Genomic DNA, 211,758 nt, shown 5'->3' with positions numbered 1-211,758 from the left:
CCTAGCCTGGGAGCTTCATAGGCCGTGGGAACGGCCCTAAAAAGACAAAGAAAAAAAAAGTCTCTAATATGTACAAAGTGCTGACCACCATGGGCTAGGCACATACTGCTTAACAGGTATTAGCTCACTTAATCTCAACAGCAGCTCTGTGAGGGAAGAAGTACCATTATTCCCATTTCACTGATAAGCAAACTAGGGCACATAGGGGTCAAGAGACAGCCTAAGTCCCACAGCAGGTAAGTGAGGGAGCGGGGAAACTGACACAGGGAATCTGACCCCAGAGTCCACATTCTCAGCCACCACGCAGAACTGCCTGGATAATCCTCAGGGTGACATCAGCCACCAGCCACTAAGCAGACACCCGAGGTGTCTGGCATGGTGCTGAAATGCAGAGTCCAACTTCATCTCCTCCACCCCTGGTGAAGCGGGGATTACAGTCACTAGTCTAGAGATGAATAAACGGAGGTCCTAACAGATTCGAAGGTTTGTCCCAGGGCCAGGAGAGCCCTGACCGTAATCGCTCACACACAGCTTCTCCAGTGGCCCGCAAAGCCCTGACCAGCAGTGACCGTGGGACGCCAGGACAGCATCTGTGTACTCACTCCCCAGGACCCCTGGCAAACAACACCCCTCCCACTGCTCCCTGGCTTATCTCCTAATTAAGCATTTTGTCAGGGCAAGTGGTTTTTTGTCCTCAAAACAGAACTCCTCTTTCCTACAGAAGGAAGCAATTTCCTCCATGTCAAAGTTGCCAATATCTTTTCATTGTTGTTTTCTGGAGAGGGGGGCCGGGGTGACACCATCAACAATGTGGCTGTTGCAGCACCCATGCCCGCCCTCCTCGAGCTTTCCTGACGGCTCTGGTCTTATCTTCAGGTAGAGCATTGTCAGTTTTCCAAGCCAACAGGCTTTGCTTATTTCCAGAGAAGAGAAAAGAGAGCTTTTCGGCCCTGATTCCATTTGGGATGCCAGGCCGAACTCGCAGCTGAAACAGCCTTTGAGGGCCAGCGGACTCTCCCCTCCACTGGGATCTGAGACCAGCTCTGGCCTCATGGTTCCTGGTTCCTTTTTTAATCTAAAAAGTTATGTACACATAAATACATTTGAAATGATACAGAAGTAAATAGTGCAAAATAGTGTACCATTCTCATTTATCCTATCACACCCCCTCATCATTCACCACAATCCTTCCAGGTTTTTCATCATATATTTGCATTCATCTCTGCAAACGTAAATATGTCAAATTTTGTAGATGTATACTTTTTAGGCACAAAAATAATATGATATAAATTTCACATAAAAATATATCTTGGTGACTAGGTATATAGTCAATGGTATGGATATGATTTCTTTCCTCTTCTCCATTTTATTTAATATTTAAATGGCTATTTTTATATTGAAAGGGGAATACATACATGGATAAATCGAAACCATTTGAAGGGGTGTATATTGTGTCTGTCTTATCCACTGATGTATACCCAGTACCTAAAATGGCATTTGACACATGGTGACCCAGTAAACAAAGGGTGTCTCCCTCCCACTCCTGGACAGTCACCACCCGGCCATCTGGTTTCCTGTGTATCCTTCCGAAGGTATTTGGTGAACACACAAGCATAGCTGGGGATACAGTCTGTGATTTCAATACAGCCAGTCACCACCTCCTTTCTTCCCTCCTCCTGCCCCCACGCAAGTTGGTCAGGGTCAGAGCTTTAGGGGAGAACGATAACAGAGGCCATCCCACAAGCAAGAAGATTGGGTGAAAAGAGTCGTGGCTTTGGCATGAGGAGACGTGGATTGTATTTCAGGCTCCAAGGCTGACTTCATAGTCACTTCGTGGGTAACGGGGCGGGGTGGGGCGGGGAGTGGAGGGGGAGAAACAACCACACGGACCACACAGGGTTGTTCTGCAGAAGCTGTGAGAGGTTGTGTGTGGAAGCAGCAGACACATGGTAAGCACACCGTCATTTGGAGCACGTGACGGGATGCCGAGCCAGCTGCTTTGTGTACTGCCCTGATGTGGAAGATTCCAGTTTTTCCAGAAAGCAGGGGAGAAGTCAAAGTTTTACTTTTCTGAAATCAGATGAGCTTTTAGAGCAATGTATTTTTAAACCATAGTTTACTGCTATTAATTAATTAAGGCTAGTGGAGGTATCACCTGGTACCAGACATTGTACTAGATGCTTGATATATAAAAAAGGCAACGTTTAGGTGCCAGAATCCCCTGTTCTATGAAAGAAGAAAGATACAGCTATTGAACATATATTTATTGAGTGCCTACTCCAGGTATTGAGGGTGTGGCAATGAACAAAGTAGACGAAGATGCCCAGAACCTGCCTCCGAGGCTCAAATTAGGGGAGATAGACATGCAGTGGCTGGGAGAGGGAGCAGCTAGACCAGCCTGAGGGTGGGAGGGGACATCTTTACATAGAGATGTACTTCACACTTGAGATTATACTTAATTGCACTTGAGACCAGTCTCGAAGAAGAGGAACTCACAAGCAGCCACAAGGGGAATAGCCTTTGCAAAGGCACAGAGGTGTGAAAAAGAACAGCGTGTCTGAGGGAGGTCTAAGTAACTGGAGGGCTGAGTCACCAGGAGATGAGGCTGGCAAAGTAGGTCAGGAAAAACTCTGAAGGGTCCTGTATTAGTTTCCTACTGTAGTTAGCACATTACTACAAACTTAGTGGCTTAAAACAATACACATTTATTATCTTAAAGATCTTGAGGTCAGAAATCTAAAATGGATCTTATTGGGTTAAAATCAAAGTGCCCATAGGACTATGTTGCTTCTGGGGGCTCCAGGGGACAATCCATTTCTTTGACTCTTCCAGCTTCTAGAAGCTGCCCACATTTCTTAGCCTTTTTCTTCATCTTCAAAGCTAGCAGTATAGCATCTTCAAATCACCTTCTCTCTTTATCACACTCTTTCTTGCCTTCCTTTTTCTTATATAAGGACCTTGAGATTATTGGGTCCAGCAGGGTAAGCCAGGATGCCCTCCCCTTCTTAGGATCCCTAGCTTCATCTCATCTGCCAAGTCGCTCTTGCCATGTAAGGTAATCACAAGGCCCAGGGATTAGGGGCCCATCTTAGAATATATCCTGTCTTCTGCCCACCACAGGCCTTTTATTTACACCATGTCGGAGACTTGGACCCAGCTGCATCTTGGATGGAGCCCCGTTTGTAACACGCGAGTTTTGGAGAGTTTACCTTGGTGGGCAGTGAGGAGGATGGGCCTGAATTAAGAGAGGGTAAGTAGGGAAAACCCCTCAGGAGGCTGACTCCATGGTCCAGGAGAAAGAAAAGGGGGTCTGAATGAAGCGAGTGGAGCAGATAGTGGGCTTAAGAGGAGAGGTAGAGACCTTGAGAAAAATCTTTTGAGGAGTCTAGTATAGGACAGAAAAGGAAGAGGGAGCTGAGGGAAGATGTTTCTTATATTTGCTTGTTGGTTGATGTTGTTTTAATTTTTTTTTTTTTTTTTGAGCCACACGTGTGGCATGTGGAAATTCCCAGGCTAGGGGTCGAATCGGAGCTACACCTGCTGACCTGCGCCACAGCTACAGCAACTCAGGGTCTGAGCTGCGTCTGTGACCTACACCACAGCTCATGGCAATGCCAGATCCTTAACCCACTGAGTGAGGCCAGGAATCAAACCCACAACCTCATGGATACTAGTTGGGTTTGTTACCGCTGAGCAACAATGGAAACTCTTGATTTTAACTTTTAAGCTAAAGTACTTCAGTGTGATTTTTGGTTGATGGGACAAGATAATATATGAGAAGGGAGATTTTAAGAAATTAAAAATTGAACGAAATATTATATAATTTTTTAACTTGAAAACTTGTGTTTGCAGGGTCTGTCAGCTGGGGAACTGCCTTCATTTTCTTTCATTCTGCCCCAAAAGTCCTGACCCTAAGGTAAAAATTCACTAGAGGATCTTTCTAAAGAACATTCACCCAATGTCAGTTTCAGAAGAGGCAAATTCTTCCTATATATATTATTTTAAATCTTTTTGTATTGGCTTCTTCAAAAATTTTGAGCTAAAGGTAACTCAAGCTCTCTAGTTCCAGTGCTATGATGATATCAGAGCCTGATGACTGGTTTACTTTATGAAAGCACCTCCAACACATTCCATATCAGTTGGAAGAGCTCTGTAATCAGAATTGATGACCTGGGTTCGAGTCTTACCGCCACGCACCTATGTGACCTTGAACAGGTCACTTATTCTTGCTTCCTCTCTGTGAAAAGAATAATTACAGTACCTGCCCACTTACTTATCAGTCTTGTTATGGGAGAATCAGTTAGACTAGACCTCAAAGAGCTCTGTAATTGCTAAAGCACCATACAATTATGGGGCACTTTTTTTTTTTTTTCCATGCCCAGACACTTATTCTGTTATTTTTCCTGAAGCTTACATTCTGTTCCACTATAGGTAGGGAAATGAGCTTTGGGCGAAGCCAGGTAAGTCTCACTTGGCCATGGGGGACATGAAGGTGGGTGTGCCAGTTTTCTCCCCATGCCCTTCCCCAGAAGGGGTCCTGCTCACCCTGCAAGGCTCTCTGCCTTCAGGAAGCTTACAGTCCAATAGGGAAGGGGAGAAGACGTGACAATTACCACCTATGGTAAGTGTTGCAATCTCATCTGAAACTTTGGAGAGCAGATCCTTCCAGATTAGGAAATTTGATGCTGGCAACTGGTGGTCAGGGATGACTCCTTGGGAGATCAGATGCTGAGTTCAAACAAACAAAACAAGCAGGCAGGCAAAGGGGAAGGGGTATTTCAGGTGGAAGAAAGAGCATGTGCAAAGGCACCGAGGTTTTCAGCAATATAATATGTTTGGGAGCCCTGGTTGGGACAGCCAAATTCACAAGGCTGTTGCCAGCTCATACTTTTATCTTACGGGCTTTGCAAAGAAAAATTTGTTCTGACCTGGCCTGATGGTCCCTGAGGCTTCATCCCTACCCTGGAACACCTCCACACAGTTATGGAACTCTGGGAGCCCCCAGTGGGCCAATCAACCTTGGCTCCTTTACCATAGAAGCCTAGGGTTGCAGCCTCATCTCCTGGAATATATTTGCCTTATAAACAGCCAGCCTGCCACGAGTTTCTCACTGAAGGCAATTTTGTTGTTAGGGTTAAAAAAAAAAAAAAAAAGCCTCTGTCCTCCCTCCTCCCCCCCAAGTCCCTGACGTGAGCCTGTGTCATTAGTTACTCGCTTTGGCAGTTTTATTATGGAAATGACATATTGAAATACAAATTGGGACGCATACAGTATAATTACTAATACTGCATATTCATTTCCTCCCTTTGTTACTATTGAGTCTCCATAAAGCCCTCTAACCAGCCACGTCCAGATCCTGTGTGCAGTTTTGCTTCTTGTCTCTTTTCTTCTGAGGGCCAGGCTTGGCTGAGAGGGGAAACACAGTCAGAGGAAGTACCTGCCTTCCCTGAGAAGGGCTATTTTTGTGACAATGCTGAGCTGACGCGGCAGTTGGGGCCCCTGAGGTCCAAAGACTTCTCAGATCTTCCCAGACAAACCGCTCTCAGGCCGAGCCAGACACGGGAAGTCCCAGCCAGGGCACCTTTCTAAAAAATGAAATGCAAAAACTGCAAACATTTTCAGTGATGGGGGGGCTGGACTCTGCTGCCCTCCAGGACCCCTGACCTCTCTTCTTCCCTCAGGAGCTTCCCAGGAGAAGTAGTTCATATAAATTGATTAAATTGGTCACCTCCTAGAGTTGCACAGTTGAGCACTCAGTGCCCTGTAACCTGTGCCATCTCCATCCTTGGCCTCTCGCCAGGGAACACTGTCCTGTGAACACACCTCACTGTGACACATAAACTCTTCTCTCTGTCACTTAGCATTCGCTCCACTTTGGGCAAATTTGCTTAATTCATCTGCATCTCAGTGTCTCTATCTGTAAAGTGGGGATACTAAGAGTGTTCATCTCATAGAGATGTTATAAGGATGAAATGCCTTACTGCATATAAAGCATGTAGGACAGAACTGTTGTACTATAGCTTTATTGCACAGATGGCTTCCCTTAAACCCCCTTTGCCACATGACTTTGAGGAACCCTCGTCAAGAATAAGAGTCTACTCCCCTCCTTGAGTCTGGAGTCAGCAGAAATAACAGTGCATCAGTTCGAGGCCCTAAAATCTCTCATCCACTTCTGTTCTATTGGAACTCTGCCTCTGCACTGAGAACAAGTTCAGACCAGCCTGCTGGACAATCAGAGACTAAGTAAGGCAGAGCTGAGTTAGTTTTCTTTGGCCCCAGGCATGTGGGGAAGCCCAGCCATGGAGTTCCCACTGTGGCTCAGGGGAAACAAATTTGACTAGCATCCAAGAGGATGCAGGTTCAATCCCTGGCCTCATTCAGTAGGTTAAGGATCCGGCGTTGCTGTGAGTTGTGGTGTAGGTCACAGACAAGGCTCGGATCTGGCATTGCTGTGACTGTGGTGTAGGCCAGCAGCTACAGCTCTGATTTGACCCCTAGCCTGGGAACCTCCATGTGCCATGGGTGCAGCCCCAAAAACAAATAAAACAATAAAAACAACAACAAAAAATTAGCCCACAGGTGACCTAGAGCTACCCAGGAGCATGAGGGAGGCCATCTTAGATGAGTCAAGACAGACTCAAGTGTTATTTGTTTGTTTTTTTTATCTCAAACCACTAAAGTTTGAGATGGTTTGTTACGCGGCCATAGCTAACTAATGCAAACAGTAAGCTATCAGTGTATTTTCTCCCTTCTCTCATAACCACCATCTATATATCTTGATCTAGTGCCTGTCCAGACTGAAGTGTCAGGGCCAGGGGGATAGCAAGGTATCAGGGGAAGAGCATAGGCCCTGGAGTTAGACAGAGTTCAAATACCACCTCTGGCATGGACAGAGATAGGAACCTACAGCCAGTACATTTTACTGTATTACATGGGAGTAATAACATCTATGAGATGAGGTTGTAGCAGGGATTGAGTCAGGTAGTGGATGGGGAAGAGTCTGGCACCCAGGCTCTACTCTTTCCACAGGAAGGTCAGTGTCTTACATATAAAATAACATTTAGTACCAGATGAATAAGTCATAGTTTTCTTGGCTAGGTTGAGCTGTTAAGCTCAGTTACCTGATGCTCTTAGAGAAGGCACAGGTCATAGCCTCATTTACAAGCATAAAGGGAGTGTCCTCCAAGTAGCCAATGATGATCATCCATGACCAATAATAACAGAAACACATGCTATTTGCTTAGTGCTTACAAAGCCCTTTCGCCTATATTACACTGTTGAATTTCACAATCATTCTGTGGCCCCCGAGAATCAACACTGTCCCCGTTATACAGCCTCCAAGGAAAGTGTCGAGGTCAGGGCTTGGCCCTTCGATGCATGGGCCAGGGGTGGCAGGGCTGGGACTCCAAGAGTCCCTACCGCCCCTAGTAAACCAGCTGTTGCAGCACCAAGGGCCCATGGAGTCTCACTGGTGGGACATTAACCTCTGCTTTTCTGTTTATTGAATGCCGACTGCTTAAAATGAAATGTTCCTCGTCTCCTAGAAACACAACTCCAGCCTCACCTTGGCTCCGCACCAAGGCCTTAGTTTTTCAGTCCAAGGGCCTTTTTTTCTGGGGGCAAAGAACCTCTCATTGTTCTCATCACTCAATGTCCTGCCAGGAAATGAAAGGACCCACAAGAGTTCTCTAGCAGAACTATCCAAGTCAAACTCTGCAGCTGGCATGCGGGCAGCCAGACGGGTGCACTGAGGGCCCTTTCTCCACAATCACTGGGACCATCCTCCCCAGCCACCACTGGACAAGGTACCCCAGCAGCAGAACGCTTCAAGGATTAGGCTATTTCTTGAAGAAAGATCATCAACTCCTTCCTAGAAGGACAGAGAAGGCAATCAATCCCTCTGCGATGTCAGCCTGGGCATCTACAGAGCCCTCCCCGTGGGCAGATTTCTGTCCTTGGTGAGCTCAGGGGTTGAGAGGTGGGCAGAGGGACATATGTCAGTGAAACAATAAAGTCAGTTCCGGCCTTCCAGGAGCTAGAAATCCAAGTGGGTCCTGGGAAATGCCTTTCTGGGGAAGCCATCTCCAGGAAATTGGTCAAAAGTTAAAAAGCTGTTAGGACAAAGATATTTATAGTAGAGTGATTCAGAGTGATGAAAATCTAGAAGTTGTCCAAATGCCCAACAAAAGAGAATTGGTTAAACAAGTATTGCATTAGCAAAGTAATGAAATATTACTATATCACTAAGAAAGATAATAATGAAGCTAAAAGTGCATGTAAAATTATATGGAAAAGTGAATATAAAATAATACAAGTTAAAAGGAAAATGTAGGAGTTTCCGTCTTGGCTCAGTGGTAAACAAATCTGACTAGGAATCCTGAGGTTGTGGATTCCATCCCTGGCCTCGCTCAGTGGGTTGAGGATCTGGCGTTGCTGTGAGCTATGGTGTAGGTCGTGGATGCGGCTCAGATCTGGCATTGTTGTGGCTATGGTGTAGGCCAGCGGCTACAGCTCCGATTAGACCCCTAGCCTGGGAACCTCCATATGTCGAGGATGTGGCACTAAAAAGGACAAAAATAATAATAATAATAATAATAATAATAATAATAATAATAATAATAATAATAAAAAGAAAATGCAAAACAGTTTGTAAGCAGTCTCACTTGTGTAAAATCTGATATGCACAGTGACAATGTCCAAGAAGACATCATAAAATGAAAATAGCAGTTGTTTTCAGGTAAATGGGCATGATTGTAATTTTCTGGGCATGTAAGCTTAACAGGCAGTGAGAAATCTATAAAGTAACGAGAGAGATACATGCTTTCTGGCTTTTAGAACTGTGCAAAACACCAATAGTGCAAATGAGAATATGACAAGCACACAGTAGTGGGGGGATTATTGGGACTTTGAGTGGCTTTATAATGGATTGCCACTAAGTTGGCACTTCCAGAGACATTTCTGGGGACCCCCAGAAACAAAGAGCCATACCCACCGACCATGCAGCACTACCTATGTTGGCATTTCAGATACAAGGCCAAAATCCCCAGGGGAGAGTTTTGGAATTCAGGGAGGTCTCTTTAGTGGCCTTCAAATCACATCAGTAACTTAGTTACTCATCCCCCATGTGGAGGACCGACCTCAACCTGCCTTCAAGTTTTTTTTTTTTAATATAAATAACAATAACTGCATAATAACAAGAAAGAGCAAAGATGAACAGCAAGAAGGTAACCTGTGCATCCAGTTTGCGTCGAAGAAGCCAGATTTTATTATCAGGATGCTCAGTGTGGGGTGTTTCTGAGGGTCAAAGGGAGGTCAGTGCACCTACCCCCTCTAAATACCTTCTCTACCCAGTGGTTAGTGCCCCAGATTTCACAGTCTGGGATGCAACCCATCTTTTCTCAAACTTCAGTCTGAGATAGAGTTCAGATACTTGATACATATGAAGAGTCCAAGGCCCACCTCCTGATTCAGACTACAAACGATTTGTCAATGAACCTGTCAGGTGATGCTACTACATGTGGTCCTAGGACTATACTTTGAGAATCACGGAGTGTAAAGACTTTAAAGTGCAAATCCTAACCCAGCCTTACCACTCATTTGCCTCCTTGAAGCTGCATTTTAGTAAGGAAACTGGAGGGAGGAGGAAGAACCCAAGGGCACAGGGTACTGAGGAAGAGGGGGCAGGTCTCCCTCCCCCAGGGACGAGGCCAAGACCAGAAAGGGAAGACCTCTGCAGCCAACTTTACTGATGCCATCTCTGCCACCATTGGCCAGTGATGTATGATGTCCACCATCTTGCCATGAATAGATTGGGGTGTGCAGTTTTGGGGCACAGGCTGGGGCAGGCACAGGAATGGGATGGGGGCTGTGGTTGCCTCTCTAAGCCTCAAGGTGCTCAGAGATAGAAAGACAGGGACTGATTTAAATAAGTTAATGCAATAAAATAATTTTTAAAAATACCCTGAGAGAGTAATACCTGTATTGCGGGAAACAAGGCAGAGAAGGGAGTGACTAATAACTCTGTGGGTGGGTGGAGGCAGGGGAGGGTGGGGCTCGAAGGATGATTAGTGGATGACCTATTAAGAGCCAGGCACCGTATAAGACAGTAATTTCAGACTCCCAACAACCTTCCAGAAGGAAGTATTATTTTATGTGGATGAATGTGAATCTCAGAAAGATCAGTTGCATATACAGCATCCTAAAGTGGTGATTTGGAGCAAGTCTGTCCAACTCTGAAACAGGTGTGCTCTTCCCCTAGAATTCATTTGGCTGTGATCTTGGGTGAGTCATTTCCCCTCAGGTTCCTCTTCTGGGACAACAGGGTTGCACTCCCTGTGTGGCACCGAGGTTCTCCCAGCTCAGAGCCTGGAGGAGCCTACCCAGACCCTGAGTGGGGAGTCCCTGGACCTGAAAGAAAAGGAAGACCTTGCTCCCCAAGAGGGATCACTGCCTTGCAGAGAGGAGTCATTGTGAGACAGGCCATCTCCCCCACCCACACCCCTGCCTCCAGGCTTTGCACACCCACCCTTAGACCTGGGCAAGAGGTGAGCCTGGATGTTCCAGAACCAGGAATATTGCAGCAAGTTGCAGCAAAACCTGTAGGCAAACAGGATGAGATTTTTTTTTTTTTTCTTCTGGTTTTGTATTTAGATCTTGACCTCCCATCTCTGTTCGAAAGTTTACTGATCATCAGTGCAGTGAGGGATAGAGGAAGTCTTCTTTGTTAGCGGTTAAAAAAATATTTTTGGCCACTGGTGGCCCCAGCAACCCACAGTGACTACACAATAAATGAGCTGGGAGGAAGGCAGAAAGGTGGGGATCCTCTCTGGAGGGGACCACACATCAGGCTTAACCTCTCACAGCTCCAACGCAAACCAAAGGAAAATCAGATCAGCCCTGGGTGGTATCAAAACTTTGGCTCAGGGCTGTTAGGAAAAGAAGAGATTCCCCCTCCCCCCCCATCCCACCACCATGCTCCTAGGTTACCAGACCTAGGTCACCTGCAAAGCCACACCCATTCCTGCCACAGCCAAAGGCCTGCACATGGGCCCCCAGAATGCCTACCACAAGCTCAGAGAAAAGGACACAGAGACAGGTCATCCCCTTCCTGGGACAGCAGCTGTGGACAGAGCCCAGATCACAAAAGGCTCAAGGGCAGCTACACGAACAGCCCCAGGTGTCATCTCTTCTGCGGCTCAGGTAAGCAGCTGCTCAGGATGGGTGGCAGAGCCCCAAACCTTGGTCCAGAGTACTTCTCCCTCTCCATGGACAAAAGGCTGCTCCAGCATCCCCAGTCAGCCTGCAGGCTCTAGGGGTCCCCGTATGATGCTTTGACACCTAGAAGATTAGACCAAACATTTTCCAGCTGTGGAAACAGGCAGAGCGGCTGTGTCTGATCAAACCATGGGGAGCAAAGCAAAAGACACCTCACATTTGGACCATTCCCCACACAGCTGGAGAGCAGCTTTAGTTTCTTCTGCCAGTAACTGCAACAAAGGCTTGCTAGATACTTTTATATGTGTTTTGTATACACACATAGTCTTTTTATGGCCATATCTGCGACATATGGAAGTCCCCAGGCTATGGGTCAGATCAAAGCTGCAGCAGTGGGCCTAACCCTCAGCCACAGCAATGCCAGATCTGAGCTGCATCTGTGACCTACACCACAGCTCACGGAAACACCGGATCCTCAACCCACCGAGAGAGACCAGGGATCGAACCTGCATCTTCATGGATACTCGTCATGTTCGTTACTACTGAGCCACAACGGGAATTCCGTTATATGGGTTATCTTATTTCCCAAAGTAGTCACGCAAGGTGGACACTAGTTACTACCCCTCTTTTTGCAGATGAACAAACTGTGGTGTAGAGATGTTAAGAGGTAGAGGCAAGACTGGCACCACGGCGGTCTTATTCCAGAGCCAAAGCTCCCAACAGCTACACCAAGGGGAACTCTGGGTTCTTCTTGGGGTTGGAAACAATCCAAGTGTCCTCCATCCCAGGACAACCAGTCAATGGGAAGTTTTTAGAGGCTCCCCCCTCCACCCTGAGAAAAGAGGGAGCAGTTGTTTCAGAGATCATGGGACCCATGTCAATGCTGGGCGGGGGAGAGCTGTGGGGAGGGCGCGTGTGCTCAGGCCACTTAGGGTGGGCCATCTTGGCTTGCCAGCTGCTGCAGTCCCAAGCAGGGCCCTTCCCCTCAGCACCTGGCTCTCATCTTCCAGGACCTTCTAAAGCTAAGGTGTACTAATGGGCCATTGGTTGCCAGAGTGATCCGATCTCTCTGTTGGTTCACAGACACCTTTATGGAGGCCTTCTAGAAATAAAACGGAATGCTGGGGATTTGTGGCATCACAGGAGTCTGAGGGGAGATCTCTCTCTTGTCCTCAACTTGAACCTAGGAGGTGGCCACCCAGTCTTGAGGTCCTCACACTCAAGGGCAGAAAAAAATTCTTGTGGGCGGTGGGGGGAATTAAGTGGGGTGTGGCCAAGATATGGAAGCAACTTCAGTGTTGTCAACAGATGAGTGGATACAGAAAATGTGATGGGTTGTGTGTATGCAAAGTGTTTATAGGTACACACACCCGACATAGATATACACGTACATACTCACAGACACAGACAAAGGCTGCATCATCTCAGTTATATGTGGAATCTAAAGAATAGTCAAACTCATAGTAACAGAGAACAGAACGGCAGTTACCAGGAGCGGGGGGTGGGGAAAATGGGGGGACTTTGGTCAAAGGATCCTTCTTTCAGTTGGAAGATGATTAAGTTCTGGAGACCTAAGGGGTCAACGCTCGTTCATAGTACTGCTGTTGACTTGAAATTTGCTGGAGAGGAGAACTTAGAAGTGTTCTCATCACACACACAAGATAACTCTGTGAGGTGATATGTGTGTTGATTAGCTTGATTGTGGTCCTCATTTCACCAGGTCCATGCGAAACATGCAAAACATTACATAGTACACTTTCAATATATACAATTCACATTTGTCAATCATATCTCAGTAAAGCCTGAGAGACAAAAAAAAAAAAAAAAAGGGGGAGTGTGGTCTGTGCCACTGCCAGATACCTGAAAGCCTATCACAAAAAAAAAAAAAAAGAGATTAATTAGGACATCTTCAGAGGGCAGGAAGCGTGCGGTGACTATGGGGCCTCGGGAGGCAGCTATCAGCTTAACATAAAAAAGATGCAAGACTTTCTTGTTGTTGTTATTATTACTCTCAAAGCTGCCACTTACTGAAGACAGTGATAAGTTTTATGCCACGCACTTTTCTCTACTCTGCCTTAACCTCCTGACCACCTGGGAAGTAGACGCCTGCAATTAATTCATGTCCCTACATCATGGGTGAGAAATGAAGCTCAGTGAAGTTAAGCCAAGTTGAACACGGCTGAGTGAGCACATGGGGAAGCGGAGGTCCCTACCCACACCTGGTTCCAAAGTCGGCACTCTTTAAGTTTGTCTTCTCCCCCACACTCCAGAGGTGCATCCCCCATTCTCAGAGGTATTCCAGAGACTCTGTACCCTGCCTCATCACAGGGATCACCCTGGATGTTCTTTAACATCCGGCATCCCAAGCCTCACCCCGGAACCACAGCTAGACTTCAGGGAGGGCCCCAGAGCTTGCATTTAGCCGGCACTAAGTAAGCCTGGGAAGCACCACCACGCTAAGGAGCCCTGCACTGAGGAGGCTGGACCGGATGCTGCCCAGGGCTCCGAACTCCTGTGTGGGCTGAGATTTTGTGATTCTATTTTTAGGCAGATCTTTTCCGGAACCAGTGTCAGACTTTCTGGCACCTTCTGATGGCTCTAGGGCACCTGAGCTGTCTTCAGAGGCTCTCTGATGCCTCAGAGATAGGAGGGGCTGGGATGGGAGGATCCCTTCGAGCTAGGAGAAAGCAGAGGGGAGCCACAGTTGCAGAGTGGAAGAGGGGGAGGTGAGAGAGCCAAGACCTTTCCTTTCCAGCTCAGAGGGGGATTTGCTGATTCTATCCACCCGAGGTCAACTGTTGGGAGCCTGTCCATGCTGTCGCCCTCCCTTGCAGAGAAGTTCCCCCTTAAGGGAAAGCAAGGATGGAGGGAGGGAGGTTTCCAAGGACCGTTTTCCCCACTGCTTTGGGAGGATAGAAGGTGGCTTTTGGGAAATGAGTAGAAGAGACATCCTGTCGCTAGGAACCCCCGCAGCAGCCAAATGATGGGGATGATTGCTGAGCCTCCCTGAGTGCCTGCTTTGTGCCAGACCCTATGCACAGGCGGGCTCTCAGTTAATCTCCATGAAAATCTCAGGAAGTAGGTACCCTGACTGCTCTCATTGTGCAGATAAATTCATAAGCTTAAAAGGGGTGAGGCTACTTGTCCCCAGCCCCGCAGTCACTGGAAGAGCCTTCGGATCTCATTGATGAGGATGCGACCCTCCTAACCACACCACGTGCTATCTCTCAGGCCCCCAGAGAAGTTCAATTTCTTAACCTCCCTCTGGATCATTGACTTTTAACCTCCATTTGGATACCTGACTTTTAAAGATGTGCCAAAAGCTATTATTTTGTTGTTACAGCTAATGATCAATAATATCTGCCATGGCCCAAGTACTGTTCTAGGCACTTTGCATGCACTGATTCATTTCATCCTAGTGTATTTAAAAATGAGAAAACAGAGCCTCAGAGAGATTGAGTGACTTGCGCCAATGGTTGTAAACTGGCACAGCCAGGGTTCAAATTCAGTGAGTTTGACCCCAAAGTCTGTGCCATTAACCATTATTCTCTGTTGCATTACCCCAGAGAAGCATATATTCCACCCCCCACCCCCACCGCCAAATACCCATACATACAACTATGTCCTTAATTTCAGGGGATATGAGGCTCTCCTAAAATCCTCTTTGGTTGTCTAATTATGAGTTAGCATATCTACTTTGTTTTTTTTTTGTTTTTTGTTTTTTTTAAACTCAAAACAAAGATGGAGGAGTTCCCATCACGGCTCAGTGGAAACGAATCTGACTAGTATCCATGAGTCTGTGAGTTTGATCCCTGGCCTCGCTCAGTGGGTTAAGGATCTGGCGTTGCCGTGAGCTGTGGTGTAGGTTGCAGGCGTGGCTCGGATCTGGCGTAGGCCAGTGGCTACAGCTCCAATTCAACCCCTTGCCTGGAAACCTCCATATGCTGTGGGTGCGGCCCTAAAAAGACAAAAAGACAAAAAGAAAAAATAAACAAACAAAAAACCCCAAAGATAGAGCTTTACCTTCTAGGAAGACCATGTACTGAAGAGGGACGCCCAGGCCCGAGGTCCTCAGCCAGGCTGCTCTGAAGCTTTCTTTCCCTTCACCAATCCCAGATCCTGGGATCTACCCAGAGGCTGGGGGAAAGGTCTGCTCTGGCTACACCTTTCTTTCTGGGAGATCATGCTATCGAGCAACTCCATCTCATACCTGTGCCCTTGCCCTGAAATCACTGGACCTACCTTTGCCTTCCTGGTAGGGTGTAAGTCCAGCAGTCAAGGGGTCAAGTCCAGGAAGGTGGGGCAGGTGAAGGGAGGGCTACAACTAGATCACAGGTGTCTTAAATTTTAGTTGACATCAGAATCACCTGTTCAAAAGCAGAGTCCTAGGCTCCACCCCCGAAGGCTCTGATTGAGCCCATCTGAGATGTTTTTAATAAAGGCCTCGAGTCTTCCTGATGAGATGGTCCAATGATCAAGACTCTGACCAAGATCAGAGGCCACATTATCCTCCCTGTTGGCAGCTGTAGCTAAGGGTATGACTCTTGGTTAATCCTCCTGGTGTTGGGGCACTGGCGAAGGGGCAGGGCAGGAGCTCCTGGATTTACACATTGAGCAGGAAGGAAAGGAAGGGGTAGTCTCCTGGAACTTCTTCTTGGCACTGCTTCCCTAAGTCCCTATGGGTCACCCAGTATCAGTCAGTGGCCTGTCCTTCCTCCCTCTCTGGCTTTGAGTCACTGGCCTTTACCAAGCCTCCACCTGAGTCTGCTCTGAGCCGTGAAAGCTGCTGTGGGATACAAGACTGAATTTGATAGGACAAGACATATTTCCTGGCCTCAAGGGACCAGAGCCTAATGGAGGAGGTGAATAAGTCAAGCAAGAAATGTCAGTGAACCTGGGGGCCTTTGAAACCGGGGGACTAGGGGAGCTGGAACCTAGCCCAGGGGGCAAGAAACCGGAGTGTTGGAGAAGAGAGGTGATTCCCAGTGAGAGGCTGCAGTGAAGGCTGGTTGGGGGCGTAGAGGCGAACAGAGGGAACCTGGGAAGTAAGGAAACTAACTGACCTGTTTTTCTGCGGACAGAGGAGGTTCCCAGGACGCAGAACTTTCAGTGGCAAGTGCGGGGCAGACAGATGCTAGCGGGTAGGCAGGTTGAGGTCACCTTCAGAAGGCCCCAAGTACCCCCGGAAAGGCGCACAAGAGCCCACCTGAACGCTGCACTAGGCTCTCTCCACCCATGGAGGAGGCAGAAGAAACCTGAGAGGTGGAGCTCTGCGGACCCCCTTTTGCACACCCCAGGCCTTTTTTTTTTTTTTAACAAATGTTGAGCGACACAGAGGCTGAACCAGTTCCCCTCAAGTTTCAAGTAAACAGATGAATTACACTCCAAGAGGCAGGAGGCGGAGTGGTGACTAAATTAGTTCTTAATTGAGCTCTTACTATGCATCAGGACTGTGATAAGTGTCTAATGGAGCCTGTCTCATTTAATCCCATGACTTCTCGCTGAGGCAGATTTTATTCCCCCCATTGGACAGGTGAGAAGAAAGAGGCACACAGGGAGCAGGTCACCTGCCCAGAGTCACACAGCTGGTCAGCTGCCAAGCAGGGACTTTGACAAAGCGCACCTTAACCGAGGAATAAAGGTCCACAGGATGTTTGCTCTAATTGGTCAGTGTGAAACGCCCCGGCGTTTTAAACAATACTCACCTGTCACAGAGAATTAGAACCAGAATGAAGAAATGACTCGGGCATCGAATTTTTAAAAAAGGAAAACCCAACAGCTGGAGATAGCAAAGTGAGTCTTCAGAGTTCACATTGTGTCCTGAATGCCTAAGTGGAAGCGAGAAGCCTGAGCTTCAACAAACCTGTTTTCCCAGATGGAAAGGTGTTTTCTGGTTGGGAGGATAAACAGCATTTGGAAAAGGAATGAAAGATCAGTTGCTTTTCTGGAGCACGGTGAATAACAAAGGCGGCCTCTGTCACTCTCTGGGTCTGGCAAGGTGACACGGCTAATCCTAAAATCTATCCCACAATCGCAGGGCCAGGGAGAGGCCCCTGTCCCTGGAGCCCTCAGCAGACAGTCATGCTGCTTGAGTCAGACGAAGGTGCCCCTGACGGGATAGTTTCCTTCTGTGCAGAAGAGGAGGAGCTCGAAGGTGATGTTTTCCAAACTTTTTCTTCACAACCCACAGGAGGAAATACATTTTCTGGGGAGTTCCCGTTATGGCTCAGTGGATTAAGAACCCGACACAGTATTCATGAAGATGCAGTTTTGATCCCTGGCCTCTCTTAGTGGGTTAAGGATCCAGTGCTGCCATGAACTGCAGTGTAGGTTGCAGATGAGGCTCAGATTGGTGTTGCTGTAGCTATGGCGTAGGCAGGCAGCTGCAGCTCCAATTTGACCCCTAGCCTGGGAACGTCCAAATGTCACAGGTGCAGCCCTAAAAAGCAAGCAAGCAAACAAACAAACATTTTCCGGCATAACCCAGCTTGTATATACAGGTATGTGTGTTTCAGAAAATCAGTACTCACCAGGATTAAATGTGGTATGCCCTGTTATTTTCTACTGTAGCCAAATTTATTTGTTTAAAAGCTGGTTGTGACCTGCTAAGTTGATTTCACTACCCACTAATGGTTTATGATCCACAGTTTAAAAAAAAAAAAAAAAAGCCTTACACTGTGAGCAGGGTCAGGGAGACTGAATGGGAGGTGTTAATGACAGGAATTTATATTGTAGTCATTATCTCTGCCATTGTGCCTTTGAATAGTGCTTTGTGTTTACCCTTCTTTTATCTAAACAGCATTTGTCCAACTGTGTTCCACAGATTACCTTTATTCTAGGAGGTTTTAATAGATGTTTTCCTCCAAAGTGGTTCTGAGGTCAGAAAAGTTTGGGAAGTGTTACATACTGTAGTCACACCTGAATATTATAACTCAGCATGTTCAAGGCTCTGAGAAGGTCTGCAGTGAAGGACCTATTAACTCTGCTTACCCAGCCTTCCCCAGACCTAGTTTTTATTTTTATTTATTTATTTTTAGGGATGCACCTGCAGCATATGGAAATTCCCAGGCTAGGGGTCAAATCAGAGCTACAGTTGCAGGCCTATACCACAGCCACAGCAACGCTAGATCTGAGCCACATCTGTGACCTACACTATATCTCATAGCAATGCTAGGTCCTTAACCCACTGAGCAAGGCCAGGGATCAAACCTACATCCTCATAGATGCTTTTTGGGTTCTTTACCTGCTGAGCCACAACAGGAACTCCACAGTTAGTTTGTTTTTTAAATTTTTTATTTTTTATTAAAGTAGCATTGATTTACAGTGTTGTGTTAATATCTTCTGTGCAGCATAGTGACCCAGTCATAATACACACACATATATCTTTTTTCTCATATTGTCTTCCATCACATTCTATCCCAAGAAACTGGATATAGTTCCTTGTGCAGTACAGTAGACCTCATGGCTTATCCATTCTAAAGGTAATCAAACTCGCCATCCATCCCCCTCCCCCCTTGGCAACCACAAGCCTCAGCCTTTGTTTTTGACCACACAGAGCCCCGTACTCCTTTCTGGGGCACCGATGTCCTCAGAAACAGTCAGGCCTGGCTGCTTTACTCTCTCCTTTGTGATCCGGTGAAGCCAGGGAGGCAGTATTATGGGATACTTCTGGATCTCCCACATCAAGTATGGGCTGGAGCTGGGCCAGAGCCAGGCTTCCTGACTCTCAATCAGATGGTGGAATCCTCGGGCAGCCCTGTGGCTCCTGAAGGGTCACCTCCCTCCAGGGCCACCCTGCGCTTCCAGAGACAGTGGAAAGGTCCTGAGTGTCACAGAAGTTCCAAGCTCAGCTTGAACAACATGAAGCTCCTCAACCTCCCTGAACAACAGGAGCCAAAAGTCAGGGGAGTGGGCCACCTGCTCCTTATTCTTTGTGATTCTGAGAGATGTTCCAGCTGAGTTTTCCAGGGATGGGTAAGGTCAGCCCTGAACTGTTTTTACCCCCTTGTTTTCTTTAACCCCTGTTCAGGGGTGGAGGGGGAAGGGATGAAAGGCCCCCATCCCCTTCTTGTCTCCAGGGCAAAATGAGCATCCTCTGCACAGTGGCTGCACCTGACTTTTTAACTTAGTGATGGATCTTGGAAATTGTTCCCTATTCGTACACAAAGAGTTTTCCAACTTTTTTTTTCTTTTTACTGCTATATATATTAAAGCCCTTTATAGATGCATCATAATGTATTTAACTAGCCTCCCACTGAGGTGCATGGATCACTTCTAGTACTTTCTATTAGGAATAAGGCTGGGTACTCAGGTACCTATGCTGTTGTACGCACCTGTGAGAGTGTGTGTAGGATAAAGCCCTAGAAGTTGAACTGCTGGGTCAAAGCACAGATGCTTTTTAGGGGTGTTATGGGCTGCCTTGCAATTCTGCTCTGGCAGGAGAAACCCAGGAAGACCCTTGGGGGTTTCCCTTTCTCATTAGATGTTTAATCCTGGCCAGATTCATGCATTGACCCTGAGCTCAGGAAACGTGGGCGTAGTTCTGCCCTGTCTTACAGCAGCTGTGTGATCTTAGGTCAGTCACTTGTCTAGCCAAGTCCTTCTTCCCGTTTGCAGGGTGTTGGAGCACAGGATATGAGGACCTACCAGCTCCTTGTTTTTTGTGACTCTGGTAGATGTTCTTGCTGAGTCTTCCAGGGAGAGGTAAGGGCAGCCCTGAACTGTTCTTACCCCCTTGTCTAGTTTCTACTGTGAAGATACTTCCCATTTGTAAAATGTCTGGTTAGGATCAGGTCTTTGGCCTTATTCTTTGGGAGAAGCAAGCTAAGATGTGTAGCTTACCTCTGTTATCTCCTTCCACAAAAATAGGATCTCCATGTGGCCTGGGATGTTGTGGGTTTCACCGCTGAATTCCAGTGCCTAGAGCAACACCGTTCAGTAAAAATATAATGTGATAGAAAAAACAAGGACACAACACATCTGTGAACATGGTGAAAATCCAAAACTCTGAAACACTAAATAGTGGTGAGGGTGTGGACCAACAGGAACCCTCATACACTGCTGCTGGGAATGCAAAATGGTACAGCCACTGTGGAAGACAGTTTGGCAGTTTCTTACTAACTAAACATACTCTTAAACATATGATTCAGCAATCGTGCTCCTTGGTATGTACCCAAAGAAGCTGAAAACTTACATCAATATAAAAATCTGTGCAAGGATGTTTATAGTAGCTTTATTCATAATCGCCAAAGCTTGGAAGCAACCAACATGTCCTTCAGTAGGTTAATGGGTACATACTCTGTGGTACATCCAGACAATGGAATATTATTCAGTGTTAAAAAGAAATGATCAGGCCAAGAAACGACATCAGGGGAAACTGAATGCATGTGACTAAGTGGAAGAAGACAATCTGAAAAGGCTTCATACTGTATGGTTTCATTCCGGAAAAGGCAAAACTATGGAAACGGTAAAAAGATCAACAGTTGCCAGGGGTGAGGGGAGTGGGAAGGATGACTAGATGGAGCATAGGCGAGTTTTAGGGCGGTGAAACTAGCCTGTGTAATTCCATAATGGTGTATGCCTGGTATTACGCCCTTGTCAAGGCTGATAGAATGTACCACACCGAGGGTGAAGGAGACCTAATGTAAACTATGGATTTTAAGTGATAAGGATTTGCCAATGTCATTTACCAGTTATAGCAAACCCACCATTCCGATGTGGAATATTGGTAGTGGGGGAGGTTGTGCATGCGTGGGGAAGTCACTGTACCTTTCATTCAATTTTACTGTGAACCTAAAACTGCTCTAAAAATAAAGTCTGATAAGAAATGTGAGCCAGGTATACATTTTTTTCCATTAAAAAACTAAGATATAATTCACATAACATAAAATTTACTCACTTAAAAGGTACAAGTCCATGGTTTTCAGTATATTCAAAAGGTTGCGTCGCTAACACCACTAATTCTAGAACATTTTCTTCATCCCCAAAGGACTGAAACCCCAAATCTATGAACAATGGCTCTCCATTCCTTCACTCTCCAGCGCTCTGGCAACCACCAATCTCCCTTCTGTCTCCATAGATTTTACATGCTTTCATTTCTCCTGGGTGTATACCCACAAGTGGAATTGTTGGATCGTATTGTAACTGTATTTAACTTTTTGAGGAACTGCCATATTTTTTTCCAAAGTGGTTTCACCTTGTTTCATTGAACTTCTTCGTATCCTTGCCAACACTCACTTGCTTTGTTGTTGTTTTGTTTTCGGTAGAGTCATTGTACCAGTGTGAAGCGGTAGCTCATTGTGGTTTTGCTTCGTATTTCCCTGATGGTTAATGATGCTGATCATCTCCTTTCACGTGCTTTTTTGGGCCCATTGTTTATCTTCTTCAGAGAACTTCTGTCCAAGTCCTTTGCTTACGCAGTTGCATAGGTCAGAGCTGCGGCTCGGATCTGATCTCTGGCCCGGGAGCTTCCATATGCCGTGGATGCGGCCAAGATAAATAAATAAATCATACAAAATGCGAAAAAATAAAAAATGGGTTACCTGTCTTTTTGTTATTGACATATTACATTCTATGAGTTACATACAGCATAATCATTCCATATTTTACACACAGCGAAGTGATCACACAATAAGTCATTAACATCAGCGGCCACATAGTTATTAAAAAATTGTTTTTTTCTTGTGATGATAACTTTTACAACCTACTGTCTTAGCAAATTTCATATACACAGTACAGGGTTTTTTGTTGTTTTGTTTTGTTTTTTGTCTTTTGTCTTTTTGGGGCTGCACCCGAGGCATATGGAAGCTCCAGGCTAGGGGTCGAATCGGAGCTACAGCTGCTGGCCTACACCACAGCCACAGCAACTGAGGATCTGAGCCGTGTCTGTGACCTACACCACAGCTCATGGCAACTCGGGATCCTTACCCCACTGAGCGAGGCCAGGGATGGAACCTGAGTTCTCCTGGATACTAGCCAGGTTCATTAACCACTGAGCCATGAAAGGAACTCCTCAGTATTATTAACTATAGTCACCATGCCGTGATTCTGCATTTGGGGGACATTGTGGGTCCCTTGGAGATTGTGAGTGGTCATCCTGTGTACGTGTGTGTGCTGGGGGCTTATTCACAGAGCTTGAATTCTAGGGGGATACCCAGACCCCAGCTAACATGCTCTGCTTTGCTCATGCTCCGAGGGACCCCTCCCAGGAGCAGCAATTTCACAAGACCATACTAACAGCTCTCAAAGACAAAGGCAACTGAAAAGAGCTGGTTCGTCACAGAGATGAGCCTTTTCTTCGCAGGCCCAAGGAGACCCGGAAACCATCAAAAGCTGAGGCTGGGAAACCCGGCTTCCTGCTCTCGCCTCAATTCCCCACCACCATTACCACCATGACCACTAAAAATAAGACCAAACCCAACACACACCCTCCTCAAGTCATTCTTGTGATTTATCTCCCTGCTTCCTGTTGATCTTGAAAGTTGTCTTATTTCACAGCTTCTGATTTCTGTTCACAGCCCACTGGGCACTCCCCCAGCTTGAGAGGACAAGTATTTAAGAGAAAGATGGAGAGAAGGTGGAAGGTGAGAAACAGCAGGGTAGTGAGTGTTGACGTCCTGCCTCACTTCGTTCGCTTTGCTGGGAAAGTGGGAACCCCCCGCCCCCCGCCAGTGTGGCCACCCCAGGGAACTCTGGTCCAGACCCGACTCACAGGCTGCCGGGGCCAACCTGGGTTATTCTTGATGACTGGTTTTGACAAAGGTCCCCAGTGTCCCACCAGTGGTTACATGGGTATGGAGGGCACAATGGCTAGCCAGGATTATTCAACACACTTAGGACTTTTGGGACAGTTGATGAGAAATGCCCTTTTCCCCCTCCATCTGTCTCCTGGAAAACCTGAGGCCGTTGGCCCAGTTTTTTGATTTGCCCCCTAAATACTTCTTCCAGCCATAATTGCAAAGTCCATCCCTTCCAGGAGATCTCCCTGAAGTCCCCCAGCAAGGCTTGACCCCACCCTCCCCCAGTCTCTTAGCTTCCTTTTGCAACATTCATATCTGTCCTCCTTGCTGGATTCTGAGCACCTGGAAAGGCATAGGTGATCTCTTTGTCACTCTTCTTATTTTATTTTTTTGCTTTTTATTATTTATTTATTTATTTATTTTTGTCTTTTTGCCTTTTCCAGGGCCATTCCCGCTGCATATGGAGGTTCCCAGGCTAGGGGTCTAATCGGAGCTGTAGACGCCAGCCTAGGCCAGAGCCACAGCACCTCGGGATCCAAGCTGCACTTGCAGCATATGGAAGTTCTCAGGCTAGGGGTTGAATCAGAGCTACAGCTGCCAGATCTGAGCTGTGTCTGTGACCTACACCACAGCTCGCAGCAATGTAGAACCCTTAACCCACTGAGTGAGGCCAGGGATGGAACCTGTGCCCTCATGGATACTAGTTGGATTCATTACTGCTGAAGGGCATTCCTGTCACTCTTTTTAGAAATTATACAATGAATCTAAATTTATTGTATGGAAATATCAGAAAATCCAGAGAGCCTCCTCCTGGATAAAATTTATCCACAACGCCTTATAACATTATGGTGGTTTTTCCATTTTCCTATACAGAATCCCAACCCTGCAAGAGTATTCTATCCGACAATTACATCACAATTTTCTCAACTAGGCTTCTATTGCTGGGCATTAAAGTTGTATCTAATTTTTTGTTTTTTGTTTTAACAGCTTTATTGAGATATAATCCATAATATCGTAATACCATATATATATATATATATATGTATATTTATATAATATATATATATATATTTTTAGGGCTGCACCCTTGGCATATGGAAGTTCCCAGGTTAGGGATCGAATCAGAGCTACAGCTGCTGGCCTATGCCACAGCCACAGCAACACAGAAGGATCCAAGCTATACCACAGCTCTCAGCAGTGCTGGATCCTTAACCCACTGAGCAAGGCCAGGGGTCAAAACTGCTTCCTCTTGGAAGCTAGTTGGGTTCTTAACCCACTGAGCCACAACAGGAATTCCTAAAATTCATCCTTTTAAGGTGAGCAATTCAGTAGTTTTTAGTTAACTTACATGATTCTGTAACCATCACCACTAACTAATTTTAGAACGCTCTCATTAACCCCAGAAGAAACCCCATAGCCATGAGCAGTCACTGTACCCCTACACTTTGGAAACCTCTAATTTACATTTTATCTTTATGGATTTACTACTCTTGACATTTCATACAAATGAAGTCATACAACACGTGGCTTCCTTCATTTAGCATAGTGTTTACAAGGCTCTTCCTCTTGTAGCGTGTGTCAGTACGGCCCTTCTGCTATTGCACAGATAGTACCAACATTCTGTGTATGCTTTTGTCAGCCGATGGACATTTGCGTTGGTATACTTTTTGGCTATTATGAATAATGCTGCTATGAACATTCTTGCACAAGCTTTTATGGGGACGTATTTTTCAATTATTTTGGGGGGTATACCTAGGAGTGAAACAGCTGGCTCAGACAGTAACTCTGTGATTAACTTTCGGAAGAACTGCCAAACTGTTTTCCAAAGTGGTTGCACCATTTTACATTCCCAATGGCAATGTGTGGAGACTCAAATTTCCCCCATCCTTGCCAGCACTTGTTCTTCTCTACCAACTGTTGTTGTTGTTGTTTTGCTTTGTTTATTACTCAATGAATTTATTACGTTTATAGTTGTACAGTGATCATCACGATCCGATTTTATAGGATGGTTTTTAACCCCACACAGCACCCAGACCTGTCCCTTGAATATAGGAACTGCCGAATCCACATTTGCTGAGCTGATCATGTGCTTTTCCTGAACAAATATTTTACTTCTTTGAAACTCATCTACACACTCTGTTTCCCCCCGCCCCCCGCCCCGCAAATGCTAAGCCAGATCCAGCCTCCATATTTGGAGTGTTTGCAGGAGGAAGTATTTGAGTTTGGAGATATAACCAAGAGCCTGGGTTTGGGAGCAGGATCAACCTCTCGGACTTCATCGTCTGTTAAGTGGACATGATAATAGTAATGATAATAGCACATACCTCGTGAGAATGCAAATCAAATGCTCAGCACAGTGCCTGGCACACAGTGGGGACACTTCTCCCCAGGAAAATGAGGGGTTGGCTTTCAGATGAGCTGGGGAAGGACGCGCCCCTCTGAGGAAAGAGTGCATGCGATGACACATGCGTGGAAGTAAGTGGCTGGAAGCAGGTGAGCAGTTGGAAATAAAGCTGGGCCAGGCTCCCACTGGGCTCCCTGCAAGCAAAGAAAGCTGGATTCCCTCTTTCTTACAAGGCACAGACTCCTGTGGGGTGTGGCAGGACCACGCTCTGCATTTTGAAGAGCTCACGCTCCAGCAGTGGGAGGTTGGAGCAGAGAGACCAGTAAGGGGACCATTTAAATAAATTAAGGTGAAAAATGAAGAGCCTAGATGAGGGCCCTGACAATGGGAATAGAAAGAAGGGCCAGAAGGGAGAGAGGTTTAGGAGGCAGCACCCATGGATAGGATGGCCCTGTGGCCCCCATCAGGGCAGAGCGTTCTAAAGATCTCACTTTATTAAATCCTCACAAGTCTGCAAGGTACCCACTCACCCAGTTGTGGGAAACTGAGGCTTGAAGAAAGTAAGGGACTTGTTCAAAGTCATAGCACAGGGACAAAATGTGTACCCAGCCAGGTCTGTCTGCTCTCCTGGTCGTGGTGTCTCTCTGGGCAGGACTTAGCTGTATGCAAAGCCTGGGATGCACTGGAAGGGTGGGGGGAGCGGGGGAGGACAGTCCTCAGTGAGAGGCTTGGCCTGATTGGCAGCTCAGAGCTCAGGTGGTTCAGGTCGAGGGCTGGAGGCCCTCTCTGAGGAGCAAGACAGAGGGTGGAATAAGAGAAGCTGTTATTCTCAAAAGGAGCTGAGATGCTTCTGATCCCCTCTCTTCCTCCAGAGGCCTTTCTCTTCTCCCGAGGGCTGGACACAGCATGAGGCCTTGGAAAAGAAGTGCCTTCAGTGTAGACGGTGCCTTAGCTTGCCCACATCTGGAGTAAAGACAGTACATGGGCCCCCCTGGTTGGGGGGTGGGGGTGGACAGAAGGCAGCCCCCTACTTCCCTTTTGTTCAGAACCTCACCCTGGGATAGGACCTGGATCCTTTGGGCTTGGGGCCATGCTGGGGGGGGGTGGGGGGCGGTCACAGGGCTGGTGGCTGAGGCCAGGCTCTCTCGAACAGCCTAGGCCCTCTTCCTGAGCGCTGCCAGCAGCAGGGGTGCAGAGACCCACCCCCCTGAGGGAAAAAGGTTCACTCCCAGCGTGGGGAGCTATCTGAGGCCTGCCTGGGAGACCCACTTCCTGGCCTTCCCCACCAGAGTAGGTGAGCTGAGGGGCAGTGTGGACACACACAAGGTGCCCCAGACTGGGGAAGGAGAGAGGGGCAGCCGGAGGGGAGTCCCAAGCTGCCAGGCTTCACACAGAACAGGGAACCCCTGTCTTCCACTTTCCCCTAGGCTGTACCCCTGTGTCCCCCTTCATGTGTGCATCAGCCTTGGTCCACCAGGCCCTGCTCACTCAGCTTAAAGCTGGTGGAGGCCCAGATGGGGACATGGCAGGGAGCCATCTGGTCTTCTCCCAAGACCCTCAACCCATCCTCCCCAACCCAGTGCCTCGCCTGCCTCATCCCAACCACCCCTTCTTCTCTGCCCCAGGGTCTTTATCTGTGTTTACTATCTGTCAATTAGACAGCCTCAATACCCTGCACACAGAAAGCCAGCCAGCCAAGTGCGCCGATCCTGGGGCCCCCCCTGCCCTGCTTCTCTGGTTTAGGGGAGGGAGGGAGAGAGAAAGGCAGTCTGCAGTCTCCCCTCCAGCTAAAAGTGACCATGGCCATGGTCTCTTTGCAGTTAACCGTGTCCTCTGGGCCATGGTTGGAACTCCTGGGGTGGGGGTTGGGGTGGGGGGGATGGTGACAAGCAGGTGAGTGAGGGGGCAGTGGACGGGTCAGAAGCCTGGGATGTGGCTGTCACTGGACACGTGTTCTCTGATTGACTCTGGGCCTGGCTCAGCTAACCCTCCTGGTTGGAAGTGTTCTAGGCCACCAACAGGTGTGTCCAGTGACCCCTCCCAGAGTGTCACTGGACACTCAGCCACATTTTTCTTTTTTTTGCTTTTTTTTTTCAGGTCGGCACCCACGGCACATGGAGATTCCCAGGCTAGGGGTCCAATTGGAGCTGTTGCTGCTGGCCTACACTACAGCCACAGCAACATGGGATCCAAGCCACATCTGCAACCTACATCACAGCTCACAGCAATGCTGGATCCTTCACCCACTGAGCAAGGCCAGGGATCTAACCCACAATCTCATAGTTCCTAGTTGGATTCGTTTCCTCTGTGCCACGATGGGAACTCCTCAGCCACATCTTCTCTGGCCACTCTGAGGCTTCCAGACACAAAGGAAGAGGGAGACAAGGAATGAAGAAGGAGAAAGAGGCACAGAAGAGGTGCAGCGGGGGTGGGGCTGGGGAAGGTTCCAGGAGGAACCTCACAAGGCCTTCAGTCACTCCTGGATGCCTGCAGTGGGCCAGCAGCAGTGCAGACACTGGGCTCACTCTGGTCTCACCCCCGACACCAACCCTATGGGGCAAATATGATCCTTCTTACTTGAAAGCTGAGAAAACTGACCTTGGGGAAGAGTTTGCTCAAGGTCACCAAGCTGGTCCTCAGCAGAATGTCTGGCTGCAAGTTCACAAGTTTGCTGCCTTCTTGGCCACACAGCCTCTGCCTCACCTGGTTCCCGCCCCCTGAGTAGAGTCTATAGCCATGACCACAGCCCTGCGCATCTACAACCCAGCATCTCCTCACCAGGCTGGGCTCTGCGCTTGGCCTGATTTCAGGCCCCAGATCTGTTCTGGAAAAGCCCGTCTCACAGCAGGGATCATGGGAGCTTCCCAGGGTGAGAGGCCCTTCCCCTTGGAGGAGGATAGAGCAGAGCAGAGGCACAGCAGAGGCAAGAATTGGGGGTCCGGGAGTTCCCGCTCTGTCTCTTTGGGTTAAGAACCCAACACAGTGTCCCTGAGGATACTGGTTCCATCCCTGGCCTTACTCAGTGGGTTAAGGATACAGCGTTGCCACAAGCTGTGGCATAGTTTGCAGATGTGCCTCGGAAACCAACATTGCTGTGACTGCAGCATAGGCTGGCAGCTGCAGATCCAATTAGACCCCTAGCCTAGGAACTTCCATATGCCACAGGTGCTGACATACAAAGAAAAAAAAAAGAATCTGGGGTTCCAAGTACTGAAGGGGTGACTTTTCTCAGGAGGAATCAGTGGCTCAAGGGGCCCCAGGAGTCAGAGATACCAGCCTTTGAATCCTGAGCCCTCACTTATCGACCACTATCTTGAGCAGGTAGCTTAGCTTCTACGGACCTGAGGTTCCTTACTCAGAACAGGGTGAGGGATATTGGAGTCTGTCCCCAGGGGCATCCTTAAGGACACAACTATCCTTATAAAGCACCCAGAGCACTGCCTTATACATGGCAAGGGCACCAGGTTACTAGCAGAGGTGGTCATTCCTGTACTTTCTGCTCCCAGGTTGACATCTCCCAGGGCCCACACTCTTGGGGTCTCAGGCCAACATGGAAGAAGTTCTATTCACCTGCATATAACACGGACTTCACTGACCTGATGCTGTCCTCCTGGCAGGGCCATGGGTTCACCCTGCTCCATTCATCAATGTCAGGTGTCCTGGGGGCTCTCAAGTGAGGAATTGGCCCTAGCAATGAAGAAAGGGAAAATTCAACTCCATTGCTGACCAAGGTGGACAGCCAGCAGCTAGTTCATGGGTTTGGTTCCTCCCAGAGCCTCCCTTGATCCCAGCAAGAGCAGCTCTGATCCACCCCAGAGGCCCTGCTAAGAGGGCAGCTTGCCCCAAGCACACACTGCTCCAACCAGGAAGGCGACCTGGTCCATGAGCTGACATCTTGGTGGTGGTTCCCTGCTGATAACCTCTCAGTATTTGTTGCTCCTTTTCTTAGAGAGGAGGCTGAGCACAGAGAGAAGGGTGGATGACCAAGTGGGGTGGGGTGGGAGCAGCAATGGGCTTCAAATGCACAGACCACACCCAGAAAGATAGCCCTGTTTTCACCAGATCTTCACCTTCAGCAGGAAATTGAGGTGAAAAGTCTCGATGCCTGCCACTGCCTTGAACTATTTCATCACAGTATTCTTTCAGTCATAAATGGTTGAAAGATACTTCCTAGGAAGTTGACATTCTTCATCCTTTTTAACTAAAAGGATGGTTTTGAGTGTCCTTATAGGCTGGAGCCTTGGTTAATGGCCCAGTTGACCTACTTCTTACTTCAGCTCTGCCCCTGACAACAGCACTGGTTCCTCAGCTTCCTACCCCAGGAAAATTCTCTGTATGAAGGAAGGGCCTTGGGAGCTGGGATACCAGCGGAGCAGAATTCCAGGGATTCTCCAGGCATGAATTCTCAGCAGAAAGGACAGCGTTGCCCAGAGAGTCCATCAGAAGATTGTTTCCCTGAGAGGAATGGAGTGGCCATGACTGAGAAGGAAAGTGGGGGTAGGAGAGGTAGGAATTCGGTGGCACTCCAATTCTGGTCCCGCACTGGATCAGGTCCCATCTTGCAGCAGCAAAGAGGCCACCTGCTACCTTGGAGAAAAGTGCCCATGTGACAATCAACGGCTGGAGGGCAGTGTCGGGAGAAATCTATATTTGGAAGGGGACACCGAATTGGATGGGAGGTTCCCTGGCCTTATCAGGCCTCCGCAGTCCAGCATGGCACCAGCGCAGATGGGCTGTCCCATCTCCACCCTGTTGGGCTTGGCTCAGTTCCCATGAGAGAGAGGGCCTTGTCCCCACACACCCCAGTGCTTAGAGTCACCTTACTCCATTGACCCCACTGGCTTCCATGGCATAGCCAGCTACAATGGGAAGGGAAGTTGGCTGGCTTTCAAAGTCAGGGGTGAGGAGAGGCATGGCACTGCCTGGGCTGAGCAAATAGTGCCGGAAGACAGGGGAGGGGCTTCTGAAGGAGAATTAACACATGTGATTCCAGAGGATTTAGAAATGAGTTAAACAGCTCTATGAGTTCATTCACCTTTGCCACTTTTGTCTCTGGTGGCAAAATGGCCCTGGCTTAGAAAACTCAAGGTAGCAAATAGTTGAGAATGCTTTCCATTGCCCACTGGGATGGGGTGACAGCATAGCCGTGACCTCAGGCTGACATGTGCTTGACATGCACCTATGACACTTTCTTTGTGACCTTGGACACCTTATCCATCCTCACTGAGTCTCCTCTTTCCTCATCTATAAAAGCGAGAATAAGTTTTAAAGACATTAATCACCATCAGGTATGTGAGTACAGAGCAGGTGCTCATTGGGTGTTCCCTTATTTCTCATTGTCTTTATACCATCTCATGTAACTAACTTGACACTAATTGACTAATTCTGATTATTTATTATACCCTGTGGTAGTTTTTTACTTATTTAAATTTTTTTTTTTTTTTTTTGGCTGCCCTGTGGCATATGGAGTTCCCAGGCCAGGGATCAGATCCAAGCCATAGTTGCGACCTAAGCTGCAGCTGTGGAACGCTGGATCCTTGACCCGCTGTGCCAGGCTGGGGACTGAACCCCTGTCCCAGCCCTCCGAAGACTCCGACAATCCTGTTGAGCCACAGAAGGTACTCCACTGTGGTGGTTTTTTAAGGTGATTACAAATCCTTCAACACTGCTTTCTTCAAAGGGTGAAGCTGAAGAGCCCTCCCCCTGAGGACTGGCTGGACTTGGGGACTTGCTTCTTATGACGTAGGAGTGGAGAGTGTGGCTTCAGGAGCAAGGTCATAAAAGGCCTTGGGATTTCCATCTTGTTCCCTCCTGCATTGTCTGCCCCATGGGCCACCCTGTCCTGAGGACAATCAGGCAGCCCATGGAGAGGCCCATGGGGGGAGGAACAAAGACCTCCCACCAATAGCCAACCCTCCTGGGGCAGGGTCTCCAGCCCCCTCAAGCCCTCAGATGACCAAAGCTCCGGCTGACATCCTGAAACATGTTTTTGTTTGTTTGTTTTTTGTATTTTTAGAGCCACACTGGCAGCATGTGGAAGTTCCCAGACGGGGCAAATTGGAGCTGCAGCTGCTGGCCTACACTACAGCCATGAGGGATTCAAGCTGAGTCTGCATCTACACCACAGCTCATGGTAACGCCGGATCCCTAACCCACTGATTGAGGCCAGGGTTCAAACCCACATCCTCATGGATACTAGTCAGGTTTGTTTTCACTGAGCCACAATGGGAACTCTGAAACATCTTGAAAGATTCCCAAGCCAGAATGCTCCTGAATTTCTGACCCAAAGCAATATATTCTGTGAGATACAATAAATGCATATTGTTCTAAGCCTCTATATTGTAGAGTGATTTGTTACCCAGCAGTAGATAACGAATACATATCCATTGCTTTCCAGAGAGGTTTGGAAATTGCATCTAGGGAACGATATAACTAACTTTCTAATAGAAAGCTATTAGAATGAGATTTGAAAGAGGAGAGTGGTGAAATAAATGGGGGTGGGTACAGGTAGGAAGAGTCTGACTGCTCCCTTCAACCAGAAAATCTGGCTGAAGACAAACCTAGCTCTAGGCTTCTTGGAAACCAAGGCAAAAATGAAAACTTGATGGGTCATCTTAAAATTATTCATTTTAATTTTGGCTCTAAATGAGGATATGCATTTGACAAGGGGGCCTTTAGATAAATAGCACCACATGGCACGGTGTGTGGTATCGTGCAGGCATTCTACCTACTGTGGATCATGCTGAGCATGTTTGAAATGGTAAATGCAGAGTTCACGTATAATGATGTGGTTTCTGACAGTTCGCAGGGACCCTTGACCCGAGAAGAAGAGGGGAAGATACACTGTATTTAAAAAACTTTTTACATGGGGACTAGATAAAAAATAAAGTATAAAAGGGTTTATGAGTGAAAAGTCCCTATCCCACCCCTATCTCCCACAAGGCAGTTCCCAATCCCCTGCAACTGATTTCTGCTTAATTTTCCTGGGATAACTTATACATATCCAAATAACATATATTGTTTGCTCCCTTTATGACACGAATGGTAGCATATCACAGGCATGGTTCTGTTCTTTGCTTATCATTCAATATTGATATATGACTTAAACATAACACTTCTCCCAATTGTCATAATTTTTGATTTTCTGAGTTTTTAATATTTTCCTATCCAAAATTTGGAAATATGAGAGATTCAAAAAATAAAAAGCACATGTAATCCCACTAGCAAGATATCACCACTGTTAAATACATTCTGTTTGTGTGTATTCCTTCCTATCTTGAAATGAATATGAGAGTATGCAAAGTGTTCAATGTTTTCAAACTGTAGAAAAAATTTTACATTCTGGGGTTCCCTTCCCATTTACTTTTACATCCCCCTTTTTCCTCTCCCCCACAATTAATGATTATATTGTGAGCATGGGCAGGTATTTATTTTCTTACTAATGTTCTGCCCAACCCAGGTCTGATATGAACCTGCCTTTTCTGGGTCTTCTCTATGCTTCTGTGAGAACCCTTCAGCCTAACCTCTGCCACCAGAGCATCCCCAAATGGAAAACTGAAATTGTGAAGCATCATTTAAGTTTGTTCATAAAGGACTTTCTTAAATTGCCAAGATCAGACAATTAGGGCCACAAGCCTGCAGCTGTGTAACAGCTTCTCGACTTTCAAGGAGCAAAGGGAGCTAGGAAATGTAATCCTTTCCAGCAAGATCCCCAAAGGTGGTTGCTTCACACAAGACAACAGGATTCTCCTGGGACCTATAGGCTTCTCCAGGAAGCTGCCTTAGGTTTAGGCAGTCCTGCTGATCTTTTTTTTTTTTTTTTTGTCTTTTTAGGGCTGCACCTGAGGCATATGGAGGTTTCCAGGCTAGAGGTCCAACTGGAGCCGCAGCTGCTGGCCTACACCACAGCCACGGCAATGCCGGATCCTTAACCCACTGAGCAAGGGCTGGGATCAAACCTGCGTCCTCATGGATGCTAGTTAGATTCGTTTCTGCTGAGCCACAATGGGAACTCCAGTCCTGCTGGTCTTGAAGTTGTTCCTCTGGAGTGGCCTTGCCTGGGAGGAACCAATGCAACAATCCCTTCATCCATCACCTTCCCAGGAAGTTTCTTATTGGAAAAGGGCGAGTTACATTCGGTTATCTGTTCATTCCTTGTCATCTTCTGCCCTTCTTTTTCAAAGACTGGAAATCTGGTCACAGTTGTACAAAGAATTCTGAAAAGAACAGGAATGACAACATATCAAGTGGCTAACACTGAAAGGGATAAGCTATCTATAGTCTAATCTTTTTTGTAATATGCATTCTTTGCTAGCAGATAAAGGAGACTGAAAAAAGGGATACTACTAATAATATCAGCATTGAGGGCTTACCGATCCTGGCTCCATGCTAAGTTTTGTGTCTATTACCATCTCTCTTAATTTTTATAAGCATCCTAAGAGGCAAATATAATTATTATACCCATTTTATAGAAAAATGAAAAGCCAGGAATCAAACTCAGGTCTCTATGACTCCAGAGCATAAACTCTTCTTAGTCTATAATGTTCTATTATTGGACAAAGAAAAACATGCTAAACAATTTCAAACATGGAAATTTCAAGGTATTATTGTATAATTCTTTAATTAAATAATATGGGATGTATCATGTGCCATAGCTAGAGTATTCTAGCACCAAAGAGACTGAGAGGGAAAGAGAACATGAACCTAGTACAACGTAATAGGTTATTTAATTGATGTCTGCTGTCCCCAGAGATCCATGTCAATGATGATGAATAAGATTAGCAATTATTTGGGAATCAAAGACAGAAGTATAAGTTCTCAGAGTTCCAATCATGGCTCAGAAGAAATGAATCTGACTAGTATCCACGAGGACGCAGGTTTGATTCCTGGCCTTGATCAGTGGGTTAAGGATCCAACATTGCCGAGAGCTGTGGTGTAAGTTGCATAGGCAGCTCGGGTCCTGATTGCGGTGGCTCTGGCGTAGGCCAGTAACTGCAGCTCTGATTTGAGCTAGCCTGGGAATCTCCATGTGCCACATGCATGGCCTTAAAAAGACAAAAAAAAAAAAAAAGGTATAATCTCTCAAGTCGGATTGCCTAGGTTTCAACCCCAGCTTTTGTCACCTTGGGAAACTTCTCTAAAACTTTACCACTGGAGTTCGGTAAAGAAGGAAGTCATTTTGATGAGGTTAACATCCTTCATTAGTGGGGCCAGATGGAGGATGCCTGGAGAGCTAGCAAGTCACCCGAGAGGGCGCAAGCCCTCTGCCGGGTATGCAAGTTGAGGGAGATGGGCGTAAAGGGGTTCTGTTTGCCAGGGAGTAGGAACTGGGTTCTACAGACAAGACTGGAGTAGAGGACAGAATCATCATCAAAGAGCTGATGATGACAGATCTGAGCTCTGACAGGTAAGGGCCTGAGGGAGCCATCTCTAGTAGCAGGCTGGAAGAGTGGACAGAGAACTCATTCTGTCAGCAAGTGTCGAAAGATGAATGAGAGGTTTAACCCGGGGCAAAAGGCTATTACCACAACCAGGTCTAGAGGAAGTACCATGTAGAATCAAAGCTGTTCTGCTAGTTTAAAATCATAGCCTTGGAGTTCCCGTGGTGGCTCTGCAGAGATGAATCTGACTAGTATCCATGAGAATGTGGGTTTGATTCCCTGGCCTTGCTCAGTGGGTTAAGGATTGGGCATTACTGTGAGCTGTGGTGTAGGTCGAAGACGTGGCTCGGATCTGGCGTTGCTGTGGCTGTGGCATAGGCTGGCAGCTGCAGCTCTAATTTGACCCCTCGCTTGGGAACTTCCACACGCTACAGGTGCGGCCCTAAAAAGAAAAAAAAAAAAAAATCATAGCCTCTTTTACTCCGGTAGGAAGAAGAAGGGGGAACACAGGCCACTCTGTGATTCCCTTCTATCCAATTGGTACTTTTTTTTTTTTTTTAGGACTTGTGGCAGATGGAGGTTCCCAGGCTAGGGGTCTAATTGGAGCTGCAGCTGCCGGACTACACCACAGCCACAGCAATGCCAGATCAGAGCCACGTCTGTGACCTATACCACAGCTCCCAGTAACACCAGATCCTTAACCCACTGAGGGAGACCAGGGATCTAACCCATGTCCTCATGGATGCTAGTTGGGTTCCTTAACCACTGAGCCATGAAGTGAACTCCCTCCAACTGGTACTCTTGAGGAGCTTCTTATAGTGACTCCTAGTAGGGGAGGCCAGACTTGTCACTATAGCTAATTTTTAAATGGGAAAACTGTACTTTCAGATTGAGAAAATTAGTTCCCAAGGAACATATGGCCATTTTTGCAGCTAGTGCTTTGGTGGCTGTCCCTTGTCCTCCCAGGTAGGTTCTGGTGTGGAATTCTAATTACCCATTCTGGCTGCCTTCTGAGTCTGTTGTCACATGGGGCTGCTTCCATTGTGAGAGTCAGGCCAGGCCCCTTCCCATCTTTGCAGCACACCCCTTCTCCATCGGCTGGGGGACTTGACCCCCTCACCTGGCTGTAGACTCTAGGACTAGTCCTGATGAGACAGGAGGACCTAAGGTGGCTTCAGTTCCAGGTTCTGAGACTCACTCAGCATCAAGCCATGCCTGTCTCTGGGCCAGTCGTGACCTTGTCTTGGCTCCATGCAGCGCTTTTGTTCCTGGGATCCTGAGCGGTCTTCTGACAACAGGATCCACGTGTCATTCTCCTGACGTCTGAGTTCCTGTGCTGAAGAACTAGACTCAGGCCCTGAAAGCCTGAGGCCCTGCCCTGATCTTGCCATTGCCCCACAGGAAGTGGAGGAAGCGCTGCTCTTGAAGCTTACCCTGGCGCTGGGGCTGGTCCATGTGCTACATACAAGACTCCTGCAGTCCTGCTATCCTGCCCCAGATTCCTGATGGGCACTTACACTTTCCCCGATGCAGATCACAGTACAACACTGTGCTTTGGGTCGATCGCCACATCCTCTATGCTTTACCTGGTGGGCTGGGCTGGGCTTCCTATGAGCTGCTTCAGCTCAAGCTATTGCCCCAATGCCTGACTTTGCTCAGTGAGTGAGTAGAATTCCAGAGCTTGCCCCACCCAGTCTGCCCTGTTCTTCTGCAGTTAATTGAGCCATGCTCAGCTTGACTTTAGCAAGTGTATGTTCATGTACTCTTGCTCAAGATTAACCTAAAGGTAAAATGGAGGTATAGACCGTGCCTATGTAAGATCATTTCGCATATACGGTCCTAAAATAAAAATATTGCTTAAAAGATCTTTCTTTCTTTTTTCTTTGCTTTTTAGGGCCCCACCCGAGGCATATGGAAGTTCCCAGGCTAGGGGTCGAACTGGAGCTACAGCTGCTGGCTTATGTTATAGCCTTAGCAATGTGAGATCCAAGCTGCTCTATGGCCTACACCACAGCTCAGGGCAATGCCAAATCCCTGACCCACTGAGCAAGGCCAGGGATTGAACCTGCATCCTCATGGATGCTAGCTGGATTGTTTCCACTGCGCCACAATGGGAACTCCTGCTTAAAAGACATTTCTAAAAGGAAGCATCTCAATTGCCACACAACACGTTTTAAAGGGCTTAACACGCCCAAACACCCAGATGCAGTGGGAACCTCCCCTTCCCTCTCCCCCTCCCAGCACCGTGGCTGGGTAGATAATATTTGGAATATATTTTTGGTTGTCTTAATAGCCTCAAATGACCTTTACTTCAGTTGAAACAATTGAAGCCAATGTTTCTAAAATAGAAATCAGATAGGAAGTAATGTTTAACCTTAACTTGTTAGTCCAGTAAACACCTTTGGAAGAGAACGTCTATGCCTGCCAGCAAGTTGACTCTACCTACACTTTCTCTCGTAAAACCGAGGAGGTCATCTACTCTGAAGTCAAAGTCTACCAAGCCAGTCACCACTGAAATCCAGCCTCTAGAGCATTACTCAACAGGAAAGAGGTGGGTTATAGAGTGCAGCAACGACTTCCTCCATAGCTCCTGCTCAATAAGAATCTGCAGAAGCTATTGTTTTTGGAAAAAACAATTAGTTTAGATCCCACTTAAGAAAGTGCCCTTACATTCAGTAAGGACATACGCTAGTCCAGCAAATCATTGAAAAGCATCTAGCAGCACTGCAGCTTCAGGTCCAGGCTGGGGCTGTCACCACCAGCTTCTCCCTCCCCCCGAAAATACCATTTAAGTCAAGAGGACCAGTGGGAAATCCACAGACCAGTCTACCTCTTAACTCCTGCAGTTTATCACCATACCACTTTCTCATTTCCACCCTCATCTGTTAGGATATTTCTGCTTTGGGAAATCCAAGTTTTCCTTGAAAAATCTCAAGTCTAAATATCACCCTGATAGGACATTCTTTGGCCTAAAAAGGCCAATAATTAACACTCCAAATTGGGTCTTTCCTGAGGGTTCACACGCTTACTGGCCTTTCGAGGGACAGTCTAATATGTTTAAAAACAATGAAGAAAAATCTTGTCTATAAGATTTTGTACTACATGTTGTTATTTCAAAAGCACATTTAAAAGTTTTAGAATGACTTCTTAGAAATTTAATATTCTTCAGTGAATGTCCAAATTGGACTAATAAAAATCAATGCTATTGTTTTAAGGTAGACTTTAGCAAGTAAATAGTATTTTGTCTAATGATGGGAGTTACTTGGGACTGAAAATAAGGAATTAAAAAAAAAAAAAGAAACTTTTATAAGCAAGGTCAAGGCTGGCCCTGGGAAATGACAAAAACTAAAGTCGTTTGTGAGAATAAAACAAAAGCTAGCTTAATCAATAACCTTCACCATTGCTTCAACATCAAGGCTTAACCAACCAAAAGTTTTATAGGCCTTAAAAATAATTGTGGACTGAAGATATATCCATCTACCTGCTAGATAAGACATACAACTTTTTTTTTTGTGCTACATAAGGAATATCAAAAAGTATCAGTCTGTCATTTAAGGTATAAATGGCATTTAAAATATTATAGGTTGCAGCAGTAAAGAAATCAGCATCTTAGTTAACAAGATAGGAAACAAAAAAGACTCACAGAGCATCTAACAGACTTGATATATTAGGAAAAGCAATTATTGATAAATAATATACAGGCTCAGTTCTGTAATATGTTTGTCTTTATTCCCATAGTAAACTTCTAAATATTATTTTGCAGGGAATTTTAGATAACTGTATATTTATCTATTCCTAGGTTATGATCCAATAAACTTCCAAGGGAGACAGTGGGATAGCAGGAAAGCATGAGATAACAGACTTGAAGACCTTTAAGTGAATCCTGGCTTAGCCATTTTTCAACTGTTAAGCAAGCAACTTTTCTGGAGGACTGATTCCTCCTAAGTGAGAACAAGATAACTAGGCTTTAAGGAATGAATGAGGTAATTTGGCACTTACAGACTTTCTTCAACTTTATTCTCCATCTAGTAATGCATAATCAGAGCAAAGTTCCAAATCTAAGCTTAGAGATATTTTGAAAGAAGTTCTTAATTATAACTAAAACTAAATTTTGACCCAAGATTGCCCCCTAATGGTCATCTCTCAGAAATGAAATCCCTTTGAAAACCACTGAATTTGCAAATTCAGTTTTTTTCTATCAAGATTTTCCCCAAAGGCTTGTTTATCATTGTTCTGGTCTCCAGCATGTACATTAGATTTTTCCCCAAGAAAAATCATCTGCAAGTATATTCATTTAAATAAGATTGCAAGTTAAGTGTATTTCTTATCTTTAAACCTACTTCTTTAACTAGATCAAGCGATCTTTTCAGGTTTGCAAAATAACACTTAGAAAGTCTCTCTCGGCCCCCAACATAGGAAATCAAAAAGGCAAAGATAAAGAATTTTTACCAGAGTACTTTTTGCATCTTAAACAAAGGTTGAGATAACTTGTCTCCCAGGTGTCACAGTGAAGGTTCAAGAGCTGATTCTTTATCCTAAAGGATAATATTAGCAGAGGTCATTTCTATTTTCCAGAATTCACCAAATTCATTTTTGGAGTACTTTGTTAAAAAAATTCTTCTAAATCAGAAGTTAGTGTTTTATCCCAAATCTATATCCCATCTAATATCAAAACCATGGGTGGACTTACAGTCCAAACCAAGTAAACCGCCTCTCCCCCCAGAAAACGTACACTGGAGCTGCAACAGGATCTGGCACACACATGACACTAGTAATTTTAGAAATCTTAATCTGAGTGAACTACTAGCACCTCCTTTTTGTCTTCTGCAAGCCTTCACCTCTATCCACAATGAGGATATAATCTACTTTTTTAAGGAAGGCCAAATGAGGTAATACACGAAAAGCATTTAGCATAATCTTTGATATATAGACAGTATAAAAAATTACAGATATTATTATCGGTTATGTTCCCAGTCAAAAAATACCAATTATCGAAGCAGATATTATATTGTCACTCACAGGCAGTTTTATTATATTGTCCTCAGAGGAGTTTTCCAACACAATTTCTTTCTGAGACCACACCTCAAAAAATTTTACTGTGTTATCCCCATAGGCATGAGTCCCTGCTGGTAGTACTTGTATTGGTGAAGTGTGACCTGTTAAGACAACAAAGCTGAGAACAGTCTAGTGAGGTGGGTGGTAAGCAACAAAGTCTTACTAAGTTCTGGCCATTTCACAACAAACATGATGGTGCCTAGAGACTAAGAAAAAGAAAGGACTAGAAACAAGACAGGATTGTTAGGTCTACGATACCCTCTAGTGGCCACAAAGAAGATTGTTCTTTTTAAAAACCCTCGTTTGGCCATGACTGCAACTTGAATGTATATACATAACCCTTGAGTTTAAAAAATAGCCAACTTGACTTTATGTGTTTTCTGCTTACATTGAAAGGTTGGGGGAGGGGGGAGAGAGAGCGAGTGAGTGAGCCAATGTTAAGAGAAACCAATGCGGTCACAATTTGATCCATTCTGTCCTCTTTACTCCCTGCTGAATGAAAACACTAATCAATAGGGAAAAAGGCACAGGCAACATTACCTTTCATGTATATGGACTCTCAAGTGAGAACTGAAGATAATTGTCTTTGTTGCTTTATGAAAGGGAATTCTGAAATGAGCATCTTTCTAAAACAGCACTTTTTCACCAAAGGGCTATTTACAAGCCAAGGTAATAATTAGATATGCCCAAGACTATGCATCTATTCTCTGCCCAAACCCTTCATTTTTATAATGGGTAATTATAGTAAAAACTTCAATTAACCAGAACCCTCAATTAACATGGTTTCCCCTCTTGCACTCTATTTTTAGGACAAAGTGGGGGGAAAAAAATCACAAGAAACCATTCATGTGAAGGATGTTTAGTTTGAAAATCTAGGATGGGTTATGCTATGCTAAGCAGAAAAAAGCCTTGAATAAAATTACATTCACACCATGATAACCAATATACAGGAAATATATACATTAACTGAACAAGATCTGGCAGGGAAGAAAGTATTTTGTTGAATTTGTTAACATGGTGGAATAGTAGTCTACTTTCTATTTTCTCTACTATCTCCTTTATTGTAACACTGTTAGATAAACAAAAATCAAGGATAAGGGTGATGTATAAACTCAGCACATATTCTGCACCATCTTCAATTCCACATCCATACATCTGAACAGTAGCATTGAGACTAAGAATCAGAATTCTAAGTCCTTCAAAGAACTTTAGATCTCAGAGAAATAGTTAAGGTCACCATAGCCCATTAAGGCAAAAATAGGTCACTTGGAGAATATTTCTCACAAAACGAGCTGATATGAGAAGGGTTTTCAATAGTTAATTTTCAAATAATTTGAAAACACATGTATCAGGACATTCCTTATTCAGAAGTGTCGATTTTGGAGTTTCCGTTGTGGCTCAGCAGGTTAAGAACCCAACTAGTATCTGTGAGGATGTTGTTTCAATCCCTGCCTGGCCTTGCTCAGTGGGTTAAGGATCCAGCATTGCCGCAAGGTGCAGCACAGGTCGCAGATGTGGCTTGGATCTGGTATTGTTGTGCTGTAGGCTGGCAGGTCCAGCTCCGATTCATCCCCTAGCCTGGTAACTTCCATATGCCGTTGGTGCGGCTCTAAAAAGAAAAAAAAAAAAGCGAGGCTTTCATTCAAAATCTCACTTCAGTGCAAAACACAACAGTCCACAAAGTAATTCAGGATAAGCAATCACCAATGAATTGAAAGCTCATGATACCAAATCTATTTAAAATACTGTTTATTTGTGATTTTACATTAATCAGCATTACATCTAAGAGCAATATCAGATAACATTTATACATTTTCCACAGGACACAGAGGTTCATTGGCTCATTCTTTATGCCAAAGCAAGTAAATAGAGGCATTAGCAAAAGGTGCAAATAGTTCACTGTTGTGTTTAAAAAATATTTATGCACATTGCATTCATTTAAGATATATATATATTTTTAAAAAGTTATGGAAAAGCAGAGTTCACAGGTTACTGTTTCTACGTACGTTGTAATACAACATAAATGATGTAGAACATAAAAGAATCCTCAAATACAGAATTAAGCAACTGAAAGTTTCCACTAAGAGATTAAAACACTGATTCCAGTAGTTAGTGAGATCTAGAATGAACTTTCTAGGATCTGTTTCAACTTTGCATCATCATACACGCACGGTCAAACAGAACCAGCCCCAGAACACACTTATAATCAATGTAATTTTTTACACACAAACTCACCCTCCAGAAATACTTTGGATGATTTTTACCCACTGACTGTTTTGGATCACTGATTTTACATTGATTTGTGACATCACTTGGGTGAAGGGGAAAAAAAAAACTATATTAAGCCTAGGTTTAAATTTGTATTTACATTAGAAAGAAAGTTAACTGAAAAGACAAGAAAAATCTGTAAAAATCAAGAAGTGGTAGTTTTCTCAGGGTGGGGGAGGGGGATTAGCCCCACTGATTTCTTCTTGTGCTGCCTTCTAAAGATATTTAAGTTAAAAGAATCTGACCCCTTTAAAACTCAAATATCAACTAAGAAATATAATGACTTGGGCAGGGAAACAGAATTTTAGAGATTTGGGACAAGCTTCCAATAAATTACACTTCAAATCATATCATGACTATAAATCATTATCAAACTAAGATTCTTCTCATGACACTTCTTTTGTTCCCTTAATTCTTCACTTTCTCTCTCATTCTTTTCCTTTTCATTTGGTTACCTTATGAGGGCTTCTTCATTCACTAGCAATACTAAGAGAAAAATACATTATAAGGTTCAAATATGAATCTTGTTATGCTTTTAAATGCTCTAATCTCCTTTTGATACCAAGTCCCTGGATTCTTTAATTATATTTAAGTATGCTTAGTACCAAGCAGCCTCAAATATGCTCTACGGTTAAATGATTGGCTAATATGCTTATGACACTTTTATACTGAATGGTATACAAACATCTCAACATACAAAAATCATTTTTGCCAGAGTTAAACTAAATAACCCATGTTATGTGTATAAAATCCCCTTTGTTGAAAAATAAGGGGCTTTCTAAACTAATATAAAAGGATTTTTCAAAAATTATAGTTTACTAAAATGACCCTTTTTTTGGCAAACAAAGTTACTTCAGGTGAAGAAATTTTATACTATGAATAAAATTCCAATTGAATCTTTTCTTAACTTTCAAAAAAATATGTGCCAGTGTATACTAATGCTATAGATTCTTATCTTAGACGCTTTTAAAGCATTCCGTTAATGCCCATTGAAACAATGGGAACCCAAAAGGTACAGTCAATAATCATGATAAAAAACTATAATCTGATTACCAAGTGAAACAGGTGTTGAGAAATAAAAATTTTCTTGCTTGTTCACTGGTAATTTATTTCCAACAAGTATGTAGAAGGCCTGAAGTAATTCAGACAGATATCTGTGGCGATTATAATGATACTTCATGAGGGCAGAGCTAGTCAAAACTAGCAATTGTTTAAAAATTCAAAACCTCTTTTGGACATATAAAATGAGAGATGAATTTGAAAGTATTTTTCATAATGCTTTTCTTTTAGTAAAACCTCTTTCCAGTTCTTAAAGTCCAGTTTGCTACATACCCCCAATCTGATCTACCACTGCATATTAACAATCAACTTAAATGTGGTTTTAAAATGTGCAACGTCACATTGTAATAATAATTATAAAAAGACTTTATTTAGCCTTCAACTTTCTCCTTTTTTTTGTTCTTTTTCAGAAAAGAAGGAGTGCGGAATTTCTTCTTTTTCTTGGATGGTGATTTTGAAGGTGAGCCTTCAGGTGATGGGACTTCTTCAATTTTTTCTGGAGACTTAATGGTGATCTCGATGTTTTCTATGGTGGTGCTTGTTGTTAACCTACTCACTCGCTGGGCAAGCTCATCTTCAATGCCATGCACGTCATCCTTGCCGTTTACTATCAGGACAGGCACATCCATGGAGATGAAGCTCTTGGAAAATAGCTCATGGTTTTCTATAAAAGGGGAGGAGTTTTTGGTTATTTTATATAGTTGATATCTTTGCTTTACTTTATAAAAATGAAATGTTTAAGCAATATGCCAAGGCATCACTTCAATTCCAATAAAGATGGATTATTTTAATAAACTATGGGCCTATTAGCATGAAGCTAATGTTCTTAGATGATATAAAGGGGAAGGGGACAAAGTTGTTAGACCAAATAGTGAAGGCTGGATAAGTCCGGTTTGATGACTTGATAGTTTCATTGTAAAGCAAGTCAGTATAAATAAGGAACACAACACATATACATTTTTCATTAACTTTGGGGTCATTTGGCAGTCAAAACTGAAAACGATTTCATGCTTCTGATTGGAAGATATATGACAAACTAGTTTTAATTTCACAAATTCTTAGAACTTGCCAACATCCAAATTAAGTCAATATAAATGTTAAACACAAGTAGCACCCTATTTGATAAAATATATAAAACTACTGGAGCTTTAAGTAAATCCATGGTAAACTTACTGCAATCAGGTGTTCAATTTCTTTATACGGACACAAATGACAGAAGGACAGACTCTAAAGACCAACTCAGTGAAGGCTATGGGAAGTTACATTGAATACCTTCTAATTTTTCAGGGATATTTTGCGGTGACTGAGTTTGAGACTGAATTTGTGAAACAGATGAAGCGTCATCTGAGAGTAAATCCTGCTCAGCATCTGTTGGATAAGAGTTTAGTTAAAAGCCATGCAAAAACAAAGAAGCATAAGATTTCACGGAGGTTAGTGCACACACCAAATGCCTGCATATGCAGGATGAAAAAATTCTTCAGCAATCAGCTAAGCATGCTAACAGTTACCCCATATATTGATAATTATGCATTATGAGGAGATTAATGTGTTAACATTTCCGGCTGCTAAGAGTAATTTTATATACATGCTTTAAGGAGGCGTGACTACTAGCAGCCTAGGCAAATAATATGTATGCATTTAGCTTTTGCTAGAGGGTTAGAAAACCAAAACATATTGAGCAGCCAAATGAAAAGAAATATGAAAGCCTCACTGAATTTCTGAACACTATCCAATTAGTGATTCCTGTCACAGCAATATTAGGGAGCTAATTCAGGTCATAATGAATGTGGAAGAAACTATAAAGTTATATATAAAAGGTAATGGTTCTATTGTGCAATATTTTTACCTGGCATCTTTAGGCTTTCAAAAATAAGAAATTAAAGGACATTTTACAAAATATAAAAATAGAGACAGTTTCCAACTTTAAGTTAAATAAATAAATTGAATAATACTACTTAGAACAGTTAGTGTAATTACATTAACAAGTCAGGATGACTCCGTTTTGTGACAAAGACACTAAAACACTAACAAAAACGGTTTCCTAGACGACCCAGATGTCATTAGTTCTTTCCACATGGTATCTAACAGGGACAAAGATTCTTTAACTATTGGTTCTGTTTTGCTTTGGGTAAGAATTTCAATATATGCTGAAGAGGCTCTAAAGCAGAGGCTTATACCCGCTTTTAGGGTCAGAGACTTCTTGTCCTCCACCCTGAAGCCCTGCTTTCTTCAAATGTACATGGTACAGAATTAAGCATGTGTTTTCCAGATGGCTCATGGACTGTCTGAAGCTCATCCAAACACTCTAGATTGAGAACCCTTTCTGTAAAGAACTTCTTATTCTTGAGAAAAAGGGAGCTGGTATTCAACTGACTGGGGCATTTTCATGAAAAATTCTTAAATAATCCTCACTTAGGGTTCTGAAGTCAGAAAACCACAACCTCACTAGAGTGCCCATATACTTCAGCAGAAATCACATAAAAATTCTAGCACTTTGCTTTACATTTTGATTTTGAAATCACAGCATTGGCATCTTGAGGCAGCAGGAACAATAGAGATTTTACAAAGCATTAAAGCCACATACTTGTGAATCTATAATTATGTCAAAGTAAAAAGTTTTTTAAAAGCCACATATTCTAAAATGTTTAAATCTATTAACATATCTCCATTTACTCTAGCCAGTGATTCTTTACTCATCTGGGGATCTCACTTTCCTACAGAAGACTTTTTGCTAGCACTCAGATTGCTTTCTGAGGAAAACCGTCTTCTCTCCATGTTAACAGACATAGGCTGCAGTAGCTCTTGCATTTCAGTCCTATCCATACCCAAGTAAGGACTGGGAAAGAGGACAAAGAACCACTGAGTGCAAAGGGAACATTAAAAAAACCCCACAAACTATCTTCCATTATCCAACTCAAGGGGCTCTGTTGTTAGCAGTGTGGTTATCCTGGGCTTAATCTCAAAATGAACTAACCTTCCAGGCCTTGCTGTTTACGTTCGATTGTCTTCTTATACTCTTCAAGTTCTCCTTCTGTGAGATGACTGAAGGGGTTGGGAGGGGCCGGGGGGGCATGATCATCATCTTCAAACTGCATGGTCTTGCACAGAAAAACAACGACGTTACTAAGAGCTTTACTTACATCTCTATCTTTATATATTTTACACGCACAGATATATATATAAACATACACACACAACTTCATGCACACACACATAAATGTATACACGATGTCTGACACCCCACCTCATAACAATCACAAGAAATGATAAGGCAACACGCTTTGTTTAAAATACTCCTATCAGATTAGTGCTTTTTGACTAGTGATTCAATAGACTCTAACTGCCAGTGATGTTTCCTAGATAAATCTGCATAGGTCAACTTTAATAACTGAAAAAAAATAAGTCAAGTTCTAGAAAGCTTCATAAACTAAGAAACATCTTAAAAACCAAGAATTTCAAAAAGCCTTTGTCAAAAGGCTAGAAAAATGAAACTGTGCCAAAAGAAGTTTAAATTTGCTATAAAAATAAACTTGTACCTATTTGTTCTAAGAAAGAAATCGAGACTTTCAGTTAAACCTGGCAGACTGAACCCGTGCATTTTAAAAAATTCCTCCCCAAACCTCACTAAAATGATAGTAAAGTTACAGCAACAAAAATAGTATATACTTTTAAGGACGAAAGAGTGGAAGAGGAGACAAAAGAGGATGAGAAATAGTAACACATTGTTGGAAGATGGGAAGGAGGTGGAAGAGTGGGTGGCAGAGCTGGGAAAGTTGAAGCCTTAGTCCTGCGCAGAAGGGCGCAAAGGAGAAGCAAGCTCATTTGCCCTGCAGAGGTCCGGTGAGGCCCAGATATCACAGAAGGTGGCAGTGAAGAAAAGCTGCAAAGGGGGACAAGTTAAAAAAGTTAAAAGTCTGAATAAGAAACAGATAGATTCTCAGATCCCCTTTCTGTTTCACATAGCCGAGCATTTACCTCCCTCTCATCGCTGTGGATGGTCAGAGGCCTAGATTAGGGTACATAAAACACAGCTGAGGGCTCCCAGAATGATGAGGGGAGACTGGCAGGAGACTAGAAAATTCTCTGGCTAAATTAAATGGCCCCAGATAAAAGAACTACAAACACTAACACTTGGGGATTTCTTAGAGAAACAACCTGGTCCACAGCCAGTCACCCTACAATGGAGCTCACCAGTTCCCAAGCTCTGCGCATACCCAGAGCTTCTGCCTGGTTTTCAGTGTGTCATTCTTTTTTTTTTGTTGTTGTTGTTGTCTTTTAGGGCCACACCCTCGGCATATGGAGGTTTCCAGTCTAGGGGTTGAATTGGAGTTGTAGCTGCCGGCCTATACCAGAGCCACAGCAACATGGGATCCGAGCCTCATCTGTGACCTACACCATAGCCCATGGCAATGCCAGATCCTTGACCCACTGAGTGAGGTCAGCGATTGAACCCACATCCTCATGGATGCTAGTGGGGTTCGCTAACCACTGAGCCACGACAGGAACTCCAGTGTCTCATTCTTAAATACAGACAGGCTATCATGAATTTCCAGATGCTATTAAGGAAGGTTTCTGTCATAGAGGAGACCAGAACTCAGAAGAAACAGACAATGAAGAAAATTTAAAATTGATTTTTTAGAGCGATAAGAAAAAATAATTGTATCCAGAAAGACCAGGATCTTTTTTTTTTTTTTAAAGGAACATTCAAGGAATAAGTCTTAAAAATTAAAAAAAAAATGTATCAAAATAGAAAATTAAATAGAAGGCTCGGTAAATAAAACCAAGCATATTTCCCAGAAAGCAGGACTAAAAAGACAAAGAGATGGAAGGTAGGAAAGAAAAAAATCAGAAGCTCAGTCAAAGAGATCCAACCAACAGTATATATATCCCAACAGAAAAGAAAGAAATTGAAGAAAGACAACTTATTGAAGAAACACTTTTAAAAAACATTCCCAGAAGTGAAGGACATGACTTTGCCGAGTGAAGAGTTACTACACCCTAAAAACAAAGACTAAAAAGAAATTTACAAAGTACATCATCACAAAATTTCAGAAAAGCAGGAATGTAGAAAAGATCTAAAAGAAAAAAAAAAGACTGGAGTTGCTGTTGTGGCGCAGTGGTTAATGAATCCAACTAGGAACCATGAGGTTGCGGGTTCGCTCCCTGCCCTTGCTCAGTGGGTTATGGGTCTGGAGTTGCCGTGAGCTGTGGTGTAGGTCGCAGACGTGGCTCGGATCCCGCGTTGCTGTGGCTCTGGCGTAGGCCAGTGGCTACAGCTCCGATTAGACCCCTAGCCTGGGAACCTCCATGTGCCGTGGGAAGCAGCCCTAGAAAAGGCAAAAAGACAAAAAAATAAAATAAAATAAAAGGAAAAAAGAGTCCTACACAAAGTGCGTGAATCATAATACTTTCCTACTTCTCAACAATAATGTGGAACTGGGGGATAATATGGTGATGCTTTTCATATTATTTGTAACTTAGAATTCTGTACCCATTACATGCACATTTGGAGGTAGAACACAGGTTTTTAGACTTACTTTCCTACGTATCCTTTTCCAGAAAGCTATCAGTGGATGTGCTCAATAATAAAGGAGTAAATCAAGAAAGTGGAAGTCATACGACGCAGGAAACGGGACACTATATAGGTGAGAAGCAGAGCTGTTGGTCCAGATCTGGACCAGAATGACAGAAGGATGGAACTGAGAGATTACCTGTTACCTTTGACCCTATGGAAAATAATATCAAGAAAAGTTTGGGAAGAACCAAGCCAATGTACCCCAAATACTAAGCCAATGAAAAAAAGTGGCACCTTTTTCTCCAGAGGGAAAAAAGTTGTATAAAAAAGGAAAGGTCCTCATGGGATATTACCTGGGCTCAGCAGTAAATGTTTAAAAATATAAACACTGAAAGCTGAGGAGACAAAACATAGTGATACAACCTTACTGGGAGAATGAAAAAGGGAAGCCTTGTGTAAACAGGCTAAATCCTCATCATCCATGAAAGAAGTCACTATTGTCTTTGATTACTTCTACAATGCAACCCCCCCCCCCCACATTTCCTGATCTCTGAAATTGGGAATCATCTTATAATTGGTTTCTTACAACTATAATTGTCAGGAATTTTTTTCTCTTTTAGTGATACATAAAAAGATGGTACTTCTTACAGTTGATGATATAGACTCAATGAAATACAGTTGAAGTCTAAAACTGATAAACTAAGAAAAAGCAGAATAAAGATGCTCTTTAGAAACAAAGGTAAACGCTAGAAAGAAAGTCCTTGTCCCTAGAAATTGGGAATTAAAGGTGACATTTTAAATCTGGTGTATTATTTCACTTTTTAACTTGTGCTAATATTAACTTCATTAAAAACAAATATTCATATTTAAAAGGCAAAGAAGTTAATGTCAAAACAAAAATCATAGTGCTTCACAGACTTACAGAAGGAGGCTTGTCCACAACAATTCCGGCAAGCAACTGAGACTGTGGTCCTGCTGTTTTCAAGTCATACCGATTTTGCTCACGAATCTGAATTTATAAAACAGTAACAAGAAGATCTTGGAGGCCACTCTGCAGATGACCTTTGGCTTACAATTTGACCAACCCGGGGTAAGGGCCTCTTTAACTCCATCTCCATAAAGCCCTCTTTTACCATCCCAACAATTCACATTACTCCCTTCTACTTTTCTTGATGTGATTTTCTACTGTTTTACACGATTAGAGAACCACATTTTTCACTAACACAGCAGAAATGTCTACTACTTCTTCCCCGAATAGCCTGCTCACCAGTAACTAGCACAGAACTGGAAGTATTCAATACAGGCTAAAGTTATACAGAATTAAATCTCAAATTCTTCTGTATTCAAACGCTTAGCTGGGCATGATTAGATTTAATCACTAGTGATTTAAACACAGAACAGCATAAAAATGCCTCCTCCAGACACAGAAGGCCATATCTTACCTTATTTCTCTTTTCTAGTACCTCGTTCGGGTTTGTGTTTAAAGGAACAAACTGATTTGGATCTTCAATTTTGATAGGTGTTCCACTACTAACTTTGGAAGAGTCCTCAGCTTTCATCCACTAAAGAATCAAAAATTTTCTAGAATGAAGCTTTGTGTTAAAGAAATATGGTAGGTTTTTAACAAATGTTTACTGACTTAAAGAGAAAAGGGGTAGACACTGATGATTTTTTTTTTTTGTCTTTTTGCCTTTTTTGGTGCCGCTCCTGCAGCATATGGAGGTTCCCAGGCTAGGGGTCGAATAGGAGCTCTAGGCACCGGCCTACACCAGAGCCACAGCAACGCGGGATCCAAGCCTCCTCTGCGACCTATGCCACAGCTCACGGCAACGCCAGATCCTCAACCCACTGAGCAAGGCCAGGGATCGAACCCGCAACCTCATGATTCCTAGTCGGATTTGTTAACCACTGCACCACGATGGGAACTCCATACACTGACGATATTTTAAAGAATTTCACTAAGTAGTTTTTAGTGATCAATTATTCTATATGTCATAATAATTAGAATCAGCATTCACTTAAAAACAAATGTTACTGTTCACACGAATACTAAATTATGCTGCTATTTAAATTTTCTTCTTCTGGAATTTTGAATACATTGGTGAAAATTTTCAAGGGTAGACATAAAGCTTGATCTCACATTAACTCATATTCATAGTTGTCACCTGCATTGAAGTTTCATCAAATGATGATGGCTAAGAAGTCACCAAAAAGGACTCAAAAAATCTCTTAAGATTTAGATTTCCAGACTTCATTTTTTATTTTTAGCTCTCAGAATGGGCCTGACAAGCATTTTATAAAGGGGATAATCTGGTAATAATTTATACTATAATGGCACCACCGAGATGGGAGAACCTTATACAATTATTCTCACTTACCTTACTTTATACCCCTTAAAGAAAGCTAATATTCATTGAGATTAATGATGGCTGGCTGTTAGTCTCTGTTGATAAAATTAATTTTGGGAAACATGTTCTTTTACTAGAAGATAGAAATCATATAGACTAGGGGAAAAACACTTTGATGCCTATGCATTTCCATATTGAACATTACTGATTTATTTGATAGGATGAACTAATTTTGAGTACCTAGGAAATACTTGGTGATATGCACTCCAAAATTAAACCAAATCTGAAGCAAAACATCGAAAAAGATAACTCTTTTCTTTATTTATCAGTTCTTGCCTAAGGATAGCTATGCACTACCCTTATACTGACAAAATTTGGCACCATTAGGTGTTGATAACTTTTATAGTTCTGATTCATGGGTATAATATAAACTACAAAGCAGTATCATGTAATGGGTAAAACCAGGCTCCAGGGTCAGATTGCCTGCATCCAAATCCTGACTCTGCCAGTCACAAATGATTAGCAAATCCCTCTGTGCTTCAGTTTTCTCATCTATAAAGTGGAGGAGAAACATAGCATCCTCTCTGTATTAGGAGAAGTAAATGAGAGAATTCATGAACAGCACTTAGGCCAAAGTGCCTTGCACAAAGGTTACCTGATCATTTAGAATGATGTTACTGTTAACATTATATTCTACTTTCCCAGTATTTTCAACATAGAACATTCAATTCATCAGTAACTAGGCAAGATATTTAGTGAAGGCAGACTACATAAAATGGGGGCATACTGTGATTTTGGTCCTGGGACTGGTTTCCCCATTCCTGGACTCCTCAGGCACATTCACTTTCATGTAGGTATTTGGGGAGTTCAGCCATCTGGTTTTTTCACGCTGCTGCCTCTGTGCCATGTACTTGAGAGGAGAGAGTGGCACTGTATCATCTTCGAAGGAAAAGGCAGTCACAGTTGCTGGGATTTCCACATCACTCTTGTGCCTAGGCTTTTCTCGAATGAGAGGATGCCTATAAGCATAGCCTGTTCTATATCCCTAGGAGAGGGGGAAAAACCACATTTGAAGAAATCAATCTTATACCAAACAGATTATTTAGGGTCTATTCTTCAAGCAAATGATTCGACAAGACTCCTTTATTTGTTAACAAAGAAGAAATCCTTCCAACCTCCACCTCCACATAAACACTAGAGTGGAAATCAAGCAAATTTCAAGATCGGGTTAAAACTGATCTCAGCTGACAAAGTGATTTCCACTCATACAGTTGTTCCTGAGAAAAGTAATTCCAAAACTGCTGACCAGAAACATTTTTCTAGATATAAACTGGTTTTCTGGAGGCCAAATCTCAGTGCTCATTTATGTCTTTGTTCCTGGGTCTGAAGGCAATCTGCCTCCTGACTTTTAGTGGAAGAGGGTAAAATTTAGGATGACATTTGCATGTTTCACTGTATGATTCTTAAAATATACTGAATTCCTTCCTACGGTCTAACTATGCTCCCAGAGGAGTAAGGAGCATGCTCCCAAATCAAATGGAGATGGAACATCTGCTCTTGAATCTGAAAACATGAAATCCAAGTTTATGCTCAATTTTCCACCTACCAAATTGTCCAGAGTCCTCATCAGCCCTTCAAACTCAAGCTCGCCAATCTTCCATTTTTGATGGGAACCCATATTCACTCCTCCTCCTCCAGATGCTACTACACTGTGAGTGAAAGCTTTGTATTTTTGAAGATCCAATACAAGTAGATTGTCTACACCACCTGCTCCTGCCAATGCCTGCACCTGTAATCAATGGCAAATTAGGGAACAGAGACTAGAATGAGTATTTTTTTTAAAAAGGCACAAGTTTGGAGCTCTCTTGTGGTACAGTAGGTTAAGAATCTGGCATTTTCACTGCTGTGGCATGGGTTCAATTCCTGGCCCGGGAACGTCCATATGCCACAGGCGTGGTCAAAAAAAAGGGCACAAGTTCAATTCATCAAATATCTGTAATAGTTATTTAGGCTACCAACAAAGAAATACACTTATGAAAGCAGGCAGCTTGAAGTATTGTTTCCATCTACCTATACCTTCCAGGACTCTGATCCTCCCTGATGGAAAACACATTTAAAGCCATACCTTTTAATATGGTTCAAGAAACAGAATTCTCTTGCCAAATTTTAAAGTTCTTTCCTTGCAGTTTACCCATAGCAATCCATTAATACGTTTGCTGAAAGTTATAATTTTAAAAGAATATAAGCACTATACTGTGAATCTAAAGATATTTAGGCAGAAGTCAGCTTGCTTATTTATTTATTTATTTATTTATTTATTTATTTATTTATTTATTTTTTGTCTTTTTGCCTTTTCTTGGGCCGCTCCCTGGAGTTTCCCAGGCCAGGGGTCCAATCGGAGCTGTAGCTGCCAGCCTATGCCAGAGCCACAGCAACTCGGGATCCGAGCCGCATCTGCAACCTGCACCACAGCTCACGGCAACGCCGGATCGTTAACCCACTGAGCAAGGGCAGGGATCGAACCCGCAACCTCATGGTTCTCAGCTTGCTAATTTAACTAAGCTTTTCATAGCTTCATTTGAGGAGTGACTATTAAAGAAAAAAAATGTTGGTTGTTAAGACAAGCTAAAGTTGGTAGAGAAAGTTTTCCCCTCCTTTTTGGTGGCCATTCCAATAAATTCAGATTACTATCATTTGCTTCCAGAGAATCTGTGCAGGAGTTCCCATTGTGGCGCAGCAGAAACGAATCCGACTAGGAACCATGAGGTTGAGGGTTCAATCCCTGGCCTCGCTTAGTGGGTTAAGGATCTGGCATTGCCGTGAGCTGTGGTGTAGGTCGCAGACGCGGCTCTGATCTGGCGTTGCTGTGGCTCTGGCGTAGGCTGGCAGCAACAGCTCCAATTAGACCTCCTGGCTTGGGAACCTCCATATGCTGCAGGTGTGGCCCTAAAAGTACAAAAGACAAAAAAAAAAAAAAAAGGAGAGAGAGAATCTGTGCATTAAACACATTCGGCTTTTCTGGGGGAAAAAGTGGTTAATAAATATCAAATCCATTATAATATTGAAGTTGAGACTGATGAATTCCTGGACAGCTCATGAGTTCATAAAACTTCTGGCCCTGCCCTAACACTTTCAGGAAAATGGCCGCAACATATCTGATCTTTGATAACCGGCAGTCACCTTTGTTTCTTAATTAGCACCACATCACTAGAGGGTAAAAACAGACAAATTGTGCAACTATATATCTTAAAAATAGGATTATGATGAAAATTATGTTTATGAGGCACTTAGATTTGCTGTGTGTATGTGAATTTTAATTTCCTTCCTCCTGTTTTTAACTCAAGAGATACCTGAGTTGACCCTAAACTCAAGGGAAACAGAACTTCTCTTAAAAGACAAAACAAAAGCCATCAACTGATAGGACTCTGGAAATAGGTAAACACAATACCCAACTCAACAAATAACAAAGCAAAAAAAAAAAAAAAAGAGAGGAGGGGAGTAAAGGGTTTTTCTTACCTGAATCTCACAGGCTATCTGCACATTAAAAATATAATGAAAAGCCTCCTCAACTGTTTCCCCAAGGGCTACCACACCATGATTTCTGAGTACCAGCACCTAAAATAGAATCCCAAAGCAATCACTTTAAATAACTGGCATAGCTTACACTGCTTTCATCAACAGTAACAGCAACAAAAATAGCTCCTTAGTTAGAAACTCTACTACATACCTTACAACTTGGTCCCAGAACTTTCTGCAGTTGAATTCTCTCCTCTTGTTCATCGAGTGACCCTTGGTAGTCATAATAGGCAACATCTCCCAGGATCAGGGACTCTTGAGAAATTGGAAGGATCCCACACTTCATGGAGGATACCTATGTGATTAGGTTCAGACCAAGATAACACACATTTAGTTACTAATTACACTTTCACAGGAACTGTATTCTTCAGTCAGCTCAGGCTGTGTTTACCACTCCAGCTACCTCCGTTAGCTCTTTGCTTCTTCAAGAAAAAAAAAAAAAAGAACTTGGGGATACTACACAATTTACATGTTGTACTGGATATCATGAAATAGGCTTTGCTCCAAAGAACTAAATGACCCAATTATTAAACTGTTTAGTTCAAAAATGCAAATGTTATCTCTCTAGTTGTTTCCTAGAACTGTAGCATTTAGTCCAAAGGGAGTTTTTACTTTCTGGATATGCGGAGCATTAATACTCTGAAAATGATTTCAAATGGCAGGGTCTGAAAGAATGCAAAGTGTAAAGCATCAGGAAAGGAAAGACATGAAAATATACACTTCCCAGAGTCACTGTCCCTTCAGTGACTTACAGCTGCTGTTGCAAGGGTATGGACGTGTATCACGCACTTAACATCAGGACGTGTTGAATAGATTGCAGCATGGGGACTGAATCCTGTATGGTCAATTTTTAAATTAGTACTTCCCTGATCCACTACTTCTCCTATGATATTGACTTTCACCTGGAAAAATCACAAAGACATAGTTAATTGGTACACATGCTTAAAGTTTCTTGTGTTCTGCAAGCTAAACCAGGACATGGCAAACTTTTTTGGTCAAAAGCCAGATAGCAAATATTTTAGATTTTGTAGGCCTCTATTGCAACTACTCAACTCTCCCACTACAAAAGAATGGGTGTGGCTTTGTTCCCAGAAAATTTTAATTACAAAAACAGTCTGCAACAAAACTTAGTATTTATTAAGAAGTGCCATTTCAAGAAACTGAATAACTTAAGCTCTTCACTGAAGGTCTGGACAAGTCCATCATTTACTGAACTGGCTGGAAAATATCCACTTGTAATTAACACTGCAGCACCAGAACTAATGCAGTTCCTACTGTTCTAGAGGCTAACGACAATGGCTAAGAGTACAATTATGGAAAACAAAATGCTAGAATGTTGGATGCTAGTCTCACACCAAATAAACTTTGTTTAAATCTATCTATAAAATGTATAGTCTTTGTGTGTGTGTATGTGTGGTTTTTGTTTTTTCACACAAATTACAGGGAGTACGGGGTGAAAAAAAATCAAAATATTCTCTTTAAAACATGAATAGGTTAGCTGATTAGACCAATTCATTTACTAGGCTCTTCAACTACCCTGTTTTTCTTGAACCCTAAGGCTTTTATTTAAAAAAAAACAACACAATGTTAACTTTCCAATTTATTCCTGTTAACTAGTAAATGTTTTTCCATCTATACCTTTTCTTATTCTGTCCTGTACTAAAAGACAAAAACTGTCAGAAAAGCACAAGGAAGCACAGAAAAAATAATACAGGAATGAAAACTGTACCAAATTGGAGGCTGTGGCTTCAGAAAATGACAGACCTCTGGGAATTATTATTATGTGGTCTTGCTCCTTACTTATTCTTACCTGGGAGAAAGAGAAAAAAATATGGAATTACTATGAGGTTTTCATATTTTGCTGTGTAAACATGACTAGGAATATATTTACAACAAATAACTGTAAGAGATCTGGGGGGAGAAAACAAAGCAGAAATTAAAGGTATACAACATGAAACTTTCTTTGAAAAGTTTTTTCCCCTCAAACCCTCAAGCACTTGCTAAAAATATCCTGACATTAGTTCCTCATACACTGGACTTACCTAAAGTGTCACTCTGGGGGTTTTAAGGTTGTTTAGGGTCAGCTATCTTCAAGAGAAATGAATGCCAATATAATTCAACCCAAAGTGGTAATGACTATAATCTTGATTTAAATATGCAAATTAAGGGCAAATGAGCAAAAGAAAGAAAACAGAATCTTTTCCTAAGAAGGAATTAAGGTAGAGATGGAAGGGCAAACTAAGGAACGGCTGGGAGGAAGGAAGGGCTGAAATATTGTAGGAAGATTATACTTCACATCTGTGCCATTTTCATCACACAATATTTTCATACTTTTTTGTTTCCAAATATTATCTTGTTTCAAGTGTGGCAACATGAAAACAAGATGATGATGAATGGGAAAAATATCTTTCAAAAATAAAGACCAGGGAGGAAACTTCCTGACCTCCTCTATTTTCCCTGCTCCAATTGCTTTTTAAAGCATTTTAAAAATATCACTGTCTCTCAGATATCATTAACACAAAGAGGGAAAACTCTGCCTGAGGATTTCTTCCTGGATAAGTTCTACAACTGGTCTGAATTAGAGGAACAACACAGATAGTAAATGGAGAAAAAAGTTGGGATAATTGCAGCCTCTCCCTTAAATATAAGGTTTAAATCAGGATGAGGTCCAGCATGCCAGGCTCAGGGGATAAGGTCCAAAAACTGTACTTCTGAGTAAAGGTGAGGACAATACAGTTGCTTTCAAGTTGGGATTAAAAAAAAAAAAAAAAAAAAGAGGAATTGAAAGCTGAAGGACTCACTGAGATATATGTATTTGCCAGGTGGGCCCATCCAAACAAGTCTGCAAGTCTGTACAGGCTGGCAAGTTTACAACGAGTAAGTTTTTCTCCCTTCACGTATGAGGATGTATCTGCCCCAGGAAGGTCATTGATAGGTGTGACCATGCCGAGACCTAAAAGAGGAAAAATTGTGGAGAGAGATTCAGGTCAAATAATTCCTTACCTGAAAATTAGTTGCCAGGAAGAAGCCTGAGTCTGGGAGTGTCCCAGACTGTAAATGATGGTCTGAAATTTATCAGCTCATACAATGTTTCTTTAGCTTATTATCCTTCAAAGAAGTACACTGAGAGTAAAAGAACATATCAGCTACCATCTTGCTGTTTCATCAAGTACTTGTTAGGGAGTGATGTTAGAGAGTTAAGTCACATGCTCTCAATGGTGAAAGCTTTTTTTTTTTTTCGGTCTTTTTAGGGCTGCACCCCCGCCCCCCGCCCCGCAAATAAAAGCTCCTTCCCAGGCTAGGGGTTGAATCGGAGCTGAAGCTGCTGGCCTCAGCCACAACCACAGAGAGGCAGGATCCAAGCCACATCTGCAACCTACACCACAGCTCACAGCAACACCGGATCTTTAACCCACTGAGCGAGGCCAGGGACTGAACTGATGTCCTCATGGATACTAGTCGGGTTCTTTACTGCTGAGCCACTAAGGGAACTCCATGAAAGCATTATTAACACTGAAGATATTGCTAATTTTATGATGAAAAGATCTCAACAGAAAGCTACCTTTCTAATATCTCTTTTGACTTTATTCAAATAAAAACCATTTAAGAAAGCATTCAAACAGCAGTCTGGTTTCTGCCAAGCAACAAGAACTAGTCTTAATCTCTATTGATCTCTAATGACCCAATTGCTTAATCTCTAATGACCCAATTCCTAAGTCCAACTTTTCTCAGTCTTCATTCTCCTAGACACTATTTACTACCTCTATCCTAGAATTCTTCTCCAGGCCTGTGTGGCACTACCATGGATCTTGTATCCTTTATCCCTTATGCACTTTTGTTAGGGTGCATGATACATGACAGATGCTCAATATTATAGAAAAAGTGAACCAAACTAGCTCAATCTTTCAATTTTTCTGTTTCTTTTGATAGAATGTTTCTTGCAAGCTGGAAGAGCGAGTGATTTTGGAACTCATCATTCTTCCTACCATGCATTCACCAGCCCCACCATCACCACATTCAAACCTGTTGCTAAGTCTTCTCTACTCTTCCTTGGCTATGCCCTTCTCACTGATCTCTTCCTTCTTGTATCTACACCACTTCTTTAGTTTAAGCACTTATAACTCACACTGGGACTCTTTCAAAGACCCTTTAACCAGTATATGTATGTGTCAACAAAGGGATCCACTGGGTTCTACCCTCACCTTGCACGTTCCCACCATCATGTCTCTTTTCATGCCATTCCTCTAATGGGGAAAAACTTGAATTCACTGAGCTACTTGTAAATCTTTAACCAAAAGAAAAAAAAAAAGGAATAACAAAGGAAGAAAGAGAAGGAAAAGGAAAGTCCCTGTTGGTCTGGGATTCTGGGTATCTGCTCGGTAAAGCAGTGACTTCTGTGCATATCTCACTGAGGTGTAAAGTGCTTGAACTTAACACCCTATGATTCTTGGTATCCTTGCAGTGTTCATTTCTCCAAGTTGGTGCTCTCATTAAAGAAATGCTGAATGAATAAAATGTCTGCAACTCTTTTACACCAAGTTCTAACTGCTCCATCCTGGTTAGTTCAGGCCTCTCTTCTTCCATAAAGTTCTCTTAGTTCACTTTAGCCAATAATAAATTCCAACGCTGAGTTCATGATAAGATGGTTTAGCAAAAGTCATTAGACAGTTTCTTATGACCTGCTTTATAATTTTTTCCTCTACTGTTATCTTGCAGTTTTAATCTTTCATGTACGCATTGTATGTTTTCTCAACTCAAATATGCGTTTATCTGGGGCAGGGACTACATTTTATGACTATTTTGTAATTCACACAAAGTCTAGTAAATGTCTGGTTGGTATGAAAAAGTAACAAATCCTAATACTATGTTACTCTAAGTATTAGATGTTATAAACTTAAGGACTGAACTAAAGCAGAGTGTGCTGCTAGAGATGTACAGTGTTCAAAGAAAATATAAAATTACAATTTTTAAAATTTACAAAACTGACGTACTGAGGGGAGGTGAAGTAAAGCCCGAAAAAGAATTGGCCATGATGTAATCTGCAATCTGTTGTAATGCTAGTAATCCAGTTGGATTGTGGCCTTTCTTCATCTGTTCCTGAATAAGGCATTCCAGGTCTTCCCGAAAGGCCTGTAATACACAAAAATAATCACTGAGCACATGCATCTCACTTGGACCAGACTGACCCAAACATAACTTGCTCTGACATAATCAATCATTCCCCCATCTCTCTTGTTTTTGTTTGTTTGTTTTTCTTGTCTTTTCTAGGGCTGCACCCGAGGCATGTGGAGGTTCCCAGGCTAGGGGTCAAATTGGAGCTGTAGCCACCGGCATACACCACAGCCACAGCAACTCGGGATCCAAGCCACATCTGCGACCTACACAACAGCTCATGGCAATGCTGGATCCTTAACCCACTGAGCGAGGCTAGGGATCAAACCCGCAACCTCATGGTTCCTAGATGGATTCATTAACCACTGAGCCATGATGGGAATTCCCCCATCTCTCTTTTGGATAGCTTTCATCTACACTACTTTAAGCAAATGTAGAACACAAAATAACAAAATTAAAACATTGGAAGAAGAAGCAAGCTTGCTTTCAGGGGAGGAAAAAATCACTAGGTATTCTCACTCTCAAAGAAAATGAACTATTATAACATCTACAATAGACAGGTATAGACAAAAGTAACTCTGTTAATATGCAACCAGAGCACCAAAGTATAGACTGATGTAAAAAGAAAGCCATTTGTTGCCGGGCAGCCTCATTATCCAGGTTAGGAGAGAGTCCTTATCTCAACAGGGCATGACTACAGTGACTCACAGCAAAAATCTTCACTAAGACACAGTAAATCATGGCTTCCATGTTATGATTTCTATGGTAATTCCTCACCCCTATAAATTCTGAAAGCACGTCTATAAAGAGCTGAGAGCTGATTACTCCCTTTTTACAACACTGTGTTGAAGAAAACTCCCCTGCCCCCCAACTTTGGGTACTATATGTTCCTGTTCTGAAGCTCTGCTTTTTTTCTTTGTGTGTGTGTGTGGTAGAAACAGTATTTACATTAAAAAAAACCCGAAGATTAAGAGAAAAATTTCTATTCCAATAACCCTTGAGTTGCTAGTATGATTTATCATTTGAAACATCTCCCAATCCTTCACATTTGTTGAAATAACTGGTTTTATATTTCTATCACACCCAACCAACACATTTTATTAAATGCATCATTTATTCTCTTGCTCATGTTTGTACTCATTCATTTTAAACTTGAAGGTTCTTGCAGTATAAATTATCTAGATCTTGCCCTTCCATTTAAGATTGGTTACATGTGTAGCAGAATGCCCTGCCAGAAATTAAATTCAATTTGTTCCCACTTGACCTAAGAGGGAGAAGGTAGAAAACTGCTTTGGACTCATTACCTTCAAGAGGGGTGACATAAATACTATGGAGACCACTGAGAAATCCTCCACAGAAGGGTGACTCTCCTTCGAGTCACTGACAGTGGCCTTCCTCATTAGGCTGGGAATAAGATCTTGCTTAGAGGATGGCTGAATACCTCAGAGGTTTTTAGAATGAAGAACTTTATATAAATTTTAAGAAATAGCATAGAAGCTCATGGTGAAAAAGGGAAATGTGGTTCTGAGGCTATGAGGTGGTAGTAAGTATTAGGGCTAGTCCTGACTCAATACTTGTGTTGCTCTGAGAGCAACAACTGAAAGGCATCTGTGATGTGAACTTAGAGAGCTGAATGCTAATAGTTGTAATCTTGGGAGCTCAACCATGGGCGCCATGGAACACCTTAACCGAGCTCAGCACAGGCAGGGAGGGAGGTGTATTCTTCCCTGATGCATCTTGGTGACCTGCCCAGGCATCTGGGTCAACAGTGAACCTGTATCTTCTGTTGGAGAAGGTTTTCAACGCCACCACTACATGGCAGGGAGGGACAGGGCAGTGGCAGTGGTGGACTGAACAGACTTTGGTGTGACCCATTTGTAGACTCAGACACATGTGTACCACTGATGAACCTTCTTAGACTATGTTAAGCCACTTGAAGTTCTTGGGACAATTAGGGGAAAGTAGAAGTTCCAAGAGGAAGATACTGTCCTTTTTGCTTATATAGCAGATGGATGTTTGAATGATTAATTTAAAAAATACTAGTTGTTACTATATTTGAATTCTGAGTTTATGGAACAGTTTATACCAGTTAAATATAGTTTTCCTTTTACAAATTCAAGGCTTGTTAAATGTAAATTCTTTGCTAATTTAAAAAATTCTAAACCTCTAATTTCATTGACTTTTATCTAGTTCTTTTATTCTATCTTGTCTTTTTAGGGCCTCACCCATGGCACACGTAAGTTCCCAGGCTAGGGGTCAAATTGGAGCAACAGCTGCAACCTACACCACAGCTCATAGCAACGCTGGATCCTTAACCCACTGAGTGAGGCCAGGGATCGAACCCATGTCCTCATGGATACTAGTTAGGTTCGTTACCACTGAACCACAACAGGAACTCCCTCTGGTTCATTTAAATGTGATTTCAACCAAAGAAACTATCGTATGAAATATGCTCTACAAAAACATGTTTCAGAAAACTCCACTAATACATTTCTAAGACTCTGTGAACATAAATTGGTTGTGAGCTAATATAAGTTGGATGGACACCTTGATACTGATGAGTAACAGGAGTGTTTTACCATGTTTAAGGCTAAAAGGAAAAGAAGTTTCCAGATTTACTCATTTATCTTTATAAAGACTATAGAAAACTTCTAGATGCCTGGCAATGGGCCAATGTGCTCTTCTGAAACTTTATCTTCTCTTCAAAACCAAAAGCTATTTAAAGTTTCCTCAGTTCAAAGAAGCAATAACCAATACTCTTTGATTTGGTTTTAAAAAATTGATACCTATTTTATGTATAACAATAGCTCTTTATGTATAACAATTTTTATTTTATTAAATGCTATACTTTACGTTGTTCCAAGAAGAATTTAAGGCAGATTCCGTAGATTAAAATGACACAAAAATAAATATAAGAAAAATCAAGCTAAGGAGAAAATATGCATAAAGAGGTTAGATAGAGCCAGGAATGAGATTAAGACACAAAGCACACACTATAAAACTGTATCATTTGCCAGAAATGGGCCAAATTTTATCTAAAGTCTCCAGCAGCAAACATGAATCAAGACAATCATTCAGTATGCTGATTTACAATGGCTTTAAGAAAAAAAAAATCCAACTAGTTGCCCAAGAGAATCACACTATTTATGATACTGATGAGAAATTTCTGCTGTGTGGAATGAGAAAGCTAAATAAGAAAGGTTGAAAAATCTGTTCAAGGTCACAGAGCTAGTAAATGTTAGAGGTTAAGGACTCAGGTCACATGTTTTTTTTCATTAGCAAGAATGCATTTTTCATTTCCATTTATCCATAATATGGTAAGTACCATCCTAAAGCTTTGAGATGATCCATGGTGTCACAGAGGGATGCATAAGCCCTTCTGAAATCAATTAAGAGAAAAACATGAACTCCCCTTTAAGGCTAGTGAATAGCTGATATGCAATACAGGAGAAGAAAATAATTTTCAATGTAAATGAAAAGCCCCAGTCTTTTTACAGTTGACTGTGCTTAAACAGATATAGATCATTTAATTCCAAAAGATTTAATATTTTCATCATGAATACGTAACTCATTTGTTAGTTTCAAATATTTTTGAAATATTGTTCAGATAATTACCTAAGTCATAAAACAGTATAAAATTTACTGATGATAAAAAATTGTTTCAGCTGATTGTAAAATTTATCAATAGGCTTTTTAAGCCTTCATTAAAATATTATATTAAAAGACTAAAACTTCTGCTTATCTTTATGATAGTTAATCATATTCCTACTAAAATCTGGTGTTAATAAAATAATCCTTTACAGATGATTCATTTGAATCTCACAACAAAGTCCTGAGATAGGCAATGATTTGATCAGTTGCACAGCAAATAAGTAAATGGAATAAAGATTTAAATCTTGAACTTTCGGTTGGGCATAAGATCTTTGCCTAATTTATCAGAGATGAGTTGTATCACTGAAACCAAATACAGGCATATCTCATTTTATTGCACTTTATTGTGTCTTGCAGATACTGCATTTTTTTTACAAATTGAAGGTTTGCGGCAGCCCTGTGTCAAGCAAATCTATCAGAGCCATTTTTCCAACAGCATTATTTTAAAATTAAAGTATCAAAGTTTGTACATGGTTTTCTTATTTTATTTTATTTTTTTCCAGGGCCACAGGTGTGGCACATGGAAGTTCCTGGGCTAGGGATTGAATAGGAGCTGCAGCTGCAAGCCTATGCCATAGCCACAGCAGGGCAGGATCCAGGCCACAGCCAGTCCTCGATCTACACCATAGCTCACAGCAACACCAGATGAGCGAGGCCAGGGACTGAACTTGCATCCTCATGGATACTAGTCACGTTTGTTTCTATGTGACTACGTGAGAACTCCTGTACGTTGTTTTCTTAGATATAATGCTATTATGCATTTAATAGACTACAGTAGAGTGTAAATATATCTTTTATACTTATTGGAAAACCAAAAAATTTGTGACTCATTTTACTGCGATGTTTGTTTTACTTCAGTGGTCTGCAACTGAATCTGCAGTATCCCTGAGGTATGCCTATACAACTAATAAGGCAGCAGGTGTGCTGTGATCAGAAACATGCATAAACCTCTTAGGCTAGATTAGAGCATTACCTTGTAATGATAGATAAAGCAGATCCTAGAGCACCAAAGTACTTGCCCTCTCAGCTAGCAATTTTCCCATCAAAGAAGAATGAGGGAGTTCCCGTCGTGGCTCAGTGGAAACAAATCTGACTAGCATCCATGAGGAGGCAGGTTCAACCCCTGGCCTTTCTCAGTGGGTTAAGGATTCCATGTTGCTGTGAGCTGTGGTGTAGGTCGCAGATGTAGCTTGGATCCCATGTTGCTGTGGCTGTGGCCAGCAGCTGTAGCTCAGATTAGACCTCTAGCCTGGGAACCTCATATGCCGAAGGTGCAGCCCTAAAAAACAGACCAAAAAAGAAAAAAAAAGAAGAATGAGAAACTAACTTATAAGTAGGGCAGCAAGATCACATGCTGGGATTTTGAAGTCAGAATAAACCAACAATTCCCTAGGGTCTCCACTAGAGAAGAGTCAAGTTAAAAGATCAAACAACACATAAGCTTTTACAGCATAAACCATCTTCCTTCTCAGATTGAGAACAATAAAGACGAGGAGGTAGTAGAAGCTGTTACACTTTGAATACATGAGTATGTGACTATAAAGAAGGCAAAGTGCCACTGGGATGACAGATTCTTTAAGGCCTTCAAAACTAAAAATACAGTCTAATAAATTATGATTATAATCTTCAAAGTATTGTCACAAGAGCATAAAAATGCTTTAAGTTAGCAATACTGTATATAACTCTATATATACATTTCCACAAAAATAGTTGCCTACTATGAACTAGGCTCATTTCATTCAACTGTCACAACCACCACATGAGATCCATTTTTACTAACAAGGAAAGTGAAGCTCAAGTGAGTTTCCTAATGTCAGAGCTATTAAGTGGTGGTTAAGTCCAGATCCCAAACAAGGACTATACACATATATGCATGTATAAGAAATTCACATGAACAGATTAAAACTGGAAATGATGAGAAAATGGGCTGGCCCCTAACTAGGTCACAAGAGGCTGGCACTCCAGGATCTCTCCAATCTATTAGGCCAATTTCTGGCTGTATCTATCCTGCATGCTACCACATGCTCTGGTCTATCCTAAGAGGTTCACTGAGCATGCTCTGATCACAACTTGTACTCTTCTATCCTTGTTCACTATATTTCATCAAATGGGAATGCTGGCTTCTACTCTTCCTCTACCCTTTCCTCAACACTGTCTTAAATGCCACCTTCTCCTTGAAGTCTCTCCTTTAATCACCACACTTAGGAGGGCTCTCTCTCAATTGCTTCTCTTCCCAGCCCACTTTGAATTCTTTCAGTATTTGCCTAGACACCCTTAGGGTACCTACCTATCATGATTGCGATTTATTTTCCCTACTCTGTTCTACTGTAATAATCAATGACTGGGACTGTGTCTTTCACATTTCTAGAGTCTCCCAGTGTCCAATTATTGTAAGTTAGAGCTTCTTTTATTTTCCTAGATTTAAGGAAAGAATCTGACCTCATCTTAATTGAATTAGCGATAGCAAAGATCCATTTCACAGGTTATTAACACTGGTATCTGAGGCTCTAGAAAAGTCTTATCAGTCACTTGAATGAGAAATTCCTTCCCTGTAATTAGGCCTGTCCATCATCTAGTGGGAGAAATTCATTTTTTAATAAGAAATGAATCTTCATAGAAAGTTATAAATTTTTAAAAAGTCATTTAGTTCTTCAATGCAAACAAAATCCTACTTGAAAATTTGTCTATCCCTAGAAAATTAATAGTTTGGACAGCTCTCTTATCAAACACATGTCCCAAAATGTGTGGTTAAAAAGGAAATCACTAGGTGAAAAAAAGAATGTTCAAGTTAGAGAGAGGGGGCTTTAAAAGGAGTTCCTGTCGTGGCTGAATGGTACTGAACCCGACTAATATCCATGAGGATGTGGGTTCAATCTCCAGACTCGCTCAGTGGATTAAGGATCAGGCATTGCTGTGTTGCTGTGGCTGTGGCTGTGGCTGGCAGCTGGAGCTCTGATTCGACCCCTAGCCTGGGACCTTCCATATGCAGAGAGTGCAGCCCTAAAAAAATCCGCAAAAAAAAAAAAAAAAAAAAAAAAAAAGAAGAAGCCTTCTCTGAATTGCCATTGCAATTGATACATCTTCTGTCAATGTTGGTAGTGATCCCGTATCACTTTAGTAATTGATAAAGTATGAATAAAGATAAACTTGTAAAAACATGAACAATTCAGAAATTTGAGATCCACATAAGGTAAGAGTATACTTTAAATTCATACATATTCATGTATAATAGAAATCAAAAGTAGGAGTAATTTAGGCTTCTGTATCTAAGATCAGAACTTTCAGTAGGAAGTGGCAATAGATGAATGATTTTTTAAGTCACAGAAAAGAGAATCAATTTGATGGGAAAAAAACCTGACCTGATGTGATTGTTTTTGTTAAGACTAAAAGAAAAAAAATACATAGGCTGATTTGCAAGTAATGTCTAACTTCCAAAAAATCAGGTAACAGAATACTGACAAGTATCAGAGCTAGATTTTAAATATCCACATCTGGATGTTCTACTTCATAATAATTACTAGAAAGAAAAACTGGAGCAAAAACAAAAACAGATTATAGACTTGCTGCTCCCAAGGCACCCTGCAATTATGTAATTAGATCCCTCCTAAAGTGGGATTAGGAGCATAACAAACTTACTTAGAATTTCTCCATTAAGAAATGTATTCATTTGGAAATAGAATACCACTGGTCCTGTTGAAAGGAGAAAAAACAAATAAACTAAATTTTCTTCTGGAAGATCTTTCTCCTGTATCTAAGTGTCTTGATTAATATAAAACTAAAGGTTAGAATAATCTTTTCTTAAAAGATGGTATAGAATAAAAATGCAAACAAAGTTAATGAAGAATACTTGCACCTGAAATTTCCAAGGTGATAATATAAATCATTATCATTTTGACCAATTGTTCTAATTAAGGTGATCTGTTAACATTTTAGGCCTTAGTTATAGCGATATTCTAAATCTTGATATATCTAATTCTAAACATTGCTTTGAAATTTCTAACTTTAAAATAAGCTTGAAGCATTACACATTGCTCTATTATTAAGAAATCAAAGTTGCATTTTATTCACCGTTAAACTAGGGATAATAATACTTCTTTGATTGAGTTGTTCTGAAGATTAAATAGTATTCAATACTTAATAGGTGCCTGGTACAGAGTGAGGAATTTAAAAAACTTTTTGCTTTTATTAGTTTCTTTCCTGATTTCCTTTTTTCCCAAATGAACTCAGTGTTTTATTTTATTTTACTTTAATTTTATTTTTTTAGGTCTGCACCTGCGGCACATGGAAGTTCCCAGGGTTGAATCAGAGCTGCAGATGCTGGCCTATGCCACAGCCACTACAACACAGGATCTGAGCAGCCCCTGCAACCTATGTCTCAGCTCACTACAATGCTGGATCTTTTAACCCACTGAGTGAGGCCAAGATCAAACCAGCATCCTCCTGGACACTAGTTGGGTCCTTAAGTTGCTGGAACTCAGCATTTTAGATAGAAGGCTTATAAATTTGTTTCTTAGAAACATGTGAATTAGTGATACCTTTGATTTTGCTCTTTACTGGTTATGGGTTTTGTCCAACAGAATCAACCCCAACATTCACAGGAGACACGCAGAGGTTTTAAGAAAACTATATTCACAGAAATATTATAAGCTTGGGCTTAATGGAACAAAGAGTAAAAAAGAAAATAGGTCTTTGATCTCCCAAACCTCTACAAGAAGGATACAGGGTGAGAAAAAACAAACAAACAAACAAAAAACACAGCTGCAAACACAGGCTACCTTTCAAGGAAAAGGAAGAATAATTCAAAGGGTGGAACCAAAAGCTCAGAGGGCAGAGCCAAGAACTGGAGAGACTCATCCCTACTAAGTAGAAGCACTGAGTCCTCAACAAGAGAACTTCTAAGCATTTGCCCAGATGAATGTCAGAATTGCTATGGACCAATGACTCCTCTGTACCCCCAATTTCTCCTTTTTGAACAGAGATGTCTACAGCAGTTATCTCTGCCTATCCCACCAATGGCTCTGTGTGTGTGTGTGGGGGGGGGGTGCAGATAGCTTGTCTCTGGTTCACAGGTCTTAAGATTGAGGGGAGCTCCCCTGTGGCTCAGTGGGATTGGTGGCATCTTGGAAGTGCTGGGACTCAGTTCGATCCCTGGGCCAGCAAGGTAGGTTAAAGATCTGGCATTGCTGCAGCTATGGCTTAGATCACAACTATGGCTCAGATCTGATCCCTGGCCTAGGAACTCCATATGCTGCAGGGTGGCCAGAAATTTAAAAAAAGAAATATCACCGGTAGTGGAGTTTCTGTTGTGGCTCAGCAGAAATGAACCTGACTAATATCCATGAGGATGAGGGTTCAATCCCTGGCTTTGATCAGTGGGTTAAGGATCTGGCGTTGCCGTGAGCTGTGGCATAGGTCGCAGATGTGGCTCGAATCCTGTGTTACTGTGGGTGTGATGTAGGCCAGCAACTGTAGCTCTGATTTAACCCCTAGCCTGGGAACTTCCATATGCCACAGGAGCAGCCCTTAAAAAAAAAAGAAGAAGAAGAAGAAGACTGAGAGGAACTGTACTTAAGGAGCTGTTTTTAAGGAATTACACTTGAGGAATATCAATTGTACCTGGACCAGATTTAGATGACGATATTCTGGATTCAGGTTAATGTTGTAATGGGATGAAACTTCAGCAGAGATGTTAGTAGAGGGTGAGTGTATTTTGCATGTGGGAGCAAGGTAAATAAGCTGTGGTAGACTGTGGTGTTTTTAAAATAAATTGTGATCAGAGAGTGGACAATCCTACCATCAAAAGGTAGAGTTTAATTCTACCTCCCTTGAGTATGGGCTGAATTTAGTGACTTAATTCCAACCAACAAATAAGATGGAAGCGATGGTGTTTAATGTTGGAGATTAGGTCATAAAAGGCAGTGCAGCCTTCTCTTTGCTCTCAGATACATGCTCTGGAGGAGAATATTCAAATGGCCTCAGGTAAAAGTCCACCTGGCAAGGAACTGCGCCTTTTGCCAATAGCCATGTGAATGACCTATCTTAAGAGTGAAAACCTCTACTCCAGTCAAGCCTTTAGATGACAGCAGCCCTAACTGATGTCTTGACTACACCTTCATGAAAGACCTTAGGCCAGAACCACTCAACTAAGGTGCTCCTGAATCCCTGACCCACAGAAATGATGACACAAAGCTTGTTGTTTAAAGCTGTTAAGTTCTGCTATTTAGCAATACCAGACATCATGAAAAGTTGGTTGTATTAAAAGCTGTTGTCCTGGAGTTCCCGTCGTGGCGCAGTGGTTAACGAATCCGACTACGAACCATGAGGTTGCGGGTTTGGTCCCTGCCCTTGCTCAGTGGGTTAACGATCCGGCGTTGCTGTGAGCTGTGGTGTAGGTCGCAGACACGGCTCGGATCCCGCATTGCTGTGGCTCTGGAGTAGGCTGGTGGCTACAGCTCCGATTGGACCCCTAGCCTGGGAACCTCCATATGCCGTGGGAGCGGCCCAAGAAATAGCAAAAAGACAAAAAAAAAAAGCTGTTGTCCTAAACCATGGCAGAAAGGCAAAATGTAAACACTTCTCCAAGTCTTGAACAAACAAGATTTTAAATCCACTAGCAAAGATCTAGGGGAAAAAATGATCAATTCACAATTCTTTTAAATCTTCGTTTCTCTCTGGGCTGAAAACTATCACTCTTGCTACATGAATATGAAAATGACAATCTACACGCCTTTCCCATCACTTCATTAAATTTCTCAAGGCATAAGTAAAATGGATATTTTAAGCCAATTTACAAATGGCAATACACAAATATAAAAAAATTAGGTAATCTACTCATGGTTATGCTGTTTTTAGTTTAATGAAGAAATTAAGAACCCTGACAGAAATATATTAATACTTTTTTCTTTCAAACTTTAGTTAGAATTGATTGGTCCTCTTTGGAGCACTTCCCAAAGAAATCTCAATATTTAATAATCTTGAACAAGATCTGAACTTCATCTCACTCTTTCAGTTACTTTATTCTACATATTACTATAACCCTTTGGCTAATGAATTAGTTCTTCAAAGTGGGGTTTCTTTAGAGAAGGAAATACATCTATTTTGGCCCAAATAATTAACATGCCTTTCAAGTATTTATAAACATAGAAACTTGTTTGCATAAAAGAAGGCACTGAACATTTACTCCCTCATGATGAATTTTCTGGTTAGTCTCCCTTCCACTGGAAAAGGTTTCTTTAAGGGTTTATTTAAATGATAGCTTTACATTTAAGCTATACTTAAAGTCTTCAAAGCTTGAATTGCTTTTATAACTTGTACTTGCTTTTATCTAGGCCACTGATATAGAAGAATTACTGAAGAGTGGAATTTCCCTTTGGCTTTAGACTCAACCTCTGTGATTAAATTCACAAGGGCACAACAAAAATGATTTAGCAAGGCCATTTCAGGCAGTTCTATGTCTTGATGCTTATTTTAGTACCTAAGTTGGAAATCTAATATAACTCAAACCTGGGCATCATGGGTCTACACATGCTGAACTCTACCTTAAGGGGTCCATGAACTTCATTATACATAAAGTTATGAATTTATTTTGCATCTTAAATCAAGCTGCTCTCTCATTTTCCAACACTTATATGTGAACTTTACGATTCCACTTAAGGTTTGAAAGAAACTAACAAATCACTGGAATATGATTTACGAAGTCTGAATATTACTGTATAGACAGAATTTTCAGCTTGAGTTAAAATAAGAATCCATATTTAACCCAGTTAGTTTTGTGCGTGTGCACACATGTGTACCTATATTAGGTATATGCAACATAACCTGCCAAATCACAGACATCCTAATAAAACTTAAGTCTTCCCATGCTGCTCTGATATCCAAAGGAAGAAGGAAATGTATGCACGGGATGTATCTAACTCATTTCTGTGTTCTTAACACTTCACTCATGCCTTTCTTTCTTTTCTTCAGATACTCAGTCTGAAATGGGGGTCCTTGAGTTCAGTAGCATCTTTTGTCCTCCTTTAATGAAACATTATAGTTGGAAATCACACAAGAAAATTTATAATCACCAAGACAATACTGGTCTGCTATTAAAGCCTTGCAAATTACATTTATAAATTAGGTGCTTACTTTGCCTCTGAAAGGTTGGGGACAAATAGTCACTCATTCTTCCTCCACCCCTCTTCTAACCTGAAAGTAGTTTAAGATAAATCCTACCTCATTGTATCAAGACTTCCAAAGAGAAAGAAAAATTATAGCCTTCTAATTATTTCAACTCACCGGACTTTGCAAGATTTGAGTAACTCGTTTCCTTTGCTCCATCATATTGAAGTCTTGTCGTAGATCAGGAGACATGTTCCTCTCCCTTATGTATTCTGGGTCATTTTCATTGATACGGTCAAAGTACCTCTCTTTGTGAGGCATGCTGGGAGGAGGAGGAGTAGTAACCACACCTTGGCTAGCATCTGAACTCATGCTTCAAGTCTGCCGATATCCCTTGTCACCTGCATGAATAAACACAAAGTAGGATATTCATGATAAATTCATTATTAAATTCAAATTTTACATGGGTCAAGCAGAACTCTTTTTTTTTTTTTTTGCCATCAGAGTAACAGTGGCAACTTTCTTTAAAAAGTGGCTTCTCAAGGAATTCCCTTGTGTTGAAGGATCCAGTGAAGTCACTGCTTGGGTTGCTGCTATGGTGCAGCCTCAGTCCCTGGCCTGGGAATTTTCACATGTTGCTGACACAGTCAAAAAACAAACAAAAAGTACCTCCTCAAAAAATATTAGAACAATTTCTTTTTCTTTTTATGGTCATACCTGCAGCATGTGTAAGCTCTCAGGCCAGGGGTTGAATTGGAACTGCAGCTGAGGTCTACACCACAGCCACAGGAACACCAGATCTGAGCTGCATCTGCAACCTATGCTGCAGACTATGGCAACACTGGATCCTTAACCCACTAAGTGAGGCCAGGGATTAAACTCACATCCTCATGGACACTGTCGGGTTCTTAACCTGCTGAGCCACAACGGAACTCCTAGAACAACTTTTTTTTTCCCTTTCTTTTAGGACTGCAGGTGCAGCGTATGGAAGTTTTCCGGCTAGGGATCGAATCAGAGCTGCAGCTGCTGGCCTACAACACAGCCACAGCAATGCCAGATCTGAGCTATATCTGTGACCTGTGCTGCAGCAGCTATGCTGGATCCTTAAGCCACTGAGTGAGGCCAGGGATCAAACCTGCATCCTCATGGATGCTAGTCAGGTTCATAACCTTCTGAGCCACAATGGGAACTCCACAATTTCTAATTAAGGTAAAAATATCTTAGATTATAATGCTAAATTAGAAATTGCTATTTTCAGAGATAGTGGAAACTTGTGGTTCAATTATAATAATGTCATTAACTGCTAAATGAATTTCTTATTTTTTTAAATGAACTTTTAAAGGAGGCATGATCTGCAACTAGAGACTCATACTAAGTGAAATAAGTCAGAAAGAGAAAGACAAATACCATACGATATCACTTATATCTGGAATCTAATATATGGCACAAATGAACCTTTCCACAGAAAAGAAACAAGCTCATGGACATGGAGAACAGACTTGTGGTTGCCAAGGGGGAGGGAGAGGAAGTGGGGTGGACTGGGAGTCTGGGGTTAGAAGATTCAAATTATTGCATTTGGAGTGGATAAGCAAGGAGATCCTGCTGTATAGCCCAGGGAACTATATTTAATCACTTGTGATGGAACATGATGGAGAATAATGTGAAAAAAAGAATGCATATGTAACTGGGTCACTTTGCTGTATAGCAGAAACTGGCAGAACATTATAAATCAACTATAATTTATAAAAAAGAAAAAAAAAGAAAAGGGGGCAGGATCAAAATATTAGAAAGTAAGGGAGTTCCCATTGTGGCTCAGTTGAAAAAAACCCTACAAGCATCCATGAGGATGGCCTCATGGATATGAGTTATCATGGATCCCTGGCCTCGCTCAGTGGCTTAAGGATCTGGAGTTGCCATGAGCTGCTGTGGTGTAGGTTGGGTTTGGATCTGGCATTGCTGTGGCTGTGGTGTAGGCTGGTGGCTTATAGCTCCAACCTGACCCCTGGCTTGGGAACTTCCATATGCTGCAGGTATGTCACTGAAAAGCAATTAAAAAAAAAAAAAAAAGGTAAAATGCCATATGATAAAATTTGCCTATGATAGCAAATTTTCACAACTAGTGATTACTGTTAGTGGGGTTTCTCTTTTCTCTCTTGCTCTTGCTTTTATGTTGGCCCAAACTCTGTCATATTTAATGACAACTATATTTTATAGTTAATGTAGTTTACTAAGACATGAGAGAAACACACATGTAAGTTTTTCAAATGATTCTTTAAGTTCTGCAGAAAATGTAGTCAGTATTAAGGTTGCCAGACTATATAACTTAGCAGACAATACTTCAAATCCAAGTAAGAAACAGTAAGAAGCTATTCATAAACCACAAGAATGGTTGATTGATTCACCTATTACTGACACTTAGGATAATCCTTGATTTTATGCTAAGGAAACAAATTCATTTGAGTTTTGCTGTAGCTAAGTACCTAATCAACCAACTGTAGCCAGATCAACAAGCCAGTCATTTAACAGCTATCCCCCAGCACCAGGCTGTGATGAAGTTATCTAACCTGTCTGTGGGGAAGGACTTTCTCCAATTTGCTGTGGACCAATATTTTTGTAAAATACAAAATAATGCATTTAGATGTCATGGCAATATCAACCTGTAAGAATCTTCTAAACACTTAATATCATATTGTGTACTCATCACAGACTGGTAGTGTTCAGACTGGCACCGAATCCTGGCCCACCCTGAGAATAGTGCTGACCTAGCAGAGAGTAAGAGTTTCGCACACTAAAGGAATGGGTCCTCTGGCTTTAGGTGTACAGGGCAAAAGCCTAAATCAAGAGAACAGGATATCACTGAGTAGTGTATCCCTTTACCTAGTTGTTGTTGTTGTTTTTTAACTGAATGTAGGAGATGCAAAAATGTGCAGCAAGGAAGAAAAGGAAACCAATTTTAAAAAAGAAAATGTAAGGATGGTTTTGCTTAACATGATTTTCTCTACAGGTAGTGACAAATGTAACCTGTTCAAAATAAATGACTAAGTAACAGAAAAAAAAAAATACTGACTATAAAATGGTTACTTATTCAACTGATTATTTGCCTGATGGGAAGAATCACTTTGTAATAAGGGAAGTCAGATGTAAAACATTTCAAGTAGTCTCTATTTATGTAGAAAAGTAGGAGTTCCCGTCATGGCTCAGTGGTTAACGAATCCGACTAGGAACCATGAGGTTGCAGGTTTGATCCCTGACCTCGCTCAGTGGGTTAAGGATCCGATGTTGCCGTGAGCTATGGTGTAGGTCACAGACAGGGCTCGGATCCTGCATTGCTGTGGCTCTGGTGTAGGCGAGCGGCTATAGGTCCAATTAGACCCCTAGTCTGGGAACCTCCATATGCCACGGGAGTGGCCCTAGAAAAGGCAAAAAAAAAAAAAAAAGAAAGAAAAGAAAACTAGAGAGAAAGAAATATCCATGGACCTGAAACTCTGCAAAGTTGCTTCATAGCCTTGGATTCCCCAAGCAGAACAGCTTTCCCTTCCAGCAGAGCAGTTTTCTAAATAAATCCAGAAGAGAAAAGGCAAAGGCCACCTTTTTCTTAGGGATCTGAATCCCTCTTAAAGACTAGAGAAATCTGGTCTCACCTTTTAAACAAAATAACAACCAGTGAGATTATTGTATTTGTCTCTAGTAAGAGTTTTCTCTGATAGAATTCATCTCTAAAGCTGTCTTGACCCAACTTAGCCCAGGCAAATTCACTATAAGAAATTAAAAATTCTTGCATTAATTCTGGCCCTGGAAATCTAAACTTAATTTTAATATCATTAAATGTGTTCTCCACAGGATAAATGGCTGTTTTTTTCTAATGGAATGACCTGGCCATTTTATATTATTCCAAAAATTTGGTTTTGCTACACTATTGTTAGTTAGCTTGGCTTACGGTATTTATCTTGCCATTATTAAAAAATGTGGTACACAGAGCACCAACAGTAAGAAACCTCGCTTTTCATACCCAGCTGGGTTATCAGCAGTCTAAAGGTCTAACCAATCATTAGAACATAATTTTCTTTTTTTTTTTGATTTTTTTTTTTTAATTTTCCCACTGTACAGCAAGGGGGTCAGGTTATCCTTACATGTATACATTACAATTATATTTTTCCCCCACCCTTTCTTCTGTTGCAACATGAGTATCTAGACAAAGTTCTCAATGCTATTCAGCAGGATCTCCTTGTAAATCTATTCTAAGTTGTGTCTGATAAGCCTAAGCTCCCGATCCCACCCACTCCCTCCCCCTCCCATCAGGCAGCCACAAGTCTCTTCTCCAAGTCCATGATTTTCTTTTCTAAGGAGATGTTCATTTGTGCTGGATATTAGATTCCAGTTATAAGTGATATCATATGGTATTTGTCTTTGTCTTTCTGGCTCATTTCACTCAGGATGAGATTCTCTAGCTCCATCCATGTTGCTGCAAATGGCATTATGTCATTCCTTTTTATGGCTGAGTAGTATTCCATTGTGTATATATACCACTTCTTCCGAATCCAATCCTCTGTCGATGGACATTTGGCTTGTTTCCATGTCTTGGCTATTGTGAATAGTGCTGCAATGAACATGCGGGTGCACGTGTCTCTTTTAAGTAGAGTTTTGTCCGGATAGATGCCCAAGAGTGGGATTGCGGGGTCATATGGAAGTTCTATGTATAGATTTCTAAGGTATCTCCAAACTGCTCTCCATAGTGGCTGTACCAGTTTACATTCCCACCAACAGTGTAGGAGGGTTCCCTTTTCTCCACACCCCCTCCAGCACTTGTTATTTGTGGATTTCTTAATGATGGCCATTCTGACTGTTGTGAGGTGGTGTCTCATGGTAGTTTTGATTTGCATTTCTCTTATAATCAGCGATGTGGAGCATTTTTTCATGTGTTTGTTGGCCATCTGTATATCTTCTTTGGAGAAATGTCTATTCAGGTCTTTTGCCCATTTTTCCATGGATTGATTGGTTTTTTTGCTGTTTGGTTGTAAGAACATAATTTTCTTAGAAGCTGTTTATAACAAACCCACTTGAATTCCTTAAAACAGCTTATTGCTAGCATATAATAATTTCAAGAATAATTAGTTTTTAAAAAATCAAACTCACATATATTACTAAATGCCATGCTGACTTGGTCAAATACAGACTAAGTGGGTACTCAATAAATGAGACATCAGTTAACAAAGAAATCAATTCTGTTTAGTTTACCACACTATGTCACTGGCTTCTTTAGTCATTTTAAAAAAAGGAATTCCACAAATATGTCTTTAGTTGGACTTTAACATATTCATCAACACCAAAAACACTATTTTGCTTAATGGAGGAGTCAAGCTAGATAATAAACTGGTGTCTAACTGAATTTGCTGATACCTATAAACTAATTTTATTAAAACACAGCACAAAACAAGGAACTGTGGTAGTAGATTCATTTTGTTGTCCCAGCATTGGTTTAAGAAACTGGTAATAGAAACATTGATAAGTAAAAGCTTAGTTTAAAGAACTCTTGATGAATGCATTTTTAGAGCAAGATAAAGAGGAAAATATAACCACTCATTTTAATAATAAAAGTATTGTATGTGTGTAAAACTTTATATAGTTTATAACATGCTTTTACACCTTTCTACCTTATTTTATCTTTGCAAGTACACAATGAGATAGAAGTTAATAATCTGGAGGGTCAATGAATTAAACATCCTCCTGAAAATCCCATTGCTTATGTCATAGCCAATATTTAAAGTCACAATGTCTATCTTCTAGTCCACTTTACAATGACACATACTATTTTACATATCATAAAACATAAAGCTACAAAAATTTGAGACTTTTGGTCTATATAATGTCCTAAATAGTAAGCAACTGGGAGTTTATAGAATCTGTCAAAAATAAGGAAATGGCACCAAAAAGGGGAAATAAGATTAGAAATGACTCAAAACACTCTGACTTTTTTAAAACCTCAAAAGCTCATTATTTAGCATGGCTTTTTAATACAAGAATTTTCAAAGTTTTATGTACTTAGAATAAGAATTAGGAATTTATAATAAGGATACAGAAATAAAGAATAAGAATAGAAGTTTGTAAGTTAGGTGCTCTTTTATACCTAGATGCTCAACAATAAGAGTTTTATACAGATTTTAAACCGATTATAAGGAACAACTGATTATCTGAAATTTTGCAGACTAACTACTGCAGATTAAGCTATTATTTCAAGCTTGGAAAAAATTTAGGATCCACAGATTATCTGAACATAAACAGAATTCAAAAAAAAAAATGAGAGAAGCTTTCAGCAGCTTCATTATTTATAATAGCTAAGACATGGAAACAACCTAAGTATCCACCCATAGAGGAATGAATAAGAAAAATGTGATATATGCAATGAAATATTATTCAGCCATAAGAGAGAAGGAAATCCTGACATTTGCAACAATACGGATAATTTTTTTTTTTTTTTTTTTGCTTTTTAGGGCCACACAAGCTGCATATGGACGTTTCTAGGCTAGGGGTCTGATCAGGCCTATAGCTGCCAGCCTACACCACAGCCTCATGGCAATGGTGGATTCTTAACCCACCGAGCAAGGCCAGGGATCGAACCCGTGTCCTCATGAATACTAATTGGATTCATTTCTACTGTGCCACAACAGGAACTCCCTTTTTTGTCTTTAGGGCCGCACCTGCAGTATATGGAAGTTCCCAGGCTAAAGGTCGAATCAGAGCTGTAGCTGCCATCCTATACTACAGCCACAGCAACAGCAGATCTGAGCCACGTCTGAAACCTAAACCATAGCTCATGGCAATGCTGGATCCTTAACCCACTGAGCTAGGCTAGGGATTGAACTTGCATTCTCATGGATACTAGTGAGTTCGTTACTGCTAAGCCACTACTGGAACTCCCAAAATTCTAGCTTTAAAAATCTTATCCAAATATTTATGTAGTAACTAGCTAATATGTATATTTAAAGAACATTAGGTTCAAGACATAATTAGACGAAATACTTTAGAATGACAGTTTTTGAACTTTTAAAAACTGGCAATCCACAATAAGAAATATATTTTACATTGTAATCACATACAAATACATGATAGTATAACTGAAATAAATTCAGGACATGATATTTTCCCTTCCTATATGGTACAATCAATACCTTCTATTTTAATCTCTTCATTTAAAAAAAAATGCTGGTCAAATTAATTCATAATCTACCAATAAATTTTTATAATCTACAGCTCAAAAAACACTGCCTTAGGAACTCTTAAAGGCCATGGTCATATTGGAAATAGAAGGGAAAATAAGTGTGTGTGTGTGTGAGAGAGAGAGAGACAAAGACAGAAACTGGGGAGGGGATGAATATGTACTAGAGAGGTGAAAGGGAATAAGAAATGATTCCTTCATTTTTTAAAAGAAATATTTATGGTAGATTATAGTGACAAGATCCTAGTGCTTTGTGGGATAACTAAGTTTTCCTCCATTTGGGCACTATCTATGCTATCTGTATTACTCAATGTCAGCATTTGTTGTTGTCGTTGTTTTCAATTTTCTTGACTTGTACCTATGTCTAGTTTAGTTTCTGGGATCTCTTTGCTTATGTTTGAATAGTCCCCACAATGGCAGAGTACTCCATAGAGGTGGCTGAACTGGATTATTTCACTATATCACAAATCCTTCCAAATTGATCTGGTTTGTATTGTTTCTAGGCTGGGAATGGTAAAAATCTTATGAAAAGTTATTACTTAGAAAAAGTGTTTCCAAACTTGAAATTCTTATAAGTTTTAACAGTTTTCTCTAGAACATAAGCAAAAAGATGGCTGTACTTTCAAGTAGCAGGCCCACTATTCTGTATTTAAAACAATAATCAAAGATACGTTGAGATTTTAAAGCAGCATATTTGGTTAAAAGCAACAACGACAAATGCTGGTATATTTAGTTTTTCTTGAAAAGATTACTATAAGACTGTGAAGGTATTTAAAGTTCTAGATAAAAACATGAACTCTGCACAAACTATGACAGCCACATCCTCAGATTGACCAGTGAAACTTTTTTATTTTACTAATTTATTTCATTTCATTTTACTTGCTTTTTAGGGCTGCACCCCAGGCATATGGAGGTTCCCAGGCTAGGGGTCCAGTTGGAGCTACAGCCGCCAGACTATGCCAGAGCCGCATCTGTAACCCATACCACAGCTCACGGCAATGACAGATCTTTAACCCAATGAGTGAGGCCAGGGAGCGAACTCACAACCTCATGGTTCCTAGTCAGATTCGCTTCCACTGCGCCATGACGGGAACTTCTGAAACTTTATTTTAAACTATAAAATACATGAACTACTTTCAACTGCTAGCCAAAATGTTATATACAACTGACATGGAAATTGGCAGATCTGGAAAACTGAACTAGAGGTAGATAAAAGTTAAAAAAAAAGAAAAAGAAAAAAAAAATGGCATTGAGTAACACAGATGGCACTTTCTAAGTGTCCAAATGGGAGAGGATTTAATTATCCCGCAAAGCACTAGAATCTTATTGCTAGAATCTGATTCTATGAGAGCTCTCTTGGAATATTTCAGACTAAATACAAGGATCACATTTTATAGATGACAGGAAACTCAGAAGTGTTGAGTGATTTTTCTAAAGTTACAATACTCAATATATTCATCACAGTGACATTTATTAGCATTATCTGTACCATGGTCAAAATTTACTCCTTCAATGAAGTATAAGAAAAAAACAAGGCCTACGATACACAGTTTATGTAGGTATTTTATAAATACTATTGACTGAGAAGAACAGGCTACATGGAATGGCTAAACATTCTAGTACATGTAAATGGATACAATGTTATGACTGTCTGTCTAGCATGCACAGAAAGTAGATGTAAAATGAAGCAGTTCTATAGCAGTGGTTTGCTTGACTCCAATACCTAAAGAACACATTTTCTTTAAGCAACTAGATTTTTAAAGATTAAGAAGTATCTATTAACATATTCCTGGTAAGTTAAGGATCTGCCTTTTCACTTAAATTCTTTTAAGACTCGGAAATAAAAATTGAGAGAACAACCAGTCCAAATCTCTTGTTTTCTAGATTACTAAGGAGAGAGGTCTTCATACAGAGATAGGCTTAAGATCACACCCTTAACATCATCAGGGTGATCTAAGTTCTCCTAGCTCTTTCTGCAGCACAGTATTGCTTCCTCATATTTGTCACTCTATATACTTGGTTTTCTTTCCTATCAGTACTTAGCAAACCAGATAAATAAGATACATAAGAACAAGGGGTATTAGGAGATGGACAAGAAGCACAATGAGGTAGGCAAAGATGAATAGTATCATGAAATATCATGAAACAGTCCATACAATTTTGAGTTCCAAAGAGGAACTACATGCAGGGTAAGAGCCCTTAAACTGGCTCAAGTCCATCTGAAAACACTACCACATGGGCAAGGATCAGTATTTTGGAAGTTGTAACTGTTAACCCAACAGATGACTGCTATAGCAGAATGACATTGACTGTGCCCTGGGTAATAATAAATTGCGTTCGAATTTACATTTTTATCTCTAAAGTTACTTTAGCATTATTTTGAAAGAGTTGAAGGTCTTTAGCTATTTATAATGAAACAAATCAACCCTTGGAAAAAGATTACATTGGCAGTAACCCTACTATATAGATGAAGAAACTGAGGTTTAATAATTTGCCTCAGGGAGTTTCCATTGTGACACAGCGGAAGTGAATCCAACTAGTATTCATGAAGATGTGGGTTCGATCCCTGGCCCCACTCAGTGGGTTAAAGATCCAGTGTTGCCGTGAGCTGTGGTGTAGGTTGCCAAGGTGGCTCAGATCCCATGTTGCTGTGGCTGTGGTGTAGACTGGCAGCTGCAGCTCTGATTTGACCCCTAGCCTGGGAACTTCCACATGCTATTTGTGCGGCCTTAAAAAAGTAGAAAAAAAAATATGCCTGAGATTACCAAATGTTCTTCACCAAATAAGAAATTATTCATGGTTATAGATCTTAATTGGGTGTGGAAGAACTGATCAAAAAAGATGGAATGGCTCAATGTCATTTCCTGGAAGTATATACAGCTGTTACAAATTTAATTACCATCTTTATTGGGGCACCTGAAAATATATTATAGGATCACAATATTCACAAATATTCAAATGATAAATATTCTCAAAGCAATATAATAACAAAGTCTTGTATGGCTATCAAACTGGTACATATAAGGAAATTTAACTTTCTCTGGCCTATTGCTGGAATCATAAAATTGATCCAAATCATTCTTAAATTTCTGAATTCTTTTTTGTTCTTTTGAAATGACTTCTGTTGAGCATATCTTTAAAATAAGACTATAAATTCTAAGCTTCAATATAAACACCTAGGAAATAATGAATCTATAGTCAATTAGTAAATGATATTAATTTGGGGCTTAGTTAAAAATCCAGCTTAACTCAAAAAACTAAAAATACAATACCATATGATCAAGCAATTCCATTACTGGATATATATCCAGAAAAAATGAAAACATTAATTCAAAAAGATACTTGCATTCCAATGTTTATAATAGCACTATTTAACAATAGCCAAGATATGGAAACAATCCAAGTGCCCATCAATAGATAAATGAATAAAGAAGATGTGGTGTTCAGTATATATGTATACTGAAATATTACTCAGCCATAAGAAAAAAATGAAATTCTGCCATTTGCAGCAATATAGACCTAGAGAATTTTATAGTGAAATATGTCATACAGAGAAAGGTAAATATCGTATGGTATCACTTATACATAGAATCTAAAAAATTTATAAATTAATGTATATGCAAAACAGAAACTGACTCATATAGAAAACACACTAGTGGTTACTGAAGAGGAGAGGGGCATATTAGGGGCATGAGATTAAGAGATACAAATTATTATGTACAAATTAGATAAGCAACAAGGATATATTGTATAGCATAGAGAATTATAGCCATTATCCTGTAAATTAATGGAATATAATCTGTAGAAATACTGAATCACTATGTTGTACACCTGAAATTAATATTATATTATAAATCAACTATACTTCAATTAAAAAATCCTACTTAAGCAAGAAAAAAAAATGCCAACAATAAGATAATAACAGTAACAACAACCCTTTATGTTTCAAAGGGACCTATTCTTAGTGGAATTGGATAGCTGGCTCAGCATTTATTAAAAAACAGAGAAAGGATCACCTGGAAGGTATACCTACAAGAGTATTTCAGTTCCAAACTTTGTTTTATAAATAAAAGTAATACTGCTAACTAAGATAAGCTATTTTAGCAAACATGAAAAATACATTCTGTGCTTCTACAACTGGCATATAATAGTAGTTGTATGTAACCATAAAACACAGCTGTTCAAAAAATATAAATGCAGACAAATAAGTACAAAATATCAAGTAGGTGTTTGCTAGGTCATATGGAGCAGAGTGATCCAAAGAATAAAGGCAGTCACTGCTTGACAAAGCAGAGGATAAATCTAACCTCCTTTCCACTTAAGTACCAATACTTGACAAAGAATATTTTACTGATCAACATTACTGATTGCAAGGAACAGTGAGCTAGACTTCTGTATTTGAAGAGTAGGTTTGGGGAGAAGAGGTGTCACTCGCTCAGACACGGTCAAGAGTGGAAATAATGTTCATCGATAACTTGAAAAAAACACTCTCATTATAAATAGGTCAAATTTACCAATTAAAATGGCCATGCAAGGGACAGAGTTAGAAACATGAAAACATGTGTGAACAGTTCAGAAAAGTGTGTATTCTTGAAGCCTAAATTCAATAACTTTCTAGACTTAGCTCAAATTGTTCCCAACATGAATCATTTGGAAAAGCAAACACAAAACTGATTTTTAAATAAATATATAGTCATATAAAATGATGAATAAAACAATCAACCAGAGAGGGACAATCCCTCAAGTATCTTGCAGAATCCAAAACACATGGCCTCAGTGCCTTTACCGTCCTTTCTACAAAATATGATGAATGTTCTGTATATATTCCCTCAGCCATCATTTGTCTTCAACATGGAGTTTGTACTGGGAAGCGGTTGGGAAAAAAACCAAACATGGATTTTTTTCCTAAGAGAAAGTTGACAGAGACTAGTGAATTGATTACTCAAATGTGCTTCTCAGACATTAAGTTTCTGTTATTAAGTCCCCTGGTATCAGTGAAAATTTTTAAATTGAGATCCAGGAAACTATCCAGAACTTGACAGCTCATGATAAATGAGAGGTTTTTAAAAGTGGAATCACTGGAGATTATGATTTTTAAAGAAAGAGTCATTACTCTCAATTTCTGGAGATACCTTAAATCTTTGGCTTTTTACTATTTAGTAGTCCTGGAAAAAAGTTTTTTTTTTTTTTTTTTTTAATTATTTGTGCAGTCCTGAGCTTGAAAAATTTAAAGCTACTGCTTTTGACATTTGCTTGAGAGTAATGTTTGAGGAAAATTCACTCTTACCTATTACTGTATATCTACACTGAAACCTCAAGAAACTTTTTCCAAAGTGAGTATCAGAATACAAGTAATATAGAAAACTTAACTCTCCTAAATTCCAATCTTACACCTACTTATTTTTCAAAAATTGTGAACTCAAGAAATTCTAGTTCTTCTTTCTAAAGAAATGTAAATGATCCTATAAAGGCTCATTATTTAAAAAAAAGAGTTCAGAGTTTGCAACACAAAACATTTACCAAAAGCCTGGTCCAGAAAGTTGATTTGGGGATGGAACTTCTAATAGTCCATTCCTAATGTGGTTATTGTGACCAGTGAGGGACAGGAGGGAGGCTGGCACAAAAAAATAGGAGGCAAGGTTCCTCACATTAAAGTTGGAGGAAAACATACAAGATGTTAAAGAATACAAGGTATGAGTCAACCCCAAGAGTTCATTTTGATCTACTATTTCAAGTACCCCAACTAAAGATTTTTGGCTTTTATGGCCATAACTTATAAAATACAGCTGCAAAAGTCAATCCAAAAGCTGTAAGTAACTCAATACATAGTTACTGCAAAGAAGTCTGATTTGAAGTAGTTCTTGCCTCCAGATTTTGAGTAAGGAAGATTTCAAGATCATCATAACTTCACCTTTTTTTATGTAAAGTCTAATATTGAGTCATGAAAATGTAATTTATTAAGTATAGGTAATAGCACTTGGAAATCGCTTTAAAAAAAAAAACTGGTCATAACCTGCCATTTAGAACTCTTATAATGGTTTTAAGTAGAAGTTCATGAGAAGAGATGTTTATCAACTGTGAAAATCTGTTTTTATAATAAAAAAACCTATTTTTGTGAAGCAAGTTTTTTCAAATGAATCATCCTTTAAAGTCCAATATTACATACTGTACTACATTGAATAGTGTCCCCTAAAATTCATGTCATTATCTCAGAAGGTGACCTTATTTGAAAACACAGTCTTAATTTGTAATCAAATTAAGATGAGATCATACTGGACTGTGGCAGGCCCTAAACCCAATGACTAGTGTCTTTACAAGAGAAAAGTAAGAGATATGTGGACACAGAGACACATAGGGGGAAAAAGTCACGTGATGATGAAGGCACAGACTGAACTGATAGAGCTACACGCCTAAGAACACCAAAGATGCTAGCAAGCAACTACCAGAAGCTAGGAGTGAGGCACAAAACAGAATTTCCCTTAGAGCCGCCAGAAGAAACCAACCCTGCTGACACCCTGATTTTGGACTTCTGGACTCAAGAATTGCAGTGAGAATGGATTCCTGCTGTTTTCAGCCACTCATTTCGTGGTACTTTGTTATGGTAGCCCTAGAAAACTAATATACATACTATTCCAATGGAATTACCATTCTAATAATAACTATTTTAAGAGGCATTTTATCATCACAAAAGTGTGAACAGATAACACATCTTTGCAAAATCAAAGTCAGCTCGTTAGGAATTACAGAAATCAAAATGGCAACCTAAATGACATTTGATATACCATTTGATATACTAAGGGCGATGCAGGATGGATATCTTCCACAATGGCATGACTTTTGCAAACTTATGTTTTAGACCAAGAAACAGTGTTTCCAAGAAAATCTGAACCAAGAAGATATGAATGTTCTTGTCATATCAGATTCTGAACAGAAATTTCTTTGTAAAACTCCCATGAAGATGCACAATGAACATCATCTGCAAATTAAAGATACAGTGGACTCTACTGTTCCATCATAGCTGAAACACTGTTAAAGTACTTATCAAATTACAAAATATTCCAGTCTGATGGAATGTCTTTTTATTCAAGCAAAGGCAGATTTAAAAAGCCACTTGCTCAGCTTATCAGATATCTTGCCATGTGTACACATGAGCTGCATTTCTGCCCTTCTCCCCACATCAGGGACCATTAAACCTTAACCTGCAGATTCGGCAGGTTCTGGGCCCCAGGATTATTAGAAACCTTAAAAAACTAGTTTGGCAACTCAGCATCAAGTTAGTCTTGCTGCTGCTGCTCCCATTCTGATGTTTGACTTTCACTTTAGCAATGCTTTTATCTGATTGTTAGTAATCAAACTCTGTTAACCTCTTAGCCACTCCACTCTCTCTAAAGCAGCTTAAATCCCTTTCTTGTTTTTCTATCAGGCATCTCCCAATACTTTCAAAACGGAAGATCCATGGCCTGAATTCTCTTTCCAAGGTCTCAGTCTTAGACCCTTATCAGTTTCTACTTTTCCCTGAGGTCACCTGAGAGCTCATACCCTGGCTTATAGTAGGGGGTTTCTTATGCCATGCAGACCACCTCCTTGGCATTAATTCCCCATCTAGACTCTTATCATTTACTACCCTTTGTTGAAACACTCTGTCCCTATGCCAAAAGACCCTGTCCCCATGACCTATCTACAGGCCAGGATTTGAAACCTACTGTCCAACCTCCCCTATACAGACAGTCTGTACACCTGAGTTCTTGCTTGTTGCTAGGAATCTGCCCTGTATACAAATGTCTGCCTTAGATCCCAAATCTTTGTCAGGCATTCAGCCACTCTAGTTCTGTTACTTGACACCATCCATGTTAGTAATTTAGCTTTCATGTTTTTCTCATTAAACTAATTACAGTGAAAGACTTAGAAACACAATCTTTGATGAAAGTATGTTTTTATAAGGAGAGAAAGGTAATGGCCAGTAGTCAGCAATGGCCAGACAGGTAGGTGCTATTATCATATTCATTTTACAAAGAAACAGCATATAGAACTTACCTATCCAAGGTCACACACAAATACTCATGCAGCTGAGATATAAATTCAAGGCAACTTGCTCCAGAACCTGTTTTCTTAGCCACTATATTGTAGCTCTGCCTTCTACTACCTCTAGTCCCCAGTGATGTTTTCAAATTCTGTGTCATTTCAAGTTTATACCTTGGTAAATGTTTCCAATTCTTTCCCCATTCAGCCCCAAAGCTAAGTCCCCCCTCTAATGTGAACGAACTCTTTGACAAATATGTTTGCATAGATTGTATTTTTCTTACAATGAAACATAAAACATAAAAGCATGAAGTACAAGGTATGACCCTCAGGAATTTGATTATTAAATCATTAATAAATAAGTAAACTGCCCTGATCATTCACAAAATCTAATCTTCTACAACGTATAAGCTAAACTACAATTGTGAGCTTTAGAAAGAGGTGAGAGGAGTCCTCTGGATCCTAATATTGAGATTATACATATCCCATTATTTCATCTACAACTGTGCTGAACATTTATTGCCATACAGGCTTGTCAATCCACTTGAAGAAGTCTAGGCTCTGACCTGGTATAAAATAAGACTAAACCTTGAAAAGTCAACCTAGTTAATGTGAATAAGAATCTTGAAAATGTGTGCACACATTTTGATATTTTATGACAATTAACTCATATAAAAGAAAAGAAATTGAAATTCTCTTCTGACATAAACAGTGAGGAGACTGGAGACAATATGAAGATAAAGAGATAACAATCCAAGCCTCTAATACACAGCTATCAACTGAAGTCTTAATAAAAAATTTTTTAAAAAATCTGAAAGAAGATCTAAAAAGTCTAATGTTAAATTCAGGGGACAAGAGGAAGCCTTAAATTAACTCATCATTTAATTTATGGAGGAAAGTTTATCAAAAACAATAGGCTGAAGAATACACTTGTAAGGATAATAGAGAAACAAAACATTGATAAATCCAAATAACAACTCTCCCAAGAAATAAATACTGCCTGCCCTGATAATATCAGTTTTAATTATCTAAATAAAACTGAAAGAGGAATAGCAACTTTAGAATTTAAAGTATTACAGCTTAATAGGATATAAGATATTATTACATGTAGTATTACCCCCTCTCTTCCCCATATGAAGAAACAGGTCCCAAGAGAGATGTGACTTGCCCAAGTCCCTCAATTTATCTTACTCAAGACTTTTCACCTTATCTAGAGCAGCATATGATACACAGAATATGGGTCATATCATCTATAAAGATAAGAAAATATTTAAAATATGAATATTAAAAAATTTCTTTAAAAGTTTCAGCAATAAATTTCAAAAGCTAATGTACATTAAATAAAATGTTAGCTTTCATGAAAAAGAAAAACTACCTAAATGCCTCAAGCACCAAGTTTCTTGATTTTATTAAGGGGTTTGTAGGTATGCATTTAGGGTTAAAAACACACAAACAGATTTTTTTGGTCTGTGCTTTCATAAGACCTTACAGTCATTTATACCATTTTAAAATAATAAGAACACTTCTGTTTCAAGCTTTTATGGTAATTCACTAGAGTAAACTTTATGACTCAGCTTTTTGTGCCCATTCATGCAAGCCTGAAAGGTCCACTTAAATTCCTTGCTGTATTTTAAATTCAGGCTTGGAGTAGAATTTTTGTTTTTCTGAGGCTCACAAAGGCTAGACTCACAGCTTAGTTCTATGGTGCCTATTTAGCTGGACCTAAAGCCTACATCAAGTACTTTATTGTCACATAAAAAGCAATCTTCATGGAGCTTAGCAATTTAAGTAGCTCTCCAAAGTTTGGTAAATATTTTACATCTACTTTTTATCTCTATTGTCCAGGAAGGGCTTTATAGAATTGTAAAGTGTTACTTTAAACATCTAAAAGTTAATATGGATACTACAATCTTTCGGGTTCATGGTTACAAGTGAGAAACACAAAGCTACCTACTATAATTTTCCAAACACACAATTTTCTTAGGTTTTTTTGTTCGTTTGTTTGTTTTTAAAGCATCCTGGAATCCCATCTTTAAAAAAAATTATTAGGAATCAGGCTTGGATGGAAGGTGGTTTCTAAAATTCAGGCTCTGAAAATAGGATGCAGAAGCCTTTAAGGATCTCCCACACACTCAGCAGAAAATGATGACTCTCCCAAACAAAAGCCATTACCTTGACTGATGCTTTACTCACATTATTTCTCACACACTTGGACCGTTTTCCCTTCCATAACCCTATCAATTCAAATCTTAATCCAAACTTTGAAGTCATACTCAAAAAACCAACTCCCTCCATGATGGCTTCTCCAATCCTCTCCACCAGCATTAGCCTTTTTCTCCCCTTAGTGTTCCCAAAGCACTCTGTCATAGTTTGTGCTGTTTTGAATTATTTGAGTAGGTCTGTCTGCCCCAGTAACTGGGTCAACATCTTTTTCCTTTCTTTATTGTCCACGTACAGATACTCAATAAGGGTTTATTAAACTGAGTGAGGCAAGCAGGACTACTGACTCATAATATCCCATTCTCCAGTCTTAGAGGAAACTAGGGCAGAGAATCTAGAGTAACTCTTGAAAACTGGGCTAATCATGATTTGATCTGGCCAGGTACCCAAGATGGCTGAGATAATGAATATTGTAACTTGTGTATGAAATGTAAGCAGACTAAAAACTAATCACAAAAAATGTGAAGGTATAAAAAGAACCGTAAAAAGAGCCATTAAAAAAAAAATCTATACCTACTGTTCTGTTGTGAGACCAGTACAAATAACGCTACAAAATGTTATCTTAAAATAACCAAAAACTACTTATCCAATCAATCAATAAACAGTAATTCAGCTGTTAGGGAAAGGGTATAAAGAGATATAAAGCACAGACCTAGGTCCTATCCTTAAACTCTCCAGTTTAATTATAGAGAACTAAAATTCTCTATTGACTCCATGCAGAGGTAACTTGACAGTAAAAACCAATTTATGATAAACACCAAATGAAAGATAAATATAAGATATACAAGAATTGTTGAGGATTGCTGATAAATAGAATTCTGGATTAAGACCGTAAGGGAAGATTTCAATTAAGAAGTAAGGCATAAATTATAAAATGAGGTGGTTTGAACTAGATGACTTCTGGCCTTACCTCCCAAATCTGAAATTTTATTACAGTCTTTTTTATGTTATTACAGTAGTGACTTGATATTAACTAACCACTCCATGAATGGAGTTAAAAGATTCTGATAATTTTCACGTGAACCTGAATTGAAGGCTTTCTTCTTTATACCAGTTTCTTGGTATAGCTTCTAAAATTCAAAACAGGGTTTTAAGTGGACATTTTCATACCTGAAAGATATATTTGAAATCCTATAATTTATTCTTCTCTCTCTGTGGATAGGAAGTCAGAAGAGTAAACCTTCAAAAGTTCATCACCATTATTCAAGCACTTTTTTTCTTCTTTGTTCTTTTCAACTGTCATGGCTTTTGTACCCAGCAGTTACTGATAGCCAAATGTATTCTGAAGCTCAGCCAAAGTTTTTCCTTTTCTTTTTCTTTTTTTTTTTTTAGGGCAACACTCAAAACAAAGCAAATATTGGCTTAGTTATGACACTTGTTGTTCTAATACATTAATAGCCTATTGTCCACTGTGGTTGTCTCAACAAGATAATACATTGAAAAACAGCGTTTCCTGATAGGAAGTGAATTCCCACTGTGTGTCACAGGACCCTAGCCAAAAGCTGGGCTCTAAAAGAGAATGAGCAGTCCCTTCTGAGAGTGCATACATAAAAGACTAATGATTAGACTTTTTCTTCTCTCTCTTGTTTAAAACAGCTTTCTGCTTCAGCTCAACTACCATCTATTTGACTGATTCTGCTATCATAGAACAGTTTTTCTAAAATAGTTTCAAATGTTTTAGACAAAGTTTGTTCAACATCCTGTAGGCAGCAGTATCCTGTATATTTCTAACTCTGGAGAATTTCCTTAGTCGTAAATGCCACAGTGGATAAGGTAACTTGACAAAGAAGATATTGGGATGTGTCGTCAAGACAGAGCTTGACAATTTTCAAGGTTAGTTTCATCCAAGCAATTGTTTAAGCCATTATACTATACAAGGTACACTAACTGCAATTGTAGGCAAAAATCAGGGCTCAATCAATCCAAGCATCACAAATTTGTTTATTTTGTTTAGAAATTAATTAGTTAGAAATTGTTGTCACTCACAGATCCACACACAGAAGAGTATGCCTCCACAGTAACTGATGCTGCCCTAACAGCATGAATACTCCTTTTTAAACATTGAAAATATACTTTCTTTTCATCTATTTTCTCAGACTCAAATTTGAGGAAATTTTTCTGCCCAGTTCTACTTACCAATGGATTTGGAAAACTCCAACAATGGCGTGAATAAGAACAGTTGTAATTTTAGTAGATTCCAGCAAGACTGTCTCTGCCATCTAGGTACTCCCACCATTTAATGCAGTGCTTGGCTTCTACAATGTCCTCAACACATTTTGCTAAAATGAACTATGTCTAACAATTGATATGAAAATTAACATGGAATGAATACTAGCATTATTTGGATCACAAATAATCTCAGGTTTTAGGGAAGAATACTTATTCAAGGCATGTCAAGTTGTCTGCTACAGAAGCGAGGGTCACCAGGACACAAACACACACAGACTCCCCTACCTCCAGGCCAAGAAAATGACTTTTTTCTTCCTGTTATAATGATACAAATCAAACGATGATGTTCTTAGTCCATTCTGCTTTCAAGACAGCTGTCATTTGACAGAATTATAAGAGTAAAATTGTGAAACAGGCAATGCTAAACATCCTAGTGTGATGCAGCAAAAATTCTTGCTTCTGTTACTTTATAACTTTGCTATGTAACTTGATAACTTTGCTGGCAGGATGACAGCATACAGTTCACCTCAAAGGCTATTTCCTCAGCACCAAATCAGAAAACTTTAGCTATGTCAAGTAACATTGATTTTTAAAAATTAATTAATTAATTAATTAATTTAGTCTTTTGCCTTCTTAGTGCCGAACCCCCGGCATATGGAGGTTCCCAGGCTAGGGGTCTAATTGGAGCTGTTGCTGCTGGCCTATGCCACAGCCACAGCAATGCCAGATCTGAGCCGAGTCTGCGATCTACACCACAGCTCACGGCAATGCCGCTGGATCCTTAACCCACTGAGTGAGGCCAGGGATTGAACCCACAACCTCATGGTTCTTAGTCAGATTCGCTTCCTCTGCGCCACGACGGGAACTCCTTTTAAATTTTTTTTTCTTTTTCTTTTTTTTCCTTTTTTGCCTTTTAGGGCCTTACCTGTGTCATAGGACGTTCCCAGGCTAGGAGTTGAATCAGAGCTGTAGCTGCTGGCCTATGCCACAGCCATAGTCACAGCAACACCCAAGCCAGATCTGTGGGATCCAAGCTACATCTGTGACCTACGCCACAGCTCGCAGCAACAACAGGATCATTAACCCACTGAGTGAGGCCAGGGACCAAACACGCATCCTCATGGATACTAGCTGGGTTTGTAACCGCTGAGCCACAATGGGAACTCCAAGTAACATCAATTTTAGCATTCAGTGAAACAAGGAGATGGATTAGAAGGCTAGAAAGTAAAAATAATTTAAACAAGGGGACTGAAGCCAAGTTTCAAGGCCCTTAGGATTAACTTTGAATGGCTGGGTTCATTGAAAATTACAAGGATCCATTTTAAAAACAAATATCGCCTCACTCAGAATCTTCTTCATAAGTATTCAAGCTTGATAAAAGGATTTGCTTTTATTTCAAATGGGTTTTGCACTTTTCAAAGTGATTTTTTAGAAAAGGAGAGTTTATATAAAATATAACATTCAGCTTCTCTTTTTAAAAACACTGCTAAACTTTCAAATAGCTTACGCCATATGGCAGGTCAAATAAATTACAGACCACACAATATACACAAAACATGTTTTTAATTTAAGTAACAGAAACTTCATATAATTTGCATTATATAGCTTAAGTCAAAGCTATATTATTACAGTTGTAAGAGACATTAAAATTCATCTATTCTGACCTCTTGTTTTTTAGATGGTAAAACTGATGGATGATCAAGGAGGTTAAGTGACCTGCCCACAATCTCACACTCCAGTTACCAGACTTTGAGCCCACTGTTATTTCATTAACCTGCTGGAAAATGGACTCCCAGGGCAGTCTAACCCACTCATGACTGGCTGGGGCAGTGGGGCCTACCTTTGGTGTTCTAGCCAGAGGAAGAGAAGTAGGTGAGGGGTTCTTCCATCTCCACACAGCACTACCACTCCTTTCCAATAGCACCTGTGTTCTGGATTCTGTCCCAAAAGGGAGGTAGGAGAGAAGCTGATAGCCTAAGTCTACCTGATAGTGCAGAAAGGGAACAACTTGAAAATAATTCAGATATCTCTCAAAAGGTAAATGATTACATATACTATAGTACACCCATCCACACATTTAAGTACCATATGACCACTAAAAAGAATGAGGGAGATATATAATGGTATGTAGAGTATAATTTTATTTGTACTTTTTAAAAAAGATGTACACTCATATCGGTAGAAATTTTCTAGAAAAAGAGAGAACCCCCACCCCTAGCCCCACCCTTGGGAGTAGGGCTCAGAGATTAGGGTGAGAAAGAGACATTTTGTCATATGCCCATTGTGCTGTTTCATCTTTTTACCATGTCCATTTTTTGAGTTATAAAATTAATACATTTTAGAAATACATTAAAGTAGGGAAGGGAACTTCTGCAAAGCCCTGGGAAAACTCTGATGAAGAAGACAAGGATGGGGTCTTATCAAGGGTAATCTGATACTCTATACCTAATCTACACAACACACAATTTAATTCTCTAGAAAGGACTTCTTCATGTCACAGTAATGTGTGTTTTCACCAATACATGAATAAAATTTGTATAGCATACTGGAGTAAAGAGGTGGCGATTGAGGTGCAGCTACATAATAGGGCTATGTGAAAAAAACCCACATTTTCTCTATATTACATAATTATCACAAGAATAAGTAAGATAGAGTACTGTTATAGATATTAAATATTGACTTCCTAGAAAAGTTCCCCCCAAAAATCTATGTAGTAAATCTTCTAATTTCAATATTTAACATCAAACTAGTTGACAAGCTTTGCTCTGGAGCAGCTATAAAAGTCTAAGAGTAATTGTATTATCCTAGAGTTCAAAGGGATAGTAGAGATCATCTAGCTCAGTGGATTGAAACCAACATTTTTTAAACTCAATGAATTTTATTATATTTATAGCTGTACAACCATCATCACAACCCAATTTTACAACATTTCCATCCCAAACCCCAGCCCACCCCTTCCCCCACAACCTGTCTCCTTTGGTAACTATAAGTTTTACAAAGTCTGTGAAACTAACATTTTTTTTTTTTAATGAATCAACACAGAAAATATAGCAGTGTGTTTTCTGTGCTGTTAAAATATAATTTTAGGGATTAACTGTTATGTATATAGTGTGTGTATTGGGTCATGAGATAAAATATATATATATTAAAAAAATTGAGGGAGTTCCTGTAGTGGCACAGTGGTTAACGAATCCGACTAGGAACCATGAGGTTGTGGGTTCGATCCCTGGCCATGCTCAGTGGGTTAATGATCCGGCGTTGCTGTGAGCTGTGGTGTAGGTCGCAGACATGGCTCGGATCTCTCATTGCTGTGGCTCTGGCGTAGTAGGCCGGTGGCTACAGCTCCGATTAGACCCCTAGCCTGGGAACCTCCATATGTTGCGGGTTTGGCCCTAAAAAAGACAAAAAAAAAAAATTGAAAGCCATTCACCCAAGGCTGTTCAACTAATAATTGTACACTGAGTATAGCCAAAATTCAATGAAACATCTACACAACTCCTGTGGCAAGAGGTTCGCCTAGTTCCAGACTGAAAATTAATTTTCTGTTGAAGAGATATTTATAAACCTAATTCTACTGCTCAGATATGAAACAGTAAATTTTAAAAATTTCTGATATATATGATTTATTTAAAGCAAAGCTTTAGTTTTCTCATTTATAAGTATGATTCTGGGTTAACATCTAAACATTTTTTTCTCCATTCTAACACACTCCCTTTAGCATCTCTGGAATAGGCATGTGTCCTCTACAAAGAGAATTAGGGGATTCTAAACTGGAAAAGATCTTAAAGATCTAACCCAAATTCCTAATTTTATAGGTGAAGAAACTAGTGTCCAAAGTAACAGCCTCATGATTCCCAGGATAGTGTCTTTTCCTATGATACACACTTTTACTTTATTCTTAGATCCCTGTATTATTACAAAATAGCTAAACACAATTACTATCAAGTTGCAAAGAGGAAGCTGAAGCAAGGAAATACTAGGAAGTCTCAGTCCAAAAGGATGACACAATGTCACTCCTGCAAGGTTTACACAAATCTGCCATTTTCAACATCCAGCTTTGATTCAATTGAGGCAAACAATTCAACTTTCATGTACCAAATGGGTGTGTCCACCCCACAAGGGTACACAGTGAACAGGCAGGAGAGGAAGACAATAGTACAGACATTACAAAGCACAGCCTCTCCCAACATATCCTCTTTGGTCAGTTCGTAATTAAATATGTCACAGGCACTGAAAACCAAACTATGAACAGAACTCCAATATGTGAGAAGAAGACAAGTTAGACCCCATTTGCAGAGAAATATTGCTGAACATGGACCTCACTGAAAAACAATAAAACTCCTATAGTTCAACTTACCGTTCACGTCACACACTCTAGAAAGAACACAGAGGCACAGACAAGGCATGGAACAGAACTCAGGGCTGCAGCCTTCCTCAACTCTTCTGACAAATACCCAATAGTGGGAGGACAAAGCATCATTATGCCAGAAATAAAGGCTCTTTAGATGCTGCCTTTTTTTAATTCAATGAACCCACTCTTACACACAAAGTTTATGCCATAATATCCTGAAGTACAGTATTGCCAGATTATTCTATTAATGAGTCCAATAAATTCAATGCAAAACAGTACATCAAGCATTTTTATCTTAAATCATTAGCATGTTTGAGAGACTACCAGTATTTTCCTTAAACAGTCAACATCACCCCCCAAACAATTAAGAACAATTCAGCAAACTGTTTAATGAAGAAAAAAAAAATCAGACAAGCAAACTAACAGAAAAAAATTTAGTTGAGTGATAAAGCCACAGGCTCCTCCCCAAGAAGAATACTGCACATTGCTAGCAGCTGGCACAAAATTAACCATCTATTTTATCTATGCTTTCCCCCCTAAGCTGTGAGATATCAGTATTACAATAGACAACTTTGTATTTACTTACACAAAAAAATAGAAGCTGCTATACATTTCTTAAGCTGGTTTTTGTGTGGCAATTCTGATGCAATGCTGCCCTAAAAATGAACTTTGTTTTAAACAGTAAGATATCCACACCGTGTGGTTAGAGCAAGGGTGGAGCCCACTCTGGGGGAAACAACACACCCAGGCAGACTTCAGTGAGAGCAAACTGCACACTAATATTGCCACAATATTTTTTAGGGCCTCTGAATCAAAATTAATTGGATAATTCTCTTCAAAGAGATGGGGGAAAAGTTCATGTTTGCAGATTTGCTTTCCTGCCATGAAATGAAATACAGATTATTGCTTTTTCATGAAGAAAGTAAAGATAAAATGCAAAGTAAATCACACAGCTCAATCAACAGAATGTTAGGTGGAAGTGGACTACTGTAAAGGAAGTCCAACCATGCCAACTGCTAAGTTTAGCAATAGTAGCTTCTGCATATCTCAAGGTGTCAGCAACACTGCTCACTCTGGAACTTGACTTTGGCCTATCTGGCCAGGACAGGGGACCCAAACATGATCAAGCATTATCTAGTTTTCCCTACCAATACTCAAGCCCTAAACTAAAAATATAGAAACACAAGCATTTTCTTAACAACTAGCAAGAGCCACCTTCAAAAATAAGGGACGTGATTTATGAACTTGCTTTGGTATAATACTGAGATAAACATATTAAAAGGGATAATTATTTTAAAGAAAATAACTAATATGTACTATGCCTTAAAATTTTTGTGATCACTCACTTTTTCAAATAATTCTATGTTTTGATTTTTAAATTTTTTGATTTCCAAATAAATATTCAATAGGATGTATACATACTGTATATAAATCTTTAATAGTGTCTAAAATAATTCAGTTATTGAAACTATTACTAAACATCTGATTATTGTTCAAAGTGATTTTAATCAATACTACTTTTTATATATATACATTCAGAGACACAACCAAAAGTTACTTTTAATTGAACTCCTATAAGCCATGAAATGAAAAATAGGTTTCTCAGTAGAATACCCAAGCATGTAAAAAATAAGCTCTATAATCATTTACATAGAATTTAAAACAAACAATGGAAAGGGCTTTGGGAAAAGATCTGGAAAATATTTTTAATGATATATGTTTCACAATACCCTCTCCAACTGCTACTCCCTTACACTGGAACAATAAATCAGTCTGGACCATTGACTATTTCAATATTTTGAGAGATGGCCTAGAACACCCTCTTTCAGAATCCTGGGGGTAGGTGCTGACTGATCGAGCCTTTTGTTGGATTATGAGGTCATTCTTGCCATATGATAAGTTAACCCATTCCAGAATACTCCCTTCATAGTTCACGTGCCTGATATAATTATTTTTTTCATTCATATGCTTAATTACGAATCACCTGCTGCCATCCCTTGGTCTTCCTCATCAAATCCCCTAATTGAACAACTCAAAGGTAGCATTTGGGTAGTAAATTATATTTGAAGAATCCCATCTTGATACTTTTTGGATTTGCACTGCTGGAAATGTGTTTTCAAGTCAAACTTCACTTTCACAGCTGCAAAGGAAATGACAAGAGAAGAAAAACAGAGCCAATATATATCAGCAATTAATTCCATCCACAACTGCCCAGCTGTTTGTGCATGGAAGAGTCAGTCTGTTTCCTTTTGGGGCTTTCACCACTGAAAACTGATACGGCACATTCAGAGACACAAGCTGTTTGTAACATGTCAGGAATGTGCACAGGATCACACAGAGTTGAAGAGACAAAATGAAATCCAGATCCAGTTTTCTTGGGACTTGTCAGTATTATTTCATAGCATTAAAAAAAAGAAAGAAAGAAAGAAAGAAAGAAAGAAAAGAAAAAGAAACCATAAAAACATCTCAGAGCAAAATTCATGGGGGGGGGGACCCTCCCTTCTGAATATCACCCTTCCAATAAAGAGGAAAATCTGCCAATGACATCAGATTTAGTATCAAGAATAGACACTGATTTATTGGCACAGACAAGGTGTGACATTCTTAGGAATCCACAAGCCCCCAGTATGTGAAATCCAGCCAATACTTTTTTGACTACACAGCTGCCTGCCCAATGTGTATTTAGTCCCTTTAAAAAATCCTTATAAACGTGAAAGTTGGGAACCAATACTTTTACCACAGCCATGAAGAAAAGCAAGTTTTTCTTGGTTAGTTCAGACATTATTTGGCACTCACATACACCTGCCTGTTTCAGGGATTCATGTAATTTTACAGATCTAATCTTCTAGGGTAGCTCTCAAGTCATCAAATTTCTCCTTCCCTCTCCTCATCAGTTTTGTGGGTTTTAAATAAAAATATTCACTAATGAGTGTCAGAGGCTTAACCACTATAGCATGGGCTCATGTGTAACTCAAGAAGTATTCCAGGAGTTCCGGTCGTGGCTCAGAGGTTAACGAACCCGACTAGTATCTATGAGGACGTGGGTTTGATCCCTGGCCTCTCTCAGTGGGTTAAGGATCTGTCGTTGCCATGAGCTGTGATGTAGGTCACAGACTCGGCTTGGATCTGGCATTGCTGTGGCTGTGGTGTAGGCCAGCGGCTACAGCTCCAGTTGGACCCCTAGCCTGGGAACCTCCATATGCTGAAAAAAAAAAGTATTCTATCCTCTTCTCTCCCTGCCCTCCAACTCTAATTTTCAAACAAACAGCTTGTGTTATTAGGATGTAAAATGACTTGTGATTAATTACTGGCATGAAAGAAAAAGGTGGCATCTTTAGAACAAAATAATTCAAAACGTATTTCAGCTATTTTTTTTTAGCATGAAATTAGTTATTCCCAGGATTGAATTCATTATTCTAGGTACCTCCCCCTTGCTTTTGCTGCCCAAGAGTTCATGCCGTCCTAATCCCTGTATATCTTCAAATACCACTTGGATGGGGCACTCAATTTCGGTACCACTAGCGGGTAGGGCTTAACCAATGAAGAGAAGAAAATTCTCTGCTCCAAATACGAGAGGGCATTCTATAATCTTCAGAATGAAGATGCTCTCAAGTGCCAGAACTCAAAGCAGCACAATGAGAAACTGTCTCCGACTATAAGTGCTTTGAAAGCATGAAGTGTGATTTGTTAACAAAATATAAGGCATTCTCATGGTAGAGAATATAAGGCATTTTCAGTGGTAGACTGAAAACAAAGGACAAGTTCAAAAAAGGGTCTTTTCTTCAACAAACATCACCTGACCAAGGATATATGTGGGGTAGGAGACGGGAGGAGAACAGTTTAGCCTTTGGCTGATGGTGACACTACATTCTAGAAATATGGTATAACTATTAGTGACTCAGCCACAGAGATGAACTTTGCTTGGCAAGCTTCAGCTCTGTGGGACATTCAGACTAGTCTGAAATGTCTAAGGGGAGGAACTTCCCCACCTATAAGGTTGGCTAAGGAAAGAAAAGGTCTCTCTGAGCTGTTTAAATCAGGTTGCTTAAACTCTCACTAGAGCCTTGGGTAGCATTAACAAAGACCCTTTGAGAGAAGAGGCTGTAGATATGAAATTGTCAATTTTTTGGCTACGCCTACAGCATGTGGAAGTTCCTGGGCCAGGGGTTAAACCCATGCCGTAGCAGTGACCCAAGATGCTGCAGGTGACGATGCTGGATCCTTAACCACTAGGCCACCAGGGAACTCCTATCAATTCATTCTTAAAGTGATTTCCCCCTCAATAATTTATTAATATAATATTTAATACTAATATATATGTATTATGTTATTCTTAAAAATTTACACATACAGCACATTTGAAAGAATTTTACAATGAGTACCATATATACAATATCTAGATTCTACTATTAACACTGTACTACACGTATTTTATCACATATCTATCCATTCTTTTCATCATCTTATCTTTCATGCATTTTAAAGTAAATTATAAGCATCAGTATAATTCCCCATAAACACTTCTGCATGCATATCATTACCAAGAGCTCAATATTTGCTTACGGCTTTTTTGTTTTGATGTAAAGTTTACATAGAATGAAATGCAGAAATGTTAGTATATACTTTGTATAACCCCAAATCCTGTCAAGATAAAGAATATTATTTTAACCCCAGAAAAGCTCTCTCATGACTATTCCCAGGCAATCCCTTCTCCCACTTTCCTAAAAACAATCACTGTTTTGATTTTAAAAGTAATTTTAAACTCCAAGGAGTCATGCCTTCGCAATCTATGCTTTGGAATATTTTCCACTACATCCCATAACTTATACTTGCTTGAACAAAACGATCAGATATGTACATGTAAGGAGCTTAAGAAGAAATCATAAAGTTAAAAGGAATTAGACTCATCTGTTCCAGCTACTCAATTTTTTAGGTGAAGGAATTAAAACTTAGAAAGTTTTGGCTGCCTGTACAGTCATCCAACTGGTCAGTAATTTATTGGATGGGCTTACTCTAAGGCTCTTAAGCAGCAGCTCTACACTTCATTTTAAGATGAAGAGAACAGAAACTAGAGATAATGCTGGCTCAGAGGAAGAGCTCAACTACCTACAAGCCAAAGCATCTTAAACAAATTTTTGGTTTTGGGTTTTTAAATTTGGGTCTGTTTTCTCATCTGCTAAACAAGGAGAACCTTAACTCATAGAGTTGTATGGATTAAAAGAGAGAATCTTTGTAAAGTGCCAGGCATATAGTAAGTGATCAATGGAAGGAAACACAGGAAGTGGAGAGAAAACTGACAGTATGAAAACACAGTTCAAGAATATGCACGTTCATGTATTGCTTTTAAACACTTGTGCTACCCCTACATTTGCTCTGATTTTGCATATATATGTAAATAAAATAACTGCACATAAACCAGAATGCTTTATTCACCAGAGGCAAGGTAGTTTTCAAATCAGAAAAAAAAAAAAAAAGGCTTTCTTTTCTGTTTACTTTTATGGTAGAAGAACTGGAGAGGTGGGGGAGGAAAGCACAGACTTTTGACTTCATGTTGACCATATATACCTTATATCTCTACCTGTCTTTGTATAAACAGTTCCATGATCCTCATTTTATCCACCAAATGAGAATTCAGGGCTCCCATCTAATCTACTTTCCTGATTTAATCAAAATTTAAAGCTCCTTCCTCTGTGTTCCCATAATGCTTTAAATAACATTACAGAACTCCTCATACCAGCTGGCTGCTTCCGAGTGTTTCCCTTTCTTTTTTTTTTCTTTTCAGGGCCACACCCATGGCATATAGGTCGAATCAGAGCTACAGCTGCCAGCCTACACCACAGCCACAGCAACACCAAATCCGAGCCATGTCTGCAGCCTATACCACAGCTCACAGCAATACAGACAGTAATGCCGGATCCTTAACCCATGAGCAGGGTCAGGGATCGAAGCTATAGCCTCACGGTTCCTAGTCAGATTTGTTTCCACTGCGCCACAACAGGAACTCCATGTGCTTCCTCCTCTTGAATGGGATCACCTCTGTACTCCAAAGCCTAGCACCAAGCACACCTAGCACAATGAAACCACCCATAAACATCTGCTGAATAGATATACTTGCGTAAATGGGTACTCGGTTATGATCAAAGTAGCAAAACAACTAAGAGTGAACACTCACCAAAAAGGAAAGCAAAGTGCCAGAAAAATGGGAGGCAGGGAGATGATCATAGACCATATTAAAAGTCATACAATTTTAAAAAGAGTAAAAACCAACTGTGTGCAAACTCCTGTGTTCTCAGGGAAGTGACTGCCACTAAGCAGTCAAAGTGCCACTGGAATAATTCAGGCTGCTGTGTGCTTTACGTACTCATCCCATGTCCCACCCACAAGAACTCTATCAGTACTATCATGCCCCTTTTATAGGAAAGAATACTGAGACTCAAGGAGGTTAAACAGCATCACACAACTAGTGAGAAGAGAGAGAAAAAGCAGAGTAGTTATTTTTCATTACAAGTTATTTTCATATTAGGCCAATTTTACACATACCATGGGGAAACTCTGGGTTAAAGAAAGCCCAGACAGTTGAGGGGCAACTGAACAGCACAAGAGATTTGGCAGAGGGAGAAAAAGTCAAAAAGAGAAAAAAGGCCTGGACAAAAACAAACCAAAGCTAAGGTGATAAGGGGTGCATGAATTCTATGTAGGAATTATCTTTACAGAACAGTCCGCCATCCTGGGGTTATGATATATAAGTCAGAGATGGCCCTAGAACCCATAAGAGAGACAGAGCAGCTCTTATTCTCAGCATGGACGTTTCTTCCCCAAGTTAACTGTTCTCTGAAGTAATAATACAACATAGATAACTCCTTGATGAAAATGCTGACCATGGTGCTCATGCTTCAGAAGATGAGAGCCTCACCAAACTGGTGAAGTGAACTCTTGTCTGAGGGCATCTCTGGCCACATTCTGTAATCTCTCCTTTAGGAATACTCTGGTTTTGCCTCCCTTGCGAAGATGATTTATGAAGGAAAGCCTCCTAGAAGCCTCCACCTTGAAGTTTAAAGCCTCAAGTCCCACAGCCCTCTGGCCCACCTCCAACAAAGCACTCATTACATTGACTCACAATTTTCTGTTCACTGACATAGTTCTCACATGTGCTGTGAGAAACTTCAGGGCAGAGCCCCTCAGGACCTAGCATAGGGCATGTTCAAAAAATATTATCGATGGTAAATGAATAAAGGCCTTTGTCTATTTAATATTTGATAGTTATTTGTTAAAAGAGATGATAGAGGATTTAAGGAGGAAGCAATTACTAAAAAGTCATATGATAGAAAAGATTGGGGATAAACGAGATATGGTTAATATTCAGAATAATTTTTATTTCCTAGATTAAAAAAAATGTATTTAAACATAATATAGGAGTTCCCGTTGTGGCGCAGCAGCAACGATTCTGACTAGGAACCATGAGGTTGTGGGTTCGATCCCTGGCCTCTCTTAGTGGGTTAAGGATCCAGTGTTGCCGTAAGCTGTGGTATAGGCTGCAGACACGGCTAGGATCTGGCATTGCTGTGGCTGTGGTGTAGGCTGGCTACGGCTCTGATTAGACCCCTAGCCAGGGAACCTCCATATGCCGTGGGTGCGGCCCTAAAAAGACCAAATAAATAAATAAATAAATAAACATAATATAAAATGATTGGTGAGATAAGCCTAATAAAGTTGAGGTTCAAATTCGGTAAAATATTAGGTCTAAAGATTGGGCATGATTCCAATTAACCAAACTAGTGAGCCAGTATTGTATCTGAAGAATGCTAAAACTTCCAGTGGAAAAAAACATGGCTTTGACTCAACTACAGCATAATACTTTTTAAAACAACACATTTTATTAAGCACCTTTTAAAAGATGACAAAGACTACATATAAATATCAACATAAAAATGAAGAATAAATATTTATGTACTATTAAAAAAGACTATAATCAAGGACTTCCCACTATGGTGCACTGGTTAGGATCCAGCTTGTCTCTGTGGCTGTGTGACTTTGCTCCCTGGCCTGGCTGGCACAGTGGGTTAAGGATCTGGAGTTGCTGCAGCCGTGGCATGGGTTTCAGCTGCAGCTCGGATTCAATCCTTGGGCCCGGAACTTCCATATGCCATGGGTGCGGCCATAAAAAAATTAAAAAAATAAAAAACCTACATTTACAAATATTGGAGAAAAGTTCAAAGACAGAATAGAAAACAAGTGAAAATAAAATGTGATATGGCCACACAACATATGAATCACTCATGACACATGCAGTTTCTTATTATAAACACTTTTTGTTGGTTTGTTTTCAGCCATACCCTCAGCATGTAGAAGTTCCTGGACCAGGGATCAAACCCATGCCACAGCAATGACAACATTGAATCCTTAACCAACAGGCCATCAATGAACTCCCAGAAATAGTACTTTTGTTTTGATTTGCTCCATCTAAAGGTATGGGACCATGGAGCCATTTTTTTTTTCTTTTTTTCTTAAAAAAGGGCTGCACCTGTGGCATATGGAAGTTCTCAAGCTAGGGGTCGACCTGGAGCTGTAGCTGCTAGGCTACGCCACAGCTACAGCAATGCAGGATCTGAGCTACATCTGTGACCTACACCACAGCTCACAGCAAGGCCAGATCATTAACCTGCTGAGCAAGGCCAGTGCGTCCTCTTGGATATTAGTTGGGTTTGTAACCTGCTGAGCCGCAAGAGGAAACTCCCTGGAACCATTTTTTAATTGTTGCTTTTATAATGTGTGTGTAAATGTGTGTCATATTTCAAATAATTTACCCTGTTAAAAAAAAAAGCCATACCAAACATTTTTTTTTAATCTTGGGAAATTTAAATATTCTCATTGCTCAGATTTCAAGTACTTAGCTTCCAACATTGCTAATAAGATAGGTAAGCAGCCAAGCGGACATATCACACGGCTTACAGGATTAACAATCTCACTTCTCTAAATTCAAGCTATAGAACACATGCTGCCTATCCATGACAAGAACCACATCCCATCATTTAAAATTAAAACAGCTTTGGGAGTTGTCATCGTGGCTCAGTGGTTGATGAATCTGACTAGTATCCGCAAGGATTCAGATTCAATCCCTGGCCTCGCTCAGTTGGTTAAAGATCTGGCATTGCTGTGGCTGTGGCGTAGGCCAGCAGCTGCAGCTCCGATTAGACCCCTAGCCTGGGAACCTCCATATGCCTCAGGTGTGGCCCTAAAATAAATAAATAAATAAATAAATAAATAAATAAATAAAACTTTAAAAATTAAATTAAAACAGCTTCAAGTCTCCATATACTGTCATAAGCTCTCTCCAAGACAGGGCCAGGGACAGGGTTAGACATTTACTCCCCGTCTTCACTCCCATCCCTCAACCCCTCCAGTTCCACCTGCCCTTAGTAAAAGTATCTTTGGACAGTTGGTAGATTTGCCAACTTTCCATTTCTTCAAGCAAACTGACAACATGATAGGAGGTTTAATTAGAACAAAAACAAGCCAAAAACAAAAGTAGCTACAAACACATCTCTTCTTTGCATTTTAGAAGCACTTTAACTTACTGCATTATACTTTCTGCCCCAAGTATTACTATGGTTAGAGACTATCAACCTGTTCTGTGCCAAATCTATAGCTCTATGTAGATATTAATCTACTCTCATTTTAGATTTTAAAAAATTCTCTTTAAATTCTAAGTTGGTTATTAGTCAATTCAGCAACTTCTGCTTAAATTCATTTATTCTTTTAACAACAGTTCATTCAACACCTACCATGTGCTACAACTGAGGATGCAGAACAGCTGGAGAATGCAAAGAAAAAAATGAGACACGATCCCTGATTCTAAAACACTAGCCAAGAACTTAGTGGGTTCGGGAAGGAAGAGGGAGACAGCTTCTTATAAAATTATAGTGCACACTGTGTTATTGTGTTATAATAGATGTATTACAGACTCAGAGAAAGGAGCCAATTTGAAAGTTTCCTGGGAAGTTACATTGGAGCTTGGTCTTAAAAGGATGAGTAGTTATGATGGGTGGGGGGCAGAAAGGTATGCAAAGACAAATACTTCTTAATAAACCTGTACTTTATCACATGGCTTTACTTTAAATAAAAGTACCAAAGATTGCAATTGATACAAAAAGGAAATAAAAACTGTCACTAGTTAACAGTTTACAGTGGTTTGTATAATTTAAGCTAGAGGAACCCTACAATCTACCAGCAAACCATACAGTTTTGTGTCATGTGCTTTTGCTTTCACCCTAATCTTTTGACTACATTCTAAGAAAAGAAACTCAGAAGCCATTTATATCCTTTCTTGGAACAATGCTTGTTCTTACACTGTACCAACCAATGACTTAGAAGTAATTAAGACCAATTATCTTGTAGCCAGTTAAACTGCAATCTGCCACCATACCACCATGAAAGGAGTCTTAGAATGTTCTTGGTTAATACCAAGGTCAGTAAACAAACACTTGGTCAACCTGGCACAGATATACCATACCCTATTGGCTCAAAGCCTGCATGGTAACACGTATAAGCATGGGAGGGGCTGGGGGAAAAAAAGAAAAACACAATTGATCACAAGCATTGTGTTTTCAGGCACCTAAATGCTCAAGTTCACTGCCCAGAAAGATGCTGAGAAAGATTACTTTTGTGGACTGGGAAATTTTGCTAATCTGATGAAAGGTGGAAAGAATACCATGTTAAATTGCTGAGATCAGACTACCCTCATTTTGATCAAATTACTACTGATGTGAAAATGCCATAAGGTTAATATTAATATAGGTTTCCACATCAAAGTATACATAAGTGACAAATATCCCATTTTTATGGAGAATATTTTGAAGATCATCATTTACAAGGCACATTATATGACAACATGACTGAAAAAAACTAAAACAGAAAAATTAAGGTATAACTACTTACACCATGTGAATTCTTTACTCCAAAGATTCCTTGCCAGGTTCTTTTAAATCGTAATCTCCTCTGCATTTAACATATCATATCAGGATACAGACAATTTTTAGAGCACACATTTTATAAAGCAAGAACTATCTGTACTTTATATTCAGGAATTCCTAACTATAATACATAACACATACCTTAAAACAAACAAACAAACAAATAAAAAAAACAACTTCTTACAAAATGTTCAACTGAGAGGTTTAACCCTTGTGTAGGAATTCCTCAATGAAACATGTATTTTTGGACAGTGAATAAGTAACTACCCTCAGAATACTTAGAGAAAAGGGAGAAAAAACATTCATGAGAACTGCTTCTGAGCCTTTGAGAAGGGAGATGACTAGAGCAGTATAAAAACTGGGTGGAAGAGGGGAAAGGAGGAGCTAAGATAGTAGATGAAGAGACAACTACGGGAGCCAAGAGTGAGAGAAGGAAGATCAAGTAACTGTGGCAGCAGAGAGAGGCTGGGCACACCCACAGGGGAGTTTGTGGCTTATTTCAAGGGGGTGGAACACTGTGAGCAAGTGAACAATTTTGGTTTTGTTTAACTGAAGGTTGAGCAATCCTACAAATGGGAGAAGGAAGAAGAAAGGTGTTTTTCTAATATTGAAAAGTTTACGATATAATAAATGGCTATCATTTAAAAAAACTATTAAACAAAAAAGAGCAGTAAATACTTTATACATGAAAATGAAAAATTGAGATCTTTGAGAAAAAACACTATAAAGTCCATGTAAACACAAAGCTGCATTATTTATTGATTGTCATGATAAAGCTTTTTATACTGTGGACTACGCCAACCTTCAAACAAGATCCCCAACAAGCATACTGACAAGAATTTTGGGAGATGTGGATCAGTGTAGTTTTTCTTCACTCCACCTTTCAATGTGGCAGCTTATAGGAACAATTCTCAATGGCTGAGTTTTTAAAACTTACTCCAAGATAAGCAAGACTATGACTCCAGTGGGCTCTTTCCAAGTTGCCAAGCATTAATCTAAAACAGTTCTCATGTCCTTTAAACTCATTCCTGCTGGTCTAATATAATAAATAATATGATGTTTTAAGTAAAAAAGGGAGCATGAGGGAGAAATGAAGGCCCAAACTACTACCTTTGGTGTTGCTATTAAGTTTAAAAAAACTGGAAGTGGGAAGCAATCAGATGATATACATTTACTACCATATTCTTAAATCATGTGACCAGAAATTACAGAAAGGATTTGGATGGGCCTTCTGCCAGAAGCAAATTACTTCCTCCAAGTTCAATAGTTATTTATTACATCTGCTACACCCCCAGAAATGAAAGCTGAAAACAACCCCCCCAAGAGATATTTCAAACTTTTTGTAGATGATTTACTATGTTAATCACATCTGTCTATTCTTCTAAGCATTAATTAATACCTTCTTACAGAAATTGGAAAAAGGATATCATATGTTCAAGTATCTGCCTTTGCCATGACACAAAAAGTGTACCTGATATACAAGTAAGCCATCAGTGCATCTGAACCAGTGTTTTTAGTACAGTCAGAATAGAGCATTTAGCATTCTGACTCATTGATTTAAAACAAAAATTTGTACTCAGGGCTCAAAGGAGGAAACCTCTTTATATAAAGTTATTATATAGATCATGCCACTATAAATAAATACTCATAGAAATACTCTTTTATTTCAGTAACTTCAAAAAAACTAGACATTTAATTATATCACAAAGCAATATATGTTTACTACTTTCACCTCACACAAAGCATTATAAACACCTTAAAACTTATGAAGGAATTTCTAATCAGTCAATTTACCTGGGTGAAGAGGATCAGAAGTAAAAAATAAAAGTTGCCTGGTCTTCTGAAAATGATGAGCTTAATGTTGTGAATAAAAGAATTGCTAAATTAGGGATCAGATTTTCTTCAAGTCACAACTTATGGAGGTAGAAAGAGAGTTCTTCTAGGAAGTAGGGAGTTGTTATGAGACATTCTGGACACCCCTCCCTCTCTGGCCCCCATCCCCTCATAAAGCCAGAATCCTGAAGGGTAACATCCTTAGTTAAAAGGTAGACCCCACCCCATGCAAAAAAAAATCTGTCCACAGAGGAAATTTAAAACATCCCCACCCCATCCCAGCCAGAATGCTGAATGGAAAAGGAAAAGTCTCTCCTGAAAACCTGTAACAACAGGTCTATCCTCCCAAGGATTTGGGATTTGAATTTACACACCAGCATGGTCCACAAACCCCAGGCCAAAAGAATAACCAAAGTGGTTTTAGGTTGGTAGCACCTACCCGATTTCCACCAGATACCTGACAAAAATGAAATATATGTTTGGAAAAAGATGATCTCAAAACAGGCCACCTAAAGAGTCACACAGATAAAATCCTGCCAAGTTTAAAATTCAGAATTAAAGCACATGAATAAACAAACCACATTAAACAAGAGTCAGCAGAAACAACAGAGTAGAATTTGACACTTACCCCGCCCTCAGAACTGCAGACAATGGAACACTGAGGCACTGACTATTTTTTTACCATGTTCAAAATACTTAAAGATAGAATAACAAGCATGAGAAAGAAACAAGATGTTATAAAGACCAGTAGATTTGAAAAACTACTGAATATAATAAATGAAAAAACTTAATAAATGGATTAAACAGTAGACTAGAAGTGAAAAGAGAATAAACTGGAATATAGATTTGAAAAAACTAGCTAGCCTGAAGCACAGAGAGACAAGGAAATAGAATATGTAAAAGAGGGGCTAAGAGGAGTTCCCTGATGGCTCCGCAGGTTAAGGACCTGGCATTGTCACTACTATGGCTCTGGTTACTGCTGTGGTGTGGGTTTGATCCCTGGCCCAGGAACTTCTGCATGTCATAGGTGTGTCCCCTCCACCCTCCCCCCGCCAAAAAAAAAAGAGAAGCTAAGAGACAGAGAGAATAAGGAAGTTCAACAAACTGGAATTCCCAAAGAGGAAACAGAATAGGGGAGAAGTCATGTTCAAGGAGAACATGGCTAGAAGTTTTCCAGAATTGTCCTGAGACAAATTGCCTGTAAAGAACTAACAATTAGATCTGCGATAGACTTCAAAAGAAAACATAAATAAAAACCAAAAGACACAGAAATATTTCCAAAATGCTGAGAGAAGACAACTGTGAGTCTAGAATTATATATCAAACAAAACCATCAAAAGTAAGTAAAATAAAATACTGTCTCACTAAAGTTTGTTCTAAACCCATTAAAGGAACTTTCAAAGGATTAATTTCAGAAAGAAAACTGGAAGGAAAAGCTGAGATGGAAGGAGTGAAGAAATTGGTAAACAATGAGTAATTTTTTTAATGCTATATAAAACAACTGCAATAACAATTGTAGAGTGTTAAAAACAAGATGAAACTAAAACCCCATCGCATAAGATGGGAATGGAGAATAAAACCACAATGAGATACAGCTATCTACCCATCAGAAAGGTTAAAATGAAAACAAACACAAAAAAACTTAATATCAGGTATTGGCAAGGATGTGGTGCATCTGGAGCTCTTAAACGCTGCAAGTCCTTGTGCAATTAGTACAAATATTTTGGAAAACTGGCACACACCTGCCCTGGAATCCAGCCACTCCTCTCCTAGGAATACATCCAACAGAAAAACATACACATGAACAACAAAAACATAAACAACAATGCCCATGGCAGAAGTTTTCAATGGCCCAAAACTAGAAATAATCTGAATGCCCATCAAAGAAATGGGTAGATGATTGTATGTTCATAAAATGTAATGTACCCAATGAGAATGAACTGTTGTTATAAGCAGCAACATGGGAAAAAATGTTGAACAAAAGAAGCCAGATACAAAAGAACAGATATTGCATGATCACATTTATACAAAACTCAGATGCAGGTAGTGTTAACCTGTGGCCTGTCAGGATTGTGGCTACCTTGCAGGGCGGGAGTGATACCTGAGGAGATACATTAGGGTGTCCCTAGTGTCCCATTTCCTTTTTTTTTTTGCCATTTCTTGGGCCACTCCTGTGGCATATGGAGGTTCCCAGGCTAGGGGTCGAATCGGAACTGTAGCCACCGGACTATACCACAGCAACAGCAATACAGGATCCGAGCTGCGTCTGTAACCTACATCACAGCTCACGGCAACACTGGATCCTTAACCCACTGAGCAAGGGCAGGAATTGAACCCGCAACCTCATGGTTCCTAGTCGGATTCGTTAACCACTGAGCCACGACGGGAACTCCTGTCCCATTTCTTGATCTGGGTTTGCTTTTGCATATTCACCAAGCTATACCTTATGATTTGTGCACTTTTCTATGTCATGTTAAACTTACATTTAAAGGTTTGAAAAAAATTAAAACAATTTAAAAGAAAGAAAAGCCTCCTCTCTGTAGCAAAAAAAGCATATACAAATATTGAATCATTATGTTATATACCTAAAACTAACATACTGTTGTATGTCAGTTATACCTCAACTATATATATATATATATATATATATATATATATATATATGTATTTTAATCTTTCTTTAGCCAGTCCATTTGTCATGGTAGCTCTCGATGCAAATGGATATTCTTTATTCCTCTACAAGCACCTAGATTTCATCTGTGTATTACAGCAATTATGTGCACTATAAGAAGTTTACTCTGTGTGAAGTATAAGTACCAATCTGCTTCACTCCTTATGAAAATACTTCTGAATACTCTCTCATTCTATGCTCCCAAAGGAAGGCTTAACTCCAGTCAATTCTCTAAGGCTTCCTCAAGACCAATCAGCAGTATCACAAAAGACAATCCTTTTCTAGATTGTGCTATACCAATAAAAGAGTGTCACTGAATAAGTCAATCCATGAGCCCCTGTCCACTACCTACACTGTCAGGAGGCCACTGGCATTACCTGTCTATTTGGCTGTATTCTGTGGCTCTGCTGGATGAGCCTCACCATCTGGAACACTGTGGCTTCATCCTTCTAAATAAAAAAGTTGGCTTACCTTCTTTTCACCAACGGTGGGTGTCTGGAAGTAACAGCCTTTAATATAATGAGAGAGGCAACTGCATTTTGTCCTAGCTGAGCATTCCTACTCCATATATGTCAACTATGGCTTAAGGGACCTTAAAGGTCATCTAGTCCTATTCTCCCTTTTCACCGGTGAGAATTTAGGTCCATAAGACCACTACCTAAGGTCACACAGAATACTTATTACCTGACTTCAGGCCAGTACTCTCTCCACTTTTACAAAATTGGAATCCTCTCTCCCATGGAACTTGTAGCCTGTCATTCTGCTGAATCATCAATGAAACACTCCACCTCAACCAAGATGAGATCTAAAAAGTATTTCCAAGCTATGTGTCCAATGTCAAGAAATGAATTTGCACTAAGGAGAGCAACTTACCAGTGTATTAGGATTAAACAGACATTAGAGTATAAAATCCCAAAGAAGGAAGGAGCTTGGGATAATCAGTATTGTTCCAGTGGCAATCAAAGATTTTTAAGGCGGTAAGATCAAAGAAATAATATCCTGAGGTTGTTCTAAAGCTCTGAGAGAGAATAAAATGATGGAATGGTTAGAAAACAGAATCAGTATTTGATTCGTTATACAAGAATTGTGTGGTTAATACAAGAAATAGAACTGCCTCTGTTACAGCACTAAAACTTCCAAATGTTCTTGAGACCTTCTTTAAAACATTCACTCAGAGGAGGTTCCCCCCGTCATTCAGTTTTTGTATCACACATATCTCATTTTTAATTAATTCTCTGCCTCTAAGCTATTATTTAACCATTGTGCACATTCTAATTTGGGCATATATCCAGCCTCTTGCTCCATGAAACATTAGAATAAACTTTAGTGTATTAGGAAATAAGAAAAATGAATAGGAGGGAAAGCAAATACATTTTCACATGAAGTACAGGATACAGCTGTGATCTGTCAAGCTTACGGGACTATCTCCTAAGCTAACAGCAAAGTTAAAGGACTCTGCTTAGCTGAACAGGAAGTAGCAATCTAAAAAGTATAAATGTTCCCATGCTTCAATTCTGTTCCCTTCACTTCACATATCCAACACACACGATTTAACCAGGCCCATGTTGAACACACCCATTCAAATGGCCGTGACGAAGTGTCAGTAAGTCTATGGCTGACAAATATTTTGAGAGTCCATAAAAATAACCTTTAATCGTAATGTCCCCCCAAAAAAACCCCATGTTAGTTATACTCTTCTGAGGAAAGAGGTTGTATTAAGAATGACAAAACCAGCCTTGTCTTAAGAAATTCATACTTGTACGAATGATCTTTAGTCTCCCATTTGTGAAAGCTGTTTCCATGGTATCAAAATATAACTAAAAAATAGAATTTCCTTTTATATCCTTTGCAGGATACTATGTGAGCTCACAAACAAGGCTCCTAACCCAGGCCAGGGCAAAAGAGGTAGAAAGGGAACATTTTATAATAGAGATAACATGCGATTACAATATAAATAATTTATGAGACATAAATTGTAAGTATTTGATTTACAAATTATAATTCGAAAGAGTATGTATTAGCCAAACAAAGTAGCAGAGAGAGAATCTTCTAGGCACCAGCAGCAATGTGAGCAAAAGCAAACCAGTGTTATCTGGAACCAATGATAATGCAACAGTACCATAGCAGATCCTTCCTATAGCCCCACTTTAGAAGGGGTTTGTGATACTGCAAAGTCAGTTAGCTGAATACTTAGATGCTAATCAGAGGTGTTCAGGTGAATCAACAGGAGATCATATTCCAAATGGTAGTTCTGCATATATAAATAAGAGAGGCTCAAAACAAAGGAAATAGTGATGTGCTCAAATGGGTGTGTTTAGAGAAGGGAGGAAGTGGTAAGCATTTTAACCAAGAAAACACTATAGAATTACTTTCAAAAGAATACCTTTTTTAACTGCTTCATTTCCCCAGCTTACCTTTTGAATCAATCGGAGAAGAGTGCACTAGTATTGCCCCAGTGCACAAAGTGTTACACCATGGGTCTGACCCACAAACACAGAGCTCACTCTCAAATACAAAGCCACCATCTTGTCAATTAGATGGTACACATTCGAAATAAAAAGATCAGCTACATGGCAAAAGCAATAAAAGAACACGTGGAATAGGGAGAAAGAGCTCTTCCTGAGATTTTGCTCTCTGCCACAGCAGGCTCTGCAACTTATGAATACAGTTGGGAAATTTCCTTTTCACAGGAAAAGGATGACTTCTTAGATCACATTAAGGTAGAAATGACAGAAACTGTATCAAGCAGAAAAAAAGGTGTTTCCTGAAGGAAGGAAACAGAGCACTGCCTTTATTAAACACACACACACACTCATATACACACACACTCACACAGACAGGAAAAGCAAAACACATGAATACAGCAAGCAGAAAAAATCTTTTTCAAGAGATAAAGAAGAAAACAACTAAATAAAGGAAATGTTTCATGGTAGGCGTTAGCCTCAGTGGGATCATCTTTTTGTCCCAGTGGGTTATCTAAAGTGCAAATACACTTAAGGGGAATAAGAACATATTGGCACTTTATAGTCACACAGGGATCTTTATTTATATTTTTAAAAATAAATATCTAGTTTCAGTTTTTCTTCTACACACACATACAAAATGTATCCATTTTTCATCACTAGCTTATCACTAGTTCTTATGTTTCAGATTATTTCAAAGAATTGATGTTTGAATGGTTTATTCTTTGAATAAATTACACTAATTCTTAATAAGCATATTCTTTTACTCAACAAAATATTCTGAATGCCACCTCTGCATCAGATACCATTTTAATGTTTGAGACACAGTAGAGTACAAGGTACATGCCCTCCTCAAACTTACATTATTCACAATTGTGAAAGATATGTTTTAAAAATTTCTTTGCCTAGTTTTGATGCACTAAATAGAGCAGTGACTTTAAAACTTTATTGCAAAACAGAATCACATGAGTTTTTTAAAAGATCTCAATACCCAGGCTGCATTCTGTATATACCATCTACACCAGAATCTTGGAAGGTGAGACCCAAACATCAGTATTTTTTTAAGCTTCCTAGATGACTTCAGAGAATAGTCATATTTGAGTACTACTGAATTAGTGCATTGGTTCTCAACTTTGGGTCTTTGAAGAAATGAAGATAAACAATCTCTGGAAAAAAATTCCTCTATATTCTTCTCCCAATCCTACCAACCCAAAGTAAGAAGATTCATTGTGGGTACAGGGCAGTTTTCTCAGTGGGAAGGTGAGATCTACTTGCTATATACATCAGCAACTCCTCCTCACCCAGGCCAAAATATAATCCCTGCAGGGTGGCTAGCAAGCCTGTCATTTTTGCCTCCTGCTAGGATATCTGTGTTTATCTGAGAGAAACAAAGTGGGGACAGAATAGTCATCCTGGATATGCTGACACACATGAAGCATGTAAGAGTGATTCTATAATACAATTAATCATAGCATTAAGAATTTAATTGTTTAAAAATTTTGCTTATTATTATTATTTTTTAATCTTAGTTATCAAAAAGTCACACTTGGGTTCAAACTAGCAAGAAGGGGTTAGGCACCACTAACTTAAGTATATGTTTGGGAAAAATAAAATAATCCAAAATCAAAACATTTTGGTTCTCAATGGGAAGAACAGAGGCAAAATCATTAGGAAATGCCCAAATCCAAAGGTAGCTATTATTAATAATACTGTGGAATTAAAGGACACAAAAGGCAAAAGAACAAAATTAAAGTCCTTTATAAAGCAAAATATAACCCCTTTAATTTTTATATACTTTTTTTTTCTTTTTACGCTCATACTTGAGGCATATGGAGGTTCCCAGGCTAGAGGTCAAATTGGAGCTGCAGGTGAGGCCTATGCCACAGCCACAGCCATACCAAATCCAAGCCACATGTGCAACTTACACCATAGTTTGCAGCAACTCAGGATCCTTAACCCACCGAGCAAGGCCAAGGATCGAACCTGCATCCTTATGGAGACTAACGTTGACTACACTGGGTTCCTAACTCACTGAGCAGCAAAGGGAACTTCTACATAAATTTTCCCCATGAAAGGGCATTCCCTGCATTTAAAATTAAAAGGTGAATTATAAATTTTAGAGTTCCCATTCTAGACCTGCTCCCATTCTAGATCTGCAAAAAAACTTTCTAGAGTATTCGATAATATCTTAAAAGTCGTATCTAGAAAGCCTGTCATTACTGAATTTATAAACCCTGTGCTCTTCCAGTTTACTATATCCAAGAGCCTTCTGCTCATCAGATTGTAGCCAAATCCTTCAGACATGTCACTGATCCCTTCCTGGTTGTTGTCAACTTACATGTGAATCAGAAGCATTTCTCAATATTTATACCATGTGTTGTAATATCCACCATACTGAGTTTTTAGTATACATACTTTTTTTTTCAAAGTGAATATTCTAAATGCTTAATAGTATGTACCAAGAAAATACTTTGTAATAGTCCACGATTTTAAAATAACATATTGGAAAAGTATGTCCCAAGAAGATACTTTGTAATAGTCCATGATTTTAAAATAACATATTGGAAAAGTAACATCACACATAAACAGAAACCACAAAATTACCATTTCTAAGATGGCAGAAACATTCATTATAGTATATTGCCTGTTAACCAAACAATACATTTAATATCTTTTGATGTATTTATGTACAAAGTTCAACCCATGTTAGAAAAAATACATTACAAGTTTAAGACATCTTTCTCTCATCTATGAGTAGAGAGATAAAAGATTTAGTGGCAAAGAACAAAACCACCTCTTGGTTAAGTAAAAATGCTTTCCTGCATATTTTCAAAGGAAGGAGAATTTTTCAGAGCAAACTATTAGGGAAACTGCGGGCAATTATATTTGGACATGGAAGTACAATAAAACATGTTCAATACAGAGAAAAGTTAGTTATCACATAATAACCAGTTAGAAAAGTGTTGGGTGGGATGGGGTGGTGAAGGGGAGCACTGGGGGTATGAGGGAAGAATATGCAAGTATCAGAGATTTCTTAAGAATCTGTTTCACTGAGTCACTACCATCACCCTACCTCTTATCAACAAAGGCATCAAAAGCTTTTGCAACCAAAGGAACTCTTGAGGAAATCATTGGAAACTGTTAATAACCTAGTGTTTCCTTATAACACTGACCACAGGAATCCAAACAACTTTCTAATAAAGACAAGGGTCTGGAAAAACAGAAGTAATCTAATTATAATTCCATCTTCGCACTAGTATAGCCACGTCAAAATAGTCCCCTTTGGACGCAGAAGAAAACCAATTAAAAGAAAGAGTTCTCCATTTGTTCTAGATACATGGTGAGGGTACCTCTGAGGAAGGTGGGCTATAAAGTGACTTCAAGTTTCACTTGGTAGAGGTTGGAGGTACTGGATCTTGGATTTTAAATTGATGTTAGTGGTTTCAAATTCAATGCTTTTGTGAATCTAATCAGTGTTGACTAGATTTGTCCATTTCCCACTGCCTCTGCTAATTCTTGGTAAGACAAATTAACACCCTAAACCACAATATCATTTTTTACTTCCTATCCCAAATCCTGGAATTATTTTGCAAAAAATTCCACGTCTTCACAAAGACTTATATCTACTATTGTTGTGAAAGGGGCAAAAATCCTCAACTTCAGTTGCAATGTAACCTTCAAAAATAATTTTAATTCCCAATATAAAAGGAAGTCAAGACTAATTTTTTAAATTCTCGCTAGTTCTCATTTACACTTTCCTTCCTTTTATAAATATTACTGATGGGGCCTGAAATTGATCATTAAAGGAACCAGTTAATTATAAAACATATAATTCAGTCCAGGAATAGGAAGTTTGCAAATGCAAAACAGAAGTAACTCTGGTATGCAATTTATTCATGGAACTAATTATTATACATATTTGAGGCTCATTGGAACCGTTTTTGAATTATGTCAGCTCAAGGATTAAGGCTTTCCCTCAAAGCCAAAACCTTGGAATTGAGGGTGGGTGACAGGCAGCTAGTCATTTCATTAAGAATACTTAGGATTGTGATATGATTTTGGATTAATGTCTTTGGTGATTTATAGAAATCTGTTTGCAATTCAACGGCCTTCAGGTCATAAGCTCATATGCTACCACAGGCACTATAATAGTCTGCATGTTTAGCTAGGCCAAAAGATTTCATAGTGGTTAGCCTGGATTTACAATAAGTGTTCCATTTTACCATTACTGTCTAATTCCATTAAGAAAATTGGTATGATGGGCTTTTATGCCATCTAATAAAATATACTGTGCAAGGAAAGTCTAGATTACAAAAAGATTATGTAGTTCCTTCTATGTACATAGTGCCTTCTAGTTTATAACACATTTTCATATCTATTTTTTCATTTTATGTTCAAAAGAACTCTGTAAAATTAAACGTTCATCACACTGATGAAAAACTCTCAAACACACAGAGTTAATAAATGGAAGAATTACGACTAGAATCCAAGTCTTCTTATACTTCAGTAACTTAAACTATCAGCCTCTCAGTTTTTTTATGCAGGGCTTTCCTTAGACTTTCAATATGAAAAAATCAAGGAAAAATAATGTTATTAACACTGTAATTATTTATAAAGACTTTGAACCTTAGATAATTCTATCATCCCAATAATTTATATTGAAAATTTTTCAGTTTTGTTTTACATTGATAAAAGATACATAACATAGATTCCGGATTAAGATGGTGGAATAGAAGGACTAGAGCTCAACTTCTCTCCTAAAAGCAACAAAATTCACAACTAAAGGCTGAGCAATCCCCACCCAAATGGACTGGAAACCTTAAAAAAGATACCTTACCCAGAAGAAAAAGAGGAGGCCACATCAAGAGGTAGGAGGGGCGATTTCATGATATAAACAACCCCACACCTCCTGGGTGGGAAGCTCCACAGACTGGAAACTAACTGGTTCACAGAGACTCACCTACAGGAGTGAGAGTTCTGAGCCCCACATCAAACGCTCACATGCGGGGATCCGGCACTGGGAGAAAGAGCCCCTGGAGCATCTGGCATTGAAGGCCAGTGAGGCTTGTGTGCAGGAGCTCCACAGGACTCCAGGAAACGGAGACCCCATTCTTAAAAGGCGCACATGGACTTTCATGTACACCGGGTCCCAAGGCAGAGTGAGGTCTCCATAGGAATCTGGGTCAAACCTGACTGCAGTTCTTGGAGGACATCCTGGGAAACCGGTGAATGTGGCTTGTTGTGAGGGAAGGACATTGAAGGCAAAACTCTCAGGAATATTCAGCAGCCATGCCTTTCTCTGGAGGGGGCAATTTTGGGAAAATCTGGCCCCATCCATCAGTTCAGTGCTGAGAAGCCCCAGGGCAAACAACAATCCAGGTGGGATCACAGCCCTGCTCCTCAGTAAACAAGCTACCTAGAGACCCCTCAGGCACACAGCTGCCTCTAACCCCATCCAGAGACTAAGCCCCACCCACCAGAGGGATTAGAATCAGCTCCACCTACCAGTGGGCAGGCATCAGCCCCTCTCATCAGGAAGCCTACAGCAAGCCCCCATGCTGACTTCAGCCACAAGGGGGGCAGTCACCAGAAGTAAGAGAGGCTACAACCCTATTATCTGTAAAAAGGTCACCACACCAAAAACCTATAAAAATGAAGAGACAGAGAACTTTAACTCAGATGAGGGAGAAAAGGAAAACCCCAGAAAATCAGCTAAGCAATTGAGGAGATTCTTAGCCTCCAGGAAAAAGATTTTAGACTGTTGATGCTGAAGATGATGCAAGACATTGAAAAGAAACTGGAGGCAAAGATGGATAACTTACAGGAAATACTGACCAAAGAGATACAAGATATGAAATTTAAATAAGAAGAGATGCAAAATACAATAACTGAAATAAAAAATTCACTAGAAGCAGCTAACAGCAGAATACAGGAGGCAGAAGAACAAATAAGCGAGGTAGAGGACAGATTAGTGGAAATTATGAATGCAGAATAGAAAAGAGAAAAAAGATTGAAAACAAATGAAGAGAGTCTCAGAGAACTCTGGGACAACGTTAAATGCACCAACATCCATATTATAGGGGTGCCAGAAGGCGAAGAGAGAGAGAAGGAGACAGAAAAAATATTCCAAGAGATAATAGCTGAAAACTTCCCTAACATGGGAAAGGAACCACTCACTCAAATCCAGGAAGCACAACGAGTACCATATAAAATAAACCCAAGGAGGAATACACTGAAACACATATTAATCAAACTGACCAAAATTAAAGATAAAGAGAAAATCTTGAAAGCAGCTAGGGAAAAGAAACAAGTAACATACAAGGGAACCCCAATAAGGTTATTGGCAGATTTTTCAGCAGAAACTCTGCAGGCCAGAAGGGAGTGGCATGATATACTTAATGTGATGAAAGGAAAAAACCTCCAACCAAGATTAATTTACCCAGCAAGGCTCTCATTCAGATTTGAAGGAGAAAGTAAAACCTTCACAGATAAGCAAAAGTTGAGAGAATTCAGCAATACTAAACCAGCCTACGACAAATACTAAAGAAACTTCTCTAGGCAGAAAAGAAAAAACAGCAACAGGAAACAAAAATTCCACAAATGACAAGGCTCACCAGTAAAGGTATATATACAGTAAAGATAATGAAATCATCCATGCACAATTATACCACCTAAACCAGGAATCATGAGAAGAGGTGGGTACAAATGCAGGACACTGGAGATGAACTTGCAATTAAGAGAACAACAACTTAAAACAATCTCATATATATATAGACACTTACATCAAAACTTCAGAATAACTGCAAACCAAAAATCTACAATTGATACACAAACAAGGAATCTCTGGAGAAGAAAAATATCTCATAGTAAATATGTGCATAATCCACCATGAAGGGGGTCATGTGACATCATTCTTGAAATGCTGAAGTCTCCTTAGATCTTATTCTGATTTCCTCTCCATCAAAGAATTTATGATAATTATAATTAAATAATGCAACTGTACAATTAAATAATACAGTTCTACAATTGTATTATTAATAACCCATTTCTCTCCATGGTACAATGTAAGGTCTATAATGTCTTGTTTATCACATCACCTAGAATGGTGTCATGCCTATGTTGAAGAATCAATAAGATGTAACAAATTGTGAGGACATATTTATACAGTTACACTTGTTTTTTAACCAATTTATGCATTTTATATTTTACTTATTTTCAGAGGGTACTTATTTTTGTTATTTCTTACCAGTTAAGTTATTGTTTTTATGATGCTATATAAAATATTTAATGGTATATAAGGCTTTCTTCTTTATAAATTTTAGTTGCACAATATACACAATTTTAATATAATGCTAATTTTTAAAGAAAAATTGAAATGTAATAGATAATACTAAATAGTAAAGATGAAAGCCATACAAAATGGGATAAAGTATAGAATAAATTTCCTATTTGTCTCAGCATATTTTCCATTCCACTTCTCCAGAGGGAGTCACTTAATCTGTTTCTTAAGATCCATGATATAATAATCTGTGTGAATGTAATTGTGTTTAAATATATGTATTTTAGTCTGTAAAAAAATAAAAATTAAAAAAAATAAAAGCTATTAGGAAATTTTGAAGCAAAATGTAGCTGCTATCAATTAATAAATAAGAGAGCTCCTCACATCCTCAACAACCCTGAGATTTTTCCTTTCCTTCTAAAGTTCTTTCACACTTGTCAATTCCAATTACTTTTAATTATATCACTTGGAAAAAACAATAGACCTGTATATGCTAATTATGTACTGAAAGGAAAATAGATCCAGGAGATTGAACTGAATGGAATAAATATGTGTGCATTCTTTAGTTATTTCTGTTTGGCTGTCTGTTTTAAAAAACAAAACCCAGGAGTTCCTGTCGTGGCGCAGTGGTTAACGAATCCGACTAGGAACCATGAGGTTGCAGGTTCCATCCCTGGCCTTGCTCAGTGGGTTAAGGATCCAGCGTTGCCATGAGCTGTGGTGTAGGTTGCAGACGTGGCTCAGATCCCGTGTTGCTGTGGCTCTGGTGCAGGCCAGTGGCTACAGCTCCAATTCAACCCCTAGCCTGGAAACCTCCATATGCCACGGGAAGTGGCCCTAGAAAAGGCAAAAAGACAAAAAACAACAACAAAAAAAACACAACAACACTACCCAGATTTACTTTGGGGGTAGTGTGAAAGGAAAAGAATTCGATAGGTATATCTAGGATTATGTTCAACTAAAATAATGGAATTAAAAATAAAGAGTCCCAAAATTGTAAATATATACATAACATACAATTCACCATCCTAACCACTTTTATTTTATTTATTTATTTATTTATTTATTTATTTATTTATTGTCTTTTTAGGGTCACACCCATGGCATATGGAGGTTCCCAGGCTAGGGGGTGAATCGGAGCTACAGTTGCTGGCCTATGCCACAGCCACGGCAATGCCAGATCCGAGCCACGTCTGTGACCCACACCACAGCTCACAGAATGCCCGATCCTTAACCCACTGAGCGAGGCCGGGGACTGACACTACATCCTCATGGATACTAGTCAGATTCATTTCCGCTGAGCCACGACAGAAACTCCAAAGCATGTTTTTCCTTCTTTTCCTTTCTAACCATTTTTAAGTATACAGTTCACTAGCACATTTCCTAATGTGCAACCGTCACTATTACAAATCTTCAGAGCTCTTTTTGTCTTATAAAAACCGAAACTTTATCCTTATTAAATAACTTCTCATTTCCCCATCCCCTGGCAACCACCATCCTACTTTCTGTCGCTTCAAGTAGTCAAAACTGTAGAATCTCATATAAGTGGAGTCTTTCGGTATTTGTCTTTTTGTGACTGGGTTATTTCACTTAGCATAATGTCCTCAAGGTTTATCTATGTTGTAGCATGTATCAGAATTTCTTTCCTTTTAAAGGCGGAATAATACTCCATTGTATGGATACACCAAATTGTTTAACCATTCATCCACTGATGGACACTTGGGCCAAACCAGATTTTTGATCACCTTTGCCAAATATGGAACACTGTACTTAGCACTCTGCCCCAAAGGAGCATATTTTAAAGCAAAGTAATATTCAGGAAGTACCACACATTACTAAAATTAGTGGCAGGCAGCTGAGTGGTCTATGCAAAGACACTGATTTACCACTGTTTTCTACATCCATACAATGCCAAAATAATTCAGAACACTTGGGCAAGAAGTTCAACAGTTCAATAAAATATTATAAATACTATTTGCCTGCAAGTTTTATCACCACAGCTTACTCTTGTTTCTTGCCCTTCTGGTATTTTTTTTCCAGTTTGACATCATGCTAATTAAGGAAGATTTCAGCACCATTTTAACAATTAACACCATTGAGAACTCACTAGATGCTAAAGACTTTATGTGGATTTCATTTAAGAATGAGAAACTTAGCTCCTCAAGACTGACTTTCTTTCAAGGTCTTGTAACTAGTTGGGTGGTAGTTCCAGAATATGAATCTATGACTTCAACTCTAAAATCAGAACTCCATCCACTACACACAAATAATACTAGCATTATCTAACAGTACTAAAATTTTGTGACTAAAAGTTATGGCTCTTAAATTTTATATTACATTTTGATTTCTAAAAATGTATTATTTACAAAAATAATACATACTCATGTTTACATACCATTCTCTAGAAGTAAATTTAATCACAGTTTGTGAGTTATTCTTTCATTTTCTCAGCATGAGAAACATTCTGTTCACACTTAAAAAAAAACACACCCATTTATTCTATTCTACACCTTAGTTTTTTTTTTGTCTTTTGTCTTTTGTGTTATTGTTGTTGTTGCTATTTCTTGGGCCGCTCCCACGGCATATGGAGGTTCCCAGGCTAGGGGTTGAATCGGAGCTGTAGCCACCGGCCTGCACCAGAGCCACAGCAACGCGGGATCCAAGCCGCGTCTGCGACCTACACCACAGCTCACGGCAACACCGGATCATTAACCCACTGAGCAAGGGCAGGGACCGAACCCGCAACCTCATGGTTCCTAGTCGGATTCGTTAACCACTGCGCCACGACGGGAACTCCTAGTTTTTAAATTAATAATTAACACAATGGATATTTTATTCTAAGTCAGTAATACAGAATGATGCCATTCTTCAATAGTCACAGTGAAGGATTATGCCATAGTCATCCTTCATGTTCATTTTTTTTCCCTTTCTTTCTTTTTAGGGCCGTACCCATGGAAGTTCCCAGGCTAGGGGTTGAATGGGAGCTGCAGCTGCCAGCCTACACCACAGCCATGGCAATGACAGAACTGAATTGCATCTGCGACCTACACTGCAGCTTGCAACAGTGCTGGATCCTTAGCCCACTAAGCAAGGATAGGGATCAAACCCACATCCTCATTGATACTAGTCGGATTCTTTTTTTTTTTTTTTTTTTTTTGTCTTTTTCAGGGCCACACTCGCAGCATATGGAGGTTCCCAGGCTAGGGGTCTAATCGGAGATGCAGCTGCTGGCCTACACCACAGCCACAGCAACTCGGGATCCGAGCCGCATCTGCAACCTACACCACAGCTCACAGCAAGGCCAGATCCTTAACCCACTGAGCGAAGACAGGGATCAAACCCACAACCTCATGGTTCCTAGTCAGAGTCATTTCCACTGCGCCACGACGGGAAGTCCCTCGTTAGATTCTTAACCCACTGAGCCACAATGGGAACTCCTCAGGTTTTTCGTTTGTTTGTTTTTAAATCATAACCAACTTGGAGTTCCCGTCGTGGCTCAGTGGTTAATGAATCCGACTAGGAACCATGAGGCTGCGGGTTCAATCCCTGGCCTTGGTCAGTGGGTTAAGGATCAGGCGTGGCCATGAGCTGTGGTGTAGGTCGCAGAGGAGGCTCAGATCTGGCGTTGCTGTGGCTGTGGCGTAGGCAGGCGGCTACAGCTCCGATTGGACCCCTAGCCTGGGAACCTCCATATGCCACGGGAGCGACCCTAGAAAAGGCAAAAAGACCAAAAATAAAATAAAATAACCAACTTTGCAGTAACAAACATCCTTGTTCACACAACTGCACATTTTGGGGGCGTAAAATGTAAATTCCTTCCATGAAATTTGCACTTACAACAGTCTCATCACCAGTGTATGCTTGAGAATTGAAGCCTCGTTTACAATTTCTGTTTCAGGGGAATCTTACTCATTTCTTTACTCCATGAAAACATTAATGCTCAAGGAAAAGGAATCAGTGGTTCCAACAACTTCCTTGCAAGATTAGACTACTAATGATCAGTGAAAGTTCTAATAACTGTTTTTCTTTTAAGTTAAAAAAAATCAAGCATAAAAACAAATAATTCAAGTACAATTCTGTGATATAAACTTTATTAAAGTTCATAGAAAAAAGAATAGTCTTGGGTATTAGAGCATATGCACTTGATTCTAACAGATTATTACTAGAAATGATGGCATAAAATATATCTAAACACCCAACAGTAACCTTATAGAATCCAGATACTAATAGCAATAACCAAAAACATGTGTGTGTGTGTGTGTGTGTGTGTGTGTGTGTGTGTGTGTGTATGCTTTTTATGGTCGCACCTGGGGCATATGGAAGTTCCCAGGCTAGGGGTCAAATCAGAACTACAGGTGCTGGCCTATGGCAAAGCCACAGCAACACGGGATCCAAGCCACATCTATGACCTACACCACAGCACATGGCAATGCTGGATCTTTAACCCACCGAGTGAGGCTAGGGATCAAACACGCATCCTCGTGGTTACTAGTCGGGTTTATTACCACTGAGCCACAACGGAAACTCCCAAAAAGATAATATATTGAGGAATACTCACTGAAAAGTGAAAAGCTATTTCATCTTGCATTATTATTTGCCACAAAAAAGAAATATTCACATTAAGTCCAAAGAGAAACTGACATTATTTAAATTCACCTACTTTGAAGTGAAGCTAAGAGTATCCTTTTATTACCACTGATTTAAATGTGAAATGTAGAAAGATGACTAATGGTAAATTGTTGAGTTTATTTTTCCCCCTTCTGCTATAATCTTATGCTCTCAGCCATCTGGATTGTGGATACTGTCCTCCTGGGAAGCTGTATTTGCTCACTAACAAAAGTAAAAGCTCTATCATTCCTACTGTGTTTGTACAATTATTCTCATGTGCTAAAGAAGGTACTCTGCCCACCTCAGAATAGATTCTTCAAGGCCTTATTATTATATATTAACTCAACAGACTATGCTATATTTCCTTACAATATGGTTGTTTGTTACACTATATCTGAACACTGGTTTCTTTAAGCTTTAAAGAAATTCCTCTGCTCTACTCCAACTTATCCAGCAACTCTTGTCATTTTAAGGGCCTTAGTGTATGTGATAGTTAATTTTATGCGTCAACTTGACTGGCCAGAGTGCCAGATTAAACATTATTTCTGAGTATGTCTGGAGAGTGTTTCTGGATGAGATTAATATTTGAATCGGTGGATTTAGTCCCCAATATGGATAAGTATCATACAATGCTTTGAAGGCCTGAATAGGACAAAACGTGGAGGAACAAGGAAACTTTTCTTTCTGCCTTGCTGTTTGAGCTGAGACAACTCATCCCATCTGCTCTCAGACTTGAGATTTACACTATAGGCTCCACTGGGACTTCAGATAGACTAAACTATCCCACTGGGTTTCCTGGGTCTCCTAACTTGGCAAATCCGAAGATGGCAGATCATGGGACTTCTTAGACTCCAAAGCATATGAGCCAATTCCCCATAAGAAATCTCTTTAGATAGACAGCTAGGTAGATAGACAGACAGATAGATATCCTATTGGTCTGTTTCTCTGGAGGACACTAACACAGTGTCTTTCATTTGAATCACTGTCACGTTTTTTACTCCTCTGAAATAGTTTTTAAGCTTAAAAAGAAACTATTTATTCACTTATTTTTTATGTTTATAATATAAGCTATTTGTCAAAAGAATCACCATATTCTTAGGCACAGGAGAAGCCTGCACTTTAACTTGCCTAAGGAAGCCAATGTTTTATCCTAAACATTTGGTAGCACAGACCATTAGAATGAAGCAGACATCTTATGAGCACTGATTCTTTGGTGTTTTCCTCATGAAGGAGGTGGTCCTACCTCTTACTCATTTTTCAGTCTAAAAAAGAGGTCATATAAAAGATCTCCATAAAAGCACATTGTTGGTATATTTTAAACTTTTTTCAATTTACTTCTAAGTAATACACATGGTAAAAAATGTAAAGGTACAAAAAAAAAATAGTCAACTTACAACTACACAACTTAGACTTTTCTTTTCAACCTAAAACCCCTTTTGCCACTTTGTGATACTTTCCATATATTTTACAAAAATTATACAATATACACTCTCTATATCTTGCTTTGTTCCATTTAATATTATCTTAGAGTACATTCTATTTCAGAATTTATAGATCCAAATTTATTTTCAAATAGTTGCACAGTATTCCATTTTAGGATATTTAAAAAAAAATTCTCCTTAATAGGCATTCAGATTTTTCCTTTTTCTTTTATAATGCTTCATTGGTAATCTTTATATATATTTCTTTGCACATATCTGTTAGTCCATCTGTAAGATCAACACCCAGAAGTGGGACTGTTAGGTCAAAGTTTATATGAAACAGTAATTTTAAATTTGTGGTAAAATATATTTGAAATTTCTCACTTTAACCACTTAAGTGTTAAACCCAGTGGCATTAAGTACGTTTACAATGTTCAATGTACAAACATCACTATCATTTCCAGAACCTTTTAATCATCCTAAACAGAAACTGTACACGGTAAACAATTACTCCCATTCCCTACTCCCCCATTTCCTGGTAATCTCCATTATACTTTCTGTGACTATGAATTTATCTATTCCAGGTACCTTGTATGGTAGAAACATATAATATTTGTCCTATAGCTGGCTTCTCCTAGCATAATGTTTTCAAGGTTCATCCAATGTGTAGCACTTATCAGAATTTCATTCCTTTTACATGTCCAGTAATTTTCCATTGCATGTAAATATCCATTTATCTGTCAACACTCATTTGGGCTGTTTTCATCCTTTGACTGTTGTGAGTTATGCTACTATGAACAGTGGTGTATGAGTATCTGCTTGAGTCCGTTTTCAATTTTCTGGGGTATAAACTGGGTAGTAAATTGCTGAATGATATGGTAATTCTATGTATAACTTGTTGAAGAACTGTCAAACTGTTTTCACAGCAGCTGTATCATTTTACATTCCCTCCAGCAATTTCCAGTTTCCCCATATTCGCACCAACACTTGTTATTTACCATTTTTAATAACAGTCATGCTAATGGGCATTAAGTGGTATTTTATGGTTTTGATTTGCATTTCCCTAATGTCTAGTAATGCTGAGCATCTTTTCATGTATTTATTGGCCATTTGTACATCTTCTTTGGAGAAGTATCTATTTGAATCCCATTTGTATCCATTTTTGAATTGGGTTGCCTGGTTGTTGAGCTGTGTAAGTTCTTTACATATTCTGGATATTAATTCCTTATCAGATACATAATTTGCAAATGTTTTTCCCATTTTGCAAATATTTCACTTTCTTGATAGTGATCTGTGATATATAAATTTTTAAATTTTGGTTAAGTCCAACTTATCTATTTTTTCTTTTGTTGCCTGTGCTTTTGATGTCATATCCAAGAAATCATCACCAAATCCAATGCCATGAAGATTTTATCCTGTTTTTTTTTTTTCTAAGAGTTTTATAGTTTTCGCTCTAACTTTGGGCCTTTGACTAATTTTGAGGTAATTTTTACATGTGGTATAAAGGTTTACTTCATTCTTTTGCATGAGAACATCTGGTTTTTCCCAGCACCATTTGTTGAAAGACTGTCCTTTCCTTATTGAATGATAGTGGCATCCTTGTCAAAAGTTAATTGACCATACATGCAAGGGTTAATTTCTGGGGTGATATTAATTTTGACAGTGCCAAACTTCCCAGTCTACTCTTGAAAGGGCTTATTCAGTAGAAAAATGTGGCTCCAGTGGTGATATTTTCCCCCTCAAAAAAGATAGGTTATTTTCACCATGTCTTTCTTCCCAATGACATTCATCCTTGATTGAAACAAGGAAAATTAAAAATCAGTCTGAGTAATTTAACCCTAAAAACGGAATAACAGCCAAATGGGTAAGTAAAGTATCTAGAAACATTCAAATGTAACTTCTACAGTAAAAGTAGAAAGTCCTAAGGAAAGACTTTATACTTTAAAAATAGAGGCGTTAGAAAATACTGAGGTGGGGGATCTATTTCTTTACATGATAATATTAAAGCCTTCTATAAAAACATTAATTTAGATACAGCTGAAAATAAATACACCTTCTTTCAAAAATATAAATGTACAGATTTGAAAAGTTTCTATTGCATGATTTAAAAATATTGAAAAACTTGAGGACTACATTAATCCTATTTTTGTGTGTGTGCTTAAAGCTATTTCAGGAAAAAAACCAATTCATCTGGATTTAAAGGCTAAGACATACAGCAGAAATTGACAGAACATTGTAAATCAACTATAATTAAAAATTTTTTTTTTTAAAATAAAGGCTAGACAACCTCAAGTAAAGTTCCAACTACTGCAAGAGCAGGAAGAGCGGTCCACCCATAAAGAGAATGCAGAATGATTGAAAACTGGACTGGTCCAACAACCATACAGACCAACGTCTCCAGTATACAACCGAAATGCAAACAAAATTACTATGTCCTCAATGGGCTATTCCATAGCCTGGAAATAAGTTTTTTAAATCAACATTCTTGACCACTGAGCCAGGAGTAATCATTACTGGCCCAGTGCATGCAAGTTGCCAAAAAGCTGAAATACATAATAATTCATGAAAAACAAAATAAAAAGTGACCCATTAAAACTCTGAAGTAAAAAAACATTCCTTCTACTTTTTTCTCAAAGTTTTAATAACTAGTTTAGATAAAAATTAATTTAAATTTTCTTTGGTATGTGTATAATTTTAGACAAAGAACAAAATCAAATCATTTCACCATTAGTGGAAATCTTCTTATGAAATAACTGGATGATGGAAACTATTGAAGTAATATTTATTTCTAATTATCAGAAGAATTAGATTTGATTCTGGGATTTGAGATGTGAAAAAAACTGATGGAAAAAAGTACCAGACAAAATCAGTTATTACTAAGATTGTTATTATTAATATTGTATTAGTGTGCTCAATCTAAACTAAAATTCACATTCCATGTAATTCCAGAATATTTCCTGATTAAAAATAACATTATTTTGGAGTTCCCATTGTGGCGCAGGGGAAGCAAATTTGACTAGGAACCATAAGGCTGCGGGTTCAATCCCTGGTCTTGCTCAGTGGGTTGAGGATCCGGTGTTGCCGTAAGCTATGGTGTAGGTTGCAGATGCAGCTCGGATCTGGCATTGCTGTGGCTCTGGTGTAGGCTGGCAGCAACAGTTCCAATTAGACCCCTAGCCTGGGAACCTCCATATGGCACAGGTGCGGCCCTAAAAAAAAGACAAAAGACAAAAACAACAAAATAAAATATTATTTTAATTGAAGTTATTTTTTTCTCTTTTTAGAGCATGAGGTTTTGGAGTTCCCTAGTGGCCTGACAGTTAAAGATCTGGTGTTGTCACTGCTGTGGCTTGTTTGATCCCTGGCCCAGGAACTTCCACATGCTGTGGGGTGCGGGAAAAAAAAAAAAGGTTTGTTTTTTTTTTTTTGTCTTTTTAGGGTCACGCCCATGGCATACGTAAGTTCCCAGGCTAAGGGTCAAATCAGACCTGTAGCTGCCAGCCCACATCATAGCTCACCACAACACTGGATCCTTAACCCACTGAGTGAGGCCAGGGCTCGAACCTGTGTCCTCATGAATACTAGTCAGGTTCATTACCGCTGAGCCATGATGGAAACTCCCAAAGAGGTTTTTTATAAAAAGATTTGTAGGATTATTTCTCACATAGGATTTCTCTTATAGATTATTTTATTTATAGGATTATTTATAGTTCACCTAATATATACTCCTAAACACCTCCGAGACACTTGGACAAGACCATATTTGACAAATATTTTCCCGTGAACCTACAAAACACTCTGTACTAGTCAAACCTCCTGAATGCCTCGGCTTCTTGTAATCTTCTGGCTGCCTTACTACCTTACTACCACTGTCCTCACTGCCTCCATTCTGAGAAGATAACACAGAATGTAATATAGTTGTGTTTTAAATCACCTTATTCTTCTTAATGTTAATGTGGTTTCTAGTTTGTCCACCACAGAACATACAACTGTTTTCTAATTATGACAAGCTCTGATCTAAACAATAAAAATGGCTTTAGAAACAATATTATTTGAAAACTACCGCGGAATTCCTTACCTACAATTATCCAATCACAAAGAATATTTTCAAAGAATGAGGCCTCCTTTTGCAACATAAAAAGTCATAAAATCTTCAAGGAGAAGATTTTTCTACAATAAGGAATTTAACACAGGGCCCATGGATCTCAAGAGCTTCTATGGATAAACTTCAGAAAAATTAATTTGGATTCCCTCAAATTAAATAGAAAAATTATATGTATGCTTTTTCTGGGGAGAGTCCATAACTTTCCTCAGATTCTCAAAGTGGCCTATGTCCCCAAAAGACTTTAGAAAGTGACCTAACAGACTGGGAGTTTTAAGTATGGCTTCTTGGGGTTCCCGCTGTGGCTCAGTGGAAATGAATCTGACTAGCATCCATGAGGACGTAGGTTCGATCCCTGGCCTCGCTCAGTGGGTTAAGGATCCGGCATTGCCATGAGCTGTGGTGTAGGTCGCAGACAAGCCTCAGTTTCCGTGTTGCTGTGGCTACGGTATAGACCAGCAGGTGTAGCTCCAATTCGACCCCTAGCCTGGGAACCTCAAAATGCTGCAGGTTTAACCCTAGAAAAAACAAACAAACAAACAAAAAAATAGTGTGGCTTCTTTGGTACATGCCTATCAGCTGTGACGTTATCTATCACAAGTAACTTCTTGCTGATTTAAGTACTAAGTTTGTGAAATACTTGCTTTTTGAAATATGTAATGGAGCAGAACTAAAATTATCTTTATATTAACATAACTTATTTACTTGCATTTCTTGTGACAGAGAAAATCAGAGCGATGAAATGGTCCATAATTCTGAGCACACTCATGGAAATGTGCTGTGAATGCGAATATCCTACATTACACATGATCCTGCAGAAAAAAAAGTTTAAGAACCACTGGTTCGACCTAATCTCCTCATTTTGTAGTTGAAGAAACTGAAAACTTAAGCTCAGAGATTTTAAGTGATTTGTGCAAAGTCACAGAGGAGTTCTGGTACTTCAATCTATGTAACCTCAAGCAGGGATGGGATTCGAATGGATCCCTACACTAGAATTTTTTAGTGTGGATTGTAGCTACAAAAAGAATGATTTTATACCTTGGTATCAGAGAAAGTCCTATCCTTGGCATACTTCTTTCACTCTGCACATTCACCTTGGGCAACCTCATCTGCCTCCTACAACTTAAACGATCATTCTCTTCCCTAATTCACAGATTTCTATTTCCAGTCCGTCAAACTTCTTGCGTGTGCTTGGGATCTGAATGTGCAATGCTCACTTTATATCTCTTACTGCTGTCCAAGTCTTTCAACCTTCATATCTGAAAAATCAAACTCATATTTCCCATACATCCTTCTAAAGAGACAGAAGAGATCTTTGATACAGTTTTCTTTCTCCATGACAGAAACCTAGAAGTTTCTTTAACTGGACCGTCACCTCTTATATCCATATAGTAACCAATTCTTTCTGATTTTACCATTTCTCCTCTCAGGCCAGTCTCTTCCTCTCTATTTGTGAGACCACTGATTTATTTCAGGCATTCATTCACTCACTCTTGGGATATATAATAATCCTCCATGTCTTTGACCTTTCATCCCTGATTATACTTTCAATATCGCTGCCAAAATGAGACTTTCAAAACCAATCTGTCCCAAAGCAACAGAAATAAAAGCAAAAATAAACCAATGGGACCTAATCAAACTGGCAAGCTTTTGCAAAGCAAAGGAAATCATTTTTTTAAAAACCAACAAAAAGACAACTTATAGAATGGGAGAAAACAGTTTCAAAAGATGCAACTGACGAGGGCTTAATCTCTAAGATATGCCAAAAACCCAACTGAAAAATGGGCAAAAGACCTGAATAGACATATCTGCAAGAAAGACATACAGATGGCCAACAAGCACATGAAAAAAATGCTCAACATCACTGATTATTAGAGAAATGCAAAACCAAAACTACTATGAGGTACCACCTCACACCAGTCACTATAGCTATCAGTAATAAGTCCATAAATAACAAATGCTGGGGAGGGTGTGAAGAAAAAAGGGAACCCTCCTGCACTGTTGGTGGGAATATAAATTGGTACGAACAGTATGGAGGTACCTTAGAAAACTATACATAGACCTACCACATGACCCAGCAATCCCACTCTTGGACATATATCCGGACAAAACTTTCCTTGAAAAAGACACATGCACCAGCATGTTAACTGCCGCACTATCCGCAATAGCCAAGACATAGGAACAACCTAAACGTCCGTCGACAGATGAATGGATTAAGAAGATGTGCTATATATATATATATATACACACACACACACACACACAATGGAATACTACTCAGCCATAAAAAGAACAAAATAATGCCATTTACAGCAATATGGATGGAACCAGAGACTCTCATACTAAGTGAAGTAAGTCAGAAAGAGAAAGACAAATACCACGTGGTATCACCTATATCTGGAATCTAATATTTGGCATAAATGAACCTTTCCACCAAAAAGAAAATCATGGAAATGGAGAACAAACTTGTGGTTGCCAAGGGGGAGGGACTGGGATGGATCGGGAATTTGGGGTTAATAGATGCAAATCATTGCATATGGAGTGGATAAGCAATGAGATCTTGCTGTATAGCCCTGAGAACTATATCTGGTCACTTATGATGGAGCATGATAATGTAAGAAAAAGGAATGTATACATGTATGTGTGACTAGGTCACCTTGCTGCACAGTAGAAAATTGACAGAAAATAACCAGGTATAATGGAAAAAACAGAGATCATTATTAAATAAATAAATTAAAAAATAAAACAAACATCTATGATAAATAAATAAAAGTCATACACACACACAAAAAAAAACCCCCACAATCTGACCACATCACTCCTTTTCCTATAAACTCTCCTTTTCCTATAAACTCTTCAATGGATCCATTTCCCAAAGAATAAAGTCCAAATTCCTCAACGTGGTAAGTAAATTTCTCCGTGATATAATCTTTGCTATAAATTACTATCTGCTTTATACTGCAACGAAATAATGAGTATTTGAATTTGCAATTAACCCCTAATTATGGATAGCCATTTAAAAATTACTGTACAAGTATACATATACTAATAGGTACATACTAATTGGTGGATGTTTGCTGTATAATCCTGCCAGTGTGAATTTGTTCAATCATGTTTCAGGTAAGTTGGCCCATTAATTACCTCTCAGTCTTGGCAAAGATTTTACAGGATCTATCTTCACCAAGTAGAGAAAAAAGCTACAGCACATTTTTCACTGAGTGTATTCTCATCCAAACCTCATTCAAACGAGCATTGCTGGCAATGTCTAACATCTCTTTACAAGACAAAGGTTGGAAATCTGTAAAAATATTAACTTCCCTAATGATTTACCTAAAAACAGCACTGGGGTGTTTGTGGTGGGCAGCCTCTGAGACGGCCGCAATGATTCCACCCTCCTGGTATTGACATCTTTTTGTAGTTCACTCTCACATGTTACATGGTTGGTCTGGGAGAGCACTAAAAGCATATGACAGAAGTGATGGTGTGGAGTTCCCGTCGTGGCGCAGTGGTTAACGAATCCAACTAGGAACCATGAGGTTGTGGGTTCGATTCCTGCCCTTGCTCAGTGGGTTAAGGGTCTGGCATTACCGTGAGCTGTGGTGTAGGTCGCAGATGCGGCTCGGATCCTGTGTTGCTGTGGCTCTGGCATAGGCCGGCAGCTACAGCTCTGATTAGACCACTAGCCTGGGAACCTCCATATGCCACGGGAGTGGCCCAAGAAATGGCAAAAAGACAAAAAAAAAAAAAAAAGAAGTGATGGTGAGCCTGCAAAATTAGGTTATAAAAAGACTATGGCTTCCATCTTAGATCCCCCTCAGGCCCCCCACCCACCCACTTGTTTCTAGGGAAGACAGTTGCCCTGTCTTAAGAACACTCGGACAGTCCTGTGTGTGGCAAAGAACTAAGGCTCATCTTGAAGAACAAAGGTATGCCAACAACAAGGTGCATGAGACTAGAAGGAGATCCTCCAGCCCCAGTCAAGTCTTAAGATGGCTAAAGCCCAGGCCAGCAGCTTGACTGCAACCTCATGAAAGATCCTGAGCCAGAACTACCCAGCTAAGCTGCTCCTGGACTCCTGACCCACAGAATCCGTAAAAGAATAAATGTTGTCTTGAATTGCCAAGATTTGAGGTGATGTGTTACATGCCAGTAGATAACTAATAAAGTACTTTGGATTTTGCTTATTTTATTTTATTTTTTACTTATTTATTTATTTTGCTTTTTAGGGTCACACCCACGTCATATGGAGGTTCCCAGGCTAGGGGTGTAATCGGAGCTACAGATGCTGGCCTACACCACAGGCATAACAACGCTAGATCTGAGCTGCGTCTGTGACACACAACATAGCTCAAGCGCAACACCAGATCCTGAACTCACTGAGTGAGGCCAGGGATCAAACCCGCAACCCCAAGGTTCCTAGTCAGATTCGTTTCCCCTGCACTACAATGGGAACTGCTTGCTTGTGTTAACATCAGAGAGTGCTTGTGTATACCTTCCTCTTAGAAATAATGAAGCACACAAATTCTTCCCCCATCTCTCACAGACCACCAGAAATCCCAGTCAAACTTGAATAAAACACCTACTTTTAAAGGAAAAAAACCCCAAAACACACACACAAATATATATGACCTTATGATTTTTGTCTCATAATAATTAGAATGTGTAACTTTGAGGCTGAAAACAAACAATAGGGACATTGAGTAAATCAACATATAAATTATCCCGAACCATATTTTATCTTCTAATCATAATTTTGTTAATTTTATTGATTTTGTAAAAATGATTCATGCTCATTGTTAAAATTAAAAGCTACTGAAACATTTTTGAAAAGTTGAAAAAGTCACAAATATAACAACTCAGGGAGTTCCCATCATGGTACAGCAGAAACAAATCCGACTAGGAACCATGAGGTGGCAGGTTCAATCCCTGGCCTTGCTCAGTGGGTTCAGGATCCGACATTGCTGTGAGCTGTAGTGTAGGTCACAGAAGCAGCTTGGATCTGGCATTGCTGTGGCTCTGGCATAGGCCAGTGGCTGCAGCTCCAATTGGACCCCTAGCCTGGGAACCTCCATATGCCGCAAGTGCGGCCCTAAAAAGACAAAAGACTAAAAAAAAAAAAATATATATATATATATATAAAACAACTCAAAGATAAATCATTGTTAACCTCTGGTAGACATCCTTCATACACACATAAGGACATCTATCTCTTCTTATATACGCATAATTCATATACTAAACTTTACATGCTATATACGCTACTCTGCAACCTACTAGTATCATTTGTTGTGATATCTTTCTAAGAAAATAAAAATCATCATTGTTAATGGCAGCATTGTATTCCAACATCATATGTAGTTACCAAAAGTTATTTGATCAGTTCTTTTCAAACTCAGTTTTTTCTTAGTTTCACAGTTTTACAGATATAATTTTCATCCTTATGCATACAACCTTTCACATTTGTACTCTGCTGGTCAATTCTTTGGAGTAGGATTGAGTCAAAGAGCATAAAACATTTTAACACACACACGAACCTTAAAAAGAGTACATCAAGACAATGTGCTTTTTAAAGAGCAGCTAGGATAGGGCAGATATCTTTCATATCTGTTTAAAAATAATACTGAATGGAGTTCCTGCTATGGCACAGTAGGTTAAAAATGCAAATGCAGGGAGTTCCCGTCATGGCTCAGCGGTAAAGAACCTGACTAGTAACTACAAGGATGTGGATTCAATCCCTGGCCTCACTCAGTGGGTTAAGGATCCGGTGTTGCCATGATCTGTGGTATAGGTCTCCAATGTGGCTCAGACCCCACATTGCTGTGGCTGTGGTGTAAGCTGGGAGCTATACCTCCAATATGACCCCTAGTCTGGGAACTTCCATATGTTGCAGGTGTGGCCCTTAAAAAAAAGAAAAAAAAAAAAAAGAATCTATCTGCAGCGGCTCAGGTCACTGTGGAGGCAGATTCAATCCCCAGCCTGGTACGGTGGGTTAAAAGATTCTGTGTTGCTGCAGCTTCAGCACAGGTTGCAGCTGTGGCTCAGATTCAATCCCTAGCCCAGGAACTTCCATATGCACTGGGTGTAGCCATTAAAAAATAAATAGTTAAAAATGAGACAGTTTGTAAGGGCTGTATAATATTCTAAAAGTAGTTAATGACCAGGGGCAAATGATAAGCAAACACTTTAATAAAACAAGATACAAAATTATTTTTACACTGCTGTCCCAGGTTTGAGCCCTAGTTCCTACATACTGCTATGGGTCCCGTCATTGTCTCTCTCCTCCCTCTTTTACTGACCAGTTGCAAAACATCCAAGATCCTATGCAGGATCTAGAGATCCTGGTGGATGGAGCCACTATTTGGATGATCCTAGTGACCCTGGTTCTTAGAACCACCCCTCTCCCCACCTACACTGAACTAACTACACATCATGGAAAGTAAACCACTGCATAAGTCACTGAATTTTAGATATTTATAAGCACTGATAGCCTACTCTAACATAATAGGCTCTTTCTGAGGGGTGGTTTATTCTTAGTTTTTATTTACTAACTCGTATCTGTATTTTCTTTTTTTTTGTCTTTTTGCTATTTCTTTGGGCCGCTTCTGCGGCATGTGGAGATTCCCAGGCTAGGGGTCGAATCGGAGCTGTAGCCGCTGGCCTACGCCAGAGCCACAGCAACGCGGGATCCGAACCGCGTCTGCAACCTACACCACAGCTCACGGCAACGCCGGATCGTTAACCCACTGAGCAAGTGCAGGGATCGAACCCGCAACCTCATGGTTCCTAGTCGGATTCGTTAACCACTGCGCCACGACGGGAACTCCCTATTTTCTAAACATTTTACAATGGGCTTGTATTATTTCTAGAGTCAGAAACAAACTATTTTTTTAAAAAATACTGCCAAATACATAGACAAACACTGTATATGTTACATGACAGCAATTTCTTTGGATTTACATAGATTTTAAGTCACCAAAAACATTAGGATTTAGAAAATATTCTATCCCATTAAATTTCTTAAGAAGCTGAACTATGGGGCTAGTTACTGAGTGTACAACAAACTTTCCCTTCATGCCAGTCTCAAGAGCAGCAGAAGCCCTGGAGCAAAATGGAAACAGTGGTCAAGTGATCTGCAAAGGGCTGGCTACATGACCTTGGGCGAGTCTGGGAAATGTTGCATAGTAAAATGAGAATGCTGAACTAGATGACATCTAACAGTTCCTTACATTAGCATTTGCTTATTTCTAATGATGCTCCTAGTGCTCCTATAACTCTCCATCCCCCAGAAACCTACCTACTCGTTCTTAGGACTCAGTACAGGGCCATTTCTGGAAAGTAAAAAAGGACTAATCTGATTAACCACAAACAAGTTGTTATCTTGGATGGGACTGAGATAAAAAGAGCTGTACTGTTTGTGGCTAAGACAACAGCTGCTTGAAGAGGGAGAGTCGTTTCTCCACACCTAACTCCTAATTCCTGCAGGCTAGTCGTGACATTACTTTTGAGTGCTGGGCAATGATCTGCATACCCCTCTACGAAACACTATCCTCCTGCCTTAAAATGCCAAAATGAATTTAGAAGGTCACATATATGACAGAACCCCAGAGAGTGGGAATTGTCTATTTAGAAGTTGAAATGAATGGTAACTAGACTTGTGGTAGTGATCACTTTGTAGTAGGTACAGATGTCAAACTATAATGCTGTATACCTGAAACATACAACATAAAGAAAAAAAATAGAGGTTTTCCTAGGAAGAACAAGGAGTAGGAGGTTGAAGCAGCATAGGTATCTAAAGCTGCTCAAGAATTTCCTGAAGTCTTTGGTGGAAGATAAGGATGACAAGGCTGTTCTTGAAGCTTGATGCCTGCGCATGGCAGTGGAAGCGGAGACCCCTGTGCAGGTGCTACACAGAGCACTTCCTGAGCAGTGGAAGAAATATCAATCTCCTTGGACACACTCAGTGGCAATTCCCTAAGAAGTCATTACTACAGCTATTGCTACAGCTCAACAGAATTATCTTTTGTTGCACACAGTCACTCTTTAGGGCATGATTGTGCAGGAGGCTGAGCAGGATCCACTCCTGTGTCAACCACCTCATAGGCCCAGAAGCTCCATCCTACCTCTCAACAACTTTTTGCCTTTTCTCAAGCAGGAGTAAAGCATTTTTCTTATTAACCTCTTTGAGCCATAAAGGACCCTGTTGATACTATATATACATGACTCAGAAAGGCTACCTATATGACTTTGCCTAAAGATTTTCTGGTAGATCCTACACTAAGGAGCAGCCAGAGCCTTCTTTGGGTTAAGAAGGGCAAGAGAGTTTTAAATTTCCGCTGAAATAAAGAGTCTGACTCTATTTTGATATTTGACTTCATTTCCCCCAAGTTTTAATGAGCTACAATTGTTACTTAAAAGCTGCACGTAATTAATGAATATAATTAGGTGAGTTTGTTATATACTCACCTAATTATATATATAATAAGCATCACCACAACCTGGGTAATAAAGACATCCATCACTTCCAAAACAAACAAACAAACAAACAAAATTGAAATGAGACAACTTTAAAAGGAAGATGTACTTTCTAAACTATGAAAGGGAATGTTTACATGAGAAATATCAAAACTTAGAGAAAGCAAAAGAATTCCAAGATTGGTTAAAAAAATACTGTATAGATAAAAATTGACTTCACCGTAAAATGCTGCCTCACTGTAGATGGTTAAAAATATATATAAAGGAACCAATGTAGGAAAAGCTAATAAGAGGGCTTCTGGAACAGTCTATAACAGAAGATGGCTAGCTTTGACGGGGACAGTCAGTGGCATGAGGGAGGAAAAGGACAGAAAGGAAAAGAGAAGATTCAAAAAGACTCCCTAGTATGGGGGGGGAGGGGGTGAGGTTCTCAAACGTGGTCTCAGAATAGCAGTATCACCTGAATATGTATCAGAAATGCAAGTTATTGGGCCTTACTCCAGACTACTGAGTCAGAAAGTGTGGAGGTGTGGCCCAGAGAACTAAGGTTGAACAAGCCCACCAGCTGCTTCCAATTCCTGCTAAAATCTGAGAACCATTAGTCTAAAAGGCTTCAGTGCTATCACTGCCCCTCTACAGTAGCTGAGATAGTTCCACAAGTGCAGTTGCTCTTTAGTCTGCTAGTCTAGCTTGGCTTTAAAATTAAAAAAAAAAAAATTTATTAAAATATAGTTGATTTACAATGTTCTATCAATTTCTGCTGTACAGCAAAGTGACCCAGCATACATATATATTCTTTTTCTCATATTATCTTCTGTCATGTTCTATCACAAGTGACTGGACATTGTTCCCTGTGCCATACAGCAGGACCTCATTGCTTATTCATTCTAAATATAATTTTTGGCCATGCCTGTAGCAGGCGGAAGTTCCCGGGCCAAGGATCAAACCTGAACCACAGTTGTAGTCGGAGTTGCTGTGGTGACAACTCTGGATCCTTAACCCACTGCACCACAAGGGAACTCTGGCTTTAAAATTTTTGACTTTGTTTCTGTGGCTGAGCAGTTCTTTTCAGTGGCATTATCACTCTAATCTTTAGGTTTCCTCACTAAGCAAAATCCTTTGGATGGACTCTCTGACCAAAAGAAACTGTGTAGATGAGATTATCTCATGTTTCCACAAGAGAGAAAGTTTAAGGATCTTATACTGTCTAACATAATACTAAGAGAAAAAAGTTTCATATTTCAGTAAGAAAGAATCCTACCCTCAATTCCATTTGGGGTTTGCTGGTCTAGTCATAAATACTACCTAGCATTAAACATGCCATTTTTAGTTATTCAGCAAATGACAAGCCAAAGCTAACTGATACATGGTCTTCCAAATACAACTGAAAATAAATGTCTCATGGTTTGATTTAGTTTGGTGGCTAATGGTAAAACAACTATTTCTTTTCTAGTAGAAGGTTATATTTATCCATTACACACCCCAAAACCCGAAACGTGGCTGGCTAAGCTTTTTTGGTTTAATTTAAGGTATGTACTGGCTCATACTAAGGAAGCTTGAATATATTTGGTATTTTCTATTACTCACAATATGACACAACTTTCCAGTTTTCCAACCTGGGGATAATTTAAGATCTACATTTAAAAGAAAAAACCTCAGATGTCACTTTAAAGGAATTCATAAAAAGCAAGAAATGCTTTAAATCCATGATGTATATTCAGGTTAGAGGATATTAAGAGTAGGCTTTGTTATACATAAGTAATTTGTTTATTCTTAGGGTGTCACTGTCTAAGTTGACAGTCTCAAAACCTCATTTCATAGAATTAATTACATGGAAATATCTTGGCTTACTGAAATCTTTGGTTTTCCTTCCAGTTCAAATGAAAACATTTATAGACAAGTTTAATTGTTACCAAAATGTCTCTTTACCCAATAACTGAATTTAAAACATTACATTTTATTTTATTCTTTAAAAAATATATAATTTAAATTAGAAAATAGCCTGTTAAAGAAATTACCTGGTTTATCCAAAGTAAATGTAAATTTTAAAATATTAGGAAAATTGGAGTTCCCACTGTGGTGCAGTGGAAACAAATCCAACTAGTATCCATGAGGATAGGATGCAGGTTTGATTCCTGGCTTCGCTCAGTGGGTCGGGGATCCAGCGTTGCTATGATATGGGTTACAGACTCGGTCTGGATCCCTCATTGTTGTGGCTGTGGTGTAGGCTAGCAGCTGTACCTCTGATTCGACCCCTAGCCTGGGAACTTCCTTGCTCAGTGGGTGGAGCTCTAAAAAGCAAGAATAAATTAGTAAGTAAATAAATAAATAAATAAAATATAAAGAAAATTACATCTACAAAAAAACATCAAAAATGCCCCCAATGATGATGTCAATATCTTGTAAAGACATACCTCATAGAAATGAAAATTTTTATGTAAAGTTATAAATTTCTATGTAAAACTGTCTTATAAGATAATTGTAAAACAAAAGTTTTAAACACAATCAAAATATCCCCCAGGCCAAGATATCTATGACCTCCAAAATAATTTTAATTGTGATTTTAAAAAAAGAATAATCACAAAAATAAGCTCTGTGATCTGCTAGCACCTTACTTAAGAGCATTGTTTCCCCCAGTGTATTCTAAGAAACAAGAGTTCCACGGGATATGAATACATTTTACTAGAGAGATGGACTGATTTCCCTGGCCTATGTGACACAATTTGCAATACACTGAGGTTTTTTATTTTTTAAAGGTAAACCCAGTGCTTAGCAATACTTTCCAGTCTCTACTATGCTAATATGTATTATAAGCCTTTCTTTAAAAGAAAGTGTGCAGAAAGCAGTTTCCCAAACATGTTTGGAACTATTTTTCCTGGTAACTCTTTACTAATGATCTACAGAGCATACTGTGGGAAACGCTACTCCATGGCATGAGGTTTCTAACACAAACATGAAACTGTGTATTAACACTTATATTGGGTTAATCTTGAGATTAAAAAGGAGCATATTACTTCTTCAGGTCTAATCCTCATCAATGGTGTTTGAATTCCTTTTCATTTGTGAAAAGCAGTCTTTGAGCCTATCTACCAGCTCATCTTAAAAAAAGTATGAGTTTAGAGGTTATTCTACACATAAAGTTTGTTGCCTACAGCTATTAGGTTTATCCCATCTGTACTTCAGTATCTTTTTTGTTCACAGGGATTAAGGCGAAGCAAGTTATGATCCCAGGAACTCAAAATAGAAATGAGAACAAATGAGGACAATACAATGAACCTATTGTCCCTGCTATTTATTATTTACAAAAATGCATCAAGTATTTGCATTGCATATTTTACAATGTTTACACTATATGCATTTCAATATAGCACATGAGAATTTTAAAATTAAAAATAAGCTTATTTTAAAAATAACTATACTTCAAGAACACTGCTCCTCCTATGAAATTCCATTCCCCTGAAATGGGCTCATCTGATTAGCACAACTGATCTGCCAGCTGGATGGATCCCAAGTAAATTTCAAACTGGCATCTGGCAAAATATCCCTATACTCAGCATTTTACATGGAATACAAATTAAAGATGCACCCTGGGATTGCTGAGAACCCAGTAACATGAATATATTCAATGTATCCTCTTTATGTTAAATTTGCAAGATGATCAGTTTAAATAATACTTCAAATTCTGTGCTTGAATTCTGCTTACATTCATTCTGTGTTAGTCTGTTGTGGACTGGATTAAGAAGACTGCCATCTGGTAGTTATAGCAACCCTTTACTAACTTGGTGGGAAGTTGAAGCCTCATGAGCCTCAAAGAAATGCAAACTAGGTTTATTACTATGAATATATCAAAATCTTTTTTAAAACAGTCATTGAATAGGGCTTTTCACTTAAAGAGAAACACCATGTGTGCTTGCACATTCATGCATTATATAATTGACCTACAAAAGTCAAGTCTTAAAAGGGGTTAAAGGGATGAATGATTGAATTAAATAAGCAATTAGGTCCTCATTCCCTTCACCCACAAGGCTGCCTCTGTCCCTTTTATAAAGCCTAGGGATGACAGCCAAATTAGTACTACTTGTTGGCCATTTAACTCTAACTTCTCTTAATCATGTGAATGTTCTTGGGTGGATTTTTTTCCTCTCAATGAAGTTTTAGGTAAGCAACACTTCAAATGAAGAGTAAATAACAGTATAAAAATATTAATAACATGAATATGGCATAGGAACTTACCCAAAGTGTTTTCAAATTCATCACAATCTTATCAAATCAAGAAGGAAAGCCAGGGAGATAGAAAAACAATGATTATCTCAAATTTTATAATTTCCTAGCATTATATAGTTAGGGCAGTGGTAGAGCCGGAAAAACTGAATCCATACCACTGAGTTAGAAATGTTCTTTCTAGTATATCAGTTCATTCCTGAAATAAGAGTATTTTAGTTTACATAGCTTTTAGTATTATAAATACAATGTGTGTATATGTATAAAAGGGCTTTGCATTTTGAACTTGCCCAAACCTCCCTGTGGCCCACTTCCAGTCTAGTTTTACTCCTTGAACCTCTTTGACCTTTCTTTTCTCCCCTTATTTTCTCAAAGTCAATATCACTTGCTTGAACCTAAGTGAAGGCAGCAGAGTAAATGCAGCATCCAGGCATTCAGAGCACTCATGAGTTATGATTACAACTACTCTCATTTACAGAGAGGCATGACAACACATGGACTATTTCCTTCTGCTCTCATTCTTAATGCAACAATGTCAAGGACATAGCCATTAAAAGATGACCTAGGATTATACAAGACTTATCCAGCTCAATATGCTTATTCTATCCCATTATTTTACTTCAACTCCCTTTGACTCTAAAAAACCCCTTCCTTATATGGCCAGTCTCTGAAGTCTAAGATTTGATATTCCTAGCTTTCAGTGAAGTTCTCTTCTTTTCTCTCTTCCTGAAGTTATCTGAAACATTCTTTGTTGATTGATTTTCAAGGTGGAAGAGATGTTCTTTCACAGGAGGCTTTTAGATTATCTAGCCTGCTCAACAGACTTAAGCTTAAGTCTCTCCATTAATGTCTGGGCCACTCACTAGGCACTAGACAAGGGAGAAAGGTGACCTGGAGTGAGAAGCACTGAAGTTATTCCCTAAAACAAAGGAAATCAACTTAAACATCGGTCAACACCATTTGGCAAGGGACCCCTTCATACATAGCACTCTGTTTCAGACTAAAGTATACACATAGTTAATGGGAAACATGAATAGAGCATAATACAGCAGAAATAACAATGATCTGGGATCAGAGATCTGTGATACGATCCTGATTCCGCCACTTACTAGCTGACCCAGGGCAAAGTCACAATGTATCTTATTCTCTTTTGTCACTTATAATATCAATCTCGCAGAACTGAAGTGAGGATTCAAGATTTTATGTAAAGGACCTAGCACAGTACCTGGTACATGGCAGGTGCCCAATAAATAGTAACTATAAAATTTTTTTTTTAATCATCTACCTTCAATAAAAAGCTGGTCAGGAATGAGCAACCATTAGAGGTGATGGGCAGAGTAACTTTTTAAAAAACATAACTCATGAATTGGGAGAGTTAGAGAAGAAGGAGAGAGTGCGGCTGTCTCTGTAGACAATAGCTCTCAAAACAGCACTATAATATAATATGAAGTGGTCCAGCCAAGTCTGCTGGAATAGCTGTAGTTAAGGCATCCTGGGGGAGCGTTCCCTGAACCTCTGTAAGCTCCAAACAGCAAGAACACAACATAAACCCTCTGGTTTTTATAACAGCATTGTCCAATAGAAATAAAATGTGAGCCACGACTGCTCTTAAATTTTCTAGTACTCATACTAAAAATGTAAAAAGAAACAGGTGAAATTAATTTTAATGATATATTTCATTTAACCCAATATATATCAAAATATCATTTCAACATGTAATAAATATTAAATGTTGAGTTATTTTACAGTCTTATACTAAGTCTTAGAAATCTATTGTGTGTTTTACACTTAACAGCACATCTCAGTTTAGTCTAGCTACATCAAGTGGTCAGTAGGACACACTGCTAGTGCCTGCCATACTGTACAGGAGGGCTCTACAATCCTGACACCACATTCTTTGGCCTAAGAATCTACCCTACTTGTTACTCTATTAGCCTACTAGGGGCCTTGAAAGCCTTGTTATAAAAAGATCTCACCTTTAAAATGTAAACATCTCTGGAAAAGCAGTGAACTAATCAGCTAACATTTCAACAAGGATTATCTGATATAGGTTAGCCACCTGGAAAGTCAAGAGGAAGAAAGCAAAAGAAAAGGAATCTTAAGGAAACTAGAGACTTATTTTGCCTAGTTCACAGGTTAGCCTAGGTTCACGCCACTTAATGCATCTCCCAAATCTTCTTTAGGTTGCCTAGCCCCAGGTTACCATTATAACAAAAGCTCACACAACCAGGTATGACAAAAACATATACAAGGATGTAACTAGTAACACCTGTAGGGAGCTGTAAGAAATTGGTAGAGGAACGCCAATCACATCAATAACACTATTCCTAGATTGTCCTTGAATACTTGGCAGAGCGTATTCCAATCAGGTCAGTGCCTTCAAAATTCCAGAATCCTGGAAGAACTTTTAGTAAATAAGACCTCTGTAAGGGGTCACTAGAATAATGTAAAAAGTCTAGAGAATTTGAAAAGCTGATAACTATAAGAATACTTTATCTCAGGTGTCAACGACAACCTGTATATGGATATTCACGCCTTTAGTTTTGTTTGTTAAAGTTCATTTATAACTGTAAACAACTTTCAATCAGTTAAAAAAAAAAGTCTGTGTCATATGGCTTGCTTTTTTGCAATTCAAAAAGTACTTTCAAAGTATGTAATGTAAAGTGCAACCAGATGTTACTGGCAAAGAAATGAAGCTTCAAATGTGACCGATTTCCAAAAACATTACCACATATGTGGCCTACACCCTGGGTGCATATAAAGCTTTGAAAAGTTCATATCTAATCTAATCATCTATCCGAACACTCCTCACTCTCCCACATTTCAATGATGTTTCAATTTTACAAATAAAGTAAATCTCTCAAAATGCATAGCAAATCAGAAATATTTGTATGATTGAAAACTCCCTCCTCCTAAGTAGATTCAGAACATGCTATACAGAAAAACAAAATTCTATCTAAAAATACAAATTGATGTTAATGCCTGAGCAAGAACAATAGGTCACTTGCATTGTAACATAAAGCTCAGTCACCAAGTGGCAGTTTTCCTTTCATTTAGAAAAGTTTTCCTTATTTCTAATTACTACACAAGTTTACAATCATCAGTATACTACTCTTCTGAAAACTAGCCTTCTGAAGTAGATGTAAAACATATTTAAATTCAAAATTGCAATAACTCTTGTGATAAAACTTTTAAAGAAATGGAAAACGATGCACTTGTATAATACCTAGAAAAAGATATTTCAACTATTATGACAATGTAGAGTATGAACTATTTCACATCATTACTTAGTGAAACTTTCAAGTAATGGTCCTGAATTAAAATCTCAATTAACTGCAGTGTTTAGGAACTAGTTTGTTCTGGACAAACACTGAATCCTAGTTACTTTAGTAGATGGGATAGATTTCTTTACTACATTACAACATTCACTTTAGGCAGCCCCCTTCCTCTTCCTCTCACAAGCAGGGATTAGGGAGTGGGGGATCTAAGTAAGCAACAATGATTTACTCAATATAAATATATTAAGCACCTTATAGGTACCAGGATGTATAGATACACAGGACATACTTCACTTACATCATCTTATTTAAACTTCATAGCAACTCAAGAGATAGGTTATTTTTATCCCAATTCTACCTATGAATAAAGGCTCAGAGAAGCAAAGTAACTTGCTGAAGGCCAGCAGGATTCTAAGCCAGAAGTGTCTGACAGCAAAATCTGTCCTATTTGTACTACTTGGTGCTGACTCTTCCTTTTCTACTCTAGCTCTCGCTCTCTTCACTTACAGACAACCAACTGAACTTGCCCTCTAAAGCTCTCATTCAGTAACACTGGTATTTCTTCAGTAGTACAAATTTTTGGTTATCACATTGCAAAGGTGAAAAATGGTAAAAACAAATATGATTGAGAATTGTTTGTTTTTTCTCTATGGAGTTTTTCATTTTCCACTCAATTATAGAAAAGCATACATCAAGACAGATGGCAAGACTTTAGTTCCCTTATAGCGGAAGAATCCTCAACCCTAATGTGGCACAAAAGAGAAAGATGTTCTAGGGCTGCGCTGCATAATTGGAGGCCACCAGCCACCTATGACCACTGAATACTTGAAATGTGACTAGTTTGAACTGACATGTGCTTATAGTATAAAACATACACAGGATTTCAAAGGCTTGGCATATAAAAAAGAGCAAAATATTTAATTTTTCACTGAAGCAATATTTCAATGAATCAATACTTCATTAATTGTCTCCAGACATGTTTCTCTGAAAACCCCATCTTGTCCTTCTTTACTTTATCCCATCTTCATTCTTTACTTTATCCAATCTTCTTGCTTGATCATCCACCCATAGCCCCTCCTCACTTGATCTCATCTAAAGAGCACAATAAAAGCAGTGTGGTTTCTTGAGGCAGTGCTCTTGGTCCCTGAGACCTTGAGTCCCCCGGTTCCCACCTTTACTGTTTCTGTGTCTTGTTTTATGTTAACTCTTTTCCTCAAGTTCTACAGCACCCGTTCTTCAGCCCCATCCTGCTGAGCTGGTCTCGGCAATTAATATTATGTGTTGAAAGATAATTTTTTTTAAGGATCCACTGCAGTGACAACACTGGATTCTTAACCTGTTGCACCACAAGAGAACTCCCTAAAGATAATATTTTTAAGTCATGTTAAATAAAATTCACAAATTTCTCTGTATTTTTTTAACATGACTACTAGAAAATTTTTAATTATATTTGTATTGGGGGGGGCAGCAATAGTCTATGGCCTTCCCATGAGACTTCAAATCAAACTATGCAGGTAGTTTATACAAAAGCCATCCCTGAACAGAAGGCCCAAACCCTTATAATTAAACCTCTTAAAAGAAAATGTGGTGGGCTATCAGAAGAACAACACTTTGGGAGTTCCTGTCGTGGCTCAGTGGTTAATGAATCCAACTAGAAACCATGAAGTTATGGGTTCGATCCCTGGTCTTGCTCAGTGGGTTGAGGATCTGGCGTTGCCATGAGCTGTGGTGTAGGTTGCAGACATGGCTCGGATCCTGCGTTGCTGTGGCTCTGGTGTAGGCCAGAGGCTACAGCTCCGATTAGACCCCTAGCCTGGGAACCTCTATATTCCATGGAAGCGGCCCTAGAAAAAGGCAAAAAGACAAAAAAAAAAAAACTTTGGCAAAATCCATATAATTATTAATTAATTATTCTGATCAGAAATGGTAAATAAATGTTACTTCTTACAGTAACAAGCCAAACAAACATAGCCTTCTCCCCATCCCCCCAAAACTCCAAATCTTAAAAGACATCATTCCAACTTCTGGCTTCATATACATTTATGAACATATTTATCTTTATTGCTTAAGACTTGTGCAAGACACCAAAAACTCTTAGAAGAGAACATAATAGGCAAAACATTCTCTGACATCAACCATACAAACGTTTACTTAGGTCAGACTCCCAAGGCCACAGAAATAGGAGCAAACATAAACCAATGGGACCTAATCAAACTGACAAGCTTTTGCAAAGCAAGGGAAACCATTTACAAAAAACCAAAAAGACAACCTATGGAATGGAAGAAAATAGTTTCAAAGGATGCAACTGACAATCTAAGATACATCAACAATTTATACAACTCAACAGCAAAAGAGCCAACAACCCAACTGAAAAATGGCAGAAGACCTGAATAGACATATCTCCAAAGATATACAGATGGACAACAAGCACATGAAAAAATGCTCAACATCACTGATTATTAGAGTAACACAAATCAAAATTACTGTGAGGTACTACCACATACCTGTCAGAATGGCTATCATTAACAAGTCCACAAATAACAAATGCTGGAGAGGGTGTGGAGAAAAGGGAATCCTCCTACCCTGTTGATAGGAACGTAAATTGGTACAAACACTATGGAAAACAGTATGGGGGTACCTCAGAAAACTAAATATAGAACTACCATAGGACCCAGCAATCCCACTCTTGGGTATATATCTGGACAAAACTCCTTGAAAAAGACACATGCACTAGCATGTTCACTGCAGCACTAGTCATAATAGCCAAGACATGGAAACAACCTAAATGTCCATCAACAGATGAATGGATTAAGAAGATGTGGTATATATACACAATGGATACTACTCAGCCATAAAAAAGAACAAAATGCCATTTGCAGCAACATGGATTGAACTAGAGACTCTCATACCAAGTGAAGTAGGTCAGAAAGAGAAAAACAAATGCCACATGATATCACTTATATCTGGAATCTAATATATGGCACAAATGAACCTTCCCACAGAAAAGAAACTCATGGACTTGGAGAACAGACTTGCGGTTGCCAAGGGGAAGGTGGGGGGAGTGGGATGGACTGAGAATTTGGAGTTAATAGATGCAAACTACTGCATTTGGAGTGGATAAGCACAGGGAACTATTTCCAGTCAGTTGTGATGGAACATGATGGAGGATAATGTGAGATAAAGAATACACACACACACACGTATGACTGGGTCACTTTACTGTATAGTAGATATTGACAGAACACTGTAAATCAACTATAATGGAAAAAATTAAAATCTTAAAAAAAAGGTTTGCGCAAAATATTAAGGTCTTCATTGTGAATGTTGATTGTAGGTATAGTAGACCACAGAAGATACAAGAGTCAAAGTGCGCCAACTTTAGCACCTACCTAGAACTCACTGCTTCCAATACACCCCTAAAATTCCTTTGTATGCTTAATCATTTGGTTCTCTTCCATTAAAGGACAGAAGGAATTTCAGCTAATTGAAGTTTCTATTTAAAAGACGTTTTATTCTCTATAGAGCAAAATCTTAGGGGAAAGAACCAACAGAAACTTAAAAAATCGATAATTAGGAGTTCCCTTGGTGGCGAAGTGGTTAACGAATCCGACTAGAAACCATGAGGTTGTGGGTTCGATCCCTGGCCTCACTCAGTGGGTTAAGGATCCAGCGTTGCCCTGAGCTGTTGTGTGGGTCACAGACGTGGCTTGGATCCCACATTGCTGTGGCGTAAGCCGGCAGCTACAGCTCCGAATAGACCCCTAGCCTGGGAACTTCCATATGCCGCGGGTGCAGTCCTGGAAAAGACAAAAAAAAAAAAAAGATAATTAACTTAAAGGAAATATTACATGATTTTCAAAAAAATTGTCCTATAAGGTTTTAAGCACAAATACTGTCACCATGAAACAGAGCCAGCCCCCAAGTAATTTAAATCAACTTAGTAAAACTGAACTCAAAGTTATCTAGTAAGTACTTTGACCTTGTACCTATTTCTATTAAAATTCATTTAAAAATAGATCAGAATACATCTTTTTTTTTTTTTTTGGTCTTTTGTCCTTTTAGGGCTGCATTCACAGCATATGGAGGTTCTCAGGCCCAGGTCTAATCAGAGCTATAGCCACCGGCCTATGCCAGAGCCATAGCAACACCAAATTCAAGCCAAGTCTGCGACGTACACCACAGCTCACAGCAACACCAGATCCTTAACCCACTGAACGAGGCCAGGGATCGAACCTGCAACCTCATGGTTCCCAGTCAGATTTGTTTTCACTGCGCCACTACAGGAACACCAAAACACATCATTTATACTCACAGTAAAATCAAAAGCAATTAATTTTATTTAGATCCCCACCATGATAATGAATCTTTTCAGTTCCTCTGAAAAATGTATTATAAAGGCTATATGTAGTACTTTGAAAGGACCAGGCTATCTTGAACATTGCCTAACTAAAACTATTGTCATGAAACCAAATGCCATAGCAAAACACTGACCAAAAAAATGGATGGATTCCATTCAGTCCTTGGTATAATACATAATATAATGGCTAAAAATCTTATTTGATAAATGAGTTTAATCACAAAACTATACTAAAACATTAACATTTCTAACATGACCAATTTCTTCCTTCAATGTGCCTTATATAATGGGCCACTTAGTTGAAAATAATGGAACATTGGGGCCAAAAGTTCTAGTCTCTTTTACTCAAACAAATGACCTAAAATGTCTTTCTCGCTGGAAGGTGGAACTGTTTCTCATTTAAATATGTTCTTTTCCAAAAGGAAAAAAAAAAAAGGCAAGTCAGCCAAATACATCTAGTTTGAATTTTCAATATAATGTTCCTAAACATATCAGAAACATTTACCATGTACTTGTCTTACTTCAGTGCTGAGCATGCTTAAACTGGAACAATATATAGAAGATCAGCATGGCTTTTTGTCAAAATAACAAGAAAGTTCATGACACAGTGACAAAACAAAACTTTTTTTACAAAACATTCCCAATAAAAGATTCAAAGAAAGAGAGGTATCAATTATTTTTGAAAAGTAGCTTCAAATCCCTAAAAGAAGGTCTCCCCTCCTATCTAAACCCTGCTCTAGGAAAAGTCAAGAGGAATTCTGATAAACTCCCTCACCTCAGAACTGCATGAATGGGTTATGATGGCTGGTAATACGATAAAGTAGAAAAAGCAATAGACTGAAAGTCAGGAATTCCAGTTTGTGAGTATAAATCAGCCACCTTGAATATGTCGATTCACTCAGTTAAACCAGGTACTTCATAAAAATGAGGTGAGGATTTCCGAAATTCTGTGAGTCTAGATTTCATCCTCCTCTTTACTCCCCCAAACTTTGCCTCTCCAAATGTTAAAGTTTATAGAGAATTCTCACTTCTACTCATAACAGAAAGCTGAATGATTCAGAGGCAAAATTTTAGCATCCAATGAGACTTGAAAAACTGTGGAGCCTCAAAATTTCTATTACTGGGGAAACGTCCTTTTTATTGGGTCATGGGGGCAAAGGCTGGCTGGCACCAGGTTGCCAATTCCTGTCTCTCCCTTAACTATCAAACTCTCTCTCCCACCTACCAACATTGAATTTGCACAGCTGAGGGGTGAGGCCTCTTCTAATTATAATGAGGCTGTAATTCTTCACTTTGAAATATGTGTCAAAGGCCATAGGTTCTCCACCCCTAGTCTCAACACCAGGGTCTTGACTGACAATCATTACCTTTGCTACATAATGCAGACCCTACAGAAGGGTTAGGAACAGGAATAACAGATTTTTGTATCACCCAAAACCTTGATCTTAAAACAATTTTTTGATCCAGGAATATAGGAGAGGGGAATGAGAAGTTATTGTTTAATGAGTATAGAATTTCAGTGTTACGAGGTGAAAAGAGTTCTAGAAATGGATGTTGGTGATGGTTACCCACATTATGAATGTATTTAATACCACTGAACTGTACACTTAAAAACGGTAAATTTTATACTGTGTATTTTAACACAATAAAAATATTGGAAGACAGCAGACACCCAAGACTCTAAGATGGCATCAGCTGCACCAGTGAAGAATAAACTCATGGATGTTAAAATAAAGGAGCTGCCAAGCTGGACACTGATACAGGATTTCACCCTTAAAAGCACTGCTAGAGTGTTTCAAAGAGGTTCCTAACGGTATGACAACAAGTATGTCAATGTGAAGAAAGGAAGCATTGCTCAAGTTTCCACGATGCTGGCAGCTGACGTGCTTTTCAGCTACTGCCTTTCTTAGAAGAAACTCAAACACGAGCAGCTACGCAGGTACCACTGAAGAGAGCCCAGTGCAGAGGACATACCCTGCTTCCCTGACCATGAACTCTGCAGGACACCTCTCCGTGAGGAACTTGATCACTGCTGAATCTTTTCACATCTGAATTGAGAACAATGCCCAACAAAACATAACTGGTATAAAAATTTTAAAATACATTGGAAAAATTTTTAAAAGGACCCCTACAGACAGACAGACACACACACACACACACACAAATATGGGACTATTAAGTATCTGCATAGTTATGATGTTCTACTAAATACCATCCAAAGAAGAAAAGAAACCAAGTCTAGTAACAGAAAGTTTACAGAGTTAGGTAATCCCAAGGCTTGGGAGAAAATCTTATGACTTGGTGGGTAGCCAAAGGCAGAGTCAACAAAATAATGTGAAGTACTGAAAAATTAAAGTTTTAGAAGTGGTCTTGTCCAACTGGCATAACAGGGCAGATGCACAAAGATGGGAAAGGCTAGCCACTCTTCTCCCTCCCTACTGGAGGATGTTTTTCCGTGGGAGCACATCTCAGCTGGAATTTGCTTTGTTAGCATGTATCATTTCATTACAGTTATTTGTCAACGCCTAGGGTAAAATATGAGTGAAGGATGATTACAACTACTACCTCCCACTCTCCATACCTCTGCCTTAAGTGGAGGGTAGGCTAGGAAAGCATACTATTTATTAAAAAGAGACAATGAATCTAGAAACCTAGGAAACACTTTAGAAGAACAGGGTTGGCTGTTTCCCCAGATTGTTTTGAACCTAAAGCTATATTTCTTATGCAGCAATTCGTCTACCAGGTGAAGTCAGGCAAAGCCTTGATTCAGGAATTTTAAAATAAACAATGAAAAATATCTCTAGAAAAATATACAAGGAAAAAAGAGGATAGTAGTTCGGGGATAGGGTGACAACTTACTTTTCACTGTATATACTCTTTTGTGTATTTTGGACTTTGTTCTATGTCTTCCATAGTTGAAAAGTTAATTTCAAATATTTTAAAATGAAACTGATTTTGTAAAAATGTAACTCTAGGAGCTCCGAGGTGGCTCCCTGGTTAAGGATTCAGCATTGTCACTGCTGTGGCTCAGGTCACTCCCTTGTGCAGGATCGATCCCTGGCCCGAGAACTTCGGCATGCCAAAATTTTTTTGGATGCAGCCAAAAAAAAAAAAAAGTAACTCAGATAGTAAATTTACCTTAGAAATCAAGTTAATAAGATCATTTCCGCTTTTAAAAGACTCAGTGAGAGTGCTCTTATGTTTCTGACTTTTAAACTTTTCATTACATTGTATGTCTATAAACTATTTTTAAGTTGCTTTTGAATAAATTATTTTAAACACTATTTAATAACTTGGAATTTTTAAGCACAAAAATAAGTTTTACACTGCAATACTTTAAAAGTTAGTTCTGCCAATTCTGGTATTTTCTTTTGCCCGTTTATAAAATCCCTTTGTCCTAGTATAACACCCTCTTTGTATATGTTTTATTAAGGGAGCTACAAACAAAATGACCAGTCGAGACTTCCTGATGGGGCACAGCAAGTTAAGAATCCCACATTGCCATGCTGTGGTGTAGGTCGCAACTGTGGCTCTGCTTTGATCCCTGGCCCAGGAACTTCCACCTGGCGTGGGTTTGTCAAAAAACCAACAAACAAACAGATCATACCTGTAAAAAAGCTATGAGAAACATCAGAGGAGCTAAATCTTGCGTTAGTTGTTTCACTAAGCAAATGTGCAAAAATTTTACTGGATTGGATTCTCCACTAAATATACAAAGAAAAAACATATGATTTTGCAAGTGCTTCTTTTGACATTTCTAATTGTTTCTTACAGGTGATTACCATGTGTTTATAAGTTATAAGATAAACCACTAAATGTAATAAAGGGGAAACTTTAAGATGGCACAATGACTTCCTATTATGACAGCATACAATACTTGATATTGCAATGCCTAATACTGGCTTTGGTTCTTTCTTTTTTATTATTCCAAGTTTGAAATTTAACACAAAAGCACAGCATAGGGAGGTAGTTTCAGTTGGAAACAAAAATATAATTCTTTTGCCAAAATGATGACTATTCAACCATTTCTAAATGCACAAATGAAAACAAATCCAAAGACTGAAAAATTGAGTAACAGTTGACATGCAGTAAAAATGAAAGAAAATTAAGAAATAGTCACATTTCTGAAGTCTTTTATGTATACTAAGGAAAAGATACATTCAAGATTTGCTGAATCTACCTAATTTCTAGTATTACAGGTATATCTTCCCTCTATCATAAAACAGATTATTAGAAATGGAATAAAACACAACATTTAAATTTCTACCCCTAGTGATCAAATGTTTCCTCAACATCTGCACTGTTCAGCAAGTTGCATGGATTTTTGTCTCCAAAATGTCTCATTCCTCATTCTAATCTCAAAGCCACTGCCTTAGTTCATTTGCTCATCTCTAAATGCCTCCTAAATTGTCTTTCTGCCAACACTTCCTATCACCACATTCTTTTTTTCCATTTTTAAAAGTTTTATTGAAGTATAGTTGATTTAAAATTATTTCTGCTGTACACCAAAGTGATTCAATTATACAAGTACACACATCCAGTCTTTTCCCACACAGATTATTACAGAACATTGGGTACAGTCCTCTGTGCTATGTGGAATGATTGATCCCCAATGACTAATCATTCTAAATAGCTCAATGTGCATATGCCAATCCCAAATCCCCAATCCATCCCCTACCCAACCTGCCCCCTTTGGTAGCCATAAGTTAGTTTTCAAGATTTATGAGTCTGTTTCTGTTCTGCAAATAAGTTCATTTGTATCCTTTTTTTAGACTCTACATATAAGTGATGTCATATGATGTTTGTCTTTCGTGCCTAATTTACTTAGTATGATAATCTCTAGGTCACACATGTTGCTGCAAATGGCATTATTTCATTTCTTTTTATGGCTGAATAATATTCCATTGTATATATGTACCACATCTTGTCAATGGACATTTAAGTTGCTTTCCATGTCTTGGTTGTTGCAAATAGTCCTGCAATGAACATGGGGGTGCATGTATCTTTTTGAATTATGGTTTTCTCCAAATAGATGCCAAGAGTGGGATTGCTGGATCATATGGTAGTTCTATTTTTAGTCTTTTGAGGAGCCTCCATACTGTTTTCCATAATGGTTGTATCAATTTACATTCCCACCAACACTACAAAAGGGTTCCCCTTTTCTCCACACTCTCTCCAGCACTTACTGATTGTAGACTTTTTGATAATGGCCATTCTGGCTGGTATAGGGTGGTACCTCATAGTAGCTTTGATTTGCATTTCTCTAATAATTAGCAATGTTAAGCATCTTTTCATGTGTTCTTCACAACACCAAATTTTAAGTACATTTGATTATGCTTCTCATTAGCTAAAATAAGTGCCATAGTATAAAACCTAAATTTCTTAAAATAGCATCCAAGGCTTAATGATCTGGTGCTCTCCGCCTTACCTTTCCTGTTTTCCCTCCACAACCATTCCACAGATCCACATGCCTTTGCACAGTCTGTTATTTCCGTCAGTAACTTACTCTCCTCTTCAACATTTAGGAGATCCTCTAAAGCTCAACTTAAATGCCATCTTCCTCCATGAATTATTTCTCCCCAGTGGGATGAACATTTCCCTTTTCTCTGCCCACCTGCATTTCCTTTAAATTGTTGCTATAGCATTGCTTTCAGGTTGGTCTTAGAGTCTGTTACATAAGCATCTATCTTCCCCACTACAGTTCTTGTCTGGATCACATATGCTTCCTTTAAGAGGCTGAAAACAGAGGAGTTCCCATCATGGCTCCGCAGCTAACAAATCTGACTAGTATCCATGAGGATGCAGGTTCGATCCCTGGCCTCACTCAGTGGTTAAGGATCGGTGTTGCCGTGAGCTGTGGTGTAGGCCGCAGACATGGCTCAGATCCAGCGTTGCTATCGATGTGGCATAGGCCGGCAGCTATAGCTCCAATTGGACTCCTAGCCTGGGAAACTCCATATACTGAAGGTGAAAAGGAGAGAAAGACAAAAGAAAAAAAAAAAAAGAAAAAGAGGCTGAAAACATATCAAGCCATTCAAATATGGACTTCTGTTCTCCAGAAGTTTCTTTTAACAAAGGAATATATGAATATATGTATATTCATAATAAAATTAGAGGTTGAATTTTATGGCATGTGAATTATATCTTAATAAAAAATAACACTAGGGTAAGTGGTACATGAAAGTTAAAAACAATCCTTTCATGTACTCAACAGGCACCTCTTTGATGATGATAATAATGTTTTTAAGAAGGTAAATATTATCTTGAGTTGGCTTAAAAAATATTGAAAGAGTCCTCAATATTATGGAGAAAAAAAATTAAGCCATCTTTATTGACTTAAGACCTAATAAATTTATTTAAAAACTGATTTCTGCTGTTTGAAACCCATGGAAATGATCATCATAGAGCCTTCTTTTTGCTTATCTAGGTCATCTCTAAGAAACTGGGTATTTAAAAACATTTAGACTCACCCATGACTTGTCAAGGGTAGGATCACAAACTGTTTCTGATTTCTATCTGAATGATCTAAGTATCTTAACCCTGTCTTTTTAGGCAAACCGAATTAAACTAAGTTTAATGTGATAATTCTTGTTTCATCAAATTTCTACTGGGAAAACAGTTCAATTTTAGAAATAAGATCTATGTAAGTTGTTTCATTTCTGTACAAATGGGTGTTCACACACACTTTTTTCCCTGGTGTCTTTCTTTAAAACTTGAAATATAATTCACACATCATAAAATTCACTCTTTTAAACTGTACAATTCAGTGGTGGTTTTTAGTGTATTCACAACGTTGTGCAACCATCAACTATCTAGTTCTAGAACTAAAGGGAAACCCAGTACCCATTAAGCAGAAACCCCTTATTTCCCATATCCCCTTGCCCCTGGCAACCATTTATCAATCTTCTTTCAGTCACTATGGATATGCCTATTCTATGTATTGCACACAAATGAAACCATACAACATGTGGCCTTTGTATCTTGAGTCTTTCACTTGGCATATTTTCGAAGTTCCACAATGTTGTAGAATGTATCAGAACTTCATTTCTTTTTGATCGAATAATATTCCATTGCATGGATATACCACATTTATCTATTAACCAGTTGATAGACATTTAGGCTGTTTCCACTTTTTGGCTATTATGGGCAAAGCTGCCATGAACAGTGGTGTAAGTTGTTTGTGTGAACATGTGTTTTCACTTCTTTTGTGTATGTAATGTAGGAATAGAATTGGTGCACCACAATGGTAACTATATATCACTATTTTTAACCATTAAACCACATTAACTTTTGGAGGAACAGTCAAACTATTGCATTTTACACTTACACACAAGTTTTTAGGGGCAGTAACAACACTATTTTTATTTTCACATTTTGTTTAAAAGTAAATTGTTCTATCCCTAGAGGAAAAGATTTCCTGTGGGACTAAGTGTCCTTAGAAGTTAAATTCAAGGTTTTAGGAGTTCCCACCATGGCTTAGTGGTTAACAAATCCAACTAGTATCCATGAGGATGTGGGTTCAATCCCTGGCCTTGCTCAGTGGGTTAAGGATCCGACGTTGCTGAGAGCTGTGGTGTAGGTCGCAGACACGGCTTGAATCCTATGTTGCTGTGGCTATGGTATAGGTCGGCAGCTACAGCTCCAATTCGACCCCTAGCCCGGGGACCTCCATATGCCATGGGTTCGGCCTTAAAAAGACCAAAAAAAAAAAAAGTCAAGGTTTTATAAAATAGAGTAACTCCCTTAAAAAGATGTATGGCAATACATCAAATCCTTACAATAGCAAAGTTTCTTCTAGACATCAAAGGGATTAAATATGCAAATATTTTTAAATGAAAAGAGGAAAATAACAAAGTTTATATAGTCAGCCAATAACTATACACTAATCTCCAGTTATAGTAACTTCCTACTCCAACATCTCTCATAGACATTTCAAACTTAGTATGTCTCAAGATGGTTTCCTACTCTTTCCTGCTCCTGAAATTTGCAAGTGTTTGTCTGCATCCCAAATCTTGGCGTCAAGTTTGACTCCTTTCTCTCTGATATACCCTGCATCCCAATTAGTAAATCCTGTTGGTTCTATCATCCAGAAGCCAATCAGATCTCACCACCTCTACCAGATACACCGTCTCTCACCAAGACTATTACACCACTAAGGTCTAATGTCAAAACACAGCCAAAACAATCCTTTAAAAACATATGTCAAATTGTATCTCACTTCTATGAAACATCCAGTGGCTTCCCAACACCCATCACTCATTCTGTTTCATCCAACACCAGATACTCTTGGGCCTTGGGGCCTCTGCTTGTTGTTCCCTCTGCCTGCCACCATCTTCCCCTTGATATATACAGTTGTCCCTTGGTACCCCTTGGTATTCAGTATTCAAGGGGGATTTGTTCCAGGACCCTGGCGGACACCAAAATCCAAGTAAGCTTAAGTCCTTTATATAAAATGGCCTAATATTTGCATCCTCCCATATACTTTAAATCATCTCTAGATCATTTATAATACCTAATCCAACGTAAATGCTACATAAATAGTTGCAACTTGGAACTTTCTAGAATTGTTTTTCCCAAACATTTTTTTTTTGTCTTTTTTTGTCTTTGTTGTTGTTGTTGTTGTTGCTGCTATTTCTTGGGCCGCTCCCATGGCATATGGAGGTTCCCAGGCTAGGGGTTGAATCGGAGCTGCAGCCACCGGCCTATGCCAGAGCCACAGCAACGCGGGATCCGAGCCGCGTCTGCAACCTACACCACAGCTCACAGCAACGCCGGATCGTTAACCCACTGAGCAAGGGCAGGGACCAAACCCGAAATCTCATGGTTCCTAGTCGGATTCGTTAACCACTGCGCCACGACGGGAACTCCCCCCAAACATTTTTGATTTGTGGTTGATTGATTGTGCACATGCACAACCCACAGACATGAAGGAGTGACTGTACATGTTCCCTTACCTTCTTCAAGTGACCGGTCAGTGAGGACTTCACTGGCCACTCTTATTTAAATTTGCCATCACCCATAAATACTCCCTTTGCCTTACTTCCCTGATCTATATTTAGCTTTTGAAGAAATGAAAAAACCTCTGGGAGTTGACAAGTTCCTGGAATGATTGATGTCCTTCTCAACTGCCACATATACATAGAGCCAAGGACTTTCATGGTCTTGGCCTTCTTTTAGACCTATTCCCAGGACCTTCCAACAGTACAATCATAGGTTTCTTGGCCAGCTTCCAACTAAAACCACTAGTTTGGTAAATTCACCTTCCTTAGAACTACAATCACAACATCTTCAAACTAAAACGAATCTTAACCTCAACCTCTCATGTATTTTATTTGTTTAAAAAACCAGAGTGAAAAAAGAAATAGTGAGAGTTCCTTTGTGGCACAGTGGGCTAAAGATTTGGTGTTGTCACTGCAGTGGCTTGGGTCACTGCTGTGGCTCAGGTTCGATCCCTGGCCAGGGAATTTCCACATGCTATGAGTGTGGCCAAATTATCTTGAATAGTTACACTAAGTATTTTTCAAATAAATAATGCTAAATATTACCAAATCTAAGAGAATTTAGACCCTTGGAACAAATTCCCTAAAATATAAGACCAGACAATATTATTTACGAAAATTAAGTAGAAATTATTAAATCTTGTAATATCAACAATATCAATTCACACATTCGATTTAAAAATTGTAACAGAAATTATACTCTAGCACTGAGCAAAGTAAATGATGGATAAATTCACATTTTAAAAAAATGTAAACTTTTTCCCAAAGGAGACTTTCCTTGTGCACTTTTGGGAATGATGAGGATTTCTAAAGTCTAAGTCTTTTTCTAAGTACCAACTTCCCCAAGCATTACTGGCTTCAAAATAGCAATTTAAAGATGTTTCTATGCACCAGTCATTTTCACATGGGGTTCATCTATTAAATGTACATGATCTTCACCCCCCCACACACCATCCTCTCCCCCATCCCTGCAATATCCTAACACACCTTCTAGGGAAGTGTGTTCTTGGCACGGTTACTGAAGTGTGTTGCAGCCTTCAAGTCCCTTATGGTGGGAGGAAACTGTAAGCCACTATTATAAACTATCTCTTGTTTTGCTATGGAAGAAGGATTATTATTTTCATGGACAGTAATTTCTTGACAAAATCCTTTCCATGGCCTGCATCTAGTGAAACCCTACTGTACCTTTCAAGGCCCACACTTATTCCTCTTTCCTGGGTACCTTTTTTTGACCATTCCATCTATGGTACCCTTTTCTTGACCAGATGACCTATGGCATTTGTTATCTGTATCTGTCGTTTAGCATTCATCACACAATGCCAAGTAACATCTTTTGCATAGTAATCTTAGTTGTTGCTGGCTTTTTTTATGTTGACTGGATAGTCAGAATCCCAAAGAGTTACACAGTTGATATTCCTGTGGGGATTTTTCTGGACAATAAAGTATACTGCTCTTACATATGAAGGGAAAGAATCAAAAGTCCTAAAAGAGTGACTGGGTTTGAGAACACACAGCACAATCATCGTGGATCTGCAATTTTACAAGCTTTTGGTTATATCAAAAATAATGATTCCCAACCTTTTAAAGTAATAAGGATGCCTTTTAAAGTCAAAATATGTTTTTTTTTAATATATACTCTAATATTAGGTGCTAAGTGTCTTTGAGAATACATGCATTCAAAAATACAAGTATATACAACATGAAATATGGTACTCATTTCGTCTAACAGAGCATAGCTAATGTGCACAAGTTTCCCCAGGACCTCAGACAGGCACATGGCTGAATTTTATCATACTGTGGACATGGAATAGTTTTGCCATATCAAAAAGTACCACTACCTAAAAGTATTTAGGAGCAAGAAAAATATAAAAATTAATAAATCCCCACCTATCCCCAACCATACCCCCCTAATTCAGCATAAAATCCTTCAGTAACTCAACTCTTCCACCCAAGAAGCAGCATATTTTAAGCAATGTGAAACAATTCAATGATTCAATACATTTTTCTTATGGTCTTAAATTAATAAATAATATAGCAAAAGGAATGAAGAAATGAATATTAGAGACAAACCAAACAGCAAATTATTTGAAAGTCCATCTCTCATATATTTCCTGATTCTAGTGAAATCTCAGTCCTAGTACCCATTTCATCACCCTCTTCAAACAAACAAACAAACAAACAAAAACCACCAATATTTTCTGGGAGAGGTAGAAACATCATTTTAATCTTCGTTCAAGTTTTCTGTGCAGTCACCAACTAGAATCAGCTCAAATAAATACCAATATAGCACAGTAAAGGAATTAGCCCCAGGCTCAAGCCTTGGCTCTGCCACTTATTAACTGTATGATCTTGGGCAAGTTACTTAACTAAATTTCAGATAATTTATGTAAAGTGCTTAACATGATCCCTGGTAGGTTTTAAGGGCTGAGAAAAGTGGTTAATGATTAATTAATTACATATAGTAAATAACAAAAATACTTTCTTACAACAATTTCAAAGCTTCCTTTCAATTCCTTTTCTTGGGCTCTGATGGGGCTATTCCAGGTGTCATAAATCTCCACACCAGACCCATAACTGGTTCTACTACCTTCAGTTCTACCCATGGCTATAACCACAAGCAGTTTCTGGAAGTCAGGGAAAACATGACAAAAGACAAAACGAGAGGCCACTTGAGCAAGCCTAAACAACAAAATCCACTTTGAAACAGTGAATTCACTCAAGTAGATATAACTGCCTTAGAATCTGAGACAAAGAAAAAGGCAAGGAAAAACAGTAACCAAATTATCCAAATATTTTTAAAACCCTTACCTCCAGTTAAGCAAATGACTGACAATGTGAAGCCCAAATTTTAAACCTCATTATTGCCTGCAGGAGCCATCAATAACCAGAACCACTAATGAAACAAGCCTTACTAAAATAATTTTCTGTACCACTTTTAATTTAACAATGATTTCACCATTGCTAGACTGTTTTTAACTATAAAGCCTCAACAACTTCTTAAAGTTTCTTTCCCATGCATTCCACCAAGTAGTGAATTATTTCTTCATCATGTGTTTAGGCCTCCTGCTGGGAAGCATAATTAAAATTAAGCAAGCAACAATTCCACTTGGTGCTAAGATCCTGTCAAATCCTTCGATGAAATTGAGTCTGGTTTCTCCAGGAGCCTGCTGAAAGTTCCGCAACAAAAACTTGGGGCTGCTCAACTTGATGCTGGCCATTCAGTAGATGGCACTCTTCCCTTTGAGCCCAAATTACACAAGCACCAAGAAGCATGTTTTGTGCCATTTAGGTGTGATACAATTCAGGGATTCTCTTTTCAAAGCACTTAACTGGCTGTCACAATCCTTCCAGAAACCCATTCATCAAAAGCTAATGGTCCAACCAGACACTTTTAAAGAGCCCAGGGAATTTCAGATTATAAAACATCAAACACAATATAAAATCACCTAACTCAAATGATTACCAAGTAATCAGCTTCTCAGAGCCTTTTCTATGTCAAGCAGATATACTGCTCTTTTTTTTGTCTTTATAGGGCCACACCTGTGGCATATGGCCGTTCCTGGGCTCAGGATTGAATCAGAGCTACCACTGCCGGCCTATACCACAACCATGCCAGATCTGAGCCATAAATGCGGACTACACCATAGCTTGTAGCAACACTGGATCCTTAACTTACTGAGCAAGGCCAGGGTTTGAAGTGCATCCTCATGGATACTAGCTGGGTTCTTAACTTGCTGAGCCACAACAGGAACTCCAGATATACTGTCGTTATTCAGGCATAAAAGGTTCCTTCTTATTAAATTCTGCTACAGAGGTGACGGTCTTTCAGGGGCTAGTGACAAATCTTGTCTATCAAATATTTAATTAAAGTATTTAATGACAGCAAAGTGTTTAGAGAACTATGATTTGTAATAATTAACATTCACTAAGGCTAATGAAAGATGTATTACCTTTCAGTATTTTTTGGTTGAAATAATTCACATAATTTTTGATAACCACCTTAAAAAAATCAAACATCCTAATACAAAATTACTATAGATCTAGATTGGCCAAAAAAAAAAAAAAAAGGTGTTTAAAGTAATATGGATTTCTGATTCATTAATGGTATGTATTTTACTTTAATGCGTAATGGCTCCAAACTACTCCGGGATAATAAGTAAGGTTTCTTACACTTGTGTTTCAGAGATTTTCTTCTTCTTTTTTTTTTTTTTTTTAATTTAAAAAGCAGACAGTCGTGGAGAGAGATGGAAGGAAATTCTTTTTAGTGCAACCTCCAGTTGAAAGCCAAACTTCTTAGCAGTCATACAGGAATCACCTTAAAAATTCTACCTTTCTCTAGGACAGATAAAACTCAATCCTGACAATAAAAGTCAAGAAAAAGACTGGGTTTTTTTGACTCTTTTAAAGTTAAAAAAAAAGAAAAAAGAAAAAAGCATTGGGAGTGGGTATAAGAAATAAGGCCAATATATCGGTTTCACTGCTAATCTCTTTCCCCTCTCCACTCAGCATGCCACACATCCTACGCACTGAAGTCCATTTACAACTCCATTTGAGCTCTGACCATCACCCTTCTCCAACCACTTCCTTAGATAGTAAAAGGCTGACCTTACAGAATCTTTTTCTTATGTACTAATAAGAAAATGAGATCAGAAGTAACAATGCAGCTAACAGTTGCTGGCTCTAATTTCTGAAGAATTAAAAGTAGGGTGTTCAAGAATCCCTGGGGAGGTCTTGATCCCAAAATATACTTCTTTAGACATACCAAATAAGCCTAATTACCTTCTCCATGAGGCTAGTGAGTAAACCTATTTTTTGCTCTGGCATTTAGTCATCCAGAAGATCTAAAGATGACAGGATGAGAATATTGTATGGAAAAGGGAAAAGGAAATGCTGTCCTTGCACAGGATGAGCTGAGCCACTGTGGAAAAACTTCACAGAAACATTGCTGATGGTGACAAATTAAAGGCATACACTAAGTCCCCAAGATACTGATAAAACTCAGCACTTCTCCAACCTGGCTGCTTTCTACATTGTTGGGATTCCAGCTGCCCTAGCAGGCAACCAACACTAGCTATGGGAGCTGAATTAAACAAGCTCCTGAACTCACCCCTGCACTGTCCTTTCCTCTTCCATTCAAGGTAAGCACGTCCCTGGTGGGGGATGGGGGAGTGAAAAATTACAAGTACAAATTTAAAAGGGTATGAGAGTTAGCAAAAAAGAATAAAATAACAATTTCATGTATGTTGCTTAGAGTTAGGTTTTCATATTGCTTACCTTAATGTCTACTTGCCTTAATGCACACTGTGAGAATTAAAATTTTTAAATTGTTTTGTTAATATATACAGTATGCTTCTTGAGACATTGGTATTAAGAACCTATGTTGTTATTGTCCTTAAGTTTCTAAAAGAGTGTTCTTACCTCCTGGCTGGCTAGTTGTGGGAAATTTTCTATCTTATGGAAGTCATGGATGCCTATGGTAGAAAAAGTGAGCCTCATAACCCAAGGTTCAAACTGTAGTGTTGTTTGAGGAGGTAGCAATCTTAAATGCTAGTTAATGTACTGCTACACACCAATATCCTCAGGCCCAGTTTCAGGCAATTTAAAACCAGAGGTTTCAAAGTTCATCTTATATCAAGGAGTCTTAACATTTGCAAATTAAGCTTTAACTAAAGCCAACTTTTAAAACTAGTAAGTGTAAATAAAGTATAGGTTGGTGATAGAGAGCAGCTTGACATCAGGTAAAAAGCTCAACTTAGATCTAACCTTATTATAAAGATAAAACTCTATGTCAAAGCCTAAATATCTTTTATAACAACAGTTCAGGTCTGGCATAGTTAAAAGCCAGTCTATACTATCATCCTAAGAAGGAAATTTATAGGAGTTCCCGTCGTGTCGCAGTGGTTAACGAATCCGACGGTTGCGGGTTCAGTCCCTGGCCTCGCTCAGTGGGTTAAGGATCCAGTGTTGCCGTGAGCTGTGGTGTAGGTTGCAGACGCGGCTCGGATCCCGCGTTGCTGTGGCTCTGGCATAGGCCAGTGGCTACAGCTCCGATTTGACCCCTAGCCTGGGAACCTCCATATGCCGTGGGAGCGGCCCAAAGAAATGGCAAAAAGACAAAAAAAAAAAAAAAATCAATGGTTGCATACATTTTATACCTTTTGGTGATTATGTGATTACTTCTTGAGTTATGCTAGACAACTGTGAAAGCAACATTCATTCTTTAAGATTTCTAGGATACTCTTTATTCAGTGTAGTAAGTCACGTCCTAGAAACCTGAAAAAGATTATTAGTGCAGCTTTTCAAAAAAACCCCAACAAAAAACAGTTTAAAGAAACAAAGGACTCTGGTTTTGATTATCTATGCTATCATCTAAGACTTTAGGGTAAGTTAAATAGTACTTTTTTAACATTGAAGTGTGTTTTCAACTGTGCAATTAACATACTTTTGAATCTGATTTGAGCACTAGTTCACATATAGCAACATTAAAAGACACATGACAAACAAAAAACTCACACACCCTTTTTTATTCAACACTTTCAATTAATTTTCAGCTAAAATTGTTACTCTATGCATACTGTTGATATTCAAATAAATATTCACTGCATGAATGCCAAGTGAATCATTTTCAACTTTCCTTGAAAGGAAAAGCATTCCCCAAGTATAGTAAAGTTACATACATGTGTGTCCATAACTAGTTACTGCTACAAGAAAAATGTAATTAAATTCATCTATTACCCATAAGGGATATACGAGGGATAACAGACTTTTTTTTCAAGCCATAATCAATGAAAGACTGTTAACCTGTTTGATTTTAAAAGATTTTTTTTTTTTTTTTAAGGGGCCGAACCCACAGCTAGGGGTTGAATCAGAGCTGCAGCCACTGGCCTGCACCACAGCCACAGCAACACCAGATCTGAGCCATGTCTGCGACCTACGCCATATCTCAAGACAACACTGGATCCTTAACCCACTGAGCAAGGCCAGGGATCAAACCTGCATCCTCATGGATGCTATTCAGATTACCGTTTCCACTGAGTAACGGATCAAACCTGCATCCTCATGGATGCTATTCAGATTACCGTTTCCACTGAGTCACGATGGGAACTCCTAAATAGGACTCTTAACATACACAATCCATTACAGTAAAAATTGGAGATTGTCTTGACTTTGGGCCAAGAGAATTTGGTCACCAGCAGGACCTAAAAGACCTCGCAACAATCTCACCTAGAAATAAATGGCGCGGACCCCAAGATCAAATGATAAAGTATTAACATAGAAGACATGAAATAAAGTATTAGGGCATTCATTTTTCATCTCAATGACAAGACACAGTCTATGACTGCTCACTTAATTTCAAACAGTGTGTCTATGTTTAAAAGAATAGTACTCGATTAAATATTTAAAATGATCTCTATTCAAGCTCTACATGTTCAATATTTTCAAAGAAATCTGAAACAGCACTGAATATTAACTATAGCAAAGAAATTAATGTTTCTTTAGAGTGAGAAACAAATCAGTAACCCGTATCTTCAATATAGTTTGAGCTTTCTTAATTCATTGTATGCTTGTTTTCAAATATTTTTTCCCAATATTACCTTTTACTAAATTGTCAATAAAGAACATATTAACTCCCTACAATAGTAACTAAATATTACTTAAAAGAGCTACTAATTTAGGTTATAATTAATTTGCTTGAACTTATCAACTACACTAGTGAAGGAGCAACACACCTTGAGGAATGTAAGTGACAAAGTATAAGCCACAAGTGACATCTTTCCACTTCAGGCTAATTTTAAGAGGCAACTCAGGTGAAATTTTGAACAAATGAGTTAAAATTTACTTCAAGTTGATATGGTGTTGGTAATGAGAAAATCAGGTCTATTGATTTAGTGTAGAACAAGAATCTCTCCAAGGGGCCTGCTGTCCAGTGGAGCCCTATACATCTAGCAAGTTTAAAAAACAACAAAGACATTAATCTTAAGTAATTAAAAAGATAACATACTATAGCCCAACTTCTAGCATCCTAGCTAAACATGTTATGTGAAAAGAGAATCCTCTTCCAAAGTCAAAAGGCGATTCTACTTAATGTAGATTAGTCACCACCCTTCAGATTTAAAAACAAGTTGGTAGTAATACAGGAGAGTGTAGCTAAAAAGATATATACACACCTAGAGTTGTGGGGATACGACATTGATCTGCAAGTATTACCACAAGTGTAATAGCACGGAGGCCACTAGTCACATAAGCTCACTCTCAGCCAGGCTCTGGATTCAGAACCAACCTGTGCCTAGTGGTTATACCAAATACTTAACCTCTCTATGTCTCTGTTTAGGCATTGGGTTGTCACAAGGATTAAGTAAATTAAATCATACAAAACTCTGTGCCTGGCACAGAGATAGAGCAAATAAATACTGGCTGTTACAAGTATTTGCTGAGTCTTCCTTCACTTGCTGGGTTGCATAATATAATGACTTAAAAAAAAAAGTCATTTTATGCTGATAATGATAAACATATAAAGCCCTTATTGTGGAATTCCTATTGCGGCACAGTGGAAACGAATCTGACTGGGAACCATGAGGTTGCGGGTTCAATCCCTGGCCTTGATCAGTGGGTTAAGGATCTGGCATTGCAGTGAGCTGTGGTGTAGTTCACAGACTCAGCTTGGATCCTGCGTTGCTGTGGCTCCGGTGTAGGCCAGCAGTTGTAGCTCCCGATTTGACCCCTAGCCTTGGAACCTCTATATGCCGCATGTGTGGCCCTAAAAAGTGAAAAGAATAAAAAATAAGTGAAAAAAAACAAAGCCCTTACTGAGTACCAGACTTTAAGCACTTTATATATAAATAACAACTCATTAGGAGTCTGATGTTATTATTGCCCAATATTTTACAAACCCAATTTGTTCAGAGTTGGGTTTTTACGCTTTTATGTGACTTCTTTCAATAGAAATGCTTCTTACACTTTGATGACATACGTAAGTGCTTCCCAGTACTGCAAAACAACTCTCTGTGATAGGACAGATTAAACAGCTAACAACTTGCATAGGCTTAAGTGTGACAAAAACAGTCAGACACTACAGACCTGCTACAGGAGGCCTCACAACCTCAGAGCATGGGCCCCACCCTGTATTTAGATTTTAGGATTTTGTGTAGGAGGAAGGCTGATGTGTAGGAGGAAGTCCTCTTAGTCTCAAAAGACATTCTGCTTTTACAAAGACCAAATCCACACTTTAAACATCATCCTATTATAACATTATTGAAAAAGGGGGTTAGAAATAGCAAAATGTACAGTATAATTTTCTCATCCATTTTCAGAATGTGAAATCTATATTCTGAAATTACAGTCCTTCTATCATGCAAAAAATATTTTCTCATCCATTTCCAGAATGTAAAACATATTCTGAAATTACAGTCCTTCTATCATGCAAAAATATTTTCTAGGTGTCATCTGATCACTTGTCAGTATGTCAGATGTTTACCAACAAACATTTCCTTATACATGTAAAAAGCTGCAACATAATGAATGTCTCATAACCAACTATTTCAAGAACTCCTAAATTACATTCAACATTCAAAATAGATAAACCAACTTTCTTCTTTAAAAGCAACATTCCAACATGCCAGCACTTGAGGTCAATTTATAGTTTTAAGAGCAAAGACTGAACTCTTCAAAGCAATGAAGAGTTAAATATAGTAAAAGTGGTCATTTTTTGCAGGCCTTCTCTCTGCAAAGTTAATCTATTCAATTTAAACAGAGGAAAATGAGTGAGTTACGGTGCAATTACAATGAAAATAAGTCATATATTAAAAACTTTATACATATGCTCCCAAAGTAACAACCTTATAAAAGAATAGATCCCATATCTTAATTACACACTAAAAAAAAATAGTCAAGCATCGGAGTTCCCGTCGTGGCTCAGTGGTTAACAAATCCGACTAGGAACCACGAGGTTGCGGGTTCAATCCGTGGCCTTGCTCAGTGGGTTGAGGATTTGGCGTTGCCCTGAGCTGTGGTGTGGGTCGCAGACGCGGCTCGGATCCCGCGTTGCTGTGGCTCTGGCGTAGGCCGGTGGCTACAGCTCCGATTCGACCCCTAGTCTGGGAACCTCCATATGCCGCGGGAGCGGCCCAAGAAATGGCAAAAAGACAAAAAAAAAAAAGAAAAAAAAAAGTCAAGCGTCTTATTTAAAAATGACAAATTACACTGTATTCTTATTTTACTCTTTTTAATACTCTCATTAGGAGTTTTCTAAGGCCAAAATCAGGAGGTACTCAGCATGATACAGATGTACTCCATTCCAAGAAAAGCAACCATTTCACACTGCTAAGCCTAAAATGTCTTATAATTTAACATAAACGTGCACACACCTTTATGTAGTAGATTCCTACCCTCCCATCTTATCAACTTCACCAAATTTGCATATAATCCCCACTAAAAGCCTCTCGGTTGACTTAAATTCTGTTTCTCCCCACACCACTCTAGCAGGTCAATTGCAATAGCACATGTGCCAAAGAAATTAGTGGTTTTACATCACTCTCTCATTTTAAACTGGCATCTACTTGCAATTAAATCTCTGCAACAAAAAAAGTTTACCTGAGGCCATTCTTGCCATTTTAATAGAGGCCTACCTTACTCTACCTGTCTCTGCAATCTTGCCTCATTTATAAAAGCATACCTCCGAAGAGGCTGGACGTGCCCCAAACACCACTAAAGCGAACCTGCTGCCAACTCTGTTTGTCAACCCGGGCAGGAAGCGCAACCTAACGTGCATACGTTTGCAGGGGTGGGGTGGGTGGGGTGTGTGGCTGTTGAGGGGGATGGGGACGCAGATTGCAGGAGTAAGATTTGGTTGAACACTTTCAACTTGTAACAGAAGTTTTTTTTAAATGGGTAAAACAAACCAACACCCCCTCCCTTACCTCCACCTTTTTTCCAAGCGCGGGAACCTCCCACCCTCCTGGAGCGCACCTTCAGAGCGTAAGGTCCCCCGGGTCACCGAAGCCTCAGCTAGCTCTTGATTTTCAGAACTCCCGGTCCTCCAGGGGAAATCGCCCCACCTCGCCCCACCTCGTAAGGCCCACCTCGCAGCGCCCCGAGATCCTCCTCCCCTGCAGATCCACCTCCCTCGGAGAGAAAGGGGTTCACCTGAGGCCACAAGGGCAGCCAATAGGAAGTCCCCTCAGGCCTGCGAGCGGTCACATTCCTCAACCCCGCGCGACCCCCTGGAAGGGTCCCCACAGCCCAGCCCGCGCGGGCGCCCGCCGTCCCTGCCGGAAGGAGGGGCAGAAAGACGGCGCCTTCCCTCCCCTCAGGATTACCTCGCAGCTCGCAGCTCGCAGCTCGCAGCCGGCTTTGTGCTTCCCTCCCTCCTTCTCCGCGGCCGCTGGGGCTGCAGCGGCCGGGCGATTCTCCACTGCCGCCACTTGAGCGCCGCACTGCTCCAGAAGGGAGGGCAGGAGGGGAAGGGGCTTGAGGAAGGAGGGACCTGGGCGCTGAGCCCTTTGTAGCAGGAAGCGACGACACCTGGGTCGCGATGCCTCTAGCTCTCGATCTCGGTTTTTTAAAATATAACTTAAACCTCCTTCTTTTCCCTCCCTCCCCGCGCCTCTGCGACCGTTACCGGCAGGCTGCTCGGGCTCTGGCGGGACTGGCCTAGCGCCCCCAGAGCGCCCCCTGGCTCCGCCCCTAAGGCCCCTCCCTTAGGCCCCCAAGCGCCCCTGGCCCCACCCCCAACCCGCCCCTCGCAGCCCCCGAGCGCCCCTGGTCCCGCCCCTCGGGCCCCCGAGCGTCCTGGCCCCGCCCCTCGGAATCTTGGGACGCTCCTGGCCCCGCCTCCCAAGGCTCCGCCCCTCGTGGTCCCCTACGCCCCTCCAGAGCCTTGGTCCCACCCCCTGAAGCCCCCACCCGGCCCGCCAGTAGAGTGTCACAGAAGCCACGGTCGCTGGGGCTTATTGGCCGGCCCCTGGGAGGGCCTGCAGGGGACAGCCGTCTAGCATCTCTTCAGCGTCCTTCAGTGGCTATGCAGCTTCTATCCGCGGCGTCCCCTGAGGGTCGGAGGTGTAAACGACTCCTACGCAAACCCGACTAGAAGCGGGGAGGAAGGGCGCCTCGGAAATGTCGCCCTCCCTAACCTGAGAGAGCTCTCTCCTAATCCTGAGGCTAAGCCACAGCTCTTAGTTAGCCACTGGCTGCTGGGTCTTCAGCAGGAGGCCACTGCTAAGGTTCAACCTCCACACGCCCCCCGTAGGAGAGGCCTGGGTATTCTCAGCATAGTTGCCTATGGGGGCGCCTCCTCCCTCTACTCACCTCCTCAGAGGGGCAGGGCAGGCGCTCTCTCAATCCTGCTTACTTGATGGGTATCAAGGGTCTCATCCCCACTTTGGCTCCTGGCCTTGAGACCTTATGACAGCTGACCTCTGGGAGGTGAAAAGTCAAAGCACCGCCAGCCTTCAAAATGAATTTGGGGGCGGGTAAACTTTGCAACACGCAATTGCAGGGCTATGGATCCATCCACAGGTGACACTAGGGCCGCCCACCCCCCACCTCCCAGACACGACCTACTCTAGAAATAGACCTCCCAGCAAAGCACACTTTTCTCTGCCACCCACGACTTGCACATCCCTCTGGCGTACATGTCCTCCACAGGCACGAATCCACTCCCAAGCACGCCCGGCTGAGCGCCATTCTGGTTATTCATGGTCCCTTGGGTCAACCCCACCCTAACACACACAACAAACTTCATTCCCCACCCTTATCTCTCTTCGTTTCCAAGGCATTGGCAACACTCCATTTCATTTCCTTCCTCTTCTGCAGACTCTTCTCTTCCCCCTCAAATACTTCATGCCATCCCCCTCATCTTCATCCCCTCCCTCCTCCTTAAAAATGTGCTAATTGAAATGTAGTTTCCTCTTCCCACATATGAAGTGTGGAAAATGAATCTTGTCTTGGCCCAAACTGTGATTCATTTATCCTTATTTTCTCTCTGCACTGGACTAAATTTTAAGAAATTTTAGTCTACCACCATCTCCCATATGCTCAAAATCTAACCATGTCTTATGGTTTTTAGATACCCCTAAAGGATCGTGGGGAAGGCTTCCTGGCTTTGGGTAGAAAATATTTAGAAAATATTCTGCCTGTCATTTTATTTGGGATTTTAAAATATCTGCAGTATTTGAGAGAAATATTGGGAGTGGCTGGATGTTTTCTTGCATTTAAAAAGCAGAGAATGAAAAGCTTGGCAATGCATTAAGGTTACCTTTTTATGAACAGCCCCCCAAAAGTATGTTAAGGGCACGTATCAGACAATAGTCTCCCCTATACAGGGCATTTGCTAGTCACAAATCTAGGACTCCCCCCCCCCCAAAGGGAGACAAATTAACATAATCCATTTTAAGCATGTCTGATGAGCAATCCTTTCCATGATCACTCTCTTTCCCACAGTTTCTGGACAAAATGGATAAAAGATTTGCTTACCCACTGAGGATGTAAGGCTTTCTTGTGTCCAGCGTAGTAGACGCGTGCGTCTTCTAGGTGTGGATCTGCAGTGCTGCACAGAAACCTACTGCAGCCTCAGACCCGCGGTGGCGGCGGCGGCTGCAGCGGCAGCGGCAACAGCTGCAGCGGCAGCAGCAGCAGCTTCTCCCAAAGCTGAGTAGTAAAGTGTGTGACTTTAGTAGAGACTCCACAATTAGCATTAGGCGCTTGCTTAAAAGAGAGGAGGCGGAATCTTTCTTAAAGGAATGGGTTTTGTTTTTCCTCTGCACTATTGCTTCATAAGAGGCAGAAAGGGTGGAAGCAGAGAGTTTTTCTGGGCTGAGTAAGGCAATACAGCTGTGGGAGGTCAAGGTTAAAATTAACTGGGTGATCTAGGGACCAATTTAGTGTGAGTCAATGAAATGCTAGAAGCATTAGTTTTAAAGAGCCCTGCTAACTTCAAACTCTGGGGTGCATGGCAAAAATAAAGTGATGTGCCTTGAAACTGACTAGTATTTTGTGTTAATATTTAATTTCTAATCATTGCACTAAAGTGATAACTATTTAAAGGGAGGTTATTTACTATTTAATACAAGAACGTGAAAAATAATAAAACACATGATTGGGGGCAATGGAGTAAAGTCTTACTAACACTTATAAGCATATCTGGAATTTCAATGAATGTATTAGAGAATATATCATTGTAAATCAACTCTACTTCAATAAAAAAAGAAAAGAAAATATATTATTGACAGAGATCAAAGTGTAGTTATCAAATAATATTATTTATAGACAAACAAAAATATCTGAAATAGTTTTAGAAAATAGTAGCAGGGTACTATGCTATTTCAGTGGCAAAGTTCAGCAAAATTAAGAACTCAAGTAGATTACTTTAAATGCCTGCAAATCTATTTACACTATTAAAATGTGACTACACATGAGGAACTTGGGAGTCTGCATTATAACTTTAAATTTTATTTTAAATAATATTTAAATTTGAGCAGTGAACATCTGTGATTTTTTTTCCTTCACAGGTAAATGAGGAGGTGTGGACCCAAAATACAAATAGAGAAAAATGCAGAAAATATCCTGCAATTGATTTTTTTGGCACAGCCTTTGTTAACTACCTATGTGCTCTTGACCAAGTAAATAAACTTTTCTGTTTCATAGTTCCCTAAATTGTAGAATGAGGATATTGGGTTGAGATTTCCTTTCACATTCCAAAATACTATGATTTTATGACATTTAAACGTTTATATTTTCATTATTTAATGCATGTATGTCTGACTCTACACTACTTTTCCTAAAAACTTGGATTAAAAATATATAGAGAGAGCTCCCCTTGTGACTCAGCTGTAATGAACCTGACTAGTACCCATGAGGACTCGAGTTCCATCCCTGGCCTCAATCAGTGGGTTAAGGACCCTGTGTTGCTGCAAGCTGTGGTGTAGGTCTCAGATGTGGCTCGGATCTGGCATTGCTGTGGCCGTGGTGTAGGCCAGCAGCTGTAGCTCCAATTCAGCCCCTAGCCTGAGAACTTCCATATGCCACAGGTGCAGCCCTAAAAAAAAAAAAAAAGAATAAATAAATCTATATTTTAAATGTATAGCCAGATTTTGTTATTTTCCACTATTCTGAAATTATTTTGCAAATCAAATATCTTTTTGTAAAGTGAATAAACTTAGTTTTATCTGACTTATGATTTTGTACCCAACTATGACCAATTTTCCAGAGGGAGGATCCTACAATATGGTTAAGGATACTGACTGACTGGAGTACAAAATGTTTAACAGTGTATTTTAAAAACTGGTGCATTGTCAGATGGTAGAGTTGGAACAGAGTTTAGAGCTCACTGACTCCAACTCTAATTTCACAAGTGGAAAAAATGGAAACCCAGAGGAGTAATATGGGACACAGGGGACTTAACTCAGTCTCCACTATTCACACACAAGACAAATAACAACACATATGAGCATACACAATGTTTCACAAACCCATAGTGGGGGCTGAGCAAGACCTGTCACAGCAAAAAAAAAAAAAAGTGGTTTCACTCAATGACACCATTTGTGTACATGTAGTATAAACTAAAAATATATATCAAACAAGTGCTTATAATATGTGTAAATATTAACACAAATTTTGCCTTCAGGTTTGGAGGTGTTTATGCTAGAAAGTAAAGAAATTTGTCCAGGGAAGTGTGTGTGTGTGTGTGTGTGTGTGTGTGTGAGAGAGAGAGAGAGAGAGAGAGAGAGAGAAAGAGAGAGAGAGAGATTTAAGTGACCTCTAAGGAAACTCTCAACACTTGCAAACTCTTACTTATCTTCCACCCAAATGACAGACCCTTCAACACTGCCACTTGCTTCTTGTACCCATTGCACCTCTGTTCCCTTTTGTCTGCATGCTTAAGCTGCCAGGAGGAAAAGTTCGTTTTGGATCCAGGTAGCGTTAAGTATTGGCGAGACTTAATTCTGGCCTTCAGAGATGATTTTTGGAAGTTGCTTTTGGGTCTAGATACTAACATTTTTCCTTAAATCCTGATCTTGTATTCCTGATAAGGAACCTGGCACTAACCTAAGCCCATTCTCCCTAGTCTCAAAGGGGCATTACCTTAGATTAGATGACATAGCAAACTTGGTGTTTTGTGTACCTAGATTTTTTTTAAAAAACCCTTCTACAGGAGTAGAATTGAAGGAAATTAGCTGCCCTGTTTCTTCATCCATTTTTATTTGTCTTGCTCTTCTGAAAGGAAGGCATTTCATTTCTTCTACCAGGTGGTAATGGACAATGAATAAAATAGCTGTTATTTGTATAATTTGAAGGAACCCCTCAAAATTAAATGCATCTCTTTGTATCTTCCCCAAAGTACTGAGCACAATCTCTTATATAAAGGCACTTAAAAGATACTTTAAAAAAATGAATACACAAATTAATGAATGAATAGCTCCCCAAATATTCAGAAACTGATTACAGAGTGTTTTTGTTTGTTTGTAGTTTGCACTGTCTAAAACAACTGACTTCATTCTTTACCCCCCCCCCTTTTCCAACACAGTCATGATCTAAGAGAAACAATCTCCCTTCTGTAGAGCTCTTTAGGCATGCCCGATTTGCATTCTCCAATTAAACTGTAACCACAAATCTCCACATGAACTCTGGGTAGATAAAGCAGTAGCCAGAGACACTCTGCCAGGAAAGCACAGGATTAAGTTTCAAAATCCTGGTGCTCTAGTTCTAGTTGTGAAACCAACTGGTTATGTGACCTCAGACAAGTTTCTTGACATGATTTTGCTTCAGTTTAGCCATCTTTTAAGTGGTGGTGGTGGATTATAATATCTGCTGTCTCTTACTCATAGGGTAGTTATGAAGCTCAAATGATAATAAAGGTAAAAATGCTTTGAACTTTTCAAAGCACTTTGTAAATAGAAGGTATTATTATAGGCAGATGTATTTAAAATCATTTACCTAGTTCAAGGGACTTTACCCTAAACAACCTGTTTTACTACTTATTGTTTTAGAAGGCAAACAGGTTTCTCTCGCTCCCTCTGAGCGCATGCTTACACGCGCACCCTGCGGCTCCCAATTTAACAACTTCTCAGCTAGCACAGGCAACATGAAGAGCTAAGAATTTATGTAGAGAGCACTCCTCCATCCCCTTCCCCCAAATTTACCTTTTTAAAGCTCTCAGACAGAAAAGTAAACTCAGCGAAGAACAGAAGAACAACAACTTTTTCATACTACATAATGTCATATATTCAATCAGTGGGGTTAGGTGAACCATTCAGTTTGAAACTCAGCCATGCTACTTATGATTTGATCACACTTTTGTGCCAAGCCAGTCTGGAAAGTACTCCAGCAGCAAAGCAGGAAGAACTGATATGGAAACCATGTTAATGAGTTCGCCACTCCCCAAGGAGACATAATCGGGGCAATACTCAAGGATTCATCAACATATTTTATTAGCACTATGTAACCTACATGGTTTAAAGAATTACCTCAGCTAAATACCTGACAGGTCCTTATACAACTGTTTAAGCAATCAGGCATGCTAAATGTCTGGAACATTTATAAAATATCACCTTTGGGGTCCTCCTCATTTTTTTCTCCCCAAAAGTATTTCTTGTCAGGTATTCATTTCTATTTGGTAAGTCTTTTAAAATCATCATGGCTAAATAAAAAACTGCTAATACACAAACAACTAATAAAGAATTGCTGTAAGTCAGATACTCTATATAAGAGGCCTGCTCATAGAGAGGACATAAAAACTCACGCAAAGTCAATTTAAGATTTCTGTGTACAGAAATTGTAAAATGAATGCCAAGTATGCATTTGCTATGTTAAGCCTAAAATACATCAGTTTACCTCTGTATCTATGGTCACATGCCTAATGATTTCAGCTGCTTTTAATATACAATTCTGAATAACATAATCTTAAAAGCTGGTATTTTGATCCTTAGGGCACTATTTCTAGAAAGTGATCAGGAACCACCAGCAACAGCATTACTTGGAGTGTTTCCTAAAATGCTGATTCCTGGACCATATCCTAGAATTAGAATCTTTTAGGGGGTGGTGCCAGATTGAGGGTTTTTTAAGTACCCCAAGTAATCCTCCTGTACACCATATTTGAGTACCAGTGTCCTATAGAAACAATGCAGTGCGTGTAGAATCTCAGAGACATGATGAGAGAAATGTAGGCGTCTCCTTTTTTATCATGTGAGAACGATTCAGAGAAGGACTAACACTGGCTCCACCTCTTCTACAGTGTAAACTTGGGCAAAATATTTAATCTCTGTAGGTCCTAGTATCCTCATTTGTAAAATAATTTCTTTTTGACCGTGTTGTTGTGAGGATTAAATAACATATGGAGAGCTTTTTACTCTAGTGCCTGACCCATAATAGAACTTAAATGTATATTTATTCCTTCTCCCCTTGTTCAGAAATAAGTGCCCAGGTGTGTTCTTCTTGTCCAGTGTTTTAGTATACTTGGTAGAGGAATGTGAACTAGTAGTTTAATGATAGCCAATATTTTGACTATTTAGTATGCCAGTGCTAAATATTTTATATGCGTTCTTTCATTTCATACCCACAGTATTCCTTAAAGATAGGTATTATTATTTTCGGATAAAGGAATTAAGTCTCATAAAGGGTAAGTAACATGCCCAGAATCTCAGAGTAAAAATTTAGCAGAGCTGAGATTTAAACCCAGGCATTCTGACTCCAGAGCTTATCTGTTCATTAGGATGTATGTTTTGTATGTTCTCTAAATGCTTAGATTCCAACACAGGAGCCGGTCTCTTGGAAGGGATAAGCAATTGCAAAAGTGGAGTTTATAAACCTGCTAGAAATACAGACAAATGAATGCCATTATTTCCCTATCTTAAAAGCCTTTGCTAGTTGCTTATAACACAGTGTGGCACATAGTAGGTGTTCAAAAGAACTGAATAGATGGAAGGCAGTCCTTTCACCAGCATACTGTTTAAGCAGATGACGTATCTAAGATCAAGTTTTAAATTATTCACTGTTCTAGATCAGCTTATATTCTGACATAATGCAAGTCACTAAGTTTCAGAGCTATAGATCTTGTCATTTGCAATGAATAGTTCTTGAACACTCGCAATGAACTATGCACTAGTTTGGCACTGAGAGGATTATAAAAAAAAAAAAAAAAAGACATAGCTAGCCTATGCCCTAAACAGCTAGCTGGGAAATAAAAATGTATGAAGCAATCAGATTGCAAAATCACCACATATGAGATAATAAATGTGAAGCATTTACTAGCATTTACTAGCAAATAGTAAACCATCAATAAATATAATCAATAATATTATTACCAATATTATATTATTATCAATTACTATTGATAATATTATATTCTAGTCTAATAATTGTTGACATAATTATTATGGTTTTACTAACAATAAGAAGAAATAATAAATGTTTTTTTTTCTTTATAGGGTCACACGTGTGGCATATGGAAGTTCCCAGGCTAGGGGCTGAATCAGAGCTCTAGCTGCCAGCCTACATATGCCACAACCAAAGCAAGGCAGGACCCTAGCTGCATCTGTGACCTACACCACAGCTCACGGCAATGCTGGATCCTTAACCCACTGAGCTAGGCCTGGGATCGAACCCCCATCCTCATGGATCCTAGTCCACCTCATTATCCCTGAGCCACAATGGGAACTTCCAGAAATAATAAATGTCTAGCTACCATTTAATGGGTGATTATGTGCCCAGTATTGTGCTTGGTGTTTATATATATGATATAATATATATATGATACTGATTTAGCAGGGTTGGTAAGATGACTTTATATGTATAAAGTCATTTACTGATGGCCTGTTTAAGTAGCCCCACCTCCATTTACTTTCCATGGATACACTCACTTATTTTCATTCATTAGGACAACAGTATTTAGTGAACTCCTACTATGTCCCAGCCACTGGGTGCTATATATATATAAAGTCATCTTATCAACAATGCTAAATCAGTATCATTCATCATATTTTTTAAGTGAGGAAGCAGGCTCAGAGAAATTAAATAACTTTCCCAAGGCACATATTTGATATGCATTCCAGAGTCAGGGTAAATAGTACACTCAAATACTCTAAAAGGAGTCAGGGAAGAGATCATTTTCTGCTGGAGAACGTAGGGACAACATCTCGGAGTAGAATGAGCAGAACTGTGATGGGGGAAAGATGGAGGAGAAGGGCCTTTGATGATGGAGGTGTCAGGAGCAAAGATATGTGTGTGAGTTTTCTGAGACAAGTCCCCCAGCATTTCACATTCACATAGGCTGAGTTCGTGGTAGGCACACAATTTGGGTCTTTTCACTGAGCTGACAGGAAAGTCCGAGGACTATTGACAGAAGAGCAAATAAACCTGTCTGTCTAGAATGAAAAGTTTTTGTGGTACAAAGTTAGAATATATGTAGTTCCCAAACCTATAACCCTAAAAACTCAGGCTTCATTTAAAGAAGGCCTGTTTAAGTAGCCCAACCTCCAGTTACTTTCCACTGATACACTCACTTATTTTCATTCATTGGGATTACAGTATTTAGGGGACTCCTACTGTGCGCTAGCCCCTGGGTGCTAGGAATAAAGCAATGAATAAAGCAAAAATCCTTGCACCCATGAAACTTTTGTAGTAATGAGAAAACACAGATGTTAACATGTAAACACGTTGACAAATAAGGCTATTTCAGATGCTAAAGGACTATGAAGAAAATAACACGGACTGTTGACAATGACTAGTTAAGAAGGATGAAGAAGGCCTCTTTGAGGAGGTGACATTTGAGCTGTGACCCCATTGATCTGAAGTTGTCAGCTGGAGAGAAAAGCAAGTTCAAAGGTCATGAGGCAGAACAATCTTGGTGTGTCTGGAAGACTGAGAGAAGGTCTTGGTGTTCCAGCACTGTGCGCAAGGGATAAAGCATCCCAGATGTGGCCAGAGAGCAAGGGGTAGGGTAATGTTGGGTGTTGGATCTTGCAGTTCTCGTAGATCAGGAGTTTGATTGGGGAGGTTTTCAGCTAAAGAGGGACAGGGTCTTATTTACATTTTTGAAATTTCACTCTGGCTGCTTTGTGGAGAATGAGCTCTAGAGAGATGTGATTAGGGAATGGGAGGCCAATTAGGAAGTTATCAAAGTCATCTATACTGGAGGAAGTGGGGTAGGAGTGGCTCATCGGGTTAAGGACCTGACATTATCTCCATGAGGATGTGGGTTAGATCCCTGGCCTCACTCAGTGGGTTAAAGATCCTTCATTGCCACAAGCTGCAGCATAGGTTGCATAGCTTGGATCCGGTGTTGCCATGGCTGTGGCACAGGCCTGCAGCAGCAGCTCCAATTTGACCCCTAGCCTGGGAACTTCCGTATGCTGCAGGTGTGGCTGTAAAAAAAAAAAGAAAAGAGGAAGTGAGGTGTTGTTGCAGAGGTGGCTATGGAGATGAGGAGAAGCACATGGACTTGGAGCACATTTGGGGAATAGAGCTGACTTGACCTGAGCATGGAGTGTGTGTGTGGTTGGTGAGGAAAAGAGAGAAAGATAGAAATCAACACAGAATGATCTCCAGGCTTTTGGCCTGAACATGGAGGTGGGGGCACATTATCCAAGACAGAGAAGACTTGAGAAGGAAGAATGTGACAGGTAAAAGTAAACACTTCTGGGAGTTCCCATTGTGGCGCAGCGGAAAGGAAATGAACCGACGAGGAACCATGAGGTTGCAGATTGGATCCCTGGTCTCGCTCAGTGGGTTAAGGATCCAGGGTTGTGGTGAGCTATGGTGTGGGTTGCAGACTTGGCTTGGATCTTTTGTTGCTGTGGCTATGGTGGAGCTCTGATTAGACCCCTAGCCTGGGAATCTCCATATGCCTTGGATGCGGCCCAAAAAAGCAAAAAGAAAAAAAAAGCAAAAAGAAAAGAAAAAAGTAAACATTTCTGTTTTGTCATGTGAAGCTTGAGACCGCCTTCTTTTTGTCTTCTGATTTTTCCACTCTAAAATTATCTCCTTAGTTTATTTTTTTAATTTGTTCACCATTCATTTTCCCTCATAAGAATCTTCAAAAGAGTAAGAACTTTGTTTACTTTGTTCATTGTTGTATCCCTAGTGATCAAAACATAGACTGGCCCAGAGGATATGCTCAACAACTATTGGGATTTGTTGAGTCTGGTTCTCAGACATCCATCCAAACCACCTGGGCAGTTTATTAAAAGTTTAGTATCTGCCCCTTGCCTGAACCACCCCCCCCCCCACCAGAACTCTGCTTTAATAGGTCTGGGGTTGCACTCAGGAAATTGCGTATCTAGTCAGGAGCGTAGAGGGGCAGTGGTCTACAATCTAAACCAGTGGCTGAGATATATTAGTGTTCATTCAAATATTTACCTTAGAAACCACATTTTAGCACCTTCCCCCAAGACCAGAATGTATAACTTTAAGAATTCCATGGTCTTCTCAAATACAGTTAAATCATAAGGTGTTAATTTAAAAGCTTCTGAGAGAAAAACCACTGAAAGACTTCTGGGGTCCCTCCTATTTCATTTGACGGATACACCCTCATTGGAAACCAGGAAAGGGTCTCATAGGAAGGTCCTTCATGTGAAGAAGGATGGTTATGTGAGTGCTGGGACAACCTTCCTCTTCTACCACACCTCAAAAATATGTGTCCCACACATTTACAGGTACATGAAATGCCTTTATTTGGTGATTATAGTAAATGTATGTTTTTATCTGCAAAACATCTGTCCCCTTTTCCAGGAAGAGTGCTTCCTTAATTTTTTGTGGAACTTTTTTTCACCCCATTGTTGCAGTCTTGGCACCCTTCCCTTTTTCTGAGCAAGGGGTTGGCTTCAAGCTGGACCCACCAGATGTTCTCTCCCTAGCATTTAAATATTGAGTAGAATGACACGAAAACTTAAGATCAGAGTTCATTCTGAGGGACATCCCTGAGGAGACTGTGATGAGATACCGCTGCAGAGATCTTGTTCGACTTGGCTCCGGTCCATCCCAAATCCTGATTCTTCAGCTTTTCCTTCAATTTTATGAGCCATGTGCCTTATTCTTCCAATAAATTCCTTTTGCCTAAGTTAATTAGAGTGGTCTCATTTGCTGGCAATATAATCTATGATGCAGCAATTAAAAACCTTGAAATCTCTAATTAGAGGTAGATCTTTCCAAACAAATCTTTCCTGAGAGCCGGTAACACATTGCCCTAAGTTTTCACTAAAAGGTAAATGTCTGATAACAGTCACTGAACAGGCAGGTGAGAGTGAAAGGGATCCATGGCTTGACATCAGTTCTACCACTGAGGCAGGAAGGAAAGGAATGGCTGGGACATGACAGACACATAAATAACACTTTACAAAGTTGCCCTGAGTTTTCACATGAGATAAATACCTTGCTGGAAACTCTCAACACCTTTATTTCCTAGTTTCTACTCAGCTCTCCCAGCCCCTGAATTTCTATCTTTAGACTAAAATTTCAGAGTAAGCCTTTGCAAAGCAGGGCATAATTACTGGGACACATAAACCTAAGACATCAATTTATGAACATAAGAACTCTTAATATTAAATTTAGTTCTCATTTCCTTCTGTGGTCCCTAGGGGGAAAAAAAAGAACATCCTGTCTTTTAAATCATTTGGGTTAAATCCCAGTCATTTGTTGACCTCTCCCCTCCCCCATTAAAAAAAAAAAAAAAAAAGATCTATAACTCTTTAAGACTCTGAGAAATTAATGACAACTTGGAGCTCCCGTCGTGGCTCAGTGGAAATGAATCTGTCTAGTATCCATGAGGACGCAGGTTCAATCCTGGGCCTCACTCAGTGTGTCAAGAATCCAGTGTTTCCATGAGCTGTGTAGGTTGCAGACATGGCTCCGATCCCACATTGCTGTGGCTGTGGCCTAGGCCAGCGGCAGCTCCACTTCGACTGTAGCCTGGGAAGCTCCATATGCTGCAGGAGCGGCCCAAGAAAAGGCAAAAAGACATAACAAACAACAACAAAAAAATAGCAGCCACTATTAAAAATATAAATGTTTAAGTTAATGCAACTGGTTTTTACATTTGATCTCCAGTTACACTGCATATAATCTGAAAATGACTCAATTTCATTTTTATTAAACTATAATATGCTCCTTATCCTGCCCTGGGTAAGGGAACCCCCATAGTGGTTGCTATTTGCCAAATCTAAACATAACAAAATTTGGCTATAAATCTGTATAGACTCTTCATGGCCAATCATTTTTATTTCAAAAAGGTGGGTGGGGGGGGGGTGTCACCATTCTTAGCATATAATGTCACCATTCTTATCATTAAAACATAAAATAGTATTACAAGCATTTGCTGAACATTTACTATACGCCAGTTACTATTAAAAGTGCTTTGGGAGTTCCCACCATGGCTCAGCGGTAACAAACCCGACTAGTATCCATGAGGGTGCAGGTTTGATCCCTGGCCTTGCTCAGTGGGTTAAGGATCTGGCATTGCTGTGGCTATGGTGTAGGGTGGCAGCTGCAACTCCGATTCGACCCCTAACCTAGGAACTTCCATATGCCACAAGTGCAGCCCTAAAAAGACAAGAAAAAGGCAAAAAAAAAAGTGCTCTATGATATAGCTCTCTCATTGAATATTTACAATTTATAGGTACTATCCTAATATCTAGAAACAAGGGAACTGAAGCTGAGAAATTAAGTAATTTGCCCAAGATCAAAGAGCTGATCAATGGCAGAGGCTGAGTTTTGAACCCAGGTAATAAGATGACTCCAGAATCTGGGCTCCAACCCCTTCTCTTACCACCTTCATGCATTGCTCAGCCATTTAGTGAAACAGCACCTGGTCTTTTCTTCCACTCGTATTTGAAGCCCTTCTAACCTTCACTTAGAATGTTTAACACATTTTGAAAACTACCTGCCTGAACCAAGTAATCGACATAAATAGGCTTTCCAGAGGCCAAACTGCTTGGATGTAAATCATTAACTAAATAGTGAACCTTTCCAGCAGCCTTGACAGAAACTGACTTACCCAGACTCTACATTAAGTAAAATAGTAAGAAGTTAGAGATCTAATCCAAGTCAAGGCTCCAGTTGCCTGAGCAAAGCCTTGGGTTTTCAAATTCCCTGGAAGGGAGTATAAGCTATTACAGTGGATCTGGGATAGTGGAATGGATGGTGATCTTTCTCAGAAAAGTGTGTTATTTTTTTGATAGGTGGTTTTGACCTCTTTGCCAGCGAGGTAATTGAGAGACCAGTCTGGGACTTGCATCTGGAAGCAACCTGGGTACAGGGTGAGGGAGACATGTACATTAAACAAACTGATCTTGAACATTCAGAAGCTCTTCAGAGAACAGCATAGATTTTTCTGAGCCGGTTTTCCTGCAGGATGGCCATGACACAACATGCTTCAGCCCAGAAGGTAGGTAGCTTTTTAAAGACTCTCCTTAGTCTTTTTCTTTCTTGAAATGAGATGTAGAATTGGTCCAATCCTGACTGATTTTTAAGAGATTGCCAGAGTTTTTATAGGATGTATCTCTGGTTGGGTTTGGCCTTTGTCTTTTTTCGGAGTATGCCAACCTCTCTTCCCTCATGTTGTTACTTTCTTTACAAACAACATTAATGCCTTTATTACTGGATTCAGAACCCCAAGGCATTAAAAAAAAAAAAAAAGGGAATGTAGGATGACACCAAATGGTCTTGCCCTTTGGGCCTTTGCTCTTAGAAGAGATGGAAGATGGGCGGGGGAAGGAGCAGGAAACAAAGGCATGAATCCCTGCCCCTAATCATGTATTTGTTGTAGCATATCAGGGTGGAATCCAGGTCAGCCAAAGTCACAAAGGAGTGCAGATGTACCTTGGAGATGTTGTTTCAGACCACAAAGATATGCTGACTAATGAGCGAAAAAAAATCCTCATTAGAGGTGGAGTTAAATCTTTACTCTGAAGCATGAGCGGCTTCTAAGTTTTGCTGCCAAGAAATTATTTGCTTCTGAAATAAAGCATAATTGCTAAAACATGCACTCTTTGGAGGAGAGATTGAGGTAGTAAGAACACCTTCACTTTACTGGAGTGAAAGGAATGCTGTGTATTTAGGTGTGAGTTAACCCAGAGCTGTGGATCTCACAGTCTGTTGAAACTGCATAGAAAATTTCCTGAGGAACAGAAGTTTCAAAGTGTCTCCTCTTGAAGCTGGCCATAATTTTGCCAAAATTAAAACATACGAGTCTTTGACCAAGTAAAGCCACTTGAAAGAAGCTACCCTTCAGAAATCCTGTATGAACATTTGAACACGATAATTATAAGGATGTCCACTGCCATGTGGTTTCCCATAGCAAACAAAAGAGACAATAATCTAAATTTTTAAGTAGGAGAACAGTTAGAACAATTATAATGGACTCAAACAGAATGCTATGCAGCATTAATGAAGCATGATGTTGGCCTTGATATACTGACCTGGCCTGATGCTCATGACATATAATTAAGGGAAAAAGTACATATGTGAATGTATATATATTTGTGTGTGCAAATAGGTAAAAATATATGCGATATGTTTTTGAATACAATTTGGAATCTGTACATGAAACTGTTCATATTAACAGTACGTAGTTACTTCTGAGGAATGGGATTAGGAGGGCAAGGGACACTTTGATTTTTTACTTCTTTTTAAGTTTTTTTTTTTTTTGTCTTTTGTTGTTGTTATTGTTGTTGTTGTTGCTATTTCTTGGGCCGCTCCCGCGGCATATGGAGGTTCCCAGGCTAGGGGTTGAATCGGAGCTGTAGCCACCGGCCTACGCCAGAGCCACAGCAATGCAGGATCCGAGCCGCGTCTGCAACCTACACCACAGCTCACGGCAACACCGGATCGTTAACCCACTGAGCAAGGGCAGGGATCGAACCCGCAACCTCATGGTTCCTAGTCGGATTTGTTAACCACTGCGCCATGATGGGAACTCCTCTTTTTAAGCTTTTTTAATTTTTTTTGCTTTTTTAGAGCCACACTGATGGCATATGGAGTTTCCCAGGCTAGGGGTCTAATTGGAGCTACAGCTGCCAGCCTACACCACAGTTAATGGCAATGCAGAATCCTTAACCCACTGAGCAAGGCCAGGGATTGAACCAGCAACTTCTCTGATTCGTTTCTGCTGTGCTACAACAGGAACTCCCTGAGTTTTTACTTTAAATGTGTATGTATTTGAATGCCTTTACATGGGCAAATTTTTTTTTTTTTGGCTGCCCTGCTGCATATGGATCAGATCCTAGGCACAGTTGCAATATATTCTGTAGCTACGGCAACACTGGATCCTTCAACCCGCTGTGCTGGGCTGGGCATCAAACTTGTGCCCTGGCGCTGCAGAGACACCACCAATCCCGTTGCAGCACAGCAGGAACTCCACATGTGTAAGTATTATTTGCATCATTAAAAAAAAAAAAAGATAGAATGAGAATAGCTGAATTCAGAAACATGTCCTTAAGCACTTAATTGCTTTTCCCTAAATTTCAGGAGTCCTCACTCAGAGAATACCTTTTCAAGGGAAATGGATGAAATTAATGTTTCCCTCGGATAAAAAGAGTCTCAGAACTGGAGAAGCATTTTGTTTAATTCCCTAAAAAGATATCCAACCTATCCAAGCCCTCAAGACAAAGGAGGAATTGGAACCCCTGATATCCCAGAGTTCCTTCATAACTCTCCACTGCTTCCTTTGGGCCTCAGATAAGGCAAAAATTTTAACTAGAGTGTGACTGTTATGAGTGTTTTCCTTGAGAGGAAGTGAGATTTGGTGTTCAGATAACTCTCCACAACCTGATGTGTGCACTTGGGGTTAAGTGCTTGTTACTATGAATAAAGCTCTGTGGTCCAGGAGTTGTTTTCTGAAGCTCAGCGCTGGAAACATCTGTCATCTACCATTTGCTACATGACAGTTCAGTTGATTAAAGAATGATGTTAATGAGCTCTTGGGTTTGATTTTTTTCAAGGCACCAAATTGCCTCAGACACACAAAAATATTCTTCAACAAAAATATTCTTCGCAACAAGACTACATCACTAATTCCAGCTGGTTGCATCTTGAAATTATCCCACTAAATGTAAGGATTAGGAGACTAGAGGGTGTGATTTGTTAAGTGCATCAGTTTGTTTATTCAGTTATTCATCTATCTCTTCATTCAATTGTCAGCAGTAAAACGTAGACTCTGCAGTCAGCTGGCAGCTTTGGAGTCAGAAATACTTGGATTTGAATTCCTGGCCTGACACTGGTTGTAGAATCTTGGCAAATTACATAACTATCCAAACCTCCATTCCTCATCAGTAAAATGGGGGCAGTAATCAAAAAGTTGTTGTGAGGACTTTTAGATGGACATTTAAAGAGCCTAGTACAGTACCTATCACAAATTATATGCACAACCAAAGTTTACTACTGCCATATATAAGTTCATCATTCAGAAAAAAAAAAAAACCACTTATTGAGCACCTAAGGTGTGACAAATTTTGTGTCAGATTCTAAATTTTTAATATGCTTAGGATATGATCCTTGCTTTTAAGAGGGTTAAGTTTAGATAAGAGGTGAATTCAGGGACCTCCTGAACTTAGACGGGGGACAAAACCCACATACCTATTTTTCACTAAACTCTAACTGAAATTTAATGTTAATCATGAATTTATTCCACAAATCAGAAGTCTTCACAATATGTGTGACTTTATCATTCACAGAAATCACAAACATTTTCATGGCACATTGTAGTTAAGCAGAAATTTTGAAATTACATTTAAGTACATCATTACTTTGAAGTAGTGATAGTTATTAGACCTACTGGTAGGTCTGGAAATTGTGTTAATAAAGAAGCACATACATAACAGTATCTCAAATTTTATTTTGTAATTTGAAAACTAGATATTAGTTCGATTATTTATTTTTTGCTCCTATGTATTTTATTTTATGCATTTAAAAACAGTGTTCTGGGAGTTCCCACTGTGGGGCAATGGGATGAGAGGTGTGTCTGCAATGCCAGGATGCAGGTTCCATCCCCAGGCCAGCACAGTGGGTTAAAGGATCCAGCAATGCCTCATAGGTCACAATGCAACTGTGGCTTGGATCTGATCCCCGGCCTGAGATCAGATGGAACTCCATATGCATCAGGATGGTCAAAAAAAAAAAAGAAAGAAAGAAAAAAGAAAAAAAAAGTGTTTTGAAATGCACACACAAAATACGTTTACCATATATGAAGACCTGGTAAATGTATGAGGGTGTTCATAAAAGTACTATTCATTACAATGAAAAACAAACAAACAAACAAACCCTATTTCATCACTAGAAAAATAGATAAATCATTGGTGGAAAAGTCATACAATGAAATACCACCCCACAATGAATGAATAAACAATTGTAACATTCAGCAACATGGGTGAATCTCACAAACATAGACTCAGAAAAAGAAATCAGGGAGTTCCCGTCGTGGCGCAGTGGTTAATGAATCCGACTAGGAACCATGAGGTTGCGGGTTCGGTCCCTGCCCTTGCTCAGTGGGTTAACGGATCCGGCGTTGCTGTGAGCTGTGGTGTAGGTTGCAGACGCGGTTCGGATCCCGCGTTGCTGTGGCTCTGGCATAGGCCAGTGGCTACAGCTCCGATTCAACCCCTAGCCTGGGAGCCTCCATATGCCGCAGAAGCGGCCCAAAGAAATAGCAAAAAAAAAAAAAAAGAAAAAAAAGAAAAAGAAATCAGAGGCAAAAGGGAACATACTGCATGATTCAATTTACACAGAGTTTAAAAACAAGCTAACTGATGTCTGAAGTTAGACATCAAAGTAGAAACATCACCCTTTTGTGGGGTGGTAACTGGGATGGGTGTGTGGCTTTTGGATTACTTATCGATCCAGACGTTACCAATGTGAATGTGTTCACTTTGTACAACTCATCGAGCTCTCCATCAACAATTTGTGCACTTTTTATAGTTGTGGACTTGGGTAAAAATTTAGTTTAAAAAGAGGGGTCCATAGGCTTCATGGTCTGCCAAAGAGATTCATGGCGCAAAAAAGATTAAGAACCTCTGGTAGAGGCAGAAATTCAAGTCCAGAGAAATTACTACAATATGATATTTCATACCTAGCTTGATGTTCTGGGCCATTCTTGATCCCAATATTCTATTGGTCTCTTAAGTATAACTCATATTTTTCAGACAAGAATCTTGTGTTTTTATATTGAAAATATGATCACATGCTAGAGGAAAGGAGTTACAAAGTAGTGTGAAAGCCCAGAGAAGGGAACCATTCATTTTGACAAGGGTAGTCAGGAAGTTGTCTCATGCAGGACATGATATTAGAGTGGAGCCTCAAAGGGTAAGGTGACTTTCAACTAAAGGGTTTCCTGTCAGAGCAGCACTGGGGAAAAAAAAATAGGAAGCATGCTGTTTGGAGGACTTTGAGTCATCTGGTGTGGCTGGATCCCGAGGAAGATGATCAGGGCTGGGGGCAGAGGCGAACAAGTGGTGGGACATTTATGAAAGACTAGGCATCATGCTGAGGGGAAGCAACCAGTCCTGGCTGTTCGATTTCACTTTTTAGTGAAGGAATAAACACAGAGAAGGGTTCCTAAAACATAAGTATATAGCTTGATAGATTTTTCGCAAAATGGGCACATCTATTTTATTAGCACCCAGATCAAGAAATCAGATGTGAACAACATCCCCAAAGCTCCTTTCATGATCCCTACCAATCCCAACAATTACTCCCCACTTTATTCAGGTATGATTTACATGTAAAGCTATACATATTTAATGTATACAATTCGATGAGTTCGGGGTGAATCCATCACCACCATTAAAGCCATAAACATATTCATCACCTCCCAAAATTTCCTCCCACCTCTTTATTTTATCTTTTTATTTTTTGCTTTTTAGGGCCGCAACTGCGGCACATGGAAGTTCCCAGGCAAGGAGTCCAATAGGAGCTGCAGCTACTGGCCTACGCCACTGCCACAACAAAGCTGGATTCCCAACCTACTGAGCAGGACCAGGGATCAAACCCAAACCCTTATGGACACTAGTTGGGTTCACAATCCACTGAGGCACAATGGGAACTTCCCCACCACTTTATTATAATTATCTCTCTGTGTGTGTATGTTGTAAGAAAGTTTAGCATAAGATATACACTGTAAGCAAAATTTAAGTGTACAATACAGTATTGTTAGCTGTAGAAACTATGTTATATGGTAGATCTCTAGAACTCCCTTAATCTTGCAGAACTGAAACTTTGTACTCTTTGATTATCACCTCCCCATTTCACCTTTCTCTGGCAACTGCTGTTCTATGAGCTTCAATATTTTAGCTTTCATATTTAAGTGAGGTCATGCAGTATTTGTTTTTCTGTGTCTGGCTTATTTCATTTAGCCTAATGTTCTCCAAGTTCATCCATGTTGTCACAAAAGGCAGGATTTCCTTTTTTTTGTTTTTTTGTTTTTGTTTTAGGCCACATAATATTCCATTGTGTGTGTGTATCATTCGTCAACACTTTATTTTCTTTATTCATTCGTCGATACTTCAGCTGTTTCCACCTTTACCTACCGAGAATAATGCTACAATGAATGTGGGCATTCAGGTACTCTTTGAGATCCCGATTTCCTTTGGATAAACATCCAAAAATGAGTTGATGTATCACAACAATAGTCCTATTTTTAATTTTTTAGAAACCTCCAGACTGTTTTCCACAGTGGCTGCACCAATTTTCATCCCCTACCAACAGTGTATTAAGCTTCCCTTATCTCCACATCCTCCCGAACACCTATTATCTTTTGGGGTTTTTTTTTAATAATGGTCATCCTAACTGTGTGAGGTTATACCTCATTGTACTTTTGATTTGCATTTCCCTCAAGATTAGTGATGTTGAACACCTTTTTAAATTCCTGTTGGCTGCTATTGTGACTTCTGCCACCATAGATTGGTTTTGCTGGGTTTTGTGCTTTATTTAATATATGTACTCTTTTGTGGCTGGCTCTTTCAGTCATGTCAATAAGGGAAACATAATGTCATTTTATGTAGCTGTGGATCATTGCCACCTAAGTTTTAAGCAGGGAATGACTTGGGCTGAACTCTGTGTTAGAAAAATCACTCTAGCAGCTTGGAGGAGGGTGAGGTATAGAGATAAGGTGCCCCACACAGGGAGATAGAGCAATAACCTAAGTGAGAGATGATGAGGGCTTGACCCAGAGCCTAGGTAGTGGTAATGGAGAAGAGGCAGACAGATGAGTCACCCTGAGCTCTGGAGAAGCAATTCAAAAAATGTTCCATTTACAGGGTTCTTCAAACAGAGAGGAGAGTGCTCAGAACCAGATCAACATTAATTGACCATGACATTAGTTTGGGTGATTGTCAAGATTTAAATGAAACAAGTTACATCCCTCTAAGAGTCTATTGTTGTGGATGACAAGGATGAGACAGACCAAAAGCCAGAATAATGTGGATAAATGGAGGGTGTCCCACGAGACTTTAATAACCTCAAATGATATTAGAGGGGTTTTGCAGTTGAGTAATTTTTCTTAAATATTTTTTGATTAGTGAAGTATCAACATAAAATTTAGATTAGTTAGAAAAACAAAATCAAGATTGAAAAGACAACAAGGGTAGGGGAGAATTTTGGCAGAAAATTGGGAGGGGTGAGGCTGTTGGGAGTGTGAGGTTGGGTGTGTGTAGGGTAGAGAGATGGAGAGAGAGATAGTTGGTGAAGCATGAAGTGAGAGCATCTATCTTACTGTCACACTTCTCAAAGTCAGGTATGCACACCTTGACAACACATCAGGAGGAACCTGAGTCATCTGATAAATATGGTATGTCTCGTGGGAATGTCCATTTTACCCTAGGATTGAGAAGGATTCCATGTATATGGAAGTGAACAATATGTTACAGGGTAGAATACAAATTTTATGTGAAGTGTCAAGATAAAACAGAAGACTTCAAATAACTTTATAGCCAGATGCTTTGACCTTTGGTCCCAGTGCTCCTCTTTCCATTCATTATGTGGAATTCAGAGGAAAAGTTTTAAGAGGCCTCATCTCCATCACTGCTGACTCCATGCTGCATTCTGTGATGCTGGGACCTCCCCTGAGCTTTTTTCCAAACCGGGTGTTGCTACTCATTCAACAACATCTCTTCCTTCCTTTACTCATTAATTCCGACAATATTAAGTAAGAGCTTACCATATGCTAGGAGCTGGTATGAAAACTAGAGAAGATTTTTCTCCTGTATAATATCATGAGCTCCAAAAAGGACTATGCCTTTAAAAACAAAAGCAAATAAAACTTAGAGTTCCCATAGCAGCTTGCATCTGTCAGATGTTCTATTTGTTGACGTGAAATGAAATGGGACCCTTGCAAAAACCCAAGGAGGAGTTAGGAGAGAGACAATAAAGAATAGATAATTGAATGAGTGTATGGGAACTAACTGCTAACCATTAGGAACTAAACGTATTATGTCCATGAACAGCTCTGAGATAGACTTTAAATTATATCTATTTTATAGCCAAGGAAATTGAGGTGGAAAATGAATAAAGTAACTTGTTTGAAGTAACACATCTGGTAAGCGATAGAGCACAGATTCAATCCCAGCTTTGTCTGATACTAAAGTCCATGGAGAACATTTACAGAAGTGTAAAATGCATAACCCTTTGACCCAGTAATTCTACTTCTAGGAATTTATCCTTGTGATATTGTGATTTATAAGAAGAAATATATATTTGGTCTACATCCCATTTCTGGCACAGGGCTCCTAAAACTCATAGAATTTCCTAAGTGGTGAGAGAGATAAGGATGTCCTTGGTCATATGAATGAGATGACTTTTGTACCACACCTGAGGATGGAGTCTTGTTGCCAGTGGAGCCAACAACATGATTAGAGGGTTGGAACTTTGGAGTCATAGCCTCTCTCCCCTCCCAACCTTGAGCTTAATCAGTGATTAAGACAATGGTCTTCATGCCTTTGTAATGAAGCCTCCCTAAAAATTCAAAAAGGATGGGTTCAGAGGATTTCTGATTGGTGAACATGGGGAGGTTTGGGGAGAGTGGCCCCCGCAGAGAGCATGGGAGCTCGGTGCCCTTTCCCCGTATCTTGCCCTGTGCATCTCTTCTGTCTGGCCGTTCCTGAGTTGTGTCCTTTGATAATAAACCACTAATCAAGCAATTAAAATGTTCCTCTGAGTTTTGTGAGCCGCTTCAGCAGATAAATTGAATTCAAGCGGGTAGTCATTGGAACTTTGAATCTGTAGTGGTCCATCAGAAGCACAGGTCAGAAGCATCTGGAATTGCAACTGGTATCTCAAGTGGAGGGCAGTCTTGTAGGACGGAGCCCTTTACCTGTAGAATTTGATGCTATCTCTAGGTAGATGGTGTTGGAATTGAGTTGAATTGTAGGACACTCAATTGGTGTCAAAGAATTGCTTGGTGGTGTGGGGAACCACCCCCACCTTTGCTCCACTTTGTAAATTGGGTGCAGAGTGGTTAATCCTGTAGATACGCTGAGGTAAGTGCCCAAAGATACAAACACAAGAATGTTCATTTCAGTGCTGATTATAATAACTCTAAACTGAAAATAATTTAAATATTCTTTATTGGTGAATTGGTTGGATAACTTAAGGCATAGCTATATAGAAAGGGGCACACACACACATACACATACACACACACACACATGATATGGAAGGGGCATACCTATATATATATACTTACATGGGAGGCTATTCAGGATATATCATTAGCTGAAGAAAAGTGAATGTAGAACAGCACACATTACTTGATTACATTTTCTTTTTAAAAATAAATGTATTTTTAAAAATGCATAAATCATTTACACTTGTGATATGATTTCTGGAGGATTACATAACTTTAGCAGAGATTACCTCTAGGGAGGTGATGTGAAACACTGCTCAGCTAGGAATGAAGAAAGAGCTCTATTTCTTTTTACTTTATATCGTTCGAATTATATGAAAGTAAATTTTAAAACATGCCTATGTATTACTTTCGTAATAAAATAAAACAAGTTAATAAGTTAGATAAAAATAAAGCCTGAGCATTTTTTAAATACACCACGATGCATGGAGTAAGGAAAATTCCCAAAGGGCAGGAAAACTGGAAGAGAATTGAAGAAAAGCAGAAGGAGCTAAGAGGCAAAAGAATCAAGGAACAGGAAATGATAGCATTAGGGAAGTCCATGCCAAGGCTTTTATTTTTATTTTTCACTTTCAATTGGCTTAAACAAGAGAAATCTGGTGTCTCATGGTTCTGGGAACCACAAGTCCAAGATCAAGGTGTCAGCAGGGTTAGTTCTTTCTCTGGGCTATAAGGAAGAAGCTATTCTGTGCCTCTCCCCCAGTTTGCTGGCAATCTTTTGTGTTCCTTGTCTTGCAGATCTCTGCCTTCTTGTTCACATGGTATTCTCCCTGTGTGTGTGCCTCTGTCCAAATTTCCTCTTTTTGTAAGAACACTGGTCATATTGAATTGGGGCCTGCCTTACTCCAATATGACTTCACCTTAGTTAATTACATCTGGGAGGACCCTATTTCCAAATAAGGTCACATTCTGAGGTACTGGGGGGTTGGTTAGGACTTCAACATCTACATTTTTCAGCTGGGAGGGAGGGCATACAATTCAACCCATAAAAATAGATATAAAACTTTTTGTGATCTGTGTCATGAGCAAAGATTTGAACTTTAGGATTTGGGGTTTCTCCACCTTAGAGATAAACAAATTTTTTTCTTGTGAAATCAAACACTAGCTTTAAAGTTTTGGGCAAAAAAATCTTATTTTATGAAAGGAACTCTGGGAATATTAACAAAATGGGAAGAACGGATATTATCACTAACTGATTGGAGATCAAGATGAGCTGAGTGGAAGCTTAAGAAACTCAGAAAAAGAATAATGAATAATTGATCTTGGTTTTCTTTCATTTTGCTGTCCACTTATACTGCTTTAAGCTGATGCTTTTCATAGCCTTAATGCTTTGAGGTTTTTACCAGTGAACCTTCACAACTTTGACCGAAGTGTAATGAGACTTGACTTAGTATAATACAGTTAATATAACAGTTCGTATAGTAACTGTTAGTTTAATAACTGTATGTATGTTTGTAACAAACTGTACCAGACTGCACTTCCTCTCTCTCTCTCTTTTTAATTAAGAAATATAATTGTGGTAATATACACATTATAATAACCATCTTAACCATTTTTAAGTGTACAGTTCAGTATTTAGTACCTTCACATTGTTTGCAACCAATTTCCAGAACCTTTTTACCTTGTAAAACTGAAACTGTATACTACCCATTAAACAGCAACTCCTCATTTCCCAGTGCCCAGCACCCCAGCAACCACCATTCTACTTTCTGTCTTTATGAATTTCACAACTCTAGAGACCTCATATATGTGGGCTCATGTAGTATTTGTCCTTTTGTGCCTGGTTTATTTTACTTAGCATAGTGTCTTTAAGATTTATCCATGTTGTAGCCTGTGTCAGAATATCCTTCCATTTTAAGACTGAATTATATTCCAAAAAATATAAAAATATATATATTTTTTTAATCCATTCATGCATGATGGACATTTGGGTTGCTTCCAGCTTTTGGCTATTGTGAATAATACTACTATGAACATGGGTGTACAAATATCTCTTCCAGACACTGCTTTCAATTTTTTTGGATGTATACTCAGAAATGGAATTGCTGAATAATTCTTTTCTAATTTTTTGAGGAGCATCCATACCACTGCAATAGTTTTAATTTGTTATGTGCTTGCTTACTGCTTGGTTAGAAAGATAGAAGGCAAAAAGGTGGTTGTTTTCCAATGTATAAACCACAGAACACCCAGGGAAGTAGCCTTGCCATCAGTAGAATTAAGAAGTTTTTTTAAAATAGGAGTTGCCATCCTGGTGCAGTGGTTGATGAATCCGACTAGGAACCATGAGGTTGCGGGTTCGATCACCGGCTTTGCTCAGTGGGTTAATGATCTGGCGTTGCCGTGAGCTGTGGTGTAGGTCGAAGACGTGGCTCGGATCCTGCATCATTGCGGCTCCGGCGTAGGCCGGCGGCTCCAGCTCCGATTTGACCCCTAGCCTGGGAGCCTGGGAACCTCCATATGCTGTGAGTGCAGCCATAGAAAAGCCAAAAAAAAAAAAAAGAATAAAAAGAAAAGAAAAAGAAACAAAAAGTTTTTTTTAAAAAATAACTCTATGACATCTAAAGCAAATGAAGGAGTATGCTTTAGTCTGTCTTCCTGAGAAGTGGAGAAGGAAAAGCAATTGCTGACCAAGTTGCTTAAGGATCTAAGTATTGTCTTCTGGGAAGAATTTATCTGTTTGGTAGAACTGCAGATTTTGGCCAGTGCTCTCATTAAAAAACAGATGATGATTCCAGGAAAACTTGGAAAAATCACCATGGTGATAGAGTGACCCACTTAAAGTATAAGGCCTATTGTGAGTTGAACTTCAAAAGATGCCTGTATAAAAGTTTCTCTTTCATTTTTCCTTGGACAAACAATATGAAATGAAGTAACATTATTATTATTATTATTTCCATCCCTCTTGCAGCCTGAAGTATGAGTTAGCACCCCAAGATACCTTCAGAGTCCTGGCTTAGCCACTGGTTGGCTGCCCATGAGTTGAGCAGACCACTTAAACTCTCTAGGCTCAGAGGGTTGACCTAAAGAGCCTCTAAAATCCCTTTAGTTTGTGGACTTAATTCTACACATATTTATAATTGCTTCAGCTCCTTTTGCTTTGCTACTCACTTTCTCTAGAACTTGGCTATTGAGCAAACTCACCTAATCAGAAACAGTGGAAGATGAAGAAATGAGCTGAAGGGTGCTGAGCAGACAAGCACAACATCAAAATCCATGTGCTAAAGCCCTTTTACGTTACTGCTTTCCTTGGACCTCAGGGGCACGGGGTTGAGTTAATCACACTTGCAGGTTCACAAAGTCTTTCACTGTTAGTCTGGACAGGACCCTTCTCTGTTGAATCTTACTCTATTATTTTCTTCTCCATCTCCTATCCTCATTCTCATTTCCAGCACTAAGCCTGGTGGAACAAATGGCCTACTGTATTTAACTCTAATGACAATGCTGTGAGGTAGACAGTGGTGTTATCCCCGTCTTACATATGGGGAAACCAAAGCTTATTAAGGGGGAAAAGAAGGACCAGGGGAAGAATTTCAACTCAGCTAGACAGATTCAGAATCTACAAACACTCATCCTAAACACTATACCATCTCATCAAGAACACTTGTTTAAAATAAGATTTGTCTCTCAGTTATTCTGAACTGCATGTAGTAAGCTCCCTCTCCCATTCTTCAAAGAAAATGTTAATGGATCTATTTTGAGGCATTTTGCTTCTTCTCATTCATCTTTGCAAAAAAAAAAATTTTTTTTTTTTTTTTGTCTTTAGGGCCACATCCGTGGCATGCAGAAGTTCCCAGGCTAGGGGTGGAATCAGAGCTGCAGCTGCTGGCCTGCACCACAGCCACAGCAATGTCAGATCCTTAACCCACTGAGCGAGACCAGGGATTGAACCCGTGTCCTCATGGATACTAGTCAGGTTTGTTACGGCTGAGCCACAACGTGAAATCCTCTTTTGCAAAATCTGATCACCAACTCGGATGACTGCCTTTGTGGATTTCCTTTCCTCCATTCCATTTCTCTTGCAAAACTTGGAGTTTTAATTGCCAACTTGGTCCTTGACTCTATTGCTTGCTGTGGACATAACAGAAATGCTGTAAGATAGCACTTCCCCTCCATAAAACAGAACACCTATCCTCTCACATTACACTCTTTCTGCATCTCTCTTGTAAGAGGACGATTGTTGATGTGCAGAATATGCTCTTTTTTTAAAATTAATTAATTTACTTTTTATCTTTTTGCTATTTCTTTGGGCCGCTCCCGCGGCATATGGAGGTTCCCAGGCTAGGGGTCGAATCGGAGCTGTAGCCACCGGCCTACGCCAGAGCCACAGCAACACGGGATCTGAGCTGCGTCTGCAACCTGCACCACAGCTCACGGCAACGCCGGATCGTTAACCCACTGAGCAAGGGCAGGGACCGAACCCACAACCTCATGTTTCCTAGTCAGATTCGTTAACCACTGCGCCAAGACGGGAACTCTCAGAATATGCTCTTGAAGTCATATTCCTCCCCTGGATGAAGAGTGTAGGATTTATAATAGAATGGAGTGTGTGTCACCTCTCACGTAAATCCATCCCAAATTGATGGTTGGCTGAAGTGATGGCCACCTGACATTCCTGGCATTTGTAACACAACTCTGATATGTGATGGGACCAGATTGTTAGCATGAGCTGCATTTTGTTTGTGAGCCCTGGTGGGAGGGGAGGACATTCCTGGGGGAGAGGCAGGGACAGAGAGGATAAGGGCTTGGTTGATTAGGAAGATTCTTCTTACAGTTGTCTGAAGATGGAGTACCAGGATGGGGAGGTCAAATCATAGTTGAGATTAGTACAGATATTAATGATTAATGATGATGATATTGATGAGCTTTGGATCCCAGGCTTAAGGTAAAAAGAATGGGAGAATGCTTTTTGAAGTGGGTGATTGAGAAGGTCTACAGTGGGAGTGTGTGAAGGGCCCAGGTCTGGTTGTGTGGTTCAGGACTTTACTCATGGGTGGAAACAGAGCACCCCAGGGTGGTCTTCCTGACTGGCGCCATCTGTGAATCCAGACAGGGCCACACCCTGTCTTTAGAATCATCTCTTTAATATCTTCTTCCTAGTGTTAAGGCCATGGTATTACATAATCTGGCTGTAACAGCCAAAGATAATTTTCTGCTTAAAACAATCAGGATATTTTATGTTTGATAGGTCTGGCTGAGTAAAAGACTTCTTTCTGCAACTGAGCACTTTTTTCTGTTAACTGTAGAAAGTCCTTGTAGAGACATCCTTGCAAATGTTAGACTCCAACTCTTCCCCCAGGAGAGTGATCCTTGAGAATTCCCAGACCTTGAAAGAAAATCATGCACCCCCAGCAGTAAATTCATTTAGAGTTCCATCAGAGCATTCTAATGCAATTTTTATGAAGTCTCTTTTATTTTGTACTTGGTTCCTCTCTAACAAATGAGTCATTGATTTTCAAAAAATTTTAAATGTATCCAGAACCTTTTTCTTTTTGGTTTTTGTTTTGAACAGCTACTCAGAAGCCAAAACCAGTAACGCTGTCCTGTCTCCCTGCTGCTTCACTGTAAAGAGAGCTTTCCTCTCTGTGGATCACAGTGGTTCCTCTCAACCAGCCAAATTGTTGACCGCATGAATGAAGTGCCTCCCAAGTCTTTGTAAAATGTTGCCCAGTAATTTTTTTTTTTTTTTAACACTTGTGTGGTATGTTCCGGGAAGGCCTGAAAACAACAATAATTAAACAAAGAATTTTAGAGACAATCTCAGTTCTCTTTGTGATTTAGGAGGTATTCTAATCTAGGGTTTCTTTGGAAGCCTCTCTATGTAGGTTTAAGTAGGGAAGCTGACTGGAGCCTCACCATAAAACTGTGGTTGGGTACAATAAACCCCTGAGGACTAGTCAAAGACAGATTCACTTGATGCCAAATTCTTTTCTGTCATCCAAGAGTGGCCGACGAGACCAAGGGTGGGAGTGGGAATTCACCGGGGTTTTCCACAAAGCATTCCAATAAATTAAAAAACAAACAACCTTTGTTAGAATGAAAGTGTTTGAAACGCTGGCTGGCTGGTTAGAGCGCCCTCATGTGTCTCAGATGGGTAGTATCATTTGGGGGCTTTCAAAAGGCATAAAATGCTCTCCTAGTCACTGCAACACCATTTAATAGCATTCTCTTCCTTTCCTCTTATTTCCAGGGCCCCAAATGAGGTTCCTTCCCCTTTAGGTGTTAGAATTTCCAGTATGATGATGATTTTTATCAGAGGCTGTACGCATAAGCTATTCATTTTTCAGAGTCTACTTATGTGCGTATTCAATAAATACTTGCTGAGTTCATGCCCATTTAATTTAAATTTCAATTCCTGGAATTCCCATTGGGGCTCACTGGAAACGAATCTGACTGGTATCCATGAGGATGCATGTTCCATCCCTGGCCTTGCTCAGTGGGCTAAAGATCTGGAGTTGCCTGAGCTGTGGTGTAGGTCGCAGACCCAGCTAGGATCCCAAGTTACCGTGGCTGTGGTGTAGGCTGACGGCTACAGCTCAGATTAGAACCCTAGCCTGGGAACCTCCATATGCTGTGAATGCAGCTCTAAAAAGACTAAATAAATAAATAAATAAATAAATAAATAAATAAATTTCAATTCCTGCCCCAAAGTGAAAATAACCCCAATGGTGAACTGATAAATAAATTGTGGTAACACATACCGTAGAATGCTACTTAGTAATACATAAGCAAGAACTACTGACATATACAACAACAAAAGGCTGTACATTTTACAATTCCATTTATGTGTTATTCCGGAATACAGACACACATCTGATCGGCAGTGGTCAAGGGCTAGGGGAAAGGGGGTAGGGTTGGCTGCAAAGAGGTTACAAGGGAACTTTTTGGGGAAATGGAAGTGTTCTATATCTCACTTGATGTTGGTTACCTGACAGTAAGCATTAGTCAAAACTGAGAACTGGCATTGGCGGTGTAATGTTGAGGATAGCTTCCAAAATTCATCTAACCATATACTCAAAAAAAGTGAAATTTGCTGCATATAAATTATACCTCAGTAAGCCTCACATAAATTTTTTCCAATTCCTTCCAGAATCACCATGGACTTCTTCCAATCAACAAATCCCCAACCTTCTGGGTTAGTCTCTTGGCCTCCTTTTCTTTGCCCATCTGTAAAAGATACCAGGATGAACTCTTGTGAGAGTCTGCAAGTTCCAGCCCAATTTAAATCCCCAGTGGGGCCAGACCGCATTCCAAACAGTCTGCTCCCTGACTCTGCCATTGTGCCCGAGACGGTGTGTGCAGTGACACGGAGCCTCCCCGGCATTTGGATATTAAAAAGGAAAACTTCAAAGTTCCAGGCCAGCGCTAGCCCTGCTCCCAACATGCAGGAACCCATTGAGGGGAAATGAGATCTGGGCCCTGAAGGAAAAATTGTACTGTCAGTTTGCTGGCTTTCCTCTGTGACAGATAACAGCCAGTTGTTTCTGGGCAGAAGCTGTGCCTTGTGCAGACCATCCATTTGTCATAAGGCTGAACATTCCACCCCAGGCAGCACCCAACATCTGATTCTAAAGAAAACAGCTTTGGTTCAGCAGCTCCCAAATGTTCTACCCACTCTCAACCCCAACAATAGTGACCCACAAATGCATATGTATCCAGGCCATTGGTTCTTATACTACTGGGCTTGAGAATCTCCTACCTTGCAAAGAGAGTAAACCTATCATGTTCTCACCACACCCACACACACACAAGGTAATAACTATGTGAGGTAATGGATTGCGGTAATCATTTCACAGTGTATACATATGCATTAAATCATCATGTTATATACCTTAAAAAATCACATCGTACAACCCAATATTATTTGTCAATCATACCTCAATGAAGCTGGAAAAAAAAAAAAGAAGAATCCCCTAATGAGTTTATTTTCTAAATACCGACTCCCAGCCCCCATTCATACTGAGATTCTAATGCAATAGGCCTGGGAGTGGAAACTGCAGGAAACTGCATTTTTTAAAAAATGAAAACTATAATTGATTCACAATATTATATTAGTTTCAGAAGTACAACATAGTGGTTCAATATTTTTACAGATTATACTTCACTTAAAGTTATAACAAAATAATGGCTACATTTCCCTGTACTGTACAATATACCACTGTTGCTTATTTATTTTATACAAAGCAGTTTTCATCTCTCAACCCCCTACCCCTAACTTGCCCCTATCCCCTTTCCTTTCTCCACTGGTAACACCTAATTTTTCTCTATATCTGTTAGCTGTTTCTGTCTTGTTATATTCATTCATTTGTGTTATTTTTTAGATCCCACATATAAGTGATAACATAGAGTATTTGCTTTCTCTGAATTATTTCACTAAGCATAATACCCTTTAGGTCTCTCTGTTTGTTGCAAATGGCAGAGTTCCATTCTTTTTTGTGTGTGTATGGCTGAGTAATATTCTGTTGTATGTATCTATACCGCATCTCCTTCATTCATTCATCCGTCTATAGACACTTACGTTGCTTCCATATCTTGGCTATTATAAATAATGCTGCTATGAACATTGAGGTACACATATCTTTTCAAATTAGTGTTTTCATTTTCTTCAGATATATACTCAGGAGTAGAACTGCTGGATCACATGGTAGTTCTATTTTTAATTTTTTGAGAAATTTCCATCCCATTTTCCATAATGGCTGCCCCATTTTACATTCTCACCAACAGTGTAGCAGTGTTACCTTTAGTCTACCTCCTCGGAAACTGCATCTTTAATAACCATCTCAGGTAATTCAGATGTAGGAAATCTAAGGACAACGCTTTAAGAAATGATGATCTAGACCTAGAAAACTTTCATTTTTAGGCTTTTGTTTTTACTTCAGAAAGTTGAACAATTTTCTTTGGAAGTATTTAACCTACAAAGTAGTCGAATAGCACTGTGATCAAGAGAATGGCTCTGGAGTGGGGTTCCTGAGTTCAAAGCCCATCTCTACTTATTTTTTCCTGAGGCCTCGGACAACTTATTTAATCTCTCTACAGCATGTGTGTAAGAGGAGATAAGATCAAATAAGCTAACACTTATAAAGCACTAAGAATATCATCAGTAAGCATTAGATAAGCATCCATTATCATTCTGTCCAGATCAATAAAGATTGAGCAGAATATTGCAAACTATGAACAAAGGGAGTTACTTAAAAGAGCTTTTCATTGAAAGCTTGGACATCTTCAAATACTTCAAATGGTAGAGGAAAATCACTTGATGTCTGCCAACTTTCCTACATTGCTAATTTCTTTACCCTGTTTTAAGTATTAAACATAAAAGCTGGGGGAAAAGCTGAATTTAGCAGTACTCTTTTTTGATTGTTGAAGAATCTTAAGACAACTCACATGTATTAGCTCATTCATCTTTATAAGTTATGTACACTCTTTGGTGATTCTTAAACAGAGATGCAGATCAGAATCACGTGTAGAGCTCCTGAAAATTACAAATTTCGACTCAGTAGAGATTGGGGTGGAGACCAGGGAATCTGAATTTCTACAAAGTCCTCTCTGTAGTTTGGCCGTATATTCCAAACTATTGTTACAGGTGAAGGCTAGGGTAATCCACCTTGTTTTAGAGCTTAACAAACAGAGACCAAATGTGTTAGATACTTTGCCAAGGTCAATCAGAGAATCATTTGTAGAGGCCAAGTTGGATTTTGGTCAGTAATTCTAAGGTCAATATTCTCTCCACTACAGTTTATACTGTGGAAGCTATTTGTATAGGGTGGGATAAGCATAGTAAACTTTCATTTGCTTATAAAATAATACCCTGATCTGAACTGCTGACCTAGGATTCTGAATTCCTTTTAGATTCCACCTGTTATGCTCTTATTTGCTTGTCCCCATTTACTGATTAACCCCCTTAAATCTCTAGAAGTGGAAAAGAGGGTCAGCTCACGTGGAGCTTGGGTCAAGTCCCTGTGGGAAATACGGTGATGAACCTGAGGGTTCTTTCCTCTTTTCCACTCTTAAGAGCATAAGAACCTCCAAGGACCACCGTTTCGTCACAGACAAATCCAAATAAACTGGCATATAAATTTAGGAAATGAGGATCATGATCCTAAGACTATTTTCCTGTCAATCATCAACTAACAAACCAGCAGGACATGAATCAGAACATCCAAAAGGCCAAGCTAATGGTTAAATGCAGTGGCATTTTGGTGGCCTCTACCCTGGGTTGAGGTTTTTGTGGGTTCCCCTTTCATCCTGGGACATATGTGTGACCTATAAAGTATCTCAGAAACCATTTTCTTTCATGCATTATCAGAGAAGAAAACCTGTCAAATTAAAGTCTGCGGTGGGAAGGGGGTCACCAATCACCAATCAAGTGAAATCTCTCTGCTGAACTTGAGCCAGGGAACCAAACTAGGGCAGTATCATTTCACATACAAAATGGCCCGGCAGGCTGGACTCCCTGCCTGCAGACTTTCATACATCACCAACCCCTTGCTCATAAAACAGACCATTTATTAGTTATTCCTTGGCACCCACTGGCTGCTTTCCTTTTAGATTTTCTGTTGCCTATATTTCAATATCCAGGCTTTCCACTCTAGTCCAACTCTTGTTAAAATACTGTTTCTTTTCTTTTTCTTTTCTTTTTTTTTTTTTTTTTTTTGGAGAGATCCCTTTTAATCAGATAGCTCCTGCTGGCACAAGCTGTCAGAGGTATTCATTTCAGTGGACTCTGGCCTTATGCTGCATTACCGTGGCAACAAGATTTAGAGGCACAGGCTCGGCCTTGAACTTGTCAGAGTCTCCAGCGATGTGAACTCAGCACATATTACTCGCCAGCATGTCAAGTTGTCATGCCAACAGCTAACAATAAAACCCATCTCTCTCTTCAAGGGTTTTAATTCAATAACTTTTCAAATTGGTTCCTTCTGTAATTCAATTGGCCTGAAATGTAATATAAAAATGTGTGTGCCTGTGTGTGTTTAATCAGTCGCTAATGGCCTTCCACTAAATGAGTGGAGATTGGAAATACAATTTAGGTCAAAAGTTCATCAAAAAAGCAAAGACAAATCAGCACTGGATCTAACAAAAGGAGCCTGCAATTTTGGAAATTCTGACAAAGAGGTAACTACACAAAATCTCAAGAGCTGACTTCTTGCCCCTAGTATGTAAGTGACTCGGTCAGCACAGCTGCATAGCACATTTGATACCCGGAGTAGCTGCATCTCTGAATGTATTTAGAACTCCTTTGGTTAGTTTTGAATACAAACCAACTTCAGTTTCTTAAAAGCACTCCTATTTTCACACTTACATTTCATTTTCCTCTAAGCCAGAAAGCTGGTTTTTTTTTTTGTTTTTTGTTTTTTTTTTGGTCTTTTTTGCCTTTGCCTTTTCCTTTTGCCTCAGCATATGGAGGTTCCCACGCTAGGGGTCTAATCGGAGCTGTAGCCACCGGCCTACACCAGAGCCACAGCAACGCGGGATCCAAGCTGCGTCTGTGACCCACACCACAGCTCACAGCAAGCCAGATCCTTTACCCACTGAGTGAGGCCAGGGATCGAACCTGCAATTTCATGGTTCCTAGTCGGATTGGTTAACCACTGAGCCACGAATGGGAACTCCAAAACCAGAAAACCTTGTAGGAAGCTGTCCCCTTGGAAAGTCTCTTAATCCTCTAAGGACACTCAGACAAGGCATTTCATGGACTCTAGGAGCTAGAAGTAACTGGGGTCAGGGTTTCTCAGACTTACTTTTTTCATACTTCCTTACGCTTGTGCCAACTACATGATTATTTACTTATTGTTTTCCTCCTATAATTGACTTACTTTAATACGTAAGTTTAGAATGGCAACTTAATATCATGGACCTGATACTCTGCTCTTTTAGATCCTCTGCCACTTGGGACATGGTTACTTCTTACCTCTCAGTAACTAACACATAGAGAGTTTATGATGTGCTAAGCACCGTTGAAAATACTTTTCATGTACTAATGCATTTAAGCCTCCCACCACAATCTGTTCAGGAGGGTTAACTAGTTTGGCTATCTCAACTTACAGAGCAAGAAATGGAAACACAGAGAAGTCAGGCAGCCTGTCCACAGTGCCACAGCTAGTAAGTGTCAAGACTGAGGTTCAAACCCAGCCATGTGGTTCCAGAGTTTCAACTTTGTATACTGCTTCATCAGATTCTGGTAGAATGTTTGAGCCTCTTTGGATTGACTTACTACAATCACAAACTTCTTGCAGGCAGAGACCATATCTGACACTTCTATCTCTTCCTTAGTATCTAGTTGGGTACCTTTGGCATAATGATTACTCAGAAATATTGTTAGCTTTGTGAAGATCGACCTAGGAGAATCCTAAGATATCAAATTCAAGGCCACTTTGAAAATACATTCTTATTTAAGTTGTAACAATAGGGGCTATTATCACTGCCAACTTATAGACCTGCTAGAGACCAAACTCACTGAAAACAGGAGCTGTGTTTCATGATGTGATGGATATTCTTTGTTGGCTCCACCAGGATCACTTTCCATTTCCCCCCCCCTTGCTCTCTGCCCAGGGTGTACAACTTTTACAGACTGTACCAGCTGGGGTCTCTTGCCCTCTGGTTTTGCACTGGGCTGGAAGGCTCTGGCAGGAAAATGTTGGGATACTTATTCCCTAGCTTGCTCCTTGCCGAGGCACAGGTTGGTAATATTTGCTTCTCTCTAAGAAAGACCATTGGTTCGTCTGAGCAGCTCTTTCCTACAGCTACAGCTCTTGCTGAGATGTAATAGCCTTTTGCTAAAACTAGTTCCAGGGTGCCCCATTCTTTATTGGTGTCCTATAACTGACTGAGATTTTATGAATAGTCCCCCCAGTAAATATATCATTTTTCTCCTGACAGGATCCTGGCTCTTACCCCTGTCATCTGGTTCAGAGCTTCTCACATGAAAATCACACGGAGATCTTAAAATGCAGATTCTGATTCAAAGAACTTGGACAGACCTTAAAATTCTGCATTCCTAACAAGCCCTCAAGTAAATGGATGCTCCACAGACCGCATTTTCAGTAGCAGAAATCTAGTAGATGGTATATAGTTGTCATTCGATAAATATTTTATGTTGAATAAAAGAATGATTAAATGAACCACTTGGACGCAATGCTGCATTTGTCAACACTGGTGGAAGAAGCCATGCCCTTGCCATACCTATCTTGCAATAACTTACCCCTGAGGTCCCAATGTGGTTGCAGTAGACACACCTGGTCACACCAGGAAGCTCACAGCTGGCTGGACATCCTTATCTTTGTCCTTCTCATTGCCAGAGCTATCCTGGTGATTCTTATCATTCCTGGCTGATGCTGTTTATTACAAACAGCAACTACAACAACTAACCTCCAAGAAATTGAATTCACACAAGTGAACATTTTTTCCTTCAGAGATAAAAGTAAAACGTCTATTTTCAACATCAGAATTGATCCCCTCAAGGGACAATACTTGCTGAGTGAAAGATGGTAGAGAAATTCATGGTTTGCCAAACAGTAATTACTATTTGCTCAGATTTTGTACAGTCTTGTACAAACAGGTTCTTTGGGCAAAGGTAAGGTCATGCAGCTAAGATATTATTCAAAACAAGATCCTTAAGGCAAAATATACCTAACAGTGCCTGTAAGCAAATCAAGCTGTCGGGAGATCTGAGTTCCCTCTTACATGTAGCTTAGCAACATATACTTTTTGAATGCCCACTAAGTGCCAGCCACTTTTTAGGCCATGATTATGTATACACAGTGAAAACTTACTAATTTCAAATTTGAATAAATTGGATATAATAATTCAGACAGATGCTAACCTGCATTTGACTATTTTACTAACCTTGTGAAAAGATTTACCTTTGCCAATTAGTATAAGTTTGCAAAAAACTCCTTAAGAGAATAAATTAAGACTTCTCATTTTATTTATTTTTTATTTTTATTTTGTACTTAAAAATTGGGCTACAGTTAATGTACAATATCATGTAAGTTATAGGTGTACAACATAGTGACTCGCAATTTTTAAGGTTATACTCCTTTTAGAGTTATTATAAAATATTGGCTATAGTCCCTGTGTTGTATAGTATATCCTTGCAGCTTATTTTATAACTAATAGTTTGTACTTCTTAATTCCCTACCCCTATCTTTCCCTTCCCCCCTTGTAACCACAAGCTTATTCTCTCATCAGTGAGCCTTTATCTTTTTTGTTAATTTACTGGTTTGTTTTGTTTTTTAGATTTCGCATATGAGTGATATCATATAGTATTTCTTTTTTTCTGCCTGACATTTCACTTAGCATAATACCCTCTAAGTCCATCCATGCCATTGCAAATGGCACAATTTCTTATGACTGAGTAGTAGTCCATATCTACCTATCTACCTATCTATCTATCTATCTATCTATCTATCTATCTATCTATCTACAATTTCTTTATCCATTCGTCTGTTGATGGACATCTAGTTACTTCCATGTCCTGGCTACTGTAAAGAATGTTGCTATGAAACACTGGGATGCGTGTATCTTTTCAAATCAGTGTTTCCATTTTTTTCCAGCTATATGTCCAAAAATGGAATTGCTGGATCTAATGGTAGTTCTATTTTTAGTTATTTGAGATACCACCATGTTGTTTTTCTTAGGAGCTGTACCAATTTACATTTCCACCAACAGTGTATGAGTGGTCCCTTTTTTCCACATCCTCACCAGTATTTGTTATTTGTGGTCTTTTTGAGGATATCCATTCTGATAGGTGTGAGGCAATGTCTCATTGTGATTTTAATGTGCATTTCTTTGATGATTAACAATGTTGAGCATTTTTCATGTGCTTTATTACCATCTATATGTCTTTGGAAAAATGTCTATTCAAGCATTCTGTCCATTTCTTAATTGGGTTGCTTATTTTTTTGATGTTGAGTTGTATGAGCTATTTATATACGTTGGAAATTAAGCCCTTATTTGTCATTTCATTAGCAAACAGTGGTCTCCCATTCAGTAAGCTTTCTTTTTGTTTTGCTGATGGTTGCTTTTGCTAGGCAAAAGCTTTTAGGTGTTAATTGGGTCTCATTTGTTCATTTTTGCTTTTATTTCCTTTGCTTTAGGAGACAGATTAAAAAATATATATTGCTACAATTTATGTCAAAGAGTGTTTTGCCTATGTATTCTTCTAGGAATTTTATGGTTTCCAGTCATACACTTCAGTCTTTAATCCATTTCGAGTTTATTTTTGTATATGGTGTGAGAAAATGTTCTAATTTCGTCCTTTAACATGTAGCTATCCTGTTTTCCCAGTGCCACTTGTTGAACTTCTCAAGTATTTTGGAAAGTCATGTTTAGGTTTTGACCATGGAGTCACTAATTGGATGGATTAATAATGTTGGTTGTTTTGCCAATTAAAGACATTCTTCCAAATGCTATATGATATCCTAGATTAGATCTTGGAATGGGAAACTGGGAAGTCTAAATGAAGTGTCCAGTTGAATAGCAATAGAAATGTTTATAGTAATAGTTAACAGTAACAGTGATGTGCCAATGTTGGCTTCTTAGTCTAGGCAAATATACCACAGTAATATAGGATGTCGATATATAAAAAAAAAGATCTGGGTGAAGGGTATATGGCAAATCTTTAGACTATATTTGCAAATTTTCTGTAAATATAAAATTATTCCAAAAATGTAAAGTTTATTTTGAAGAAATCTTACACATTCCTGAAGTCTGATTCTCCAAGAAATCCTAGTAGCGGCAACAGAAACCTATACCCTGTGGGCATAATGCAGAGTGCCCTACCCATCTGTTCACAACAGTGTTATGAAGTAGGTATGGTTAGTTACATTCATTTTCCAGATGAGGAAAATGTGGTTCAGAGGATCTAAACAGCTTGCCCAGAGAGACACAGATAAAAATTGATACAATAAGTTCTGTTCTGTCTAGGGAGTTCCTGTTGTGGCTCAGTGGTAATGAACCTGACGAGTAACCATGAGGATGTGTGTTCGAACCCCCTGGCCTGGCTTACCGTGAGCTGTGGTGTAGGTCATAGACGTGGCTTCTATCCTGTATTGTTGTGGCTGTAGTGCAGGCCAGCAGCTGGAGCTCTGATTAGACCCCTAGCCTGGGAAATTCCATATGCTGCAGTTGTGGCCCTAAAAAGCGGAAAAAAAAAAAAAGAAAGAAAGAGAGAGAGAGAGGGAAAAAAAGTGGAAAAATAGGTTTAAAAACCCAACGAAAACAAGTTCTGTCCAATTCCAAAGACAGGGCTCTCAGCAACTCCACCATTCCACCACTTTGCCTCTGTTGGTTTGAGTTTCTCTGTGTAAAAGAGTTATCACTTATTCACGTTGACACTCATATTTTGTTTGAGTAGATAAAACACGAACCCAATTACTTGCACTGCACCTTTAAGTAAACCAGAATAACACTTTGAAAGTAACTAAATTTAACACAAGGTCAACTTGTCCACCTTTCTGCTGTGTTAAATTGAGGTCTACTTTTCCTGGAGGAGGGGGCTGGGAGGAGAGACTGGGAGAGACAACTATTCCAAGGAGCCTGGAAGACTTGCAGAGCTAAGCAACTGGCTCTTTCCCCTTGGCTCCTGTCTTCTTTTCCCATCATGTGCTTGCCTTGGGTTGCTGGGCCTGATACCCAGGATTCTCCCCACACTTTCAGTCTGGCTTGGCCATGGATGGTTTACTCAAAAATGGAAAAAAAATCACGGCATGGTATATGATTCAGGGTCAAGAATACCAGCTCTAGGAGTTCCTGCTGTGGCTCAACAGGATCGGTGTCATCTTGGGAGCACTGGGATGCAGGTTCAATTCCCAGTTAGCACAGTGGGTTAAGGATCCGGCATTGATGAAGCTGTGGTTTAGGTTGAGACTGCGGCTCGGATGAGAGAGTAACTAGCTCCTTTAACACAGTTACTGGAAAAGCCCTAGGATGGTCTTTGCCCCCAAATACTACTTCCACTGGTCCAGCAAGATGCCTATGATCACCTAATTCACATTAAATGCAGTGCACTGTGTGTCCTGGCACACAGGATTCTTGCAGCCCCTCACAGTTTTGCTCAAGTACATCCCTTGACACATTCCGTGTGTCTGTAAATCCCAGCTGGAGTTTTGTCTGCCTTAATCCATCATCCATTCATTTGCGAAGGGAGAAAAATTATAACC

At 39.7% G+C, this 211,758-nt stretch overlaps 1 protein-coding gene, 1 long non-coding RNA gene and 1 pseudogene across 7 annotated transcripts; 1 reads left to right on the top strand and 2 right to left on the bottom strand.

The window, feature by feature from the left end:
• Positions 1-33,260: 33,260 nt before the first annotated feature.
• Positions 33,261-40,600, bottom strand: LOC125116174 (uncharacterized). Its single transcript, XR_007132275.1, has 3 exons — positions 39,696-40,600; positions 39,126-39,211; positions 33,261-33,512 (listed from the first exon to the last, which is right to left on the bottom strand). It is a non-coding gene; the product is annotated as an uncharacterized LOC125116174 (long non-coding RNA).
• An 863-nt stretch (positions 40,601-41,463) lies between these two features.
• ADD3 (adducin 3) lies at positions 41,464-173,766 on the bottom strand. 6 transcript variants are annotated; one of them, XM_047762764.1, is made up of 15 exons: positions 173,476-173,766; positions 71,538-71,761; positions 59,489-59,627; positions 57,299-57,450; positions 56,227-56,307; positions 55,250-55,399; positions 54,649-54,792; positions 54,438-54,536; positions 52,528-52,710; positions 51,709-51,966; positions 50,016-50,135; positions 49,496-49,582; positions 46,033-46,156; positions 44,331-44,426; positions 41,464-43,722 (listed from the first exon to the last, which is right to left on the bottom strand). In XM_047762764.1, exons 2-15 carry the CDS (start codon positions 71,730-71,732, stop codon positions 43,430-43,432), a joined length of 2,121 nt encoding a protein of 706 aa, XP_047618720.1. In that variant the 5' UTR covers positions 71,733-71,761; positions 173,476-173,766; the 3' UTR covers positions 41,464-43,429. The 6 variants fall into 6 exon arrangements, with proteins under 6 accessions (XP_047618720.1, XP_047618721.1, XP_047618723.1 ...); XM_047762765.1 differs by lacking the exon at positions 173,476-173,766 and adding an exon at positions 171,321-171,659; XM_047762767.1 differs by lacking the exon at positions 173,476-173,766 and adding an exon at positions 95,919-96,017.
• On the top strand, positions 152,692-152,955 carry LOC125117055 (ATP synthase subunit f, mitochondrial-like; annotated as a pseudogene).
• Positions 173,767-211,758: the final 37,992 nt, after the last annotated feature.

This window comes from Phacochoerus africanus, chromosome 15 (assembly GCF_016906955.1).
Source record: "Phacochoerus africanus isolate WHEZ1 chromosome 15, ROS_Pafr_v1, whole genome shotgun sequence".
NCBI classification, from domain to species: Eukaryota; Metazoa; Chordata; class Mammalia; order Artiodactyla; family Suidae; genus Phacochoerus; species Phacochoerus africanus.
The sequence above is the reverse complement of the archived record's forward strand: the minus strand, read 5'-3'. Positions and strand labels throughout refer to the sequence as shown.

Coding starts and splice junctions, on each gene's coding strand:
- ADD3 (XM_047762764.1), bottom strand. CDS start 71,732: ATGAGTTCAGATGCTAGCCAAGGTGTGGTTACTACTCCTCCTCCTCCC. Junction 59,628..71,537: donor CTCAAATCTTGCAAAGTCCG/GTGAGTTGAAAT, acceptor TGTGTATTACAG/GCCTTTCGGGAAGACCTGGA. Junction 56,308..57,298: donor TGGCAAATACATATATCTCA/GTGAGTCCTTCA, acceptor TCTTTCTCCCAG/GTAAGAATAAGTAAGGAGCA.